The following is a 254,826-nucleotide window of genomic DNA, read 5'->3' as shown; positions in this document are numbered from 1 at the left end:
CAAATATAGTCTTGAATCACAGTTTGATTCTTTCTGGCTGTCACATTGAGCAAGTTCCTTTGCCATATTGTTTCAGCTTTCTCATCTTGAACAGGGTGACAGCAGTGTCAACGTCATGAGGTTTTATTGATAGGAGTGGAAGCAATAATAAAGTGCATAACACTTTGGCAAAGGCTGACAGATTCTATGCACTTTATTTTTATTGCTCTATCCTGCAGCTGCTTTTCACCAGGGGCTTTTCCTTTCCAATCTATGAGGACTGCGGTGATCTGGATGACTTGTATATTAAAGAGTTGAGGGGGAAACATTCCTTTTAATTTTCTTCCCATACGACAGTTATGTAGACTCTTCCTCTTCATGATCCTGATTATTCATGTTTCCTGAATAAAAGACAGAAGTATTCTTAGGCCTGCTGTTGGGGTATGCCCAAGTAACCACCCCCTCAGTCGAGAGGGAGGGTCTCCTCTGGGAGGTCCCAGCTTGAATTCTTCTTTTAGTGCTAGAAATGGTGTTTAACAGGGGTCCTGCTGGCTGTGAAAATGCAGGCTTTCAGCATAGAGCTCACACAACGACGATCTTCATAATTATCTTTGGACTTAATAATAGTGTAAGAAGAAAGTGCATTAGAAATTACTCTTTCATCATGTATATCCTTACCTCGAGAAGGCCAATAAATGTTAGTTAATGTACAGACCAATAAAACTACTGATAAGGAAATCAGACTATTTTGTGCACAAGGTCATGAGGAAAAGTAACAGGTGCAATTATTGACACCAAGCCCTCCAAAGGGGAGTTTTCTTACTCTGTGCAGAAGAGAGAATAAAATTGTTACTATTCTTTTTTTTTAATTTTTATTTATTTATGATAGCAGAGAGAGAGAGAGGCAGAGACACAGGCAAAGGGAGAAGCAGGCTTCATGCACTGAGAGCCCGATGTGGGATTCGATCCCGGGTCTCCAGGATCAGGACCTGTGCCAAAGGCAGGCGCTAACCCGCTGCGCCACCCAGGGATCCCAATTGTTACTATTCTTTTGCAAAAACTTTTTGAGTCTGAAGATCATTACTGAGTTTGTCTTCTGGCACTTCTCACCAGGTTTAAAGATTCTAATTTTTAAAAAAGTTTTTAGATATTCTGTTTTTCAATTGCTTGATTCTACTTTGAATTCTTCTTTAACAATCTCCATATTTTTGAGTATAATAACCTAATGATCACAGTTTTCCAGTGAGATTTAAACCACTGCTGGGGGCAGCCCGGGTGGCTCAGCGGTTTAGGGCTGCCTTCAGCCCAGGGCCTGATCCTGGAGACCAGGGATTGAGTCCCACATGGGGCTCCCTACATGGAGCCTGCTTCTCCCTCTGCCTGTGTCTCTGCCTCTCTCTCTCTCTCTCTCTGTCTCTCATGAATAAATAAATAAAATCTTAAAAAAAAATAAACCACTGCTGATTACAGTTGTAGTTATCTTGTCTGATGCTTTATCATCTGGAAGACTAGAAAATCTGCTTCTGGGGCAGCCTGGGTGGCTCAGCGGTTTAGCGTCTGCCTTCGGTCCAGGTCCTGATCATGGAGACCCCGGATTGGGTCCCACATCGGGCTCCCTGCATAGAGCCTGCTCCTCCCTCTGCCTGTGTCTCTGCCTCTCTCTCTCTCTCTCTCTCTCTCTCTGTGTCTCTCATGAATAAATAAAATCTTAAAAAAAAACAACATGTTTCTGATATACTACAATTTTCTATCTAAACTTGGATCTAGCAACCCCCCTGGCCAAGAGAAAGCAGTTTAGCTGCTTTGAGAGTTGTTGGAAGCCTATAACTAGTTCCTGTGTATGTACCTGTGGAGACTTGGAGTTTGGGGAGAAAGGGAAATGTCAATCAATGGCAAATTCCAAAGGCTGGCAATAAACAATGATAGTTAGCTCCTTTTCTCATATAAATCTAAGAAAGGAACCAAGAGAAGAAAATACAGAAACATGCGAGGCAGCAAAATCACAGGATAATTTAGACTTGGAGGAAACTTGCTGTTCTTCTGGTTTGAATGCTTTAACTCAACAGGTGATGATCCAAGACCATGATGCTAAAAATTGGCACAACTCTTTGCCATAAGTTGAATTTTAATACCAATTTTATGGATGATGAAATTGAGGTAGCTCAGACAGTAAATGTAGAGCTGGAATTTGGACCCAGGTTTGGTTGACTTTGGGGCCTAAGTTTTAGCATCTGTGCTACCTCCTACACATACATCTATGAGGTGTTTTCTTTTCTCTTTCTCTCTTTTTAAAAGATTTTATTTATTTATTCATAAGAGACACAGAGAGAGGCAGAGAGAGAAGCAAACTCCTCACGGGGAGCCTGACGTGGGACTTGATCCCAAGACCCCAGGATCACGACCGGAGCCAAAGGCAGATGCTCAACCACTGAGCCGCCCAGGGCACCCTAGGTGTTTTCTTGCATTGATTCATAATGGATCAATGTGTTTATTCATAATGAGTAACTGTATTTGCCCCCTTGTGTTTTGCTTATATTCTCTAAAGAAATTAGATGTTTTTAGCATAAGGAAAAAGAATTTAAGAGACTGTATTAACACTTGTGCTTTCCTCTCTGGAGAATTTATTTTCCATGGTATCCCAGGAGATAAAATTGGCAGAGGAAAAAGGGCCAGGGAGGCAGGAAAGGGCACAGAAAGGCCAAGCTGAGGATCCTACAAACAAAAAACTGGGGGTAAAATGTGGGGAGTAATGACCAAAGGACATACCTAGTAAATTAAAATGCTGAAAATAATCATAGTCATGCTTTAAAATTGGAAATTAATGTTGATAAAGGAGGTAAGTCAAGTTGAGGGGCTGAGGCAAAAGGATGCCCCTCTGAAGGGAAAAAAAGGATTTACTGTTTTCTCACAGCCTGGCTTGAAGTTTTACACATTTCATACATATTTACATGGTAAATAGACAGGAGGAGAAAGGAAAGTAGCAGATCCCTACATAGGACACACAGCAAAAGACTTTTTATCTCAAAATATAAGTATTAAATCTCCACCACTTCACTCATTCAATAATTAAAACTTATTGAGCACCTATTCTGTGCCAAGCCTTGCACGAGATGCTACATATCAATAGATGAATAAGACACCACTCCTGACCTCAATCAATTTATTGGCTGGCAGGGGAGATGGCAAACAGATGTCTGCAATGTAATGGGCAAGTAATAGGACCATAAGACTTTAATACAACAATTTGAGCAAGCAATTCAGCTTAGAGTATCTGGGATATAATCACAAAAACTCCTTTTGAGTTGTAGGATCCTTTTAAAGGATGAGAGGAAGTTTGCCAGATGAAAACAAAAGGGAGAAGATATTTCAGGTGAATGGCTTTGCATGAGCAAAGACACAGAATTATGAAAGTACATGCATGGAGGGGCTGGAGAACTGTGCAAAGTTAGCATGACTCCACCTAGAGGACCAAGGGTGGTGGCTATCACATTTGACCCTTAAACAATGGAGGGGTTAGAGGTGTGGTCCCCCTGAGCAGCTGAAAATTCACATTTAAATCTGACTCCTTAGAAACTACTAAGAGCCTACCATTGACCAGAAGCCTTACCAATAACATAGTCAATTAACACATATTTTGTATTATATACTCTGTTCTTACAATCAAGCTAGGCAAAAGAAAACGTTAAGAAAATCACAAGGAAAATACATTTATACCACCATACTGTGGATATAGAAAAAAAATCTACATTGAGGGTGGACCTGCAGCTCCTATCCATATGGTTCAAGAATCAGCTGTATTATATTGGCTAGTTGTAATGAAATTGTGAATAGCTATTATAACAATGTAGTTCCCCTTATGCTAATGCCAGACTGGAATGCAAGCTGAGCAAGTCTGGGTCTAAGAGAATGACAGTTTCTCTATATGATAGAGATTATTAAAGATAAGATAAAAAGCAGCTTCATATCAGAATGATGGACAATATGACTAAACTTATCATTTCCAGAGTTTAAGGACATCTTGACAACACAGAGATTTAGCCAAGCAGACCGCTTCACCCTGAGACAGTGGTGATAAGTGCTTTTTTTTTTTTTTTAAGATTTTATTTATTTATTCATGAGAGACACAGAGGGAGAGAGAGGCAGAGACAGGCAGAGAGAGAAGCAGGCTCCATGCAAGGAGCCCGATGTGGGACTCGATCCTGGGACTCCAGGATCATGCCCTGGGTGGAAGGCAGGTGCTCAACCACTGAGCCGCCTTCAGTGGTTACCAGCTGATTCTTCAAGTGCTTTCTTGAAGACCATATGAAACTGAGCAAAACATCATAGAACAAACAGAATGAATAAACAGAAAAATCTGCGCAATCCTCTTGGATTCCCTTTTACAGAACCTGTCTAGAGAAAAGAGTATGGGCATTTGGAGTCTCAAAGTCTGAGGTTTGAATTCTGGCTCTGCCATTTACTAGCTATGTGGCTGGGAAAAAAGTAACCTCCAAAACTCTCAGCTACCTCTTGTGGAAAAGGGAGGCGTGGAGAAGTGCCTTGCAGAGACGCTGCAGTGAAAGCCCTAGCACAATGCCTGGCACCCAGTGTGAACATCACAGTTACCCTTGCTGTGCACTCAGGGGGCTGGCTTTGAACATGTAATTAAAGTTGCTGCCTTCTTTGGAACAACTCTTGAGTGAGTCCTTTGAAATAAGCTACATTCCATGAACCATCTGTGTGGGAGGTTGTATGTGGCGGCGGTATATCTATGGATAGGTGAGCAGTTTTTGAAATAGTTTTAGAGCAAAGAAAAAAGATTCCAATTTAAACAGTGGGTGAAAGATAACTACATAAAGCTTTTTACCAGTCAATATTATACAGAGACCACCAATTCTCAATGAAGCCATAGACTTCACAAAACCGAAGTTCCACAAGGTCAGGGTCATCTTTATGTTGCTCATATCCCTGGTGCTGAGCGCTGTATTTGATACATAGCAGGCACCAAATAAGTATCTGTTAAATGAAAGAAGAAAGAAAAGAGTAGTATTGAAAGGGTTTGGCCATGCTCAAAAATGGCATAAACTTAACATAATCCAAGGGCAAGTCGATACGTATTTTGGGGATATGTTGGCTTATGTTGACACTGAGATAACCAATTGTCATATTTTCCTACAAAATATTCTTAGTACAGGGGTGCCTGGGTGGCTCAGTCGGTTGAGCAGCTGACTCTTGGTTTCTGCTGGGGTCCCGATCTCAGAGTCAAAATCAAGTCCAGCCTTGGGGTCCACACTCAGCAGAGAGTCTGCTTGAGATTCTTTCCCCCTCCCTCTCCCTCCTCCTCTGCTTGTGCGCTCCCTCTCTCTCTAAAAATAAATAAAATAGTGAACAAATAAATCTTTAAAAAATATTCCTTAGTACCATTTTCTTTCTTTCTTTCTTTCTTTCTTTCTTTCTTTATTTATTTATTTATTTATGATAGTCACAGAGAGAGAGAGAGAGAGAGGCAGAGACACAGGCAGAGGGAGAAGCAGGCTCCATGCACCGGGAGCCCGACGTGGGATTCGATCCCGGGTCTCCAGGATCACGCCCTGGGCCAAAGGCAGGCGCCAAACCGCTGCGCCACCCAGGGATCCCTCCTTAGTACCATTTTCAAAGAGGAATATTCACTGGATAAATCCTTGAGCAGGTGAAGTTCTTAGAAATTCCAGATGGGTGGGTTTACAGAGTTCAGATCTAAACGGACATTGTTATACAAAAAGATGGAAGGAACCCAAATGATAACGCAGTTTTACATTCTTTCTTTACATGAAACCCAGGAGCCCTCAGATGATTTCTGTACTCTTTTCCATTTTCAACCAAAATAGATTCTTTCTGCCTCTCTCAAACTTTTCCACTATTGCATAATCTAGGAGGTCCCCGCAGAGCTCCCCTTGTTGTTAAGCAGAACTCACAGAAGAGTGATATTTTCTATTTAAGGCAGAGCTTGGAAGTTACCAGCTGATTCTCAAATAGCACTGAAAAACAAATGCTGGTATCATGCACAAGATGTTTTGTCCCTTGGACTTTTACTTTCTTGCCTCTAAATATCAACTCTTAAACAGCAGGCTGGTGATGACTGACATGGGACCATTGGCATTGCTATTAGTTCTTTAGAAGGCAAAATTTCGGCTTTTATATTTTGTTTTCAATACATTTAAGAAAGAATGCCTCACATCCACATCAACAAACCTGGAAATTCCATCTTGGAGTATCATATTCAGAATGTTATATTACCTTTGTTCCATAAGAGGCCTCTGATAAAAAGTACCTCAAAACAAACAAAACAAACCAAAAATAACCCACCACCTCACAAGCTGAAGAGGTCTGGACAGTACGCAATTTGGATAAGAAATATGCCGTTTTATAGAGTGAGATCTGTTTTCAATATCTGACTGGCATTTTTTTCTCAACCTAAATGATTTCTAATATTTTTCATAATTATTTAAAACATATTTGTGTCACCACATTTAAGTCCTATGAAGGGCGAAGGGACTACACCTTTATGTAAGCATATCTCTGAGTACTGCAGGTTCAGTTCCAGACCACCACGGTAGAATGAATTTTGCAACAGAGCAAGTCAAATCAATTTTTTTGTTTCCAGTGCATACAAAAGGTAGGTTTACACTATATGGTAGTCTATTAAGTATGCAACAACATTATGTCTAAAAAACCAATTAAATACCTAAATTTAAGAATACTTTATTGCTAAAACCTGCTAACGATCATCTGAGCATCCAAAGAGGGGTCATCTTCCTGGTGATCTTTTTCCCTTTCTTGCCTCAGTGTTCATGGCCACTGACTGATCAGGGTGGTGGTTGTTGAAGGTTGGGGTGGTTGTGGCAATTTCTTTTTTTTTTTTTAAGACTTTATTCATTTATTCATGAGACACACACACACACATGAGAGAGAGAGAGAGGCAGGGACACAGGCAGAGGGAGAAGCAGGATCCATGCAAGGAGCCCGATGCGGGACTCGATCCTGGGTCTCCAGGATCAGGCCCTGGGCTGAAGGCAGGTGCCAAAATGCTGAGCCACCCAGGGATCATCCGGCTATTTCTTAAAGTAAGACAACAATGGAATTTGTCACAACGTTTGATAATTTTTTTTTCACGTATGATTTCTCTGCAGCATGTGTGCACAGCAGAACTTCTTTCCAAATTGGAATCATTCCTCTCAAACCCTGCTGCTGCTTTACCAGCTGATTTCTAAATCCTTTGTCGTCATTTCCACAATCTTCACAGCATCCTCACCCGGAGTAGATTCCATCTCAAAAAATCACTTTCTTTGCTCATCCATAAGAAGCAATTCCTCTTACACTAAAGTTTTATCATGAGATGGCAGCAATTCAGTTCCATCTTGAGTCTCCACTTCCAATTCTAGTTCTCTATTTCCACCACATTTGCAGTTACTTCCTCCACTGAAGTCCTGAACCCCTCAAAGTCATCCGTGAGGGTTGGAATCAATTTCTTCCAAACTCTTGTTCATGTTGATACTTTGTTTTTTTTTTTTTTTAATTTTTATTTATTAATGATAGTCACAGAGAGAGAGAGAGGCAGAGACACAGGCAGAGGGAGAAGCAGGCTCCATGCAAGAAGAGCCCGATGTGGGATTCGATCCCGGGTCTCCAGGATCGCACCCTGGGCCAAAGGCAGGCGCTAACCTGCTGCGCCACCCAGGGATCCCCATGTTGATACTTTGATCTCTTCCCATGAATCATGAATGTTCCTGATGGCATCTAGAGTGGTGAATCCTTTCCAGAAGGTTTTCAGTTTACTTTGCCCAGATCCCTCAGTGGAGTCACTATCTGTGGCAGCCATGGCCTTATGCAATGTACTTTTTAAATAATAAGACTTGAAAGTCAAAATTACTCCTTGGTCCATGGGTTGCAGAATAAATGTTGTGTTAGCAGGTACGAAAGCAACATTAATCTGTATGTCTTCACCAGATCTGTTGGGTGATCAGATGCACTGTCAAATGAACAGTAATATTTTGAAAGGAATCTTTTTTTCCCTTGAGATCTCAACAGTGAGCTTAAAATATTCAGTAAACCATGTTGCAAACAAATGTGCTATCACCCAGGGTTTGTTGTTCCATTGATAGAGCACAGGCAAAGTAAATTTAGCATAACTCTTAAGGGCCCTAGGATTTTGGAAATGGTCAATGAGAACTGGCTTCAACTTAGTCACCAGCTGCATTAGCTCCTAACAAAAGAGCCTGTTTTTTGAAGCCAGGCATTGGATTCTCCTCTTTAACGATGAAAATCCTAGCTGGCATCTTCTTCTAATATAAAGCTGCTTTGTCTGCATTAAATTCTATTGTTTAGTGTAGCTTTCATTACTTATCTTAGCTATATCTTAGTTTTTTAAAGATTTTATTTATTTATTCATGAGAGACAGACAGAGAGAGAGAGAGAGAGAGAGAGAGACAGAGAGATAGGCAGAGGGAGAAGAAGGCTCCCTGGAGGGAGCCTGATGTGGGACTCGATCCTGGAACTCTGGGATCATGCCCTGAGCAGAAGGCAGATACTCAACTGCTGAGCCACCCAGGTGTCTCACTGTATCTTATTTTTTTAAAAAAACATTTCATTTATTTATTTGAAAAAGAGAGAGAGAGAACAAGAGCAGGGAGGAGGGGCAGGGAGCCTGATTTGGGGCTCAATTCCAGGACCCCAAGATAATGACCTGAGCCAAAGTCAGATGCTTAACCTACTGAGCCATCCAGGTGCCCCTTAGGTAGATCTTCTTGATATCTTGCTGTTTCACCTTACACTGCTATGCTATGGAGATGGCTTTTTTCCTTAAACCTCATTAACCAAAGCCTTCCAACTTTTCTTCTGTAGGTTCCTCACCTCTCTCAGCCTTCACAGGATTGAAGAGAATTAGGGACTTCCTATGGATTAGGCTTTGGCTACAGGGAATGCTGTGACTGATCATCTATCCAGACCACTGAAGCTTTCTCCATATCAGCAATAAGGCTGTTTTGCTTTCTTATCATTTGTGTGTTCACTGGAGTGAACTTTCAATTTCCTTCAAGACCTTTTCCTTTGTGTTCACAATTTGGCTAACGGGTGTGAGAGGCCTGGCTTTCAGCCTGTCTTGGCTTTTGACATGCCTTTCTCATTGAGCTTAAAAATGTCTAGCTTTTGATTTAAAGTGAGAGACATGCAACTCTTCCTTTCACTTGAACACTGAGAGGCCATTGTAGGGTTATTAACTGGCCCAATTTCAATCTGTGACTCAAGAAATAAGGAGGCCGCGAGGAGGAGGAGAGAGGTGAAGGAAATAGCCAGTGGTGGAACAGTGTGAACTCACACACTTATCACTTAAGTTTGCTGTCTTAGGTGGGAGTGGTTCATAAGGCCCTAAAAACAACTACAGTAGTAACATCAAAGATCCCTGATCACAGATCACTGCAACAAGTATAATAAAAGCTTTGAAATATTGTGAGAATTATCAAAATATGGCACAGAGGCATGAAATGAACAGAATGCTGTTGAAAAAAAAAATGGTGCTGATAGACTTGCTTGATGCAGGGTTGCCAAAAGTTTCAATTTGTAAAAAATGCAGTATCTGGAAAATGCAATAAAAGCAGAGTGCAAAGAAGGAGGTATGCCTATAATCTCAGTTTGACCAGTCTGTGGATATGGACTATTCCAGGGACGGGGGTGCTATCTATGGTCTAAGTCTGTCTGTGTCCAAAGACAAGTCCCAGAGAGGACCTCAGCTCAGAGACAGCGATTGCTAACACTCCCAGAAGCTGGAAGGGTGTGCTCCGACCCTGAGGTAGGGGATCCTGGTTCCAAGTAGAGATGGAAGTGGGACAAGCATGTGCAACTCTGCTCAGAGTTCCCAGCTTGTTTATTTTTTAAGCATGGCAGCTCATTTTCAATCTTTAAATTAGTTTTGAACTTTTAAATCATGACCTATATCGCACTAGAGAACTCACAATATAGGTTTACCAAATAGACCATTTCCAATACCTTGGATGTTCCCACATAAATCTCCTTAATTGTATCTTCTCCAGAGGTAACCGCTGACATAAGTCTGGTGTTAACCATTTACTGGCTACCTTTTACAGTTTTTTTTTTTTTTTTAAATTAAGACACTAGTCAGATTGGGTTAGAGGACACAACTCAACCTACAACATGATTCTTTTCCCTTGCAAACATCTTATTTCCAGTGTTCTTAAATACATCTCTATATGCATTACAGAATGGTTGTCACATTCATTCACTGACATAGCACTGTTCTCTACATAGCAAGCAAGGAGCACCCCTACAATTATCTTCTTTACACATGTTCTTAAATACTTCTCTCATGCATTCTTTTTATGGCTTTTTAAAGACACATAAGTAGCTTTTCCTAATCAATATTTTTTAGTTTTTGAAATTTTATATAAATAGAATCATCCTACTTTAGTCTCTTTCTGCTTAACATGATCTAAAAAAAGGTTTCTTTTTTACCTATGCTTATAGCTGTAGCTTATTTTTCTTTACTATATATTATTCCATCATATGATGAGTTACTATGCAATGCCATTGATTTATTTTATATTGTATGATGTTGTTGGTTGGAAATTTTGGTGTTGTCTATGAGAGTTTGTTTTTTAAAAGAGGTTATATATTTTTTTAAGATTTTATTTATTCATGATAGAGAGAAAGAGAGAGAGAGAGAGAGGCAGAGACACAGGCAGAGGGAGAAGCAGGCCCCATGCCGGGAGCCCAATGTGGGACTCCATCCCGGGACTCCAGGATCACGCCCTGGGCCAAAGGCAGGTGCTGAACCCCTGAGCCACCCAGGGATCCCCAGAGGTTCTATTTTTAACCAAAGCCTTAAGCTCTAGTTGTTGACTTCCAGACAATGGCACAAAACAGATATAAATATCCTATGCTGTTGAAAAAATGCTGCTGCTGATCAACTTGCTTGGTGCAGGGTTGCCAGAAGCTTCAATTTGTAGGAACTTTTTGGTTTGATAGATATATCTTCCACTTAATCAGATTCTGTTGACCTATGATGGCTGGTTTTAGTTAGAGCATAACTGACAAAATATTTTTTCAAAAATAAAATCAGTTTTATAATTGTTTGATAAACTGTGGTTCTATAGTAGAAAGAGAGGAAATACTGTCTTTAAAAATAATGAGGATAAAAGACTAAGCAAAATCCGTAATACCTGTGGTATACAGAAACAAATTTTATATATGAGCATCTCATGAATAACTCTGATCATTTCGGTTTTATTGCTGCAATTATCAACATGGGGCCTTGGCCCAGAACACACCTATTCAAAATAATGAATCATGGGTAGTGAATTAAAAAATGTTGAACAGCCTACAACTCTAACAATAAGGAATTTGGCTAATTGCTTGGGTTTTTACAGTACTAGAGTGAATAGTTTTTCAAAAAAAGATTAATTTGCCAAGGATAGCATTGCTGGAAATGAGCTTCTCTAATGGTTTTCCTGATGAAGAAGAAATTCTTACAAGACTCTTTGACCCTCAATATAATTTCAAGTAGCTAAAGACAGAACAAATCGATAGCTTTAATTATCTGCCTGCCAAAATTAAACTAAACTCTTGAAAGCAAAAACCCCAGTAGGGGTTTGCTCAAAAATGATTTTAAAACATCTAAATCTGCTAAGTATTCTTGGTTCAGAAAAATTTCTTTGAAGTAGGATATAAATTCAAGACTTGGAAGTGCCTTTCATCTCCCATGAGTTTAGATCTATTAAGCTCTCAGGGGCAATGGTTTTCTTCCCCAGGAGGGAAAAAAGAAGTTGTGTGTGTGTTTTTTTCCCCCAAAGGAATGCTGTTCTTTAATTTTTAATTATTGTAGACTTTTTGTATCAGGGCCAAAAGTCAATTTATGATGTTTAAAAAATGGTGGCTTTATGGGTAATAAAGTAACGCATAAAAACATTAATTACTCTGTGTGCTTGCAGGACTCCATTAACTCTACTCAGGCAGGAGAGATTTGTTGCAATCTTTCTTGGTGCGTAAGATTGTGTGTGTATGAGTAAGGAGTTCACCCTACCCAAGTAGGTCAATAAAACGTTGTTAGAGATTGGGTAAGGGGATCGGTAGCAGAAAAAGCATGTGCTTCCAAAGTCCTAGCACTTGAAGAAGGATAGTCTGTGAGAAAGGACAGAGAGGTCATCTGTGGTTTGCATGGCTCGGGTAGCATCAAATGGAATTAGCATCTAGACCCCTTGTCTATGTCTGCAATCTCTGGCTATAATCACACTCAAAGACCACATTCTGGTCTTGGATTTCATACTGATGAACTTAGCCATCCTGAGATGGTACAACTGCTTTATTTTTATTTCTATAACTTATTTTATATCTAAAGATTTTTTTTTTTTTTTTTTTTTAATTTATGATAGTCACAGAGAGAGAGAGAGAGGCAGAGACACAGGCAGAGGGAGAAGCAGGCTCCATGCACCGGGAGCCCGATGTGGGATTCGATCCCGGGTCTCCAGGATCGCGCCCTGGGCCAAAGGCAGGCGCCAAACCGCTGCGCCACCCCGGGATCCCTATATCTAAAGATTTTGAGAGAGACAGAGATAGTGACAGAAATAGCTAGTGAGAGCACAAATGAGGAGAGGGAGAAGCAGACTTCCCACTGAGCAGGGAGCCCCATGTAGGGCTCGATCCCAGGACCCCAGGATCATAACCTGAGCAGAAGGCAGATGCTTAACCAACTGAGCCAGGTAGGTACCCTTAGATAACTTATTATTTCTTAAAATTCCAGTATAGTTAAATACAGTGTTATATTAGTTTCAGGCATACTGTTTTCTTTAGTTATACAAGTGACTTTGTAACCCTGCAAAGACTCTAGCTATCAAAGAAATGACATAAATAAAAATAAAAATTTTAATACTTCTATGTACACATAGAGGTAAGTTTTAGAATCGTCATTATAATTTGCCTCCATTTGTTATTTAATACATTTGATAAAATTGAGGAGATCTGGCACTTTTACTTGTGGTTTTATTTTTTTAACTTTTATTTATTTTTTTGGTAATCTTTACACCCAACATGGGCTCGAACTCATGACCCCCAAATCAAGACTCCCATGCTCTTCTGAGCCAGCCAGAGGCCCCTCTACTTGTGATTTTAATTTGATATGTTTAATTAATATCAGTCTTGTGACTTTTATGAGGAAGGTATTTGATTTAGTTTGAAAATAGTATTTGGCTGTGTAAAGGAATTGGATATTTCAGGCCAAGATGCTCAGGTCTCTCAGCACCATTTAACTACTTAGGAAAGTTTAAATATCTGGATCTAACATGATGGGTGTACGGAAGGCCTTGAGATACACTGAAATTCTGTGATTATTATTTAACATGCTTAACTGAAATATAATTAACTAAAGTATTAGCTATTTGGAGTAAATTACTGTTAAACTTATTACAATATTAATCGAAGATCAAGTAAAATTTTTATAGAAAAATTACATTTGTATCGAAAGCAACCAAATCTTTAAGTTGAGCTCAATGCTTAAGAAACACAAATCTTGGGATGCCTGGGTGGTTCAGCGGTTGAGTGTCTGTCTTTGGCTAAGGGCGTGATCCTGGGGTCTGTGGGGATCGAGTCCCACACTGGGCTCCCTGTGGAGAGCCTGCTTCTCCCTCTGCGTGTGTCTCTGCCTTTCTCTCTCTCTCTCTCTCTGTGTCTCCCATGAATAAATAAATCTTTTTTTTTTTTTTTTAAAGGCCACAAATCCACACAGGTTCATTACGACCTGGGTGCCTTTCTATCAAATAGAGTTCCTGTGGGACACCGTGTGTTAGTCAACTGTAGATGGTTTTGCAGTAGAAGTTTTAGAAATGTTCGTGACCTAAATTAGGCTACTTAATGGCTCTTTTCATTTTTTCCAACTATTTCCTCTTGACATTTGTCAAGAAATACATTGCAGAAAACATGTTCCTCTAGTCACACAGTTTTACAAGGATTGTATTTCAGGTATTACATTTTACCCCCTAGGCAATATGCCTCAGAATGTGCTTCCCAGAGGAAATATGACACCATTAGGTCAAACCTGTGCCTTCCAGTTCCCTCTTGGAAATTTATGTATTTTTCTATTGAGAATTAATTTTACGATGTGGCTGGAGACTTTGTAAAGAGTCTTATCAACAGAATAAATGGGTTTGAAGTCCATAATTAACTTACCAAATTTACTTCTCTTTTTCTATATTCTTGCTAGCAGTTTAATCTTCCAGTTGGCATTTTGATTTAGGACAAAAGCACTATCTTCGGGTTTGGGAATTTTCTTATTTTGATTTTGCTTTATATAATAGTATCAAGAAGTGATGGTTAGAATTAAGCTTGATTATGAGATATAAAAACTAAAATAATCATAGCTTACATCCAATAAAATTTTCTCTCATGTGTGCAGTGACTGAAGGTAGGTGGCCCAGAACTGGCATGACCAGGTTCCACTGAGATCACTGTCCCATCATACCAGATGGAGGCCTTCATCCTTGTGGTCCAGGCAGGCAGTGTCACCATCCCAGGCAGAATGGAGAACGGGGGAAAGTGACGGCAAAGGGCACGCGGCCACTGTCTTAAGGAAGGTTTTGAGAGGCTGTGGGATTACTTTACTTACATGCTGCTGGCTAGCATTTATTCACGTGCCTTCAACTCAAGCTCCAGGCAGGCAAGGCAGGGAAATGCAGTCTTTACACTGGGCACCCTGTGTCCTGTCAAAAATTCTATTGTGTTGGGGGAAAGTGAGAAAGGATGTAGTGGGGGCAATGAGCCGTTCATGCCACACCGAACTTTCATGCACACATCAAAATTCACTTTGGAAAAGTATCAGAACACTCTAAAAGAAAAAATCACTTTTTTTTCAGAAAAGGAAAAAAATTTAAAGATTTGATTTATTTATTCATGAGAGACACAGAGAGAGGAAGAGAGAGAAGCAGGCTCCTTGTGGGGAGCCTGACATGGGACTTGATCCCAGGACCCCATGAGCCAAAGGCAGATGCTCAACTACTGAGCCACCCAGGTGTCCCAGAAAAGAAAATTAAGCTCTACTGTTTGATTGACCTGATGCATTATTTAAATAATAGCACAGATGCCCTAAATAGCACAAATACCCTTCTTGAATAGAAAAACATATTTAATATTTCCACATGGCTTAGCAAGAACATGTCATCTGCTGCAACTCTAGCAGCAAAGGGAGTCTTTTCACTTTGTGCTCCTAGTAGGTTTCCCTGATTTGAGTTCTTCAGGAGAATAGAGTCTGGAGTGGAAACAGGCAGGCCTAGAGACCGTGGGGTTGTGGATTACCGAGCAGCAGAAGAAAAGTGAGCAGGACTAGAAAGCATGAAGTGGGGCTGGAGGGGGCAGGGAGATTCAGCAGGGAAGTTTCCCTCTGTCTCTTATCACTTCGTTTCATCACCATGAAATGTGCTTTCTGCTCTAAATGATTCCTGGGCCACTGTGAAAAGCAGGGGAATGAAACCAGAGGCATAAGCTGAAGGCTAAGGAACCCCTGGTGGCAGCCAGATCCACAGGAGGTTGAGTGCCCAGGTACCAAGCGTAATGAACATATCAGCTCATTGTATTCTCTGAACAATCCTATGAAGCAGGAATTGTCAACTCCATTTTACCAATGACTCAGAAAGTTAAAGTAAACTCCCCGGAGTCACAAAGCCAGTAAGAGCTAAAGTCAGAATTCAAATCCATGTTGTGTCTACTGGCTAAACTGATGTCTCACTGAGGAGATGAGATTATCCAAACACCTCAGGCTCAGGCCCCATGTTCTTCTAAGATGATCTGGTCAATGAAGGTATCACTTGGGATCTGTAATTACTAAAGGCGAGGAATGGTAGATGTCAAGAAAAGGAGAATGAAAAGAGGCACGGTACTTCTGAAATAATTTTATTCCACCTCTACTGTTCTGCTGAGCATCAGTTTTATCAGCTTCTTTCATTATTCTCCTTGAAATCATGATTATTGGCTTAACTGCAGTTGCCAGCTCTTCCATCATTCTTTAGCTACAAACCCTCCTGGACTTTGTCCCAAATGTGATGCAACAGCTGTGCAAGACAAACTTATTCTTTCCCCGGCATTGTTTGAGACAATACTTCTTTTATAGGCCAAATGAAGTCTGGTTGCTAAAAATGTTGAATTCTTTAAAAAAAAATATTGAATTTTTTCTTCTCTGAGTGTCCCTACAGATGGCAGGCAATGTTGGTTGACTACTCTGTAGCCCCTTTTGTCCTTGCTCATTAAAACCTTGATTTTGTTCAAGTATTCCCCATCCATGCATCTTGGTTCAGCCTTAGGTGAAATGTGACTGGTTTGAAAAAGGAACAGTAGTTTCATTTTTCTCACTAGGAATTGATTTCAGAATGGACAGCTGATAGAATTCTGGGTAATATGAAATGGGGGATATCTGACGGAAGCCTCTGGGAAATTTTTCTTTACTTATTAAAAAAATGGATGTAAGAAAAGAATGCTTGCTCTTCTGGCCTTTAGACATGGTCCTATAAAGATGACATGTGTGGAGACGTCGTAACCATTTTGTCAACATGGAGAAATCAACTAGGTGACAAAAGCAAAGGTGCTGAGGATGGCAGAGCAGAAAGATTGAAAGAATCTAGACTCTTGGGGATCCCTGGGTGGTGCAGCGGTTTGACGCCTGCCTTTGGCCCAGGGTGCGATCCTGAAGACCCGGGATCGAATCCCATATCGGGCTCCCGGTGCATGGAGCCTGCTTCTCCCTCTGCCTATGTCTCTGCCTCTCTCTCTCTCTCTCTCTGTGACTATCATAAATAAATTAAAAATTTGAAAAAAAAAAAAAAAGAATCTAGACTCTTGATGACTTCAATGAGTTGCTGAAATAACCAAACCTGTGCCAAACTTGGTCTTCCTGTTACATGGAATAAATAGGTTTATTGTGTAAGCCACTTGAGTTGAACTTTTTTGTTACTCAAATGCAAATGAAACATCATCTTAAGTGAGAAACTAAAGCAGGAGAAATAGAACCTTGACATGAGGAAGTGGGTCACTTTAGGTATGAGCCACCAGAAGAAGTAGGAATGTGCTACTTAATACGTTCACACATAATTCTTATAAAAAGCTGTTCAGGCAATGCCACAAAAATAGACTACTTCTATTTTTTATATTAGGAACTGTAAAAATCTCCAATTAGAGCAAGAGGTAAAACAGATTCCTGAGAAAAAAATTTTTTGTCAATTTTCTAAACATTAAAATTTTCACACATTCTTATTAAAGGATATCAATTCTGACAACTCCTTCTGGCTAAAAATGCAGGTATCTTCTTAATAATCCTCTGCCTCTCAGGTTAACCATTTCTTGTTTTCTAAGAGACCTATTCCAGAAGTTCTATATGGGTCTAGTGCTTCCCAACTCCCACCCTATAGGATGCTGAGATTCACTTCCCAGGAAATGAAATGTCATCATTTCATCATTCATCATTTCCTGATAATGCAAAGGATACTGTAAATTGTAAGTGTGTCCATCACAGAGAATTCATTTCACTCAGATCGGTGAGCACTTTCCCATGAAGATGCAGCTCATTGGTCTTCAGCTCCAGAATAAATAAATGTTCAAATACATGTATGTTGAAAGATAATTAAAAGGGGAACCACATCCCCCTTTCTCTTCTAAAACAAAACTCCCAAAGGATTACTTGTTACTGGGGAGAACATATTACAGTTATAGGAAAATCTACAAGTTTGAACTTGTTTTTTATTCCTTGCCAGATCCATTGTATGTTAGCTTACAGGTGAAATCCAGGCCTTGGAGAGATTTAACTGCTTCTTGATGTGAGTTTTATGACAAGGTTTGATCAGCTGGATGTAGGAATGTCTGTTGCTGCCTCAACCTGCTCCTCTAGGTGAATAACTGCTTTCTGAGTTGCCTTCCTGCCTGCAGATTAGCATACTACGGTGGGAATGAAATGAAAGATTCAAGAACTAGTCCTCAATCTCTTGAAATCATTGATTTTCAGGTTTTACTAAATCATGACTAACCCCAGCTATGGTTTCTGAGGATGCTTTCCCTTTCACTCATATTTTAAACAGCTCTTTTACCAACTTAAGTGCATTTTGATCTCTTTCCCAAATATGTCATAAAAAGAGAGCTTTTCTTTCTCATATAGTCCTTACAAGGTTGAAGTTTACTTAAAGAGATGATAACTCTTGGTGCCACTGTCAACTAAAACATTAAATCTAAAGCAGTATTTTATTTTGAAAAGTTTGTTTCCTTATTTATTTTCTCTTCCACAACAAATACTCTAATGCAACAGTTACGGACTCTTAAAATGACTGAATTACAGGGTCATGTTGAGCATTAACTCAATGAATGACTGCATATTTTTCTCCTCTGTTACTTTAACAAGACCTGCGTCTTTTCTGATGCAAGACGATACTTTAAGGAGGACTTGACCAGATGTCCTCTAAATTCCCCCCTAATCCTCAGATCCCACGATTAGAGGTTTCTGTGATTTTGTTGAAAGTACAAACATACTGAAGTCATCCTCATTCCAAAGCATAATAAGTTCATTACACATTTTAGAGGAAATTTCATTTATAACTACACTACAAATAAAGTATATGTATATAAAGATAGATTTAAATATATATATATTTCCTATTTCCTTTTTTTATTCTAAGAAATTGCTTTTTCAGAGGGTGATTAAACTCACTTTGAAGTGGTTTATCTACTCATGCTGCTTAATTTCCTATTTGACATGTTAATACCCTATCTTGCCCGATAACCCTTTGATTATTTCCATCAGGTATAAACAAATGTTTCCAGGGATAGAAATCCAGGCAGCGACCTCCCATATGCCAGAAAACCATTAAGAATTCTTGACAAGGTAGCAGCCCTTTGGAACAGATAGACAAAATGACCCTGTTCAGCCCGTCAACTCCCTTGGTGACATGGGCAAGGTCGGAACACATATTCAGAAAAGAGCTTTTTGTGTGGACCTGTGGTCAAAACTGATACTCAACACAAGAACCTCCTTCAGAGAAATACCCACAGATAGTAAAGTGGTGAGGTTTTTGGTAAGCGGAATGAACAAAGTAGGACATGGGTATCAGACACAGTCTTTTCTTGTCAGGGTCACAGACCCAATCAATTTACTAAAATCTATCACATTTGTATGTCTCTCCATTTTTCTATGCTTTAGTCATTAGCTAGTTCCACTTTTCTTATAGGAAGTATTTCTGGGTAAAGAATTTAGGGCTTTACGTAGGGAAGAAATAAAAACAAAGTATTAAACCCTTAGAAACTGAAGTTTATAAGGTCAGATCTTCAAATGTCATGTCAATCATACCACATATACCATGATCCACAAATAAATCAGATATACACAGATACCAATGCAGGCAATATTATTTTTGTCTCCTTTTGTGTTTAATATCATTGAAGGTTCTACTAAGAACCTTTTTAATGCCTTAAAAAACACAGAAACTTCTCAAACATCTATCAGTTATCTGGAGGAATAAATCATGTTCCAAATTGTATTCAACAAAATTCTAGAAAAAGATGATTTCTTTTCAGTATTTAAAAATTGGTATCTAGGGATCCCTGGGTGGCGCAGCGGTTTAGCGCGCCTGCCTTTGGCCGAGGGCGCGATCCTGGAGACCCGGGATCGAATCCCACGTCGGGCTCCTGGTGCATGGAGCCTGCTTCTCCCTCTGCCTATGTCTCTGCCTCTCTCTCTCTCTCTCTCTCTCTCTCTCCCTGTGTGACTATCATAAAAAAAAAAAAATTAAAAAAAAAATAAAAAAAATAAAAATTGGTATCTAATCGATTTCATTTTGAACTAGATTAGTAATCTAAGTCTTCTTCATCAAGCTTTTAAAATTCAAAGAACTTCAGCTTCTAAATACAATAAAGACTTAAGTACACATTCAAATTGAAAATGGGAATTTATTTTCTATTACACTCTTCTGGCCAAAAGGAGAGGAAGGATTTTTTTTTCCTTCTTACTTTCTTATAGCAAACATTGTCATATTTAAAAAAAAAAAAACGCAAAATATAACAGAATTGTAGCCGAGGAGACTAATTCTATGCAAATGGTATTAATCACAGCTCAGTTAAAAGAACACTTGATATAGATTAGCTTTAACAGATGATGTCAACTTTTCAACATTTGTATTTCTCATATCACTTTTGGGCAGCCTTTGCATATTTTTCTTCAACATGATGTCTTCATATTTTTTGCTCTAGAATTTCCTTGACTTAAAATGCTGACTTGAGGAAGATTACATGAGATTTATGGGCTCTGTGCTATTTTTTAAATGTTGGGCAAAGTTGGGCTGATTGATAGTGTAATTCATTCAAATGAGCTGTGTTTTCACTCACCAGTTTGAGAGGTTTGGTTCCTTTTGTAGCTAAAGAATATAGAGTCCATTTTTCTACCAGCCCACTGAAATGGCTAAAATAGTCCAGGCAAAAGATCACACTGAATTCTACTATTCAGGAGAGATTCGCATTTCATGGTGTTGTCATAGGGTAGGTATTTCCTTGAGCAATGCTCGTATTTACACGTAGTGTTGAGAGGGAACACTGAATTTCAAAACCATAGTTGCCTTTCTCTAGTGAAAAGATTTTTAAATTTGCTATGATCACTTCGTTTCAATTTCGTTTTCTTAGAGTCATGTACGCTCTGTGATCTAAATTTCTTAAGTTCATTTCAAATCAGAGAGAAAAATTTAAGACTATAAAAACAAGCACAAAATGAACAAATGTATAATTTTGCCATTAAATTTTCTCCTGGATAACTCTGCAAATATTTCTTGTCGTTTCCATTCTGTTCAACACTGCAGAACAATACACTCGTGGCTCAATGGCAAAGCAACGTGCATATGAGTGACAAAACATGGAAACCATTAAAGGAATATAAATGTAAATCAAACTTTTAAAATCCTACTAATACAACCACCTCCTTCTTTATTTTTTGTCAATATTTATTCCACTTGAATTCACATTTTGATTCCAGGAGGCCCTGCGCCATTAGCCCCAATCACAAAGACCACTATCTTTGGAGGGTAAAAGCCTGTTATGTCTATTGGTAGCAAACTTGCAAAAGTTTTCTGGAAGACTAATAAAATTATATTCTGCTTATTTGTTTTCTGGATGGGACCTTGAAAATAGAAAAGGACTAAGAAACAGGGCATGCTTTTTTGAGGTTTCTTGGGCTGGGAAGTAGAAAAATAGGTGTTTTCCTCTGGGACTTTTTTTGTGGCTGACAATGGTGAGGTGGAGATTTCTGAGAGCACTTTGTCATTTTCCTCAGTCCTTAAGGGAGTGGTAGGCTTTGGCAGTCCGGCTGTTGACAAAATCTGTCTTCTTAAATTGAGCCTTTGGAATAAGCAAACAGAGATGTGAAAGGTAATAACATTTTCACATGAGAAAATGCAGTTTTTAGCAATCTCTTACCAGGGGCAGAAAGGTGGGCCACCATGATCTGGATGTTAACTGCTACTCATACCTTTCTAGTGTTCTTACCTTCTTGTAGGCATTATGGAGCTCCGTGTGTGTCCACAGAGAGTAGAGGAGAACAGAAGCAGCTTTACTTGCTTTATTGGAGGCATAACTGAAAAGAGGAAAAAGGCATATTCTGAGATCAGTGAGAACGTGTCAGGCTTCTGAATGCTGCCTTTGGACCTTCTGTATATCTTCTTTAACTGCTGTCACTTGGTGGCTGTCCACTAAGTCAGGCCACTCACCATGACAAGAGAATTAGATAGTGAGCTTTGAAGGCCGGGGGCCATTGGGTTTTAAAAGAAAAAATTACTAAAAAACATTTTTAAGGCCATTAGGACAGGCTAACCAATAGTTTATAGAGTATATTCCTGATACTTATAAGGAATATATCCTTAGATTTCATGAAACCTTGAATTTATTTAGACTACAATCTGTATATTTATATACACTATTACATTTATTTTATATTAAATAAATAAAATTAAATATATTTATATCAAATATTATATATATACTATAGAAATATATTTGTATGTTTATAATATGTGTGTATATATACAAAAAAAATTATTCTATAATGAGGTGGGTGGCAGAATGGGGTAACGTTGATGGGCTAGAATCACTAAATTCTACCTCTGAAACTAATAATATGCTATATGTTAATTAAATTGAATTTAAGTGAAAAATGAAACAAAACAAAAAATTTGTCCTAAATTTTCTGTTTCTGGCTAAGGATCTATGCTTACTTAACGCTCTTTCTTTCCATCACCTGAACCAGCACATGGCTGAATTTTTTCATTTAACAAAGATTTCTCGTATCATAGGAATTTATGAACAGGCAACTATGAATAGAAAATACAAAACTGTATGGAGAAGCACATCCTGAGTTCATTCATTTGCTAAAAGCCTTTCTTTTCCATGCCAGTCTTGCACTAAGGGTAAGTCAAATCATCACTTTACAGATTTTTTTTTTAGTACTTCATGGACTTTTTTTTTAAGATTTTATTTACTTATTAATTTACTTATTAATGAAACACACACAGAGAGAGGCAGAGACATAGGCAGAGGGAGAAGCAGGCTCCCTATGAGGAGCCCAATGTGGGACTCAATCCCAGGACCCCGGGATCACAACCTGAGCCGAAGGCAGACACTCAACCACTGAGCCACCCTGGTGTCATGGTTCATGGACTTTTCAGAGTTACTTGCTAATACTGAGGCACTAATAAATCCATGAAAGCAATGGGTGTTTAATATTTAAAATTGAAAAATATTTCTGAATTGCAAGGGTTTTATATCATAGTTTGTTTATAAGTTGGTTGTGTGAAAAAAAAAGGTTGGTTGTGTGGCACTTGGAAATCATTTATTCAAAGAAAAAATGCTATAAATGGCAACTGATTTCCAGGCTAGCCCCTAAATTACACATCAGCTATACAACACTAACAAGGAAAGGGCAGTGGGCATAACTGGTAAAAGCTCTTTGTTGATTTTTTTTTTTTTTTTTTTAAGACAGAGCAAATGGACACTCAGGGCAAAAAAAGAATAGAGTAGTACATCCCATGTGTTGCTCAGCTATAAGTAGTTTCCAAAAGTGATGGCATAGGCTCATGCACTTCTTATACCTGAAGACTCAAATCATTAAAATCACATGGTCTTCCTGAGATTTGCTTATAAGCATGGATGACTACTTGAAATAGTCATTTCTGTTCTACAGCAATCATTCAATCTTTCCATAAAGACTGAGCAACTGTTCTCCTCCAGACTATGGGGACAGGTGAATATTCTGATTTGGGGAATTAACATTCTATCTAGTGCTCCTTTTAATCCTAGGATTCTGAATATGGTCTTCCTTTCCTATGAGGTTTGCCAGAGTGGGGCTGCAGAGCACAAGGGCTCACCTGAATGGGGCTGAGGGGAAGGAGATGTGTGTTTACTCCAGGACACCACCGACCCGCCTATGCTTCGCCGTGTGGTCAGGCACACATTGTCTACCAGGGGAAAGTCTGTTTGCTTCACAACTCATCAGAATCAGGATATAAAATTTTTTCTCTTTCTTAGTTATTTACAAAAGTAACTTGTATTTAACAAGTCAAACAATTCAGAATTGTGTAAAGAGAAAAAGATGCCCCCTCTGGATTCTATGCCTCTAAATTAACTAATAGTAATAATTTTGTTACACAATGTTTTTCATTTTCTTTCTTGTCTTCTTTAATGGGGAAAATTTAAAGAGACAGAAACAGGGATGTAGGATGACTTATATACACTAGACCTATTCTCAAAAGGGAATAAAAGATAGAAGAGAAGTGATAGAGAAAACTGAGAAAGCAAGAGTTTCTGATTATGTTGGTCTTATTTTATTCTTTTGAGAATCAAATTAATTCACCAGGTTGATAAAAGACTGGATTGTATTACCCAGGGAAGCTATGGAGTTTGTCTATCTGGATATTTTAGAAGAGAATGGGCAACTCTTTGGCTTGAAGAATTCAGTTTTTCACTTGTTTGATTATTAAGGATTGAACCAGACGATCTGGCCCAACTTTAGGATCTCATTTTCTGTCCATATTACCCATGGTACTCAATGTGTGGACATTCAAAACTAGATTTACATATGGGACTGGAGGTGAGGAATGAGGAAACAGTCAACTGGCAGATACCACAGGACTTACACATCGCCTGAGCTGATGGTCATGATTTTCTGCAGGCCCCCAGTGTTTAGAAGATCCCGTGCATTCTGGTAACTATTTTGGATTACATTGTTCAACGTGTAGCAGGCAGAGGCTGTGGTTTCAATGAGAAGATCAGTACTCGGGACTGTGTCAGGAATTATGGAAACCAAATCAGGTAGAGTTTCTTTGGCTACAAAATGAAAAACAACAACAACAACAATACTTGATTAGAAAGATTCTTTTTTTTTTTTTAATTTTTATTTATTTGTGATAGTCACAGAGAGAGAGAGAGAATGAGGCAGAGACACAGGCAGAGGGAGAAGCAGGCTCCATGCACTGGGAGCCCGACGTGGGATTCGATCCCGGGTCTCCAGGATCGCGCCCTGGGCCAAAGGCAGGCGCCAAACCGCTGCGCCACCCAGGGATCCCTAGAAAGATTCTTAATTTCAAGATCCCAATACATTTTGGGTAAAGAAGGTTTCAAAAGAAACACAATTGGTTAATAAACATATGGAAAGATGTAATCTATCTGATACTCGGATTTTAAAAAGATTCTTAAAAAGTTGTTGTTTTTTTTTTTTTTTTAAGATTTTATTTATTCAGGAGAGACATACACAGAGAGAGGCAGAGACACAGGCAGAGAGAGAAGCAGGCTCCTCGCAGGGAGCCCGATGTAGGACTTGATCCCAGGATCACAACCTGAGCCAAAGGCAGACAGATGCTCAACTACTGAGCCACCCAGGCTCCCCTTCTTTTCTTTTTCTTTTTCTTTTTTTTTAAATAAAGATTTATTTATTTATTTGAGAGAGAGAGAGAGAGAGCATGAGAGAGGGAGGGGGAACGAGATAATCTCCAGCAGATTCTCTGCTGAGCATGGAGCTGGATGTAGGGCTTGATCTCATGACTCTGAGATTGTGACCTGAGCTGAAATCAAGATTTGGACACTCAACTGACTGAGGCACCCACAGGCACTCCAAAAAAGATAATACTCTGTGCTTAGTACATTGGAAGTCTTTTGACAGAAACAACAATGACAGTTTGACAGAAGTGTCAAGAATTTAAAATTTTTCACATTCTTTGATTTAATAATTCCACTTCTGGAAATTCATCCTAAAGACATCATTTTAAAAATAGAAAAAGATTTATGCAGAGACTTTTATTATAGTATTATATACAAGTGAAAAATTATAAAAAGCCTAAATAACTCAATAATAGGAATATGATTATCTGAAACACATCTGCAAAGATTATGTATCTCCAAAATATTTATGAAACATGTATGGGGCACCTGGGTGGCTCAGTGGTTGAGCATCTGCCTTTGGCCCAGGTGGTCCTGGGGTCCTGGGATCAAGTCCTGTATCAGGCTCCCCCCAGGTAGTCTGCTTCTCTCTCTGCCTATGTTGCTGTCTCTCTCTCTGTGTCTTTCATGAAAAAAAAAAAAATACATGTATTTATCTTAAAATAACATGTAACAAGAAAATATTTATGTTAGTATTCTGTGTGAAAAATCAGTATAGTTATTTATAAGAAATAAGAAAAACATGTATTTATCTTAAAATAACATGTATAACAAGAAAATATTTATGTTAGTATTCCGTGTGAAAAATCAGTATAGTTATTTATAAGAAATACATAATGTAACATTAGAAAAGAAAATATACAAAAGAAACATGAGAAGAAATACACTAAAATATTAATAGGACTTGTTTTTCTATAATACTATTATGGTAACCTAAACCTCCGATGAAGAGCTTCCGCAGCTGCTCGGGCTCTTTGGGAGACTCTGACTTAGACATGACGGCGGCGGTGGGAGGGGAGACTTTAACGATGCTTACTCGGCGGCGTCCAGGGGCAGAAAAGGACCTAAAATTTTTTTAAACAACTATCTGTACTTCTGTACTGCTTAGTTTCTTCAATAAACAAATAATACTATTATTTAAAAAAGAAAAAAAACCACTATTTAAAATTTATGTTTTCGTTCTATATGTAAGTTCTTGGTTGTAGGATTTCAATTTGGCTTTTCTCATAATAACAAAAAAGGTATAAATATTTGATAATTTGACTATAACTTGTCAAATATATTGGGATATATTTTAGGCAATATGAATTTGTACTTGATTTCTTGCAATAATTCTTTTCACGTACGTTTCCTTCCTTTTCTCTTACTACTTTGGACTCAAGTGATAGAGAACATGCTCCTATTATTCCTCACAACTCTTTATTTTTTAAAGATTTTAATTATATATTCATGAGAGACACAGAGAGAGGCAGAGACAAACACAGAGGGAGGAGCAGGCTTCTCTGTGGGGAGCCCAATTCAGGACACAATCCCAGGACCCTGGGATCACAGCTTGAGTCAAAGGCACATGCTCAACCACTGAACCACCCAGGTACCCCTCAATATCATATTATTGAGGGAGATCTCATTTAATCCTTAAACTAAATAGCTTAAGAAGCCAAGACATTAATTGGATGTCTGAAAACATCCGTAACTATGAATAGATGGGAATTGAGAATCTCAAGATATATCCAAATACTTCCTTGTGTTATTTCAGCTGATCTTTGTAAAAACACTGTGAGGTAGTGATTATTAATCTCATTCTGTTTATTTCTATAAACCTAAATAAAATGTGAGGATTTCATTCCAAGTCAGCACATGGAAACTTTTAGTCTAGAAGTCTCTCAGGAGAAACACGATTGATGTATTTCAAACTCATTTTCATTTATGCCTGGCTATTAATACTCTGAATCAAGATGGGCCCTTTCACTCAAATTATATATAAACCCAATTTGGAATTTAAAAATTGCATCTATCTTGCGGAAGCCTCTTCTCAATACTGTCCTTAAAATGAGAGGAGCTTTATTAGTGGATCATCTTATGACAGCATGGGACTACACAGAAATAAACCCACAATTATATGGTCAATCTTTGACTAAGGAAGGAAGAATATGCAATGGGAAAATACCAGTCTCTGCAACAAATGGTGTTGGGAAAACTGGACAGCAACATGAAGAAGAATGAAACAGGACCACTTCCTTACACCATACACAAAAATTAACTCAAAATCGATTATGGATCTCAATGTGAGACCTGAAACCATACAAATCCTAGGAGAGAGCACAGGCAGTAATTTCTTTGACATCAACTGTAGCAACATTTTTCTAGATCTGTCTCCTGAGGCAAGGAAAACACAGCAAAAGTAAACTATTGAGACTTCGTCAAAAGAAAAAGCTTCTGCACAGCAAAAAATAACCAGCAAAACTAAAAGACAACCTACTGAGTAGGAGGAGATATTTGCAAATGACATATCTGATAAAGGGTTATTATCCAAAATATATGAAAAACTTATATAACTCAACACCCAAAAAACAAATAGTCCAATTAAAAAATGGGCAGAAGACATGAACAGATGTTTCTCTAAAAAAGACAGATGGCCAACAGACACATGAAAAGATTATCATCGTTGGTTATTATCAGGAAAATGCAGATCAAAATCACAATGAGATATCACCTCACACCTGTCAGAATGGCTAAAAAAACCCCTCAAGAAACAACAAGTATTGGCAAGGATATGCAGAAAAATGAGCCCTCATGCATTGTTGAGAAGAATACAAATTGGTGCAGCCACTGTGGAAGAAAGAATGGAAATTCTTCAAAAAATAAAAAGTAGAACTACCCTACCATGCAGGAACCACAGTACTGAATATTTACCCAAAGAATAACAAAAACACTAATTCAAAGGGATACATGCAGCATTATGTTTACTGCAGCATTTTTTACAACAGCTAAATTATGGAAGCAACACAAGTGTCCAAGGATAGATGAATAAAGAAAATGTGGTATATGTATGTCTGTGTATTATATAGAATATTATTCAGCCATAAAAAAGAATGAAATCTTGTCATTTGCAACAACATAGATAGAGCCAGAGAGTGTTAACACTACGTGAAGTAAGTCACTCAGGGAAAGACAAATACCATATGACTTCACTCGTGTGGAATTCAAAAAACAAAACAAATGAACAAGGGGAAAAAAAGACAAAACAAAAACCAGACCCTTTACTATAGAGAACAAACAGTCACCAGAGGGGAGGTGGCTGGGAGGATGCATGGAATAGGTGAAGGGGATTGAGAGCACATTTATCCTGGTGAGCACTGAGTAATGTATAGAGTTGTTGAATCAGTACATTGTACACCTGAAATGAGTATAAACACTGTATGTTAACTACATTAGAATTAAAATTTTAAAAGTTGCAAAAAAACCCAATAAAGATAATCTTCCTAGAATTTTATGGCTAAAAGCCTCACTACGATAACAGGCTACATAAAATAAATTGAACAAAACTAGACTTTGAGTGCAAACTACTTCATTAGTGAGAGGATTTGGATCAAGCTGGTCACAGTAAACTCTGATGTGACTGTACCATAATGGTCCTTTGGACTTATTCCATAATAAAGGAGAAGGCTAGACCTATTTAACAAAACACCGGTCCTCCCTATAATGGAGGGAGGGCATCATCTACAAGTTACATGGCACTTTAATTAAGAGGGCCACTAGGGCAGCCTGGGTGGCTCAGCGGTTTAGTGCCGCCTGCAGCCCAGGGCCTGATCCTGGAGACCCGGGATCGAGTGCCACGTCAGGCTCCCTGCATGGAGCCTGCTTCTCCCTCTGCCTGTGTCTCTGCCTCTTTCTCTCTGTGTGTGTCATGAATAAATAAATAAAAAATCTTAAAAAAATAAAAAAAGAGGGCCACTAAAATGACAAACTGGAATATGGACATTGGATAGAAATTTTCCTCTCGCTTTCCCTCTCTTCCTTTCTCCCTTCCTTCTCTTTCTTCTTTCCTTTCTTTGTTTCTTTCCACTTTATCTTTTTACAGGCTAGTGGCAAAACACATGTTATATATGTTACACAATGTCACATGCATGCTACACACATGTTACAACAAGGGAAATTATTGGAATTGAGGAAACTAATATTACTTCACATGCAGTTAAGACATTCCTCTAAGTTTGGCCAAGACTTAAAACTCAGGACTGAGAAAAACTTGATGACACATTATCACAATCTCTAAAACATGCCTGAAATGTAATGAAAAATTTATCTGAAGTTCAGTTATTCTACATCACTCAGTTTGCTTTTGTTTTGTTAAAATTAACTCTAATAATTTGTTAGCCACTAGATGTTATATAATCCAATTTTAATATCTTTTATTTATCTTCCTGTTTCTCTAAACTTTTATCTGTCTATAAGCACAGAGAGAGATCTGGAATAATATTCACCTAAGGTTAACAATGGTTGCTTTCTGAGTGGTAAGAGGAAGTTTTTTTTTGTCTTATTTGTTGTGCTTTACTTAATTGCTTGCATTTTTAAAATAGGCACATATCTTTTCTTAAAAAAACCCTGAAGTTGTGGCTCTTTAATAAAACCATCCAAAACGATGATTTTCCATTTATCTAGCTTCTGGTTAAGAGTGACAAGTATGGGATGAGAAGTCACATTGTTAAGCCATTTCATATTAAGAGAAAAAAGAGTATCGATATTATAATTACCCAGGTGAGCCAAAAAAATTTAAGATGCAACGTATCAAAGCCAGAACTCACTCAACGTAGGCAAACAAAGAAAAAAATAAACATTAAGTATAGTAAAATGCAAAAAATCCCCTTGATTCTGCTAAGGCCATTTCCTGCTCAATTGAAGAATTAAATGTTTATTTATATATAAAAAAAGTATAGAGAGTGGGCTACATTTGCATCTTCCCAAGAGTTAGAGGACGGTAGAACATGAGAGCAACAGCATTCCTGCCCTATAGGCATGTGCATAATGCATTGAGTGCAGTTACCTCCATCAGCATTGTTTTAAAGATTGGAGTCAACATTTCCTTTGGGAAAAGAAAAAAAAAGCCAAAGGATAATATACTTGATTAAAGTGCAGCACAAAGTTCACAAAGGACAATGAGGAGAACACTTTGGTAATTTTCAGAGTGCCTGTGGCAAGGTTTCTTTTAGATTCACTGAAAAATTTCCAGGGTCTCTCTATATTTATAATGGGCATGAAACCATTGTATGAAACCGCCCGTGTAATATTGTGCTGCCGGCTGGCTTTGGCAATGACATTATTAAAACATAACCACAGACTTCAGTATCTTTGGTGCTGAAACCAAACAAGAGTTTGTTTATAATTTTAGTGGAAATTTGTGAAAACCTGAATTTTGAGTTGAAATTTGTGAAAAACTGAATTTTGAGTTGTCAGGAATGACTAATTTATAGAGCATTAGGAAGCCTGATTGATTTTGGCATTATCTTCCTATTAACTCATTTTACAGTTCTTTACTTGATTCACAAACATTTATCAGACATTTCTATGTATAAAACAAATGAACAGAACATTATTTGATAGCGTAACAGTTATCTTTGTCAGTACAGATTCAAAAGAGGGAGCATATATTTCATTGTATTCATTTAAAAATCCTCTATGCCAAATTTGTTTTTAATTTAAACAATATTTTATTTAAATTTAACTTAGTTAACATATAGGATATTATTAGTTTCAGGGGGAGAATTTAGCGATTCATCAGTTTTATATAACACCAAGTGCTCATTACATCAAGTGCCCTCCTTAATGCCCATCACCCAGTTACCCCATTCCCCCACCCACTGCTCTTCCAGCACTCCCCATTTGTTCTTTATAGTTAAGAGTTTCTTATAGTTTGCTTAACTCTCTGTTTTTATCTTATTTTTCCTTCCCTTCCCTCTGTTTGTTTTGTTTCTTAAATTCCACATATGAGATCATATAATTGTCTTTCTCTGATGGACTTATTTCACTTAGCACAATACACTCTAGTTCCATCTGTATCATTGCAAGTGCATGCCGAATTCAATATATATTCAGTGACTCCTCCTTTTTGTCTTTTTTGCATGTCCATCCATTTTTTTCTAGCGCAGTGAGGACCAAACCTCTAAAGTGAGGACCGCTGTATGTATATTTTCAATGGTTTGGAAGAGCAGTGCTTAAGCAGGCCACACACAGAGCACTCCCACTTTCTTGACTGCATAACGGAAGTCTGAGAAACATCAGGTATGTTATCTACCTTGTTAATTACATTTGAGCCTAAAATTTCTCTTCTGTAGTAATTAAAACAAGCAAAAAAATGTTGGAAATTAAGAAAAATCCTATTTGAGATCTGAGAACAAAGCCTATCCTGGTGCCTCGGTGCCAGGGCCAGGCAAGTCTCTTTATCGCATTTTGCTCCTTGGTCACATTTTCAGTTCGTCATTGTAGAAAATGAGATAGTTCCACTGCATTTGTATTTTCAGTATGTATTCACGACATCGAGACACATTTGCTGACTCACCAATTTCATTCTGCAGAGAAAGATTCCGAGACAAATTTCTCAGCAGGGAGACTGCTGTCTTTTTCACACTTGGATCACCAACATGCAGCATCTTGCGGGTGTGCTGAAGGCCATTTTCCTTCTGGACAACTGTCTGAGCTACTGATGTCGGCATCTGTCGCATGAAACATGTCTTATCAATACTATTGCACCTGACTTCATGCTAATATTAAATTTCTGTAGGTTACTAGAGACTGAGAAAGATGTTTTGAAAACTAGGGCTGTGATGAACCTAGTCTGAAGATATTTCCTTTATATTCTTATGTTTTCATGTCTACCTTCAGTTCAGGTCATGATCCTGGGGTTCTGGGATCAGGTTCTGCTTTGGGGGCTACCTGCTCAGTGAAGAGACTGCTTCTCCTTCTCCCTCAGCCCCTCTCCCTGCTCATGCTCTCTCTCTCAAATAAATAAATACAATACAATAAATGAATTCTTTTTATTATTTTTAAAAAAGATTTTGTTTATTCATGAGAGACACACAGAGAGGCAGAGGGAGAAACAGGCTTCCTGTGGGGAGCCTGATGCGGATCTATCCCAGGACCTGAGGACCATGACCTGAGCCAAAGGCAGATGCTCAATCACTGAGCCACGCAGGTGCCCTAATAAATGAATTCTTAATATGTTTTCAATTTTATTACAGGATAAAAACAGCTTATTTGGTGTTTTAATTTTTTTATTATTTATTTATTTAAAGATTTTATTTATTTATTTGAAAGAGAGAGCAAGAAAGACCACAGGTTGGGGGAGGAGCTGAGGGAGATAGAGAAGCCGACTCCCCACCGAGCAGGCAGCCAGGTTCAGGGCTTACATTCAGGACCTTGGGATCATGACCTGAGCCAAAGGCAGACACTTAACTGACTAAACCACCCAGGTGCCCTTATTTGGTATTTTAAATTAATTAGTTAATTAATTGATTGATTAATTTTTTAAAAATATTTTATTTATTTACTCATGAGAGACACAGAGAGAGAGAGAGAGAGAGAGAGAGAGAGAGGCAGAGACACAAGCAGAAGGAGAAGCAGGCTCTATGCAGGGAGCCCAACATGAGACTCGATCCTGGGTCTCCAGGAGCATGCCCCGAGCTGAAGGCGGCCTAAACCGCTGAGCCACCTGGGCTGCCCTATTTGGTATTTTTAAATAGAATATTGGATTTGGGTTATTTACTATATTTTTGCATGGTTATAAATAAAATGGGCCTTTTTTTTCCCTTCCTCTTTATTCACATTTTTAAACTCAGCACTTTGGAAAGAATATAAGGGTGATATTTTAGAATCAAACTCTAGCGTCATGCAATTAGTTGCATAATGTTTTCACTTTTTCTATTTCCTTGAACTATTTGTTTTTTTTTTTTTTTTTAATTTTATTTATTTATTTATTTATTTATGATAGTCACAGAGAGAGAGAGAGGCACAGAGGCACAGGCAGAGGGAGAAGCAGGCTCCATGCACCGGGAGCCCGACGTGGGATTCGATCCCGGGTCTCCAGGATCGCGCCCTGGGCCAAAGGCAGGCGCCAAACCGCTGCGCCACCCAGGGATCCCGAACTATTTGTTTAATACAAGAATAATCCCAACTTTGTGGGCCTGGTGGAATCTAGCTATAAAGACAACTGAACTGAGAAAAATTTTAAAGGGAGATGTCTTTAATATTTCAGCATATATGCTAGCTGTTGCCTTGGTCACCTTCTTGTTCACATTTTGGCATTTTATATATTTTAACAAACTTACTCGTTTCTAAAAAGCCAGCTTATTCTAAAGGAGATATTGGGCTTTTAAAGAAAAGAATGTATGGCTAGTTAGATTACTCTAATTTTATGCTCTCAATCAGAGGCTGTATGTGCAAATCTTATTTGGAATTAGGTTGGCCACATACTTTCAGGGGGTCTGAGTACTGACCAGAACCTTCCTAGCATCAGTAAATCTCTAATACTGGGGTCTCGGATTGTGTCTACAACTTTATAGATTTTTTTTTTAAAGATTTCATTTATCTGTTTATGAGACATACAGAGAGAGGCAGAGACAGAAGCAGGCTCTCTCAGGGGAGCCTGATGTGGAATTTGATACCAGGACCCCATGATCATGACCTGAGCCAAAGCTAAACCACTGAGCAATTAAGGTGCCCCACAATTTTATAGATTTGTATTTGAAGCTAACTTGAGGCCACCTGCCAGAAATGCCTATAATTCTTCAAGGTGTCTATCTTCTCTGTTTATCTAAACACTGCTTATTTGCCCCTCCCTCCTGCAGACTGCTCTCCTTACATTTTCCACTATCTTTTTAGAACAGAGGTTCTTAATAGAGGGCCCAGGATAGGTTTCTGGGATGGGACAGGAGGTCCTTAAAACTATTTTTGTGTTGGAACACCTGGCTAGCTAGTTGGTGAGCCTATGGTCTTAATCTCGAGATTGTGAGTTCAAGCCCCACATTGGGTGTGGAGATTACATAAAAATAAAAAAGATAATAAAACAAAACAAAACAAAGCCTATTTTTGTATTTATGATAAACTTTCTCAGGGCAAGCATTTATAATTTCTATTAGATACTCAGTGTCCATGTTTCCAAAGTTTAATAATCACTACTTCAGAATGTTTTATTATAAACAAGTTATACTTTGTCTTTCACTAATTTGCAGAGCACTCCATTAAACTATTTGCTCCACTCAGAAGAATCCTTCCTCTGTAGCCACACAGAGAGGAGGCTATTTATTCTCTACCACTCCTGTGGCTTGGGCACAAAGGTAGGTTAGCATTCCTTTCTCTCCCCAATAGCCCATCTAGATAATGTCTTCTTCCCTCACATGCAAAAATTCTGCTCTTCTGAGTCACTGTTATCCAGCTCTATCACTGCCAGAGAGTTTTGTCATCTGAAGGCCTACTGGTTCTTTCCCAACATTCATTCACTGGAGGCTCAGGGCCTGGCTCCTGGCTCAGAGCCTTCTCCACCTCCTATTCACTATAGATGACCACATTAATTCCATCATAGTTCCTCAATGTCACTGACCTTCATCTCTCCCATATATCAGCCATTCACTTCCATGGTCATCCAGAATCTGTATTCACCGCAAAATGCTTAGATTCCGAAAACCTAAACTCCAATGTTAGACTCTGAACATAATTTCCTGTTCTCTTTGCTCTCTCCCCCTCACTCCCACCATATTTCTTCTTCAGCTTCTTTAGCTTCAGTGCTTTCCTCTCAACCTCTACTCCCCACACCTCAAGCTGTTAGTCATCTCTTGCCTTTCCTTTCTTTCTTATTTAGATTAGGGTACAGGAGCCAACACATCAAAAACTGTCTTTCAAGACCCTTAACTCTCATCATTCCAGCTTCTTTCCACCTACCCATTAAAACTGCAAAACTAATTTTATACTTGGCCACTAAATACTGCTTGACTAAATACTGCATTTGTGGATTGATATTTCTGCAAATTTATGGTCTCCAGTCTTCACTAGGAACCAAATGTTGCCAGTCAACTTACTGCCTTTTAAAATGCCTATTGGAGATTCAAAGCCTTATGCCAGAATAATCCTCCTAAAATTTAATCTAATTATGTTCACCTCACATTTAAGCCCTGTAATGACTCTCCATTGTCTCCAGGATGATGTTCAATGGTCTTCATATGGGCTGGCATCTACTTTCCTCTCTTTCCTTATCATTAGTCCCTAATTCGTGAGGCTACCAATATACTAAACCGCTATCTCTCCTATTAGAACATAAGTTCCTTTAAAGGAGGACATGGATCTTATCCATCTCTTTTTCCCTCCTCAGGGCCTTCTATGGTGCCCAGAACATGAGAGGTCCTATGTAAATGTTTACCAAACTGAATTATATGAATAAAATGTTATCAAGTTTTCCTAAAGATTTAGTATCATCTCAGGAGATGATCTTTTGATTGTTAACTTGGTGAGTTTTTTAATATTTTCTAGACCCTAACCTTTGTTACATACATATGTTGCAAACATTTTTTTCTACTCTGTGATTTGCTTTTTACTGTCTTAATAAATGTCTTCTGAAAACATAACAGCCTAAGTTATTATTTTAATGTAGTCAATTTATAAAATATGTACTTTATAGTAGTACTTTTTGTGTCCACTTTAAAAATATCTTCCTCTCTTCCAGGTCATGAAGATATTATTTCATAAGCTTTACTGTTTTGTCTTTCTTATTTAAATCTCATTGCTGTTAGAACTTGTTTTCTAGTAAGGTGTGAGGGTAAGGGATATGTTTTGTTTTCTTCCAACAGATATTAATTAAATTAAATAGTTTTAAAGTGTTTTAGACATTTGAAAAGTGCTTATTTCAATGACTTTTAACTTTGATTATGTGATGTTTAACTTATTTCTATTGATATATAACTGACACAGGATCGTGCCCTAAGCCAATGGCAGGCGCTAAACTGTTGAGCCAACCAAGGATCGCCTGGACTTACTTATCTTATAATTCAAAGTTTGTACCTTAAATATTTTTTTTTCTTTTTGGTACCTTAATCTTTTAATTTATAATGTACTTTTAATTCATACTGTACTTAGAGAGTTTGCTAACTGGGTAAATTTTATTAATCCTTTCTCTTTCCTATTTATTATTAGAAAGACCACTATATCTGGACCAATAAAGTTTATTAATGTAGGTATACTGATTAGAAATTACTGTAGTAATTTTATACTTAAATGACATAACCTATCTTTTAGGAAGCTATTTATTTTAGTTTAGGTTCTTTCCCATTTCAGGCACATGGCCATCAACTGCTCAGTACTCTCATTATGAACACCAGGTTAATGCACTGGGTATTTTCTGAAACTATTTTAAATGCCTTGCTTTTCACATTTTCCTATTAAGTGAGTCTTCTCAGAAATTATAAAACAAATATTTTTTATCATACCATTTAAGTATAATAAAATTAGGAAAAGTAATAATTAGAAAGGATATATTAATAAAAAGCATCTTGTAATTTAATAGAACACATTCTTGTTCCATCGTGCTAATGATTTTATTCTATAAATCTCTAGTGAAATTAAACTCTAACAACTTTGAGTATAGATTAATACTAGTTCAGTGTAGGCCTCCTTTTAGGGGACCAGACTGGTCTAATGTTAGACAGGATTTTCAATGCCTTGAAACAATTAGGATAATTATGAAGATATCTCCAATGCTTGGATTCCTTTTGGACTTGGAACCTTCTAGTACTTTAAATTTCTGTTTGTTTATCCCAGTTAGATTATTACTGCTATGTACTTAGCACTAGGCTAGTACCTGCTATATAGTAGGTGCTCAAAAAATGAATGAATTATTAATTGCTTATTAATTTTGTCCTATTTTGTCTTATTAACTGCCATGTACTCAGCACTAGGCTAGTACCTGCTATATAGTAGGTGCTCAAACAATGAATGGAGGAACTTAAGATCTAAGTTAATAAACTACATATTCAGAACTTAAGTGGCACAAATATTTCTGTATCCATCCTCAGGAATATGGAAAAATCTCTGGACTGTTTGTATGCCATGAGAGATCTTGGAATGGAAGAGGCTAAAATCCAGGCTTAAAGGGTTAGCTCATATTGAACCATACTCAGGGCACAGTGAACTCAGATATCCACACACACACATGCATATCAAGTTAATTCCTAACATTTTCTTTTTAGTTGGCTGATGGTTAACGAGAGGGCTTCCACAGTTTGGGAAAGTGAAAGGAATGGTTTTGGGAAACTAGCATGGGAAAATGGGAAGGTAAGATGTCTGTGCATCATTCAAGGCTCCCTGGCAGTTTTCTTGTTTCTTCCTTTTTGTGTACAAGTAAATTTTGCAGAAAATCAAAGAGATTATAAAGTTTGGTCATATATATGCATTTTTAAGATTTTATTTTTAAGTAATCTGTACACCCAACGTGGGGTTCAACTTACAACCCCAAGATCAAGAGTCACATGCTCTACTCAAACTGAGCCAGCTGGGTGCCTTAAGTTTGGTCATATTTTTTACCACAGTGCTAAGATAAGAGACATACTGGTTTTAGTATTTCACAATTTTGTTCAAAACAGAGCAACCTTCTGTGTAAACACATTAAAGAATGAACATGGCTTCTCAATTAAAGAATAAATAATATTTTTGTTATCCATAAGAGTACTCTTCTCTATGGGGATGGATAATTGGAAACTGGACATATACTGACACACTATTTTGTGTGTGGGGCGATTAATTCTAATAATTTCATGATCAAGACAAAGGATACAACCTTAGTTCAAATAACTAAATATTTATGGAATCCCTAACCATGTGCAAAATACATAGGGAAGGGAATAAGCCTTTACTGTTTTACGTATTTTGACATAGCTGGTATAAAGGAAGTGCATCAGGAAGAGAAGCAGCTCTTTATTTTGTGGGTAAATTTCTGGGACATAAAAGCACAGATGTCCTTTCCAACTCCAGACACAGTACACATGTGTTGTTTTTGCCTGACCAGCACTCATTTTTCCTTCTGGTAATGAGCCACTCCTTTAGCACTTCAGACCACAGAGTACAAGTGGCAGTGACCCCCGCCTGCTCAAACCCACACCCCTGAAATTCACAGGTGGGCACGTTACCCAGATCTGGCCAGTCAGAACATCACAGGCTCCTAGCCTCAGGTACTTATTCAGATATGGGCAAGTGAGACTCATTTCTTGAGTTCCAAATGGAGCTATTGAGAAAACAGTTTTTTTTTTTTTTGTTTGTTTGTTTGTTTGTTTGTTTTTTCCTGTGAGGACATTGGGCTGGATAAAATGCAAGTCTGAAATCATCAGTGACCTTTGCTATCATATGAAAAGAGCCTTTTAGAATAAAAAAGGGGAAAAGAGAACCCAGAGATAGAGTTATCATCACAATTGCTGGGGTACCTATCTGCCATGACAGAAAGAAGACCTACCTTGATTTTTCAGTTAAATGAGCCAAGAAATTCCTCTTTTTTTTTTTTTGCCCTGGCCAGTTTAGGTAGGATTCTGAGACTTATAACTGAGAGAGCTCTAATATAAATATCTAGGAGTCTTTCACTCACCGCCTGACTTGGCTCTGTAGAAATTGAAGCTGAAAGTCCTAGAAAGCTGGAACTCTTGCTGGCAATTACTGAGAACTGTCTTGACTGAAGGGAGAATACTTCTGTTCTTATTTCTCTGTCTCATCTCTGAATCTAATGTAGGTATGTCCTACAATGTCATTCTTTTTAAAAAGCAGAAAAACAGCGGTGATACTCACTGGTCCACTTCCTGCAGTGAGATTCTGCAGAGCTCCCAAAGATGCTTCTTGAGTGTAGTTTCGGACACTCTTGGCAATCAAGGACAAGTACATCCGTATCACGATGGAATGCCACAGCCATTCCACACCCTTTGGGTTGCTCTTTTCTTCTGGCATTGGCATGTCCTGATATTGCTAACCACATATACAAAGAAATCCAGAATTAATGCCTTCAAGTGACTTCTACAATTCCACACCCAAACTAAGGGACCAGAGATACCATCTAGTCTACAGAGACTGGTAATTTGCATAATAACAAGCCCCAGAAATGGAAAAACAAATGTGTATGATTTCCAACCAGTTAACTTTTAGCTCACAACGACTATTTCTCCTTAACAACACTCCGGAGGCTCCCCAACTTTACATGTCATAGTGAGAAAAACTCGAAAATTAAACATGAGCTGTACTAGAATAGTTTTCAGGCTGCTGTTAAGCTAAAAGCTAAGTTAGTCACAACCACTGTGAAGATAAGAAAAACAGGCCTCTTCCCTCAGTCTTGTGAAGTTGACTAGGATGACATCAGGGTTCTAAGTTTAGCAGTTGCTCTCCAAGTGTACCATGATAGTCTGAGGAATAGGGGGGTTACATTCTTCCAGTTTTCATGAAATGCCAGTATAGACAGTATTCCTTCAGATGAATGTACTTTTAGGCCAAACACCAGGTTGCTTTTAATGTTAAATAATTTATACATCATTGGCTATGCTGTATTAAGCTCATTTTCTTTTTTTTTTTTTTAAATACCTTTTTTTAAAAGATTTTATTTATTTATTCATGAGAGGCAGAGAGAGAGAGAGAGAGAGAAAGACACTGGCAGAGGGAGAAGCAGGCCCGATGTGGGACTCGATCCCAGGTCCCCAGGATCACACCCTGGGCTGAAGGCGGCGCTAAACCGCTGGGCCATGGGGGCTGCCCTAAGCTCATTTCCTAACTTATTAAGCATACAGCAGTATGATATAGTGGCTAACAATGCAAATCTGGAGCCAGACTGCCTGGGATTGAATTCCATCCCCTCGACTAATTTTTTGGATTTTTCTGGGAAAATTAACTAACCTTTCTGTACTTCTGCTTCCTTGTCAATAAATGAGGATATTAATAATACACACCTCATACAGTTGATGTAAAGATTAAAACAACTTTAAATTGTACTTGACATTTACTAAGTACTCAGAAATACACACATATACACTTTTTCTTCCAAAGTCCTCCCAATAGGGATCCCTGGGTGGCGCAGCAGTTTGGTGCCTGTCTTTGGCCCAGGGCGCGATCCTGGAGACCTGGGATCGAATCCCATGTCGGGCTCCCAGTGCATGGAGCCTGCTTCTCCCTCTGCCTATGTCTCTGCCTCTCTCTCTCTCTGTGTGACTATCATAAGTAAATAAAAAAAAAAAAAAATTAAAAAAAAAAAAGAAAAAGAAACAAAGTCCTCCCAATATACCTCTTTTATTTTCCTACTTCGACTGCCAAAACACCCAATACTTTTGTTGTTGTCAGTCTGGATAGTCCGGTTTTGAATATAGATACTCTGGGAGTATCTATCTGGGAGCTCTGCCTCCAGCTGGTAGGAGAGGTTATGAAGAATGCACACACAGTTTTCTGTGGCCTGAGAAAACAGGACATGAATATTAGTCACATACATATAGACATCTCTTTGTAGGTATGCTATCCACAGGATTTACTACCTTCAAACCTTACAGTTTACTGGATGCAGTAGGATGTACTTGGACTGTGTCCGGGGGAGTGGAATAAGTATGGCTAGATCATGAATGGTCAGGAGCGCACTGCTAAGTAGAGGCTGAATTTCTTAAACCACTAGAGAGCCTTTCTAATTTACTTTTGAGAGTGTGTTCAGATAATTCTGTATTTTAAGATACATAATTTAGTAGCCACAAGGAACTGGGAAACAATTGTTTGTAGGACTGGTTAGGAGGCTATTGAAAGAAAGGCTATATGAAAGATGCATCAGTAGCAGCATGAGGGAGGAGTGGACCAAATAGGGAGCATTTTGAGGTGGAATGCACATGGTTTGCTGCCTGATGGATACAGGATGTGAGGGAAGGAAGGCAGTCAGAGATTACTCAGATTTCTGCTTTCATTTGATGGGTGATGATAATTATTAAGAAAGACTATTCAGAGAAGGAGCAAGTTTGGGAACAAGGGAAGAGATGACTTTAAGTTCATTATTGCACATAGAGTGCTTGAGCTCCTTTCAAATATCTACATAGAGTTGTTAAATAGGTAGTTATAAATTTGGGTCTGGAAAGTAGATAGAAAAATGGGGCTAGGTAGATTTTAATATTTCTAAGCATGGATGGGAAATCTTAAGCTTAGCAAATGAGTTAATGAATAAAACCCAAATAGCTACTTCCAGAATACTCTGCAGTGTCTTAGTAAGACAAAGTAAGTAACTCAAGTGAGAGATATTTAACACATGAATCACCTTGTCATCTGGCTGGTAGTCTGCAATGGTTCCTCTGACATAATGGACCAGTGAGTCGATCAGTCCATCACACCTTCTCATCACTTTCCTCCCGTCAGGGCCCGCCGAACTCATGTTTCTATCAGGAAAAACAAACAAACATAAGACTTGAGCTCTGTTATCCAATAGGCCTTTGTTTCAAAGCTTTATTTGATTGATGCTTCTTCCAAGTGTTTGGAAAACTGACAAATCTATAAAAGCGTGGCAGACATGTCCTGGGGTCAATTCATTATCAATTGTCCAGTGGTCATCAAATCTGGACACAAACTCTAACTACATTCATATAATATGTCACCATGTCAATAACGGCTTTCTGTCTACCTCACTCCAAGCACCAAGCCCACAGCGTCACTTACTTAATTCGCAATCTATTTTTGAGAGGGTAGAGATGAAGCAAACACCTTGCAACTAAAAGAACAAATGGCATAGTCGACATAACAGGATACTATATGTCTAAGTCCCAATCTGTTCTGTATCTTAACTCTAAGTAACTTAAAGTGACTTAAATTCTCTGGACCTCAGTTCCCTCATTTGTGAAGACATGATGTTGGACTCTATTATTTTGGGGTTTTGTAGCTTTCAGTGTTAAACAATTATTGACAAATGTCAAACCAGATGTTCTAAAATGTGATGATTCTATAATTAAAATGGCAGAGAGATGTGACAAAAATGTGAAGTTCTACAGTGTGTAAGACCTAGGTCAAAAGCATGACCTATAAATATCTTTGCACTTAGTCTATTTCTAATTTTGTGAGGCCATGACACCTTTCTATAAACAGTGACTATATCTACAAGTAGAGGTTGCTTCCTTATAGAGAACTGAAACTTATCAAATACAGCAAAGTAATTTATTTTGGGATCAAATTTCAAATTCAGATCATGGTTATATTCTAGCATTACTATTATTACCATGTTCCTTTGGATTAAGATTTTGTCAGCATTAACATTAAAAATTTTTTCCCCCAAAATGTTAATACCTCTGTTAACAAAAATGGTAAAAGAACAGCACCTTCAGATTTTTAGAATTTTGAGAACCACCCTTACTTATTCCCTTCTGTTAACTTTAATTGCAAAGAACTATAAAATTTATCAGACCAGTTTTTTTCTTTTTTCTGATAGGTAGAGTATCCGATGTATACTCAAAGGTTTTTGTTTATACTGTCTTTCATCCTGAACATCAAAAGAACTACAATTCTGAGAACTTTTTGGGTCTTATTTTATTCATCTTTAAAATATATATTGCATTAAGTGATTCCAAAAAGGCTTTCTGCCCCCAAATACTGATTTCAATACATACTATCAAAGAACAAATGTACCCAGCATGGTATCAGGAATTAAAAGAACAAAAAGAGAACACACAGCATTGTACCCTGCTCCCATGAAAATCACATCTACAGGATGAAATTGATGACACAAGACTCTTTTTAACCCATAGAAATGCAATTTCATGATTCAGTTTAACAGTTGAGAGGAGACTAATATATATAAAACTAAGGATATACTTAAAATTTAATGGTTGTTCGATTGATACAATGAATTTTCAATTTTAACAAAGTCCTTTCTGTGATTTCGGTTTGATACAATGAATTTTCAATTTTAACAAAATCCTTTCTGTGATTTTGGTTTTCATTGAAGTATTCCAATTAAGATTTACCTCCTGTTTAATTTTTACTGTACCTGAAAACTGACACTTCGTCCATTAAAAAAAGATAATGTTTTATAAATTATAAATTGAACCATTTTCACTATAGTTTTTTCTCCAGAAATGATCATTTGAACCAAGATCCTGTATCTATTCTCTGAAGAATCCTGATAGAAACTGAAAAAGTGTCTTTTCCAGTCATCTTATTTTACACATGGAGAAACTGAGGTCCAAAGAGTTTAAGTTACATTTCCTGGTGACAGCACATGAGTGGTAAGGTCAGAATAGGAGAGCTATTCTTTATTCTGTTCTCAGGGGCGGCTCCAGAAGAGAGCACATCTCATCAATATTCATTCACTCTGCCATTTGCTTAGCAAATACCATATGTCCCCCAACTCCAAGACAACGTTATCACTTTTTAAAGCTTTCCCTTGACCTTTTCAACCTCTGGCTTGGAGAAATGGCAGTAGTTTAAAATTGCTTTGACAAATCAAAAGGTTTTTCACTAGCTATCCCACTACATACCTTGCAGATGGATGACCTAGCTTTGTTAAACTTCAGGGTGTTTATTTTGGGTGAGAATGGTAATTCACTTTGGCAGTACCGCCAGTTCACACGCAATGACTCTTGTCTTGTAGTTTGGTATTATCCAGACTCTACTTGCTTGAAATGGGACTTATCAGGGTTTTCTGGCAGTTGATACCTTTGTTGACAGAAAGTGTAACCCCACTGCTTCAGTATTTGCTCCTGCATATCAAAAATAGTTCCTATCTTACTCAACTACCCAGAAATATGAACGATAAGGGTGGATTATTTTATAGTGCTATATCCATGAATAGAAGTCACTAGTCAGAAAGGAATTTGTTATTGTACCACTCTGAAAATAAGCAGTAATTATTAAAGTGATATATTTATCTTAAAGTACTAAAATATTTTTCTCAACAGCCAATACTTAAGTTTGTGGGAATCAGAGAATTACCAAGGCTTATCTTAGGCAGAATGGAAGCTTTTACAATGTATCTCCCGAATCCCACAAAGTATTTATTTATAACTATTTCCTATATGTAGCCCAAAAGAGGTTTCATATGAAAAATATCCCAAAGTTATGAATGAAGCAATATTAAATATCAGTATATTGAAAGAGAATGAGCAAATACACTACTCAATAAAAATTGATTAATCGAATTACCAATGACTTTATTAGAAATGTTTACCTTAGTATCTATGATTTTAACTCAATTAAATGATGGGTTTACTTTCCCTGGTATAACCTAGCCAAAGTCTGAGTAAATATGTGGGCAACTTCCAGGAAACTATATGCTCTTGTACACTGAACTTTAAATACCAAGTCCTTGGACTGGGCATTAGAGGTTGGTGGCCAGGGTCTCAGAAGAAGGGAGAAGTGGGGACTATAAACTCTTCTCACAAACACAAGGTTATTTTGGAGCTCTTCTCTTTCACTGGGCCAGAATGGGAGGACACCAGTTTGGTTACTTGTGCTTGATATTAAGAACAATTTTTCTGGCAATATGACTTGTAAAGGGTGGAAAAAATGGAATCTGAACCTCTGTCTCTGAACAAAACTTTACATATTTAGGAAGATTCAGGTGTTTTATCTAAAAGCAAATCAATGATTCATGACTCTCTAGGACCACTTATCTCATACATTCCTGAGTATTATAATGAAAAGGAGAAAAGAAATCTAAACATCCAGGACCTTGCTAGAATTAAAAAAAGAATGGTATGTCTTTGTTAAGATTGATGACAGGGTGACTAAATCTTAAATTCATATGGCAAACCAAAGAAGAATGGACAATGTCAAATGATAAGAAGAACTGCAATGTAGTGTGTGTGATGGATGTGATAGTAGGCACTTTACAAATACTGCTATCTGTAATTGTCACAATATTCTTTAAATTATGGCATGATAAAATCTCACTTGGAATCCTGACCTGTGACTCTTGTTTAAAATCATAATTACCTCTTTCTAATAGGGCTTTTATTGGCCCTTCCATAAAAAGTTATCTGTGAGTGGCTACATGCAGATATGCTGTTATAGCTAGTTTGCCAGCACTGAAAGAAGGTTTGTTACAACACAGAATGTCCAAAGCTTGGTGTGTGGTGTACGGACAACTAGCTTGGGGAAATGAACACTGTGTGTTAACTATACTGGAATTAAAATTTAAAAAAAAATTTTTAAAAATAAAAGCCTATAATTACTTATCAGGAGAATGGTAGACAACACAATAATATGGTTATGTGAATTTTTTCAAGATACTTAGAATTACCAAAAAGTAATTCTAAGAGGCAGAAATTTTTTTAAATGGGGTGATGTCTACTGATAATAGGTGTAGTCTCCTACTAACACACAGTTTTTATGTGTCTCATAGGCACATAAACATCTATGGGACCAGCCTTCAAGGTCTAACTAGCCTACTGAGAGTGATAACATGAATGGTTTTATAAATATTGTAGGTACATCTTCACATTCACTAACAATTATAGGATTTCTAATATCGTGTATCATAAACTGTGCAATAAGGCTCCAGTCCACTAAGCGCTTGGTCAGAGTCCATTCTAAGACCCAACAGGCACTTGATAAGAGATTGGTAGATAAGGAGGCGTCCTTCTTCCTCTTGTTATTTGAGATTTAGGTCTGGGCTTTTGTTTATCTCTCAGCTGATATATATCAAACAGTTGGGCCTTGTCTGTGATTAACCCAGAGAAAGCAGCAGAGGCAGCTTGTTATTGCACAGAACAAAAGGGGAGCCTCATCTGAACTGGCAGAGGGACAAAAACTCTTTGCCAAGAAAAGGACTTGTCTGTTACCCTAAAGTCAACGTCAACATCAGTTCCTGAAGGTATCTGCAAACATCAGCCAATGTTAACTGTTTGGTCTGCAAACAGAAGCATCATTGGGAGGTAGAACAAAGCTCTCCCATCCACACGTCTTGTTCCTTCCAGGACAAGGAACATTAACCAAACCAAGATATGTCAGCATCTATTACACATCAAGGAAGCAGAGGCAGAGGAGGAGAAAATCTAGCCTTAAAAATCCTTTAGTTTTGCTTTCTTATATTTTTTGGGTCCTCCAAAAGTATTCTGAATAATCAATGTAGCCAGTAATCATCTGGTTGATAGGTAACAGTTATTTCCATCAGATTTAGCTGGGTAGAATGCCAAATTCCTTTTCAAATCAATTATAAACAGCAAACTAATTTTTAAAATATGCCTAGGCGGGGCACCTGGGTGGGTTAGTCGGTTAAGCATCTGCCTTGGGCTCAGGTCATGATCCCAGGGTCCTGAGATCGAGCCCCACATTTGGGCTCCCTGCTCAGTAGGGACTCTGCCTCTCCCTCTGCCCCTTACTCTGCTTGTGCGCACGCGCGCTCTCTCTCATAAATACATACATACATAAAATCTTTTTAAAAAATGCTCAAGAGCCACTGGAACTTCAGTAGACTTTCTTGATACCTAAAGGTGTCGGACCAGGACTGATGAAGATCTCAAGACTTGGAGTAAAATCATATGATGCTCAGATAGTCTCCACCTCCAAGACAGGCATAGATTTTAACTACAGGATAGCAACAAAGTTATCGACTACTTTATCCAAATATACCAACCTGGGCAGCCCAGGTGGCTCAGTAGTTTAGCGCTGCCTTCAGCCCAGGGCATTTTCCTGGAGACCAGGATGGAGTCCCATGTCAGGCTCACTGCATGGAATGGAGCCTGCTTCTCCTTCTGCCTGTGTCTGTGCCTCTCTCTCTCTCTCTCTCTGTCTCTCATGAATAAATAAATAAATAAAATCTTAAAAAAAAAAAACCCAAATATATCAACCTGCTCATTTTTTATAATAATAAATTACAAAATTTTTAATAGCAGTTCTGACTATGATAGTCAAGTTTTTTAGAAAAGACTTTCAATGACATAAGATATAATTAGTAAGAAACTACTTCCAATTTAAGCTATACACAGAGTATTTTTTAAACATGAGGATGCTAAGAGAGTAAATAAAAGGTCTCACACAAGAAAAATCATCTTTGTTAACTATGTAAGGTGACAGATGTTAACTAGACTTACTGTGGTTATCATTTCACAATGTATACAAATACCAAATCATTATGTTGTAACGAAACTAATGTGTCAATTATACCTCAAAAAAACAAGGAAACAAACATAAAGGATGCTTTAAAAAAATCCCTGAGAACAACATTCTTGGGAATTGTTGTTGTTGTTGTTCGGGACTCAAGTCATACACTGATATAGAAAGGCAAGCAAATATAATTCTTTTTTTTTTTTTTTTTTTTTAAATTTTTATTTATTTATGATAGTCACAGAGAGAGAGAGAGGCAGAGACATAGGCAGAGGGAGAAGCAGGCTCCATGCACCGGGATCCCAACGTGGGATTCGATCCCGGGTCTCCAGGATCGCACCCTGGGCCAAAGGCAGGTGCCAAACCGCTGCACCACCCAGGGATCCCCTTTTTTTTTTTTTTATAATTCCTTTTGATATAATAAAAATTATTCTTCTGTTTCCTTCATTGATTTTTCTTCCTCCATATTAGTCCTTTTCATGTATCCTTAATAATTATCCCAGGGCTGAGACCAAAGCAGGTAGTCCGTATTTCTGAGTTGATTGATAAGAATAAAGAGCTTCCCTGGCAAAGAGGTCTGTCATTATAATCATTGAGAAGTACAACTCTTAATCTGGGCCTATCTGCTAAAGGCACGAATAGGACAGCAGAAAATTTAGTCTGAAGAACTGAGACCTTTGCAATGGTTGTAGAATTGGACAATTCTAATGCAACCTAGTCACTTAAGAATACTGGGTTCAGGGATATCAGAGAGGGGTGACCAGGTAAGCATAGCCATATTTGTGTGGTTTGATGTTTGATTTATTTGTTTTACTAACTTAATTACTATTGAGAGATTTCAAACTGATCATTTAAAACCCCTGAGATTTAGCTTATTAAACCAATCACTTTTTAAAACCAAGATTTTATATATCTATTTAAATACCATTTACATCTTTTAAATTTACTTGAGAAGTTTACAAAATAATTAATTAAACTAGACATTTGTCTGTATATTATTGGGGAGCAAGAGTTCCTCTCCCCTCTGAGGTCCTTCTAGCTGGACTAAAAATCAAATTGACATGAGACAGAGGAAGAGGGGAAAATCAAATAGCATATGTACAGAGAGTTCAAACAGTCATGGAAATTCTAAAGACAGGCAAAATGAAGTATATATGTTATTCTAAACTAAGGATAAAGGGGCAAGGGTCTGGGACTTCAGAAGAAAGGAATGTAATTCACAGGGTGAAAAAAGAATAGATGTTTGGTAATGAGATATCTGTCCTGCCATATAGATGGGACACTCAGATAAAATTTATCTCTGCTAATAATCCTTACTCTGCGAAAGACTCCCAATTTAGAGTTTTTTATGTAGTTAATGCAGAGGCAAAAGTTTCTCCTGAGCCCACAGGGTCTTGATTGCCTTTAGCTCAAAATAATCTTCATGTCAAAGTATCGAGTCCCACATCAGGCTCCCTGCATGGAGCCTGCTTCTCCCCCTGCCTATGTCTCTGCCTTCTCTCTCTCTCTGTGTGTCTCATGAATAAATAAATAAAATCTTAAAAAAAAAAAGTCACCCATCTTAGAATGGCCTATCCTTGGCCTCCACAATATCTAAAATATACAACATATAAAATACAATTATGACTGATAGTATAACATTGCTAGAAATATTGCCAATTCCATTATTTATGGTGTAGGGGAGTCATTTTTTGCCACTTTGACATATTATTTTAAGCTGGTTGTTTTAAAACAACAGCAAACACAGGAGAAGTTCTGCAAACCTAGTGAAAGTTACTTTTTTGGAAGAGACATTTACATTTGTAAGAGAAATCTCCATTTGTAAGGGTGTCTCTCTGCTATATCACAAAGAAGGGGGAACATTCTAAATCTCTAGAAATGTATCAAAGGAGAAAGCATGGATTTAAAATGGTATAAGGGCCTTATTCTTGTTTACTGTGCTTTGCCTGGTAACCTCCCTTAACTGACTCCTTACCCCCAACATCTTTGTCTTTAGCTGATGGTGATATTTAAGGTGATGGTTTTAGCCATTTTGGGAAATTACTCAGTTTTCCTGGCTTCTCCCATGTATATAGGAAGTATACATATTATTAAGCTGCTGTTAGAGTTTCTCCTGCTAATCTGTCTCAAGTCAATTTGATTATTAGAACAGCCAGAAGAACACTGAAGGGTAGAGAAAAAATGTTCTTCTCTAACAACAGACTTCATATTGCTTATGTTTACACATCAAAGGAAGAACTTTTTTTTATACCAGACAAGACAGAAGTATTTGGATATATTAAAATTTTACATGGAGACAGTTTTTTTCCAGAGAGTGGGTATATTGATATTCAAGACCCCTCTCCCACCCCATGACATTACTTTTAACCCTAAGGCTAATTAGGAACAAGACTGATAGATAGTTACAGCTTTTCTTTCTAAAGGTATTTTGCTTCCTCTGACCACTCAAATCAACTCCAGTTAGATTTATAGTGCTAAATGACAATGGAAGTTTCTTTTAAGACAGTTATACATTTTAGTACATATGCATTCATCAAAACACATTTACCGGGCAGCCCCGGTGGCGCAGCGGTTTAGCGCCGCCTGCAGCCTGAGGTGTGATCCTGAAGACCCGGGATCAAGTCCCACGTCAGGCTTCCTGTATAGAGCCTGCTTCTCCCTCTGCCTGTCTCTGCCTCTCTCTCTCTCTCTCTCTGTGTGTGTCTCTATGAATAAACAAAAATCTTAAAACAAAACAAAACACATTTACTACACCATGATGTAGGGAAAACTGACATTTAAGTAACTTGCAAGAGAAATGTATTACCAATTGCTTTTCTTCTTTAACTGGTATCTATAGGCACAAAATACAAGAAAAAGAAAAATCATCCTAAACAAAATGGCAAAATTCTAGGGTGGCCTTTGATTATGGCAGTAAGATGAAGGTGCCAATTTTATATGCCTTTCTCATTATGACAATACTGAAAAATGATAGCGATGAATCAGTAATAGAATGAAGAGCTGAAGATAGTAACATTCAAATACCTACTTATCCTTTAACAGCTTCTTAAATGTGATTCTCCAATTAATTTTTCCCAACCCTCAGGCAACAACAGTTAGGCAAATGAATGCCTCCAGAAGAGTCTTTCATACCTATTACACTTCTTATCAAATGGATTGTGATTTTCTCTTCAGGTCCCTGTCTCTTCCACTAAACCTTGAGTTCCTCCAGGGCAAAGGTAGGTAGGTCAGAGTTCCCTTTGAAATTTCAGAAATTTAAACAGTGCTTTGATTATAGCAGGCATTCAAGAAACAAATACAGCGTTAGATAAGAGGAGGAGGAAAGACAGACCAAGTGGTAAAATACCAAGAAAACTGGACCAGTTTCTTTTCTCAAATTTCTGATAACGGTCTGTAATTGTGGGAGAGTCACTGTCACTTAATTTCTTCAAGAACGAAGGAGACTGCTAATAGAGGCTGTGGAGATATGTTTGTGTTTAGCCTGAAGTGTCTTCCAGAACTTTGAATCTTCCTGCTTTTGGAACAAGTATATTTTCTCCATTCTTTACTGACAGCTTCAACCAATCCCCATGGCATTACACCTGTCCACCCACCTAAGTTCAATCAGAACTCTAAAGGCCCTCTAATTTCTGACCTCTAAGTTGTTTCCACCCCTTCTACTTTAAGAGAAACAAAGACCCAGGGAAGACAAGGAAAGACAGGAAAGAAGGAAGGAAGGAAAGAAAGAAGAGAAAGAAGCCATGAGGACAACATGGAGGAATGGAGAAATAATGATAAATCTTTGGTAGAAATTTCAAACTTCCTCCTGATAATGATCCTTAGTTTTATTTGTCACAATCAAAGGTTTTCCAAAAGTGTGCCAATCAGTGAGGGGGAACATACTGATTTGACAGCCATGTCACATCAATTCCTAAGAAGTTACCCATACTAAATAGAAAAGCAAGGGCTCACCACAATGAGTGTGCACGTAGGAGGGGTGTTAAATCAAAGGTGGCAGCTAATGCTTTTTGGTAATTTACAATTCTATGATTGTCACATAAGTCTGGTAGAATCTGAAAATATCTGAAAGAGCATTCTACTGACTGCAATAAATTATCAAATATCAAATACTGTTACACTTTTCACCCTAAGTAAATGAAAACAATTTGAAAAAAAAAGGGGGGGGGGCATTTTAGCATGTTTTCTTCGTTCCAAAAAAGGGAAAATGCTGAGGTTTTGTAATACCTTCCAAGAAAACAAAGGAATTGTTTCTTCTTTGAGAAGGGTTGTGTATTAAAAAAATAGGCTTATACCCTAATTATCCACTTTTTTATGTTAATTAACTAATAGAAATTCAGTGCCAGTGGTGTGCTAGTACACGTTTATTTAACAATCAGCTTTCAGGATGCCTGGGTGGCTCAGTGGTTGAGTGTGTCTGCCTTTGTCTCAGGTCGTGATTCTGGGGTCCTAGAATTGAGTCCTGCATTGGGCCCCCTGCAGGGAGCCTGATTCTCCCTCTGCCTATGTCTCTGTCTCTCTGTGTGTCTCTCATGAATAAATAAATAAATAAAATCTTAAAAAGAGGACCACTCTAAACCAAAACAACACACAAAAACCATCAGCTTTTTAGGAGCAAGGGAATGAGGAGACCTCTGACTTGTAGCATGTGCCAATTTCTGTGGTGTAAATACAGCCACCATGTCTGATTTCAAGCTACCAACATGATGTCACTGCCCGTGGAGTTATGAAGAGATGTTGACAACTGCTTTTGCTGGTTCTAGCACATATTGGAGGGTATCATTTTATCCTAACTTGGATTTTACTACTCATTATTGCTAGGATAGTATTGATTAAGGAAAAAACTCTGAAACTTGCATGAACATATTGTTTTACTCATTGCAAAATTTGTATCACCTTTCAATGAGTAACTTCAGTCATGAAAAGTATGTTAATTCCAAAGGGACCTAAAGAAAGCACCAAGGCCCATGCAGACAGATGCTAATCCTGTAGATAAATGATCTGACACCTGACAAATATGCTGTACCTGACAGTGTTGGTCTTTTTGAAGGATAAACTCTGCATGTTCTCCTATGTGAATGCAATTTCACTGTACCAGCTCTGGGTATGCAGAGCCAGAGTCACTGCTGCAAGTTCATTAACAAAGCAAACATCTCACCTGCAGAGCAGATTCATTCTACACCATTGTTATGTGCAGACCAAGCGAAGTCCCTCTCAACTGATCTCAGTGTCAAGTTAGTAAAGGAAAAAAGTCACTGGTGTGTGCAGTTTTTCTCCAAAGTAGATTCAAAAAATTTAGGTACATTAACCTGAGTCAACCACAGTGCCATGTTACTGCTCATGTTGCCAATTCGTTGTTGGCTCTACACCCACTGGAGGGAGAGAATACTTCAAATATACTTAGAGCATTTAAGATATTTGCTAACATTTATGACCTTCTTATTCAGTAAGATTCACTCTTGTTAGAACCAGTCAGCACCTGTCTTAAAATCTTTTTAGAGAAGCTGTTGTCATAAATAAACAACTACTTGGCAGATACCTCTACTGTAATGGAAATTGAGACTTTGATCTCAGGTTCCTTAGAGGTCTTGCATTCTGCACATCATCTCCTAGTGGATTTTATACTCATTGTGACAACATCTACCCTGACATTGCCTCCAATGCCATCTCCTCTCCTGGAAATATCTCCCACTTCATAGGCTTCATCCTCTGTATCTTCTCTGTTTAATATGAAATGCAGTAGAGTTTTATTTGCATAGAATTTCTGAAACAAAAACAATGAGACACAGATGTAATGCCCTTAACAACACTTGAATGCGACTGTAAATTGGCCTACCTAACCCTGTGTGAGGCTGCAAGTCTGTGAAGGGCAGAGGTTTTATCCACACCAGCAAAGTCTGCAGAAATGGGACAAACATGAGTGTATGAATGTATTTGGCTTTGGAGACAGGCTTCCTGGATTTGCATTCCAGCTTTGTTTCTTACTAGTTGTATGATGTTGGGAAAAAATCACTTAATCTCTCTTAACCCCTCATATATAAAATGGGGAAAGCTCACTTTACAAGGGCTGCTGTAAGAATAAACTGAGAAAAATCCCCATAAAGCATTCAGAACAGTTTCTAGAACATAATTCACAATAAATGTCAGCTATTATTAATTGCAAATTAGGTGAAATAAGAACAGATATTTAAGCATATACTATGGCATCCAATTTTGTAGATATTTTGCTGTAATCTGCTTCTTAAAGTAGTTCAAATCAGTGGTTTGGCCTTGCTTTGCAAGTGCCATTTGAAATGGTGTCATATTGATGGGAATGTAGTCAGCGATTACATCTTCTGGAAAATGTGTGTTACCCAAAGTATTGCTTCACTTAAATTATCCAAGTCTTTTATTCCTCATTCATAATGGGAAATGGCAGAAAGAAATTTGTAACATTTTTGTCTTTATTACATTATTCAACACACCTTTCCTGTTAATATTATAATTATTTTTCACACAGAATTTATCATCTTTCTATCCTCCTAACCACTAGTCTTGCTTACAGAAGAAAAAAATTAACTCCTTAATATGACCTTCAAGACCCTCAACAATCTGGCCTTCACCTATGTTTCCAATTTCTGATTACTTCCCGTCACCAATTTGATATTCTTACAAGACGTTATTATTCATCCAGCTTGTCATGTATTTTCATTTGCTCACTCATTCATTTACTTTTTTTCATTCAAATACTTTATCCTTGCTTACTATATGTATGTCAGAAATTTTGCTAGGTGTTAGGGATTAAAGATAAAAAGAATGCAGAGGCTTGTTTGCATTTGTAGAGAATGAGCCCAACATGTGAGTTAGAAGAGCAAGCAGAGAGGAGATACAAATTTAAAAACAGAGTGAGTCCATGGATGCTGAATTTCTGTCATAATCCTTGAGGTCATAGTTCCTGGTGCACTTCCTTCACTTCCACAAGTGACTATCAACATCTCATCCACATGAGCCAATGAATCCCTACTTGGCTTTAGCAAGAGTTTGAGTTGAATAATTCATTTTGAATTGAAAGAGTCCTGCCACTTGAAGAACTCTGATGTAATACGGTGAGGCAATGGGAGCTACAGAGAAAATTTTGAGATGCAAAATACTTTTAAATAGATCAAAATGTGTTATTAGATCAAAAGCACAATGAAAACGCAGTTCTAGTGAACAGTACAGAAGATGGATTCAAAGAGACCATTTAGGCACCTCTTCTGCTGTTCAAGGAGTTAGTCCTTAGTCCTTAGAGAATTTCTGACTATTGAAATAATCCACCAAGGCCTAGTTCATTTGGCACCTAGTCTGTAGTGTCTTTCTGATCCCACTCAGCGGGCATGAATGGTTCTTTGTTCTGCATTCCTGCAGCACTTCACTTGTACCTCTGACATCAGGCCTCTCACAATTCAGCTGCATCAGAATCACCTGGAGGGCTTGTTAAAACTAGATTGCTCAGCCCCACCCTGAGAGTTTCTGATTCCGGTCTGAGGTAGGACCTGAGGATCCTAACAACTTCTAGGTAATGCAGATGTTAATGCTTCAGGGGCCACTGCTCTAACATATTTCATTGTAAGCTGTGTTCTAGTTCCTTTGCTCATCTGCATCCTCTGCTAGGTTAAAAGTTCCCTAAGGATTTTCTTTTTTTTTTTTTTTTTTTTTTTAAAGATTTTATTTATTCATGATAGTCACAGAGAGAGAGAGGCAGAGACACAGGCAGAGGGAGAAGCAGGCTCCATGCACCGGGAGCCCGATGCGGGATTCGATCCCGGGTCTCCAGGATCACGCCCTGGGCCAAAGGCAGGCGCCAAACCGCTGCGCCACCCAGGGATCCCCCCCTAAGGATTTTCTTACTCATCTTTCTAAAATTCTCAGTACCTAATATAAAACTTTATGCAAAATTAGTATTTGATATGCTGTGTGATTAAATATGGAAATAAGGCAAACATTCTACCATAATAAATTCTCTCAGTTACAGTCTAGATTTCTTCAAATAATGAACTGTAACTAGAAAAAAAAAGGCAGAATATATTCTGACTTTTCATGGGCTGCCTAATTTTGATTACACCTATTTTTAAAATTTATTTTTAATTAATTTATTTTAAATTTTATTTATTTATCTGAGAGAGAGCGTGCACGCATGTGTACACATGCAGCATGCACATGCAGCCCGATGCAGGGCTCAATCTCATGACCCTGAGATCATGACCTGAGCTGAAATCAAGAGTCAGACGCTTAACTGAATGAGCCATCCAGGTGCCCCTGATTATATCTTCTATTTGATTTAATCTTTGCACATAAAGTACAATGATTATTTTCAAATATACGAAAGCTTCAAATGCATGATCTCAGAGAAGTTAGGACTAGGATTTTCCTTCCTCCTGCATGTATTTTTATTTCCTCTCGATTTAGCTGGCATCTGACAGCCCAAGGGAGAAAACATTTCAAGTATTTTTTCATCCCACTATTAAGAAATGCTGATCAAACTAACTTATTTTGTAGCTGTTCTTATGGCAAAACATTCTGTCCTTTAGGCTTTGTTGCCTTGCAGCTACTTTAAAACATCTAGAAGTAACTTTTAATTACGTAGGTAAAAGACCTGTATACTAACAACAATAAGACACTGATGAAACAACCAAAGATGTAAATAAAGGGGAAGATAGATCATACTCATGGATTGGAAGAATATAGTTAAAATGTCCATTCTACCCAAGGCAATCTACAGATTCAATGCAATTCCTATTAAATTTCCAATTGCACTTTTCATAGAAATAGAACAAACAATTCTACATTTTGTATGGAATCACAAAAACCCTCAAATAATTAAAGCAGTCTAAAGAAACAAGAGCTAAGCTGGAGGCATCACACTCCTAGATTTCCAATTACATTACAAAACTAGAGTAATCAAAACAGCAAGTGATACTGGCATAAAAACAGACACATAGATCATTGCAACAGAATAATGAGCCCAGAAATAAACTTGAGAATATATGGCCAATTAATTTGCAACAGAGAAGTCAAGAATACTTGTGGAAAGTGGAGAGTGGAGAAAGGAAAGTCTCTTCAATAAATGGTGTCAGGAAAATTGGACAGCCCCATGCAAAAGAATGGAACTGGACCATTATCTCACATTAAACACAAAAATTAACTCAAAATGGATTAAAGACTTGATTATAAGACCTGAAACCATACAACTGCTAGAAGAAAACATAGGCAGTAGGCTCCTTGACATCAATCTTAAAGATTATTTTTTGGATTTGACACCGAAAGTTAACAAAAACAAAAATAAAGTGGGATGGTATCAAACAAAAATCTTCTGCACAACAAAGAAAACCATCAACAAAATGAAAAGGCCACCTATGGAATGGAAGAAAATATCTGCAAGTCATATATTTGATAAAATATATAAAGAACTTATACAACTCAATATTAAACACAATCTGATTAAAAAATGAGAAGATCCGAACATTTTTCCAAAGAAAGCACATGAAAAAATGCACATCACTAATCACCAGGGAAATGCAAATCAAAACCACAAGATATTATCTCACACCTGTTAGAATGGCTGTTATCAAAAGGACAAGAAATAACAAGTGTTGGTGAGGATATGGAGAAAAGGCAAACTTTGTGCAGTGCTTGTGGAAATGTTAAGTTGGCATAACCACTATGGAAAACATTACATAGGTTCCTAAGACAATTAACATAGAACTACCATATGATCCAGCAATTTCACTTCTGGATATTTATCCAAAGAAAATGAAAACACTAACTTGAAAAGACATATGCACCTGTATATTCACTGAAGCATTATTCATAATAGCCAAGAAATAGAAACCAGCTAAATGTCTACTGATAAGTGAATGGATAAAGAAAATCAGGTATATATATAAAGAACGAAATATTGCCACTGACAGCATCATGGATGGACCTTTAGGGCATTATGTTAAGTGAAATAAGTCAGACAGAGAAAGACAAATACTGTATTGATCTCACTTATAAACGGAATTTAAAAGAAACACAACAAAACAAAAACCAAGCTCATACGGGCACCTGGCTGGCTCATTCAGTAGAGCATATGACTTCTGATCTTGGGGCTGTGAGTTCAAGCTCCATGTTGGCTATAAAGATTACATTAAAAACAAAAAACAAAAAACACCAAAACCAAAAACGAAGCTCATAGATACAGAGAACAGATTGGTGGGGCTGTCACAGGCAGGGGGGGCAGGCAAAATGGTCAAAAGGTACAAACTTCTAGTTATAAAGTAAGTTTACAAAAACCATAATGGGGATAAATTTTTGTCTGCCACAAACAAACAAACAAACAAACAAACAAAGTTAGTCTTGGGGAGGTAATATACAGCATGGCAACCATAGTTAATAACACTGTATTATATATTTGAAAGTTGCTAAGACAAAAATCTTAAAAGTTCTCATCACAAGAAAAAAAGTTCTGTAAAACTATGCATGGCAATGAATGTTATCTAGACTTATTGTGGTGCCTGTTTGCAATATATATACAAATACTGAATCATATTGTACACCTGAAACTAATTTATGTCAATTATGACTTGATAAAACATAAACAATAAAAAAGTAAAAACATTGGGCTTAAAATTATTTTTTTTTAACCATGTCATTAGCTTCTTGTGAATTAAAAAAGCATGAAGCCTACCTTGAACCTTGGGAGATAGGAAAGGCCAGTTTGCATTGAATTCTGGGTGTTCAGATCAGATGTCTGTTTTCTTTATTGGAACTGACATCCTCTCTCTTGTGAGCTAATGTGGGTAGCTGCTAAAATCAAACATGCCTAGAAACAGTACTGTGTTCTTTACCTTTCTCACTGTCTTTACATGGTTATTTCTTGTATTCAGAGTGATTTTTATAATTCTTATAGCATCTCCAGGTAATGGGGTAGAGTTTTTAATGCAGTATGTAAGGTATACAGAGAAAAGATTTGTAGAGTGGCGTTACCTTAAGCATCCTGTGACGTTGTAAAATATATCAAAATCAAGCAAACCGTTTGCTTTGGGGTAGTCTCCTTCTGGCCACCCAGAGAAGGGAATGATGATATTCTCAGTCAGGATGAGCAAGGCTTCTGTTATCATGAGATTCTTGAGTTTGTCATTAGATGACAAATTCCACAGCAAACCTAGAAAAGCAAAAAGTACTACATCAAAACAGCACCGGGATGGGTCAAATGACTGCTGAAAAGATGAGTTAGGGCAGCAGCCCTAGGGCTGTGGCTAGTAGTGTAGAGAAAAGGGTGGCCCCTTTTCCGACTGAAAGAATCAGTTTAGAGTTTGTTAGATGGCAATGAAGCTGATCCATAATAGAGACACACACACACACACACACACACACACACACACACACACATACACATACACACAGAGATATTATGATATAAAATTATACAGCTTTTAAATTAATCAGGAATGTGAATGAAAGTTAGAAATCCTTAAACACGTATACTGTTTCTCTTAAAAGATCCTACCACTAAGCTGACCTCACTGAGGTAACAAATTCTGGTCTCACCAACACAGAGGCTTGAAATGATCCTATTGTAATAAAGACTTCTATATTTTTATTTTTGTTTATTTTAAAAAAAATATGTTACATTCTTTTAAAGTGATCGCTACACCCAACCTGGGGCTTGAACTTAAAACCGAGAGATCAAGATTTGTACACTCTACCAACTGAGCCAGTCAGGTGCCCCAAGGCTTCAGTGTTTTTAAAGGGTCATCTTTTTCTCCTGTAGTTGCATGGGGAGAATATCTCCCTCTGCCTCCTGCTCCCCACTACCTGCAACTTCCACCTGATATTTGCTGCCCAGTGACAGCAGGAAGGGCCGATTGAAAGCCTTTGCCTGTACCCCTGCCTGTCACCGGTAGGCTGATCAACATCACCAATTAATATTTATTAAATCCTACCCAATGATAGACTTTCTGCCCTCCTGGAACTTATGTTGGGTATCTCATGAATTTCCTATATTATAGTTTGGCAGTGAAGGAGGTACAAGAGTATTTAATCTACCTGCCAACACGCATGGCCTAAAGCACTGGTCTAAGCATTGTCCTCATTTAACTTTACCTTTCCTCTTGAAATCTCCCCCTTGACCCACCAGTAAAGAGAAAGGCCATATAAGCCAACTCAGAAAGAAATTCATAAGATAAGAGCATACTGTACTTTTCAGGGCATTTGTGAGACAGAGCCTGAAGCTGGGTGCCTCAGAGGGAATACAAAGTGGCACACACATTTAGGATTTGTTTTTCTTACAGATTTGGCATTCAAATACTTCCGATTCAGTGGAAGAATAGCTCTTGCTTGCTATTCCAGTGACTCCCAGCAGGTGTAAAGCTGCCTTACTTTCCTTCTTTCATACCTCAGGAAATGACTAACTCCCTATCATCCAGGAAGACCGAGAGCAGAGAAAGAGAAGCGATCTTCGTTTTCTTCCCTATTCATTCCCCCACCACCCAGTCCGTAATTCCTACTTTTAAAATTTACTGCTTTGTCTGCATAAAAGAAAGAGGAAGCACAGGTATACAGAACAGTCTACGTTGTGAAAAAAGGAAAGGTGCTTTTTTTCGGGGGGGGGGCTGAATTCTGTGGTGGTGTCATCTCCCCTGATTTTAATGACTGAAATAATTGTCTACACAATTAAAGCTTGCTAATTATTCAACCATACTCATATCTGGCCCACCATTTAGAACACTCTAGGCCAAATGCAGTCTTTTGGCCTTAATCAGTTTACTTTGGCTGTGTACCAGTAAGTCATTTCTGAGACCATAACCGAATCCCCACTGCAGTCTACGCAGAACTTCCATCAGATACAGCGACACTGGGGATCTGGTGTCTGGTGAGAGCTCGAATTCTGGCTTGGGAGTGGGGGGATCTTTTCCTGATCAAACTAGCCCTGGGGATTTAGGCAGGAGCAGTGTCCCTCAGCCACTGGTTTTGCAACACAATGACTTCATTCCTCCCACTTAGGCTTGAGGGGCCCTGGACGGGGGTAGAATGACAGAACAGAACTCCAAAGGTGGCTGAAAACAATGTAGAGGCAGGTCTGAGGTTGAGTTGTGTTTCCTAAGCTACTAAAGAAAGCTAAAAAGAAAAGAGAGAGAAGGTGGGGAAAAGCTTCCTGTTTTAAATAAGCAAACAAATGAACAGTCCCTGCCTGCCAGAGGCTTAAAAATGTAAAGCATAGTGACATTTCCTCTTTTTAGAAAGGACCACACAGGGCACTCAAAGGAAAAGTATACCTTACAATAAAAACCAGAAGAAGATTAATTTTAAACAAAGGAAGTGAGATTTTCCTTCAACACTTGATGTCCTTTATAGCTTGGCAAGCAGTATTATTTCTATAAAAATATCTGGTTTGGGAGTATCAGTATAATTTTTGAATTCTTAATATAGGATATCATATAGAAATGTCATGCCTACCAAATTTTTGTATGGCACAAAGCTAGGAAGGAGCTTAAGTGTTCACTAGAGATTTGGGATTATACACAGACACTCCCCTAACATGAGCATACAAAAATCAATAAACAGCCAATTACAGATTGGGAAAATATGTATGGCAATACAAGGTTAATATCCCTAATATATAGAGTTCTTATAAATCATTATAAATTCAATTGCTAGTAGAAAAATTAATCCTAGCTAAAAAATATTAGAATCTACTACACATAGGAATGCATTTTCTTGGGATCCCTGGGTGGCTCAGCGGTTTAGCAAATCAGCCCAGGGCGTGATCCTGGGGCTCCCTGCATGGAGCCTGCTTCTCTCTCTGCCTGTGTCTCTGCCTCTCTCTCTCTGTGTCTCTCATGAATAAATAAATAAATAAAATCTTAAGAAAAAAAAAAAGGAATGCATTTTCTCCAGTAATGAAAGAAATGCAAATTTAACAACTAGATATCATTTTTTGGTGACTATAAGACAGCAAAACCAGAACTAATGAGTGGAAATTCAAGGGAAAGAGATTCTGGCTCACTGAAAATATCAGTTTCTAAGAGAGCTTTGAAGAAAACAGATCTGTTTGTAAGATCTAGCTCTATTGCTGCAGCTGATAAAAATGAGCTCCTCCTTTATCAAAACATTGACAAGGAGATTTTATCTCAAAGCTAGAGTGTTACACTAGACCAGCAGTTTCCGAATGAACCTCGTGGCATATCAGAATCATATATTCCTGGGCCACATCTCATACTTACTTGCCAGAATCTCAGGACAGATCTTAGGAATTTGTATTTTAAAAAATGATTCCTGAGGCACCTGGCTGGCTCAGTCAGAACACGGGACTCTTGATCTCAGGGTCATGAGTTTGAGCCCCAAACTAGATGTAAAGATTACTTAAAAAAATGATTCCCATTTCTGGCACTGGGAAACAAATGGGCCAGAAGACCCTTCATAGAACTTCTTTTCAATGACTTGATTCTGGATGTTCTGAGATAACATTAGGGTTTAGATTTTCACTGGTCTCACCTTTAGCTTCTAATCAACTTATTCATAGCGCCTCGGTTTCTATTATTATAGTTCTTTGTTGCAGCTGATAAGCCTGTAATTTTCTATCACTAAGTTCTCATTCAAGGCAAAAAGAAAGAGAAATGGATTCTGGTTAGGGATATGTTTTGAATAATTAGCACTTAGAAGAGAGATAATAATAACTTCATTATCTAGAAATTTGTTGCCAACTGTGATATTTGCAAAAAATACCTAACTTTAGTAAAGGGATCTTATAAGATATTAAAATCCAGTCTGCCCTTGAGGACTAGAAATACAGTTATTTAACAAAGTCTAAATGACACTTAGGTGGTAAAAATTGCGAGTAGTATGATTAAATGAATCCCTATTATCAGTACAGAGGGAGAAGGAAGAGCAGGAGGAAAAAAAGGAGAACCGGTGTGTTTTAACCTTGTTTTGCAAAGTGATCACAAAACAGAGGATTTTTTTTTTTTTTTATAATTTTCCTTGTGTGGATATACTCCTTTCACCTAAGTTTTGTAAATCTTATCTGCGATACCACACTATTGCAAAAGCCGTTTAGTCCAAGTTATACATGAACCCAAGGTAACCTGTTGCATATTACAAATGCAGAATAAAATAATATAGAATTATTTATAAAGGTGCATAATGAATATTTTATAGTAAAATGTTTCTGCTATTTTATTAAAATACAGCAATTCAATTAAATATTTCCATAAAATATGCAGAGGTCAATATGCATTTTCAACAAATCATCGACAAACATGACCCTTCCCTATGGCTTCCTTATGTAACACGCAGAAGGACAAGAATCTCTTGCTTCATTCTTACTAAGCCAGAGCCCACTCATTTCTGAAAGTGTTCATTACTCAGTGACCCTGAAGATGAACCTCTGAGATCAGTATGTACTGTTCTCATTTCAATTAAAGTACACTACCACGCTCACTTGGTAAGGGAGGGAGAACAATCTCAGAGGGAGTCTTTGATCCTGAAGCCTTTTCATCTGGAAAGGGAAGAGCTTCCCTCTGAGGCTGGTACTGAAAATGCTAGGAAGGTCAGTGAGTTGATGTTTTCTTCCAGCAAACAAAGCTCTGGTACTTATATTATACATATATAGATATCAAATGGTTAATTGTTTTATATCTTGGCCAGAAAAATCAGGGTCCTATCTGAAAACACACTTGGTTCTCTTATTTGTGTGTAATCTGGATATTCCCAGGTCACAAGTCTTTTTTTTTAAAGATTTTATTTATTTATTTAGATTTTTAAAAAACATTATTTGAGAGAGAGAGCATGAGAAAATGAGCATGAATGAGGGGGGAGGGGCAGCGAGAGGGAGAAGCAGGCACCCCACTGAGCAGGGAGGCTGAGGCAGGGGCAGGATCCCAGGACCCTGCAATCATGACCTGAGCTGAAGGCAGATGCTTAAATGACTGAGCCACCCAGGTGTCCCAAAGATTTTATTTATTTACTTGAGAGAAAGTGAGTGGGACAGAGAGGGAGAGAGAATCTGAGGCAGACTCCACGCTGCGTGCAGGGCCTGATGTGAGGCTCGATCCCACCACCCTGAGATCATGACCTGAGCTAAAACCAAGAATTGGATGCTTAATTGACTGAGCCACCTGGGTGCTCTCACAAGTCTCTTTCATATGTTCAATCAGAAGTCTCATTTGAGAAAATAACAAATAACTGTTGTTATTGCAATAAATATGCAGGCATGAAATAAGTGGCATTCTAATATTAAAGGATGCAAAAGTAGTTCAGTGGAAGCCTTTTCAAAACTCCACTGGGGGGAGGGCGGGAGACAGGGAGTAAAGTATGGAAAGATGGCATCTGAAAATGCTTCAAAGGAAAAGACACCTATTGAAAGATGAGAGGGTTCACCAGATGGTCAAGGTGTGGAAAAAGATTCTAGTCCAAGAAACAGCACAAAAGATACCAAGATAGAAAAGAGACATGGAACAGACCAGCAAAATCCTCGAGGATTTCAGAACCTGAGCTGGAAGGGTATGAGAGGAGACACTGGTTGCCTATGGTCACCAAGTTCACATCATAAAATCTTAGTATGGCATACTACACAGCATGGACTCTACCTTATAGTTCATGGGGAGGACAATGGGCAGAATTTTCATATTAGAAAGAAATCATTAGGAGCAGAGTGGTGGATCGAGTGGGAATGTGCAATACTGAATCAGAGGGGCAGTAAGAAGCTACTGCAATAGTAGACCAGGGGTGTGAAGAAGACTGAATCATGTCAGTGGCAAGTGGAGAGAGAGGAAGGCTCAGAAAAGAATGAAAGAGCTCTCTGATCTGAGATTCTTAAAGATAAACCCTTTCCCAAAGAACTGTAAAAATGAGTCACTCTCTGCCCCAGAAACAGTAGGTGAGAGCCACTTTCATACAGCAGAACACGCAGATAAAGCTAGGTTCAAATCTGGGCCTTGTGCTCTGCCAGTTGTGTAATCTTGGGCAATCTGCTTACCACCCTAAAGTGTCACACTGATCATGCGGAAATCAACAATAATGCCTTATGGAGATGTCAAGGGGAACAAAGATGAAAAATGGAAAGTCCTAACTTAGTGGGAAGCATGTAAAAGAGGCTCAATAAAAAGATGTTCACCAAATAGATAAGATTCACATGTATGGTTGCTCGCTTTGTGTTTCTAAACAAAGATATAAACATGTCTACATTAAGTCAACAATTTATTTCTGAGGCCCCGAAAGCACTTATTTAGCTGTTCTATTAATAGAGCTAAAGGAAGTTATTTGGAAGGATTTGTATCAAACATTCAAGTATTAACTCAATTCAATTAGCATGTAATGAGCACCCTCTGGTAGGGGTGAACAAGCCAAGTTCTAGAAATCCTGAGAATTGCACAATAAACCTCCATTTATCGGCTCTGTAGATTATCTAAAGATAACTGAATGGTTTCTATGGCATTAATACCACAGAATGTTCTCTGACTGTAGTTTCCTATTGCCTAAACAAGAGAAGAGGAAGCGTGGTTCAATGGATTACTTCCCTGACACACACCACAAATCCTCCCAAGTTCTCTGGCTACAATACACCCTAACCTCAATACTCTATTATCAAACTCCCTCTACATGACCAGCAGCTTCTTTTTGCTTCTTTGCTTTGCTAATGATGTTCATTTTGCTGGGAATGACTTTCATTCTCCCTCAAAACACCAGTTCAAAGTGTATCCTATCCTTCTTTTAAAGTCCAGAATGAAACATATCTCCTTCGAGAAGTCATTTGACTGTAAAACAGTAAAAAAAAAAAAATTATCTGTTTGCTATTCTCTTATGGTTGTCATTACTATATTTTAATGGAGGAAATGTTAGGTTTTAACTATGAGGTTTAGTCTTTTTTTTTTTTTTTTAAGTGCCAACCACCACATAATTGTTCATGTGTTAGCAGAGGGAAAAGAACATGTACAACCTCTCCAGACTGATTCCCATTGCTTGGCACTTGAAGGCAGCCCTGTAAATGCTGGCTGAATGAATGAATGAATCAATGAATGTGTCTGATCACTCTTAATTTCTGTAGGTATTTTAATATAAATCATAAAGATGGAAGGAAACTTCCCATGGGACATGATAGGATACTGGCAGAAGGGCAGCATGGTATCACTCTTCATATAGTTTTATAAAATTAAATATATTAAGATAGAAAAATATGTGATTGTTTTAAGATATAAATGGGCAGAGAAGATAGAATGACATTTCTACAGAAAAAAGGGCTGTATGGTAAAGTGGACACAGCGGAAGTACAGAATATATTCAGTTTAAAACAACATTTGTGAGATACCTCCTTTTAAGGTGAACTGAGTGGAAAAATTAAAGGGGGAGACAAACCATAAGAGACTCCTCACTCTGGGAAACAAAGGGTAGTGGAAGGGGAGGTGGGCAGGGGGTCGGGGTGACTGGGTGACGGGCACTGAGAGGGGCACTTGACCCATCAAGCACTGGGTGAGCACTGGGTGTTATGCTATATGTTGGCAAATCAAACTCCAATAAAAACAAATGTAAAAAAAAAAGAACTTTTAAAATAAATAACACTGTCAAGAATTATTATTTACAAATACATTAAAAAGGGTTAACTTCTTTGGACCCTACTTTCCTCATCTGTAAAATTGAGATTTAATCACCCAATAACACCTAAAAATATCTCAAAATCTTTTCATGATAATTAAATTAAAAGTGTACGTTTACTACCTGGGCCACTGAATGTTCTTAATTTAAGTTTCCCCAGGGCAACCAACACTACTGACAATTGCACTCAGTAATGCTTCTCACACTCTGTAAGGTGTGCAGGGAGCGTCAGCACGGAGCGGATGGTGAGGGCAGGGAGGGCAAGCTTGAACATCAATGAACCATTTTCTCCTCTACTGTATGTACTATTCATTTAAATGAAACTAGGTCTGTCTTCTCCATGTTTCAAGGATTACTAAAACTGTTGATTTAATTCTATCAGATTATTTCATCTTTTTAATCTATTGGACAGAAAAACAGTATTTACCTATGCAACTCAGTATTTTGAAATATGAAGTAGAGAGCTAGAAAAAAAAAAAACCACATCCAGCCACTCTCATCTTTTTTTCCTTTTTTTAGGGTGCAGTGATGGATGGGCTAGGGAGCAGGTATTTTGAGGTGGACCGGTCCAGGCAATGGAAGGATTAGAAAACCATATTTCTTGTATTTTGACTATTTGGTTAAATTGATCTTTTTTTTTTTTTTAAGATTTTATTTATTTATGATAGTCACAGAGAGAGAGAGAGGCAGAGACACAGGCAGAGGGAGAAGCAGGCTCCATGCAGGGAGCCTGATGTGGGATTCAATCCTGGATCTCCAAGATCGCACCCTGGGCCAAAGGCAGGCACCAAACCGCTGCGCCACCCAGGGATCCCTAAATTGATCTTCTACATTAGGACACTATTTGACTCCCTGATTTGCTTTCTTTGGATAGATCCAGGGAGTGGATTATTGAATAAATAGTAAAAATAATTGGGTGTGGCTCCTCTTGAGTCTCTTCAGAATGAATGCCTTGGACACCCAAGGCAATACTGAAAGCTCACACATCCTCAAACCATAGAGTGGCTGTTAGTAAACTGATGCGGATTTCCATGCAGTGAGTCTTGCAAAGTTGTTTTAAAAACATGTAGTCAAAGTCACAGTTTTTCTTATGTGTACTGAGCAAAAGCCTCAAAATAACTTCCCCCTTTCCAGAAAAAAAAGGAATTCAAACTTCACCTGAATTCGAGGTCTAACTCAGCAAGGTGACAACGTTCCTTGAAAGCCACCTCTCAGATAATGATGAGCCCATAAAGCACTGGGTGTGGGAAGCTTAAGAAAAATAGAGAGCATAACATACCCAGCTGGGGTACCCTGCTCTACGTCCTTTCATATTCTATGAGCACTACCTGTTATTTGCTTTTTAGTCTCCAAGTCTCTGGTTTGCTTCAGCACCTGGAGTAGCCGAGGTACCCCGTTGAGTTCAGCTACCTCCAACTTGTTGTCATTATCTTCAAATACCAAGTTTCTCAAAGCCCCACACACGGCTCGCTGAACATCTTCATTCTGAACTTTCAGGAGCTGCAGAAGCTTGGGGATGCCACGAAGCTGATTGACCTGGGGAAGAAGTGGATGCGTATTTCAGGTATTTATTCTGATGTGCCATCAAAAACGTTCATTGCAATATGAATGAACACACAAAGTTCAGCACTGTGGATTAGAACCCCCCATCAAATAATAAAGGAGACATAGCCTGAGACTCACAGCATAAGGTATATGCCTACCATCTCACTGAGGAGCTAACAATAAATTTGAGAAGACTGAAACCTGTGAGATAATTGAAAGAGAAAGTTAAAGTGATAGAAGGTGGGTAAGTGATAGCTTTGTGAATGAAAAGAGTTAAGTTATAAAAGCCTTGAGCATAATGAAGATGAACAGACTTGGGAATGTGAGGAATAAAGAGTTTTATGGAAGAACAGCACATATTACGGGAGTATTTTTTTTTCCAGGACAGAACTTTACAGTCAATATAAACAAACAGATCTCACTTCATTAATGGTAGAAATAAAGATTCATTTACCATGGCGACGGTAGTAGCAAAGCAAACTAATCCTAAATGCCAGCTATTTTTACGATCAATTGCTTTGGGTACTTAAAGATTTACATAAAAATTATGCAAGCAATTTAAGTAAATAATGTAACTTTATACTTTTTGATATGCTATTTTTAAATTTTATTTCATTTTATTTTATTTTTTTTTAATTTATTATTTATGATAGTCACACAGAGAGAGAGAGAGAGAGAGAGAGAGAGAGGCAGAGACACAGGCAGAGGGAGAAGCAGGAGCAGGCTCCATGCACTGGGAGCCCGATGTGGGATTCGATCCCAGGTCTCCAGGATCGCGCCCTGGGCCAAAGGCAGGCGCCAAACCACTGAGCCACCCAGGGATCCCTGCTATTTTTAAAATATTGCTTTCTCCTATCCAAATATGCAAGAAAGAGTGTGCTGTCTGTTAGAGCCAGAACTAGGAATAGAAACATAGATGGCTTAGATTCTGAAATGTATGGTTGTTTAAGAAGAGGCAAATAATGGCAATCTGAGCAAGGTGATTTTATATTTCAGGCTGCAAATATTATCTAAAAAAAGAAAATCAAGAGGTGGACATGGGCTGCTAAAGAGAAATGTTAAGTTGCAGACTGAGGGCTTTCTTTCTCATAGTCTTCCACTGGCATCTGATGTAGAAAAATTTTGTTTTTTAGAGAGAGCAAGAGAGATCGTGAGTGGGGAGGGACAGAAGGAAAAGGAGAGAAAGAAATCCCAAGCATGGTGAGTGTGGAGCCCAATGCAGGGCTCGATCTCACAACCCTGAGATTATGACCTGAGCCAAAATCAAGAGTCCGATGCTATTCAACTAAGCCACCCAGGCACCCCCAGAAAATTTTAGTAAGAACTTTTGGTAAAGATCTCAGTCACTTTCTCAATCTTAATGCAGACATTTTTAGGATATAACTGTGAATGAGCAGGAGTTTCCCTTTCAGATGAAGTTCATCACCTACAAATGATGCCCTAACTGCACAACAGTTCATGCTCCAGGGCCCAGTAACACCTTTTCATATTTTCTACATATCATCAAAATCCAGTTTCCTGGGGGATCCCTGGGTGGCTCAGTGGTTTAGCACCTGCCTTTGACCCAGGGCGCGATCCTGGAGTCCCGGGATCAAGTCCCAAATCGGGCTCCTGGCATGGAGCCTGCTTCTCCCTCCTCCTGTGTCTCTGCCTCTCTCTCGCTCTATGTCTATCATAAATAAATAAATAAATAAATAAATAAATAAATAAATAATCTTTTTTAAAAATCCAGTTTCCCTTTCATAGACAGATAAATGGTATTTAAGACATAATTTTCCAATATGACATCTTCCTTTGCTAGGATTGGGAAGAAAACTAGCAAGGCAAGAATAAAAGCCAAGGTTTAAAAATAATAACTGTGATAATAATAATAATAAAACACAGATAATGACTCCTCCACCCACTTCCAGGTGTTGGCATAGTATTAAGAGTTTCATATACATTATCTTATTAATAGCTTGTTAAGAACCTTAAGAGAGAAGTACTCTTAGGGCGCCTGGTGGCTCAGTCACTTAAGTCCATGTTGGGCATGGAGCCCTGCTGAAAATTCTCTCTCCTTCTCCCTCTGCCCATCCCCCTTCCTTCTCTTGAGAGAGAAAGAAAGAAAGAGTAAGAGAGGAGAGAAGTAGTTTTTTGGTCCGTTTAAGGTTTCACTGGTAGTAATGACTATTACTACTACTTATCACTCCCTTCAGAGGGGACATTCATTTGCAGAACAGGATACAATTGGTAGACTGGTCACAGCAATTTGGTTGGGCTATGTCTACAGCTATTTTAATATATTTGTGTGACAATGCTAATGAGAAAGATTTCTTCACTATCAATTAATTCTGGTCCCACAGATCATTATTTGATCACTTCATCTATTCCCATTATTACACTTCCTTAAAAGCAGAAAGGCACAGTTTATTTTAAAAACAGTCTGTAACTCACAGGTTTCTCTAATTTCATCAATTTCTTTTTTTTTTTTTAAAGATTTATTTATTTATTTATGATAGACAGAGAGAGAGAGAGAGAGAGAGACACAGGAGGAGGGAGAAGCAGGCTCCATGCCAGGAGCCCGACGTGGGACTCGATCCTGGTACTCCAGGATCGCGCCCTGGACCAAAGGCAGGTGCTAAACCGCTAAGCCACCCAGGGATCCCCCTAATTTCATCAATTTCTATTTCATAGTTAGGTTTTAAGGTGGTTAAGTTTACACTCTATCAACTTCATAAATGCCACCTATACTAAATCTTCGCGCTAGCAGTATAAACATCAGACACAAAAAGAAAATCCTGTTTGTCCTGAAGGTACTTTGCAAACTTAAGAAATATTTTATTACTTAATTTATAATTTATAAGTTGCCTTCTTCAAAATATGTGAAGTGGCTTACTGGCCATATTGCATTTCCAGATGCGATTATGGAATTAGCCAGAGTAGCATGTGGAAGCCTCCACTGTCCTGACTGAGGTGGGAGGGTGGGGGGCTCAGAGGGCAGGTTTCCCTTACCCTGTCACCTTTATCCCTTTGGCTTTCAGCACTTGCTCTAGCCCGGAAAGAAGGAATTGCAGACACACCATGCTCAGATAAAGGCTGAAATCTGCCACAGCTCTAGTTACTGTAGAATTTGACTCCCTAGTGTCTGGCACCTATCCCAAATTTAAAAAAAGACTTTGGTTTCTTTTATCCATTTTATCAAGCAGATTGATACAAAATCAGTATCAAATGCAAGAAGTTGATGATATTTTCCTCACTGCATATAACTAGAAGGATGGTTGGTGATGGATCTATATGTACTAAGACCAATGTCAAATGTACTGTCCTTGCGCCTTTAAATTCAGGGAAGCAGATGTGGGACCAGAGAGGTTGCCTGTGTTTCCCAGTTATACTGAATCCTCAGGGGATTTGTTCTCCCTCTGGGTAAAGGAAAAAAGATACAGACTAGCATGAATGTCTCAGAACTTCAAGAGAGCTTTCATTTGAGATCATTTCTAAATATATGGAAGGGCTCTATTCTGATTCTCTTTGCTGCCAACTATAAAATAAATAATGAGGATTTCTGGTGGCAAATAAGCAGAGGGAACAGACTGACTCCTTTGGGGCAAGGGCTCCCTTGTGCCCTGTGCCTTTGCTCTCTCTCTCTTTCCTGTGTAGAATGTTCTGACCACTATGCCTCACTTCTGGCAAAGCCCTTCTCATCCTGCATAAGCTGGCTCAAATGTCACCTCTGTGAAATGTCACTCCTCTTCTCTCTTTTCCTTACCATTAGAATTAGTCACTCCCTGTAAATTGGTTTAACATTTCAGGAAGAAAATTGGCAATATGTGTCAAAAACTTTAAAAGTATTCTCTTCTAGTAACCTTCACGAGGAAATAATTTGAAATGCACACACATGTAATCGTAACTACATTATTTATAATAGTGAAAACTTTAATGAAACCATAAAGGTTCAACAACAGGGAAGACTGGTTAATGATTGTCACACATCCTTATGTTGAAGTTTCCATGGGAGAGGCAGAGCAATTTTAGAACTGACCTATATTTTATAAGTCATTACAGTTCCCTCACCAGTCAAATGGAGATTATCTAAGATTAACAATCTGCATGCTAGGTATATAGTACTCGCTCAACACATAGTAGTTATTACTATCACCATTAATATGCCACCATTAATATGAAGTATGCAGAATATTGCTAATGTTATGAGAAAGTGCTTAAGATACAGTGTTACTTGGGGGATCCCTGGGTGGCTCAGCGGTTTGGCGCCTGCCTTCAGCCCGGGGCGTGATCCTGGAGCCCCGGGATCTAGTCCCGCATCGGGCTTCCTGAGTGGAGCCTGCTTCTCCTCTGTCTGTGTCTCTGCCTTGCTCTCTATCTGTGTCTCTCATGAATAGATAAATAAAAAAAATCTAAAAAAAAAAAAATACAGTGTTACTGAAAAAAAAAACTGTATAAAATATCTATGTATTTCCATTCAAACACAGAACATAAAGAAGGAAATGAAATTAGTGAGCTTGAAACAAATGATGGGGGGATAAGTTATGAAAGCAGCTTGTTATTTTGTATTTTTTTAAACAAGCATATATTTGTGCATGTTTTTAAAAATCAAACAAAAATATCCCTGCAAACAAAGCTACATATTCAATTTGATTACAGCTATGTAAATACATGCATTTAAAAAGTTAGAGAACAAAACCAAAATGATAACTATAGTGGGAACTGTGGGTATGTTTTTTCTTCCTTTTTTTTTTAATTTCTCAAATTCTGAGCAATGAGTTTATAGTAAGATTCTCCAAGGCAGTTACGGCAATCAATACGTCAGTGATGGGATCTGAAGCAGGCATGGAAATAAGGCCAGTTTTAGAAAGGTCTTGCAGATTAAATTAAGAGGTTTGTCCCTTCTCCTACAGGTAGTGGGGCAGCTATTGGAAAGGTCTCCCTTGGTGCTGTAAGGTGACTGTATCAGAAGTGGTTAAGAATGGAGGAAGATTAACCAGGAAGCAGCTAGATTAACAGAAAACATCGTGATAGGGATGAGCATAGTAGCACTGAGTGGGGAGGCACAGATGTGGGTAGGTTCAAGACACTTTTAGTAGCAGCACTAATAGATCTTAAAAACTGCATGAATATGAGTAATGTTGAGAGGTAAGAATAAAAGAAAGTTCAAAGTCTCTGTTCAAGTTTTTGTGTAACAGCATCTGGGTGAACTACCACTCACCTACGCAGGAAATAATATGTTCTGATTCATTACTTCGGGGCAGGCATTGTACCATTATCCAACTGCTCTGACTGCATTCTCACAATTCTTTCTAGTAGGACTATTATTCCAACTTTAAAGGTAGGAATGCCGAGGCTCAGAGAGGTTAAATATCTTGCCCAAGGTCACTGAGGTAAATAAAATAGGGTGCTGGGTTCACCCTGTCCGAGTGACTCCTGAGAGCTAACATTCAAACCACCAATGGTCCTGCCTTTCAGCCCAGTAGGAAGAACAAGTTTCGAAGGAGGGTTGGACACTAGAGATGAAAAGCAAAGGAAGATAATGTGTTCATTTTCTAAAAATGCTGATGTTGAGTCCAGTGGGATGTCCAGGAAACAGATGGATGCATGGTTTGAAGCCCAGGGCAGGGATATGGGCTGGAGATGCAGTGAGTCATCAGGATCTTTATCACATCGGAATGGAAGATGTGCGAGTGGATGAAGCAGGTCAGGAGATGGTGTCAAGTAAGAAAAGTCCCAGGAAAGCATCTAAGGGGCTGGAACCCACAATCCCAAGATCAAGCGTCACATGATCTATTGGCTAAGCCAGCCACGTACCCCTGTAATGAATGGTCTTTTATACATAAATTTAAACACTATAGCACCATGCTTAATGTCAGCAGGATTGTGTTAATGTTCTTGGGTTATAATTCTTAATTTTTACTACCATGCATATATATTTTTAGGTTTCAGTGTGATTTTCACGTTTCATTATTCTCAAAACCAGTGTTTATCCTAGCCTTAAAATAAGAGCCAAGAAGGCAAGCACAACATTAATCCTGTATGTAAGCAAAATGATATTTATAATCAAATTAGTAACTTAAGAGATAGTAGAAATCTAGCTCAACTTGAGTAACAAAAGAAAAATTCAAGTATTTCCAGATTAGAAAATGAAAGCATGCATAATAATGCCAAGTTTTTTTAAGTTGGGAATAAAAAAAGATTTAGGGGTGCCTGAGATGGTTAAGTGTCTGCCTTCAGCCCAGAAATCACAGAGTCAGGAGCCTAAGGTCCTGGGATTGAGCCCTACATCAGGCTCTCAGGCCCTTGAATAGTCTTCTCCCTCTGCCTCTCCCCCTACTCATGCTCTCTCTCTCTCTCTTAAATGAATAAATCTTTTAAAAAATTTAGACATTTATCTGATTTAGGCAGAGAAAGGACTAATTTTTAGGCTAATTCTCTTCATCTGTATGTATAAAGAAAATTCATTACTAGTTAAATATATAATTTTTAAAAAATCCTTACTTATTCTTCCCATGGAACAAACATAGGCAAAGGGGCATTTAGAAATACCCAATAATTATATAGCTTTTTTTTTTTTTAAGATTTTATGTATTTATTCATGAGAGACACAGAGAGAGAGAGGCAGAGACAGAGGCAGAGGGAGAAGCAGGCTCACGCAGGAGCCCGATGTGGGACTCGATCCCAGGACTGCGGGATCACGCCCTGGGCCGAAGGCAGATGCTCAACCGCTGAGCCACCCAGAGATCCCAATAGCTTTTAAAATAAAAAATATTCTAGAGGCGGGAATAGGTTTTTTAAAAGCAATACCTAAAATACAGATGCCATGAATAAAAATATTGACAAATCTGACTTCAGAAGAATTTTTAAATCTTGCATGATGAAAGATGCCATAAGTTGCATAACACTGGTTTATATATAACTTGCACAATAGATAAAGAAGCCCTACAAATCATTAAGGAGATACAGATCTAGGTAGAAAAAAATAGTCAACAGAACTCTTTTGTCTGACTCTACTTAACTGATCTGCAGGATCTACATTCTTTATTCCCTCCGTGAACCCTATGGATACTCTGAGTACTATCAAAGCTGGTAGGTTACTCTAGGTTGGGCTTTGCACCCCTATTTCTATTAGTTGAATTACATGTTTACCAAGGATAACTTAGGTATGTTTCCCAATGTATTTAGTTCAGCTGTACTTGTAACTGTAATCATTTAATTTATTTACCCGTTCTGAAAATGAATGAAGTGTGAAAAGAATTCTGTCTCTCTGAAAACTAATCTGTGTGCTTTGGAAAGACTAGATAAAGGTAGGTGGCTTTAAAAAACCTCAAATTATTTTTGGATAAAATTAATGTAAAAGACTAGGAAAAATGTAAAAATCCAGAAAGATTTGAACTCAGGTGAATTAATGTCATTAGGTTCTCATTTCACTTTAATCTTTATTTTTTTTTTAAGATTTTATTTATTTATTCATGAGAGACATAGACAGAGAGGCAGAGACACAGGCAGAGGGAGAAGCAGGGTCCACGCAGGGAGCCCGACATGGGACTCGATCCCGGGTCTCCAGGATCATGTCCCCGGCCAACGGCAGGCGCTAAACCACTGAGCCACCCGGGCTGCCCTCACTTTAATCTTTAAAGTTATAGATGATACGTAATGGGCATTGTTTATGAAAGATTATGACAAACGCTGTAATTGTGTCTGTGTGTGTGTGTGTGTGTGTGTGTGTGGTATGTGTGTATAATTAAGTTTTTTCTTTGTAACTCTGATTAAATGACCAACTATTAATCTTGATTTCAAAAAAACAGGAAAATTTCTACCATAAAGAGATAGCTTTTTTTTTTTGTCATTAGATTAACAGAAACAAACAAAAAAGAATAATCTCGTGTTAGTGATGGTACATATAAGACACAATGCTGATGGAGTGTAAATTTACACAATTTGGGGGAGAATTTATTAGGGAATTATTTATCAAAATTGATAATGACTCAACAATGAGAAGGACTGGATTTGCCTTATTACCTGAAACAATTTTTAAAAATACATAAAACATGCAATGGTTTCAATAATTGGACATGTAGCAATGACAGATCATGATCCCTAAGGGATGGAAAACAAGCAAGGTGAGCCCCACTGCTGTCAAAGGTCACGGTCTTGAGAGAGTTCTCAGGCTATAATGTGGCGAGGGAAAACCCAAATGGAATTCAATAAGTAGAGTTGAGGAGACAGAGTACAGAATTGGGGATTAAGTAGTCCTAGAATAAATCCTGCTCTGGTCCCACCTAACAAATCTCAAAAGCAAGATTTGAAAGGATCAAACTGTTCTCAAGTAACTGCATCCTAGAACCAAGCTCAAGCATGTTTACAGAAATATAAAAATACTCAGCATCCAACAAGGTAAAATTCATAACATTTAGTATTCAATGAAAAATTTCCAGGTATGCAAAGAAGAAATGAATGCAGATATCAGAATTAGCAGACAAGGTCATTCAAGCAGCTATCTTAACAGTCTTTTATATGTTCAGAAATCTTGAGGAAGGATGGAACATGTTAGGTAGAGAAAGAAGATATAAAAAAGACTCAAATTTAACTTTTAAAGGGGAAAACTATAATTTATGAACTAAAGAAACCCCAAATGAAACTAATGGCATATTAAACATTGCAGAAGAAAGGATTTGTGAATTTAAAGCACAGAAGCTAAACATATCTAAAAGGAAGCATACAGGAAAAACTGAAGAAAAAGAATAGAGTATGGATGAACTATGAGATAACTTCAAGTGGCCAAATATGTATGTAACTAATTCCCAAAGGAAGGACAGAAAAAATATTTGAAGAATTTATGGTTGAAAATGCCAACCAAAACTCCAAAATGTGATGAAAAATAAAAGTTTGTAAGTTTAAAGAAGCTCAGTGAACTCCCAAGCCCAAGAAACCTACAGAAAACTACATCTAAGCACATTGTGACCAAACTGCTCAATACTAATGATAAGGAAAAAAATTTTAAAAGCAGCTTGGGTGGGTGGAGAGAGAGACAGTATGTACAGAGGAACAATAAAGATGACAGATGATTTCTTGTCTGAAGCAACACAAGTGAGAAGACTGTGAAGCAACAACTTTGAAGTATTAGAACAAAAAACTGTCATCCTAGGATTCCACTGCTAGTGAAAATATCTTTCAAAAGCAAAGACAAAATTTCTTTTCAGACATACAGAAGTTAAAATAGTTAATCACCAGGAGACCTGCACTAGAATAAATGTTAAAAGAAAATTCTTCAGGCAAAGAGAAACAACATACAACATCTACACAAAGAAATTGAAGAAAACTAGAACAACATAGATGAAATGGACAAAATCTTTGAAAGGCACTAACTACCAAAGTTCACTAGGAAGTATACATAGCCCTAAGAGCCCTGTATCAATGAAAGAAACTGAATTTATAGTCAGGAACCTAGTTAGCCTCCTTAACACAGCAGGCAGTGTGTCAGTCTCATGATCTGAAGATAGTTAATCTCTCACAAGAAAACTTCAGGTCCAACTAGCTTCACTGGTAAATTCTACCAAACATTTAAGAAAGAAATAATACCAATTCAATCAAACTTTCAGAAAATTGAAGAGGAGAGAACACTTCTCAATGTATTCTATGAAGCTAATATTACTCTCAATCCAAAATTGGACTAAATCATTACAAGAAAAGAAAATTACAGATCAATATCCTTTACAAATATAGCTGCATAATTGCTTTCACAGAATTTTAGCAAATCTAATTTTAAAAAGTAACAGTACATCATGACCAAGTGGGATTGATCCCAGGAATGGGATAACATTTAAAAATCAAAGTAATTAACCATATTAGCAAAATTAAGATAAAAACCATAGAAATATTTTAATGAGCAAATAAAACATTGGATAAAATCCAATAACCATTCCTGAGTAAAAAACCAAAACAAAAACTGTAAAATTAGGGATAACATACAGATGGCCGACATACAGAAAACATGCTCAGCATTCTTTTTTTTAAAAAAGATTTTATTTATTCATGAGAGACACAGAGAGAGGCAGAGACATAGGCAGAGGGAGAAGCAGGCTCCTTGCAGGGGAGCCTGATACGGGAATCCATTCCAGGACCCCAGGATCATGCCCTGAGCTGAAGGCAGATGCTCAACCACTGAACCACCCAGATGCCCCTGTGCTCAGGGAAATGAAAATCAAAACAGTAATAAGATATCACATCATGCCTGTCAGAACGGCTATTACCGAAAAGACAAGAAATAGTAAGTATTGGCAAGGATGTGGTAAAATGGGAACTCTTGTGAATTGTTGGTGGGAACAATACAACATTCTTGTGTATTGTTGGTGGGAACATAAATGGTACAAACACTCTGAAAACATTATGGAGGATCCTCAAAAAATTAAAAATAGAACTACCTTATGATTCAGTAATTCTGCTTCCGGGATATTTCAGAAGGAAATGAAAACATTAACTCAAAAAGATAAATGAACTCCCATGTTTACTATGGCATTATTTACAATACTCAAGACATGGAAACAACCTGAGTACCCATTGACAGATATACACAATGCAATATTATTCAGTCATAAATAAGAAGGAAATTCTGCTATTTGCAACAATATGGATGGACCTGGAAGTCCATTTCATTATGCTGAATGAAAAAGACAGTGAACAAATACTGTACGGAATCTGAAAACAAATAAACAAAAAACAAAATCAAAGATACAGAGAATAGATTGGTGGTTGCCAGAGGTAGAGGGTTTGACATGGGTGAAATGGGTGAAGGTGGTCAAAAGGTATATACTTCCAGTTATAAAATAAGTCATGAAAAAAAAAGTCATGAAGATATAATGTACATCATGATGACTACTTATTAATATTGTATTGTATATTTGGAAGTCCTAAGAAAATAGATCTTAAAAGTTCTCATTACAAGAAAAAAATTTATAACTGAATGATGTATGGTAACTGGACTTGTGGTAATAATTTCACAATATATTACATACATCATATCACATTGTACACCTGAAAATAATAAATGTTATCTGCATTATTATCAATATAACCCAATTATAATTCAATTTTTAAAAAGCAGGAAAAAGAAATGGTGTTAAAAATACTAAAATATAAAACTTTTTCCTTCCTTCCAAAAAACCACATAAAAATCCCTCAGATTAAATTCCTAAAAACGAACAAAAACTTATAAGTTGCACCCTACACAATAGTGAAAGAATAACGAAATGCTTCCCCCTATGATCAAGAACTGGACATGTCCACCCTCACTTCGTTTTAACATTGCATTAGAGGTTCTAGCCAATACAAAAAGAAAAACTATGTAAGTCATCCAGATTGAAAAGGAAGAAACAAAAAGAAACAAAACTGTCTTTATTAGTAGATGGCATGATCTATGTATAAAATCTGATGAATCTACAAATATGCTACTAGAGCTAAGAGTCATTTCACAGTAAAATTACAAAATATTGCTAAGAGCAATTAAAGAAGACCCACTAGGGATCCCTGGGTGGCACAGCGGTTTGGCGCCTGCCTTTGGCCCAGGGCACGATCCTGGAGACCCGGGATTGAGTCCCACATCAGGCTCCCTGCATGGAGCCTGCTTCTCCCTCTGCCTATGTCTCTGCCTCTCTCTCTCTCTCTCTCTCTCTGTGACTATCATAAATAAATAAAATTAAAAAAAAAAAAAAGAAGACCCACTAAATGGCTAAATATACCATAGTCAGGCGTCAGAAGACTCAATAATGTTTAGATGAAAATTCTCCAATCTTAAACAAAATCCTATCAGTTTTTTCATAAAGAAATAGATTCTAAAATTCATGGGACTGCAAAAGAACTAGAATAGCCAAAATCACTCGAAAAAGAACAGAGGGTGGGAGGAGCAAGATGGCGGAGGAGTAGGGTCTCCAAATCACCTGTCTCCACCAAACTACCTAGAAAACCTTCAAATTATCCTGAAAATCTATGAATTCGGCCTGAGACTCAAAGAGAGACCAGCTGGAATGCTACAGTGAGAAGAGTTCGCGCATCTATCAAGGTAGGAAGACGGGGAAAAAGAAATAAAGAAACAAAGGCCTCCAAGGGGGAGGGGCCCCGCGAGGAGCCGGGCTGAGGCCGGGGCGAGTGTCCCCAGGACAGGAGAGCCCCGTCCCGGAGACGCAGGAGCTGCACCGACCTTCCCGGGCGGAAAGGGGCTCGCGGGGAGTTGGAGCAGGACCGACCTTCCCGGGGGAAAGGGGCTCGCAGGGAGGTGGAGCAGGACCCAGGAGGGCGAGGATGCCCTCGGGTTCCCTGGGACAGTAACAGCAACTGCGCGCCCAGGAGAGTGCGCCGAGCTCCCTAAGGGCTGCAGCGCGCACGGCGGGACCCGGCGGGACCGGAGCAGCTCGGGGGGCTCGGGCAGAGGAAGAGGCTCCGTGCGGAGGGGCCTGCGCGGTTCCAGGAGCAGCTCGGAGGGGCTCGGGGGCGGCTCCGCGGAGGGGGCTGCGCGGCCCGGGAGCGCGAATCCAACAGCGCAGGCTCCGGAGCACAGGGCGCCGGGACACAGCCCAGGATCCCGCCTCCCCCGGGACAGGCAGAGGCCGGGAGGGCCCAGGACACCAAGGACGCTCCTGCCCCAGCTGAGCAGATCAGCGGCCCCGCCCCGGAGCCTCCAGGCCCTGCAGACGGAGAGCTCCAGAGCTACTGCGGGGGATGAATCCAGGGCTGCAGAGCTGGCCCCGCCACTGGGGCTGTTCCTCCTGCGGCCTCACGGGGTAAACACCCCCCACTGAGCCCTGCACCAGGCAGGGGCACAGCAGCTCCCCCAACTGCTAACACCTGAAAATCAGCACAACAGGCCCCTCCCCCAGAAGATCAGCTAGACTGACAACTTCCAGGAGAAGCCAAGGGACTTAAAGAACACAGAATCAGAAGATACTCCCCGGTGGTTCTTTTTTTGTTTGTTTGTTTTTGTTTTGTTTTGCTTTTTGATTTGTTTCCTTCCCCCACCCCCTTTTTTTCTCCTTTCTTTTTCTTTCTCTTTTTCTTCTTTTTTTTTTTTTTTTCGTTTTTTTTTTCTTTTTCTTCCCCTTTTTTTTTCTCTTTCTCTTTTCTTTCCTTCTTTCTCTCCTCTCTTTTTCTCTTTTTCCCAATACAACTTGCTTTTGGCCACTCTGCACTGAGCAAAATGACTAGAAGGAAAACCTCACCTCAAAAGAAAGAATCAGAAACAGTCCTCTCTCCCACAGAGTTACAAAATCTGGATTACAATTCAATGTCAGAAAGCCAATTCAGAAGCACTATTATACAGCTACTGGTGGCTCTAGAAAAAAGTATAAAGGACTCAAGAGACTTCATGACTGCAGAATTTAGAGCTAATCAGGCAGAAATTAAAAATCAATTGAATGAGATGCAATCCAAACTAGAAGTCCTAACGTCGAGGGTTAACGAGGTGGAAGAACGAGTGAGTGACCTAGAAGACAAGTTGATAGCAAAGAGGGAAACTGAGGAAAAAAGAGACAAACAATTAAAAGACCATGAAGATAGATTAAGGGAAATAAACGACAGCCTGAGGAAGAAAAACCTACGTTTAATTGGGGTTCCCGAGGGCGCCGAAAGGGACAGAGGGCCAGAATATGTATTTGAACAAATTCTAGCTGAAAACTTTCCTAATCTGGGAAGGGAAACAGGCATTCAGATCCAGGAAATAGAGAGATCCCCCCCTAAAATCAATAAAAACCGTTCAACACCTCGACATTTAATTGTGAAGCTTGCAAATTCCAAAGATAAAGAGAAGATCCTTAAAGCAGCAAGAGACAAGAAATCCCTGACTTTTATGGGGAGGAGTATTAGGGTAACAGCAGACCTCTCCACAGAGACCTGGCAGGCCAGAAAGGGCTGGCAGGATATATTCAGGGTCCTAAAGGAGAAGAACATGCAACCAAGAATACTTTATCCAGCAAGGCTCTCATTCAAAATGGAAGGAGAGATAAAGAGCTTCCAAGACAGGCAGCAACTAAAAGAATATGTGACCTCCAAACCAGCTCTGCAAGAAATTTTAAGGGGGCCTCTTAAAATTCCCCTTTAAGAAGAAGTTCAGTGGAACAGTCCACAAAAACAAAGACTGAATAGATATCATGATGACACTAAACGCATATCTGTCAATAGTAACTCTGAATGTGAACGGGCTTAATGACCCCATCAAAAGGCGCAGGGTTTCAGACTGGATAAAAAAGCAGGACCCATCTATTTGCTGTCTACAAGAGACTCATTTTAGACAGAAGGACACCTACAGCCTGAAAATAAAAGGTTGGAGAACCATTTACCATTCGAATGGTCCTCAAAAGAAAGCAGGGGTAGCCATCCTTATATCAGATAAACTAAAATTTACCCCAAAGACTGTAGTGAGAGATGAAGAGGGACACTATATCATACTTAAAGGATCTATTCAACAAGAGGACTTAACAATCCTCAATATATATGCTCCGAATGTGGGAGCTGCCAAATATATAAATCAATTATTAACCAAAGTGAAGAAATACTTAGATAATAATACACTTATACTTGGTGACTTCAATCTAGCTCTTTCTATACTCGATAGGTCTTCTAAGCAAAACATCTCCAAAGAAACGAGAGCTTTAAATGATACACTGGACCAGATGGATTTCACAGATATCTACAGAACTTTACATCCAAACTCAACTGAATACACATTCTTCTCAAGCGCACATGGAACTTTCTCCAGAATAGACCACATATTGGGTCACAAATCGGGTCTGAACCAATACCAAAAGATTGGGATTGTCCCCTGCATATTCTCGGACCATAATGCCTTGAAATTAGAACTAAATCACAACAAGAAGTTTGGAAGGACCTCAAACACATGGAGGTTAAGGACCATCCTGCTAAAAGATAAAAGGGTCAACCAGGAAATTAAGGAAGAATTAAAAAGATTCATGGAAACTAATGAGAATGAAGATACAACCGTTCAAAATCTTTGGGATGCAGCAAAAGCAGTCCTAAGGGGGAAATACATCGCAATACAAGCATCCATTCAAAAACTGGAAAGAACTCAAATACAAAAGCTAACCTTACACATAAAGGAGCTAGAGAAAAAACAGCAAATAGATCCTACACCCAAGAGAAGAAGGGAGTTAATAAAGATTCGAGCAGAACTCAACGAAATCGAGACCAGAAGAACTGTGGAACAGATCAACAGAACCAGGAGTTGGTTCTTTGAAAGAATTAATAAGATAGATAAACCATTAGCCAGCCTTATTAAAAAGAAGAGAGAGAAGACTCAAATTAATAAAATCATGAATGGGAAAGGAGAGATCACTACCAACACCAAGGAAATACAAACGATTTTAAAAACATATTATGAACAGCTATACGCCAATAAATTAGGCAATCTAGAAGAAATGGACGCATTCCTGGAAAGCCACAAACTACCAAAACTGGAACAGGAAGAAATAGAAAACCTGAACAGGCCAATAACCAGGGAGGAAATTGAAGCAGTCATCAAAAACCTCCCAAGACACAAGAGTCCAGGGCCAGATGGCTTCCCAGGAGAATTTTATCAAACGTTTAAAGAAGAAATCATACCTATTCTCCTAAAGCTGTTTGGAAAGATAGAAAGAGATGGAGTACTTCCAAATTCGTTCTATGAAGCCAGCATCACCTTAATTCCAAAGCCAGACAAAGACCCCGCCAAAAAGGAGAATTACAGACCAATATCCCTGATGAACATGGATGCAAAAATTCTCAACAAGATACTGGCCAATAGGATCCAACAGTACATTAAGAAAATTATTCACCATGACCAAGTAGGATTTATCCCTGGGACACAAGGCTGGTTCAACACCCGTAAAACAATCAATGTGATTCATCATATCAGCAAGAGAAAAACCAAGAACCATATGATCCTCTCATTGGATGCAGAGAAAGCATTTGACAAAATACAGCATCCATTCCTGATCAAAACTCTTCAGAGTGTAGGGATAGAGGGAACATTCCTCGACATCTTAAAAGCCATCTACGAAAAGCCCACAGCAAATATCATTCTCAATGGGGAAGCACTGGGAGCCTTTCCCCTAAGATCAGGAACAAGACAGGGATGTCCACTCTCACCACTGCTGTTCAACATAGTACTGGAAGTCCTAGCCTCAGCAATCAGACAACAAAAAGACATTAAAGGCATTCAAATTGGCAAAGAAGAAGTCAAACTCTCCCTCTTCGCCGATGACATGATACTCTACATAGAAAACCCAAAAGTCTCCACCCCAAGATTGCTAGAACTCATACAGCAATTCGGTAGCGTGGCAGGATACAAAATCAATGCCCAGAAGTCAGTGGCATTTCTATACACTAACAATGAGACTGAAGAAAGAGAAATTAAGGAGTCAATCCCATTTACAATTGCACCCAAAAGCATAAGATACCTAGGAATAAACCTCACCAAAGATGTAAAGGATCTATACCCTCAAAACTATAGAACACTTCTGAAAGAAATTGAGGAAGACACAAAGAGATGGAAAAATATTCCATGCTCATGGATTGGCAGAATTAATATTGTGAAAATGTCAATGTTACCCAGGGCAATATACACGTTTAATGCAATCCCTATCAAAATACCATGGACTTTCTTCAGAGAGTTAGAACAAATTGTTTTAAGATTTGTGTGGAATCAGAAAAGACCCCGAATAGCCAGGGGAATTTTAAAAAGGAAAACCATATCTGGGGGCATCACAATGCCAGATTTCAGGTTGTACTACAAAGCTGTGGTCATCAAGACAGTGTGGTACTGGCACAAAAACAGACACATAGATCAGTGGAACAGAATAGAGAATCCAGAAGTGGACCCTGAACTTTATGGGCAACTAATATTCGATAAAGGAGGAAAGACTATCCATTGGAAGAAAGACAGTCTCTTCAATAAATGGTGCTGGGAAAATTGGACATCCACATGCAGAAGAATGAAACTAGACCACTCTCTTTCACCATACACAAAGATAAACTCAAAATGGATGAAAGATCTAAATGTGAGACAAGATTCCATCAAAATCCTAGAGAAGAACACAGGCAACACCCTTTTTGAACTCGGCCATAGTAACTTCTTGCAAGATACATCCACGAAGGCAAAAGAAACAAAAGCAAAAATGAACTATTGGGACTTCATCAAGATAAGAAGCTTTTGCACAGCAAAGGATACAGTCAACAAAACTCAAAGACAACCTACAGAATGGGAGAAGATATTTGCAAATGACATATCAGATAAAGGGCTAGTTTCCAAGATCTATAAAGAACTTATTAAACTCAACACCAAAGAAACAAACAATCCAATCATGAAATGGGCAAAAGACATGAACAGAAATCTCACAGAGGAAGACATAGACATGGCCAACATGCACATGAGAAAATGCTCTACATCACTTGCCATCAGGGAAATACAAATCAAAACTACAATGAGATACCACCTCACACCAGTGAGAATGGGGAAAATTAACAAGGCAGGAAACAACAAATGTTGGAGAGGATGCGGAGAAAAGGGAACCCTCTTACACTGTTGGTGGGAATGTGAACTGGTGCAGCCACTCTGGAAAACTGTGTGGAGGTTCCTCAAACAGTTAAAAATATACCTGCCCTACGACCCAGCAATTGCACTGTTGGGGATTTACCCCAAAGATACAAATGCAATGAAACGCCGGGACACCTGCACCCCGATGTTTATAGCAGCCATGGCCACGATAGCCAAACTGTGGAAGGAGCCTCGGTGTCCAACGAAAGATGAATGGATAAAGAAGATGTGGTTTATGTATACAATGGAATATTACTCAGCTATTAGAAATGACAAATACCCACCATTTGCTTCAACGTGGATGGAACTGGAGGGTATTATGCTGAGTGAAGTAAGTCAGTCGGAGAAGGACAAACATTATATGTTCTCATTCATTTGGGGAATATAAATAATAGTGAAAGGGAAAATAAGGGAAGGGAGAAGGAATGTGTGGGAAATATCAGAAAGGGAGACAGAACGTAAAGACTGCTAACTCTGGGAAACGAACTAGGGGTGGTAGAAGGGGAGGAGGGCGGGGGGTGGGAGTGAATGGGTGACGGGCACTGGGTGTTATTCTGTATGTTAGTAAATTGAACACCAATAAAAAAAAAAAAAAAAAAAAAAAAAAAAAGAAAAAGAACAGAGGACTAACATTAGCAAACTTCAATATAAAACTATGTAATCAAGACAATATATTAGCATGAAGATAGACCAATAATATATCAATGAAATAGAATAAATACATAGTGCAAAAACAGACTCACATATATGTAATCAATTCCTTTTCAACAAAGGCACAAAAAACAGTTTAGACTTGAAATAATAGTCTTTTCAACAAATGGCACCTAAACAATTGCACATATATCTTTTAAAAGGAACTTCAGTCCACATCTTGCAATATATACAAAAATTCATCCCAAATGGATCATAGACCAACTATAAAACCCGACACTCATAAAACTTCTAGAAGAAAATATAGATTATCTTTGTGTCCTTAGAGTAAGTGACCAGAAGAATTTCTTGGATACACTATGAAAAGCACAATCCATAAAGGAAAAAATTTATAATTAGACTCCAACCAAATTAAAAACTGTTAAAAAATGAAAAGACAAAATACAACTAGGAGAAAGTATTTCCAAATCATGTAACTGAATAAAAAAGACTTATACCCAGAATACATAAAGAGCTGTCAAAATTCAATGACAAGAGATCAAAAACACAAATAAAAATGGGCAAAAGAACTGTAATGAGCTATCACCTCATACCTCATACCTTTAGTCAGAATGGCTAAAATCAACAACACAAGACACAACAAGTGTTGATGAGGATCTGGAGAAAAAGGGACCCTCTTATACTTCTGATGGGAATGCAAACTGGTACAGCCACTGGGGAAAACAGTATGGAAGTTCCTCAGAAAGTTAAAAATAGAACTACCCTACAATCCAGCAATTGCACTACTAGGTATTTACCCAAAGAATACAAAAATACTAATTCAAAGGGGTACACGGACCTGGACGTTCAATAGCTAGACTATGGAAATAGCCCAAGGGTCAATTGACTGATGAATAGATAAAAAGGATGTGGTATATATACACAATGGAATATTACTTGCCCATAATAAAGAATGAAGTCTTGCCATTTGCAATGATGTGGCTGGAACTAGAGGGTATTATGCTAGATTCCATTTTGGTGTGGTCTGTCCTATAGAACACTTATGCCAGGGTGCCTGGGTGGCTCAGTCAGTCAGGTGGGCTCCTGATTTTGGCTCAGGTCATGATCTCAGGGTCATGAGATTGAGCCCCACATCAGCCTCCACCTTCAGTGCAGAATCTGCTTGAGATTCGTTCCCTCTCCCCACCCTCTCCCAAATACAAAAATTTTTTAAAGTCTCTAGACTTTAAAAAAAATTAAGTTATTTAAAATTGACCTATAATTGACATTTAACTCAATAAAGATTTTTAAAAATTTAAATAAATTATTGGTTTCAGTTTACATGGCCACCATAACAGATGCAAAAGCAAGATAATTTTAAACTGGATTTAAGATGATACTCACCCTTTTCCGTGCTTCAGATTTCTGGAAGCACTCGTGCTGTATGAAAGTAGCTGCAGCAGAAATTCTGGGTGGTGGTGTGTGGTCTGCATCGAGCATACTCACTGCTCGCTCTAGAGTCATCTCCATGTCTGCATTCCTAGACAAACAGTCACAGATTCAGCTGAATTCCAAACCTGCTCCCTCTTGCCTACCAATATGATCCTCCAGAAATGACTCGACTAATATCCTAAAGCACCTAGAATATCTGAGCCTTGGTTTTTCTTTACTCAAAAGAAATCAGCACCTGAGATCAGAAGGTATAGGCAGCCAGCAGTAAAAATATTCCAGCTCTGGTCAGAATGGTTTCTGAAAATGTCATGGAATTGAGCAGAATTGTAATATATACCAAAGAAAGAAAATCAACTGTTTAAGATAAATATGTGTGTTGTATGATAATTACATATTAAAAGGTCACTTTAAAGGCACAATAAGGGATGCCTGGGTAGCTCAGTCAGTTGCTCAGGCCTAGCATGAAGCTGCTTAAAAAAAAAATAACAATAAAGATAAATAAATAAAGGCACAATAAAGCTTTACATGGACTTTAAAATTTTTTATTTTTTAAAAAGATTTTATGTATTTATTCATGAGAGACAGAGAAAGAGGCAGAGACCTAGACATAGGCAGAGGGAGAAGCAGACTCCTCACAAGGAGCCTGATGTGGGATTCGATCCTGGAACCCTAGGATCACGCCCTGAGCTAAAGACAGACACTCAACCGCTGAGCAACCCAGGCGCCCCTTTACATGGACTTTAAAATAAATTTGGTGTTAGAAATTAAAAATTATTTCTACCATGGTAATGTTATACCCGTGGATGAAACACTTTCCCTCAATAATCATTAGATATTTTTCAAAGCTGCTCAGAATCTCTTATTTCACCTAAAAATGAGTTTTAAAATAAGCATTCAAAAAGTTTTCGTTTTTTTTTTTTTTTAGATTTTATTTATTTATTCATGAGAGACACAGAGAGAGAGGCAGAGACACAGGCAGAGGGAGAAGCAGGCTCCACGCAGGGAGCCCAATGCGGAACTTGATCCCAGGACCTCGGGATCACAACCTGAGCCAAAGGCAGACACTCAACCACTGAGCCACCTAGGCGTCCCCAAAAGTTTTCTAATTTAATAAATATAACAGTATATAAACAGTAAAAGCCAGGGAAACCAAGCTTTTGTTCAAATAAGTCATGCTGATGTCACAGAATTCATCAGGAAAGGTAATGATTAAGCATAATTATAAATACATTTTTTCTTAAAGAAAACAATTTTATACACATTCTGTTGCCATTTGCTTTGCCACTGCAATGACATTTGGTTTATGTCTATCTAGTAGCATACTGTTTTTTGTCCTTTACTAACTATGGTATGTATAGTGATGATGAAGTCCGATGCAGTTTGACACAAGAGAGGATAATTTATAGAGGACAAATAAAATTGCTACTTGTAAACAATAACTCCCAAATGCCTCATTGAGCTGGGTTTTTTTCCCTTTTATTTCTGCCTGGAGGGTAACTAGGTTGGGCAACCTATTATCCCTGTGGATGTTAACACATTCATGCTTCCTTAAGCATTGACTCAGAGAAAGCAGACTCAGGATGGCAACATCTTAGAACTGTGGCTAAAGACATGCCTTAAAGGTATCCTAGGACTTTGGCCTCAAAGAGAGTTATACCTGATTCATTCCTGGTAATGGAGAATAAAAAGACAGCTTGGCAGGGTGTTTTCCAGTATTTGCTAGCGAGCACAATGAATACAGCCATACCATATTTAATTGCACCTTACTCTACCATGCTTTGCAATATTGCTTTTTAAAAAATATTAAACTTGTGGCAGTCTTGTGTCAAGCATGCCTATCAGAGCTATTTTTCTAACAGCATTTTCTCACCTCGTGGCTCTGCATCACATTTTGGTACTTCTCACAATATTTCAAATTTTTGCCATGGTGATCTGTGATCAATGATCTTTGACGTTACTATTTATTTGGCAGGGTGCCAAGAACCACACCCACATAAATTGGTGAACTTGACTGATAAATGTGCGTGTTCAGACTGTTCCACCAACCGGCTATTCCCTCACCTCTCTCCCTCTCCTCGGGGCCTCCCTATTTCCTGAGACACAGATTGAAATTGAGCCAATTAATATTGAAATATTAATTGAGTTAATTAACAACCCTACAATGGCCTCTAAGTGTTCAAGTGAAAGAAAGAGTTAGTTGTACATTTCTCACTTTAAATCAAAAGCTAGAAATTATTAAGCTAGGTGAGGAAGGCATGTTGTTGAAAGCCAAGACAGGCTGACAACCAGGCCTCTTGCACCAGTTGGCTAAGCTGTGAACGCAAAGGAGTTCTTGAAGGAAACAGAAAATTCACTGCAGTGAACACACAAATGATAAGGAAGTGAAATAACCGGGTGCCTGGATGGTTCAGTCCATCAACAGAGTCTGCTTCTCCCTCTCCCTTTGCCCCTCCCCCCAGTTCAGGCTCTCTTTCTTCTCGCTTGCTTGGTCTCTTGAGTAAATAAATCTTAAAAAAAAAAAGGGTGAGACAATCTTATTGCTGATATGGAGAAAGTTTCAGGGGTCTGGATAGATGATCAAACTAGCCACAACATTCCCTTAAGACAAAGCCTAAGCCACAGCAAGGCCCTGACTCTCTTCAATTCTGTGAAGTCTGAGAGAAGTGGGGAAGCTGCAGAAGAAAAATGTGAAGCTAGCAGAGGGTTGGTTCATAAGGTTTAAGGAAAGAAATCATTTCCAAAACATATAAGTGAAAGGTAAAGCATCTTTAAAAAAATTTTATTTATTTGAGAGAGAGAGAGTGTGTTATGTGTGCATGCACGGGGGCAGGGAGCTGGGGGTACAGGGAAAGAAAGTCTTAAGCAGACTCCTTACTGAGTGAGAGCCGAAGTGGGGCTTGATCTCACGACCCTGAGATCAGGACTTGAGCTGAAATCAAGAGTTGCATGCTTAACCAACTGTGCCACTCAGGTGTCCCTTAAGGTGAAACACTTTTAAGGATATATAATTTTTAATTTTTTTTTATGAGAGAGAGAGAATGTGTGCAATGGGTGGGTGGGGGGGCACAGGGAGGGAGAGAATCTCAAGCAAACCCCATGCCCAGTACAGAGCATGATACGGGGCTCGATCTCACAACCCTGAGATCATGACCTGAGCCAAAATTAAGAGATGGACACTCAACTGACTGACCTACCCAGCACCCTTAAGTGAAGTACTTTTGTAGAAGCTACAGCAAGTTATCCAGAAGATAATTAATGGAGGTGGCTACATTAAAAAACAGATTTTCAATGTAGACAAAGCAGCTTTATATTAGAAGATGCCATCTGAGACTTTCATAGCTAGGGAGGAGAAGCGCTTTTGTTAGGTACTATCACAGCTGGTGACTCTAAGTTGAAGCCAATGCTCAGTGACCACTTCCAAAATCCTAGGGCCTTTAAGAATTATGCTAAATCTACTTTACCTGTGCTCTATCAATGGAACAACAAACCCTGGGTGACAGTACATTTTTCTGCAATATGGTTTACTAAGTATTTAGCCTACCATTGAGACCTTCTGTTCAGAAGAAACAGATTCTTTTCAAAACATTACTGTTCATGGACAATGCACCTGGGTCACTCAATACATCGGATGGAGACATACAACGAGATTAATGTTGTTTTTATGCTTACTAAGATAATATCCATTCTGCAGCCTATGGATCAGTGAGTAATTTTGACTTTCAAGTCTTATTATTTAAGAAATGTATCACTTTGACAGCACATACACTAAAATTGGAACTATACAGAGAAGATTAGCATGGCCTCTGCAAAAGGATGACATGCAAATTCGTGAAGCCTTCTACAGTTTTTCTACGTCAGGAATAAAAGGCACAGCATAAGTATAGTCATTGATACTATAATAGGCTTGTATGGTAACAGATGGCAGCTACACTTGTGATGAGTATAAGCATAATGTATAAACTTGTTGAATCACTATGTTGTGTACCTGAAACTAATATAACACTGTTTGTAAACTACACTCAAATAAAAAAAAAAAATACACTGCATAAAGCTGTAGCTTCCATTGATAGTAATTCCTCTGATGGATGTGGCAAAGTAAATTGATAAAATTCTGGAAAGGATTCACCATTTTAAGTGTCATTTAAAAGCATGCCTGATTCAAGGTGTCTGGCTGACTCAGTGGAAAGAGCAAGTGACTCTTGATCGCGAGGTTGTGAGTTTGAGCCCCATGTTGGGTGTAGAAATTACCTAAATAAATAAAACTACTTAACCAACTAAAGAGCGTTCTTGATTCATAGGAAGAAGTCCATATACCAACATTAACAGAAGTTTGGAAGAAATAGATTCCAACCCTCACGGATGACTTTGAGGAGTTCAGGACTTCAGTGGAGGAAGTAACCGCAAATGTGATAGAAATAGCCAGACAACTAGATTTGGAAGTGGAGACTTAAGATGGAACTGAATTGTTGCCATCTCATGATAAAAATTTATAGATGAGGAGTTGCTTCTTATGGATGAGCAAAGAAAACGGTTTCTTTTTTTTTTTTTTTTTAAGATTTTATTTATTTATTCATGAGAGACACAGAGAGAGAGAGAGAGAGAGAGAGAGAGGCAGAGGGAGAAGCAGGCTCCATGCAGGGAGCCCGACATGGGACTCGATCCTGGGACTTCAGGACCATGCCCGGGGCCAAAGGCAGGCGCTAAACCACTGAGCCACCCAGGGTGGCTCAAACCAAGAAAACGGTTTCTTGAGATGGAATCTACTCCTGGTGAAGAAGCTGTGAAGATTGTGGAAATGACATCAAAGGCATTAGAATATTACATCAACTTAGTTGATAAAGCAGCAGCAGGGTTTGGGAGGATGGCTTCCAATTTTGAAAGAAGTTCTGTTATGGGTAAAATGCTATCAAATACATCACATGGGACACCTGGGTGGCTCAGCGGTTGAGTGTCTGTCTTCGGCTCAGGGCATGATCCTGGAGTCCCAGGATCAAGTCTTGTGTCAGGTTACCTACAGGAAGCCTGCTTCTCCCTCTGTCTGTGTCTCTGCCTCTCTCTCTCTGTCTCTCATGAATAAAGAAATAAAATCTTAAAAAAAAATAACATCACATGCTACAGAGAAATCATTCATGAAAGGAAAAGTCAATCAACGAGGTAAATTTCATTGTCTTATTTTAAGACATTTCCACAGACACCCCAACCTTCAGCAACCAACACCCTGAGCAGTCAGGGGCCATGAATGTCAAAGTAAGAGCCTCCACTAGGAAAAATCTACCATTCTCTGAATGCTCAGATGAAAGCTACCAGTTTTTAGCTAGCAATAAAGTATTTTTAAATTAAGGTATGTACATTGTTGGGCACCTGAATGGCTCAGTTGATTGAGCATCTACCTTTGGCTCGGGTCATGATCCCAGATTTCTAGGATCAAACCTTGCGTCGGACTCCCTGCTTCTCCCTCTCTCTGCCTGCTGCTCTCCCTGCTAATGCACACACACTCTCTCTCTGTTGCTGTCAAATAAATAAACAAAAATCTATAAAAAAAGATATGTACTTTTTTTTTTTAGATATAATGCTATTACACATTTAATAGATTCTAGTGTAAACATAACTTTTATATCCACTGGGAAAACAAAATAGTCACTTGACCCATTTTATGATGATATTCACTCTATTGTGGCCGTCTGGAACCTAATCTATCATACCCTTGAGGTATGCCTGTAAATTCTCTCTTATATCAGGCTAACCCACTAATACATGTATAGATGTGAGCATGTGTAATGTTGTGAATGGTGAGTTTGTGTGTGGGTGGGTGGGTGTGACACGGGTGAGGAGGTAAGAGTAATGGGACTCATGACTAAAAGCAATACCCAACACATGTTCAAACATACCAGAGTTAACTCCTAGAATATAAGGGTATTTCGAATGAGGCAGAACAGTTCTGGCATCTATACTGAGAACTATATAATGATCTCATATTTTAAAGTTGTGCCTCAGGAATCAATTTAATGAGTAAAAAATGTGGGCTATTACTATTTGAGTCACTTTTATTTAGTATAAACACAGTTTTTAAGAGATGGAGGGGCGCCTGAGTGGCTCAGTCAGCTCAGGTCATGATCTCAGGGTAAGCTCCCTGCTGGGCGGGGAATCCACCTCTCCCTCTCCCTTGGGCCCTCCTCCCACTTGCATGTGTGCATGCGCCTGCTCTCCAATATACAAATAAAATCTTTAAAAACAAATAAATAAATGAGATGGAAATGTTTCACATGCATGGACTCCACCACCTTTACAGAGAAATCGACACTCTGACACTCTCAATCTTGTGGCAATTTTAAGTTTTTACCACGTAACACTACAGGTGTTTTAACTAATGAAGGATCACTTATAAGAATAACCTTCTGTTCGATGCAGCTTTTTTTTTTTTTAAAGATTAAGCCTTTAATCCACTTCATAAGTCATATATGACTCAGGAAAGTTTGAATTTCCCAACACTCTAACACCCACAAATAATTCCATGACTCTAATCCTTTATTTTCCTGAACATGATTCACAAAGAAGCTCTGCATCCACTTGTAGTCAACCCAGTGCTACTTCACTTTATCATAAAAACAATTCCCAAACTGAAGGAAGACTTCCTCTTTAAGAAGGTCTGCTACAGCTGTCAGGGTATCAACATGGCATACATTCTGACCCCAGTCTGGCTCCATCTCCTTGCCATAATCACTTTCTCCCTTCCCTCCTGTGACTGCCCCATCCTCCAACCATGCTGAGCTTTAATCCTTTTCTAAACACTGCATGCCTCTTCACAAACTGCTCTTGATTTTTCTAGAAAGCCCATCGTTCCACTTCATTCTTATCCATTCTTCACAACTCAATTCAAATATCAACAGCTCTGTGAAAGCTTTACTGTGTCCCTAGTCCCACCTAGAGCCTTTCTGAATTTCTTCCTCTATTCTCCTATAGCATTCCTGCCCTCCTTCCCTCTCTCTTCCTCCATCCTTCCTTCTTTCCTTCCAACTCAACCACAAAACACTTCTTGAAGCCTGTGGAAATGTGGTTTGGGAGATGGGGTTCAGGAAGAGTAGTTGCCCCTGGCCCCACTATCACCTGAACCTGTTCTCCTGAATTGAGTCTTTTTAACAACTTTAGACAATGTTGAAATGATGTAAATATAAATGGAAAATGCACAAGGAAGCAGCGTATAATATCATTGGTTAGAATATGAGATGATAGAGGAAAATAAAAACTGGCACTTTATGTGTGTGATCTTTTAGCAACCAGCATCCCTGCCAACTAACAATGCAGCCCTGACCCAGTCTGGTTCCCAGATAGTATATATATTAATAGGGCTACCCCTTAGAGGGCCAAACCAACGTGAGGTGATGAATGGAAAGCTCCTCTCCTGGGTGTTGTTAGATGCTCAGGAAACACAAATTCCCCTGCTTTGCAGAGATTTAAGTGTTATGAAAGCAGTGCTTTTGGACTATGCCTCTTGTGTGGGTATGTATTCCTAGAGACCATCTGAAGGGATCTACCTAGAAGCGTCTTAGCTAAGGCAATAAAGCCTTGAACTGGGCCGTTAAAAATGGAAATGGAAATAAAGATACAGTTGAAAGATACTTGAAGAATCAAAGAACTAAAGACGTTGGTAATTAAGAGAATATGGAAGATCTTTTATGCTCTGTGCTGCTCTAGGTCAAGAACTTGACTGGTAATCATACTAGAGATCCAATCTCTCTCCACAGGCTCCATCTACTAATCTCAGAGCACAACACTCTTTTGTTCTCTGAATTCTCATAACCTAGCACTTGATGATGTATCTTATTTTCTTTTTCACTCATCCTAGACCTTCCTATAGACCGTTCCATTTTCTATCTCTGCAGTGCTGGGTACACTGGAGGAGCCTCATACTCATTTATTTGCCAAACCACCAGTCCCCCACAAATACAAAAACCATAGTTTCAGAAAAATAGATCTGGAATGTAATTTGGTAATTAATTTTGGTAATTTCTTCCCCCCCCCCCCCCGACTTGGTAATTTCTTAGACCTTTTTCATCAGTCTGATTTAGACCAGATATTGACTCTCTTTCATGCCAATGTCTTGGTTTTCACCTGCATTAATAACTGACCAGTTATTAAAAACTCTTTTCTTTTGGAAAGAAAGATCCATTGTTTAATACTTTATTTCATTATGTAGGTTTACAATTTTACCTACCTACTCTGTAGGAATGTTTCATATACATGAAAGGACTCTTCTTTATATGTGAGACTTTCACTAGACATAAAAAAAAAAAGTAGATTATAAAAACAGAGGCTGGATAGGTTTGAAATGGGAGAGAATGCAGGGCAAAGGAGAACACAGGGTGTGGTTCCAGAGCCAGAACTCTCAGGAGGTGGCCTGGGGAGCTGAAATGCCATGGGGCACACCTCAGGAAGGAAGAGAAATGGACACCACTGACACAGGCATCAGGCGTAGATACTATCTTGAGGGCTTACTTTCCTCATTATAGGAAATACCTCTGACTCCCTTCTTTTGCACAGAACAAAATTTCAAGAAGTATTCATTTTTATGAATTCTGGTCTCTAGAACGGCAACTTTGGGAATCATCAAGAATATATTTTTTACCCTTTAGATTTCTTCACCCCAAGTGTTCCTTCTATTCTTTGAAATAGGATTAATCATTTATTTTTAAAATTTGCCCTGTCCATTAAAACAATAACCCAAAATAGCAGTTCATACTTCTTTTTTTTTATTTTTTTTAATTTTTTTTGTTTTTTTAGCAGTTCATACTTCTTCTAGAACCTGAGCAACAAAAGAACTTGGCAAAAAGTACAGAGTTTATATTTCATTTCTTCCTTCCTTAATCCTTTTATTCTCTCACCATGGATTTATACAGTGCCTATTATAGGCCTGCCTCTGTTTTAGGGTACTGAGAATAAAAAGATGATTAGACACTCACAAGAAGTTCAAAGTCTAGAGGGAAAGAAGTGAGAAATGAATAGCCACAATGTATTATTCTGGCAAAGACACCCACACAGTGCATCTATCTGGGGCACCTAGATTGTGAGGGGAGTGATCAGGAAATAGGCAGTATCTGAGCTACCTCCAGAATCATGAGTAGCTGGGCAATGACAGAGCTACTGGGGGGGAAAGAGATAGAGACAGATGGATATAGATATAGAGAGATGGAAAAAAGGAAGGTAAGGGAGAAGGAAGGGAGAAAGGAAATACACAAATGCATATCCATTAAGTAAGGAGGTTCCAAGTGGTTTGTTTGCATAGGGGGTGCGTGTGGAGTGGTGATGAGAAAGGGGGGGAGGAGAGTGGGGCTGGAGTGATAAGCAGAGGTGGAAACATGGGTTAGGCCATGTGTGCCATGCTAGAAAGCATGAAAACTTGGTGGAATTATGGAAAGGTTACAATCGAGACAGAGAATAATCATATTTGGGAAGATCATTCTAATGCTCAGAGAACAGTTCTGAGTGGAGCAAGACCAGAGGGGGCAGAGAGATGCATGCAATGGAGATGGATAGGAAGGTAAAAACGTAAGGGCCATTAAGGAGGTTGAAACATGGTGATAGGCCTGTGGAGGGCTGAAGATAAGCATGACCTCCAGGTTTGTACGGGGCAGGAGTTCAGTTTGAGGAGACAGGAGTAGACAGTAGGGGGGAGCTTATACTTCTAGATTTTGATACACTGGGTTTGGGATGCCCTGGAGGTTGCTAGAAATACATGCAAGATGTTGATGGCATTCAGGATAGAGGACAGTTCTGAAGAAAAAACTTGGAGAATCACAAGGATTCGAGTGTCGCAGATGGGCCTCTTCGGGAGACCACCCAGACTCGGGAGAGAAGAGCTACCAAAGACGACTGCTCTGGGCCTGCAGACAAGCTGCACACGGGGAAGTCTAAGACACAGCTTGAGAAGCAAGTGGAAAACCGGAAGAGGCCCTAGAAACTGAGGGGAGAGAGAAGTTCACACGCAGTGCTGTCAGATGCTGCCCAAGGGCTCAGTAACATAAGGACTGAACGCGTGTCTGCTTTGGATGTAGCAAAAAGGTGGTCACTGGTGCATTTGTGAGGACAATGCTTCAGTGAAATGGTGGGGATGGAAGCCAAAGTGCAGCAGAGTTGATGAGAGACTGGGAAGTGACAGGGTGCCTCCAGAAGCATGGAGGCACAGAATGGGGGAAGAGAAGAACACCAATTATCGGAGGATGTGTCTTGAGAGTTCTGTGACTGCCAAAATCGCGTTGCGAAAATTGTGCCAAGCACAAATCCTAGAATATAGCAGCCCTTTACTAAATTTTTTTTTTTTTGCCCTTTACTAAATTTTTAAACATCCATTTGAAGGCCCTGATTAGCTTTTTCCTCCATAAATAATGACCTCATACATCTTCTTCTTTGTAAGTATGTTCACAGTGACAAAGATCTACATTCTATAAGAAATGTTAGAAGTCTCATGCTCAGTTTTGTTTTATAAAAAATGTCCCCTGGGGTGCCTGGATGTCTCAGTTGGTTAAACTTCCAACTCGGCTCAGGTCATGATCTTAGGGTTGTGATCCTAATCAGGCTTTGTGCTCACCAGAAATCAGCTTGAGATTCTCTCTCTCCCTCTGCCCCTACCCTTCCCTCACTTCATCCCCGCATGCTCTCTCTCTCTCTCTAAAATGAATAAACAAATCCTTTTTTTAAAAAAAGTCCTGCTTCAAGATGAGTCCTAACATCTTTTATCACCAGTGCCTGCCCAGTCAATGAATATACTGTGCAATTTCACTTGTAGGGATGATGAGAGGTAAAAACTTCCATTAAGCAACCTTAGAAATAAAACAAAAATAATGCATTTAATGTTTTACCATAATGATATTACATCACTATTTCAGGAATTATTGATTTAATAATCAATTTTTCAACCTTTCTTTTTAGTAACTTCCTCAGTTCATGAAATGTGTACTCCAGCATTAAACCTAAATATTAAAAAAACAAACAAACAAAAAAACCCAAAAAACAAAAAAAACAAACAAAAAACCCCCTGAATATTACTTAGCTCCCAAAGACCGGAGTGGTCAAGCTAGACAGTCAACATGAGGGGAAAAGAATGACTTTTGAAAATTTGGTTACTTTAATTATTGGGTATTGCCCAAAAAAATACCCTCCAATCACTGCTGCTAGAATCAAAAAATAAAAGCATCAGGCATCAAAGGAAGGAAAGAGACCCCTAGAAAATTAAGCTGCCTTTGCTTACTTAGCCCTCCAGCTCTCCACCTTTTTTGCGACAGTAGTTATCAAAACAGTACGCGAAGTTCACTCTTAGCACCAGCAATGAGCATATTTCCCCTTCCCTTATTTTGAAGAATGTTTGAGAAAATGCATGTAATTACCGATTTCTTGGTTTACTCTGGAATTAGCTCTCGCTCAGAGCAGATCTGCACATGGCCAAGGGGTGGTCATCCCTTCAGCCAGCAACTAATTTGGAACAGACGGACTAAATGTCATATTTCCCTACAAAGCTGCCATAGGAACAGGTAGCTTGGCCCCTGTCCCTGAGGTAAATAGGCTAATCTGTCAATTAGGCAGCTGCCTGAAAAGTCATTATTTTAATCACTTATCTCTGGAAGCCTCTCTTTGCAGCCCCAGAAGTGCCAGCTCACACACTAAAGGGCTGTGGGAACAGAATGTGCTGGCACGGACTGTCCCGCAGACCTAGGGAAGACTCACCCGAGCTGGGCGTCGGTCAAAGTGCTTCTCTCCATGAGCACGTTGCCACTTCCACATGCTGCCACTTGGCCAACGGTCATGTGCATCCTCCTGCCGCCCGCATCCACGGTGACACTGGGCCCGGCTTCCCTCACCGTGCGGGCGCTGTGGAAGGAGCTCTGATGCCAGGAATGAGAGGCCCTGTTCTGACCGGCAGCCTGCAGGGGCACCAGGGACCGGATCTGCCCCGAGGCAGGCCCCAGCGTCAGACAGTTCTCCTTCTCCAAGAGGTTCCCTGTGCTGTGACTCGTCCCGGGCCTGGGGTACGTGAGCACCGCTGGGTTGGCAGGGGCACTGTCAAAAACGGTGTCATTCACAGAGCCGTACCGGTACTGTCTGTGGTAAGTGTCATAGTGGCGATGTCGGCTCATGGCCCCGGAGTGAGTGAAACCAACGATTTCTGAGCGAGCATATCTGGGTGGCAGAAGAAGGGTAGACCTCCTGCTGTCTTGGTGCCGCAGAGTGTGCCCAGCCTGGCTTCTCTGGCCGTGCTGGTAATCACCGTGTGAGTAATGAATCCTCTCAGGGCTGCTGTCTGGAGAAATCTCGAGTCTCCTCAGAGGCTGCCTCAAGGATCTTTCTTCCACTGACTTCTGCGAGCTGTACTGTGCAGTTCCTCTCCCCCAGCGGCTTTCATAAGTGGCAGTGGTGCCTGTCTGCAGAGAAAGAAGGTTGAAATGAGGCATAAATCAGTTTTCATCTTTGTTAAAGACCAAGGACTCCAGGCCTATTACATAAGGTGCCCATTTCTCTGAATCACATGAAGAAGTTGGCCCCTTTTCTTTAAAAAAAAAAAAAAAAGAAGAAGAAGAAGAAGAAGAAGAGGGACTAGTTATTTGTACTAGGATTTGATACTGCTTAAAGTCCCCAGTTTTTTTCCTGGTCTCCACACAAAAATCAACAAAAATCAATCTTCACATAATTGATCTAGGAAATGGCAATATTTGGGAAAGGTAAACATTAAAAAAAAAAAAAAGATCTATGGAAGGGCACCTGGCTGGCTTAGTCCCGTGGTGCATGTGACTCTTGATCTCAGGGTCATGAGTTCAAGACCCATGTTAGACATAGAGCTTAACTAAAAAAATTAAAATAAAAAAGTTAAGATCCACACAATTAAAAAACTATGGGAGTTTAAAAATGTTTTCATGGCAATCTGATAACTACAGTTATTCTCTTTAATATCCTACCTTTAGCATGTCATAAGTTTTAGTACCAGGCGAACGCCCACCGGTAAAATCATTTTCAACCAAGTGTAGGTTATAGACATACTCAGGAACACTGCTGGTTCGGTGAAGATTTCCTGCAATCAAGCATACAGTAAAATACTAAGTGGGCCAAACAGTAAAGACTATATAACAACCGTGTATTTTAAATTTAAGTAATTAAGACCAATAACAAGTATTAGGTTTATATTAGTGTTTTTAAGTGCTGGCTTAACATCACCCTGGGGTGTGGGAAAGGACCAAAGGTTATCACAACATTCTTCGTGAGATTTCAAAATAAAAGTTGAATTAAGAATAAAAATATATTAAAAAAGAATAAAAATATACTTTTAAAAATTAATTTTTGGAGGGGGGTAAGAGAAAGGAAGAATGACGAGAGAAGATTTTCACAAAGATCCAAAAATGCTTGTTATAACCCTGAGGAATTTAGGGGTCACTTATTGGCTTAGGTGGTCCCTACCATAAACATTCTGTTTCTGAAGTTGGAGGAGGAGAGAGCTCCATTTCCGGGGTGAGAATTCAGAAGCTTCCTAAGAAGGATGTAGGTGTAGGCATAAATATAATGATGACAAACAGAAGAATGACTCAACACCAGTAGATAAGACAGCTTGTAAAAACAGTAAGGTAGGTCAGTGTGGTCAAAGAAAACATCAGCTTGAAAGGGGCCAAGCCTGGGGGTGAGGTATTTGGCACTGAGAGGCAGGAAAGGAAACCATTCTCTGCACTACAGATGAGTGCTTTTGTGGAATTAGCAGGATGGCTCTTAGTCTGGTGGTCTAATCCAGCCCACTCCCTTACAAACACTGAGTAGGAGGCAGCCCTTCCCCTGCTCAGCTCTGCGGGGTCTGCAGCTCTTAATGGATGCATGCCTCCAAAAACACTGCTTTTTGAGGAGGGGGGTGGTAAAAGACAGAGTGGTAACCCTCTTCTACTCCCTTTATCCTTCGCTCAGCTTTCTATTTGTTCTTCTTTTCTAATCTCCCATTGTTTTACAAAACAAACAACTAATCAAAATAATCACAGAGCTCTATCTCAAACCTAAGTAATTTCCAATTCCCTGATTTTAACCAAAATTTCTTTTTCCTTTAAATATCAGAGGAAAAAATACTCAATGAACTCTCCCAGGTTTCTGACTTGCGAAGGATGTGGAGGATAAAACAACACAGGCAGTCCCCTTCCCAACACAATTGGAACATACCAACATACTCTCCCAGCAAGGTTGTTATAGAGTCAAAATTTCAAAAGCTAATAATATTCACATTTTTAAAAATAGAACCACATATTTTGAGGGGGAGGGGGCATGGAGATGGTTGTTGCCAGAGAACTAAAAAGTATGAATCCATCCCAAATTACGTTTGTACATGTGTCTTGTTTCCTGGAGCCAAACAACCTGGTTGGTAAACAGTGTCAGGCCTCAAAGAGTCCTGGGGGTGGCAGGTTTGTAACTGTCACCTTTCTATAGATCGAGGAAGTTGAGGTAAGCCAGGCATCTTGTTTCTAGAGGCCTGATTTCTCCATAAGGACAGGCAAAAGGGAAGGTAGCCCCTTAATTTTTAATCTCAATGACAGAGAACGTCTGGAACCTCCACACTGAATGAGGGAAAGGAATTCTTTCCAACGCCAGAGCAAAGGCTGCAATGCCTTAAGGACTCAAATCTCCATGCCTGCGTGGGGCTCCTGCCCAGCTTGCCAAGGCCCCAACTCTGCCCTCAGTGATCCTTCTGTCACCTTGACTCCCCACCCCAGGCTATTGGAAAAGCAGGGCAGCAGGCCACACCTGCTGGTGGGGAAAAGGAGGCTAGCTGGGCAGGTCCTGGCTCTAATGCTGAAGGGCCTGGGGTCTAGGGTGCTTTCAGCACTGGGGATGTAGAAATCAAATTTATGGTCTCTCAAAAAAGTCATTTCAAAATTTTAAATTATCTGAAAATTAAATATATGAGTCAGGGACAATCTAGAATGGGAAAATACTAATGACATATGTGGATGACTAATCTAGAACTATTAATTCTGGTGATACAGGAGATGATATAAGGAAGGATGCAATTTAAAAGACCCATGAAAATGTCTTTCCTGCCCCCTCTAGCTCATCATCACCTGCAGCATTAAGTAGTACCCTTGCTCTACTTCCAGGAGCAGACTGACATTCAGGAACAGTTAGTAGGGGACTAAGTCCGTTTTCCAGCTGAGATTCCTGCAAGGTTTTTTTTTTTTTTTTTTTATGTGTTAAGAATCTTTGGAAAAGATCCAGTGAAACAATGTATCCTATCAAAATAGCTAATCAGTGAGATTTATAATCAGGCCTACTGAAGTAAAATATTTAACTCACATTGTTGCTGGGGGCTATCAGACTTTTTAAAGCAACTTATATGAACTCCTTATATCTCAATATTACTTCTTTAAGACTCAAATTATTTTATATGTTTCTTTCCCATATTCTGTGATGCAGAGCCAGCTCCTATCATCTCCTTTATAAACAGGGAAACTTAATTACTTGCTTTAAATTGCAAAGCAATTTTGTATAATGTTTGAACTCCGGGTTCCTCATTTTCAGCAGTTTCTGCTGTTTCACTGCATTGTAGTTTTTCTGAAACAGCCATTTACCAAAGCTCTAGGGGGATGATCATCATAGGTTTTGATATGAAAACCAAAAGAAATCATTCTCTTTCCTCTAGAATCTTCACCTGGGCAACTCCAAATACTCTGTAACTATTAATTCTTTATTTGCTGGCATTAAGTCCTTATAAGGAAGCTTCCTCCTCAGTTTTCAGATGAATGAACTGAGACCAGTTTACTGGTTCCCAAAATAACCACAACACAGTTTGGAAAAAGGAATAAAATAAGCTTGGATCTGTAAACCACAGACTCTCTTCCTGTGATAGAAAGGTTGTGATTCCTGATACTCAGCTTGCAAGTTTCTCTAGTAAAGAAAAAGCCAATCTCAAACAACAAGCAATGCAGTTTGATTTGCCTAGGCAGTCATGAGTTTGCCATTAGTAGAGTGGTTTAAAGATGAATTAACAGTGTATTCTAAGATTCTAAAGAAATTTTGAGATATGTATTAATTAGGATGGAAACTAACCTCTTTAAAGCAAATCTTCTGTTCAGAGGATAAAATATATAACTACTAAACATATGTAATAACTCAGCCATGCCTTTTCTCCAAAACAGAAAAAAGAAAGCAAACAAAACCACAGCATACTCAAAAGTACATTCTGCTTTAAATAAACCAACATGAAAATTCAGATTTTCTAATATGGAAAACTAGGGTATTATTATATTTCAAAGAATTTGTTTCACAAAATGAGGCAGGTATCTTCCCTAAACAGAAGAAATCTGTAGACTTGGCCTGGAGCCTTCATTCCACTATTTTCTGTCTATCTAGACAAACCACTTAGATGGCTCAGTTTCCCATAATTCCAGGCACTAACAGAGTTGCTGAGAGACAAGTTACCTGAGACAGCATATATTCAAAAGTGTTTAAAATTGTAAAGCAACATGCAAAAATAATATACAGTTTTTAAGATAGAATTTGGGTTACAAAAATTTGTTTTTTACCCTTTCTCATGAAGTAATCTGTTCTAGAAAGAAGGATTAAAGTAGAGTGCATGCTTTAATTTGCACTGTGTTGTATCTCAGAATTTTTATTCTGATAAATTTACCAGTGATCTTGAATTTAACGTTCTCTGGTTATTTGTGATTGACCCAGTCACTGAGGATCACAATGATATCATTGTGGTTTTCCAGCCATTCATTTCATTTGTACAGTGTGCAAATGTGCTTCTACTGTTTCCTAAAGAAGGTAATGATTTACAGGAACTTTTTCAAATTAGTATTAATTGGGCAACATTATCCTTACCTTTCCGTCTAAGAATGCCAGAGACATTATATGGAGTCCACTTTTTAAGGGAAATGAAGAAGGTAGTTATAGCACAACTTTAAACTCCACCTCCGCAAATTACAAACAATTCGGGTCAAAGCAATGGTAGAGCAGCGGTGAGGTAATGGGAGTTGGTTTTGATGGTGGAAGGATTCTAAACTGCTCAGAAGATTGCAGAGGTATAGACCTCACAAGATAATATAATTTTCTCTCTTTCCTGGTCTGAATGTGAATCTGAATGATAAGACTCCCTAAGCAGCTATTAGGAGGAAAATATCTTGGTTTCTGGTTATGTATGCCAGTATTGTCCAAAATAATGGATTACTGTTAGGGTTAAAAATAAGCTGACTTCCATAATCAGTTTTTTGTTTGTAAAAAAAAAAAAAACTGATTTTTTTGAGCAGGGTTTTGTGAGCAGCAAATTTAACCTAATTGGTTAAATTTAATACATTATAAAATCAAATGGACAAGCGTCTACTGTGACTCTCTTACCTCTATTTGAGTAGGTTTTAAAAAGCGACTACAGCTTCCCTTACGGTAAATACATGATTGAGAACTGCTAAACAAGCAAACAAAACCTTTAAAACCCTGCTTCTAATACCGTAGCATTTGCATTCAGAAAATCATCTTTTCTTTCAAGCTTCTAGTACTTTCTGACCATGGTTAAAAAATTGATTTGGTTCACCCTGGAATTGTAGAGCTGGAGATAGAAGAAATTCCCATGAAAACAGGTATAGTTAAATGTATACATAGAAATCAGCAGGCATTCACTGCTGGCATTAGATTTAAATGCTACATTTAATTGAGCGGCCCGTCACAAGACATTGCCTTCACAGTGTGGGCTGACAACAGTCTTTTGGGAGGAAGAGAGTCTGGAAGTCTAAGAGCTATCATCTTCTTCTATTTGGCCTTTCGGCACAACCTCTGGATAATAGCAGTTCTCTTTCTTCCATATACCTTACGAAGATTTAACTTCTTCCCTAAGCGTAAAATTGGTGGTGGTTGGGGTGGGGGGCATGTTATTACATGTGAGAAAGGGCATCCTGAAACTTACTGGAAGAAATTTGTACAGAAATTCATATTTAAATGACTCCTTAAAGTCATTCACTAACAAAAGTGGGAGTTTAAAACATGATACATTAGGACCCATCAAGAACCACCCAACAGGACTCTGGAATGGGTGAAGGATTTTCATTGCCTGTGTGGGCCTATGACACAGGGTTCATTTCCCTGGATTTACATTAAAAACAAAATACTTTTTATCTTCTGATCTTATTTTGTAAGAAAAATGACCAGATATTTGTGGAAACCACAATTCTACAGCACGCATACAACTCAGGTTGAGTATACTTGCGCAGGCTGGAAAATGAACGGAATTTGGCTTAAAAACTATGGAAAAAAAACAAAAAACAAAAAACAAAAACTATGGCAAAGATTTGTCTTCAAGTAGGTCAAAGTCTATTTAATGCTCTGCCTTATTGAAAAATTAACAAAAAGTATGTGGTGCTGCTTCTTGTGATCAGATAACACAACTTGCACAATCAACTACGAGAAACATGATAGATTGGGTGTGTATGGCTGGAAAGTACTAGCTAGGACTTCCTCACAAAGTTGGTATTCTAGGAGTCAGCACTGGCAATATAGAGGTAAACACAGCTTCCAACGAAGGTGAACATGCCAGGGAAGAACAGCTCTCCTCACAGAATGGGCCACATGCTCCACATACCACTGTGCAACTAGTCACACAATATACCAATCAGCCCCTGGAAGGCTTTATTTTTCAGAAGCCCTCTAAGCAGCTTGAGGTTCTCCTCTGATAGATCTGTTTATGGCATTTGGGGGGACAATCCACAAAGTGTTGCTCTAAATAACCACAAAAATACACATTAAAAAGGACCCTTACACACCCTTGGGTGTATATCGTGCATTTTGAATAGCTAGAGCATGTGATTTTAAGCACAGTGATGTGCTTAGTACACACTGATGAAGTACTAAGTTGATACATCCTGGAAGTTTCTAAATCTATTAATTCCTGTAACTTGTCTCCTTGCTTTGGCATTCCTGCCAATTCATTTGCTGTGATACCAGATAATGATCACTTTAGATCTTCAGTGACATTGTATCACATTATACTCACAATAGTACGAGTGGTCAAAAAGATGAATTTATGGAACTCACAAACTTAATTATTTTTCTTTTAAAAACTCACTACAGGCTTTTGTAACGAGTCTCAGGTCATCATATCCCCACTGCCTCTCACTTGCTTGGGCTAACCTCTTTCCTCCCAATTCATTCATAGCTGCTGTCTCTTCTCCTTTAAAATCCTCCTTGCACCAAATCTTCCAAATGTATTTTCAGAAATCCCCTGCATTTTTCACTTCTCTCTCTAGATGGAACATCTTCTGTGACTTGCAAATATCAAGTCCTTAACTATTCAAGATCTCTCTCTAAGATAGTGTCTATCCAACGGCACAAGCAAACTGAGTTTTGAAGGGCGAGTAAGAGGTTAACCAGCCCAGGAGAAGGGAGGAATGGGGGTGGCAGGAATAGGAACACCAAGTAAGATAAGTCACACGTGTTTGTTTGGTGGGGTGTGGGGATAGTGGTGATAAGATGAAGTTTGAGAAGTTGCAGGCATCAGCCCATGAAGAACTTGGAATGCCATGCTGAATGGGAATTTTACTCAGTAGAATAACTATGTAGATAACAACAAGGAACTGAAGGAATTTAAATTAAGAAGTGAAGCAGTGAGATTTTAGAAAGTTTCCTCTAGTACAGAGGTGGAAAATGAGTTGGAGTAAGGCCAGATTAAAACAGGAGAGTCTATCTTCTAGGTAAACTTTTACATCCTTACATAAAGAATCACATCTTTTACTACTGCTTCTAGCACAGTCCTGCATCAGCACTTGACGAGTTGTTAATTAGCCATATTTCCTTTTACATCTGAAATATCCTAGTTACACAAATTCAGTTTCCACTGAGTGCTTTAGGCTGACATCTGTCCTGTGGACCGCCACAGCGGAGCCACAACGTAAGGGTGGTAGTCATATGTGCGCTGGTGCTTGGTGTGGGTAGAAGGTGCTCAAACACTGTCCACTGTTTCTGTCATTCTGGAAATATAGGGAGGAAAAAACATTTCTTTCCCCCTAATGTAGGCAGAGTCTTTCTTCCTGAGTAAAAAGGCTATGTTCCATTTAGCAAGGTTGATTCTACATCTGGATGCTAAATCTTTATTGTCATTCTCTTATTTGTATGGCTTGGGTATTTATCTGTAATACTTTGGTGGTCTATAGTAAGTTCCCACTAATCTATCAAGAAAAGTTCCCATTTGTCTTCCTCCTTCAAAGACAAAAGGTAGCACAATACACTCATACTGATGTGGTCCTCCTTACCTCCAACCTATGGACGTGTTAGTGAGATGTAATATTAAGTGGGAATAATTTATGAAGCTTCGAGTGAGGAACGTTTTCTTCTGGAAATCAAGAGATTTCAGTACTTTGATCATGAGGCTTTCACCAATTAACAGTGTTAAGCCCTAAATCTGATTATTCCAAGAATATAAATATGTGGATTTTTCTAATGGTAATGGCAAGTCATGTTTTCAAACGCTCAAGGCTCTTTTCTTTGAAATACACATTTCTATCTAAATCAACATATTGGGTTCCCTAACTCATTTTAAGCACTTAAGAACATAACTGTTTTTGTGTCCAATATCCAATCTCCACTAACGGCATTACACAGAAGAAACAAAATAGATTTTTAAGTATTCCTATTATAAGAGGCTCTGAAATTCTGTCATCCTTACAAGAAGTCAGGCAAGTGAGATGGTTCACTCTAATACCAAGATTTTCTCCTCATTTTTTAATCCCCACTTGCAACTTGGCCTTCGTCTGTTTACTGCTCCAGGAGGAGTATGGAACTCATGTCTTCATACATTTGTGTACATGCCAAAATATACCTGGGAGTCCAACATTTAGCTCAGAATGGTGTAATTTTATTTTATTTTTTTTTAAAGATTTTATTTATTTATGAGAGACACACAGAGAGAGAGAGAGGCAGAGACATAGGCAGAGGGAGAAGCAGGCTCCATGCAGGGAACCTGATGCAGCACTTGATCCCGGGACTCCAGGATCACACCCTGGGCCGAAGGCAGGTGCTAAACCACTGAGCCACCCAGGGATCCCCCCCTCTTTTTAAAGATTTTATTTATAGAACTGTGTAATTTTTTTTTTTTTTTTTTTTAGAACTGTGTAATTTTAAATTCTTGAATATCATCTGAGATGGAACCAAATGATCTTTTATGGGACTTGTTCATCAAATCTGGTCTATAAATTCCAGAGGTTTTAGTAGCATTGTTATTATATTTCATTACTATCATAGATAAGGTTGCCAATAATATGCTTAGTCTCTTAGAAAAGAAAAAAATAAAGCTTTTATTGATCAGGCCAGAAATTCAATTTTAGTCTAAAATCAATGTTACCTACACTTGAAGATAATAATGCAAATATGTACATCCTTATTTTAATACATGAGAAAAAAGCTTTCAAGCCGATAATCAAAACAGCACTTTAGAAGAATGAGCCGACATGAACAACAAATACTTAGAATATCTAAGTCAAGTGAACTCCCCTCTGTTCCCATGATTGGAACCACTAGCATAGGGCATAGATAACCTTAAAGGAGCCTTTTAAAAATCCTAAATAACAGTCTTCTCTTGAAGGGAATGTCCTGCATTTTATCTGTGACACAGAGAGCAATGAATTTGCATAGTCAAAATCAAACATTGTTGTAGTTTCACTGATTCTGAAAGATCCCTACCACATTCTGACTCAAGACTTTTTTCCATAAAGGATACGTTTTCACTATTTCTAAGGGTGTGGGATATATTTTTTGTAATCGTATTTTGCTAACATCCTATTTCCTCTGATAAACTATAATCACAGGAATTTCTAAAAAACAAAACAACTAAACTAAAAGCCATCACACACTTTTTTTTTCTACTCATTGCAATTGATCTGCTAGACACTAAACAAAAAGTGGTCCATGGGCTATATTAGGCAGACACAGAGGTTCATTAAATCAGGTGGCACTACTGACATACGACAGAGCAGCCTGGGCATGTATGTCTCTGCCACCCCACCATGGGACTCTTTTCTGCCCACCTCTCCTGATCCCTCCCACTTTCTGATTAACTAGCCACCTCACTCCCAGAATTGCTTCATTCTGGGAATTCCTTTTTGGCAAACAAATAATTCATACAGGATTTGAACAATCCCCCCCCCCCCCATACACACACCGCTCTCCCCAATAACACCCATTAATTGCCTTTTTACCTTCCTTAACCAATTTTCAGTCCTTTCTCCAGAATTTCCTCTGATCACAGATCTTGGCTAGGGAAACTTAGTAAATGACATGCTTCAAGTTCTTATGGTGGATTTCCCAAGTTGCAAAGTTTATTAGGTTACTATTCACTGTGTTTTACGAGGATTACATACAACAATTTAAAACAGGACTTTCTTCCTCTTCAAGCACCTGGGGAGAACTCGGTAATAAGTACGTAGTACTTTCAAAGTACGTATAATAAATAGGATATGGACACTTTAAATTTTTTCATTTGCTAATACTTGCAATTCTTAAGTCTTCTCTGTGACGTTCATAAAATGATTTTTCAAATTCCCTGCAATACACTCACTCGTTTCACAATGCTGCCACATACCTCTGACCAACCCCCACCCCGTCCCTCTAACCCATCCCTCCTCACACACACCTCCTCCCAAGGGTTATAGCGAACTTTAAAATATTCAGCACAGTTTAAAACAGCAACAAAGGTTAAAACGATTTACCAGGAAAACCACCCACCTATACACTGAGGCATTTAAGACCCTTGCAGGGTATTTATCAATAAATCAGCCTCATTTATCACATCTCTGTTTTCAACAGATTAGCCACTGCCTCAATCTTGCAGGTATGTCAACAATTCAGAATTCTCCAGGGCTCTGGAACTAACAGCAGTTAACACGGGGGTCCTTTCTTCCCAGACTTTCTTGTGTTGATACAGGATTCTTTTCAGACCAGCACTATTGCAGCAATTGCTTGTCTGTTTCAGCTTTCGAGACAGGATAGTAATACGGAAATAATAATAATAATAATAATAATAATAATAATAATAATAAACAATACAACCATCACAAGCCCCCAGGCCTTTTCAAAGAACTTTAATTAACATACACAAACCACCCTCCACAATTGTTCCGTGGCATGTTAATGTTAAATTCCTTTGAAGCCGATTTCCTTTTTAAGTCTCAGAAAGCTGGGGCTTTAGAATAAGTAGGTGTTGTTATTTGCCTTATCTCTCTGCCTGACTTGTACTTCTGTGTAGGCTGCTGAGTGTATTTCAGCTTGTAGGGAAGCTCCTGTTGCAATCAAAATATTTCAAACACTTTGTTCCTTAGTAGGCAGAACCATTCAAGTAGTTGCCCCAAGCATCAGAGCAGAAGCACCATGACATGATTTCTACCACCTTAATTCTGTGAACTATGAAATATTCCCCTGCTCTCTCCTAGAATACTCTTCCTCCAACCACCAACCTCTGGCCAGTCCTGCCGAATTTCTGAGATCTAAAATCCCAATTCCTCTAAGAAGCTTTTCAAAATTCCCTTCAGCTAGCAGTCCAACTCATACGTCCAAACTCTGTAATGTGTTAGCTGTTCTTCTTTTGGGTTGCTTACTATTTTGTATTGGATGAGACTTTTTTTTAAAATTTTTTTTAATTTATTTATGAGAGAGAGAGAGAGAGAGAGGCAGAGATATAGGCAGAGGGAGAAGCAGGCTCCATGCACCAGGAGCCTGACGTGGGATTCGATCCCGGGTCTCCAGCATCACGCCCTGCCAAAGGCAGGCGCTAAACTGCTGCACCACCCAGGGATCCCACTTTTTTTTTTTTTTAGAGGGAAGTTTCCTTCTTTAGACTTTAAACTTCTTGCCTGAAAGCAAGTACACAGTCTTTGTTTAATTCAGCACCTGCACAGTGCCCTGCATGAAGAACAGACTCATTTGATAGTTCTTGAATTCGCCAAGCAATATGAATTGACCACGGGGTAGGGAGGGCAGATCATGTGTGGGTTAGGGACAAAGCAGCCAATAAATGTTGAGAGACTGATGCATTCTTCATGTGTGAAATGGAGCTTCATATCTATCTTACGCAATTGTTGTAAGGATTTTTTTTTAATTTTTATTTATTTATGATAGTCACAGAGAGAGAGAGAGAGAGGCAGAGACACAGGCAGAGGGAGAAGCAGGCTCCATGCACCGGGAGCCCGACGTGGGATTTGATCCCGGGTCTCCAGGATCGCACCCTGGGCCAAAGGCAGGCGCCAAACTGCTGCGCCACCCAGGGATCCTGTGTTGTAAGGATTTAATGAAAAGCAGATGGATGAAGATTTTAGAACAGGGTTAGGTTCACGACAATGCTGAACAATGCTCCTTTCCTTTTGTTGATTTCCCCTATTCATTGAATAGCTGCAGTCTAGTTGCTCTTCTGGCTAGCCATTGCATCTCCTGTGTCCCTCAAGCAGTATACCCTAGTTTAGTTTCAGTTTAACACTGGGTCTGCACAGATTGACAAGGTGCCACTGACGCCACTGATCAAAAATTGGCCCCAGCTGTCAGACTCTGAAATGTAAATTCAGCTTCATTTTTTCCATGTCCTGTGGCAGTGCAGTCATGTCTAGACCTCTCTCCTCTCAAAACTACCTCGATTTTACTTAGAGGAAAATGAGAGGGGACCAGGGAATCCTTAGGGTCTAATAAAAATCCCATTTTGAATTAATAATCAAAAAGCTTAACAGTATAACTGATGAGTGGTTTAAAAATTCAGGCTTGGTGGTTTTTGTTGAAAAGATTTTACTTACTTATTCATGAGAGACACAGAGAGAAAAGCAGAGACATAGACAGAGGGAGAAGCAGGCTCCCTGTAAGGAGCCTGATGCAGGACTCGATCCCAGAACCTTAGGATTAGGCCGTGAGCTGAAGGCAGATGCTCAACCACTGAGCCACCCAGGCGTCCCCAGGCTTGGTGGTTTAAATACCAATTCTGCTACTTACTCTTTGTGGGAACTTGAGTGTTATTTAATTGCTTAGCTTCCTCATCTGTAAAATGGGGATTAAAACCCCTAGGACAGGGGATCCCTGGGTGTCTCAGCAGTTCAGCACCTGCCTTCAGCCCAGGGCGTGATCCTGGAGTCCCGTGATCAAGTCCCACATTCTCTCCCTGCGTGGGGCCTGCTTCTCCCCCTGCCTGTGTCTCTGCCTCTCTCTCTCTGCCTCTCTCAGGAATAAATAAGTAAAATCTTAAAAAAAAAAAAAAAAAAAAAAACCACAAAAAACAAAAACAAAACCGTAGGACAAAAGTATTAAAAAAAAAACATAATAATCAATGTAAACCACATAGTTCAATTCTTGGCACACAATAGGGAACTGCATTAACCATAATTGTTAAATATCTTCTCTTTACCTTTCAAGTATGTAAATACTGGACGCCTGATCCTTTAGGATTCTTTCACAGAAACTGAAAACAATATTGCTCCGAGGGTCTGCTGTTTTAAATCTCTGTTCTGGTTTGCAAGCATTTTTTTCCTAATGGGTTCTACATTTGCCATTGCCCATGTCCTGCAGAAACAAGCTCAACAATGCCGGAAATAAACAGATATCCCAATTTAATGTTTCGATCTCTTTCCTCCTCTCTCTTCTGTAATAAGCCTATAACATTTTTGTAATAAAACAAACAGCTAATAAAAGAGTTACTGTGTGGCTCTGATTATCTGACTTTTAGCAGAGGAGCAAATGACGTATCATGTTCTCTAATTTTCACAACTGGTTTACCATCTTCCCTTCCGCCTCCTCTTATTAATCACTAATGTAGAGTTCTTCTTGTTGTGTTTTAGAACTCCTTTTCACTTCCAAGTTTACATTTTTGGAGAGACCAGGGCTGTGCCCACGAAAACGTTCGCTCGGCTTAGCAAAGCGGGCGAGGCAGCTGCGGTCGGGCCAGGGCCAAAGTCCCCTTCCTCCGCGGGGTGGTGTGGTTGTTCCTGGGCCCAAAGCCACCCACTCATTTTTTTTTTTTTTTTCCACTTCCTAGATCAACCACTCGCTCTGTACAGGGTGGAGCGTCCCGAAATACCTGGGCGAGGCACCGCAATCCCAATTTCCAGGTTGCAAGACGGAGGGCCAGTACTTTCAGGTTTTCTCTTTCAAGAAATGTATAGAGAGGTCATAAACTCTTAACAATTGAATAAAAGCTAGGAGCATTTTCCTCCAGAAAAAAAAAAAAATCATACGAATTTTCTGCATAGAATCTCAAAGTGTTTATAGACTCCCAGAGCCTCTAGATTAAGTCCACAATAGTGCGGGTGGGGGGAAGGGTATTAAGGAAGGGGTGAAAATCTTGTATTGAATTCTTAAGCAAATATATGTATATGTGTGTGTGTTGAATATATGTAGATATATATACAGAAGCAGCTGAGAAGGAGGTTATTTTACAAGAGCGCTTTCCTCAAGTAAGTCTGAGTCAGGAGGCGCGGCAGGTCATACAAAGGGACCGCGAGCAACAGGTGGAGCACACCAGGTCCTGCACCCTCAGGAAGCAGCGCGTCCAAGCAACTGGGTGCTGAGAATGAGGAGGGGAAGGGGCGGGGGGCGGCGGGGCTCCACTCACCGTTGCCCACCAAGCTGCGGCCCTTCCGGGCCAGGGTCTGCTGCACCTGCTCCTGGATCCGCAGGCTCTTGGCCGCCTGGCCGCTGCGGCTGCTGCTCCCCGCCAGCTTCAGCTTGGCCTCGGAGGGCAGCGCCAGGCTGGAGCTGTCCAGCTGCCCCAGGATCTGCTGGCCCAGGACTGTCCGGATGTAGCCGCACTCAGTCGGGGAGCCGGGGGCTGCCATGGGGCCGCAGGGGGCGACGAAGCCGCTCGACTGCCGCGAGACCTGCGGACGGAGCTGCAGCGGGGCCCGGGGCACTGGCGCGAGCCCCGCCCCCCGCCCTGGCCACGCCTCCGTCCCGCGCCGGCCCCGCCCCCCGCCCCCGCCCCCGCCCCGCGCCGGGCCTCCGCCCAGGCCACGCCCCTCCGCCATGGCCACGCCCCCACGCCGCGCCGCTCCTCCGCCCAGGCCCCGCCCCTCCGCCCAGGCCCCGCCCCCGCGCCGCGCCGGCCCCGCCCCCACGCCTGGTGCGAGGCCCGAACCCGGGTGCGCGGTGGGGGGGCGGCTCCGGCCAGGCACGCGCACTCGGCCTGGGAGCGGGGGCGGGGCGGGTCGCGCGCGCAGACACCTGGCGAGTTGGAGGCGCCCGCGGGGAAGGTGGGTGAGAGGCGCGGTCCGCCCGGGCTCGAGCAAACCCGCTGAGTGCCCTCGGGTACCGCCCGGCGGGGCCGTGCCCGGCTCGGGTTGCAGGGCTCCGCGTCCGCGCAGCCCCTGGCGGAGGATGTGATTGCCGCTTAGCTGCAGCGCGGCCGCCCTCTGGGCAGGTGCGCCCTGGAGACTCCTTTCCGATCCTGGGCTGAGATGTGCTTGTGGGATCCCCGGGTGAGCCGTCTATCTGGTTAGGCAGCCTCTGTCTGACTGTTCAACGTTTCATGGTTCTCCGGGACCTGAGGGTGAGAAAGGTCAGGCTGCAAGGGCGGTAGGAGGGAAATGTGCCAAGAAGATGAGTGTGAAATAAAATGATTTTTTTTAAGTTTTTTTTTTTTCCTTCTTCCTACAACTCCAGGGGCTATGTGTTTTTTGCACAGATGCAGTCCCAGAAACATATGTTCTTTCTCATTCAGAGCTTCTGTTTTCTCTTGTAAATACACAAATTGTACCCAGTACACTCTTGCTCACCCACTTCCTTAGGAAGACACCCACGCAGAGAAACTCCAGTAAGAGGCGCTAGAGAAGAGCACGCTTTTAATAGGTGATACTGTTTAATGGCCCTGCTAATGTTGATTAAGTCTTGTTTATGATAGGCCTTTTGTAGGAGGCCCATGGAAGTGACTTCTGACTTTCAGTTGCATCTTCCACAACTTATATTTATCTTGGTATTAATTATGTTTCATGCCCAGTTGACTACTGTGAACTTGAGAGCTAAGCTAAACAGAAAGGGTCCTTAACCTTGAAGTTTACAAGTCACTCATCCTGATTTTCCTCTTTGGACTTGAGAGGCAGAAAGAAAAACATCTATCCTTGGTATTAAGTAAGATGATTTTCCTTTGATTGCTTGGGTTTGCATGCTCACTCTCCTTCAAATCGCTCAATTACCGCCACACTCCATTTGTTCAGGTCTGGAGGGGCTGGAGAACACAGTTCCCCCCTTCTGCTGTGCATACACCTCTGTGCTCACACACACTTAATACACAGGTACGGGTGCTTCCAGGGAGTGAAGAGGGCATCAAGCCCAGACAACAGCTGGCCTTGCGGAATGTAGTCCTGAAGTAGATTATACCTTATGGAGAGTTCAATTACATAGCCAGATGTAAACATTCAGCCCCAATGCTGAGATTCAGTTGAAAAGATCAGTGAACTGCAGGGAGGTGATAGAGACTTCCAACATCAGACTCAGTTCCTGTCCCTTCTTTCTCTCCCCCTCTCTCTACTCATGGCCCTGATCAGTGCTGCATTGAAAGCTCCAATACCAGCTCCCATAGGGCCAGCTGAGGCATCCTTGTTTTTGTGCCTAGCGACCACTGCCTTTATCTAGCACCCTAACCAGGAGGACTGGAGAGGAATTCTGTTCAAATTATTTATTTGAGCCAGACTTCATTTACTTTTTTTCCTCTCAAGTTGATTTTTTTTCTTTTTACAAGTGTGATGTGGTAATTGACTATCTTACCAGGTAAGTACCAATATTGAACATGTAGAAATTTTTTTGTGGGATAGGCAGATAATTTGACAGGAGGAAGATGGTTAAAAGCCTCACACTTTGAGAGGGAGACTGATCTGGCTTCAGATTTGATCTTGCCCTTTGTAAATAGTGCGTCCTTAAGCAAGTTTCTTCACATTTTTTAAGCCTCAACTCTCTTACCTGTAAAATAGGAGCAATAAAAGTATCTAACATACTTGTGTTATGTTGTGAGGATTAAATGTGTTGCTGTGAGGATTAAATAAATGGTTCATCGAATAACTCAATAAGTAATTGTTTAATCCTCCTTAACAAACATCTTCTGGGATCCACTTTTGGGTTTTCTCACTTCCTTCAGGTCTTTGCTCCTATGCCGACATATCTCAATGAGATGCACACACAGAATCTATCTATCTATCTCCCTTTGCTGCTTAATTTTTTCCCCCACGGCACTTATTTTTATTGAACATGCTTTATGTTTTAATTGTTGATTGTTTCCTACTGGAATATAAGCTTCATGAAAGCAGGGATATTGTTTTGTTCATTGCTGTTTTCCAGGCCCTCGAATAATGCACACAGGAGACAACAGATATATGTTGGATGAATGAATGAATCATAAAAGCACTTAGTATATTACATTATATAATGAGTGCTCAACAACTGTTAGCAATAATTATTTAGGCTTTCAAACTCTTTTGATGACTTGTTATCTTTTAAAAAGTCACTTAGATATCATTATATATTCTAGGTATTGTACTAATTAGCTGTGTACATTTCCCTGTAAATAAAAACTAGACTATTTTTTGAAAAAAAAAACTATTTTTTTAATACATTCATAATTTAATGGTTCAGTAAAACAACCTCTTTGAAAATAAGATAAACATAAATTCATTAAAAGGATCTCTTTGGACATGACAATACTATTGCAATAGTAATAGTTAATTACAGGGTGAGGAAGTATGCAGACTCTGGGATTGTGCCCCAAAACACAGAATAGATGTGTTTAGAGGTGCACTCCCAACAGGGTGCCAGTCCGGTCTTGTTCTTAGCATTTCCTGGGGAAGCTGCCTAGCTGACCTCCTAAATTGTGAACAAGCCCTCAGATTAACTGCTAAGGGCAGTTTCTGGCCATCAAATTGTGGCATAGAAATAAAATACTGTGAATACTTATGTGGTATTTGGATGTTCTGTAATCTGCTACTTTTTAGTATTTTGGTTCAGTTTTGAAAATGCTTATTTTTTTTTTGTTTTTTATTTATCAACAGAAACTAATTAAAGGGGGGAAAAGGTGAAATCACAGAAATGCAGAAGTGGATTGTAAATAACAGATAACTGAATTATGAGGTTACTTCTGCTGGAAATCTGCAATAAGGATTCAAAAAATTCTTGAGGGATCCCTGGGTGGCTCAGCTGTTTAGCGTTGCCTTCAGCCCAGGACGTGATCCTGGTGTCCCGGAATCGAGTCCCACATCAGCCTCCCTGCATGGAGCCTGCTTCTCCCTCTGCCTGTGTCTCTGCCTCTCTCTCTCTCTGTCTCTCATGAATAAGTAATTTCAAAAAAATCTTGAGATTTAAATTTGCATTTTTATTTGATTTATACATTATAGCCTTAAAGCACTAATATTTTATTGTTTTCATGTCTACAATTAGGTTTTCCACAGAGTAATCCTTATTTTCTTTAACCTGTTATAAATTTCAATATGGGAAATTCCAATATGCACAAAATTCAGGAAGTTACTAGAAGACTATAGTATAAATTTTAGAGTGGAAATAATATTTTAATGAAGAACATTAATGGCATCAGAATCTTTGATTCATATTTTAAAAAATAAACTTTTGGGGTGCCTGGATGCCTCAGTTGATTAAGCATCTGCCTTCTGCTAAGGTCATGATCCCAGGGTTCTGAGATTGAGACCATATTTGGCTCCCTGCTCAGCGGAGAGCCTGCTTCTCTCTCTGCCTGCTGCTTCCTCTGCTTAGTCTCTCTCTCTCTGTCAAATAAATACATAAAATCTTAAAAATAAATAAAAAATAAACTAATACATTTTCACGAGTATCTTCTCTCATGAAACATTTTCCTGTTATAATCTGTAGGCTATTAATATCTATTGCTTTTATTTATTTTTAAATATTTTATTTACTTATTAGAGAGCAAGAGCAGAGCATGAGCATGACCATGAGCAGAGGGAGGGGCAGAGAGAGGGGTGAAGCAAACTTCCTGCTGAATGTAGAGCCCAACAAGGGGCTCCAACCCAGGACCCCAAGATTATGATTTGAGCCAAAGTCAGATGCTCAACTGACTGAGCAACCCAGGTGCCCTGATATCTATTGTTCTAAAAAAATATTTCCTTAATTAGTATAAAAGACCTGGCAGATAGAAAATTTAAAATAAACCTTGGGTTTCATTTCTCCTGTTAGTAAATGGGTAGGTTGCCAAGGCAAAGGGTAACAGTTCCATCATTAGCCACATACAGTGAAACTGAATCAGGAATGGGTAAGGAAGCTGTGAACATGTGCATGCTGAGCACCACTCTCTCATGGTGGCTGTGAGGATTCAGGTGTTCATCTTTAATGCAGATGTTCATCTTGTCTGCCATTTTGAATATATTCTGAAAATTATTCTTTTTAAAGACCCCAAATGTGATGTGGGAAGTGGAAACCAGTTGGGCACTTTTGAGGGCTGGCAATGAGAAATTTGTTCATAGTTATTGAGGCTTTCAAGATGACTGGGTGGTTCAGTTGGTACAGCATGAGACTCGATCTTAGGGTTAGAACCTCAAGCCTCACACTGGATGTAGAGTTTACTTAAAAGAGGCTCAGTTGGTTGAGCGTCTGCCTTCGGCTCAGGTCGTGATCCCAGGAACCTGGGATCGAGTCCCACATTGGGCTCTCTGCTCAGCAGGGAGCCTGCTCCTCCCTCCTGCTCATGCTGGCTCTCTCTCTCAAATAAATAAAATCTTACCAAAAAAAAAAAAAAAGAAGACAGTTCCTTTAATCATGACTCATGTGCTTGTATGTGCTCAGTTCCTTTTGAGTAGATGACTCCAGCTGCTACATTAATGGCTGTCAGATCTTTCATCTGATGGCCAGAGAGTCTAAAGGGAGGGAACAACTTGGTGGATTTCCACCATACATTCCTGGTTTTATAAGAAACTATGTTCCTCACTTTGTCTCTGCCATACAATCTAGCAATGAGATAGCTAGCAAGTGCTCAATATATAGCCTATTGAGTATAACCTCTCACCTAAGGGCATTTGATTTGATTTGGCATTTTGACTTAGGCAAACCTAAGTTTGCCTTGAGTGGGCCCAGGTGCAGCTGAGCAAAGGGAACCTGAAGGAGGTGGCTTGACCTGAAACAGAATCTCAGTGTGATTTGAATGACTAGGAGGGAACAATGTGTAATGATTTTTAACCTTATGAAGGTATCAGAGAAATTCAGAAAAAATGATTTCCTATAACTTTAAAGAGGATCTAACACTGCAGTGTCACACATTGTTTAAATTTTAAAAGTTACTTCATTATACACTTTTTGAATTGATTGGAAATTATTTGAATGTAAAATATTGATTATATGTGTATTTCATTAATGAATAAATTACCTTCATGTTTAATTTGTGCCCTTTCCCATACATACTATTATTTCCTTGAAATTCTATAAATGGAGATACTACATTCTGTATAAAAAAATAATACTAATAATCTGGCTTGGATTTTATTTTTTTTAAGATTTTATTTATTTATTCATGAGAGACACAGAGAGACAGGCAGAGACACAGGCAGAGGGAGAAGCAGGCTTTCTGTGGGGAGCCCGATGTGGGACTTGATCCTGGGACCCCAGGACCACACCCTGAGCCAAAGGCAGATGCTCAAACACTGAGCCACCCAGGCGTCCCTTGCTTGGATTTTAAAAGCCCCATTTCCCCTACTTTTTTTCTTTCACAAACATCATCATAGAACGATATTTTAAAACATCCTCGTAGAGGGATATAATGTGTGCTTGAGGCCAGACAGTACTGGATTTGATCTGTTTCCTTACTGTGTAACCTTAGGCAATCTACTTAAATTCACTGAGTTTCAATTTCTTTGTTTGGAATGTCCTATCATTAATAGTATTGGCCTCTCAGGGTTGTTAAGAAGACTCATGTAGATAGTAAATATAAAACACTTAGATCTCCTAGTCCACATTTAGTTCAGTTATCAACAATTACAAATCCAACATTTTGGAGTTTAAAACAACAATGATTTCTTTCTCATGATCTAGTGGTTGACTCAACAGTTCTATGGGTTTGGCCTGTGTTCACTCATGGCTGAAGTCAGCTGGTGGCACGGCTGGTGCTGGAGAGCCTAAGACAGCTACACTCATGAGTCTGCTGGCACAGCTAGGATGGTTGATCCTCTTTCCACGTGGCCTCCCATTATCTAGGAGGCTAGTTAGGCTTCTTTACAGGGTAGTCTTGAGTAGCATTCTAAGAGAACAAGAGCAGCAGTAATAGGCCTTTTTAGGCCTAGGCTCTGGCACTTGCTCAATGTTGTTTTGACCACACTGAATTGGTTAAAGCAAGTTCAAAACAAGCCCAGATTCAAGGAGTGGGGGAAGAGATGCCACCCATTAAGGGAGAGGCTACAAAGTTGTATTATAAGGTGTGTGCATGGAGGGATGGCAGAGGATGTGCTAGACATCTTTGCAGACCATCTAAAACCCTTAGTGCTCAATAAACGGTAGCTGCTGTTATTATTTATCATTATCAAGAATTGGTGTATTTCGGGGATGCCTGGGTGGCTCAGTGGTTGAGCATCTGCCTTCAGCTCAGGGCATGATCCTGGGGTTCTGGAATTGAGTCCTGTATCAGGCTCCCTGAGGGAAGCCTGCTTCTCCCTCTGCAATGTCTCTTCCTCTCTCTCTGTGTCTTTCATGAATAAATAAATAGAATCTTAAAAAAAAAGAAAAAAAGAATTGTTATATCTCTCAGAACTTAGCAGGAATGTTATCTTTTGATGGCGGAACAAAGCCAAAGGAAATCAATCTTCATTTATCTATAGTGAGGGGATCCCTGTAGCTCTCTGCCTGTTATATCAGTGGAGTTGAAACTCTATTCAGAGAACACTTGGATATCTTTAGAAATCAAGTGCAATTAATCCACACATGTTTCATTGGCTGTGAAGCATTCCCTGCTGGTCCTCTACTGGTTCAAACGTGGGTGGAGTTCCAGTCTGTGTACCATCTCAGTGCTGTCACTGGAGCTTGACTGATCATCATCTTGGATTTTATTCAGAGTATACTCATTAATAACTTTAAGAACACATAATTGAATCTGAAAAGTGATTAATAGCATAGTTTAATTTTATTGTGTCATTCCTACTTATAATAAGAGAAAAATACACAATACCCTTACAATAGTAAGAAACGTTTGCTCTTCACTTGAAATATAGTTGCAATAATACAAAAGAACAGCAATTTCCAAGAGAGGGTGTGAATGAGGAAGAATAGACAATTGCTATTCCAACCCCATTATTTTACATTCATATTCCATTGTCATATTGGTGCAATCCGCTATACAAAATAGCATAAAAAGGCCCCTTAAAGGGTGCCTGGGTGACTGAGTCAGTTAAATGTCTGCCTTAGGCTCAAGTCATGATCCCAGGGTCCTGGGATTGCCCCCACATCTCGTTTCTTTCTCAGTAGGGAGCCTTCTTCTCCCTCTCCCTCTGCCTTCCTCTCCCCCTGCTTGTGCTCTCTCTCTGTCAAATAAAGAAATAAAATCTTTTTTAAAATGTGCCTTACTGGCAATAAATATTTATTTCTCCCAGTTCTGGGGTCTAGGAGTACAAGATCAAGACATTAGCAGATTCGATGTCTGGTGAGAACCCACTTCCTGAATCACAGAAGGCATCTTTTCACTGTGTCCTCACTTGGCAGATGGGGAAGATATCTCTTTTTTTTTTCTTTTAATTTTTATTTATTTATGATAGTCTCACAGAGAGAGAGAGAGAGAGGCAGAGACACAGGCAGAGAGAGAGGCAGGCTCCATGCACCGGGAGCCCGACGTGGGATTCGATCCCGGGTCTCCAGGATCGCGCCCTGGGCCAAAGGCAGGCGCCAAACCGCTACGCCACCCAGGGATCCCAGATATCTCTTTTTTTATAAGAGCACTACTCCCATCCATGAGGGCTTGGTCCTCATGACCCAACCACCTCTCAAAGGCCCCACCTCCTAACACCATCACATTGGGCTTTAGGTTTCACATATTAGGGAACACAAACAATCAGACCATACCAACTATGTTCTTTTCTCTTCTGTTAGGTCTATAGCCTCAATTTAAAAATTGTCCAGGTAAGGTTTAGGTGGTGGGGCTAAATGTCCTTTCTCATATCTTGATGAAATACCCCTGTGTATTAGTTCTTTCCTTTTCCTGGGAGATGCTTTCTCCTTACTGTCATGAGGTTGATTTCTTTCTGCCATTCAGATCTGTTTAAATATCTCCTCCTCAGAAAAAATTTCCCTGGTAGGCTCATTTGGTGGAGCATACTACACTTGATCTTGGAGTCATGAGTTTGAGCCATACAATGGCTGTAGAGCTAAGAAGAAGAGGAAGAAGAGGAAGAAGAGGAAGAAGAGGAAGAAGAAGAAGAAGAAGAAGAAGAAGAAGAAGAAGAAGAAGAAGAAGAAGGAGAAGAAGGAGAAAGAAGAAGAAGGAAGAAGAAGGAAGAAGAAGGAAGAAGAAAAGAAAGAAGAAAGAAAGAAAAGATTTTCCCTGGTCAAGCAGTCTGAAGTAGCTACCCTACCACTCTCTACAAAGCATTTACCTGTCCTGATAGTTGTCTTCTTTATAGAAGTATATATGTTCATAGATGTTATTTCCCTACTAGAATGTAAGATTCCTGCAAGCAGGAACTTTTTTTTTAAATAAATTTTATTTACTTATTCATTCATGAGAGACACACAGAGAGAGAGAGAGAGAGAGAGAGGCAGAGACACAGGCCGAGGGAGGAGCAGGCTCCACGTAGGGAGCCCAACATGGGACCCCATCCCAGGTCTCCAGGATCACGCCCTAGGCCGAAAGCAGTGCCAAACCACTGAGCCACCGGGGCTGCCCAAGCAGGAACTTTTTGTTCACCAATTCATCTGTAGTGCTGAGAATCTATAGTAAGCTCACAGTATTTGTTAAATGAACGTATAATAGGAATACACTTTAGTTTTAGTTCTTCTCTCTTCTTTAATACAGTTTAAATGTGGGGGTGCCTGGGTGGCTTAGCGGGTAGGCATCTGCCTTTGGCTTTGGTCGTGGTCCTTGGGTCCTGAGATCAAGTCCGCATCGGGCTCCCTGCGGGGAGTTTGCTTCTCCCTCTGCCTGTGTCTCTGCCTCTCTCTGTGTCTCACATAAATAAATAATCTAAAAAAAAAAATACAGTTTAAATGTGAGAACAATTTTTTTGTGTGTCTTTTCCTGGTGAAAAAAAGGTTTAAATGAAGGATGGGATTCTGATTTACTTATTTCATTGTTATTTTTTTTTAACTTAATGCTTTGAGTAATGATCTGTTAAATGAAGGTAAGGTTAAGCAATCATTTGTTTTCACAATTTGTTTTTCTCCTGGAACCTGAAACCCAGAGCTTACTGTAAATCTCCCAGAGCCACCCCCTTTCAGGGATCATGTGGAAATCTTATAAGGGGCAAAGGCCCTTTGGAAAGCACTGGATTTCCATGGTTTCAGGGACAGGTCTAGACAGAACACATACTTCTGCATCTTTGAGTTCACTTGTTTCATTTTTACAACCCAAGCTTTCTTGCAGCAACGAAATTCCTTAATATCATCTACTTAATTGAATTAAACTGATTCAAATTTAGAACCTGTCCAGTTCTTTTTTTTGTTTTGTTTTGTTTGTTTTTTGAGACAGAGAGAGCATAGGAGTGCTGGGTGGGAGGAGGTGGGCAGGGGCACAGAGGGACAGGGTTAGAGAGGATCTCAAGCAGGCTCCATGACCAGCATGCAACCCAATAGGGGGATCAATCTCATGACCCTAAGATCATGACCCAGGCAGAAATCAAGAGTCGGTCACTGAACCCCATAGTTCTGCTCTTTTTAAGCTTAAAGTGTTATAGCTCAGATAGCAGAAAACTTTTCGAAGAAATATTCTGGCCATAGAACTGAAGTCAATTAGGATTCCTAGTGAGGGCAGCCCCTGTGGCTCAGTGGTTTAGCATAGCACTGCCTTTGGCCCAAGGCATGATCCTGGAGTCCCCAGATTGAGTCTTACGTCGGGCTCCCTGCATGGAGCCTGCTTCTCCCTCTGCCTGTGTCTCTGGCTCTCTCTCTCATGAGTAAATAAATAAAATCTTAAAAAAAAAAAAAAAAAAAAGGAATCCTAGTGATTATCCTATGATACAGAAAAGGTAGAAATGAAGTCTTTCTGAAGTTATGACTGTGGCAACAGCTTCCATGAAAATGGTTTAGAATTATTTGCTGGGTAGTTTGAACGGCCTTGCTAATATTTCAATGTCATATATTTCAGCAGAAACATCAAGCTTTGAGGCCATGATTAACAACATAATTATTGACTCAATAAACCAGATTTAAAGATGTTACCAAGGGGATCCCTGGGTGGCGCAGCGGTTTGGCGCCTGCCTTTGGCCCAGGGCGCGATCCTGGAGACCCGGGATCGAATCCCACGTCGGGCTCCCGGTGCATGGAGCCTGCTTCTCCCTCTGCCTGTGTCTCTGCCTCTCTCTCTCTCTCTCTCTCTCTCTGTGTGACTATCATAAATAAATAAAAATTAAAAAAAAAAAAAAATAAATAAAGATGTTACCAGGAAAGTACTTAAGTGGGAAAGTGACCCCTTCAGCAATCAGTTGCATAAAGTGTCAAGCCAACATTAATTATCCTGGCATTCAAGATCTTTCTCATTAGCCTCGCCCTACCAAGATGACTTTGTCTCATAGTATGGAACTCTCCAGACCAAACATTCTTTAAAAGCAGCCAGGCTAAAATTCTTCTCACACCTGAGTTGTTGGTATTCATTTCCTCCTATTTTTGGTGGCTGCCAGTTTACGTCTACCTGTCTTTTTTTTTTTTTTTAATTTTATTTATTTATGATAGTCACACAGGGAGAGAGAGAGAGAGAGAGAGAGAGGCAGAGACACAGGCAGAGGGAGAAGCAGGCTCCATGCACCGGGAGCCCGATGTGGGATTTGATCCCAGGTATCCAGGATCGCGCCCTGGGCCAAAGGCAGGCGCCAAACCGCTGCGCCACCCAGGGATCCCTCTACCTGTCTTTGAAGGTCCAATTTGTTTCCCCTCCCTAACAAGGCTGACTTCATCTGCTCTTATGGGTTCCCCTATGCCCCACCCCCAGACTCCTTAGAATCATTTGGATTTGCCTCCTGAGAATTAAATGAGATGACAGTTTTTTATTTTTCTTAAAAGATTTTATTTATTTGAGAAAGAGAGAGATAGTGACAGAGAGTATGAGTGAGCAGGGAGGACAGGGAGAAGCAGGCTCCCCGCTGAGCAGGGAGCCCAATTGGATTTGGAGCTCCATCACAGGACTCCCAGATCTGAAGACAGACACTTAACCAACCGAGCCACCCTGAGATGACATTTTTAAAGAGCTCAGCCTGAAAAAAAAAAATTATATAAAAAAAGAGCTCAGCCTGGAGTTCAGAATAAACTTGCTTGTTTTAGGTTTGTTTGCATTCTGCATTCTTAAAGATGAAGAAATGAAAAATTAATAGTAAATGCACAATGAATAAAGAACTATAGTATAACGGTTAAGAGGTTAGCCTCTGGAATTAGATAAACCTGAATTCTTTTCCTTATCTGCTATTTAATACTTATTAAACCTTGGTCAGGTTATTAGACTTCTCTAAGCCTTAGTTTCTGGCTTGAAGACAGGGATAATAAATACTACCATATTTATTAGGGTTAATGTGACAATTACAATAACAGGAAAATTCTTTCTAAACCATAAAGCCCTATGTGTTAAATATCATTTTGCATCTTTTAGAATTTTTAGATATGTGCCATCAAAGTAACAGATTTGTTTTAAAGCTGCAACATGCAAGACAGTAGCTAGGAACTTGGTATGCAAAAAGAATAAGGCACATTCTTGCCCTAGAGGCCCTTCTATCATAGATAAGGAGAAAAAACAAAATATGTCAAAAGCTAAATAACAATAGGATGTCAAAAATTATTCAAAGCAACAATAAAGGGGATGGTACAGGATGATCTGCCAAATAAATTGGAAAGATAAGTAGTATTCCTGAAGTCCCAGGCATAAGAGATTGCTTTCCAGTTGGCGCAATAAGTATAGAGATTGTGGTAGGTTATTCATTGAGCTGGATCTTGAGGGTAGGTAGGATTTAATTAGGTGGAACGTGGTAGAGGGTTTTAAGAAGGTGGGCAGCAGAAGTGTGGAGCTAGTAAAGTGTGATAGTTGTAAGGCTGATAAGGAAAGTAGTCTGACTAGAGTGATTCTGGCCAGCGTTCCCAAACTAGTTGAACATTAGAATCAAAGAGGAAACTTTAAAAATTATACAGATGCCTCTGTTCCAGTGCAGACCAATTAAATCAGAATCTGTAGGGTTGAAAAAGCTTTCAAGGAGATGCTGATGAACACCGAGGTTTGAAAAAAGGATAAAAAGGATTTAGTGAGCCATAAAGGGAGAAATTTAGTTGAGGTCCGAACCACAAAGGCCTTAATGTTAGGAGTAGATTTTGTACTTTATACAACACTGTGTCTCAAACTTTAATGATGTATGAATATTTTTTAAAAAAAAAGAAAAGTGTCTCTGGGGACCCTATGAGAAAAACCGCAGAAGTCAGTGTGAAGAGTCATAGAAAGTTTTGGGAGTGAAGGTGCTCTGAGGTATGAATCTGAGATTCTGATCTCTTTATTTGTAAGTCTCTGGAATGGCCTGGGAGGGAAAGAAAAGTGGAGATGAGTTGGTAAACTAAGAGTCCTCAGCTGCAGTGCAGGAGTTATGGGGGTCATAAGGTGATTCCAGGGCTATAGAGCATATGTTTTCTTAGCCAAATGCAGAGGAAGGGATGGTAGCAGAAGAATTTGTTCTGTAGGAGTGATGTTTAGCGGCTTTCAAAAGGCCCCTAAAAAGTTTGGTTGTTTAGGAGATTAAGACTGCTTCTTTTATTTTCACTGTCTCCTTTGGTTCTCTACACAAACAACTCTTGGGATGTTTTTGCAACTGTCTTGCTTGAGAATTCCAAATTTCCAGTCCTCCTTTAAACAGCTATTCCTGTATAACTTTTCTCTGGTCAGCTTAAACATTCAGAGTAGTGGTTTTTAAGGCATGGTCTACAGACCCTTAGGGATCCCTGAGTCCCTTTTAGAGATCTGCAAAGTAAAACTATTTTCATAGTGATAGTGAAACTTCCTCTGCCTTTTCTGCTCTGTTGACATTTGCTCTGACTGTGGAGAGGAATGCCAGGTGAAATAGCACAAGGCAGTGGTCCTGCCCTGCCCTAGGAGCGTGGCCGCATGGCCTGCCCTCTCGACTGCCACACACTTGCATGAGAGAAGAGAATACCAGTTTCACTTAGGAATATCATTCATGGAAGAGTAACAATTATTAATTCTGTTAAATCTTGACCCTTGAGTACATGCCTTTTAGAAATTCTGTATGACAGGCTCCCAGCTGGATCAGTTGGTAGAACATGTGACTCTTTTTTTTTTTTTTTTAAAGATTTTACTTATTTATTCATGAGAGACACACAGAGAGAGGCAGAGACACAGGCAGAGGGAGAAGCAGGCTCCCTGTGGGGAGCCTGATGCGGGACTCGATTCCAGGACCCCTGGATCACCACCTGAGCCAAAGGCAGATGCTCAACCACTAAGCCACCTAGGCCCCCCAACATGTGACTCTTGATCTCAGGGTAGGAGTTCAAGCCCCATGTTGGATATAGAGTTGACTTAAAAAAAGTTCTGTATGACGAATTGGAGGTACACATAGAACTGCTGCTGTGTACAAAAGTCTGAGGATTGTCCTGAGAAAAAGCATGTGTGCATCTGTTTGAGCTGTTAGGGAAAATGTGATAGCATTTTTCACTTGTAAGAAGGACTGACAAAATATAATTATTCAGATTTGGGTATTTGGCAGGTATTTTCTTAAAAATAAATGAAGCCTGTCAATTCAAAGACATCAACCACAAGTATTTATTACAAATGACAAGATTCAAACTTTTAAGTAAAAATAAGAACTTTGGAAAAATGTGTCCCCATTGTGACCTTAAAAGCCTCCCATATTTTTCTGAGATTGATGGTCTTATTAATAAATATGAATTTTTTGTTATTGTATAATAAGATGTATCAACATTTAGAAGAAATACATAACTCAGTGAACCAACATTTCTGTTACAGTCCTGCATGGGTGAAAGAGCTAGTCAGAGTGCTAAATAGACAAATGGATTTTAATGTAGATAGTAAGAAAAATTCATTAATGTAATTTCAGATTCCACATCACAACTAATTTTAAGATTCTACCATTTAACTTTTCATTTAATATCAAAGAAAATGTTCATAAATATCCCAAAAGGCTACTAAACCATTCCACCCTTTTCCAACTATGTATCTGTCCGAGGCTGGATTTTTTCCCTACACTTCAATGAAAGAACTTATCCAACAGATTAACTATAGAAGCAGGCAGGAGATTCCAGCTGTCTCATTATTATTGTTGTTTTTATAAAAGCTTTTATTTATTTATTCATGAGAGACACACACAGAGAGAGGCAGAGACACAGGCAGAGGGAGAAGCAGGCTCCATGAAGGGAACCTGATGCGGGAGACTCGATCCCGGGACTCCAGGATCATGCCTTGACTGAGCCAAAGGCAGACACTCAACTGCTGAGCCACCCAGGTGTCCCTTATTGTTGTTCTTAAAAAAAAAAAGTAATCTCTACACCCATCGTAGGGCTTGAACTCATGACTGGTCAAGAGTCGCTTACTCTACTGACTGAGCCAGGTGGGTACCACGAGAATCTAGTTGTCTTACATTGGCTTCAAATGTATGAAAATTTCACTCTGGTCACTAAATTTTTTCGTATTGGAAAATACAGTTATCTTTCCCAGAAATATGCCATTTATGCTTATAATGGTTCCCTTATTTTGAAAAATTCTCAGTTTTAATTTCTAATACAATAAATATTGATAGACATGGCCAGCATAATCAAAAGCACTTTGGGTTTTTAAAGAAAAAGTGCAAAAAAAAAAAAAAAGAAAAGAAAAAGAGTGTAAAGAGTTATGGAGACCAAAAAGTTTGAGAACTGCTGGTTTAATTGACATTGTTCCATATACTTCTGTTGTTTTCTCTCTCTCTCTCTCTCTCTCTCTTTTTTTTTTTTTTTTACTATATATGCTGCTGAAGCAAGCACTATTGTTTTCTATCAAATGAGAGCTGATGGCAGGGGAAGAGATACGCTACAAAAGGTATCCTGGCTGTTCCTCAAAAAGTTAAACACAATTACCATGTGATCCAGCAATTCCACTTTTAGGTATACCAAAAAGAATTAAAGCTGCTACTCAATGGAATGGATAAGTCATGGAGATTAAACATACAGCATGGGGAATATAGTCAATGTCATTGTAGTAGCATTGTAGAGTGACAGATGGTAGCTATACTTGTTAGGAGCATAACATAATGTATAGAGAAATTGAATCACTATGTTGTATACCTGAAACTAATGTAACTTTGTATGTCAACTACCCTTCAAAAAGAAAGGGGGGGGGGGAGAAAAAAATAAGAGAATCCTGCTACTCACATGTTCATAGCAGCACTATTCAAATTAGCCAAAGACGGAAATACCCCAAATGCCCATCAAGAGGTGAATGATGAACAAATCATGATGTACACATATAATAAAATGGTATTCAGCCTTAAAGAGGAATGAAATACTAATACATGCTACAACACAGATGGACCTTGAAACCATTATGCTAACTAAAAGCCACACACAAAATATCACATACTGTATGATTCCATTTATATAAAATATTTGGAATACATAAATCCATAGAGATAGAAAGCAGATTGGTGGTTGCCAGGAGCTGAGGGATAGGTAAAGGGAGTAACTGCTTAATGAGTACAAGGTTTCCCTTTGGAGTGACAAAAAATGTTGAAGCTAAAAGAAAAAAAAAAGTTGAAATTTAGTTAGAAGTGGTGGTTGTACACTATTGTGGATGTAATTTATGCCACTGAATTATTCACTTGAAATCAGTTAATTTTATGTTAGGTGAATCTCACTTTAATTAAAAAAAAAATCACAGCTGGGTCATCACCAGATACAGGACCTGATACTCTAGCATAGATTCAGAATATCTTTTTCAATTTTAGTCAAGTTAGCACAATGAATGATATCTGTTTTCTTTCTGTTGGAAGTGTTTCAAGTATCTGGTGCTAGTATAATCATTGTTTTGGCTATTCTCAGACTTAGCAATGCAATTTTTGCTTTGATACTCTTCCCAGTTGTTATGTCAGGAAAAAGGCAGAATTAGGCAGCATGTTAAAATTGAATCAGTATTTCTTACATAAATGATCTGTTTTCAGTCACAAATCTCTTTTGAAGTCTAAAAGCAAACAAAAAACTTGAGATTGTTGACATGTTCTACAGTAGAGCTGAAAGGCACTGAGCTGTTGTTGAAAGAATACAAGAAGGCATCACAATCTTCAATTTATTAGCTAATGGCAGGGCCACTGGTTGTGTTTTTGTCCCAAGTATGGGTTTTTCTGTCCCTCAAGCTGCAAAATTTTGGAAATGTCCCAAACGTGTTGGATTGTCACACAGCAGTGGCTCAGAGTTCTGGGGTTTGTTATTGATTGACGTCTCTACCTTAGTAACCAGAAACCATATGACTCACCAAGGAGATTGCATATTATGTCACTATGCAGGGCTCTTAAATGTAACTTGTAGTCTGATCTTCCTTCAAGTTGGCACACTGAGTACTTAATGAATTGATAAGTAGTATGGTGATCGTATTTCTGATAAAACAAAACAGCATCTAAAAGAGCAAAAACCAAAGAAGGTATCTGCATTAGAATTTCTGACTTTAAGTTTGGGTTATGTGGGTAGAGGAGGCAAAATTCTGGCTTCAATTTCTTCATTTGTAAAGCTCCATTGATGGTACTAGTCAAGGGAAGCTGGGTGGCTCAGTCAGTTCAGTGTCTGCCTTTGGCTCAGGTCATGATCTTGGACTGGAGTTCCAGGATTTAGCCCTGCGTTGGGCTCCCTAATCAGTGGGAAGTATGCTTCTCCTTCTGCCCCTTGCCTTGCTTGTACTCTCTCTCTCTTGCTGACTCTCTCTGTCTCTCAAATAAATAAAATCTTTAAAAAAAATGGTACTAGTCACACAGGATTTTATGAGAGAATGTACAAACATGTGTGAAATGTCTTCTATGAGATTAGGCATATAATTGGTCAGGAAAGGGAGTTATTTTTCTAAAAAAATACATTTGACATATAACGATGTGGAAATTTAGTATGGGAGTTTGTTTTTATTATTAGGAATATGCTGGAACTAGTATAGTGCTGTCATAAAAGGGAGGACCAACTAACAAAGGGAGATAGACTTAGCTCAGCTTTCCTTTCCTCAGTTGAAAAATAGACATGTGGGCAGCCCTGGTGGTGCAGCGATTTAGCGCCGCCTGCAGTCCAGGGTGTGATCCTGGAGAATCAGGATCGAGTCCCACATCAGGCTCCCTGCATGGAGCCTGCTTCTCCCTCAGCCTGTGTCTCTACCTCTCTCTCTATGTGTCTCTCATGAATAAATAAATAAAATCTTAAAAAAAAAGAAAAATAGACATGTAAGTACAGCAAAATACATAATTATTGCAATTATGAGAATGTGTACTGTTTAATATTAAGGAAGAGAAAAATAAAGAGGAAATATCAAGGGAAAGAGATGAAAGAAAGGTTTGAAAGAGGGATAGGGTGCATCCCAAAAGTTTGTTCTAAGTGACATATGTGGATGTGAAAATGTAAAATTATTTAGTTGTATTGAAAACCAGGTCAACTCACATTCCCCAATATTAGAATTGGAAATGTAATACAGAGTGGAACAGAGATTTCCAAACCTTACTGATTCAGATCACATTGAGAGACTTACAAAAATGTAAATGCCTATGCTTCACTCCAGAGATTCTGATTCTATAGTTCTAGGTAAAGTCCAGTGACCTGTGTTTTTAAAAAGCTCCCCAGATGAATTTTGATACATGGCTAATTTGAGGATACTAGACATGAGAATGAAATATTTGTCTTTATCCAGCAGTATGTATCTGTTCAGTCATTCACAGAATCCCCTCTCCTCTGCAGAACAAGACAAAGAAGCACGGTAGGATAACCCAATTTAAAACTGAAACAATCATTAGTTTTTTAAAAATGTCCATGAAAAAAGATTGAAAGTCCATCTTTTCTGGTGACTTACAACGGAGCCAACTTCTAGGCTCCTCTGAAGCTGGAGATAAGCTACAGCAGTGACATCAAGTGGTTGTTATAAGGTATCTTCCTTTTTATTTGGGACTGACTTTGATATTTAAGAGAATTAACTTAAACAGGGTGTTGTTTTCTTACTCCCTCCCCCACCTTACCAGTTAGAGAATGCATTCTTTAGTTTCTGCACACCTCACTCACCAGAAATGCTGAAAGAATGAAAAAACAACAAACAAAATCTGACCCTGACATGTGATCCTTTGAGTGCTATCCAATACATACACCTTTGTTTAGTTGTTTCTAGAACCAGGTGGTTTCAGTGAAGTGAAAAAAAGCCCAAACTAAACTGTACATGCAGAAACTATGATAATGCTGACGAAACTATCAGAATATTTAAAACTATATTAATCATAAAACAAGGACCTATAAACTTGACTCGAGTGAGAATACCCTGGGTGCATGCCAAGCAAACTTATAAGACTAAGATGAAGGTCAAATTTCCTTTCATAATATCAGTGGTGAGCTGACACTTAGGTATCCAGAGGATAACAACATTCAAAATGTCTTGATTAAAAACAAACTACAAATCAAAAGTAGATTTGGAAAGATTTTTTATATCAAAGAGCAAAAATATTTATTGACCTATCCCACTTTAGGCAACTCAATAAATAGAAATCAGATTTTATGGCTATTAAGAGATGGCTCTCAGGATTTTTACCATATAGTAGCATTCATCAAAGATTTTCTTTAAACAGTGACCTCACCGGTATATTTATACCATGACTGGGTTTATCAAAATTTGATATACACAGTTTAAAACAATGCCTTTGCTAAGCAGAATAAGACACACCCAAATTACAAACAAAAGAAGAGGAAGTTGGGAAATTAACTGGCATGTGGACAAGAGAAGTATATTAAGTTATTTGGACTGTGGTGCTTCAAAATACTGGAGAAGAAGAACACACAATTGTAAAGAAAAAAAATAGACAAAATAGGATTACCTCTGATCCCAGGAACCATCATTTTGAATGTGAAACCAACTGATGTGGCTGATGTTGCATCTGTGTGCAACTAAATTAGCCACTATTCTCAGGCCACCCATGCTAAGGTGAGAACTGCTGAACATAGTCATCAATCAGAGGAAAGTGCCATTTACTTTTCTTCCTGTGTCTCTCAGATGTCAATTTAAAGTTTTCTATTCATTATGTCTATCCTATGCTTTAAAAAATTTTTTTTTAAAATTCTGAAAGTAAAAGGAAATCTGTTGCATTTTCAAATTCTAGATTTAGCTACCTTCTATGTAGGGGCAAGAACTGGCCCTGAGTTTAGCTCCTTGAAGCTTACTCATTTTAAGTCATAAGTAGAAAGCCGATATATTTAGACAATTGGCAGAAGGAAAATTTATATGAAAACTAAAAACAGCTCTCAGCTGATATGGTGGGTCTTGGACTTGTTGCTGTAGACAATTTAATGATCAGAAATAATAAACAGGGAAAGAACCTGCATGAGTTATCATCTATTTTTGAGCTAAATGTTCTAAAATCTGTGAATGACTAAGTGAGGAGGCATCCTCTACATTTCCCATTTGTAGGTGAATAATAGGGAGGGATTACTGAGTAGTTTTCTTTAGCTTCTCAGTAATAAACAATTCCCAAATGAGGAAGAATAGCTTCTTTTGCCTTAAACAGAGAGTGTCCATGGATTGAAATACTGGGAACTTTATCAATAAATCTCTGTGAAATTATCTAATGGCTTCAAATGAGAGGTTTGAGTTTTTACTTATTTCACCCAATCGGATATTAAAATGAATTGAGGAAAACTGGGCCTGTTTAGGTCACAGCCACAGCATAAATATTTACATTGTAGTCAATGATAATTGTTCTTTTCCCAAGTCATTCCATATTTTTTTCCCTCTCAATGAGGGTATATTAAGGACTTAACAAGCATGAAATAAAGCTGGAAGAGTAGACTGAGGCCAGAACATGGATGACTCTTACATTTTTTTTCAGCAATAAGTGGATGTTGTCAAGAAAATAAAAGAGATGATCTGGTCTGCGTCTTGGGGAGATATAACAGGTAGTGTTATGGAAGACATATTGGTAGAGGATGAGACCGAAGGCAGAGGATGGACAAATACTGTGGCTGGAGAAATGGAGAGGAGGGTAGTGTTGGCTTGTGTGAACCACTGTGCCTTTTTTTGTTAATTTTTAAAAAAGTAAATGCTCAAAAAAAGGTTAGTTGAATATATGCTGGCTATTTGTTGAGGAAAGGAAATAGTCAAAGATGACAGTAAAGTTTTAAGTCCTAATTGCTGGGTGAAGACTGAACTCATTCTGTTCTGTCAACACAGGCATTGCTGCCACTGTCCTGCCAGCCTATGAGACTCATTGCATGAACTAGAAATGGTTATCTTTTTAAAAAAATTGTCGTAATACGGTAGTATTTTTTTTGGATGAGATCATTTACTGTCATCAGTGGAAATATTTTATAATAAATGCATTGGTGTGATGTCTTTGATTGGAATAACGCCGTTTGGATGCAGTGGGTTGGGCAATACCCATTCTACACCACCATATGTAGTGCCCTTAAGTGTTGCTTGTTCTTAAGAAAAATCACAACTTTTCATTTATATCAAAGGAAAGAAGAAAATGTGGTCAAGAGTGCGAAGTGCTGCAGAGGCAAAACAAAACCAGAAAAAAATAAAAGAATACTAGATATAACAGTTAAAAGGGTTATTGGTGACTTACTGAGACAGAACTTTGATAAAATTTTAAACCTTTGGCTGAAAAAGCCTATAGAGACCTTTTAACTCCCTTTTTCTTCCAGTTTTATTTATTTATTTTATTTACATTTTTAATAAAGATTTTATTTATTTATTTGACAGAGAGAGAGAGAGAGAGAGGGAGGGAGAGAGAGACAACAAGCAGAGGGAGAGGGAGAAGCAGGCTCCCAGCTGAGCAAGGAACCTGATGCAGGGCTCCTTTCCAGGACTCTGGGATCATAATCTGAGCCAAAGACAGATGCTTAACCAACTGAGCCACCCAGGTGCCCCTTCCCTTCTAGTTTTAATTGTGTAAAAACTGAGCCCCAAGAATTTGAGGGATTTGCTCAATCTCTTGTAGTGCTATCTAATAATACTCTACATTTCTTTTGGTCTTGGATTGTATGTCTTGTATTGTTCTATCTTTATGATTGTTTTCCATTAAGAATCCTCTGAATTCTTTCCCTATTACTTCAATTTAGGAAATGTGAAAGGCTAATGGGCTAATTTAGATAAATAAAACTGGCATTGGGGATGAAGAACATTACTGACAGCATGGGATATACTAAGGATCTTCTACATTTTTTAGAGGAAAGCTCAGAATTTCTTCCAATACCTACTTTCATCCAGAAGAAGGCTCTTCTGTGCATCTTATCACTGGCGTAAGGTCCCATGTCTTGGGATAGATGAGCAGGAGGAGGAGAGATGGGTTTAGACCAGGTAACAAGACTGTTTCCTTTCTATTCTTGCATACCAGTGATGAGATGATAAAAGCTAAATTGCCCAGAGTTGAGCAATTACTAGGAGGTTAGGAGTGGAGCAGTGTGAGGGACTATTTATAAAATAAACTCGGCAGAGAATGACAAAAGGTTGCTAGGAGAGGAAAATAATGACACTAGGGGGAAAAAAATAAAAGGCATAAAAACAGTCTTTACTGGCATTTCTGATTCCTGTTTAGTTTCTTCTCTGGATGCTCTTCTCACTTATTTCCTTATTTGCTTTCTCCTTCTTTCAAACTTCCTTTGAAAATTCATTTTCTTTAGGAAGATTTTCTTAAAAATAATCATCACATCATATACTATTATATACTCATACGTGACTTTTTAAAGTCATAAGTATCATTATATACTTTTGCATATGTTACATGTTCTTGTTCAATTTCTAAAAATTCAGTCTTTCAGAAATCACTCTGACTCATGTTTCCTTTATCCAACCGTAATACGTCTTACTACACACACACACACACACACACACACACACACACCCCAGATATATAGGCAGAAAAATATTCTTTTTTGCTATACTTTTCACGTCATTCCTAAGCCCTTTATCCACTCAAAATATTGCTGAGTACCCAGTATGATGAAGTGATGGATACAAAAAGCCTATAGAGACCTTTTAACTCCCTTTTTCCTTCCAGTTTTATTTATTTATTTTATTTAAAATTTTAATAAAGAGGGATCCCTGGGTGGCGCAGTGGTTTAGCGCCTGCCTTTGGCCCAGGGCGCGATCCTGGAGACCCGGGATCGAATCCCACGTCGGGCTCCCGGTGCATGGAGTCTGCTTCTCCCTCTGCCTCTGTCTCTGCCTCTCTCTCTCTCTCTCTCTGTGACTATCATAAAAATAAATAAAAAAAAAAAAATTAAATTTTAATAAAGATTTTATTTATTTATTTATTTATTTATTTATTTATTTATTTGACATAGAGAGAGGGAGAACAAGTAGGGGGAGAGGATACAAAACAGAGATTCTAAAAAAAAAAAAAAAAAAAAAAACAGAGATTCTAATCTCAGAGATTCTAACCCAGAATGCTGACAACTTTGGGTCACTAAGCTGCTTGGATCCATTTATTGCTAGATTTCTTGTTGACTATGAGTCGTATCTTTTTGGTTTAAGCTTCCATTAATCAGTTTTGTTGTTGTTGTTGTTACTTGTATCTGAAAGCATCCTAATAGAAAGTCTGATAGAGGCCCTGTGCATGAGGGCACTCTGGCTAGGTGGGAGAAAGTTCTAAAGATGAATCAATTCAGGGAAGTTGTCTGTTTAGGAAAGTGTAAAATAGTACTGCTGGAGAAAGAATAATTATTGGGGGCTGAGAGTAAGGAGATATGGAGAATGCCTCCCAAATCTAACCAATGTCTAGAATGGAAGATCACAATGAATACTTACTAAATGTTGCATAAAGAATGGTGCTCCTTGTCAAATTTAATATATGTGATAAGGGTAAGGAGAGTCAGAGGCCAGGAGGATAAAGATCAGGATGAAATGCATTTTAAGGAATTTTCTTACAAAGCTAGTAATCCCATCATGTAGGTCCTACTCTCATAAGTTCACCCAAATTTAAGTACCTTCCAAAGGCCCTACCTCCAAATACCTTCACATTGGAGGTTAGGGCTTCAACATATGAAATTTGAGGAATGAAAGCATCCAGTCCATAACACTCTTTAAGCTTTGATTTTCTCATCTGTAAAAAGAGGAAGCTAATGTAGGGGCCAAGGGCAGGCCATCCCAAGATGGGTCACTTTGGCATGAATATTTATTATTATTTTTTAAAGATTTTATTTCTTTATCTTAGAGAGAGATAGCGTAAGCAGGGTTAGGGGCAGAGGGAGAGGGATTCTCTCAGAGAGAGAGAGAGAATCTCAAGCCAATTGCAGAAAAGCTCTTTGCTTCCCTCTCAATTGCCTGATTGTGTCAGGAAGAGAGCTATTAACAGAGATTTCTCTTTACCTGAGAAACTTATCTATCTAATAGGGTCACCTTTGTTTTCCAAACATCTCCTCTCATCTTCTTGCTAATGGTCTTTCTCCACTTTGTATCCTCAGACCCCTACCCTATCCTTAGCTCATATAAGCATCATGTTGCCTACTCTCTTTGGAATTTCCAAGTCTGTGTGGATTCCCCATGCTATTCAATTTGATTTACTCCTGTTACTCTGTCTCATGCCAATTTGATTCTTCTTCCAGCTTCGAGGACCTTTGAAGGGCAGAAGGAGTTTTTCCTCCCTCATATTGATAACTATCCCACAAGGATATTGCAGGGATTTAAAAAAATTACATTTACTTATTCATGAGAGACACACAGAGAGAGAAGCAGAGACACAGGCAGAGGGAGAAGCAAGCTCAATGCAGGGAGCCCGACGTGGGACTCAATCTCAGGACTCCAAAGATCATGCCCTGAGCCAAAGGCAGATGCTCAACCACTGAGCCACCGAGGCGTCCCTATTGCAGGGATTAATGAGAGATTAGTATATGTAGAGCATTCAGTTAAGTAGTAAGCAGTTGATAAATGGTATTATTATTATTATATTCTTTTTATATTGTATTATTATTGTTTTAACCTTTGATGTTGCCTTCTTGGTACCTGGGACTCTTAACTCTCTAATGGCTAACATATCTCAGTCAGGAGGTGGTAGCCATCAGTGGATCAGTGAGCTGGGAGTCTGTGATCTGGTTCAAATACTAACACTAGTGTTCTGAATGTTCACTTACTGTGGACATCTTATTGAACATTATATTCGTGCTCATATCTCTGTACACATTTTGACACAACTGTGTAGGCTGGGCCAGTAACAATGTGTTCCTAAGAGGCTGATGACTATGGGGCATATATATGTTAAGTGGGGTATATGCTACATAAAAGATTCAATATATGTGGATGTTATGTGTGAATAACTGAGAACTATACCAAAATTAAATAAAATGTGTAGATTTTAATTCACTTTAATTTAAAGAAGTCAAAACCACCACCAACAAAATTATTAAATATTTTGTTAAATGCACTGAAGTCACTAGGAATATTAAGATGTAAATTTGATGACTTATCTGCAAAAAATAGCAATCTGATAAAAGAAACATGTAAACAAATAATTATGATGAAGGATAGCAGTCGTAGGGCTAGAAAATAAATTACAAGGTAAAGTGACACCACATCATGAGCAAGGGGATCAGACTGACCAACTGAACAGGCCAGTGAGGGCTTCAGAGGGATGGTGACATCTGATCTCAGAACCAGATAGTTGGGCATCACATGAAAGCAATTCCAGAGAGCTTTGTATGTATGTGTTATTAATAGTGAGATGCCAGCTAAGAAATTAGAAATGAGAGAAGTGGATTGTTCTCTGAAATTTTAGTGCTGAGATTAACACATAATGGATTGAGAGCATAGATTCAATTTAATACATCTGGGACGGATTCTGAGATTCTGAATTTTGAAAAATCTCTCCAAGTGATATTAATATTCCCTGGGCTAAAATAATCTGATATACCTACTTCATTGGGTGATCTCCCCAGTATTTCCCAAACCAGTGTCCTACAGAAGACTGTTCCTTAAGACGCTCAAAGCAGTATGAGAAAATTCTGTTCAAATAATTTTGGAAAGTGCTATGTTAAGAAAATTTGATCTAATTTCTTTTTATAAAATCCCTTAAAGGAAGTTATGCATCTCTAAGAGAAAATATAGTGTTTAGCTATTTTATATAGACTTAAAAATTTTGGTAAGTCTGTTTGTAAGGATTTTATCGTGTATATATGTGTCTTTGTGTAAGTCTGGGTATGTTTACCTGTGTTTGTGTGTGTATGCCTACTTATATATATTTGTCTCTACTTAAGTGGTGTGTGTGTGTGTGTGTGTGTGTGTGTGAGTGACTGCAGGTACATAGGTGTGTCTGGATGTTGTAGGGGAGGAAAAATCTTTTTATACTCTACCGTCCTAGGTTCAAGGACTGGGGGTCTTGAATCAATGTGATAAAAGACAATTGGTGGGGTGCCTGGGTGGCTCAGTTGGTTAAGTGTCCAACTCTTGATTTCAGCTCAGGTCATGATCTCAGGGTCTTGAGATGTGAGATCTTGAGAAAGTGAGATCGAGCCCCCTTATGGGCTTCTGTGCTCAGCACAGTCTGCTTGTCCCTCTCCCTCCCCTTCTACCCTTTCCATCTCTTGTGCTCTCTCTCTAAAATAAATTAAGAAATAAAATCTTTCTCTGTGTAGACTACCACTTCTGACATTAAAAAGAAATTTCCTCAGGACTTTTTCTGTCACTGTATTCTGTACTCAAAGTCTGTTATTGTTTATCACACCTACACATAGGAAATTAAAAAACAACAACCACAGACTAGAGCATTGCATCTCCTTTATCAAAGAAGAGAGTCTTTATTTCTAAGCTAGAATAAGTTGAAGACCTCCACTTTTCTTTGAGCTCACATGAAAAGGCTGAAACAAGTGGACCATTGACCCCATTGTGACCTTAAATGACGTTCCTGTCAGCTCAAACCTGCCTATGAGCTCTGTCTCTAATTTCTTTCTGTAGGTTAGGTGTTGAAAATTGTTCACACTAAGGTTAATACATGAAAATAATTCCTGAATAAAAGAATTCAAGTAAGCAGGAGATTAATATGCACCTTGGTTTTTATTCAGGCCATTGGTGTCTTGGAAATCAATGTAGAAATTATGCAAGAAGAAATTACTCCCCAGCAGGTACTTTGTGAAAAGGTTGTGCCATATCAAATGGCATTGGTAATAGATACTGCATAAATTTAAGACGAGATTGAGGCTTAGGTCTCACTGGGAAATAGAAATGCCTGGATGACAGAATGATAAGTGACTGCATTAAGCATTTTAAATACTTCATTTTTACCAAATGCACTAAGCCAGACAATCATGTCTCCTCAACTGTGACTGGCTGCCATTGATGCTATTATTTTCTGATGATGATTTCACATGAAAGATAAATTTTCCTGTAAGCATCCATTCTGATAAATAAAAGCAATCCAAATGCAAAGAGTGATACAAACAGTAGCAAAACCATCTCTACTCCTGTCAGTAACTGGAATCCCTAGTTAAAGTCCTAGTTCCCATACTACTTAATTTAGAATTTTGATAAAACAGTGTAGTCTCATAGTTCTTATTGCTAAAATTAATGTTTAAATGTATATGATATGCAAACATGAATATATTCTTAAATATAGGTCTATTATAGGCTGAACTCTGTCTACCAAAATTCATGTATTAATTGAGAGGTCCTAACCTCCAGTTCCTCAGATATAACTATATTTGAATATAGGATCTTTTTAAAAAAATTATTTATTTGAGAGAGAGAGAGAGTGTGTGTGTGTGTGTGCAACAGAGTAAGGGAGGCAGAGGGTAGAGGAGGGAGCCAAGCAGACTCGCTGATGAGCAAGGAGCCTGACAACAGCTAGATCTCAGGACCCTGGGATCATGACCTGAGCCAAAGGCAGATGCTTAACCCACTAAGTCACCCAGGGGCCCCTGAATACAGGATTTTTAAAATGGTAAAAAGAGGTAATTAATGTGGGCCCTAATCCAATATGACTGATATCCTTGTAAGACATTAGGGAGTGCCTGGGTGGTTCAGTCAGTTAAGCATCTGATTCTTGATTTCCATTCAGGTCATGATTTCAGAGTTGTGGGATCAGGACCTGCATCAGGCTCGGTGCGGGGGCCATGGACCCTACTTGGGATTCTCCTTCTGCCCCTTTCTCTCTCTTTCTGTCTCTCCCTTTCTCTAAAAAAAAAAATAATAATAATAAAAAGACTTAAAAAGTCTTGGTAACTAGGACATGGACATGCACAGAAGAAAGATGATGTGAAGTTTCAGGAAAAAGATGTCCATCTGCAAGCTAGGGAAAGAGGAAGAATCTCTTCTCAGAAAAAACAACCCTGCTCACACTCTGATCTTGAATTTCTAGACTCCAGAACTATGTGGAAATAAATTTCTATTGTTTAAGCCACACAGTGTGTGGTACCTGCTATGGTAGCCTGCTATGGTAGCCCTACCAAACTAATATAAGGTCTCAAATGGCTGTTTGGAGAAAAAATGACATTTATTGTCTCTAGAGAGGTATATTTTTCCCCTTTCATAGAGGGTTGGGCATAAGAGGTTGGGTAGGTGAGAACAGAGTTCTCAAATATTAGTCAACAATGTTGTGATCTGTCTATGATCTGTAATTCCTTTTATTCAGAAAATGCTTGGGCAAAAATAAGATAAGAAAGATCAACATGTACTGAAAATGAAGAATGTTCATGATATATATCATTATAAGAATAAAGAAAAAAATTGCAGTACAGTAGTATAATTCTGTTTACATGTAAGTCCAGATTCCTGCTAGTGCCTGTGTCTACACACTGGAAAAGTATCCCCAACTAAGAATGGAGCAATAATGTTGAGGAGGAAGATCTCATCTGTTGAATAGAGTCAAATGTATACATCTGAACTTAAAATTGTTTTGAAAAGAAAATGCTTGAATTTTACTTGTTGTGAACTTGCCTTTAGGGAATTTAGAGCACTATTTTAAAAACGTGTTATTAAATTAACCAGATGTTAAACCTGGCAGACACTTTTACTGTGGTAGAGATGTTACAAATGTTTGTTTAATGTCTTCTTGTTAACTGATATTGTTCTTTTTAATATGTGTTTTGGCTTTGAAAAAAATCTGGTGTTAAACCAAACTTACATTGTTATCTTGTTTAACTGAGTACTTATTAAGGAGTAGGCATGATTATAGGCCCTGTGACACAATGGAGATAAGATAGGGCCCCTGACTTTTATATTCTAGGGGTGGTGTTGATAGTGAAATATATAATTATCAATTAATACATAATTATGATCTGTCATGCTCAGAATCTTTGTGTAGGAATCATCAAAAAGGAATGGCATTTTCTAGACTCAGGCATTAGCAGGTTGTTGGCCTTATGATGGTTTCTAAATTGGTTTTAGGCAAGGTATTTCCCCTCTACCTCAAAGTCTCTTTCTGGGAATGATTAATTTTCCAATCATTTAATCTTAAAATGGACTATCATTGGGGCTTTTAATTCTTTAATTTATAGTCTGGCAGGGTAGACTTAGGGTCTGTATTAAATGAGTCTATAGACCACAGGATACTTAATTTTTCAATGTTTAGGTTTCATTTTATCTTTAATAATCACAATAAGGAGATTTCCTTAAAAGTATGTCCACATCCAGTAGAAAATAATGGATAGCTAAGACCTGAATAGTTAAAATTATTGTGAGTATATATTTTTAGAACAAAAATCATAGAATAAGTTGTAGTTGTCTCATTACATTTTCATGGAGCACACATTTATGAGTACCTCATAAAATAATAGCAAAGATGATAATGGTAGGAACTGGAACTTACTAATTTACACTGTTTATAAGCACTTCTGTATAACGGTTGAATCTTCATAACCAGCATATAAGGTAGGCACCTTTATCATCCTATTTTATAGGCAAATGAAGTGAGATCCAAAGAGATTAAGTAACTTTTTCAAACAGAAAATTTGCTTAATGACATCTCTCACATTATCTCCTCAAGCTAGTTTTTATTAAAAAATATTTTATTTATTTATTCATGAATGACACATAGAGGCAGAGACACAGGCAGAGGGAGAAGCAGGCTCCACGTAGGGAGCCCGATGTGGGACTCGATCCTGGGACTCCAGGATCAAGCCCTGGGCGGAAGGCAGGCACTCAACTGCTGAGCCACCCTCAAGCTAGTTTATTGATTTTAGATGACCAACCATCCCAGTTTGCCTGGGGCACTTCCGGTTTTATCACTGAAAGTCCTGCATCCTGGGAAAACCTTTGTCTCAAGGAAACCAAAACATCTCTCAAATTGGTCACTCGAATGTTTCCAGTAATTATTTAAATGTTTTCAGTAATTATTTATATTAAATTATTTAATTATATCTGATGTTTTCATCTTTCTTCTAATTTATTAAAGTGACCCTTTGTATATAATAAATGTTAACTTTCACATAAAATGTATGAGAAGGAATATTCCAAAGACACTACTTTGGGCCCTGGGGACATGGAAATGAAACAGGCAAAGTGAGTCAGTGTTCAATGGTGGGATACTGGAAATGGGCCCAGGCTCAGAGTGGATAGTGTTGGTTCATTTCTACTGCCTGAAATAAACCTGATTAGGAATACTTTTGAGTTGGGATACCTGGGTGGCTTAGTGGTTAAGCAGCCCAGGGCATGATCCTGGAGTCCCAGGATCAAGTCTCACATTGGGCTCCTTGCATGGAGCCTGCTTCTCCCTCTGTCTATATCTCTGCCTCTCTCTCTCTGTGTCTCTCATGAATAAATAAATAAATAAAGTCTTAAAAAAAAAAAAGAAATACTTTTGAGATTCTCAACTGGAGTAACTCCAGATGGAGTCTCAAGCGTGGTAGGACTGCATTGACACTACAAGTTTAAACCTGAAATGTGGAATACATTAAGATAATTAGATGACATATTAGTAATGGAGTGCTAGGTTCAATCCTGGGCTCCTAAGTCCTTCTACAATTTAACTCATGAACAAATCTTAACGTCTTTGTTTCTCTATTTATTCATTTAAGTGAGCAAAGTTAGTTTCCTATTTCACCTTCATAGTGTAAGCTGTAATTTTTGGGTTGGCATAATTTCTATCTTTTGTTAGTTGTGGAATCATTCTTACTCTTATTTGTCTACTTATTAATTCAGTCATTTACTTACCCAACCCACAAGTACTTACTGAATGGCTAAAACTGCTCTCAGATTAGATGTAAGGCAAAAAAAGGCTAAGAAGATTTCATACTATCTTTCCAAGCTATATTCTCATTGTAATGGAAGTCTTTAGTCAAAGGAATGGTTATATAATAATGCAGTTTTAGATATCCACTGATTGCAATGTGCCTGGGTGGCTCATTCCATTAAGCGTCTGCTTTCCGCTCAGGTCCTGATCCCGGGGTCCTAGGATAGGGCCCTTGGTGGGCTCCTTGCTCAGCAGGGAGTCTGCTTCTCCTTCTCCCTCTGCCCCTTAACCCTGCTTGTGCTCTCTCTCCTTCTTTTTTCAAATAAATAAATAAAAAATCTTAAAAAAAAAAAGATATCCACTGATTGAGTAGAGAAGTTCGGATTAATCTTTAAGAAATTTATGCAGATGAATAATCACTAGTGAGGTTGGGAATCGAAATGATCTTATTTGTATGTTATTATCTATATCTTTCAGTTATTTGACAATTATTTATTGAGTACGTTCTGTAGAAAAGGAACTGTGTTAGTCCTGAAAGGAATACAAAATTGAATGATATTTTGTCCCTTCCCTCAAGTAGGTATGTATCTTGATAAGAAAGATGATGCATTCACATGGGGACCATCTGTAAACTAGTACATAACAACCTCTATATCAAGGAGTCTCATGGGAAGAAATTATAGTCATTAAATTATTGGGAATATTGTGGAGAAACTTGAAGACTAGACAAAGGATTTTAAATTTTATTTGATAGGTGGTGAGAATCCATCAAAGGTTTTTAAACAGGGTTAATGTAATCAAAGCAGAACTGGGCAGTACTGAATTGCTCTTCATACCACACAGATAGGCATATTTATTCATTATTCTGTATTTTTCTTCTCTAAGATGTAAGTTCCAGAAGAGTAGGGACTTGGTTTTGTTTTATTGCTGTTATTGCTGGCACTGCAAAAAATGGCTGGTATGTAATGAATTCTTAAGTATTTGTTAACTGTTTAATGGATTTGTTTAGAGGTTATCAGACTTTTTTTGTTCATACTGCACTTTGTGCCTCGGAAATTCTTATGGCACCTCCAGGCAAAAAAAGAAAAAAAAAGGAAGAAAAAGAAAATTAACGATTTCATTTATTTACAAACACAGCACTTTCAAAAAATAACAGTAAAAAAAGCTTTATAAAGATATGGCATCAATGAAGGGAATGTACAGTTTGAAGGTGAACTACTTTGGGCTAATAGTTCATGTGGCATCTGAGAGATGTCAGATAAGTTACACTTGAAAATTTAAAATATCCCGTGAGTTAAAGTGTCCTGTGAGTTCCCTGCAGTACCCTGGCTCCAGCACACAATTTGAGATGAAAAGAACTATGTTAGGTCCCTATATCCTCATTGCTCTTCTATAGGATATATTTCTATGTTCTTACCAAACTTAGTATTTTTAATTAGATTTTACTTTATTTTATTTTATCCAGCTGCTCTAATTGCTGGGCTTCAAGCCATTGACTAGAGCACAAAGGTGAAACTGATTTTCATAGTAAGAATGCCAAAGTCAATGCACAACCTACCAATTTATCATTACAACCATTCCAGTATTATTAGATCAACATTTTGAATTTGATCCACGATAGGAATATATTATGTGTATACATATGTTCCACGTAATATATTCCTACGAGAATACATTCCATGTACTATTTTCTTATGAGTCTCCAAAAAAAGACCATTATTCAAATAAAGTTTGTGAAACCTGCATATTACTATACTTATCTTCAATAAAAGTGTAGTTGTAAGTCTTAATCATTGGTTTAATAACTTTCAGAGAAAAGTCAATACCTAAATTAAATATACACATCAATTTTAAGTCCAATTCTGATTCCAAAAACATTGTAACATGGATAAAAGTGTACCACAAATTAAGAATATATTGAATATCCTCTTTCTTAGAGAGTCAAAATGCAAATTAGATATTAGAAGCCTGACATTTTAGAAAACTTACTAATTTTTATTTTACTCTGAATTATCCAAAATTACTTGACCACAAATATCTTTTTTCATGTATTACCTACTCATATATTCTGACTCCAATGATCAAGAAATTTTGATTTAACATTTGACTTGTTGTTTACAAAGAGACCCCCAATATTTGGTCCAAAGGTGTTCAAAAGCATGCTTTTAGGAATGCCTTGAATTTTTTTTTCTCATCTGATTTCCCACTAGGTGGTAGTGTTACAACACCAAATCCTTCACAATAATGGCCTAGCATTTCCAATTCAGTTCCACAAGCATTTGCTGAGTGCCTGCTATATGTAAGATAATAATGATATATAGGTTAGTGATTTTGCTGAAGCAAGAATCCAGCCCTCTTTATTCTCAGGCAAATGTTCTTTCCATTATACACAGCATAGGATTAAGAAAGCAAATGCCCAGTTTTCTTAAACAAGAGTCTTTGAGAAACTATATACTTAAAAAACTGTAGAGAGAATTTTTAAAAAAGTTCATTCAAGAAGGCAATTCTCTTAAAAGAATGTAAGGGCAGCAGCATAAAAGATCCATGAAACCTTATGAAACTTTTCCATGAGTTTCTAGACCCCAGGAAGGTGAGAGACAGAGTCTGTTCTAGAAACATTTCAGCTAAGGAACAATTTATAGAGCAGATCTAAAGTAGTTGGAGCACATATGATTCATGCATGCATATAGGTCATAGAGTGATCTGTGACCTAGGTATCTGTCTTATGATTTTGAAGCTGCTTGATAGGCTGGTGTGATACTACAAGAAGTGACCTTAACGGTTAGCTGTGTTGAGACGTTTAGTTTATAAATGAGGCAGCTGAGGTTAAGGGAAAACAAGTCACTTATCAGGATCCCAGGAATATCTTTAGCACACACATGAGTGGTGGAAAATCAAAGCATATCTGTCTTTACATCATTTTTCTTGCTCTTTCATTTTGAGGATCACTGATATATACCCTTTTCCCTACAATAAAACTTGGTACCTTCTGAGGCTCCCTGCCTGTCTGGAACTTTTTGCTACCATGCTTGCTGTATTATGAACAGAAATCTATCTGATTCACAGGGCTCTTGGCTCTTCCATCGTAGAATGGATCATCTCAAAGTCCCTAGAAGGTAGCATGGTGCCTAGAACATGGCCAGTAATCTGATAAATATAGATGAATCTATCCTGACCCATCCCTTCATCACCACCTAGTCAGATGGCCATGCCAGTGTACTGGAGGCAAGGGGCATGATTTGCTAAAACTTCCAGAGCCCTTCTTTATTGCCGGTAATATTTAAACAAAATCTTTTTGTAAATAACATTGTTACTCTTCTTGCCTATTTCATATGGTTTCTATGTTATTATTTTATATTATAAACTCCTTCCCTGCCCTGATATTTATAGACATTTTCCTATCTTTTCACCTAGTACTGCTAGTTTTTCATATTGACATTTAAATCTTTAATAAGTCTAGAATGTACTTTTGCATAAGGTTAGTTTCCTAATACTATTTAATGACTTACCTATCCTTCTCCCACTGATTTAAGGTGTCACATTTGTTATGATTTTTCTATAATTATATAATAAAACAATAATATAATTCATAATTATATACAATACAATAAAATATAGTAAAATATGTAATATATATACTATGTATAATAAAATATGTAAAATACATTCATGTATATAATATATAAGGTAATATGTATATGTTTCTATAATTTTATTATACTTTACAGATTTGTCCATTTTTCTGATGTTTTATTATAGAAAGTATCAAATATATTACTTTTTTCTTTGAACAAATGGGTAGGAAATTTAATAAATACTGTGAATATTGAAAATGGAGATAGGTAAGTGAGCAATATACTTAGCACCAATATTCTATGAATTGACAAACTTATGAGGAGCTAGTTTTTATTGCTGTAGAAGTTTGAGGCTTATGAGAGATGACCAGGGAATATGTGGTGATGAACTTCCTGAGCTGAGTAGGGATTTGCACATTTTCCTCATCTACTCTAACAGATACCTTGGTAGATTTTGCTTGTGTTTGAGAAACATAGTCATCAAGAATTATTCCAGAGAACACATTATTTTTTTCCTGGAGACATACCCATAAAATATTTAAGGACAGTTGAAGGCAGAATCAGAATAATCCTGAGGAGGAAAATTACAATTTTCTCTGTCTCAAGTTAATGAAATAGAAAAAAAATTGAAGGATAGATAGTAAATTGTGTGAAATTATGAGGATTAAATGAGATAACAGCCCAAATTAGATGACTATCTTCTTTAGAAAAGGTTCTATGAAATCCTTCTAGGCAACAGAGACTTTAGTAAGAATATAGTAAAGAAAAAAAATGTTTGAATATGTAGTTGAGCAGTTTTCTTTCCATTTGATGAAATAGCCGCTAAGTGGATAAAAAAAAATGTATTTTAGAGTTAAATTTTTTGAAAATGGAATTTTTTTTCCTCTAACACGAATAAGGAATATGTGCTTAAAGGTTTACGGTTTGCATGAAAATTCATGTGCTTTGGTCATAGTAGTAGAGTAACGTTGTTTTGTTTTGTTTCTTTTTGAGGAGGGAAGGTCTCACATACCTTTGTTAATTAGTTCTATAGATTAGGCCAAATGTAAAGTTCTCCAGTTTAGAAGTATACTGTAGAGCTCTAGCAGTTCTCTTGTTAATGAGAAAATTATTAATAGGTTAATTCAGGGCATATTTGATCTGTGTTTTTGAGGAGAAATTGTCAAAGCTCTTATCTTTGCAGGTTGAAGTTGGAAACCATTTTTAGTGTCAAGAGTTTTGTACTTCCCTGGTTTTGCAATTCAAAAGACACAACTTTGGCAGCTAAGAAGTCAATCTGGAGGAGCGGTTTGTCAAGGACCTCTATAGGAACCGAGGTGGAATCGCAGTCCTGGGACATAAGACTGTTTCTGTGGATTGTTTTATTGGAAACCCACGAATAGAACACATAGGTAGCAAGAAATTAAAAACCCGTGTGGGGATCCCTGGGTGGCGCAGCGGTTTGGCGCCTGCCTTTGGCCCAGGGCGCGATCCTGGAGACTCGGGATCAAATCCCACATCGGGCTCCCGGTGCATGGAGCCTGCTTCTCCCTCTGCCTATGTCTCTGCCTCTCTCTCTCTCTCTCTCTCTCTCTCTGTGACTATCATAAATAAATAAAAATTAAAAAAAAATAAAAAAAAAAAACAACCTGTGTGGTAGATTGATTGTATTAATGACTTCCTGTCTTCATGCTCTTTGCCCTGTAGGGCAACTTGGTAGGGCACCAATAGTCTGAGCTGGGCCATGTTATTTATTTTGTTAAATGGAATGTTGTAGGGTAACCAACTGCCCTGTTTGCCTGGAGCTAAGGGGGCTTCCTGCATGTGGGACAGACAAGGCAAACTAGGACAAGTTGGTCATCCTAAGACTTGGCAAAGTGACCAAGCAGAGGCTGGAAAGGAGCCTTCACTTGCCACTCCTGCTTTATCTTGAGGGGGATGCTCAGTTAGACTGATGAACAAAGACATACCTGGAACAGAACTGTGTTCTCCCAGTCTGCCCAGCTGAAGAGTCCTACATCAGTTGATTCTTGGTGAATCATGCACCCATGCATGAGCTCAGTCAGGTGGGCAGAAATCCACAGATGGAGAGCTAAATAAATGTTGTTGAATGCCACTATGGTTGTGGGCTAGGCAGCATTCTTGTGCAATAGATAAATGATATACCTACTTACATTTATTTAATATATACATTATTTAAAAAAAATAAAAAAATATACATTATTTAGATTGACTGACAAATTAGGCAATAAAGAGCAGAACATCCCATATTTGTAAGATATGACCATTATATGTTTTTGTATTTAAAATTGTTTTATGGGGGCACCTGGCTGGCTCAGTTGGTAAAGCATGCAACTGGGATACCTGGGTGGCTCAGCGGTTGGGCATCTGCCTTTGGCTCAGGGTGTGATCCCAGAGTCCTGGGATCGAGTCTCCCATCAGACTTCCTGCATGGAGCCTGCTTCTCCCTCTGCCTATCTCTGCCTCTTTCTGTCTCTCTGTGTGTCTCTCATAAATAAATAATCTTAAAAAGAAAGCATGCAACTCATGATCTCAAGGTTGTGAGTTCAAGCCCCTTGTTGGGGTAGAGATTACTTAAAAATAAAATCTTTTAAAGTAAATAAATAAATAAATAAATAAATAAATAAATAAATAGTTTTATAATTTAGATATCATTATTGTCATATGCTCAGATGATTGCATTGATAATGATTTTTCAAGATATAGCTGGAAGGTCAGATGTGTAATTTAGCAGAACTCAGTGCACAGAGATTTGGTAATCATATCCCTCGTGTGTCTTTTTTTTTTTTTTAAGATTTTATTTACTTGTTATTTGACAGAGAGAGAAAGCATAAGCAGGCAGAGCAGCAGGCAGAGGGAGAGGGAGAAGCAGGCTCCCCATTGAGCAGAGAGTCCAATGTGAGGCTTGATCCCAGGACCCTGGAATCATGACCTGACCCACAGGCCAGATGCCCAATCAACTGAGCCACCCAGGTAAAGTTTTGTCCCTCTTGCTTTCTGGCTGTTGGTGGTTTGATGTGAATTGTTCCATGTTATTCTGGATGAGGAATCTTGGTCCTTCTACTTCTCTACCTTCTCAGCTGCTTCTCTCCATTATTTGAAGTCATGTTTCTATTTTCTGGAAATCCACCATTTCACCTTTTATTAGGACATCTGTTTGAAGAGCCCATTGCCATTTATTTCCTCTGTACATGCAGCTCATGAAAAACTGAATTTTACAGTTGGAATGAATTACATCCTCTCAGTTTTCTGATGAAGGAACTGAAATTTGTAGAAGTAAGAGCACCCGAAGCACTCAGCGAATTAGTTGCAGAAGTAGGACTGGAACTTGAGAACATTGATTGCTGCTTTAGATATGTTTTGTTCTAATTATTTATTTTTATTTTTTATTTAAAAATTTTTATTTAACACTCAGTGCTCTTTACATTAAGTGCTGTCCTTAATGCCCATCAGCCAATTATCCCAACTCCCTTCCCATGATCCAGATGTGCTTTAATAATCTGAGGAACATGTCCTCAGGGACAGTGAAGCATCTCTCAGCTCTGCCCTCTCACCAGAGAGGACTGGCCTACACTTCCCTACTCTCAGTGGAAAAGTGTGGTGTTGCCAAGCTGAGTGAGGTCAAGCTTATTTGCATATGTAAGAATAGATACAAAAGGAAAAAGAAAAAACAAATTATTTTATTTTTCCTGGTACAAAAAGGAATGGAGACTACCCCCCCACCCCATTTTTTTTCTTTCAGAGCATTTTCTTTAGAAAACTTGCAGTTGTGCTTTGGGATGTATATAAACCTTTTTAAAACCAGAATCAGCCTCTTGCCTGCATTACAACCCTGGAGTATGTTCCCCAAGGACCTGGGACCCATTTCTTTGAAACATAATCATTAAGGAAAATAGTGTCCCTATTCTCTCAGTTTCTGTGGGAGGGTAGAAGCCTAGCCTCCATGGGTGCCCCACTCCAGAACTATGATAGCCCCCTCAATTACTGAGTGAATCTAGGATGGACTATGTGTGACACATGGTGCTCTCAAGTTATCTTACTTAAGGACTAGTTATCATTCCATTTTAGAATATGTATGCAATGGGCTGAATATGCCTGACTATATAAAAGGGTGAGATATTTTTCCGTCTTTGCAATTTCTTAGTGGATTGCCTGTGATGTGTGTCACTTTCTGGTTTAATATTTATTCATTAATAAAACCATTTTATTTCTCTTATACGTTCATGGAGAAGTTATCTGAGTTGGCAGGAGATTTATTTCTTTAAGAGAGAGCATGGGCACATGTGTGCACAAGCACATGCGAACAGTTGGGGAGGGCCAGAGAGAGAGAGAAAAAAAAAAACAAACTCTTTTTTTTTTTTTTTTTTGAGAAAAAACTTAAGAAGGCTCTATGTCCAGTGAGGAGCTCCACCCAGGACTAGACCTCGTGACCTTGAGATCATGACCTAAGCCAAGATCAAGAGTTGGATGCTTAACTGACTGAGCCACCCAGGGGTCCCAGGAAATTTTGTTTTTAATTATATTTGCATAATACATGATAAACAGTAGTAGAGAGAGAGGGAGAGGATAGGAACAGAGGTTGCTTGAATAGGAGAAGCATTTAGCTTCTAGGTGGCTTTGAAGAGGGAAATAGGCTCAAAAGGCACTAAAGTGAAAGCATGGATGAGAGAGGAAAAGAGAATTTTTAACAAACATTGTTACTCATTCTATGTATGCATTTTCCTTTACAGTGTTCAAGAAATAGGAATAAAGGACTTGGGCTTAAAAATTGAAATTACTGTGGTATACTGTTCTTTTGACCACAATATCACTCTGGGGCTAAAGAAAAGAAGCTATAGTTTTATTGCAATTCAAATGAAATGAAGATTTATGATTTTGAAATCTTATCTTCTCTGTTACATTCAGGCAGCACACATGCTCCAATCTATTTAGTATGTTCTAACTAGGTTTATCTTGCAAAAACACTTGGACAAACATATCAATAGAAAAGTGGGCAAAGGATATGAATGGTCAATTTAAAAATTAATTTTGTACTATATCTATAAAAAATTATTGAAATGCCTTAGTTATTAAGGAAATGTAAGTTAAGATAACCATAATACAGCAATTTTTACTTGGCAAGGATATAAAATGATAATTTTCAATTTAGATAAATTATGTGAATAGGAGAATTCTCAGAATAAATTGCTGTAACTTTTTCAGCAACATGTATATTAAAACATTAATATTTCCTTTCATTCATAATTTTTTCTAAACTTACACCCACTAGAAAAAATCTGACAATATTCTGATATCATTGCTTTTAACATCAAAATTTGAAAATGCTATAATAGCCAAGGAATAGATTTGATAAATTATGATATATTCATATAAAGAAATACTATATGATTAATATGATTTTTAATGCTCATTGATTTGGAAAAGTAGTCTTAATATAATGTAAAACCAAAAAAGCAGGTTTCATAATAGCATATACTGTATAATCAATCCCATTTTCTTTAAAAAGCATCTCAACATATATTAAAATGTTACATTAATTATTTCTACATCTATGTATTTTTTGTGTTACTTTTTTTTTTTGGTAAAAGCTTTATTGAAATATAATTCACATATCTGGGTGGCTACTTGGTTAAGTGTCTGCCTTCGGCTCAGGTCATGATCTTGGAGTCCTTGGGATGGAGCCCCATATCAGGCTCCCTGCTCGAGTCTGCTTCTTCCTCTCCCACTCCCTCTGTGCCTATCCTCTGCTCATGCTTTCTCTCTCTCTCTCTCAAATAAATAAATAAAATCTTAAAAAAAAAAACAAACCCAGCTTAAAATAATCAATATGCCAAAGAAGCATATCTTGGAATGGCTAAATTTGCTCCCCTACAGCATTATATAGCTATTATTATTATTTACTATTATGAATGGGTCCTTTCTTAAAATTACATTTTCTAAATTTAATATTAAAATGCTGTTGTAGGCATTTGTAACAAAAACTATTTCCATTAAAAACATTTTAGTGGTCAAATAAAGGCTTCTTAGAATTTAAGAAAAGGCCTCAAGACAATTGCTTCTCAGTATTTTCACCAATTTTTAGCACTGTAGGAAATATAAAACAAAACAGGTCACTATGCAAATGTAACAAATATAAATGAATTAAATTATATTAATGCTTTGTTCAAAAGTCTCTGGTGCCTATTCCTTTGGGGCATCGTCAGCTGTAAACCCATCCACAATCTAATTCTAATTCTAATTCTAACACATTAATTTATTGATTAGTTATTTGGTTGATTCTTTTCACAAACACAAATTTGCCAGGTATGTTCCTATTTTCTCTAGAAGAGAAATAATCCATAATCTTTGCTGCAATTTAAACATGCCTGTACATCACTTCTTCCCTGCCTATGGAGTTTCACATAACTGGAAGTCCATTTATTCAACACCTACCATCCATTAAGGCAAACTCATGAACCTATTCTTTTTTCTTCAAATACTCCAACTCATACTTCTTCCATTTCAAATAATTCAATTTCCTACTATTTATTCTGAATAGTCTATATACATTGTGAGATTTCAACTCTGAGATTATGACTGACTGAGAAGGAACTCTGATAGTGACACTTGCTCCCATTTGAGGATGGAACTATTTATTGGTTTTGCTGTCTGTATAGTAACCTCTTTCTATCTGATTGGTCTAGAGGGGTTCCTTGACATGAACTTTAGTGAGGAAAATTAATAATTAAATTTAAGATGTGACAAAATGGTGAATTTTAAACTTAAAGCATTAAGGTTCTGCAGGATTCAAATTTTGATCATAATATTTTCATTTAAGTTTATAGTTTTCTTAAATGTGTTTTAAATGTGTTCATCTAGAGCTGATTAGAATTTTACAGTTTACCCCTATACTTTAAAATTAGTTCCATAGGAAGAAAACCCATAAAATACCACTCATAACCCATTTATTATTACTTCTTTTTCTTTAAGAATCCTTTGCTGCATTGGCCTGCTAATAGTTTCTTTTCTGTCCCTGTTTGCTTGTGCAGTGCCTTCAGCCTGTATTGCTATCCCCATTCTTTCTATTCAACAAAATTTTACTAAATCTTATAATTTTGGCTCAAGACATGTCTGTATCACTATTAATAATTGAATTTGATCTAAATCGATCTTTTTCTATTTATATTTCTGCAATTTTTTTCACATTGTCTGTATATATATTATATGCTTGTTTTGTCTCAAAATTATTGTGTTTCATCTTTCAAAAAAATTAGTCTGAGAATTTAGTTCTTGCAAGAACAGGCTTTATGGGTGGTAGAAAGACCATGGATTCAGAACCTGGTTTGATCTGTAGCTCTGCCATTTTCCAGCTATTTGATCGTGAGCAAGTTATTAATCCCTCTGATAAATGCTTTTCTTTTCTGTTAATGAAGGTTAAGATATTTCATCATAGGTTTGTGGTGAGGAATAAATGCAGTAATAAATAATGTGCTATGTAAATAGTAAGTGCTCTTAAAAGCGATTATCTTTTTCTTACCAGATAGAAAAGGTTGGTTTTACTGTGGTAACAATTTAAACCTCAGTCATGTAACATAGAAGTTACACACACCTCTTGGATTTCATGTCCAACATGGGACAGCAGTGGTGTTCTGCTCAATGGAGTGACTCAAGGACCTAAGATAATGGAGACTTCATTCTGATATGTGCTTCCAGGATCATGGAAATGGTAGGGACAGAGCATGACAAATGCATGGATATTAAAACTTCTTCTTGGAATTAATATGCCACTGGTCCAAACAGATTACATATTAAACATACCATTGGCCCAAACAAATTACATGTTCAAACCTAACTTCATAAAGAGGCAGAAAGTGCAATCCCACTATGTTCTGAAAGGAGAGAGTCAGAAATATTTGATGAACAGAAAGGATGACATATCCTTTATAGCACTTGTAATGCTACACATTGAACAAATTCTCAATGAATAGATGCTTACTGAATAAATATTGACATGTCTAGGAAAGAATTAGGGCTCATAGTTAGATAAAAGGTTCTTTTTTGATTAGGTTTATGAAACCATAAAGGATTTCTCTTTCATGGAAAAGTGGAAAATTATCATTACCTTTATTTAGTAACAGGTGATAATAGAAAATATATTGGTCTCTACTCCTAGTTCCTGGCATAAAGCTCCTAAAACTCTTATAATTTCCTAAATGATAAGAGCTCTAGGAACATCTTTTGTTTAGTCTTTGACCCCGGTTCCTGACAAAGGGCTCCTGAAACCCTTATAATTCCCTGGGTGGTTGGTGTATCTTTTTTTTTTTTTTAATGAGGCAACTCTGGTGGGCTCCTCAATGGTACCTAGGGGTGAGGGCTGATCACCGGAAGGTCTGTACCATGAATAGAAGCTTGGAATTTTCAGCTTTCCCCCCATTATCTTGAGAAGAGAGAAGGGCTGGAAATGGAGTTAATGATCTATTATACCCAAGTGATGAAACCTCCATAAAAATTCCAGTAGTATGGGGTTCAAAGAGCTTTCAAGTCGGTGAACACATCCAAGTACCAGGAGGGTGATGCATTCCAACTCCATGGTAACAGAAGCTCCTGTGCTCCAGATCCTTCCAGACTTCACCCTATGTATCTCTTCGATCTGACTGTTCATTTGTATCCTTTATCATATCCTTTAATAAACTGTTAAATGTAAGTAACTGGTTTTCTGACTTCTGTAAGTTGCTCTAACAAATTAATTGAATCTGAGGAGGGGGTCGTGGGTGCCTCTGATTTATAGCTAGGCTATGTCAGAAGCACGGGTGACAACCTGGATTTGTAATTGGCATCTGAAGTTGCTATGTCCAAGTAGACAGTGTCAGAATTGAGTTAAATTGTAGGTCACCGAGCTGATGTTGCAGAAAATTGCTTTCTGGGGAAGACTCCCACACATCTGGTGTTAGAAGTGTCAGGGGTGTGGTTACTCATGTGACAGTAAAAGAGACACAAAGGAGGAGAACTGGGTTTTTCCCTACTCAGGTGGAAAAGTGGGAGTTTTCTCAAGTCATGCAGGTTGTTCAGTTCTAATGTTGTGAGACACTGTGACTGTGTCACAAAACATTATATTTTAATGTAGTGAAAGTCCTGATAGTTCATCCAGTCCAAAGTCTTATCCAGCCCTCCTCCATTCCTCCCCAAAGTGGTCATTTAGCCTCTGCCCTAGAACCTCTTTTGATTAAATAGACTAAAAGTTTGGCAAGATTTTTTTTTTTATTGAAATAATTAGATTTCAGTGGGGTGTTCTATGTAAGTCTGTGATTTACACATTTATAGTTCTCTGTTTTATTTTTACTTTGAATTTTGGCTTTGCTCACAAATCTTGCTTTGGAGCTAACACCTGGTAGCACAAAGGACATTATTAGAAATATAAAAAAGATTGATGCATCCTACTCCAACCTGTAGGTGAATTGTTGCTTTAATGTGATTGTTCTGTTTTATGCCTGGGCTTTTTCCCACCTTGGTGAATACTGAGACATAATATTGCAATTTAGTCAGGAGAGCACCAGGTGGTACATAATGTCATCACTGAAGATGCCGTTACTATGGCATCCAGAACCCTATTCCAGCTCTATGCTTTCACCATCTTTCTCTGTTTTCATAGAGAGACAGAAGCTGCTGCAAACCAGATTTTAATATTTTCAGCATAGCTAGAAGGTTTTGTTCTCTATCATATCAGGATAGATGTTCTTTTTCATTGTTCTTTTTTGTCAAGCAGTCTCACTGTGCATAATCTAAAGCTTCCTAATAGATTCATTCCCAGATAGAATATTTTAAAGTATTACCATTGTGATCTAACAGTTGAACCAAAGAAAAAGAATGGACCTCTGGAAAAACATATTAGTGAATGGAAAGTTAACAGCCTTTCTGTGCACTGGGGAGACTAACTGGTAAATGAAATGATTGTCCTTGTTTCTAAGAACCTTAAAATATACGGACTGTTTATTTGGTTCTCCAGGCACTGAAAGAGTCTTCTGCATGACAAATCTTTAAGGAGAAGTTTGGATACAACAAAGGATTATGATGTTAAGATCTTTCTTAATTAACCGTAATAAACTTTAATGTTGATAACTCAATGAAAAAAGTGTGCTATTTGGGTATCACCTTTAAGAAAGAGGAAATGAAATTCTGAATCTTAGAATCAATGGTTCCTAAGGTATGCTCTGCAACATATTATTGAGTCTTATGCAACACATGATTTCACTGGGAAAGGCTGGGGTAAACTAGATTTAAAAAGTTAACTCACTTGGAGAATTCACAGGAGCTTTAGTATATTAATGTACAGTGTGAATTTCTAAAAGTTGGATAAAGTATGCAGCATTTATTTATTTATTTTTAGTTTTTGTTTAAATCTGTCCTTTTGGAGTTAATTTTGCATATATTATGAAATATATATGCAATATGTACTATGCATATTATATATATGCAATATATAATATGCATATATTATGAGGTAAGAGTTAGATTCAATTATTTTCTTCTGTAAGAATATCTAGTGTTTTTATTCTTTTTTTTTAAGATTTATTTATTTATTCATTCATGATAGACATAGAGAGAGAGAGAGAGAGGCAGAGACACAGGCAGAGGGAGAAGCAGGCTCCATGCTGGGAGCCCGATGTGGGACTCGATCCTGGGACTCCAGGATCGCACCCTGGGCCAAAGGCAGGCGCTAAACCGCTGAGCCACTCAGGGATCCCCTAGTGTTTTTATTCTTTTCTTTTCTTTTTCCTTTCTTTCTTTCTCTTTCTTTTCTTTTCTTTCTTTTCTTTTTTCTTTTCTTTTCTTTTTTTAAGTAAGCTCGACATTCAATGTGGAGTGTGAGCTCATGACCCTAAGATCAAAGTTTGCATGCTCTATCAATTGGCACTGCAAGTATGCAGCATTTTTCTTTTTTTATTTTACCATAAGTTTTTGGGTGTTTTTGGAGTATTTTAATGTTGTCATGTATCCCAAGCAAACTTTGGGAAGACTTCCCCTAAATTCATCCTTTGAAAAAAATTTATCTGCTACATGGACTACATATGTAAAGCATTTCTTGTTTAAGCAATGTGCATAAGATCAGATGAAGACAGTTATTGTAAACAATAAAGAATTATACAAGTTGGAGTTGTTGTCAAACATGCTATGGCATAATGTTGTATGATAGCTCATTGAAAAGACTTATTGATTTAGCTTTTGGTGCCATAGATTGTCAGAGACTTAGATTTCTCACAATCTGAGTGCAATTGAGCAAGCTCCACTCATGAATGAGAAAAGTAGGTATTGAATAGTTGTGTGCATAACGTTGTGTTGAGCTTAGGTAGGATATAGTCTTGCCCTTAATTTGCTTAGATTCTCATTATAAAAGGCAGTTTTACACACACAAAAAGTAAAATAACAATGTAACTCCATATTGAATTGATCTAAATGAGTTGTATAAGCAATACAAGAATTCAGAGGAGAGAAAGATTATTGAATTGGTTGAAAGTCTTCAATAGTACATGAGATTTGAACTAGTTTTAAAGAATAGCCTAAAATATCAAGAGGTTAAGTTGGACTACAAACTTAGTATTTTCTCTCCTCTTCCCCCAAGTCACTCTCCAATTATCTTAATGATGACTTGAGATATATATGTACTTATATATATATCATATATAAGTATGATATACAGAATTATAGACTATGTCTAAACACAATCCTGACATTTTTATGCTGTCACTCTCATCTCTTATAATCCAACAAAATATTTGTGCTGTCTAAATAATATGTAAACTTTCATTCCTGAAAGTGAGGGAAAGGCACAAGAAATAGGGTAGGGGGCAGCCCTGGTGGGCCAGCGGTTTAGCTCCGCTTTTGGCCTGGGGTGTGATCCTGGGGACCCAGGATCGAGTCCCGTGTGGGGCTCCCTGCATGGAGCCTGCTTCTCCCTCTGCGTGTGTCTCTGCCTCTCTGTCTCTCATGAATAAATAAATAAAATCTTAAAAAAAAAAAAGAAATAAGGTATGGGAGAAATTTGGATTTTTTTTTTGAAATTTGATGTTTTTGATGATGAAATTTGAAAGAAGATGTGGTTTACGTATACAATGGAATATTACTCAGCCATTAGAAACGACAAATACCCACCATTTGCTTCAACGTGGATGGAACTGGAGGGTATTATGCTGAGTGAAGTAAGTCAATTGGAGAAGGACAAACAGTGTATGTTCTCATTCATTTGGGGAATATAAATAATAGTGAAAGGGAATATAAGGGAAGGGAGAAGAAATGTGTGGGAAATATCAGAAAGGGAGACAGAACATAAAGACTCCTAACTCTGGGAAACGAACTAGGGGTGGTGGAAGGGGAGGAGGGCGGGGGGTGGGGGTGAATGGGTGATGGGCACTGAGGGGGGCACTTGACAGGATGAGCACTGGGTGTTATTCTGTATGTTGGTAAATTGAACACCAATAAAAAATTAATTTATTAAAAAAAAGAAATTTGGATATTTGATTTAAAAAAGCTTTGCTTTGCTGTCTCTTTGAAAGTAATCTATGGTAGTAGGTTTCTGGATCTTAGCCACAGCATTAAGAAAAATTGGTAGGGGGCACCTGAGTGGTGCACTTGGTTAAGTGCCAGACTCTTCAGTTTCCGCTCATCATCTTGAGGTCATGAAATCCAGCTCCATGCTGAGCGTGGAGCCTGCTTAAGATTTTCTCTTTCAAAAAAAAAAAAAAAAAAAAAAAGATTTTCTCTTTCCTTCTGTCCCTCCCACTCCTCATGTTCTCTCTTTCTCTCTAAAATAAATAAATATTTTTTTTTTTAAAAAGAAGATTGGTGCTAGTTCAAGTCACATAAATGGATAAAATTCTGTATTATTTCTTTATTACACAACTAACTAGGTGCACTTGGGGGCTCATTTGGTTAAACATCTGACTCTTGATTTGGGCTTAGGTCAGCATCTCAGGGTCAGGGTTGTGAGATCAAGCCCTGAGTGGGGCTCCATGCTGGGCATGAAGCCTGCTTAAGATTCTTTCTTTCCCTCTCCTTCTGCCCCTCCTCCCTGCTTGCTCGCTCTGTCTCTCTTTCTCAAAAAAAAAAAAAGAAAAAAAGAAAAAATTCACACAACTAATTCATTGTACAAAAAATATAAAATAAAAATGATCAAAACAAAAATTAAAAAATCACAAGTAATTCTAAGCCCAGAGATAAACAGCAGACAAATAGAAAATTACATATATAATTTAGTGTATATATTTCACAAATATATGCCAGGTGTGTATAGAAGACTAATATATATGAAAGATTTATTATATTTATATATTTAAAAATGGGATTATACTATCCATGTTACTTTTAAGCCTGATTTTTTTTCAAACAACGGTATTGGGGATCAGAAAAATAGCTCCATGATGTGCCACTTTGGCATATAGATTATTTTGAGCTGAAAACTGTCAAGGCCCAAAAAACTGAGGAAGAAACTTTGACCTTCCCCTTAACTGCCTAAAAGTGTTTAGACAGAGGTCCTGCTCCATGAAGGGAAATATCACCATAGGTAACCAAGTTCTAATATGAACTAGGAGTGGAAGAGAGGAAGGAACTTAGCGAAGACTGCTAAAATTCTTCTCTATGTCCCATTTTTTCTGAAGACCAGCAAGCATCTGTTTACCAAACATTTACTCCTTTTCAACTCCCTCTGAATTGCTTTCCTTCCCATTGAAGTCCCAGAGCCCTACTCCCTTTCCCTTAGTTTGGGATGACATATATCTCATTTTGCCTGCCTGTCTTTGGAACAGTCAACTTTAGTAGATCTTTATTTTTTTAAGTCTATGATCTGTTTCTTCTATAGATTTGATTGAATACTTATTTTAAAATAAATGATCTGAATGACCCATAATTGAGTTTTAAAATTAAAATAATCTGAGACTTTAAAAAGCATTATTGCTACTAGGTTTTTTGTTTGTTTGTTTTTGTTGTTGTTTTACTAAACAGTATTGGTGCTAGGATATAACCTACCAGCAATCAGTCAGGGCACTGTGATATCCTAGAATGGATATCAAAGATATCCTAGATATCCTAGAATATCAAAGATATCCTGGATATCCTAGAATGTCTCAAATTATGGTCTACTTATTTTTCAATTGTGTTTTATAGTAAAAGCAAAACAAAACAAAAATAACCATAGGTAATGAATTAGGATATTTTATTTTCAATCTAGTTTTAAAAATAGGGAGGAAAACATCTCTTGGAAGTCAGTGATGGTCACTGTGTCCTCTTTGGGCACTTAAAATATTCTGATTGCACCTGTGTCTCAGTTACTGGTGTGGAGTCAGTTACATGCAGAGAACCTCTGACTGTTTTTGTTTTTAAGTTCCACCTGTGCCAGAGAAAGAGCTAAAGTACAAAACACAAATATAACAGTGTATTTCCACTCTTCAGTGCACATTAAAAATAACTGGGACACTTTAAACCAGACTAGTTTTCCCTTAGGAGGTTCTGATTTAATTGTCCTGAGATGAGGCTAGGCCATCAGTATTTTATACCTTTCTGGTAATTCTAGTGAACAGCCAGGTTGAGAACTGCTCATGTAGAGAAGCCAAATACATGTATTTCATCTCTAATGGAATAAAAAATTTATCCTTTCCTTGAGCCACTGTAAACATATTTTTTTTTAAAGATTTTATTTATTTATTCAAGACAGACAGAGAGAGAGAGGAAAGACACAGGCAGAGGAAGAAGCAGGCTCCATGCAGAGAGCCCGATGTAGGACTCGATCCCTGGTCTCCAGGATCACACCCTGGGCCAAAGGCAGGTGCTAAACCGCTGAGCCACCCGGGCTGCCCCATATTTTTGTAAAATATATCATCAAAATTTTGTTAGTACCTTTTAATTCGGTTTGTACAAAGAAGTATGGAGACAATAGGAGTGATTTTTAAGTTTCCCTCAGAGGTAAGAAAGAAATAATTTTAGAACAAATAAAATAACATGATGTTTTACTCTACATGTAAGTAGTAAATCCATAGAATGAGCTGTTCAGAATGGTAATACAGATAGAAAGGTAGAAAGTACACCTTCTACAAGGTGTAGACAAAATGGTGTGTGATAGATTGTTTAGTAGAAGATTGGGACTATTCAGAATGCCTATTTAAGCCTTGGGTTTGAAATCATGAAAATAATTATATTGCTCTTTTCCAAATATCTTTGTGACTCATAGTTACATACAATATCAAGTTTCAAGAACAATCAAGTTTTACTTATATGGAGCCCTACAGTACTGCTTATCTTGGGGGGTCTTATTCACAGAGCTCTAGAGCTGGAAAGGACCTCCGGAGTAACTGAATCCAAGCTCTTCTTCTTACACTTCTGATTTCTATGACATGCACAGAAAATGGTGTTCATCTTATGCTTAAACGCTGCTGGTGACAAGGGAGTCATTAGCTCATATTTAAGTTTGAACATGTCTGTGTGTTAGAAAATTCTTTCTTGTACTACGTAAAAATGTGATGGTCCATAACTTCCACCTGTTTATTCTGCTATTTGAAGAAAAAAAGCCACTTATACAAGTAATTGTTCTAAGCAAATCAAAGAATTAGTGATTCTTCTCTGTGTAGATGAAAATTATGGACAATAAAATTCACAATGCATTTTAAATAAAATACCATGAGTTTTCTGAGGGTTTTGTCTATATGTAAAATGAGGTATTCTAATTTATCAAATACTAAGAATATAATTCAATTTAGTAAATAACAAGGATTTCTTAGGTACAGAAATATGAAGATGGAGAATTATGGAACAAATGACCATGTAACCTAATTTTTAGTTGTTCGAACAATTTTAAATTGGAGCAAGCTTTCTCAATCAGAGAGCTAAGGTTCATATTTGAATTTCCTTTGATTAATATATTTATCAATATCTTAGACAAAAATACAAAAGTCATGTTTATTAAATTACAGATATAAGTCTGGAGGTGGAGGCAAATGGTTATTGTAGTGCTGTGGAGCCTGAGATGAAAAGAAAAACGTGTGCCCCCCTATATGCTTATCTAAATATCCTCCCATTATTATGAATGAAATGGTAGTAAAAACTCTATAAGCAGGGACACCTGGGTAGCTCAGCGGTTGAGCAACTGCATTTGGCTCAGGTATGATCCTGTGGTCCCTGGATTGAGTCCCACTTCAAGCTCCCTGCATGGAGCCTGCTTCTCCCTCTGCCTGTGTCTCTGCCTCTCTCTGTGTCTCTCATGAATAAATAAATAAAATAAATATAAATAAATAAATAAAATCTTAAAAAAAACCCTCTATAATCAAAAGCCATGAGTATATATACAAAGCTCTAATTTGTCCAGTCTGTTTGCACATCAGTGTTAGCCTTCATAAGCCCACTGGGTTGAGGTAGGCTGCACATGGGCTTGATGGCCACCCTGGCCTGGGAATCACACACAGGTTGCTTGGAATTGACTGTTCCCATTGCATAATAATACAGGTTCATAAAACAAATAAATAAAAGGAATAGTGTCTATTTAAAATTCTGATATTCTGCTTAGCATTTATTACTGGATTTTTTTGCATGGATATTGGTTTTTTAAAAAAATGTTATATTAAAATATTGTTATCTCAAGGAGGCATCTGTACTCCCATGTTCATTGCAGCATTATTTACAATAGCCCAGCCAAGGAAACAAGCTAAGTGCTCATCAATGGGTGAATAATTGATAAGAAAATGTGGCATAGGGTAGCCTGGGTGGCTCAGCGGTTTAGCGCGGCCTTCAGCCCAAGGCCCGATCCTGGAGACGCGGGATCGAATCCCGCATGAGGCTCCCTGCATGGGGCCTGTTTCTTCCTCGGCCTGTGTCTCTGCCTCTCTCTCTCTGTCTCTCTTATGAATAAATAAATACAATCTTTAAAAAAAAAAAAAAGAAAATGTGGCATATATAAACAAACACAGGAGTATTACTCAGCTATGAGAAAGAAGAAAATCCTGGGAGTGAGTCCAAGATGGCAGAGGAGTAGGAGATCCTAGTTTCCTCTGGGCCCAGGATTTATCAAGGTAGCTTTAAATCATTCTGAACACCTGTTAACTCAACCAGAAGCTCTAAGAATAGCTGCAACTCTACAAGAAAAGCAACCACTTTCTGCAAGGTAGGAGGGATGGGGAGGTGAATCCAAGGTGATATTTGGGAAGATAAACCGCAGGGGGAGGGAGCCTCCGGAAGCCACCTACTGGAAAGTGATAGAGCAGCAGAGTGCAAAATCAGAGCTTTCAGAAATCTGCTCCTATGCGGGGCGTCCCTGCCCAAAGGTGCTCAGGTGGCAAAGCAGAGGTGGAATCCTAGGGGGGAACAGTGTGGTCTCAGGATCCTTGGGGTCACAGGAAGACTGGGGGTTCCTGAGTGTGGCAGAGTTCCCAAGCATTGGAGCAGGGAGGCTGGCTGCAATCAGCGAGCCCTGGAATGGGCGGTCATCTCCTGGTTGCCACAAATCAGTTGGCGCAACTGTTCCCGAGCAGGAGCTCAACAAGCAGAACTGGTGAGACCTCCCTTTACGCTCCAGGGAGAAGCAATGTGGGAACATGCTCCAGGAGTCTGCAGAGTCTGGAGATGCAAGATGGGGTCACATGCCTGAGATAGAAACGCTCAGTCACAGGCTGGGTGAGTGTGGAGTGCGGGGGAAGACAGGCCGACAGGCAGATTGCTTGTCTTCGAGGGCGCACCGAGGAGTGGGGTCCCCAAGCTTTCGGCTCTGGGGCTGGAGATTAGGAAGCTGGCATTCTCACTCTCATTTTCTAAAGCTGCAAGGGAAGCCTTCAGGAAACAAAAGCCACCGAGCAATCTGTAGCTGCTTGCTTAGCGTGGCCCCCTAGAAAGGGAGGTGCAGTTCCACCCCAGGACTGGAGAGTCAATGCACCAGGCCCCTCCCCCAGAAGATGGGTGAGACCAGCCAAGACCAAGTTTACTGAGCACTGAGAATCGCAAAATTCTAGCGCCTGGGGTGTGTAGCATATGGAATTCATGGTTATTTTCCCCCATGATTCTTTAGCCTTTTAATTTTATTTTTTTTCTCTTCCTTGTTTATCTTTTCTTTTTTTAAAAGATTTTATTTATTCATTCATGAGAGACAGGCAGAGACACAGGCAGAGTGAGAAGCAGGCTCCATGCAGGGAGCCCGATGTGGGACTTGATCCCGGGACTCCAGGATCATGCCCTGGGGGGAAGGCAGGCATTTAACCACTGAGCCACCCAGGCATCCCTCTCTTTTTTGTTCCAACCAATTTCTTATTTTATCAATTCTTTTAAAAATCTTTTAAAATTTTCATTTTTAGAGTTACATTCTATCATTGCATTGTATTTAATTTTATTTTTGTATATATATGTTTTTCTTTCTTCACAATTTTGGGATGCAGTTCCTTCTAACAGACCAAAATACACCCAGAATCTAGTGTATGGCTTTGTTCTCTTCACCTGTCTGATCATAATCACTTTTTTTTTCTCTTCCTTTTTGTGTTTTGTTTTTTCTGTTTTGTTAAAGTCTTCTTAAATTTTCATCTTTACAGTTACATTCTATCCTGTCAATGCATTTAATTTTGTTTTTGTATATATGCTTTTCCTTCTTTACAATTTTGAGATGTAGTTTCTTCTAATAAGCTAACTAAAATACATTCAGGACATAGTGTATTGCTCTGTTCTGTTCTGTTCACCTGTTTATATTTTTTCTTTTTTTTTTTGTCTTTTAATTTTCATTTTTACAGTTATACTCTATCCTTTCATTGTATTTAATTTTTTTGTACATACATAAGTTTTTCTTTCTTATAATTTTTGGATCTAGTTTTCTAACAAACAGACCAAAATACGCACAGGATCAAGTTATTGCTTTATTCTGTTCACCTGTCTGATTATATTCTTTCTTAAACATTTTTATTTTTTTCAGTTTCATGGCTTCTGTTTTGTTTAGCATATATTTCTCTGGGGTCATTGTTACCATTTTAATATTTTGTTCTCTCCTTCATCTATTCTTTACTGGACAGAATGACAAGATGAAAAAATTCACCTCAAAAAAAGAGAATAAGAGGCAGTACTGATTGCCAGGGACCTAATCAGAATCAACATAAGATGTTGGAACTACAGTTCAGCATAACGATTATAAAGATACTAGTGGGGTTTGAATAAAACATAGAAGACACTAGAGAATCTCTTTCTGGAGAAATAAAAGAACTAAAATCCAATCAAGTCAAAATCAAAAAGGCTAGGGGATCCCTGGGTGGCTCAGCGGTTTAGTGCCTGCCTTTGGCCCAGGGCGTGATCCTGGAGTCCCGGGATCGAGTCTGACATCAGGCTCCCTGCATGGAGCCTGCTTCTCCCTCTGCCTGTGTCTCTGCCTCTCTCTCTCTCTCTCACTCTCATGATTAAATAAATAAAATCTTAAAAAAATAAAAAAGGCTATTAATAAGATGTAATAAGAAATGGAGGCTCTAACTGCTAAGATAATGAGGCAGAAAAGAGAATTAGTGATATAGAAGATAAAATGATGGAGAAAAAGAACTGAGAAAAAGAATGATAAATAACTACTGGATCATGAGGGCAGAATTCAAGAGATAAGTGACACCATAAAATGAAACAATATTAGAATAATTGGGGAGAAGAAGGAAGAGAGAGAGGGGCAGAAGGCATATTTGAGCCAATTATAGTGGAGAACTTCCCTAATCTGGGGAAGGAAACAGCTATCCAACTCCCAGAGGCACAGAGAACCCCCTTCAAAATCAATAAAAATAGGTCAATGGGCAGCCTGGGTGGCTCAGCAGTTTAGTGCCTGCCTTCAGCCCAGGGTGTGATCCGGGAGTCCCAGGATCAAGTCCCACATCAGGCTCCCTGTGTGGAGCCTGCTTCTCCCTCTGTCTGTGTCTCTGCCTCTCTCGCTCTGTGTCTCTCATGAATAAGTAAATAAAATCTTAAAAAAAAATAGGTCAACATACCAACATATAATAGTGAGACTTGCAAATTTCAGAGACAAAGAGAAAATCCTGAAAGCAGCTCAAGACAAGAGGTCCTTAACCTACAAGGGTAGAAATATAAAGCTGACAGGAGAACTATCCACAGAGACCATGTAGGTCAGGAAGACTGGCACAATATATTTGGGGTTCTAAATGAGAAAAATATGCAACCAAGAATATTTTATTAGGTTAGGATGTCATTCAGAATAGAAGGAGAGATAAAGAACTTCCAAGACAATCAGAAACTAAGAGAGGTTGTGATCACCAAACCAGCCCTACAAGAAATATTAAAAGGGATCCTTTAAGTGAAGAGAGAACCCAAAAGTAACATAGACCAGAAAGTAGCAGAGAATAATATACAGAAACAGTGACTTTACAGGTAAAACAACAACACTAAAATCATATCTTTTAATAATTACTCTGAATGTAAATGGGCTAACTGCCCCAATCAAAAGACACAAGGTATCAGATTGGATAAAAAAGCAAGACCTGTGGATATACCATCTACAAGAGACTCATTTTAGACCCAAAGTCACTTCCAGATTAAAAAAGAGGGATGGAGAACCATTTATCATGCTAATGGACATCAAAAGAAAGGTGGGGAAAAAAAAGAAAGCTGGGGTAGCAATCCTTATATCAGACAAATTAGATTTTAAACCAAAGACTGTAGTAAGAGATGAGGAAGGACACTGTATCAACTAAAGAGTCCATCCAATGAGAAGATCTAACAATTGTAAATATATATGCCTCTAACATGGGAGCAGCCAATTATATAAGCCAATTAATAACTTAAGTAAAGAAACAAATTGATAATAATACAATAATGTTAGGGGACTTTAACACCCTATTCACCACAATGGACAGATCATCTAAGAGGATTAACAAGGAAACAAGGGCTTTGAATGACATACTGGACCAGATATATTCAGAACATTCTGTTCCTTTTTTTAAATTTTTTTTAAATTTTATTTATTTATTTATCTATGAAAGTCACACACATAGAGAGAGGCAGAGACACAGGCAGAGGGAGAGGAAGAAGCAGGCTCCATGCACCGGGAGCCTGATGTGGGACTCAATCCCGGGTCTCCAGGATCGCGCCCTGAGCCAAAGGCAGGCGCTAAACCACTGCGCCACCCAGGGATCCCCCAGAACATTCTGTTCTAAAGCAACAGAATGCACATTCTTCTACACTGTATATGGAACACTCTCCAGAATAGATCACATACTGAGTCACAAATCAAGTCTCAACCAGTACCAAAAATTTGGATCATTCCCTGCATATTTTTGGACCACAATGCTTTGAAAGTTGAACTCAATCACAAGAAGAAATTTGGAAAGAACTCAAATACATAGAGCCTAAAGAGCAACCTACTAAAGAATAAATGGGTCAACCAGGAAATTAAAGAATTAAAAAATTCATGGAAACAGATGAAATGGAAACACAGCAGTTCAAAACCTTTGGTATGCAGCAAAGGCAGTCCTAAGAGGGAAATATATCAATACAAAACTTTCTCAAGAAACAAGAGAGGTCTCAAATACACAACCTAACTCTACACCTAAAGGAGCCAGAGAAAGAACAGCAAAAGCCTAAACCCAGCAGGAGAATAGAAATAATAAAGATTAGAGTAGAAATCAATGAAATAGAAACCAAAAGAACAGTGGAATAGATCAATGAAACTAAGAGCTGTTCTTTGAAAGAATTAATAGATTGATAAACCCTTGGCCAGACTTATCAGAAAGAAAAGAGAAAAGACCCAAATAAATAAAATCATGAATAAAAGAGGAGAGATCACAACAAACACTGAAGAAATACAAACAATTGTAAGAACATATTACAAGCAACTATAGGTCAACAAATTCTGGAAGAAATGGATGCATTCCTGGAAATGTATAAACTACCAAAACTGAAACAGGAAGAAATAGAAGACCTGAACAGACCCAGAACCAGGAGGTAATTGAAGCAGTCATAAAAAATCTTCCCACAAACAAGGGTCCAGGGCTGGATGGCTTTCCAGGGGAACTCTACCAAACATTTAAAGAATTAATACCGATTCTTCTGAAGCTGTTTCAAAAAAATAGAAATGGAAGGAAAACTTCCAAACTCATTCTATGATGCCAGCATTCCCTTGATCCCAAAACTAGACAAAGACCCCACCAAAAAGGAGAATTACGGACCAATATCCCTGGTGAACATGGATGCAAAAATTCTCACCAAGATACTAGCCAATAGGATCCAACAGTACATTAAAAGGATTATTCACCACAACCAAGTGGGATTTAGACCTGGGCTGCATGGGTGGTTCAACATCCTCAAATCAATCAACATGCTACACTATATTAATAAAAGAAAGGATAAGAACAATATGAACAATATGATCCTCTGAATAGATGCAGAAAAAAGCACTTGACAAAGTACTTTTGTACTTGAAAGCAGGCTTTCTTGATTAAAACTCTCCACAATGTAGGGATAGAGGGAACATACTGTGTTATCATAAAAGCCATGTATGAAAAGCCCACAGCAAATATTATTCTCAACGGGGAAATACTGAGAGTGGATGAGGAAAAGGGGATCCACTGTTGGTGGGAATGCAAGCGGGTATAACCACTCTGGAAAACAGTATAGAAGTTCCTCAAGAAGTTAAAAACAGAGCTACCCTACAACTCACTAATAAGTATTTATCCAAAAGGATACAACAGTGATTGGAAGGGGCACCTGCACCCCAATGTTTATAGCAACAATTTTCACAATAGCCAAACTATAGATAGAGCCCAGATGTCCATTGACAGATGAATGGGAAAAGTGGTATATATATAAATACACACACACACACACACACACACACACACAATGGACTATTACTCAGCCATCAAAAAATGAAATTTTGCCATCTATGACATGGATGGAACTAGAGGATATTATTAAGTGAAACCAGTCAATCAAAGAAAGACAATTATTATATGTTCTTACCCATATGTGGAACTTAAGAAACAAAGCAGAGGATCATAGAGGAAGAGAGGAAAAAATAAGACAAAATTGGAGAGGGAGACAAACCATAAGGACTTTTAATCATAGGAAACTAAATGAGGGTTCCTGGACGGGAGGTGGGTAGGGGGATGGGGTAAGCAGATGATAGACATTAAGGAGGGCGCATGATGTAATAATGAGCACTGGGTATTATATTAAACTGATGAATTACTGACCTCTACCTCTGAGTAACAATTAATTAATTGTATTTAACTGAAAAATTAAAATACCAAAAAAATAATAAAAAAAAAGAAAATCCTGCCAATTGTGGCAACATGAATGAACCTGAAAGGCATTATACTAAGTGAAATTGACAGAGAAAGGCAAATATGGCATGGTATCACTGAAATATGGAATCTAAAAAAAAAAAAAATTTGAACTCATGGAAACAGTAGAATGCTGGTTTCCAGGGCTAGCAGGTGGTGGTAATGGAGGAAGGATGGCAAAAGAGTGTAAATTTTCACTTAAAAGATGAGTAAGATTTGAGGGTCTAATGTAGATCACGGTGACTATAGTTGATATATTGTATTGTATAATTGAGATTTACTGAGAAGAAAAGTTAAGCATTCTCACCAAAAAACACATAAATAGGGGATCCCTGAGTGGCTCAGCGTTTTGGCGCCTGCCTTCCGCCCAGGGTGTGATCCTAGAGACCCGGGATCAGTCCCGCATGGGGCTCCCTGCATGGAGCCTGCTTCTCCCTTTGCCTGTGTCTAGGCCTCTCTCTCTCTCTCTCTCTGTCTCTCATAAGTAAATAAAATCTTAAAAAAAAAAAGAGAGATAAATATGTGTTAATTAACTGTTGTGGGAATCCTTTCACTACACTGTATATGTATATGAAGTCATCACATTGTATACTTTAAATACATCACAATTTCATTTGTCAATTAAACTTCAATAAACCTGAAAAAACATGTCTTGATTTCTGAGAGTTTTGGTGCCCCTTAAATTTTGTCCTTGAGGCGAATGCCTTACCTGCCTATTCTCTGCCTTGGGCTATTGAATAATGATTCATTTAAAAATTAATTAGGTAGAACAAAGGAAAGTAAACTTACAAAATGATAAAAATAAATAGGAAATTCAGAAAATCAACTTTGTACTGTTGGGTTGGGGATTCATGGCTTAGTATCAGTTCACATGAAAAGGAATTAAGAGCTTTAGCTGACTGTAGGGTTGCTATGTGCTGCCAGTGTCAAATAGTTATTCAAACACAAATGAAATTCATTCTGCAAAGAAGAAATTACAATGGCAACCCTATTCTGCACTGGGCAGGTCACTAAAGAACTGTTAGATCCTACATGGGAGGACCGACTCCAGTGAAGTGGAGCATATTCAGTGGACTAAGATGATGAGGAAAAGGGAAGAATTAGTTTTGGGGAGAGAAGACTAAAAGTGTTGGGAATGAGACAATGCTTTGCAAATACACTGGTTCTCATATGTGCCTGATTATTAGAATCACATGGGGAGCTTCTGAAACTTTAAATCCCAGAATTACTCCCCAACAAGATCAATCAGAATTTTGCAGATGGAGTCTAGGCATTAGTAGTTAAGCTTCCCAGGTAACTCCAATGTGCACCCAAGTTTGAGAATCACTAATTTAAAGGACTGACCCGTGGCAGAAAGATTATTTTGTCATGTTTCATGGAATAGAGCTAGGTTCTGAATGGGGAAACTTCAAAGAGAGTTACTTTAGTTCAACATCTGAACTCTGGATTTTCTAAAAATACTTTGAGATGAGAGATCTCCAACATAGGCAGAAGTTCAAATAGAGGTTGGATATCGTGAGGGAAACTTTCTCTGTGGCTGGGGAAGGTGCTTAGATAATTTCTAATATTCTCTTCATTTTAATAATTCTATTACCATATGACAGAAATTATTCAGCAATCCACTTTAGAATGAACAACCTTTTGCTTACTTTGATCTTGGAGTCAGAGGTTCATTTACTGACTGACCTATTTCTGCTCTCTTATTCAGTTAAAATGAATTAAAGCTGGAATAATTGCATTTGCAATGAAAGCTATTAGTCTCAACAGATTATTGCCATGATAATCTAATTGCATAGGTGCAAATGACTGTAGAAATGACTATTTGACAGAACATTTCTAATCATGTGTGTGTGTGTCTGTGTGTGTGTTGCAGAGTATAAAATACAGCATCTTATTTTTTAATTTTTTTAAAGATTTTATTTTTAAAAAGATTTTATTTTTATTCATGAGAGACCCAGAGAGTGAGAGAGAAAGAGAGAGAGAGAGAGAGGCAGAGACACAGGCAGAGGGAGAAGCAGGCTCCATGCAGGGAACCCGACGTGGGACTCGATCCCAGGATTCCAGGATAATGCCCTGGGCTGAAGGCAGGTGCTAAACTGCTGAGCCACCCAGGGATCCCCAAAATACAGCATCTTAGATGAAACTTAAGCACTGGATTTTAACTTTGCTTATGTTCTCCTTAGCAGAGAAGGGGTAAACTGGAGTTTTGCCTCCTGGAGAGTTTCAGGTAGGGGAACAAGGTCAGTAGAGAGACTACTCCCTTGTCAGTTTAAAACATACACACTTCTTTTTTCATTCAGTTCAGTGACAAAAATGATGATATATACACATTGAGATAATAAAAGCCTCCATGAACCAGAACCAGAAGTATTAAATGCTTAAGTAATGTTGTTTAGTGAAATTAAGCCCCTTCCAAAATTAGTATCTTTCTTCATTAACAGTTATTTCCAGAAACTCTCTCCTGATAGCTTTACTGTTTATTATACTTCAATATTTAAAATCACTCACCTTTTCTCATAATATATGTGATAATTAAAATATTTCATAAATACTGGAAATTTCACTTACGAAGGTGAAAATCATCCCTATTGAATAATGAAAAACTTAATTGCTAACAAACACTATAATTCACAGAAAGGTAATACTATGGAGCTCATTCCTGTGATTTGTCATCCTTCAGGTTTCAGCTAGTACTTCTCTTTGTGCATAATTAGAAAATGGGGTAAAAGAGCATGAAGAGCTGAGTGTAAATTCATTACCACTGCTTCAAAAATCATTCATTCATTCAATAGTATTTACTGTGTCCCTACTCTGTGTCAGGCACTGCACTCCACAGTTAGTCTGCATTAAGAACAAGAATAGACAAAATTTCTCCTGTCCTGAAGTTTGGGGGATCAATGATTAAAAAAATAAATACACAAGGAAATAAATGATATAATTTCAGGCATTGGTAAGGGCTATAAAAGTAACATAGGATAATAGGACAAAAGATAATAGAGCAAGGGGAATCTATTTCAGACAGGATGAAAGATCTTTTTGAGGAGATCACATTTCATCAGAGAGACCTGAATTAGACGAGCTAAGGAAAAAATAAAAAGGCTGGAGAGAAAGAATGTGGTAGCTAGGCTCCAAGATGACCCCAAGGATCTTTGCTTCTTTGTATTCATGCCCATGTGTAGTCTCTCTCACATGTATCTGGATTGGTTTGTGTGATCAGATTCTACAGTGGAAGGGATGGTGTGCAAATTTTGAGGTTAGGATATGAGAGACATTTCCATTTCCATCTTGATCTCCTAGAACATTTACAGGGCAAGCCAGCTGCCATATCATGAGGATGTTCGAACAACTATATGGACTGGGGCCACATAGTAAGGAACTAAGTTCTCCTGCCAGCACCCAATACCAACTTGCCAGCCAGGAGAAGGAGCTGCATCAGAGGGTACCCTCCAGCCCCCAGTCAAGCTTTGAATGATAGCCCCGACTGACACCTTATAAGAGACCTGGAGCCAGAATGCCCACCAAAGCCCCTCCTGAGATTCTGACCAACAGAAATTGTGGAATAATAAATGCTTACTGTTTTAAGTCACAAAGTTTTGAGGTATTTTGTCACACAGAAATAGTACAAAAGAAAATGACAAATACAAAATCTCTTAAGCAGGAACAAGTTTGGCATGTTTAAGGAATGGCAAAAAGGACAGTATGATTGGACATTAGTGACAGAGGGGGAGTGGTGGCTTATTTCTATTCATGGCCTATTTTTGTTGGATGAAAGAAGATAATCAACATTTTATAAGTATTCAGTATACATTTTGTGTTCATAATTCTTTAATTATCTTCTTGGGTTTTATAACTTGTAGTTAATACTGTATTAAATAAATCTTCATTTAAATGTAACATATAGTAAAACACTATATTTCAGCTGTGGTCAAGTTACTGAACTTTCCAGTGTATATGTCATACATTTTTTGTAAAACAGAAAAATGCTTTGGGAAGGTTAACCATCATAAAATATAATGAAGCAACTTAAATTCTCCAAAGATGAGTATTATATAGAGTGGAAAATATATATTAAAAATGCCAGGCTCTGTAGTGATTATGTGGTTATCACTAATGATCAGACACAGATGGAGTCTTTGAGGGTAAAATAAAACCATAGCAAATGACTTTTTATTAAAAAGGGAAAACTTCTCCACTTTCTGATTTATAATTAAATCAACATTCTTGGAGAAAATAGGTCTTTGTTAAAATAGAATTTTGGGTCAAGCTAATAACTGTGGAAGATAAGAATAACCAGAAAATTAATTTTCATGTGTTAGGGTTTTGTTTATGCCCAATCATCAACCATTTGCTAGGTTTTTATCACCGAGGGAGGAAAAGTAATACCTCAGAACAATAGTTCTCTGGCTTTTCTTACATTCCTTTGGGAACACAAGTCCTGCTGTAAATTCTTCACAAAGAGCATTGGGAATTTTCCCCAGAGACAGTCTGTCTCATTCTCCATGAACTAGCCCTTTGATTATCACGTACTCAACTTTTCCTACTCTGGCTCAGATGGAGATTCTCTTGCTGCAAACCCCATATGCAGCTCTGTTGCTGATGGCCACTGAATGCTTTACTGCCAATGTAACTGATGATCCTTGAAGCTTATTTCAAGGAGTGTGGTGTCCAATGTTGAAAGGGCTGAGTTTTTCTCCAGTAACAATGAGTGACACCAAATATCCTTGTTAAGATGCCCCTTCTTCCGTTGAGATCCACCGTCTTAGCCAAGTTTGCCATCTGATGTCAAGCACCCAATATTTGCCCTAAAGGTGTCATCTTTTGTTGTTGTAGTCCCAACTTCCAATGTAGCTAGAAACTTCTATTATTGGTGCCTACGTGGGAATTCAGTGAAACACCTTTTTTAGTTATTTCTAGATTTATAGTTATAATTCATTCAACCTTGTCATTATAGTTCCAACTGGCAGCTGGCCTAGATGATAACTTCAGTCATCAACTTATCTACACTTGGGATCATTGTCTTTATACAAAATATTTCCCCTTGTATGTCTTCAGTCATAGGAAAAATTGGTCTCCCAAACCTCATATAAACAGACCCATTGCCCGATCTTCCTGTCACTTTCTTTGGTTCCTTATGTTAATATCATGTAGTCAGCCAATTTTGAGCAAGATTGACCCCTTCTTTTATATTTCTCCCATGTACTTTGTCACTAAATCCTGTGTGTTCTACTCAAAAATTTCTTTAAAAAAAGAAAGAAAGAAAAAAAAAGAAGCCCTGCTTTTCCATTTCTACTGCACTTGCCCTAGTTTAGGAGTTTATCATGTTCAGAGAGTCCAGCAGTTTAAAACTGTGGCCTGCAAATCCCTGGGTCTCTAAAACACTTTAAGTTTCTATGAGATCAACCTAGTAATAATACTAGAAAGTTTTTTTTTTAATTTTTAAAAAAAGATTTTATTTATTTATTCATGACAGACACAGACTGAGAGAGAGAGGCAGAGACACAGGCAGAGGGAGAAGCAGGCTCCATGCAGGGAGCCCAACATGGGACTTGATCCCGGATCTCCAGGATCAGGCCCTGGGCTGAAGGCAGGTGCTAAGCCGCTGAGCCACCCAGAGATCCCATAGTAGTAGAAAGTTATTTGTCTTTTCCACTATGTTGACATTTGCATTAATAGCGCATAACAATGGTAGGTAAAAATGCTGGTCCTGAGCACAAATTGGGTCTATAGTACCAAACTGTACTAATAGTTATTTTGTTCTTTAATGAGTAAGGGACAAGAATTTCTTCATCTACTCATCTTAGGCTCTCTGACTGCAGCTTTGTACACTGGACTGACAAAAGAGATTAACAGGAGAAAAGCATATACATTTATTAGTTTTATGTGACACAGGAGTCTTTATTAATAAATAAAGACCTAAAGAAGTAGCCTGAGCATTTTTATAATAGGTTTGATGAAGAATGGAAGGAAGTTGTAGAAAAATGTGACAGGACAAAAGGAATATGAGCTACGGGTAGTAAACTGCAAAAAACTTAGCAAGGCCTATTTGTTTGGATGTCTTTAGATATCCCTCCATCTTTGGAGATAAGCATACCCCTTTCCTTCAGGTATTGGGAGGGCACTTCTCACTTGAGGGTCTTACGACTTACTTTAGGGGAGTAGAGGGATGTGAGAGAGTCCTTCTTGCACCTGTTGTTTCTCAAACCCCTTCAGTTTAAAAATATTTAATATGTGAAGTGCCACATGTTGGGACAGTGTGCTCCAAACTCCAAATGATTAATTTGACTAAATAGCAACTTTTGAATACACATCACTTTAATATCTATATGACAAAGCAGGAAGCATTCGTCAAGCCCTTCTGCTATATATGGTAGGATGATGCTTATCTTGGAAGAAAGCTCTTGTGTGATTATTTGTGAGTTGAACTAACTGCTTTTTCATAGAATATTTTTTTTTTTTTTTGACTTGAAAAAATGACTGGCTGACAAACTGTGGTTAGTCAGATTTGGTTATTGGCAGGCATTTTCACAAAAATGAACAAAGTGAGCCAGTTGCTTCAAGGAACACAACTGACACTATTTGTTGCCAATGACAAAATTTGAGCTTTCAAACTTTGTAGAGTTTGTAAATTCATATGTGGTACTGTGAGCTTGACAGCCTCCTAGTATTTAAAGATTTTTTTTCTGATCAGATCAGTGGTAATATTAACAAAAGTATGGCAGATCCAGGATCCATATCCAGGCATCCTAGCTCCAGAGTCTGTGCTCTTAGAGTTTACTATTTCTCCTCTCCTCACTTTCCTGTGGAACAAGTGAAATCCAAACTTTTTAACACACCAACCAGGTGGCATTTATCCATTCAGTAAAATGACTGACTAACAAGTATGAGAATGAAGGGTGGGCAAACATCCGGAGATACTGACAGATAATTTCTGTGAGAAGTTCAGAAATAGGGGTCATCCTGGTTGGTGGGCTAGCCAAACAGGACAGGGTGGACTGACCTTCTTGGACAGTTGTTCCAGAAATAAGAACCAGATTCAATTATTTGAGCTGAACTGGAAATTTTTTTTTTTTTTTTTTTGAACTGGAAATCTTAAGGCTTACTAGCTGGCTGACAGGCATTGTGGAGGCAGTGTCAACCTGGGTATTTACCCTGATGTAATCTCCTCTTGGGGAAGCCCAAAATGTAAACAATGCATTTTTTCCACGGGCGCCATATGCACCCCCCAGAAATGTCCTTGTGTGGAAGCCAGGCATTAATTTCCTTCCATCCTACAAACAGCGATTTTCATATTAGAGATGGTCATAAGACATTTTCAAGGATTTAAAGAAAAGCTTCATTTATTTCTGTTGCCCATAGTTGACTATAGCAATCCCTCCAAATTGAAGTTACTCTTGGTTACTTTGAGAAGCTTCCCAGAAGGATAACTGACTTGTTATTTAGAAAAAATGGTATGAAATTTATCTTTCATTTTCACCAAACTGATCAATGGTACCAACTCAGTGCTAAAAGGCATTCAGAATAGTTTCAACTCACTAGAAATCATTGACTATGGATAAGAGAATTGCCTTTGGGGGTAAATGAGACTCCTGCTTTGGGGCTGAGGTGGAGAATAAACAACTGCAAATATATTTTGTTCTGCCTGAATTTATGTCTCCGGCCACACAGAGAGGTCAATACTGAAGCTTAAGGCAAAGTAAAGTCTATCTGGATTTCTAATGTAGACCCTGATGGTTTATGGTATTTGTTTAGCTAATTAGCTTCTGGACCCAGCGGGGCATAATTGGGGTCAATCCTGAAGATTGGCCTTATACTAGGGGTTAGATTGTTGTTGATAGTCTTTTTTTAATTTTTTTTTTAATTTATGATAGTTACACAGAGAGAGAGAGAGAGAGGGGCAGAGACACAGGCAGAGGGAGAAGCAGGCTCCATGCAGGGAGTCCGACATGGGATTCGATCCCGGGTCTCCAGGATTGTGCCCTGGGCCAAAGGCAGGTGCTAAACCACTGCGCCACCCAGGGATCCCCAGTTGTTGATAGTCTTAATTAATACTATTACTGGATGAGAAAAATTGACTGGATTAGGTCCTAGCATCTGTTTGCCAAATTAGAGTGGTTGATATGGTGGTATATTCATTGGAAAATTCACTAGAAAATACAAGGGTCTGGAAATGAGAGGTAAATATCATTGGGAGACAATTCTCCTTGGGTCTCTTGAGGTTCTGTACATCTTTTCAACAGAGACAATGATTAACTTTGTTATGGGCTGTCTTTTCAAGGATTTGAGTGTGGTAAATAATCTTGTAAGACAGAGACAATGTCTCCTTCTAGAGCAAAGTTCAGACTTGTTTACAGTCTTGGCATCTACAGACAGTATCTCCTTCTGGAGTAAAGGGCAGACATGCTTACTGGCCATTATAAGAGATTTGCATTCCCTGAGCTCCAAGTTCCTCTCTCGTAATACAACCCACTGTGTGTGCAGGTGTCACCTGGTCTTTTTGGGTTACCCTTTTGGAGTTGGAGTTCAGGGACTAGCATAAGGAACTGAAACTCTGGCTACAAGCACTCTGCGAATAGTAAACTGCTCTATTTCTGGAGTCTTTGTCTTCTGCAAGCATCCTTAAAACTGTGTCAAACAAACAAGCTAGTTAGCTTGCAGGTTGGGTAAAATGTCAGAACCTTTGAAGTTCTTGACATTCCAGTGCAGTATTTCTCTTAGATTTTTTTCTTTCTAAACACCAAATGACCAAAAATACTATCAAAGAGGCTCCTCAAGATTCACCTGAGGGTAGCAAACAGGAGCTAGGCCTGTAGGATGATGAAGGGACAGTTTCATTCAGAGTATACAAGTATTTTCCTATCCTTGCTAATTCCACTCAGTCGATTGGTGATCTAATCACAATTTATATAAGCAATAAACTATTGATGAACTTTTAGGTTTTCTCAAATTCTTTCCTATTAATAATGTTGCTATAGTGAATATTGTTTTGAATTTGTATTTTGGAATATGTTTATATCCATAGGGAATATTTTTAGCTGGAAAGTTCCCGAGTCATGGTATATGCTGATTAAAATGAATGAACAAATATACAATGAAAAATCTGTCCCACACCCAGCTATCCATTTCCTCACCCAGCTATCCAATGTTATCTTTTCTGAGATGTTTCATGCAAAAAGAATCCAAATATATTCACAATATTTCCCCTCTTAATGTTTAAAATTTTTTTAAAGGAAATGATTGCATACTTTGCACATTGCTTTATATCTTATTTATTTTTCTTTCTTTTTAAAGATTTTATTTATTCATGAGTGACACTCAGAGAGAGGCAGAGACATAGGCAGAGGGAGGATAAGTAGGCTGCATGAAGGGAGCCTGATGTGGGACTTGATGCTGGGACTCCGGGATCATATGACCTGAGCCGAAGGCAGATGCTCAACCACTGAGCCACCCAAGTGTCCCCGTATTTATTTTTCTTAATATTGTTACTCTGACATCTTTCTATTTCAGTCATAAAGAGTTCTCTCATTAGTCTTTTATGACTGCATAGTTATACCTTGTATGGACTTTCCTTTCCAGTGCCCTATTGATCCTATGCAGTTTTGAAAACCTGTTTATTATAGCACCATGGACAAGATAGCTAGTTTGGCTTTCCTACAGCTGTATACTCAGTCTCAAATTAGGCTTCTTGTTAGGATAACACATTATTTGTCTTCCTTAATTTTTCATTGGTTGCACTTTACACAGCAGGAGCTCCATCACTGGTGTGAGCATACAAGTATCAATACTATTTGTAATCACCCTCTTAATTATGTGATTTATTTTTTGTTGCTCATTTATTTTATGTTGCACCTTTTTACTTCTTTTTTTTAAATGTCAGGTCCAGAATATGTCCTTTGAGGGCTTTAAGGTTATAGTAGTTATCCTCTGAAATAGGGCAAGGAGACCTAAGTCTTGCCAGAGAAAACACAAGATGTTTCTACAGGAAGAAAAATACTTCCAGACAGGCAATTTCATTATTTTCTGTTATCTCTTCATTACAGTTGTTAGTAAAGACCTGGAGTGGTTGTAACAATTGTTTGCAAAGTTGAGTGTGAACCAATGCTGGCTCACTTTGAAAACCTTGATATTTGATCTCTGTATCCAAAATTGAAAACAAAGGTATTTAAAAGGATGGTAAGATTGAGGAGAGGATAATAGGACTTTACAGAGCTTACTTGCATGCTCATATATTTCCTGCCAAAATAGTTGATTGTTACGATATTGACTTGCTATGTTTATTTCCATACTTTCTTTGGTTCAAACTTTATTCTAATTAAAACCCTAATTATTAGTATTTGTATTTACTAGGAATGTGTTTGGCTTTGCAGTTTTTGAATGTAACCTCATTTGTTTGTTAATTGGTTTTCACTATTAGCTCATTTTAAAATGCTAAGAAAAACCCCAGAGACAAATGGATATAACTGTATCAGAGCATTGGTCACTTCTTAATGAATCTTTTTCCAACAAGCAGAGAATTTCTTTCTTTTTTTTTTAAAGATTTTATTTATTTATTCACAAGAGACAGAGAGAGAGAGAGGCAGAGACACAGGCAGAGGGAGAAGCAGCCTCCACGCTGGGAGCGGGTACTCCAGGATCACGCCCTGGGCTGAAGATGGTGCTAAACAGCTGAGCCACCTGGGCTGCCCGCAGAGAATTTCTATACATAAAAACAAAGTCTACTTAAAAGAGAAGTAATTAAGATTCCAATTTACATTTTAAATAACAATGAATCACATTGTATTTAAAATTATCATTGTGAAATTTGATCATTATAAAATATGAAATGGGAAAAGCAACATTTACTTGAAGATCCATGTAATGATGTTCTGATTGAGAGCAATAATTAAGACATTATGGGTCTAGCTTTGGTGTAGAAGCACAAACTCTGGAGTTGGACCTGATTTGGGGTCTTGAATTTAACATTTCCAACTGTGAGATCTTGGTCAAGTTATTACCCTAACTTTGTTTCCTCATCTTCAAAATGGGTTATAAAAATGGCTGTTTAATAATATGTTTTCAGAATTAAATGAGATATTATTTATCAAGTAGCTTATACATCCAAAGGACTTAATAAATATTATTCAATTTTTCCTTTTAGCTTTAGATGATTTAAGGAGAGTAATTAGAAACAATACAAAATACTAATGACAATACAACTACACCTATGAAATATTTCTTCCTGCAGGTCACTTAGATAAAGGCAGCCAGACTTTCAAGAGAAGCATTAACAATCTTTAGTATCAGTTTCACTGAGGACTTATCCTAAACCAAACAGATTATTTCAGATGTGAGAATCAGGACTTCATGTAGACTGTAAACAAAGAACATTTTGATTATTACTGGAGAAAACCTGAGCTGACCCAACACATCCTGTTTTTATTATGGGACTGTATTTATTTTCACAATTAAGTTAATCCTTCCCCCTCTTGTTAATTAGGGAATTATTTTCTTTTTATCTAGAATAATAAAACATATGATTGAACCCAGTAATTTCGTATTCAAATGTAAGAAACAATTCTTTAAATAATTGTCTTTTAATTTTAAAAAGAATTCATTTTTTCCCATGATGTCTAAATCAATGATTAAAAATATGCACCTGGGTGGTTTAGTTGGTTAAATGTCACGTCCTACTCTTGGTTTCAACTCAGGTCATGATTTCAGGATCCTAGGATCCAGCCTAGCATTGGGCTCCACTCAGTATGGAGTCTGCTTGAGATCCTCTACCTCTTCCTCCTTCCCTCCCCCCTGCTCTCTCTTTCTCTCCTTCTAAATAAATCTTTTTTAAAAAATGAGCACATGGACAGAATATGCCAACAAATGTTTGCTTTCCACTTTGAGAGTGGAGGAGAGGTGAGAGGTGGAAGGGACATGAGGAATTGAGAGGTAGCTAAACCCTTAAGAAGATGAAAGTAATTTTAAAAAATAATACTGCAAAATTTGGTGAATGATTAGTGCTAAATCAGCTCAATAGAAGTCAAAACTAGCTATTGTATTTAAGAAGGAGAAAGAGGCCTACAGGCAGATAATGGGTAGCGAATGTCTGGCTATTGATTCATTTGTTCAGCAAATATTTATTGAGTGACTGATATGACAGAGCTGAAAACTGAAGAATATTGTGGGAGAACTAAATAAAATCACATCTGTTACAAAAAAAATAGAGATAATAAGTCAAATACTTTATTCAGTTTACAAATAAAAGCCGCATAGATATACCTAAAATTATTCTATTTATTCTAAAGTTTGCTATTTAAAAAAATTTTAAATTTATTTCTGACAAATAAAAATTGTATATATTTAAGGTATACAATGTGATGTTTTATATATGTATACATGGTAAAATGGTTACCAGAATCAAAGTAATTAACATATTTATCACCTCCCATAGTTACCATTTTTTTTTTGTGTGTGTGTGTGGTGAGAACACTTGATGTCTACTGTCTTAGTGAATTTTAAGTATACATTATTATTAACTATAGTCTCCATGCTGTACATTAGGTCTCCAGAACTTGGGGCTCTGGGTGGCTCAGTTGGTTAAACATCTTCCTTCTGCTAATGTCCTGGGATGGAGCCATGTGTTGGGCTTCCTACTTAGCAGGGCATCTGCTTCTCCCTCTGCCCTTCCCTTGCTCATGCTCTCTTTCTCAATCTTTCAAATAAATAAATAAATAAAATCTTTAAAAAAGAGTCTCTAGAACTGATTCATCTGATAACTGAAAATTTGTTTCCTTTAACCAGTTTCTCCCCTTTCTTCCACCCCTAACTCGTGGTAACCACCACTCCAGTCTGTTACCAAGTGCTTGACTTCTTTTTAGTTTTCACATGTTTAAGTGAGATCATGTAGTATTTGTCTTTCTGTGTCTGGCTTATTTCACTTAGCACTGTGTCTTCCAGTTTTATCCATGTTGTCACAGATGACAGGATTTCCTTCTTTTCTTTTTTTTTTAAAGTAGAGTAATATTTCATTATGTATATATGTTTTATGTATATAGGCCACATTTTCCTTATCCATTTGTCTGTTTACAGACACTATTTTTAAAATGAAAATGTATAAAGAAATGAAAATCTTTTCCTCCCATTTGAATATATTTTCCAAAATACCCATTTGTGCTTATATATTCAAAACTTGTCCTAATTTTATACAGAACCAGCTATAGATACATACATAACACACTGACACACACACAGAACTCCACAAATACCATTGCAAAAATGGAATCATGCTATGATAATTGCTTTGCAATTCATTTTATATCTGTGGGCTAAAGTCCCAGAAGAAACGCTAGGTTAAAGGGAATACACACTTTACAATTTTATGGATAAATTACTTTTCCATAAATTCTATTAGTTTATATTATGAGAGTTCCAGATGCCCAACACTCTTGCTAATGTTGGATGCTATCTTCTTAAGTTTTCCCATTCTCAAATAAAAAATTATTTTCTTATTTTTATTTCATTTGTGACTTCCTTATGTTTATAAGCCATTTGTACTTGTTCTTCAGTGAATTGCCATTATTTATACATCAGGGATAGTAGCCTTTTGTCTGTTTTATGTGTTACAGTCTTTTTCTCCTTGCCTAACATTAGGTAACTTTCTTAATGAAATATTTCATGATATAAAAGTTTTAAATTTTTATATAGTCAAGTCTGTCAGATTGTTTTTTTTTTTAGATTTTTCTTTATTAATTCTGATTTTAGAAATGCTCCCCAAATAACCCATCAAAAAATTGCAGGAAATGGTTTTATCTGTATTTATCAATATTTTAAGAGATACATTGTTTATATTAGCAATTTATTTTTAATTAATTTTTTGAAATATTTTATTTATTTATTCATGAGAGACACAGAGAGAGGCAGAGACATAGAGGGAGAAGCAGGCTCCTCACAGGGAGCCTGAGGTGGGACTTGATCCTGGGACCCAGATCATGCCCTGAGCTGAAGGCAGATGCTCAACTGCTGAGCCACCTGGGTGTCCCTATATTAGCATCTTAATATTTAATATCTTTATATATGCTGAGACATTATGAATTCACTTAAAATTCTTCCAAATTGTAATTAGTTGTCCTGATACAATTTATTATATGGCTCATCTTCTTCCAATTATTATTATTATTATTATTATTTTTAAAGATCTTATTTATTTATTCATGAGAGACACAGAGAGAGAGAGGTAGAGACACAGGCAGAAGGAGAAACAGGTTCCTTGAAGGGAGCCCGATGTGGGACTCGATCCCAGGACCCTGGGATCATGACCTGAGCAAAAGACAGATGCTCAACCACTGAGCCACCCAGGCATCCTGGTCTATCTACTTCTGTACTAGAACCATAGTGTTTGGATTATCGGTAGCTTTTATATTTCTCATATTTGGTGGGACATGTATCTATTTGTGGTTCTTTATCAAACATTTCTCAGTAATTCATATTTATTTTGTCATTTGGGCTTTTTTTAGTTTCAAAATCTTGCTTTGATATTCTAATTTGGATTTCACTATGTTTATGAATCTCTTCAGGTGGGATTAGCATTTTAAGACATTCTGTCTTCTTACTGTGAATAGCAGATGTTCTTTTCACTCTCTTAGGTCATCCATTATGTCCTGTAGCACAATTTTTTTTCACAGAGCTCTTATGCCTTTCTTACTAAATTTATTTCCAGATATTTATTTTTTAGCACACTTATGAATAAAATATTTCTTATTTTGATGACTAACTGGTTATTTTAATATATAGAAAAGCTATTGATTTTAAAAATCATTCTTGTCTCAGGGAATCTAATTTAATTCTAAATATATATTTTAGTTGAATCTTTCACATTTTGGGGCTATTAAATAAGATTACATTGAATAATGACAATGATAATTGTGTCTCTTTTTTTCCAATATTTATGCAGCTTATTTCGCTTTCTTGTCTTGCTAAATTAGCTTGAACTTCAAAACAATGTTGAACAATATGTGACAGTGGATAACCCTAATTCCTGACAATAATAAAATTGTGTTTGATGGTTCACCAACTAATCTGTCTGAAAAATACTCTTCATTAAAAGATTTTCTTTTAATTTGAAGGAAACAGTGAAGTGCAAGAAAAAATAATGAATGTGTACAAAATCAGCAATAATACCTTAGATAATGACCCAAATAACTGCATCAGATAGGCCTGTTGCAATTTCAGCCACACTAAAGGGAAATACCTACTTGATTTAACACCAAAATTATCACAGCAAAGCAGGTGTTCACATTATCTACATAGTAGAAATATGGGTTGAAAGAAGCATTGGTTACAAATTTGAAAATCTCAAAAAAATTTCCTCTCAACATCTCTTAAATTTGTACTTCACTAATTTTATTCTGGACAAAAGCTAGTTTCATAATCAGAACGTATGTTCATGTGATATTCTTCACTAGTAACAAAACACAAATATCAAAAATAGCACAGAAACGAAACAAATAATAAACTCAAAATCTCTACAATGTGTTCCTGTACTGTACTGATTCTCTGCATAGCTTCAGCATTATAAAAACTTTTCAATCTTTATATTTTTATCCTTTTGATTTTCTTTTATCCTCTCATTTTGCTTTTGTGTACTCCTTTCTCTGTTTCTTTTCTCATCTTTCCCACTTCCCACTTCCTTATTATTAGGGTGTTCATATGTGTCTGTATACATGCATGCATACCTGTATCGTGGTGGGGGAGGTGCATGTATCTCCCTTTGTCTCTCCATATCTCTCTGGGTCTTTTTTGTCTCTTTCTGGGTCTTTTCTGTTACTGACTTTTGGTCATTTCCTCTGTTTTTCTCTTCCTCTTCTATCTCTTCTCCAGGAGATGCTATCTGACATTTCTCTGTGTCTATCATAGCAACACCCAAAGGGCAAGCCAAGTAACCAATTTAGTAAGTATTCCACAATGCACTCAGCAGCTAGAACATAAACTCATTCAAAGTATCAGTGTATTTATAACTCCTCAGGCGGCTCTCCTCTTGACCACACAAATCATTTATGCTCTTTTGATTGTACTTGCAGAAAACAACTGTCTGCTGCTTTGAAAAAGTAGTCATGTATTGATAACTTACTAACAGATTGAGGGCAAAAAACACTTCCTCATCTTTGTCTCCTTCTCACAACAAATAGAATTAGGGTCAGCACTTAACAATGGGTAAAACAAATGAATGGTCCTGGGTCAGGTTGCCCCAGAGTTAATCCAGGCAATCTTGAGGGGATTTGGAAATCTTAATACTTCATAGTTTTAGAGCTCTGGCATGGCAGAAACTTATTTTTCAATCTGATATCATGGCCAAATAGCTTGGAATGACAGATTATGATAGATGCTTATATTGGTTCTCTGAGTCTGCATTTCATCCTACACCTTTGCGGAGAGGTTGAAAAACTATCAATGACATTTCCAGACTCAGTTGCATCTAGGGGTCCAGATGTGAATCAGGTTCTGCTGATTAGAGGCACTCAGACACTGTGGGGAGCCAGAAGAGAAGACTGTTTTCCTGACAAGCATACTCAGGCTGAAGTTTGGTGGGGACTCATCTCAGCCTTTCCCTTTCTAGCCTTTAGCCTGTGAGTATGAACCTTACAGGGTTGTGACAGCATCAGTAGGGGCAGAAGCTTCAAAACTCTGAATAGCAGCTAACTGGTGTAACTTTGACATGGTAGTGACCACCTGACTTTAGGTGATCATATCTCTGTATGTCTAGAACAGTCCTGATTCATACCCATCATACTAGTGTAGTTATTAATAGAGCTCCCCTCATTCTAAAAAACCTCTCCTAATTTAGACAGTAAATATAGTAACCCCACCTCCAATTCTTCAATTTTTCCAATGAGATTTTGTAAATGCCTAACCACTTGTTTTTAAATTTCTCCTGTTTGAAATGCCTAGAATGGTTACGATTTCCTTCATTGAACTGAGACTGATGTCAAAGATAAAGTTGGACACTAGTTAACAAATATAAAGACATTTTATTCAGTAATAACTATTGCAATAGGGAAGACAACACTGAATTCAACTCTGCTGAAACAAAAGGAGACTTTTTAAACACTGAGGTATGCCAAAGGAAAGTCAATGCAGAGTGTGAAGGAGGTGTTTGGTCCGTGTAACTAGGCCATTTGTCTATTAGTGATTACCCAGAGGAGGAAGAAACTTCTAGTACATTTATGGCTGGGGGTGTTTGTGAAAGTTGGAGCAAGGTGTTCACTGAAGTTAGGCCCTTCCTCTCTTATAGGGTCAGGGAGGCAGAGGGAAAGGTATCTCGTTCAGTGTTTGATTTCAAAGAGATAGCTTCTAGGTCTTTGAAGAGCCATTTTTGGGTGGGAAAAGATTTATATCTCAAAGAAGCAGAGAAAGGATTTATTATTGTAAGCTTTCTTAGGAAGCATTTTAAGAGGGTGTGGATGCCATGGTTGGAACACATCTTTCAGCTGCTAGAAGAAGCTATGCTTTAGAATGTGGTTGAGAAGAGAGTATTCATCACGGATACACCTGGGATCACAGGATTTTGCTGAAATTACTTTGGGAATGGTATTTAATGCCTGTAAGTCATGTTGCACGGAGCTTGACTTCAGCATTCACCTTTTTTTGAAAATGACTGCAAGGGGATCAGTGTGTCCCCATCTTTAAGATAAACAGGAAACTGGAATGAGCAGCATTGGGGCATACATTTATAAATATATAATAAAACAGTATTTCTTTTCCTGTTGCTAGCTTGGGTTTAACCCTGGTATTTATTAATTAAATTAATTTATTAATTTATTCCTCCTTTCCAACCAGGCAGAGAAGAAGCAAAGGATTATATTATATAATTGTGAATTATAACTTGCAAATATAATATATACCATGAAGGAACAAATTTGTGGCCTGAACATTGAAAGGAACCTAGAGGTACTGCTGTCTCAGTTCCTGAGAAACCACATAGTAAGCTTCCTGGTACTCTCTCTGAGTTGGGCCTGCTGGGGATCATCTGCATTTATTATCAATATAGTCAATATTTGAAGATCAAGAAGAATTTGGGGACAGAGAGGTAAAGTTTATTCCAACTCTCTAAATCATTTCTCATCCCTATGGAGGGAAAATTTTATTTGTTCTTCAGAAAGATGCATAAAACACAACATTTGATTATACTACTTTGCCTGACACTTGATTTATTTTACCAGTAGATCTACTTTTAAAAATAGAAAGCAAATTATTATGCCTGAGTGACTTCAAAGTCTTCCCATCATTCCAATTTGCAAACGTGTTACTTCCATGGAGGCTATCAGGGGACTGTAGGTGTGTGGGAGTGAAGAGGAGAAAGGGAGGAGGGGAGGAAGATCTACAGAATGATGAGGAGGGGCAGGTTGCCAGAGGTTCAACAGTTTGAAATTATAGCCTGGATGAATTCTTGTATTTCCTCAACTGAACTAAAGCCTGCTTGTCTTGGAAAGAAAATCAAGAAGACTAATTCTTGAGATAGGAAGTAAAAGATCATACACATTCCAAGGTGGTTGGACTAGAATTTACAGAAAATATTTTTATAAATATTTTTGCACAGCCAGGCCCTTTATAAAAATATGATTTGGAGAGAGTTTATTTTCTTCACAGAAAATAAAGAGCCACAATTATTTCAAGACTGATTATTTTTCCCTTTATTTCGATTTCATTTTGCGAGAGGTAGAGAAAGGAATAGCTTTAAAAAAAATTTTTAAAAAAGATTTTTTTATTTGAGAGAGAGAGCATAAGTAGGAGGGGCAGAGGGAGAGAAAATATGAAGCAGACTCAATGCTGAGCATGGAGCCAGATGTGGGGCTCAATCAATGACCCCGAGATGAAACCTGAGCCAAAACCAAGAGTTGGCCACCTAACCGACTACACCACCTAGGCACTCCAAAAGAAATAACTTACTAAGAACAACCTTGAACATGTCAGTTCAACAGAGATAACTGCTGGTGAGAATAAATTATACACTACTTCAATATTTTTAAAAAATAGACTTTATTTTTTAGAGTAGTTATCAGGTTCACAATGAAACTGAATGGAAGGTACAGGGTACTCCTGACCCCCACCCCAACATGCATAGACTCTCCCAAACATTATCACCCAAAGTCAATAGTTTATATAATAGGGTTCATTCTTGGTGTACGTTCTAGGGGTTTGGACAAGTGTATACTGACATGTACCCACCATTATAGCATCATGCAGAGTAGTTTCTCTGCCCTAAAAATCTTCTGTGTTCCACATATTTATCTCTGCCTCCTCCTCTCCCTAGCAACTACTGATCTTTTTACTGTTTCCACAGTTTTGGCATCTCCAGAATGTTGTATAGTTGGAATCATACAGTGTGTGGCCTTCTCAGATTGGCTTATTTCATTTAGTAATAACATTTAAGGTTTCTTCATATTTTTTCATGGCTTAGTAGTTCATTTCTTTTTAGCTCTGAATAATATTCCATTATTTGGACAGACCACAACTTATCCATTGATGTACTGAAGGACATCTTGGTTGTTTCCAAGTTTTGGCAATTATGAATAATGCTGCTGTAAAGCTATGTGTGAAGGTTTTTGCATGGACATAAGTTTTCAACTCTGTTGGGTAAAGGCCAAGCAGTGCAATTGCTGGATTGTACGGTAAGAGTATAACTGCTTTAGTTTTTATAAGATTTCTTACCATTCACTTCATCTTCATGTAGATAAATTTGTATTGTGCTTTTAAGGACCCAGAATTTCATGCACCTTGTTTTCCTTTATGTGTGCTTGATTTTTGAATTATTTGTTCTTTTTTGGAATGGAGTAAAATATCCGTGAACTAAACCATTCTGCTAAGAACTTGGAATGTCTTGTTTTGACTCTTTCTACTGAACTTTGCTTTGGTGTTTAGACTTTCATTTCCTTTGAAGAATGCTTCCCAGATTTCAGTGCTCTGAGTTTTTGATGTTACTATTACAGAAACTTGTCTTCTCACTTGACATTAAGTAGACCTGAGTTTATTGTTAAGAATTACAGATAACCAATAATTTGCAAATACTGTAATTTACATATGCAGAATAAATAAAACCTGCCCTTTAGAACTGAATGGCATAGCACAAAATACATTTTCAAATTCAGCTGTCCTTCCTCCTTCCTCTCTCCCTCCTTCCCTTCCTCTGTTCCTTCCTTCCATATTCACTCATATATTTAATAGTTACTATAAACCAGACTGATAGTAGCTAAAGGGAGTAAAAGGGAAAGTGATATGGAAATATAACTTGTAAATCTGCAAGCTTTTCCAGATAACAAAAAGTTGAGTCTACAGATAAATCTAGTGACTTTGAAAATCAAGTATCATGAGAAAAATATGTTGGTGGACATATAGCTCCAGAAACTATGTCTGAAAACATCCATGTGCACCCAATGTGGGGCTCAGTCCCACAACCCTGAGATCATGACCTGAGCTGAAATCAAGAATTGGATGCTTAACCTTCTTGGCCACCCAGGCATGCCTCCATGCTTTGAACATGGAGAATCTGTCCCGCATGAGATTTTCTTAACATATTGGCATGTTGATGAATATTACGACTCAAACAGTTTTCAGCTACTAAGTAAAAAAGGTGACACTACTTCCCTCCTCCCTTCTCTGCCTTCCAACTATGCTTAATACCTAAGATTTGTTCATTACCACTGACTTTGTTTGAAGGAAGATTTTGTCCTTGTTTAATCTCTCAAAAGTCAATCCTGAAAAAAAGGAATTGGGTATAGGTAGTTTATCTAGATGGATCCTAGCATGCACTAGTGAAGCTGAGGTGAGACAGGGAAGGGAGAAAAGCCACTAGAGGGTGCATGAAATGAGGTGGGTTACCTCTAGAGACAATGGCATTCAATCCAGCTGCAAATGCTCTCAGGAACTTAGAATTATCTTACTGAAGGACAAGGAAGTTGGGTATTCATTTCCCACCCTTGTAAATGAGGGTTGTTCTTGTGCTGAATTCCCAGCATTTCCTGGATGCCCATAAGTATAGAAAAAGGAGCCTTGCTTATAGACTTGCAATATAATAACAAGCGTGTGGAAATATAAAGCATGCCCAAAGCAAAATAAAGTTAAGATTTTTACATGGCCATCTGTGCAAGCAAGGGGCCTGAGCAATCTCTCAAAGGGTAAAGAGAACCTTCAAGTTTCTAAACAGTGGCTTGTCATCAGAATTGGTCAAACACTAATTTCTTTGAGAAGCTTGGCCAGTATTACTGCAGAACCCCTTTAAAAAGAATTTTAAAACTTATGGGTTACTACCTATAACCTTTTTTACTCTCTTTATACTTTACCCATCCATAGGTAGGAAATGATATAAATGTTTCTAAGACATAGAGCATAAATATAAGACCTGTCTCCTAGGCAGAAGATCAGCAATGTCTAGATAATAATAGAGCAATAAGCCTCCATAATTGCAGTCTTCAGCTGTATAAGATACCTCACTCTTGCTACTTTGTTCTTTGTACTCATTTTTGGGTAGATATATGTAAATAAGGGAATGTAGGAAGAAAATGTTTGAACTTAGTATTTGTAAATCCAATTAGATTGAAGTTTGGGTTAAGAAGGTATGTCAACTATTTTCCTATATTTTATCTCTGGCCTACAGTAACCATGAACTAGAGTAGTGCTTTCTGAAGTGTAGTCCCAGAACATCTCCGGGGGAGGGTGGAAAGGTCCCCTTTTAAGGGCAAGATTAAGTCAACATTTTTATAATAATACTAATTTATTTTGCTCTTTTACAAAGAATTAAAATTTGTATTGATAGTGCAGAAACAATGGTGGGGAAAACTACAGGTATTCCAGCTAGTGTGAAACAAGGTCACCAAACTGTACTAGTAATCATGGTATTCTTTATTGCCTCACATTCATAGAAAAAAAGTCACCTGTTCCAATTAACAGTGACAAAAAGATCAATGTGGCAGTAAAATTTTACTAAAAAATTTTACTAAATCTCAACATTTGAGTGCACATCTTTTAAATATTTTTCACTATAACTACACATAAACACTTTTGCTGTATACTGAGGTAAGATATTGTCTCAGGAAAAACCATTTGTTGCAAACACTTGAGTTACAAGCTGAACTAGTCACTTTTTTTCCTTAAAATTGATTTTTTTTAAAAGAATGACTGACAAACTATGATCACCCAGTCTTGGCTTTTGACCCAAGTTTTTTGAAAAATGACTAAAGTGTGCTTATCAGTTCAAAAAAAAAATCACTGAGAGTACTTGTTGCCAATGACAGAATTCAAGTTTTCATGCAAAAATTAAATTTGAAAACATATTTGCCACCATGAACTTGGGAAACTGCCAAGTTAAAGACTTCTGACAATAACAGGGGTAATATTAACAAAGGTGATTTTTTATAGGATACATGATAAAATGTATCAACATTTGGAATATCTGCATAACCCAGTCAATTAATATTTTGCAAATGACCAGTAAAATACATTACAAAATCACACATGGGTAAAGACCCACCCATTCAAAGTATAAGATAGACCAATGAGATTTTAATTCAACAAAGTACAAAAGTTTGTTGATATAATCTCAGATTCCACATAGCAATTAACCTTAAGAAACTATCACTTATCACACTTTGATATTAACAAAAAAGAATAGCTGCAATTGTCTAAAAAAGCTTTACCAACTACACAACTGGAAGAGCTTGATTTTCTTTATATACTTTAACCAAAATAACATATCACACCTTTTGAGTGTAGAGCATATATGAAAATGCAGATGTCTTCTACTAAGCCAGATGTTAAATAGAATAGTGAAATGTAAAACAATGCCACTTTTCTTATTATTTTGTTTTATAAAATACTTTTCATTTTAAGAGGATGCTTCTTTAATGTTAACATGTAATGGATTTTTATTATTATTTTATTATTATTAGTTTTTATTATTATTAGTAGTAGTTAATAAATTAATTGTTATATAATTTTTAACTTTTCAGTTTTAATCACTAATACATTAAATATCTTAAATACAACACATAAATTAAAAGTTATTTGGGCATCCTTAATAATTTTGAGTGTGATGGGATCCTGGAGAAAAAGGATCTGCAAACAGCTGCTCTAAGTGAACTCCTCACCTTCCACATACTTCAACAAATCATTCTCTTAGTCCATCACTAAGCACACAAATATTTATTTAGGACTTACTACCAGGCAACATTGTAGGGACTGGGGATTGGGAAGTAAATAAGACAGATGCCTAGTCTTTGTTCTCCTGGAGTTTAGGTTCCAGTGGAGTTAGAAAATACAGTAAACAAATGTGAGTGAAGCAATTTCTGACAATGACAAGCGCCACTGAAGTGAACAAAAGTTCCATGATGTGATAGTGACTCGCAGGGCTGCTTTTGATTAGATTTTGAGGAGAGACTTCTACGAGTAGATGTCACTGGAATTGAGGCTAAATGACACTAAGGAGCCAGTCATGCAAAGACCTGGGAGAAGCTTGTTCCAGGGAAGGAAGAGAGAGTATAAAGACTGGTATGTTAAGAGGTGGTCTGGAGCCAGGTCTGAGTGTCCTGCAGGTCAGAGGAAGGAATTTATATTTTATACATAGAAGGATATAGCAATATATTTGTTTTTCCTTCAACCAGCACCCTCCCCTCCCGTATACTTGCTGTCATGAAATTCTTTTTTTTTTTTTTTTTTAAGTAGGTTCTAGTGTGGGGCCCAGTGTAGGTCTTGAGCTTGTGACCCTGAGATCAAGACCTGAGCTGAGATCAAGAGTCATATACTTAACTGACTGAGCCACCCAGGTGCCTCATGCAATCATGAAATTCTTTCATTAACTCCAAAGGCCTTTCACTCTCTGCCCTCTAAGCCTACATCAAATCATTTGCCAAGAAAAAGAAGAATGCCTTCCCAAGATAGGAAAATTCCCATGCACATATGCAGAGTGAATTTTTCTGCCAGGGGGTGATTATATAAAGGGCAGTGGATTGAGAACAGGAGAGGAGGAGGAGCTGGAGGAATGATCACGTGAACAAGACAGCAAAGAATGGATACACGAATCTTGTGCTTCTTTGAATAAATATCCACATACCACTGATATACTGAGGGTATGATCTACCATCCAATCATTCTGGAAACTCAGAGTTGTCCAGAACAAAGTGGAGGACTCAGATACTTAATGCAATGGTGTTGACTTAAAAGGAAAGTCTCAATTCTTGACATTCAGAGAATAAGGCAAAACCAGTTTGAAAAGCTCTTCGGGCCAGGACAGCAATAGAACATACTACCCTGGTTACAAATTGAGTGTGATGGAATGTCATTGAAGAGTTCCTTTGTTGGCTTGATTACTAGCCTGTTTTTTTTTTTTTTTGAATCCCAATATTGTTCTGTTATAACTAATATTACCTTACTTCATCAAGCACACACAGGCAGGATCTGAAAGGGCTAAACTAAACAAGAAGCTAAGTGACGCAGATTCAATATTGAACTCGAACTATTGTTAAGGAGATCAGGGTATGTGACCCCAAGATATGAAACAAGCACAAGGATTATTTTGACCTGAAGGCAACTGAGAATCCACAGGTGCAGGAATGGTCCTCTGCCTTCCCCTTCCCCACCTACAAGAAGAGTATAAATTCCCTTTTGAAGGTGTCCCTCTCTCCTGTTATGGGAAGAAGACAGCAACGCTTCACCTAAGACAGAAAGGAAGAATCAAGGTAAGTCTGAATAACAAAATTCTTATCTTCCATTAATCCTCTCCATATATTTCCTAGTCACTTCCCCGTAACTTATCATTCCTTGAAGCCCAAATTTCCCTTTTTTAAAAAAATTAAAATGGCAAATCCTTGAGTCTAACAACTTCTTTGACTTTCACTTATTTTTTATAAACTCTTGTATACATAAATGTCAAAAAAATTGTATGCCTTTTCTTCTATTCATCTTTTTTATTATAAATTCAAAGGCCTTGTCACTAAACCTAAGGGGGTAGAAAAAAAGGTGACTTTCCTCAACAATGGCTTTGATCTATGCTCCTCCTATATAGAATACTTTCTCTCTTGAAAGACAGAGGGAGAGGCAGAGATAAAGGCAGAGGGAGGAGCAAGCTCTCTGTGGGGAGCCTCATGTGGGACTCTATCCCAGGACCCTGGGATCACGCCCTGTGCTGCACACAGAGGCTCAACCACTGAGCCACCCAGGTGTCCCCAAATAACACTTTTTAAAGAGGATTTAAGTGGAGGGGAAGAAGTTGGCAGAAAAGGAAGACTCTATGTTTGCTACATTCCATGAATACAACTAGGTAACTATCAAATCATTCATAATACCCCGGAAATCAATCTGAAGACTGGCAAACTCTACAACTAAAGATAGAGAAAAGGCAACATTGAATAAGGGTAGGAAGCTGTAGAGACATGGCTTGGGAGAGAAATGAATCATGGCTGCTACAGTGGGGAGAAAGCTGCAGTTGTGGAGAAGAGTGAGAGACAGACTAACACACAGGGGAGTGGCTTGGGGAAAACACATCCCAGTAGCAATTGGCCTTGAAAGTGAGGGGGCTTGAATTTTGTGTTCTTGCAACCAGTAGGACTTAAAGCCTGGAGATCTATTTATTTATAAAGTATTTATTGAGATATAATTTGCATACTACAAATTCACTCCACTAAAGTGTAGGTCCAATGGTTTTTGGTACAATCACAAGGTGCCATCACCACCATCGACTCCAGAACATTTAGTCATCCCCAAAAGAGATGCCATACCTTTAGCAATCATCTCTGCTCTCTGTGTCTCTAGATTTGCCTATTCCAGACATTCATATAAATGGAAACATATAATATGTAGAAAGCCTGGAGTTTTAAAGGTCAGCATGATTGGCTCAAGGATAGCTTGGAGGGGATTGGGGCTGCTCTTGGAGGGAAGGCAGGCAAACAGCCCAAAGACATACAGCATAAAACAGTGATCTGAAGAGTGTGTGGGCACACAGTAGGGAAGTTAGCTGCTCATCCTACAGTGTGGTCCCAGAGAGGCAGCCTTCATGGAGAGAACCCTCGGGTACCATTTCCCTCCCCTGCCCCTCAGCATAAGACAGGGCCACCTGTGGGAACCAGTGCATCGCCAACACTGGCTGTCTAACTTGTTTACACTAAACCCACACATCATCCCCCAATCCCCATGTCTCTGGAAGAACATCCCTTCCCAGTCATGCTTGCCTCCATCCCAGCATGGTGGGCCCTCTTCCCCAGAAGACCAGCCCAAACTACTACCAACACCACTTCTCCATATCTGGGAGATTTGCAAGACCTCTGTTCCAGTGGAGGCAGTGACAGGTCTTTTCACCAGAGCACATCTAGTTAAAACACACTCCATTCAGGCCTGGGACCAAACACTGCCCACACGAGTATTGAGAACCTCTGCAGATGACTGGCCTGGAGGATAAAGTGGTCAGGACACAATTGAGTACCTGCAGTACATGCTGGGGATGCTCAGAGAAGCGCCAGACACTGGGGAAGCACTACACTGCAGGGCACTATAGGACCTCTTCTTCATAAGGCCATTACCTTTAAGTACAGAAGATACAGTTTACTTTCCTAACACAGAGAAACAGGAACAGAGACTTACACAAAATGAGAAAGACAGAATAATTTGTCCTAAATGAAAGAACAGGACAAGGCCATGGCCAAATATCTAAGTGAAACAGATGGAAGTAACGTGCCTGATGGAGAATTTAAATCAATGATCACGACGATACTCACTGGACTTAAGAAAAGAGTGGAGGACATCAGTGAGATCAATAACACAGATAAAGAATAACATAGCATAGATAAATGAGAAATATGCTTGATAGAATGAGCAGCAGGCTGGAAGAAGCAGAGAAACAAATTAGTGACTTAATGATTATGCCACTTTCTTCTGGCCTGCTAAGTTCCTGTGGATAGTTCTGCTGCTAATCTTTTTGTCTTCCCTTGTAAGTTAGGGATTTCTTTTCCCTTGTACTTTTAAGATTTTTTCCTTATTTCCATATTTTGCAGATTTTACTACAGTATGTCTTTTTTTTTAATTTTTATTTTTTTAATTTTTATTTATGATAGTCAGAGAGAGAGAGAGAGAGAGAGAGAGAGAGAGGCAGAGACACAGGCAGAGGGAGAAGCAGGCTCCATGCACCGGGAGCCCGACGTGGGATTCGATCCCAGGTCTCCAGGATCGCGCCCTGGGCCAAAGGCAGGCGCCAAACCGCTGCGCCACTCAGGGATCCCCCTACGGTATGTCTTGATATGGATCTGACTTTGTTTAGGGGGTCTCTGTGCCTCCTGGATCTTATATCTATTTCTTTCCCCAGATCAGGGAGATTTTCAGCTATTATTTTTAAAATAAATTTTATGCCCCCTTTTCTCTTTTCTTTTAGGATTCCTCTGATATGAATCATATTATGCTTTATGGAGCTAATGACTTCCTTAAGTCTACATTTGTGATCCAAAATTTTTCTTTCCCTCTTATTTTCAGCTTCATTAATTTCCATAATTTTATCTTCTATATCACATATTTATTCCTCTGCTTCTTCCATCCTTATGGTCATTACATCTAGTTGGTTTCACATCTCAGTTATAGAATTTTTTATTTCAGCCTAACTAGGGTTTTTTTTTTTAATATTTAACTAGCTGTGTGCAAGGGATGAGGCATGTATAGGGTCCTCTTACTACTCTGCTATCTTAACAGAGTAAAGATAAACAGGTTTGTGTGTGTGTGTGTGTGTGTGTGTGTGTGTGTGCATGTTTTAGCAAGCAAGTAACACGATCTGATACATATATTTGTATAAAATAACTCTGGTAGTTAAAGGTTAAGTTTAAGGAAAGCAAGAAGTCTAGTTAGAAGGTTAGTGCCATGATCCAATGAGAGTGGAGATGTAATGTAAGCAGTGATCATTGTTTGGACTAGACAGTAATTACAAACCTGGTATGAAGGAATTCCTAAAATGTGTACATCAAGTAAAAGGAAAATAATAATGACTCACAAGGTAGGTACCATTATTATCATTACTAAATATAACAATGCAAGAAAATGTAAGAAAAAATTATAAAGATGCATTGAACATAATTGTTAAGTAAATTGAAGTAGTCATTAAAAATCTTCCATAAGTTGGGATCCCTGGGTGGCACAGCGATTTGGCGCCTGTCTTTGGCCCAGGGCACGATCCTGGAGACCCGGGATCGAATCCCACGTCGGGCTCCCAGTGCATGGAGCCTGCTTCTCCCTCTGCCTGTGTCTCTGCCTCTCTCTCCCTCTCTGTGACTATCATAAATAAATAAAAATTAAAAAAAATAAAAATCTTCCATAAATAAAGACCAGGCTCAAATGGTATTACTGCAGGCTCCACAAAACTGTCTGTCTGGGTCTAATCAGGAGACAGAAACCATTCTAATAATTTCAACAGAGAGTATTTAATTAAAAGAATCATTAAATTTTAAAGGTGGTAAACTACTAAGAAAGACACTCTTAATAATAAAGGAGGAACAAACGCAGGTTGTAGAACTACTTTTAAAGCTGAGAATAAATGAAGAAGGAATTAAGAACTCTAGAATCCATTCCCATGACTATTCTCTAAGCTTCTATAGAGGCAAATTGGCAAGATCTTGTAATTTCTTTGGTGTATATGTTATCTCTTCCGAAGAGTCGGCCTTATATACTTCTCCTCCTGGGCAAGGCTGGACATTAACTCTCATTATAGGCCTGAAGACAATGACAGATGTGTGAATTTCCCGCACAGTACCTGTCCCAGTTGAATGCACTGAAGATTATTCATGCAAGGGATTAATTGTTGACAAAATGTGAGGTGGAGTGGTCCTTCCACTAGCAAAAAAAATTTCAGGATAATATGGGATTCGGAATTCTTACTTTTGTCTTTATCTGCCCGAATTCCCCCCCTCCAAGTAGTGTGCCACTCCTTCCAGTTTCCCTAGCTTAGAGGACTTAGCAGGGTAATAGGCTTTGCAACTCTGTAAACCTTACAATCAGATGCCAGTCTGGTGCTCAGTAATGTCTACCTTGTGGCCACATAAGATAAGGACGTTCTTTAAGGTTATCATGAAAGCTTTGTGATTCTTCATTTATGACATTACTTGGAAATCTAAAGCCTTAATTTTAATTTTAATTTTGTGCTTTTACTTTTGTAAGCTCTTCAGTGTACTCATAAATGAGTAGCCTATCTCAATATCTTTGCAATCAACACTGTCACCATAGCAACTAAATCCCAGAGCCACTATCCCATTACCTTGCCCTCTTTTAGTATTCTTATCCCATGTCACCACCAGTGAGAATTTAAATAACCGTGAAGCTTCAGTATGCCATGGAATACTTGTGCCACGTTTCCTACAGCAAGATTATCCATATGATCATTAAGCATGTGAACAACTGAAACTCAGAACCCCATTTTGATGCTTTACTTCATAACACTGATCCAATTCTAGAATCACCTTATCTTCAGTCAGAATCCTAGTAGAAAGATGGCACACAAAAAGGTTTAACTGAAGAGAATTTAAGAAGTGAACTATTTACAGAAATGTGGACATAATTAAGAGTACCAACAAATGAGAATGAGGCACTCCTGGACTTGCAAGAGTGGGAAGCCTCTGATGCCACTCAGATCTAGAGGAGCAAGAAGAGTGACTAGCTTTCAGGGGGCCATTAGAGGTAAAGCCACACAAGAGGTTCCTAGTAGAATATGCAGTTTTTATTTCTTGAGATTATATTTATTTATTCATGAGACACACACACACAGAGGCAGAGACACAGGCAGAAGGAGAAGCAGGCTCCATGCAGGGAGCTCGTTGCAGGACTCAATCCTGGGTCTCCAGGATCATGCCCTGGGCTGAAGGTGGCGCTAAACCGCTGAGCCACCTGGGCTGCCCAGATTCCACTTTTAGATGGGAAGAACTCCAAAGTATTTACAGACATTGGTTTTCTACCACAGAATTGATGATTTGGGATGAGGATTCAACTATTAGGTGGACTTTAATTCATTTTAATGAAATGGAGAAGATACACAGATAGGTAGGGGTTCGGCAGATAGTTTAAGGATGGTTCTGAGATTTCAGAAATGGAGCAGAAGGAGACAGAGAGAGACAGTAGACTAAGATTAAGATGGCAAGAGTACTGTGTAAAATTTAGGCCTGAAAAAAAAAATTTAGGCCTGACATGTTGATTTTGAAATACCCACATTTATGGAGGGTAATTGAGTCATTTAAGTGCCAGGACTCAGGATGCCAAGAAGTCTTGGCAGTTAATACAGACAGGTAAATTTAAAGTTTATCTTACTGTCATTCTCAGCATCATAACTAAGAAAATCCAAGTTCAACTTAGAAAACAGAAAAATAATCTAGGCCTTCACTAAGGCCATTTGATGGGTCAGCAAAGGGGGGATTATATCACAGGGCAAACACAATACTCTTTAGAACTCTTTTTAGATACTGCCTGCATTCTCCCCGAATTTCATTACATGTAGCAATATTCATACCATTTCCCTCTTTTTCTTTATAACCTCCCCCACCGAAGCTGCTCTCAGCCTACCTTTCTTTTCATTCCTCCAATACATGTCTTCCTCCTTGCTACTTTCATTGGACCTTATTCTTCTGTAGGTCTATAACCTAGCACTCTACCCCTTGTCTTTGCTTTTCCCTTTCACCACCTGACTCAATAAAACCGAAGAATTTTCCCCAGATACCACTTCCTTAGAAAGTAAATCAAGTGGAAGTTAATAGTTTATATTTAAAATTATTTAGCTACTGGCCAGCTGCATGGAATGATTTGATGACACTGTCTTGCCTGCAACTTTTCTTTTTTTTTTTTTTTAAAGATTTTATTTATTTATTCATGAGAGACACACACATACACAGAGGCAGAGACATAGGCAGAGGGAAAAGCAGGCCCCCTTCAAGAGCCTGATGCGGGAATCAATCCTGGAGACCAGTATCACGTCCTGAGCCCAAGCCAGACACTCAACTGCTGAACCACCCAGGTGTCCCTGCCTGCAATTTTCCTACATGTCAGCTACAGGACATTTACAGGGATTAAAAAATGGGTCTCACCTTCCATTTCCAGGTATAACTGAACAGAAAGACTTCAGACCCAAGGTATGACCAGAACTTTCCTCAAACTGCAACTTATTTCACCTTAGAGTAAGTTATGGGGGCACACAGAGTATATCCACAGAGCATATTTCACAGAGAAGTAGCATTCAATCGGCTTTACAGTGTTTGAAGCATCTCAGTCTTAAACAGTGCATTCCTACAGGCTCGATGATAGGGCTTTGTCTTAGTCTTCTGGGGCTGCTACCACAATATACCGTATTTGAGAGGATTGAACACATTTATTGTCTCAAATTTCTGGAGGTTGGAAGTCTGAGATCAGGTGCCAGCATAGTTGGGTTCTGGTGAGAAACCCATCTTAGGTTGTAGACACCTCCTTGTTGTGTGCTCACATGGCCTTTGCTTGGTGAATGTTTGTAGAGAGAAGGAAAGCTCTGGAGTGTCTTTTCCTATTCATTATAAAAGCAGTAATTCCATCATGGGGGGCCCCAGCCTCAAAAAGCGAATCAAAACCTAACTACCTCTCAAAGGCCTTAAATCCAAATATCACTACACAGTGGGTCAGGGCTTCAACATATGAAATTTGGGGGAACACAAACAATCAGTCCACAATAGGCCCAAAAGATGTTAAGGTCAAGGAGAAAAAACTTTACAGGAGGTTGTAAAAACCACTGTGTTCATACACAACTTTTTCAATGTTTTCCTTCATAGTGAATATAATTTTTTCTACATCCAAGCCTGAAATTATATATTTATTTCTGATTTAAAAACATTTTAGTGCTTCTCACAGTCACCAGTACTTGCTTTCATGACTTTCCTCTAAAAGCAAACATGCTTTGCTTTGAATATTAGTAAGATATTCAAACACACATGTAGGTATTGAATATTTTATTAATTCCTATAATTAAAAGTCCTTTTCCTTTCCTGTCCCTTTTTATGGCAATATCTTCCCTTTTCACACATCGATTTTTCCTCTTACTGAATTGCAGAGATGGAAAAAAAAAAAAGTTGAATAACCCTGCGAATGTAAACACATCTGTTGCCATGGGAACAGCAGCAGCTGAGTGATGAGAACCACTTGTGGCTGCAACATTTGCAGGAGACCAATTACCAAACCTGGAAACTCTAATTCAGTAAACAGGGACAACAGTGAGCATAGTTAGAGAAAATTGCTTATTTTATTACGAGGGAGAGAGGCAAGCCAGGAGAGTTTGAGAACTATAGGAGGCAGAGATGATGTTGACGAGCAAGTCCGTTGCCTAATGAAGTGGTTGTTTTCAAAGGGACCTGGGAAAAATGCAATTTTAGCTACTATGATTGCAACACTGGAGTCTAGTATCACCCCCTGTGTTTACTGGTGGTTATCCCAAAGGACAGGTGATGAGGCAGGGTGAAAATAGTGCCACCCTGAAATTCTGCACAGTTCCTGAGTTGCTACCTATTGGGTATCGTAAAATTCTGAGCAATGTAAAGCAGGTCCAGTAGGACTTGGCTATCCACTTAGCTTTATTTTATTTTTATTTTTATTTTTGATAGTAACATAGAGAGAGAGAGAGAGGCAGAGACACAGGCAGAGGGAGAAGCAGGCTCCATGCACCGGGAGCCCGACGTGGGATTCGATCCCGGGTCTCCAGGATCGCGCCCTGGGCCAAAGGCAGGCGCTAAACCGCTGCGCCACCCAGGGATCCCTCCACTTAGCTTTTTTTTTTTTTTTTTTTTTCCACTTAGCTTTAAAAAAGAAAATCTGCATTAAATTCTATCTGCATTAAATGCTCAGTGTGGTGGAAAGAAAGCTATAACTACATTTCTCATTCTTTTCCATCTTAAGAAGGAGAAGAGCAATCAATGAGACTTTTTATTTACACAAAGTATCATTATTTGTCCTCTGGATCTGAGGGATTGGGAAAATCTTTGTGCATTTGTTTTCCAGTTATCTTAAGAAAAATGTTAACAGAAACAATTAGCCACCCATATTTCTGAGATTTTGTAAATCATAACTGAGGACCCATCTCATGAGGATTTATACCTACTAAAGGATATGGAGTAAGAGTTATGTGTCCTATTATGCCATCGCCAGAACCAGGACACCAAGAACTAGACCTTTGTCACAATCACAATAAATAGTTGGGTGAATTCCTCAACAGCTCATTTGACTATGTAGGCTTTCTAACCCTAATCTGTTGTTCACAAAACAGAAAACTTTCCGGTACACATAGCTGATACTTAATAAAATTTATTTAATTGAATTTAAGTAGACAAAATGAAAAGTTGTTAAAACAATTAGTTGTAGTAAATATGAGTAATTGAATATGATTGCAATGTGATAAAAGATATTAAAAAAGTTTAATTTCTGCATTTCCAATTAAAATAGTTTTACAATAAAGTTTTAAAATCCACTATTAAACCTATTTTTCCATGGACCTGAAAAAGATGTTCAGTCTTCATCTACAGAGGGGGAGTTTGTATAATGGAAACAACAATGACTAGAGTTCCTTTTTTTTTTTTTTAAAGATTTTATTTATTTATTCATAGAGATGCAGAGAGAGAGAAAGAGGCAGAGACACAGGCAGAGGGAGAAAAAGGCTCCATGCAGAGAGCCCGATGTGGGACTCGATCCAGGGTCTCCAGATCACACCCTGAGCTGCAGGCGGCGCTAAACCGCTGCACCACCAGGGCTGCCCTAGAGTTCCTTTAAGTTCTGGGTACATGTTAGAATCTAACTGGCTGTATGACTTTGGACAAATCCTTGAGTTCCATTTTCCTCATCTGTGATATTCTCCTTGGTGAGGTTGAAATGATGTTATAAATATGAAAGCAATTCAAAAGGTGTGGGCTAGAAAATAAACTATATAAATCTAATCTCCTTAGTGTCTTTCTTCTTTGGGTCTTTACACAAATGTCATCTTCTTAGTGAGGCCATCCATGGGCACCTTGTCTGAAATGCAGCCCACTGCCAACTCCTTCTTGCTTTGTCCCCTTAGGACTTTTCACCATGTTGCCCAATATATACTCTACTTATTTATTTATGGACTCCCTGCTTCCTAGAATATAAACTCAATGAGAGTGGAGTTTTTTGACTATTTTTTCCCTAGCTAGATCCATAGACATGAATAGGTGTTTATAAATATTTTTAATGGATGCATATAAAAGTAAATGAATAAAAATTCATTTTCAATTTTTTTCTTAATGGCTTTTCATAATGATAAAACATAACCAGAGTCATTACATCAGGGCCTCTGATCATATATGTTAAAATCAACAGACTCCAATGAACAAGTTAAGACACCTACAAAGTGGATGATCCTAGGCATACCTCTCAACCATTTCCTCTCTGTTACATGTCCAAGCCAGTTAGTGACTTCAGCTCCAGTCCTCTGAAAAGATTGTTATCAGCATAAAATATGATTATGTGAGCAAAATGTTTTAAAAAGGTAAAAGCACCAATAAAATATTATAATCTGTATTATTATTAAACAGTGGGATGTCTGGTGCCTTAATGTTTTGTCAGGGACATTAAGCACAGTGGGAGGAAGAGTGACAGTTGCAATGCAAACATCTTCCAAGGAGTGAAGAGAAGGAAGTTATAGCTGGTGTTGGCCTCCCTGCTATGAATGCATTTGGAACCTCAGTCATGAGCAGAGCAGAGCACTGATCACAGAACTTTGGCCAGAAATCAGGGCAGCCCTCAGCATTCATCATGAAACTCTGGAGAGTGGAGTTGTTAGGCAAGCTCAGAAATTCTAGCAAATTAAAATGTGCAGATTAATGTGCATTGTTCAGTACAGCATAAAAGGTATAATTAAAAACATTAACAAATAATCATACATCTGATTTTTATAAATATTTTTAATGGATGCATTAAATGAAAATAATAATCACTGAAATAATAATAAATCATAAAATAATAAATCACTACTGAAAATAATAAATCACTACTTCCTTCAAAATGTCACAAACATAGAAAGTTTCCCCTGACAGATTCCATTGTTCTTTGGGTTACCATTGTTTTGGTATTTTGCCTTTTAGTACCCCTGCATATGATTATCTTTCAAATAACATGATATTTTTAAGTAGTAAAATTCAGAATATACTCTCCACACTTATTTTTCTCTCCCTCAAAATCATTTTATGTTACGTATTGAGAATGGGGCTTGGTGATAAATCTTTTAAAGCGCACTGAGTCAGAAACAAGGCAAGTTTATGATCTGTGTGTTGGAAAGTGGTATAATGTTTGAAGAACACAACCCTTGGGAATCCCATTTGTCCTGTGTCTCACATGCTGCACAGAGTCTTTAAGGTAGTTTCTCTAGGTGGTTCCAAAATGTGTTTCAGAGTCTGGCCATCTGTGTGGAATGGGTGGATATATGATGCCTTTAGATGTCTACTGTCATGAGTTGATATGTGTAAGGGTTTCTAAACAAAGAGGGATGGGTGAGGAGTGTGTTATAACACCTGGTCTCTCTGTCTCTTCACATGGACTGGGGATTTGTTTTGAGGCCCAGTGGGAAGAGGAATGAAGAACACATTTTGGAAGAACACATATTGATGAAGCAATAATTAGTGAGATGGGGGTTGGGTGTGTATGTGCAATAATGGTATAATGAGTGCAAACTAAAATCCAGGTGAAGCGCTGCACAGAGATGGAGATAAAGCCATCCTTTACCTGGAATTCCTATAACTCTCTCACAGCACGCCATGGTAGCACTGACCCCAAATTCAGATTTGTGCTGAGGGATCCAAGCGTAGCTGTCAACTCAGGGTAGCTCTGTTTGGCAGGCAAGCTTGGATAGCACATTCCCAAAAGAATTGGTGCTGACCCCATCGATATGGGAATCAGAATGGAGGAATGGAAGCAGTCTTGCTCTCAAGCCACATGAGACACCCATAAGGAGAGCCTGTAAGGGCAGCTGTTACACAGGGAGGACGAAGTGCCATTGCAATCTGGGTGTTAGTGTTAACAGAACCTCATCCGCACTCTTAGACACATAGGACTTGGGGGCAATTCTGGTTATATAGAAAGTAGTTACCTCCAAGGTTCATTGGAAGGATTAGATAACAATGGGGTAAAGGGTACAGTGCTTCCACACATAGAAGGTAGACATAAATGTATCATTCTTAGAAGATTTCCTAGGAACTTGAATGTAAAAGTGCAGAAAAAATACCCATATTCCTCAGTGTCTTTAAAGACACCTTTGTCCCCTACTTTCTATTTAAGCATCCCTGATGAAACTATAAGGGCTCTAGAGTCTGTGTAGTTGTCCAAGATGGAGTCCAATAGCTTTCTGCATCCCACATAAATAACAGTCTGGACTTCCATAGCCCATTTCATGTCAGAGGACACATAGACACATTGAAATACACTGCATGCTTTTGTCCTTAACCTCACTGGCAATTCTTAAGCATCTTATAAATTAACAGTATCCTTTGAAAGAGATATTTTTTTTTTACTTGAAATTGTGTCAATATTAAATGATTAAATCTGAATAAAGTTAGTCATAAACCAATCATCTGGCTTAAAGTAGATTTTTATAGCCAAATTACCATCCCACAGTGGTGTCTTATCCCTTCCTTTCCTTTTGCTCAATGTGCTATTTTTAAAGCCTCTGTAATATTGCCGTCACAAAGGGGCTGGAGGAAAAGGAGTAAAAAGGAAAAGTCTAATGTAATAAAAATACAAATGTAATCAGAAGTTTTATGTTGTCTTGATTACCATCCAAAGCAAAATTGCTCTGAATTATTTAATCATATGCATACCAGGAATGCACTACATTGAAAAACATAAAGTGAAATCAACTGACTCTGTTTTTCCCAGATTTCAACATGTAATTTTGTAGGCTTTCTAAGTAACGCAAATTTATAAAATAGGTGTAAATTAAAATATAGAAAATGCAAGTTATTTCAGACAGATCAATGATTCAAAGGACAAAAATTAAAAAATCAAAGTAAAAAAGAAAAGCCTAATATAATAAAAATCAAAATTTATACCAAACATTACAAAATAAAACACTGATCTCTCCCAGGGGTGTGCCACAGCCAGTTCTTCCAGTCCATCTACTGCTGAGAAGTTTTATGTTGCCTTGATTACATCCAAAGCAAAATTGCTCTGAATTATTTAATCATATGCATACCGAGAATGCATTACATTGAAAAATATAAAGTGAAATCAACTGATTCTGTTTTTCCCAGATTTCAATATGCCTTTGTATAGACTAAGTAATATACATTTATAAAGTAGGTGTAAATTAAAATATAGAAAATGCAAGTTATTTCAGTCAGATAATGATTCAAAGGACAAGAATGTGAAACTTTATAGCATTGTACTCAGTCATTGGAAATTCCCATTAGGCCTGAGTAAATATGCTTGTATGTACTGGGTTTCAAAAGCTGTTCAGCTTGGGAGTCACATTTTCTTTTTCTTGTGAGATTTATCCACTCTCTCCAATCCTACTCCTCAACCAAATTTTATTACAATGTATCTAAAATATAGCTATATTTATATTAAAATATAGAATTAGAGCTACATGGGAATCTAAATAACAACCAGTCCAATCCCTCATTTAAAGATGAGAGATATGACTAAATCAAGACAACAAAATAGAGGTAAGAAAGCTGCAGAAGAAAAGTCTGAAGGTCTCAGAGGTTGTTTCATGAAGTTTAAGCAAAGAAGCCATTTCTATAATATGAAAGTACAAGGTGAAGCAGCAAGTAAAATGATGTAAAAGCTACAGCAAGCTATCCAGAAGGTTTAGTTAAAATCATTAATAAATGTGGCTACACTAAACAGATTTTTCAATGTAAATGATTCATCCTCACATTGGAAGATGCTATCTAGGACCTTCATTGCTAGAGTGACGTCAATGCCTGGCCTCAAGGCTTCAAAGGACAGGTTGGCTCTCATGTTAGAAGCTAATGCAGCTGGTGACTTCAAGTTGAAGCCAATGCTCATTGACCATTCCTCAAATTCTAGGACCTATAAACATGATGCTAAATCTACTCTGTCTGTGCTCTATCATGGACAAGCAAAGATGTGCTGGATGACAGCACATCTGTTTACAACATGTTTTTCTTTTTTTTTTTTTTAAGATTTTATTTATTTATTTATTCAGAGAGAGTGAAAGAGAGGCAGAGACACAGGCAGAGAGAGAGAAGCAGGCTCCATGCAGGGAGCCCGACGTGGGACTCGATCCCGGGTCTCCAGGATCACACCCTGGGCTGAAGGCGGTGCTAAACCGCTGCTCCACCGGGGAGGCCTTCCAACATGGTTTACTAAATATTTTAAGCCTACTGTTGAGAATTACTGATTAGAAAAAGAGTATTACTCTAGAAAATATCTTTGAATTTCAAGTCTTATCATCTAAAAAATGCATTGTGTTAGGGTATAGCTGCCATAGCAAGTGATTCCTCTGATGAATGTACGCAAAGTAAATCGAAAGCCTTCTGGAAAGAGTTCACGCTTCTAGATGCCAGTAACATTTGTAATTCATGGGAAGAGCTAAACAAATATCAGTATTCATAGGAGTTTGGAAGGAGCTGACTGCATCCTCATGGATTACTTTGAGGGGTTCAAGACTTCAGGGGAGGAAGTGCAGATGTGGTTGAAATAGCAAGAGAACTAGAATTTAGAAGTGGAGTCTAAAGATGTGACCAAATTGCTGCCATCTCATGTTAAAACTAACAGAAGTGAAGTTACTTCTTATGGATGAGCAGAGAAAGTAGTTTTTCGAGATGGAAACTAGTCCTGGTTCTGTAAAAGAAGCTGTAAAAATTGTTGAAATGACAACAATGGATTTAAAATATTATATAAACTTAGTTGATAGAGAAGTGGCAGGGTTTGAGAGGAATGATTCCAATTTTGAAAGGAATTCTGTGGGTATATTATTAAACAGCATTATATGCCACAGAGATATCATTCGTGAAAGGGACAATCAATGTGGGAGACTTCATTATTGTATTTTTAAGAAACTGCCATAGACACCTCAACCTTCAGCAACCACCACCCTGAGCGCTTAGCAGCCATCAACTTTGAGGTAACACTCTCCACCAGCAAAGTGTTTATGATTTGCTGCAAGGTCAGATGATGGTTAGCACTTTCAGCAATAAAGTATTTTTTAATTAAGGTGTGTACATTTTTAATCATATAATGTAATTACTCACTTTTTAGACTACATAATAATGTGAACACAACCTTTATTTGCACTAGAAAATAAAAAAAATTCATTTGACTTACTTTATTGTAATATCGGCTTTATTGTGGTGATCTGGAACTGAACACACAGTATCTTTGAGGTATGCCTGTACATGGAAAATATCATTTTACAGTAGTGATTGAGATATTTTTTCATGGTCTGATATGAATAATTGATAAGCTGAAATAATGATACATTCTCTTATATTCATGCATCATGCAAAATAGCAATTCCCACTTCTGGAACATCTGGGCAGCTTTATGCACAGTGGCATTGGTAGGACTTGTATATTATGCTACTATTCCTTCAGAGAAATGTCAGTTACTAGGTGAACATCCTTTGGTGTTGATTTAATCTTTTGAATCACATTTAATATATTAAAATTTATAATAAATGCCAGTTGTTGATTGTTCAGTGATTTTTAAAATAGTAATTATTTCTTGATTCAGTGGCTTCTGTTGCTATAAATCAATCTCACTTGGTGAGCTTGTAGAAAAAAATTGGAGTCCCATGCCAGACGCCAGACTCTGGAGAGAGGGCCTAAGGCATTGGTATTCTTTTTTTTTTTTTTTTTTAAAGCACTTGACTTCTTGGCTTTTTGGCTAAGATCAAGTGTAAAGCATTCAACTGATTTTAATGTGCAGCCACAGGTGAGCACTGTTTTAGATACTGAGGTATTTTTGGGTAGCATTTTACACCTTTGAGGAGATGTTTTAACCCTTTCAAGTTTTTATGATTCCATTTACTGTATCAAAGTGGGATTAATAATTGATAAATTAGATTCCAAAAACAGGAAATGAATGTAAATAAAGGAGTCTGGAAAGGGCAATGTGCCTCCTCTGGAAGAATACAGTAGTCAAGTGTCAAGATGCAACTATCTTTTTTTTTTTTTTTAAGATTTTATTTATTTATTCATGAGAGACAGAGAGAGAGAGAGAGAGAGAGAGAGAGAGAGAAGCAGAGACACAGGCAGAGGGAGAAGCAGGCTCCATGCAGGGAGCCCGATGTGGGACTCGATCCCAGTTCTCCGGGATCACACCCTGGGCTGAAGGCGGTGCTAAACCCCTGAGCCATCCGGGCTGCCCAGATGCAACTATCCTAACAATAATAATTATTGTGAAGTACTCATTTCAAAAGTAATTTTCTTCCCAATCCATCACCCATATCATTGTTTTGTCCCTTAGATAGTTGCTTATAATCAGATCAAGGGGTTCAAATTCTTTCCCTAAGTAATAGTAATAATCTATATTTTATTTCCACCTAGTAATAGGAAAGGAAGGAAATATATATATTTTTAAATATTTTATTTATTTCTTCATGAGAGACACACAGAGAGAGAGGCAGAGACACAGGCAGAGTGAAGAAGGCTCCATGAACCCATGTGGGACTCGATCCTGGGACTTCAGGATTACGCCCTGGGCCGAAGGCAGATGCTCAACTGCTGAGCCACCCAGATGTCCCAAGAAGGAAATACATTTTGTAAATTGTCTTTTGCTTTATCAAACTTTCTCCATTGTCACGTGGGTCAGAGTATTAAAACATTCATTCAAAAGCTTGAATAGCCTCTGTTCATTTCTTCTACTTTCAGGGAGATTTTAAGGAAAGTAATTAAGCCAAAACTGTCAGAAGCTCCTTACAAGAATTCTTTTCAACAGGGACTTTTGATATAACAACAGTTTGAAAATTAGGCTTGCTTTAATCAGGATAATCTAAAATCAATTATACCCAGCAGCACTGAACAAACATGTCAAACTTTGTTAGTTTGTGAACTGACACTTCTTGCAAAGTGGGTGCCTCTCTAAGTAGACATCAAAGTCCCTCCTTGGTAAGGATTTCCAGGGCTTGGCCTGGACGGCTTGCCATAATGACATGCACAGCCTCACAATTCATCACCATAGATGAATTGGAGATTTCACTTTGAAATCTGCTATTTAAATAATTTTTGATCCTAAAGAGGCCTCTCAAATGTATGATGACTGTAAGTGGGGTGCTTGGTCTGCCTCTTTGCCTCCCTGCCATTTCACCTCCCCCAACCCAACACCATATTACAAATTTTAGCCTAAAAAGTCTAACAAAAGTTAAAAAGTTAAAGAACAGTATAGACATTTATGGCTGATCTGTTCAAAATATCAAGATAGTACTTTTACATAACTTAGCACTTAAAAGTCTTCCAAAAACATCTTCAGATATTGTTCACTCTGCCCAAAGTTTCCCACTCAGGGCAACTGCTAAGTGTCTTTCCCTGTGCCTCTCTGAGGCCTTCTTGCTGTTTTGTTACTTTTTGTCTCTCTTCCTTTCCTTATGGTCCCCATGCTCCTGACAATTTTTCTTTTCCATCTGATAGCTCCCTGGCAATCATGGTTTATCATTTGCTGTCCTTTTTTGAATCAGGTCCCCCAAACCCTCTTTTGGGGGTTGCATACAATTCCCTACCTCATTACATTTTTCCCTTAGCAAAAATCTCTGTAGTGCTCCATAGAGAAGAAAACAGCATACATTTTAGCTTCCTAGGGTCCCTTCCCATACACAGTCCAATATCCCTTTCTTATCCCTCTGAGGTGAATGAGATTTTTCTCAGTTTCACCTGAAGGTAGTACCAGGCTTAGTATGGTTATACCAATCAGTTTTTACTGGCACAACTGGGAGCCAATACACTCATTCTGGGATTTAATTTTTGCCTCCTTTAGGGGTTATACTCCTATAATTAGGGTTAAAATTCTCAAGATGCAGATTGTCACTAAATGCCTTTTTGCCACAACTATGGCCAGTGTACAGCTATCTCCACCCCTCCTGGGGACTATGAAATAGCTGGAGGCAGATATCTGGGTAGTAAAAACTATAATCAACATTGCCATACTTAAAACAGATCAGGGAATCCTGTTTTCAGGCTGAGCCTTGCATTGGTTCAGGGGATAGGGAAACTGCCAATTCCCTTAGCTGGAACTGATGAACTAGATTGTCCCTGCCCACTGATATCTTTCCTCTTATGGATTCAACTTCAAGATAATGAGGTATACGTGGGTACTCTTTTACTTAGGATCTCTGTCATTTTTATTTTTCATTAGTTTAACCAATAGTGAGTATTTAGGTATCCCTCAAAGCTTAGTAAGCTTCAGTCTTTTAAATCATTTTCACAAATTTGGTCCAAGTGTGCCTGATTTTCCAAGCTGTACTTCATAATTCCAGGTAGTTGGCTCTCATTTGGACATACAGTAGAAGAGCATTTCTTTCCTTCTTGACATCAAGATTATAAGTCCAAGTCTTGTCCAAGTCTTGTCATCTTGATTATAAGTCCAATATACAAACTCAAACTTACTCTTCTCCCCATAATTTCATCTCCCAAGGAAGTGATAGTGCTACCTAGCACTGATATGGAGGTTTGGATGACTTTGAATCCATTCATAATCACTATTACTAGACCTTATAAACCAGAAGGCTCCATACTGCAAACAAAGTTGTTTGTTTGTATTGCATATTGTTTTAATAGAGAATTTTTACAGTCATTATCAGAATTCTAGCTTCTCTTGACAGAGTAACAACACTGGGCACTACTGGACCTGTATTCCTTTCTTCTTTAAAAAACATTTTATTTATTTATTTGACAGAGGGAGAAAAAAAGCACAAGCAGGTTGAGTATCAGGGAGAGGGAGAGGGAGAGGGAAAGGGAGAAGCAGGCTCCCTGCTGAGCCCCAGGACCCTGGAATCATGGCTGGAGCTGAAGGCAGACGCCTAACCAATGGAGCCACCCAGGTGTCTCTGGACCTGTCTTCCCATTGAGCAGCAGTTGGTCAGTACAGAGTAGTGGTTGCTTCCTTTAATGGAGCATGTGCTTTTCAGCCAGCAATAGTCTTCACCACACCTAATTCTTTGGCATTTGGTTGCTTTCAATAATTTATGTTATCTGATTAGCCCTTGGAGACATTTAAATTTGCCCCCCATGGGATAGACTCTTAGCCAGTCTGCAATATTTTCATCTCTAAAAGCACTCAAAGTCATTTCTTCTATACCTGATATAAAACTCTTCAGGATTATTTTTGCATATTCTGTGGAAAAGAACTTGAACTGGTAGGCTTGTAACTGCTTCATTACAAGTTCCATGTTAGGAAAAATAATCCCCAGAACATTCAATGAATCAGGATAAAGATTTAAAATAAGCCTTAGTATATCTGCCATCAGCTGCATTTCCTTCTTTCCTTTCTTTCCTCCCTTCTTTTCTCCTTCTTTCTTTATATTCCTCTCCAGTTTTCTGTGTTTCCCTCTTTTTTCTTTCTTGCATTTTTTTTAGCGATGCATTTATTAATCAGATTCACAGTGAACATTTTGTGTCGTGCTTGCCCTGGCACAAAGTGATAAGCAAAACAAAATACAGTTTTTATCATCATTACATAGAGGATGGAGGTGGGGTTGGAGAAAGAAGAAAATGACAATTAAGTAAACATATATAAAATATCAGATCATGGGGTCCAGTGTAACTAGGAGTAATGGGAAGGCTTTAAAAGGATTCAAGCTGTTGTGAGGGTATGTGTGTTTGATAGTGTATATGTGTGACATGATAAGATCTGTATTAAAATAACCACTCTTGATCCTGTAAGGAGAAGGGATTACAAAGGATCTAGGCTGATGAAGACAGACTAGCTATGAAAGCTTTTGTAAAATCTAGCTGAGAAAGGATGGCAGCTTGGATGAGGGTGGAAGCAGTGATAATGGAGAGAAGGTGGAGGATTAAAGAGATTTAGAAAGAAAGTCAACAGGCTTTTCTTTACATCAAGGGTGAGATAGAGGAAAGGATCAAGGATGGCTCTGAAGTTTCTGTGGGTTCAATAAGATAGATGTTGCTTGAGGGGAAGATAATTAGATTAGTTTGAGAGATATTTATGGTGTTTTTAGGTTTTTGTCTGGAGATAGAATGTAGGCTATGAGCAGGAATGGCCACATAATTTTCAAGGCCCAGCGCTAAATGAATATGTGGAGTCTTTTATTCAAAAAAGATTAATAATTTCAACATGGCTACAGCAAAGCAGTAAACCAAAGGGTGGCTCTTCTAAGCACAAAGCTTTGTGCTTAGAAAATCTTATATATTGCACACCCTTGAATGTATTATGAATCTGGAGTTTAGAGGAAGTGTCTGGATGGGAAATACACATTTGGGAATGATCACGATATAGGTGGTGAATAAAGGAATGAGTTTGGATAAAACTGCTTAAACAGATTTTAATCAATGAGAAGAAAAACAAGTCCCAAAGAACTTATGACAATGCTGTAGCTGCAAGAGGATCCAAGAACTCTCACTTCTCAAGAAATCAGAAGTTCATATATGCTGAGTTAAATATCAATTTCTAGGAAATTACTTGGGAAGAATTTTTAAAACTTCCTCAATCTAGGGAACTCACGTAATATCGTATAATCCTGATTTTTCTGCACGATGCATCATGCAATTTTAATTGTGCAACCTGTCCAAAACATTAATTCCATGTCAGTGTGGACTCTACAACATTATAGGACCCACTCTGGCTTGAAGCGTGACCATGCTTGTTCGTATCACTTAGGTCCTGCTATAGGTTTGACATCTATAACTGGAGAAGGGGGTGTGGCTGCAAGCTCCTTTCTTTTTTGTTTTACCACTGAACCACTAGTTACTATTTCTGACCCCTGGGTTAAATCCAGTACTAAGGAAGGAAGGAGAAGCAAGGGGGCCAGAAGTCTCCCGCAGGATGGTCTGTGTTGTGTTCTGTTTGGCATTTGTTATTATCTTAGAATCTTAAAAAAAAAAAAAAGATTTTATTTATTTTAGTTATTTGAGAGAGAGAGAGAGGGCATCACTCAGGAGAGAACAGAGGCGGAATGGCAGAGGGGGAGGGAGAGGAACAAACAGACTCTGCACCTAGCATGCAGCCCGATGTGGGGGCTCCCTCTCACAACCTTGAGATCATGACCTGAGCCAAAATCAAGAGTCAGTCACTTTGGGACACCTGGGTGGCTCTGCCTTCAGCTCAGGGCATGGTCCCAGGGTCCTGGGATCGAGTCCTGCTTTGGGCTCCTTGTGGGGAGCCTGCTTCTCCCTCTGCCTGTGTCTCTGCCTTTGTCTCTCATGAATAAATAAATAAAATATTTAAAAACAAAAAGAGTCCCTCACTTAATTGACTAAGCCACTCAGGTGCCCATATCATCTTAGAATCTTGACAGAAACTTCCATCTCAACTTCTCTTTTTAAGATTTTATTTATTTGTTTATTCATGAGACACACACAGAGAGAGATAGAGAGAGAGAGAAGCAGAGACACAGGCAGAGGGAGACGCAGGCTCCATGCAGGGAGCCTGATGTGGGACTTGATCCTGGGTTTCCAGGATCACGCCCTGGGCCGAAGGCAGCACTAAACCACTGACACTGGGGCTGCCTACCATCTCAACTTCTATTATAAAAGAATGTAACAGTGATGTCTCTAACCTGAGGCATGATTGTAAGAATACTTTGTCCATGGCTATCTGAACAGAAACTGCCAATTGGAACTTTAGTCTTAGACTGAACTGTTTTGGTAGTACTTTAGCTTATTCAAAAGATGCTATGAGATCCAGGAGGCAGGATCTAGTTTCAAGATCAGGGAAGGCTTTCTGGAGCCTGTTATCAGGTAAGAAGAGGGAGCGGGGTGATGAGGTTTGAACTGAGTGTGTTGGGTAGAGAAGTCAGCACATTCAAAGGCATGAGTCAGAGGACAGGGGCACTGGGGGGAAGTGTAAGCTATTCATCACAGCTGATTAGGAGAGAAGGGTTGCTTGTTAAAGGTGAGGCTGAGGGGTTAAGGAGGAGCTAGACAATGAAGGGAGATTGTGCTGGGGAGCAACAGAGAGTCACTGAAAGTTTGTAGACAGAGATGGAGGTGGTAAAATTTGCATTTTCAAAAGATAATCCAGGCTCCAGTATGGGAAATAGACTGGAAGAAGCAGAGACAACAGATAGAAGGCTGTTCTAGTCATTTTTCTCAGCTAAGTCTACTTCTAGTTATTAAATGTATTAAACTGGTCTATTTCCCAATCAGGGTGGTAAGAAAAACAGTTCGTTCTGTGTACCCTATTGCTTAACTATCTTCCTCCAAGAAGCATAGGGAGAATTTGGCGAGTGTAAGGATATCATGAGAGTCTTGAGACTATCATGAGATATCATGATATCTCATGATATCATGAGACTATCATGAGACGTGGGACTCGATCCCGGGACTCCAGGATCACACCCTGGGCCAAAGGCATGCACTAAACCACTGAGCCACCCAGGGATCCCCTAAAGATAGCCCCCCAAATTAAGAATATAGTGTAATTTTCCTTCTTTACATTATGCTTATAAAGTAACTTCTTCAAATTATTTCTCGGTTAATTACTCATCTTTCATATGGATCCTTACTATTACCACTTTCCCCCCTTTTTTTTGGTCTTAGAATATTATAACTGGGAGCTGAGAAGATGGTGGAGGAGTAGGGTCCCCAAGTCACCTGTCCCACAAACTTACCTAGATAACTTTCAAACCATCCTGAAAACCTATGAATTCGTCCTGAGTTTTAAAGAGAGAACAGCTGGAACGCTACAGAGAGAAGGGTTTTCGCTTCTAACAAGGTATGAAAATGAGAAAAAATAAAAAAATAAAAAAGACTCCAGTGAGGGAGGGCACCCCGAGGAGCTGGGCTAAGGGGGGCGGCAAGAGCCCCTGGGACAGGAGAGCCCAGCCCTGGAGAAGTGGGAACTTTAACAATCTTCCCAGATGGAAAGCACTTGCAGGGAACTTGGGCAGGATCCCAGGAGGGGCGGTGGAGCCCCCAGGTTCCCAAGGTCACTAACAGAGGAGGGGCGCCCCAGCAGAGAGTGCTGCAACCCCTTTACCCATTGCAGTAAAGGGCTGGAGTGCGTCCAGCGGGGTCTCGGGAGCAGCTCAGGCAGCAGCTCCATGAAGAGGGGGCTGCGCTGCCCGGGAGCACAATTCCAGGGGCGCAGGCCCTGGAGCTCAGGGTGCCCGGGACACAGCCCAGGATCCTGCGCTCCCCCCGGGACAGGTGGAGGCGGGGAGGGCCCAGGACAGCAAGGATACTCCTGCCGCCGGGCGCCCCCCAGCTGTGCAGATCAGCGCCCCCTGCCCCGGGAGCATCCAGGTCCCTGCGGACTGGGAGCTGCGGTAGTTACTGCGGGAGCTGACTCTAGGGCTGGAGAGCTGGCCGCAGCCAGTGGGGTTGTCCCTCCTGGTGTCACCCTGTGCCTGGGATGGAGCGGGGCCACCAAGGAATAGAGGCCTCATGGGATAAATAGCTCCCACTGAGCAGTGCACCTGGCAGGGGGCGGGGCATCTCCCCCAGGTGCCCACACCTGAGAATCAGCAAAGCAGGCCCCAGAAGACCAGCTGGAAGGACAGGGGAAGAGCAAGTTCTTGACCGAGCAGTGCTGGAAAGCTCCAGGGGAGGTTGAGGGATATCCTATTTTTTTTTTTCTTTTTCCAGTACAACTCGTTTTTATATCAGACTGTAAATTTCCATTTTTTCTCTTTTCCCACCTTAACTACAATATTTTACCACCTCTTCATTTTTTAAAAAAAATTATTTATTATTTATTCATGAGAGACACACACACACACAGAGGCAGAGACTCAGGCAGAGGGAGAAGCAGGCGCCATGCAGGGAGCCCCTTGTGGGACTCGATCCTGGGTCCCCAGGATCAGGCCCTGGGCTGAAGGTGGTGCTAAACCGCTGAGCCACCCAGGCTGCCCCCTACCTCTTGATTTTTAAGATTCTTCCTTTTTGACTTTCATATTTCTACAATTACAGGTCCTATATATATTTTCCACTTCTAGATTCCCTTCCACATAACCAACTTAATTTTGGGAGATATACAAGATATTAGTTTTTGTTTGTGTTTTTTGTTTTCTCTGCCTTATTTTGTTCTACAATGGCAGAAGTTAATACCTTCTAAAACATGACCAGCATGCACCCAGAACCATGTGGTATGCCATGCTGGTTCATTCTGTGAGATTCCTCATTCCCATTCTGCCCCCCTCTTTTATCTCATTTATGTTTTGGTGGTCAATGTTGGGGCTCTCTACAAGTATTTCTGGTTTATATAAATTTGGGACTGAACATCTTCTAACATACAGAACTTAATATATTCAGAACCAAGAGAATCACCTTCTAGAACCCCTCAGGTAGACTGCATTCTCCCTCCACTATAACTTCGTCATCACCACCACTGTCTTCCAGTCCTCCCCCCTACTACCCTCCCCCCCCTTTTTTCTCTTCTTCTTTGGGGTTCTTGGCCTTTTATTTTTTACTACTTTGTTTCAAAATTTGTTTTTCACTTTAGTGGTCCTTTTGTTTTATATCATTTTGATCTTTGTTTTCAATTTCTGGTCTCTGACCTTGGCAGAGAAATAGCAAAATGACTAGAAAGAACTCACCACAAAAGAAAGAATCAGAAACAGTACTCTCTGCCACAGAGTTACAGAATTTGGATTACAATTCAGTGTCAGAAAGCCAATTCAGAAGCACAGTTATAAAGCTACTGGTGGCTCTGGAAAAAAGCATAAAGAAATCAAGGGACTTCATGACTACAGAATTTAGATCTAATCAGGCCAAAATTAAAAATCAATTAAATGAGATGCAATCCAAACTGGAGGTCCTAATGACGAGGGTTAGTGAGGTAGAAGATAGAGTGAGTGACACAGAAGACAAATTGTTGGCAAGGAAGGAAGCTGAGGAAAAACGAGAAAAACCATTAAAAGACCACGAGGAAAGGTTAATGGAAATAAATGACAGCCTTAGAAGGAAAAATCTATGTATAACTGGGGTTCCAGAGGACGCTGAGAGGGACAGAGGACCAGAAAGCATATTTGAACAAATCATAGCTGAGAACGTCCCTAATTTGGGGAGGAAAACAGGCATTCAGATCCAGGGGATAGAGAGGATCCCTCCTCCCCAAATCAATAAATCAATAAAAACCGTTCAACACCTCAACACCTAATAGTTGCAAACTTGCAAATTCCAAAGATAAAGAGAAAATCCTTAAAGCAGTGAAAGACAAGAGATCCCTAATTTATATGGGGAGAAATATTAGACTAATAGCAGACCTCTCCACAGAGACCTGGCAGGCCAGAAAGGGCTGGCAGGATATATTCAGGGTCCTAAATGAGAAGAACATGCAGCCAAGAATACTCTATCCAGCAAGGCTCTCATTCAGAATAGAAGGGGAGATAAAGACCTTCCAAGATAGGCAGAAACTGAAAGAATATATATGTGACCACCAAACCAACTCTGTAAAAGAAAGAGGAAGCCCAAAGAAATAATCCACAAAAACAGGGATTGAATAGGTATTATGATGACACAAAATTCATATCTTTCAATAGTAACTCTGAACATGAATGGGCTAAATGATCCCATCAAAAGACGCTGAGAGGGTTTCAGACTGGATAAAAAAAGCAAGACCCATCCATTTGCTGTCTACAAGAGACTCATTTTAGACCTAAGGACACCTACAGCCTGAAAGTGAAAGGCTGGAGAACATCTACCATTCAAATTGATCCTTAAGGAAAGCTGGGGTAGCAATCCTCATATCAGATAAATTAAAGTTTATCCCAAAGACTGTAGTAAGAGACGAAGAGGGACACTCTATCACACTCTATCATACTTAAAGGGTCTATCCAACAAGAGGACCTAACAATCATGAATATTTATGCCCCTAATGTGGGAGCTGCCAAGTATATCAATCAATTAATAACCAAAGCAAACACATACTTAGCTAATAATACACTAATACTGGGAGACTTCAACACAGCACTTCTGTAAATGACAGATATTTTAAGCACAACATCTCCAAAGAAACAACAGATATTTTATTTTATTTTATTTTATTTATTTTTATTTTATTCTGAAACAAGAGCTTTAAATGATACACTGGACCAGATGGATTTCAGAGATATTTACAGAACTTTGCATCCGAATACAACTGAATCACATTCTTCTCAAGTGCACATGGACATGGAACTTTCTCCAGAATAGACCACGTAATGGGTCACAAATCAGGTCTCAACTGATACTAAAAGATTGGGATTGTACCATAATGCTTTGAAACTTGAACTCAATCAAAAGAAGAAATTTGGAAGATACTCAAACACGTGGAAGTTAAAGAGCATCCTGCTAAAAGATGAAAGGGTCAGCCAGGAAATTAGAGAAGAATTAAAAAGATTCATGGAAACTAATGAAAATGAAGATACAACCGTTCAAAATCTTTGGGATACAGCAAAAGCAGTCCTAAGAGGGAAATACATTGAATACAAGCATCCCTCAAAAAAAAATTAGAAAAAACTCAAATACACAAGCTAACTTCGCATCTAAAGGAACTGGAGGAAGAACAGGAAATAAAAACTACACCAAGCAGAAGAAGAGATTTAATAAGGATTCGAGCAGAACTCAATGAAATAGAGACCAGAAGAACTGTAGAACAGATCAACAAAACCAGGAGTTGGTTCTTTGAAAGAATTTATAAGATAGATAAACCATTAGCCTGCCTTATTAAAAAGAAGAGATAGAAGACTCAAATCACAAATGAAAGAGGAGAGATCACAACCAATACCAAGGAAATACAAAGGATTTTAAAAACATATTATGAACAGCTATATGCCAATAAATTAGGTGATCTAGAAGAAATGGACACATTTCTGGAAAACCACAAACTACCAAAACTGGAACAGGAAGAAATAGAAAACCTGAACAGGCCAATAACCAGGGAGGAAATTGAAGCAGTCATCAAAAACCTCCTAAGATACAAAAGTCCAGGGCTTCCCAGGGGAATTATCAAACATTTAAAGAAGAAAAATACCTATTCTACTAAAGCTGTTCTGAAAGATAGAAAGGGATGGAGTACTTCCAAACTCGTTTTATGAGGCCAGCGTCACCTTAATTCCAAAACCAGACAAAGACCCCACCAAAAAGGAGAATTATAGACCAATATCCCTGATGAACACAGATGCAAAAATTCTCAACAAGATACTAGCCAGTAGGATCCAACAGTACATTAAGATTATTCACCATGACCAAGTGGCATTTATCCCTGGGATGCAAGGCTAGTTCAACACTTGTAAAGCAATCAACGTGATAGATCATATCAACAAGAGAAAAAACAAGAACCATATGATCCTCTCAATAGATACAGAGAAGGCATTTGACAAAATACAGCATCCATTCCTGATCAAAACTTTTCAGAGCGTAGGGATAGAGGGAACATTACTCAGCATCTTAAAAGCCATCTACGAAAAGCCCACAGCAAATACCATTCTCAATGGGGAAGCACTGGGAGCCTTTCTCCTAAAATCAGGAACAAGACAGGGATGTCCACTCTCACCCCCTGCTATTCAACATAGTACTGGAAGTCCTAGCCTCATCAATCAGACAACAACAACAGCAACAACAACAGCAGCAACAACAACAACAACAAAAGGCATTCAAATTGACAAAGGAGAAGTCAAACTCAACTTCTTTGCAGATGACATGATACTGTACATAGAAAATCCAGAAGAGTCTACCCCAAGATTGCTAGAACTCATACAGCAATTTGGCAGTGTGGCAGGATACAAAATCAATGCCCAGAAATCAGTGGCATTTCTATATACTAACAATGGGACTGAAGAAAGAGAAATTAAGGAATCAATCCCATTTACAATTGCACCCAAAAGCATAAGATACCTAGGAATAAACCTAACCAAAGAGGTAAAGGATCTATATCCTAAAAACTACAGAACACTTCTGAAAGAAATTGAGGAAGACACAAAGAGACGGAAAAATATTCCATGCTCATGGATTGGAAGAATTAATACTGTGAAAATGTCAATGCTACCCAGGGCAATTTACACATTTAATGCAATCCCTATCAAAATACTATGGACTTTCTTCAGAGAGTTGGAACAAATCATCTTAAGATTTGTGTGGAATCAGAAAAGACCCCGAATAGCCAGGGGAATATTGAAAAAGAAAACCAGAGCCAGGGGCATCACAATGCCAAATTTCAAGTTGTACTACAAAGCTGTGATCATCAAGACAGTGAAGTACTGGCACAAAAACAGACACATAGATCAATGGAACAGAATAGAGAACCCAGAAGTGGACCCTGAACTCTATGGTCAACTAATATTCGACAAAGCAGGAAAGACTATCCACCGGAAAAAGGACAATCTCTTCAATAAATGGTGCTGGGAATATTGGACAGCCACAAGCAGAAGAATAAAACTAGACCACTCTCTTACACCAGACATACAGATAAACTCAAAATGGATGAAAGAATCCATCAAAATCCTAGAGGAGAATACAGGCAATACCCTTTTTGAAATTGGCCACAGCAACTTCTTGCAAGATACATATATATGAAGGCAAGAGAAACAAAAGCAAAAATGAACTATATTGGAACTTAAGATAAAAAGCTTCTGCACAGCAAAGAAACAGTCAACAAAACTGAAAGACAACCTACAGAATGGGAGAAGATATTTGCAAATGACATATCAGATAAAGGGCTAGTATCCAAGATCTATAAAGAACTTAATAAATTCAACACTCAAGAAACAATCCAATCATGAAATGGGCAAAAGACATGAACAGAAATTTCACCAAAGAAGACATACACATGACCAACAGGCACATGAGAAATAGCTCTGCATCACTGGCCATCAGGTAAATACAAATCAAAACCGCAATGAGAAACCACCTCACACCAGTGAGAATGGTGAAAATTAACAAGACAGGAAACCACAAATGTTGGAGAGGATGTGGAGAAAAGGGAACCCTCTTACACTGTTGGTGGGAATGTGAACTGGTGCAGCCACTCTGGAAAACTGTGTGGAGGTTCCTCAAAGAGTTAAAAATAGAGCTACCCTATGACCCAGCAATTGCAGTGCTGGGGATTTACCCCAAAGATTCAGATGCAATGAAACGCCGGGACACCTGCACCCGATGTTTCTAGCAGCAATGTCCATAATAGCCAAACTGTGGAAGAAGCCTCGGTGTCCATTGAAAAATGAATGGATAAAGAAGATGTGGCTTATGTATACAATGGAATATTACTTAGCCATTAGAAATGACAAATACCCACCATTTGCTTCAACGTGGATGGAACTGGAGGGTATTATGCTGAGTGAAGTAAGTCAATGGGAGAAGGACAATCATCATATGGTTTCACTCATACGGAGAACATAAGAAATAGTGAAATGGATTATAAGTGAAAAGAGGGAACTGAAAAATTAGAGAGGATGACAAAACATGAGAGACTCCTAACTCTGGGAAACGAACAAGGGGTAGTGGACAGGGAGGTGGGCGGGGGGATGGGGTGACTGGGTGACGGGCACTGAGGAGGGGCACTTGACAGGATGGGCACTGGGTGTTATACTATATGTTGGCAAATAGAACTCCAATTAAAAATATACAAAAAATATTATAACTGTATTGTGTTCAATTAATTTTTTATTGGATTCTTCTGTTTCTTGGGCAGGACAAGGAAGACCACAAAATGTCTTATTATAAAGTATTTGGTTTGTTAAATTGAGTGAATTGAGTCTTTCTAATAGAACATTTTTAGGAGGCCAGCAAATGGAATATTATAACCTCAACTTCCAAATAGCAAATGGTTGCACTTTAATTCTGATGCTGACGGTATATTAGTACATATCCTAATAGCTAAAGGTTTAGCTCCATACTTGATCCCCCATGTCCCTCTGACTTACTTATTTCTTTCAGTGTGTGTCCATGAAGTGAATATTTTCTACACTATTTCTCTCTTACTTTTGGTTTCAGTTCAACAGGATCTCATCCCTGTTGACAAAGGATATTTGGTAGAGATAGGATAAAGAAGTCTAAAAATTGTCAAATAAATTGCTTCAGATTAACAACATTCTGAGTGTCTCAGAATACCACTGTTGAATTGAAAAGAAGTAAAACATGAACATTGTATCATGATCATGGCAACATCTGACATTTCTACAAAGCAATTAATATTTTGGGAACTTAAAAACATATTTATAAGGTCTCTGCTGTGTTTATACATTGAAAATCTCCACTGGAATAATTAATTTCCATTTGGCCACTTCTTTAGAATAGCCACCTTTTAGAAAAGAAATGAATGGCACTACTTGCCATAAATAGTAGAGATTAACAGGACAAATTAAGCTAAATAAAATGACCTAGTAGAATCTCAATAACACTTTGAGATGATTATTCTAATGTTAAAAAAAAACTGGTTAAACCTACTTATCAGAAGGTGCCATTTAATATTAAAGTGTTTTTTCAAACTTTCATACTCCTAAAATTTCAAGAAACTTATAAATTAAAATTTTAAATGAGGTAAATGGATGAGAGTTTCTCCTTAGAATAAAAATAAACAACTCAATTGTTTCATAATTTACACTTGCCTTTACTTTGATTTGGTTCCTTACTCAAATGCCTTTATTCTGCAGAAGATTTATATTTTCAACTATCTGGAATTTATTTTGAGTAAATTGAAAAATCAGTGGAAAGAGACAGAAAAGAGTTAATAAAAATCAAGGAATCAGCCTAGTTTGGTGGATAGGGTATCTAGTCTCAGCTTTCCTGACAGCTTAGCAGTGTATGATCTTGGTCAAATCGTAGAATATTTTGACTAGCCTTAAAAATGAAAGATTGGAGTTAAAACATCCCTTCCCCTCCAATACATTTCTGACTCTATGTTTACCTAGTGCAATTTTTCTAATTCCATCGCTGTAACTCTCTAGCAATGAAGAATATTTATAGAAACACATTGAATTATTTTGGTGTTACTTACACTTGAAAAAAATTAGTTGAGTTGATAGGTAACATGATGAAAGGCAGAAGAGTAAAGAGTTAAGCACTGGACCACAGTTAAGAGTATTGAGGAGGAATGTATTATGGTAAGATTGTGCCAGAAGAGGTAGTGGAGAACCAGAAAACAAAGATATGCACTTAGGAAAGGGAGTTATGAAAAGTGCATAGGTGTTGAGTAGGATGAGAGAAGAGTAAGAATGATTAAATTTTATGAGAGGGCCCTTCATGTGGCTCAAGAGCAATCTAAACATTCTGCTGAGTAAGGCTTTGGTCTGTGAATATGTAGATAGAACATTCATTTAATGTGAAACTGTAAAATGCTGGGGTTAAAAAGAGGAAGGTGATTTTAAGGGAAAATGGGGTCAGCCCAAATGTTTTTTTGATAATCTGGAAATTGGAAATGATTCAACAGTTGAATGTATTAGAAAAGGAGAGAATGAAGCTGGGAACAAAGCGTCTCAGAGATCTGGAGAGTATAGACTTCAGAACACAGGCAGGGAAGATATATAATAGACAATTAATTATTCACTATTTGTAGTAGAAAACAATTAAGTTGGCCATGTAATTTGTTCCAAAGAGTGGAATGTAATCTGAAGTGATTTGTGTCACTTATGGGAAAAGATGGTTCACTAGCTGGTATATCTGTCCTTCTCTCTCCCCTGTCTACACAGTCAGGAAGAAAAAATACTGAGATAATGAAATACTGTGCTTGAAAGAACCCTAATTCTTAGTAGTGGAGGAGAGCCAGTAGGCTACACTCAGAGCCACTAGAGCACATAGGACTTTATATTGACAATAATTAAATTGTAAGCCACTGAGATTTTCTTTTTTATAGCAGCCAAATAGTTACTAAAACAAATTGGTACTAGATGTGGAGGTTTCATAAGTACACAATATTGGCTTCATATTCAGGTATTAGATGATCCACACTTGCATTAACACTTGATATGATCAGTCTTTTCAATTTTAGTCCTTCTAATAGGAGTGTTTATTTCAGTGTCTTTCTTCATACTTCCCCAGTGACTAATAATGTTTAGCATCTTTTAAAAAATTTTATTTAAAATAAATTAACATATAGTGTATTGTTAGTTTCAAAGGTAGACTTTAGTGATTCATCAGCTTCATATAACACTCAGTGCTCATTAAATCAAGTATTCTCCTTAATGCCCATCACCCAGTTACCCCATCCTCTCACCCACCTCCCTTCCAGCAACCCTCAGTTTGTTTCCTATAGTTAGGAGTCTCTTATGGTTTGTCTCCCTATCTGATTTCAACTTATTTTATTTTTGATAATTATCTGTCTCTGGCTTATTTCGCTTAGCATAATATCCTCTAGTTCCATCCACATTGTTACAAATGGGAAGATTTCATTTTTTTGATGACTGAGTAATATTCTATTGTATATATATACACCACTTCTTCTTTATCCATTCATCTGTCAGTGGACATCTGGGCTCTTTATGGTTTGGCTATTGTGGATATTGTTGCTATAAACACTAGGGTGCAGGTGCCCCTTTGAATCATTATTTGTATCCTTTGGATAAATACTTAGTAGTGCAATTGCTGGGTTGTGGGGTAGCTCTATTTTTAACTTTTTGAGAAACCTCCATACTCTTTTCTAGAGTGACTGTACCAGTTTGCATTCCTATTTCAATAGTGTAAGAGGATTCCCCTTTCTCTGAATCCTCACCAATATCTGTTGTTTCCTGACTTATTAATTCTAGCCATTCTGATTTGTGTGAGGTGGTATCTCATTGTGGTTTTGATTTGTATTTCCCTGATACTGAGTGATGTTGAACATTTTTTTTCATGTGTCTATTGGCCATTTCTATGTCTTCTTCTTTGGAGAAATGTCTGTTCATGTCTTCTGCCCATTTCTTGATTGGATTATTTGTTCTTTGGGTGTTGAGTTTGATAAATTCTTTATAGATCTTGGATCCTAGCCCTTTATCTGATAAGACATTTGCAAATATCTTCTTCTGTTCTATTGGTTGCCTTTGGTTTTGTTGGCTGTTTCCTTTGCAAAAGCTTTCTAACTTGATGAAGTCCCATAGTTCATTTTTGCTTTTGTTTCCCCTGCCTTCATAGATGTATCTTGCAAGAAGTTGCTTTGGCCAAGTTCAAAAAGGGTGTTGCCTGTGTTCTCCTCTAGTATTTTGATGGATTCTTGTCTCACATTTAGATCTTTCAACCATTTTCAGTTTATCTGTGTGTTTGGTGTAAGAGAGTGGTCTAGTTTCATTCTTCTGCACATGGCTGTCCAATTTTCCCAGCACCATTTATTGAAGAGATTGTCCTTTTTCCGGTGGATAGTCTTTCCTGCTTTGTCAAATATTAGTTGACCACAGAGTTGAGGGCCCATTTCTGGGTTCTCTATTCTGTTCCATTGATCTATGTGTCTGTTTTTGTGCCAGTACCACACTATTTTGATGATCACAGCTTTGTAATACAACTTGAAGTTTGGAATTGTGACACCTTTAGTTTTGGTTTTCTTTTTCAACATTCCTTCAACTATTTGGGGTGTTTTATGGTTCCATACAAATTTTAGGATTATTTGTTCCAGCACTGTGAAAAATATTGATGATATTTTGTTAGGGATTGCATTGAATGTGTAGATTGGTTTGGGTAGCATAGACATTTTAACAATTTTTGTTCTTCCAATCCATGAGCATGGAACAGTTTTCCATTTCTTTGTTTCTTCCTCAATTTCTTTCATAAGTGTTCCATAGTTTTCAGAGTACAGATCCTTTACCTCTTTGGTTAGGTTTATTCCTAGTTATCTTATGGCTTTTGGTGCAATTGTAAATGGGATTGGTTTCTTAATTTCTCTTCTTTCTGTCTCATCATTTGGCATCTTTTTATATGCTTATTTGATTTCTTTGTTTTCTTTGGAGTAATGTCTGTTCAAACCTTTTGTCCATTTCTATCTTAATTGAGTTTTTATTTTGCCGTTATTGAGTTTTGAGTACTTTATACATTTTGGATGCAAGTACTTTATGAGGAATGTGATTTGCAAATATTTTCTCTTAGTGTGTGTCTTATATTTCCATTTTCTTTTTTTTAAAGGTTTTATTTATTTGAGAGAGAAAGTGTTTGAGAGAGAACACACTTGCACAGGAGTCAGGGAGTAGCAACAGGAGAAGGAGACGTAGACTCCCCACTGAGCAGAGAGCCCAATGCAGGGTTCAATGCCAGGACCCTGGGATCATGACCTGAGCTGAAAGCAGACACTCAACTGACTGAGCACCCCTCCATTTTCTTAATAGTATATTTTGAAACTTTTAATTTTGAAGTTGTGCAACTTTTATATTATGGTGGTAGTTTAATGGGTTTATACATATATAAAATATTATCATATTGTATATTTTAAATATGTACTGTTTATTGTTGGTTAATTATACCTCAATAAATCTATTTTAAAAAGGGAAGAGAAATAGAGTCCAGTAATTCAGGGTCTTCAAGGATTTAAAAATTAATTGCTTCCAGATCTCTCCTCTGGCCCCCTTACTTTCGTAAAAGAAGCAATCTCTGTAAAATTTTCAGTTAAATTAAATGTCTCAGTGCAAAGAGGAGACTAAGGATGTGGTCTTTCTATCCACTGTGCTAGACAGGTAATCACAGTAAAATTGTTAGGAGAGATATGGTAGGAACCAGCAAAGAGAAAAATAAATAAATCAAGTTGAGAATTATATCTAAGATAAACTTTGAGTGTGGCTACTAGCACACGGAAAAAATTGCAATCAGAAATAAGAAGGCTACTAGGTTTCTGGAGGAATGATATTGCCAATAGAACTCAGAACATGGAATAAAAAACCTTTTACTGTCAAAACTTAGAATCATTGTCGTGTTCCTGGGTAAACAGAAGGTAATTTTGAAAACTGTCCAACTCTTAAGAAGAGTGTTAGGATAGGTCACAGAGAACCACAGACAAGGCAGTTCTTTGCAGAAGGCAACAATACCAAGGAAGTTTTTATACTGTGAGGGCAGGGAGACTCCATCGTCTTTTCCTCATAATTCAGAATTGGTATAAATGAGTTACTGCTTTCTATTTCCCATTCTTCCTATTTCAGAAGGAGCATCCAGTGTCACTGTCCTGTCTCTGTTCTCTCATTGCATACTGAGCATGTACTGAAGGATAGAACCTGCATTTCAATTCATTGGAAAAACCTGGAATACTGTGCCATGGATTTAATGGATAGGATTTGGAAACTGGATTTTCATAACTTTTTAAAGGTATGAAAAGTGGATTTCTCAATTTTATAGAGCAGAGTATGGGTAAGTAACATGCCTACACAGCTAGTGAAAGAACACTGGATGCCATATTTAAGAGGGCTGGGTCTTTAGATTGCCTATTTGTGGAGAGATGGAAGGAGAGGGATCAAATGGATGTTTGCTAACTAAAATGCAGACTGTGACAGAGACTATTAATAATGCTGAGCAATGGCTATGTGTTGGATCTCCATTTTCCAGGCTTCTTGTGATTAAATTGGCCATCTGATTAGTTCTGGACAGTGATCAGACTAATATGATCAGACTGACACATGCCACTTCTGGGCTAAGGAGTTAAATATCTGATTCACCTTTCTCAAGTACTCTTTGTGTGCTTGAAAGCAAAGGGCTTCAGGATGGCTTGACAACATGAGGTAAGGAACCCGGATTCTTGAATTTCAGCCGGAGGAATGCTATCCAACTTTTATTGGACTTTACGTAAGTGAAAAAGAAATTTGTATTATGTTAAGCCACTGAGATTTTGGAGAAGTTTACTGCAGTGACTAGAATTAATCATTCTGACCAATGCCATATTCAACACCACTGTTGGATAAAGATGCCTCCACATTCTCTGTACTCAGTCACTTTGAAGATAATAGCTGTGAAGCTATCACGTCCACATTTCCCAAAGATTTATAATGTAGTTTTTCTGTGGTTTTAAAGGGAAGAAGATGACATACAGCACTGATTTAATATACTTTTTCTTTTGAAAACAAGAGTAGAAGGTTGCTATCTTCGTGTTGGAAAGTATGACATGGTAAGTCAAAGAATTATTATTTATGATTTCGGGGCATATTATTCTTTATTTTTGTTTATGCCTTTTTAAGAAATGTTTTTGAGTGCAGTTGACACAATATTACATTTGTTTCAGGTATACAGCACAGTGATTCAACCTCTCTATACATTATGCTATGCTCACCACATCTGTAGGGTGACAGAAGAGGGAGTGTAGTTCCTTGATAAAATTTCTAAACAAGGACCAAATAACTGAAGGAGAAGGGATATATCACTTGAAAACATAGGATCTAAAGTCAGATTCTCTGTCCACTCATTAGCTGTGTGGACTTCGGGCAAGTTACTCAACCACCTTCTGCCTTGTAAATTTTTTTTTTTTTTGCCTTGTAAAATTTAAAGAAATTTTATTCTTACCTCAAAGAGTTGTTATGAGAATTAAATGATTTAATGTTATATGATAAAAAATTTAGTTGGCCTTTGTTCCTGGTTCTTTGGAATTTTCTTTTATTCATAGCAGGCTTCTTGGACTGTATCTGTGTTTGTACCAATAAGGTAACTCATGATGGGCCTGCGGATAGTTTCAGGATGGTGGCTGGTCATGCCAAAGTCCAACCATGTGATTAGAGTGTTGGGGCACTGGGCCATATGACAACAGTCCAACCTCCTGATCTTTGGGGAGGTAGACTAGAGACTAAGCTCAGTGACATGGCCAGTGACTCAATTAAACATTCTTATGTAATAAAACCATGATAAAAACTGGTTGTCCAGAGCATGGGTGAGTTTCCCTAGTTGGTAACGGGCATTGTTTCCTGAGAACTCAGAAGCTTCATGTTTAGGACCCTCCCAGACTATGTCCTATGAATCTCTGCTTTTGGCTGGTCTTGATTTCTATTCTTTATAATAAAATTGTAATTGTAAGTGTAGTGCTCACCTGAGTGCCATGTGCTGTTCTAGAGAATTATTGAATCTGAGGGATAGTGGAAACCTTCAATTTATACCTAGGTAGTCAGAAGTGTGGGTGGTCTTGGAACTTTCAAGCTTATTGTTGGAACATGAAATGAGGGAAGTCTTGTAGGCTACAGTGTTCTTCACCAGTGAAGTCTGTTAGAATTGCACTGTAGTTAATATACGTAAGGCTTTTTAGAATAGTGCCTTGCCCAGAGTAACTATTTAGGAAAAGTTAGCCAATACTATTAAGCTGTAAAATATTACCCATGCAGGAGCATTGATCATTTAAAGAATCAATCTCATATGAACATAGAATTACAATATTTTAGTGCTAGAAGAGACTTTGCAAATTTATATTCTGAAGTGATTTTGACTTAGTTCCAAAATCTTGTTAATAAGAGAGTTAAGGCTGAAACCCCAGTGTTTGAAGACAAGACCATTATATAAAACATGCATTAGGTTACACATATTTAAAATGGGGCTAATTTGAAACTATATCCTAGTAGTAGGAACATTTTTGGGGATCTTTCCAGCACATACCTCCTTTCTCTGATAACCCATTTATCTGCGGCCAAAGATGGAACCCTGATAGCCATATTCAAACTACATGACTGAATCCTTGGTTACAGTCAGTGGACTATGGTAGACAACTACCAGGTTTTTATTTCTCAGAATTTGGAATTTGATTAGAAAAGCATTATATATTCTTGTAAACTGGAGACAAGGCAGCTGAGGACAATGTGCAGGCTGACTCTGTGAAGTCAGGTATGAAGAGAGAAAGAGACAAAAGAAATAAACACACAAATAGAGGCAAAAATAGAGTAGTGACCTGGGTCATTTCTTTACCTGCACACTCCCTTTTACAGGATCAGGCTTCATTTCTTGCCCTTTGATTTTGTGGGACACCCTAGCTCTTTTCCAATAAATTCTTCTTGTTTGCTCATGCATATTGGAAGTGGATTTTGTTTATTGCAACTCATAGCCTTGATTAAGTAACACCTTGAGAAGTCTCTTAAAAGGATGAACTGAAACAAAAGGTGCATATTGCTGTTACTGTGATTTTTACTGTGGACATAGGGAGCAAGGGTGGGGGTAAGGAGACAGAATAGTGAAGAGTAGTATGCCAAGGCCTTAGATTTAATGGGAACACTGTAACATGAGCTGTCTTAAAGCTTCAATGTCCTCAACTGAAATATAATTACATAAGACTCCTTTGAATGTGGATGAAAGGATGGAAGAGATGTGGTCTAAGGTCAAGAAAGCAATTGACAATTCTGCTGTCTTATTTAAGACAAAACTGGGTTAAGCAATAACTATAGTTCTCCAATGCCATTATAAAATATAATAAAACTGTTGGTGAAAAATAGAAAACATGAGGATCGTATCTCAGGTGATTGTACTCAATCAAAACCAGCATTTTTTACAAACAATTTTGTTATTTTGAAGGAAAATCCAACAGTTATCACAAAGCTTATGTTCTATTGCATGCTTGAAAGAAAAAAAAAAGATTTATCTCCTTAAAAAAAAAAAAGATTTATTTCCTTAAGTGGTGGGCCTTATCAAGCTAAAATAATCACTGCAAACAATGGATCTGAGAATCAAATTTGAAAAGGTAGATGTTTGCCAGGTTATCTTTCTTCACTGTTGAAAAAGGGTCAACTAATTTTATTTGTTAAAAAAGATGTCCTAACAAAATACACAATTGAATAGTATTCATGGTCCAAAGAATATTTTTTCTAGGTATGTGGTCTACTCAAAGAAGGCAAGAGAAGCATGGCCCTAATTTTTATCTTCAAAAGATAAAAGGGTCACTGGATTAGGGCAGCTGAACAAGGGAGGTACACAACTGGAACCTATATTCTGCTCCCTTTCCTTACATCCATGCTTTATTAATTTTCTTTTTTTTTCTTTTCCCCTTTCCTCAGATTTTTTTCTATGTTGTAAGTAAAAAATATGAGGTTCCATCAATGTGAAGATATTTTACAGAGTGGCAAATTTTCAGGAGGGTATTTCTTCCTCATATGAAGATCAAATAAGGGGGTAGATATTTTTGGCATCTTAAGGTCTGTAAATCATATAACTACACAGATCTTTTAAAGAAGACTTTGTCTACCTGCCTTATAGAATCAAGACTTAGAATGAATAAAAAATATGGTTCCTATTTTCTTAAAGAATTTTCTTAAATAATTCAAGGGAGATTTTCCTAAAAATTAAAAAAAAATTTATTTTCTTAAAGAATTCTAGGGAAGTCTCTTTCATAATGAATCATTTCCTTAAAGGATTTTTAAAGAATTTTCTTAAAATCATTGTCTTAAAGAACTCTACAGGAAGTTTTTATCATTTTTTTTAATCATTTAATTTTCTTAAAGAATTCTAGGGAAAAATTTAAAAATCTATTTGGAAGAGCATGCTAGTCAGAAAAATTTTATAAGTAACTTCTATATTTCATGCTATCATTAAAGGTATGTATTTAATAATAAGACTATATTTTCAATTGTAGCAAGTCAGCTTTCAGTTGTCCATGCTACTGGAGGGAACCAGTACTTTAGATAATCCAAAAAAAACAATTGCTTTTGGAATATGATTTTGTGTTTTATTTAAAGTTGATTTTTATTAATTGAAAATCTAGAATAAATGAAGTACGACATCCTACTGTAAAGGCTCAGCTTAGAGGGTCAGGAATTTTGCTTACATAACTCTTAGAATTCTCCCTTGCTTCATTTTCTGAGTGGTGGACACACAGTAGACTTTTCTCCCTGGATTCATAGTTATATATCCTCCTTGGTGGGGGAAAAAGTTATTGCTTTAGTTTTAAAAATCTTCTTGGGGAGCTCATGGGAAGTTGAAAAAGAAAATGAATGAAAAGAATCAATGTACTCCATAAAAGTCAGTGATTTTGAATTGAAATATAGTGAAAAATAGCTACATAATACCCTTTCCATAATTTCCTTCTTAGGCTATATAATAACAAATTTTCTTGCCTTTCCTCACTCATTCTAATTTCCTATACTTTTCGATTTCTGTTATTATTTATTTCAATTACCTTAATATAAGACACTCAAACTGAACATGGCTTTTAAATGAAGTTCTTGCTATAAAAATCATAAAACTTTTAAGAATTGTACATTTATATTTTTGATGTTTAAATTGAAGAAGTCATTCAAACATTATTTGTCTCTAACATTATATTAAATCAAACATTTACAATAAAAGTATATTAAACATTTTGGAAGTTTGGGCTGTTGCATTTTTTTTTCATGGTACCATTTATATGGCAAAGAATATAGCTGATTCTCACAGATAATGATTACTGAAGAGTTAGAAGAAATAAGTTGGAGTGGATAGAAATGTATTTCATACTTCACCAAGATCTGTTTTACTGCAAATAATCCAACTACAAATATTATTTACAATAAACATTCTAATAAATACTATATTTCTGGTGTATATTATTATAGTAAATATTATTATAGCTTCTAGTAAATATTATTATACCTCTTTTATAAAGAAAAAGTGATTCAGAGTCACACAGAGAACTTATGTTCATATAATTAAGGATTGGGATTAGGATTCAAACCCAGGTCTGTTTAATTCCAAAGTCAATGTTTTTCACATTGTACTTTTTGACCTTATGAATTCATTTGCATCTATTCTCTTATAATGTTTTGAGTTGGTTTCCATGTCAGGAGAAAACTGCCAATGATGCAATGAGCTGTGAACTGATTCCCAGAAACAGGTATTAATCACCAGCAATGTGAGTGAATAAGTGCATGAATTTTTAAAGTCTGTGTCAGGAAAAGATATTCTTGATAATGACATGGCTCTCTGTCTCTGTCTCTGTCTTTCTTTCTCTGCCAAATGGGGAAGTGAAAATTCTTGCCCAAATATTCTAGTTGGATTTTTCTCTGAAAAGTAATTGTGATTATTGTTCACTTTCCTCCTTTGTAATCTATTTAGGGAATTGAAAAGGAGCATAATCAGCATTGAAGTAGTTAAGATAACTTAGAAATTAGTACAAGCTGACAGAATTAGTTTGTTAACCTTTTTGTCTAGGGTTTTCTTTTTTCTTTTGTAAATGGCTGAAAATCTCATTTCTAAAAATATTTATTGGCTTTGATAGCTTGCTGTCCTCTGTACCTCTTTCAGTACAGATTTAGTAAAGAATGCCATTAAAGTAGCAAATGACAAAGCCATTGTTTACCAGAAACATGCCTTTTGAACCCAGAATAACAAATAACTTTAATGCAGTTGATATTCCAGAGACATTAAAAGCTTTCTATTCAAATTGAAAAGAAAAAAAGCCCTTTCTTATAATTAGTAATATCATTAAAACTCCTTCATAAATATTCATTTAAATTTTCCCTTAGTGTAAAATATAACATTTTATCTGACTTGTCATGTATATGAAAATATTATATGTATATTTGAGTTTGAAAAATGTGTTACCTCAAGTACCTGAATATTCTTTTGTAGAAATAAAGAAGTGATTTTGGAAGAAGGGTCTATGGAAAACTAATATTTTAAATATTATGATAAACTCATAAATTGTCTCTAAACATCTTGCAACTGCAAATACGAAGACAGAAGTCTCATTTTGGCACTAGGTTGTATTGCCAATTGCTCCTGAAAATATTTTCTGGTTGTTGTTGTTTTTCTAGCTGTTGTTATTTTTAGAATTCTTAAGGATATTTTTCAATCATCAAATATTCTTTGAAGAATCAACATTATTTACTTTGGTAGTGTTAATGAAAATCTCCTAAAAATTTATTTCTTAAGTTTCTGATTTTTTGGTACCTGTGAAAGCCTTAGCTCAATTATTTTGGTAATTATGTTTGTCATTATAAAAATGAGTTATTGTATCACCTAGAAAAACCTAAATATAATCAGGTGATCCCAAGATTCATTGCCAGATTTCTATGCCTGGAGTATGTTTATTATTTTGAGCATATTAAGGTTTTTTCCATAACCTCTTTACCCACTTGTGGATCTTCAATTTTTTTTTTTTTTAAATTTCTTTGCTGTTATCAATGCAGCTGTTTCTAGTAATTCAATGGAAGTTTCTTCACTCAGCATGATTGGGAAAGACAGTTTATCTCCAATGAAAAAGTTGATAAAAGTAGGAGCTATAAAAATGTTACATAATACAATAAATATTTCACTTGAATAAAACATGTACATATTTCTGTTGGTCGATATTTTCATGTAAGACAAGGCTTATTCCTTGTGTAAGGATTTGTAATTGGAATTCCTTACTTTCTTACATAAGCCAGACACATAATTAATTGCATCAGGCAATTCCATTTTGACATTGAAGAGTTTCCATTGGCCTGGTATGGAACTAATTATACTTGTTATAATTATGCTTAAAATTAGAATTCAATAGTCATAGGTAATGCAGCATATTATTAAGTATTATTGGTTAATATTAGAGTTTGAAGACCTGTAGTCATTGGCTATTATAATAATTTGCTACAAACCTATAGCTTAAAACAACAAAAATTTATTATTTTACAGTTCACACACACATGTAGGTTAAAAGTCCAATGTGCATCTCACTGGACCAAAATCAAGGTGTCAGCAGGTGGTGTTCCTGTCTGGAGGCTCTAGGAAAGAATATTTCTATTCCCCCCACCCCCCAGCTTCTATAGGCTGCCCATGTTCCTTGGCTTATGCCCTGCTTTCTCCATCTTTAAAGCCAGTCACATTGAATTTCTCTGACCATTTATTCATAATTACATCATTCCTGTTTCTATAGCTGGGAGAGGTTTTCTACTCTAGAAGACCTATGTGACCAGATTGATCCCTCTTCCTTTTTAGTAATCTCCATCTCAAGCACAGGCAACAAAAGCAAAACTACAGGGGGACTACATCAAAATAAAAGGCTTCTGCACAGCAAAGGAAGCCATCAACATAATGAAAAGGTAACCTATGGAATGGGAGAAAATATTTTCAAACAACATATCTGATAAGGTGTTAATATCCAAAATATATAAAGAACTCATACAACCCAAAGGCAAAAAAAAAAAGGCAAAAATGGACAAAGGATCTGAATAGATATTTTTCCAAAGAAGATATACAAATGGACAATAAGTATATGAAAAGTTTTTCAACATCACTAATCATTATGGAAATGAAAATAAAAAAACAATGAGATATCACCTTAAACTGGTAAGGATGGCTATTATCAAAGAAAACAAGAGATACATCAATAGAGAAATCATCTAGGCAAAAAATCAGTAAGAAAACAATGTATTTGAATGACACATTAGACTAGATGGACATAATATATATAGAACATTTCATTCCAATGCAACAGAATACAGTCTTTTCAAGTGCATATGGAACATTCTCCAGAATAGATTGCATTTTAGGCCACAAAACCAGTCTCAATACATTTAAGAAGACTAAAGTCAGACCATACATCTTTTCTGGATCACAATGGTATGAAACTAAAATCAAACAGAAGAAAAACACTGGAAAACCCACAAATATATAGAGGCTAAATAACACAATTCTAAAAAACCAACTGGTTGGTGAAAAATAAAATCAAAGAAGAAAAAATAATACATAAAGAGATGAAAATGAAAACACAATGGCCCAAAAATCTTTGGGATGCAGGAAAAGCAGTTCTGAGAGGAAAATATGTGGTGACACAGGACTACTTCAAGAAGCAAGAAAGAGCTCAAATAAATAGTCTAACTTTATACCTCAAAGAATTAGTAAAAGAGGAAAAAACAAAGACCAAGGAAGACAAAAGGAAGAAAATAATGAAGATCAGAGCAGAAATAAATAGCACAGGGACTAAAAAAAGAAAGAGCAAATGACATATCAGATAAAGGGCTAGTATCCAAGATCTATAAAAAACTAATCAAACTTAACACCTAAGAAACAATCCAGTCATGAAATGGGGAGAAGACATGAACAGACATTTCTCCAAAGAAAACCTACACTTGCCCAACAAGCACATGAAAAAAGGCCCACATCATTTGCCATAAGGGAAATACAAATCAAAACCACAATGAGATACCTACTTTATACTGGTGAGAATGGCTAAAATTAACAAGACAGAAAACAACAAATGTTGGTAAGGATGTGGGGAAAGAGAGACTCTTTTGCACTGTTGGTGGGAATGCAAGTTGGTGCAGCCACTCTGGAAAACAGTGTGGAGGTTCCTCAAGAAGCTAAAAATAGAGCTACCCTATGACCCAGCAATTGCACTCCTGGGTATTTACCCCAAGGATATAGAGGTAGTGAAATGATGGGACACCTGCACCCCAATGTTCATAGCAGCAATGTCCACAATAGCCAAACTGTGGAAGGAGCCTCGGTGTCCTTTGACAGATGAATGGATAAAGATGTGGTCTATATATACAATGGAATATTACTCAGCCACCAGAAAGGATGAATAACTACCATTTACTTCGACGTGGATGGAACTGGAGGGTATTATGCTGAGTGAAATAAGTCAATCAGAGAAAGACAATTATCATATGGTTTCACTCATATGTGGAATGTAAAAAATAATAAAAAGGGACTATAAGGGAAAGGAGGGAAGCTGAGTGGGGAAAAATGAGAGAGGAAGACAAACTACACGAGACTCCTAACTGGGAAAAAAAGGGTTGCAGAAGGGGAGATGGGTGGGGCAATGAGGTAACTGGGTGACAGGCCCTAAGGAAGGCACTCGATGCTATACTATATGTTGGCAAATTGAATTTAAATAAAACATAAAAAAGAAAGAAAGAGAAAAAAGAAAGAAAGAAAAAAGTCAATAAAACCAAGATCTAGTTTTTGAAAGGATAAACAAAATGGATAAATCCTTATCCAGACTCACCAAGAAAAAAAAAAAAAAAGAAAACTCAAATAAAATTGAAAATGAAAGAGAAGAGGAGAAGTACTATGGAAAATTATATGTCAATAAATTGGGAAACCTAGAAAAAGATGGATAAATTCCTAGAAACATGCAATCTTCCAAACTGAATCAGGAAGAAAAAATCTGAACAGACCAATTACTAGTAATGAAATTGAATTGTTAATAATAACAACTTTAAAAATATAAAAGTTCAGGACCAGATGGATTCAGAAGTGAATTATACCAAACATTTTTTTTTTGAATTCTACCAAACATTTAAAGAAGAGCTAATAGTTGTTCTCAAACTACTAAAAAAAAAAAAGAGCAATCTTGGGAAAGAACAAAGCTAGAGGTATAACAATTCTAGATTTAAAACTATACTATGGGGCACCTGGGTGGCTCAGTGGTTGAGTGTCTGCCTTTGGCTCAGGTCATGATCCCAGGGTCCAGGTATCAAGTCCTGCTTCTGTCTATGTCTCTGCCTCTCTCTGTGTCTCTCATGAATGAATAAATAAATAAAATCTTAAAAAAAACAACAACCCTCAAAACCCCCAAACTATACTACAAAGCTGTAGTAATCAAAATAGCATGCTGTTGGCAAATGTATAGACACATAGATCAACAGAACAGAATAGAGAGCCCAGAAATAAAATCCATGCTTATATGGCCAATTAATTTATGACAAGGGAGACAAGAATATATACTGTGGAAAAAAAAGAACCAGTCACTTCAATAAATAGTGCTGGGAACACTAGACAACTGTATGCAAAAGAATGAAACTGGACTACTTTCTAATACCATTCACAAAAATAAACTCAAAATGGATTTAAAGATCTAAACATGAGACCTGAACCCATAAAAATTCTAGAATAGACCACAGACAGTGATTTCTCTGACATCAAATATAGTAACATTTTTCTATATATGTCTCCTCAAGCAAGGAAATAAAAGCAGAAATAAACTATTGGGACTACATCAAAATAAAATCTTTTGCAATGTAAAGTAAACTATTAACAAAACAAAAAGGTAATCTAGTGAATAATAGAATATTTGCAAATGATATATCTGATAAGGGGTTAATATCCAAAATATATAATGAACCTATACAACTCAATATAAAAAAAAATCTAATTAAAACAGGGGCAAAGGACTTGAACAGATACTTTTCTAAAGAAGACAAACATATGACCAATGGACACATGAAAAGATGCTCAACATCTAATCATGAGGGAATTGCAAATCAAAACCACAATGAGAGGGGATCCCTGGGTGGCTCAGCAGTTTAGCACCTGCCTTTGGCCTAGGGCCTGATCCTGGAGTCCCCGGATGGAGTCATCGGGCTCCCTGCATGAAGCCTGCTTCTCCCTCTGCCTGTGTCTCTGCCTCTCTCTCCCTCTCTCTCTCTCTCTCTCTCTGTGTGTGTCTCTCATGAATAAATAAATAAAATCTTTTTTAAGAAAAACCACAATGAGATACCACTTTGCGCTTGTCAGAATGGCTAAAATAAAAAAGACAAATAACAAATGTTGGTGAGGATATGAAGAAAAAGCAACACTGCACCATAAATTAGTGCAGCCACAGTGGAAAGCAGTTTGGAGGTTTCTCAAAAAATTAAAAATTGAAATACCACATGATCTAATAATTCTATTATGGGCATTTACCCAAAGAAAATGAAAATACTAATTCAAAAAGATATATGCACTTCTAGGTTTATTGTAACATTATTTATAATAGTCAAGGTCTGGAAGCAACTTAAGTGTCCATCAGATGAATGGATAAGGAGGATGGAATAATACTGTATTGTATACTTGAAATTTGCTAAGAGAGTAAATGTTAAGTGTTCTCACCACACATAACAATGGTAACTATCTGAAGTGATGGATGTCTTAATTAGCTTGATTGTGGTAATCCTTTCCCAATGTATATGTACACCAAGTCATCATGTTGTAGGCTTTAAATGTGTAAAATTTTAATTTGTCAAGTATACCTCAATAAAGCTGGAAAATTAATCATATTGGCAAAATCTCTTTTTCCATATAAGATAACATATTCATAGGTTTAAAGAATTAGGACATGGGTATCTTTGGGGGGACCATTATTATGCCTATCACATTCTGCTCTACAGCCCCCCAAAACTCATGTCCATCTCACATACAAAATGCACTCACCCCATCACAATGTCCCCCAAAGTCTCAACCAATTATAGCATCAAATTAAAGTCTAAAATCTCATCAGCATCAAAGTCCAAATCCCATTATCTAAATTTTCTGTATTCAATATGGGAGAGGCTATTGGTATAATCCAGCCAAGGACAGAAATCTCCATTTGTGTATCAATGGAACTCAAGACACAAGTTACCTGCTCTGAAAATACAATGGTGGGATAGGCATAATAAAGATTCCAGTTCTAAAGATATCAGGAGCATATCCTTTTATTCTTCCCTTTGTTCCTCTAAAATTTTACGAACTCTACTCACTGCTTAATTCGAAGGCATTTCCACATTTTTAGGTATTTATTAGAGCAGTACTCCACCTTAATCAACCCTCCTTTCTCCCACCCCATTCAGAAAGCCTATACTTTTTGGAGCCATATATTAATTTTACCTATTACAGAATATTATGTAAATGAAGCCATACAGTATAAACTCTGTCTGGCTTTTTTTTGGGGGGGGGGCACATCATCAGCATAATGTTTTGGATTTTCATTTAAGTTTTTGGTGTTAGTAGTTAATTTTATACTGAGCAATATTCTATTGTATGAACATGCCACAATATGTTTTTCTCTTCCTGCTTGGGATGTTCTCAGGTTTTGGTTGGAATAAATTGCTATGAACATTCCTTTAATAAGTCAATCTATGAATATGTATTTTTCTTTCTTTTGATTAAATAATCATGAAATTGCTGTGTCATTCTATAGACATATGCTTAGAAATTGCTTATATAATTTTATACTTGTGAAATAGTATGGTATAAAAAGTTTGCTTGCTCTATACATTCATCAACACTTGGAACGATCAGTCTGTTAGGTTCCTAACAGGTATTAGTGGTAAATCATTGTAGTTAAATTTAAATTTATTCTATCCTGATGACTAATGATGTCAAGCATCTTCTTATTTCTCTTCTCTTCCTTAACTACTAAGACTTCTTCATTATCATTGGTTTTCATATTTTTGTATCATATATTATATGTGTTATTTTTATATTATACCCTAATATAGTTTCTTATTCTCATCTTGCTTGGGGTACATTGTGTTTCTTGGTTCTATAAATAATAATTTTTGACAAATCTGGACATTTTTAAGCTATTACTTATATAAATATTTTATTTGTCCCTTCCTTTTGGCACTTACTTACACATATGCTACACCATATGATACTGTCCTATAAGTTTTAAGACTTTTTTGTTTTTTTGTGCCTGTCTTCTCCCTTCATTTTGCATATTTTCTACTGCTTTGTTTTCAGTTCTTGGTCTTTTCCTCTGAAGTACCTAATTCCACTAAATATAATTTTTTTTGGAGTCAGATATATTGAAATATAATATATACACAGTAAAATTAATTTTTTTGTGTATTTCTTATTTCAGTGAATCTACTTCTGATATTGTATTTTTCATTTCAAGGAGTTCTAATTGATATTGTTTTTCCATTTTTTCTGATTTTTTTCACATTTTTAAAATTTTAATATATTTTTAGTAGTGGTTTTAAAAATCTTTATCTGTTTATTATCATCTTTATTATTTCTGTCTTGTTTCTGTTGACTGATTTTCCTCCTGGTTTTGGCTCACCTTTTTCTGTTTCACTTGTCTAATTCTTGAGTAGTTTAGATTTTACATCCAACCTTTAAAAGGTCTTTGTTCTGGCAGTAGATAATTTCTTGAAGAATGGTTTGATTCTCTGGGCTTTTGTTTTCTTTCTGAGATTTGTTACGGTGCATTCAGAAATACTTTCATGCTAGGGCTAGGTTAGCCTTACCCCTAAGAAGTGGCCTTTGTGTTCTCCTGAATGCCTCAGGTGTTCAGTGAGGTTTCTTTTTCTGGTTGACTAAAATTTGGGTATCTCCCAACTGTGTACACTGTGACATTTTTCCCCTCCAGTAGTTGTTCTTTATTATGCTTCATATGTCTCACTCCCAACCTATGTGTGGTTTATTTTTAATTATTTATTTTTAAATATTTCATTTATTTATTTCAGAGAGAGAGTGTGCAAGCATGAGTGGGGTGGGGGGAAGGGCAAAAGGAGAAGCAGACTCTCTGATGAGCAGGAAGCCCAATGTGGAGCTTGATCCCAGAACCCTGGAATCAGGGATGACCTGAGAGGAAGGCAGATGCTTAACTGACTGAGCCACCCAGGAACCCCTTATGTGTGGTTGATAGTCAATCAAAGACTCAAGAGGATCTTATAGTGATTTCTGGAGTTCTTTTTTTTTTTTTTTTTTTTACATGCTTTTCCCCTTCTGTTCTCTAAATTCTAGCTAGCATTTGGCTTCATTTCTCAGAACTCTGCTATCTCCTCAAGACAGTGGTACCTCTGTGTCCATTTGTGTTTCTCTTTTTATGCAGCAGTCCAGAATGTGCCTTCAGGTAAAAAGCCCAGGCAATTGTGTAGTTTATCTCATTTATCTTATTTCTCTCAGAATTATAATCCTATGCAGTCTCTTGTCCAGTGTATGGAATATATTAGTATATTCTTGTTTTGTATAAGGGCTAATGAGGTACCAGTTACTCTGTTATGGCAGGATACCATGATGAGTTTTTGAATGCATACCTCAAGCTATCACTTAATCAGTCAAAAGGCATGGCATCTACTATGAAATCTTGAGAATCAGATTATAGTCTAAATAATTTTCTTCATAAATCTCTAATAAAAGTATTAAAACTTAAATCATTATTCAGGTAATTACTGCATTATTTATAGATGATGCAAGATAATCCTTATATTATCATTATTTTTAAAGACTTTTTTTTGAGAGGTATAGAATATGTGAGTGGGGGGAGGGGCAGAGGGAAAAGGAGAAAGAGAATTTTGAGCAGACTCTGCCCACAGCACACAGCCTGACTTGGGGGCTTGATCTCACAACCCAGAGATCATGATCTGAGCTGAAACTAAGAGTCAGATGCTTAACCAACTGAGCCACCCAGGTACCCCTAGTTATTATTTTGATGAAATATGGGTTTCCCAACTAAATGGAGATGTAAAAATTTGGCAGGGTTCAGATAAGTCACTCCAATGCTTAAGAGACTACATTCAATGACCTAATTGGCATATAAAAAGATAGATGTTTATTTAGCTTTTGGAAGAGCAACTTAAGAAAGACAAGTTACCAAATTCTGAAAAGGTCATGATACGAAGGTTATAACCACTTGTTCTTATACTCCACTAAGAATATAAATACCTTAAAAAAAATAAAGGTAAGATTTACATAATATACAAAATTAGGTAATATCCTCCAAAAGTTTTCTAAATAGTTTTAAATTGCTGGGGATGTTGTGAAATCTTTCTCTGCTTGAGAAATGAACAAATAGGCATTTTCTTTGCAGCATGATTTAGATGTGAGGTTAGCAGTAAGTTAAACAAACTATCCAGGTTCCTTTCAGGCCTCTGATTCTAATTGTATTAAGGAGATTTTCTTCTGCTTCCTGACAGCTGTCTTCCTAGATTTTATAGAATTGCTCTTTTCTTATTTTGTTTTCTCAGTAGGAAGATGCTTTTATGATATTTTCCTTTCAGTTGCCAGGGGTCTTTAAGATAGCAATACATGAGAGTTCTTCATTAATTCTTTTTTTCTGAGCAGGAAGTATTTTTTTACAAAAACAAATACCAGTACCTATATTTGCATGCACAATCAAATATTTATGGGGCTTGTTGCAGCAGAATTGAGAACAAACTGTCTCCATATTTTAGTTTAATTTTCAGGCAAATTTTCTTCTTAAACGAAAAGTGATCAATTGATGTGATTTTTTTTTTTTTTTTACAACTGTTAAAAAACTTCCAACTATTGCAGAACAGTAATTCCTTTTTTATAATAAGATATCTGCCTGTGGAAAACAATCATTTTAAAAGAGGAGCTTTATTTCAGTACCCCTTTTGAAAATTATTTATCACTTTAGGTTTTCTAAGACATGACTTGAAAATTATATTGGCACAGAATATATGTTTTTCCACAAGAAGAGAACTCAGTAGTTGTTTTTCAGCCAGAGGAAATAGTAATGTTCTCGACAATTGTTCTAAGGGAATGATCAAGTTCAAATCCTTAGAGGATATATAAAGCAGTATTGGATTTACAAAAAAAAAAAAAAAAGCTTTTACCTGGCACAAAAAATAGAGCTCTCACTTATTACTATCTTTCCTCTGGCTAGTATTTGTTCCATATTTTTATATGTTCCACATACATGCTTATTGGATGCTTTTTTTTACATAACACGATATTAGATCGTGAAACTCCATATCCTCTCAAATATCTCCCTAATTAATTAGTACAGCAATACAGTCTTCCTATTTAAATCAGCCTAATGATTAAAAGTTTTTTTTTTGATGGGAAGAGTAGATAATAGGTGCAATGGTTTTTAGACTGCATCCATACAGTTTGAAAGAAGAGGTAATTGGCAGATCAGAGGAAGCAGAGATAAATGGTTTCCTTATTCATCTCTCACAGATTACTTTTTGGATTAAGTAGTTAATTGTTACTTAGCAAGTCATCTGTAGAAATTGAGCCTCAGGGGCTAATATATCTCTTGAAGGCAAGCTTATTTTTGGAGAAATTCTGACACAAAAAGCTACTCCCTAATAGTGTTTTTAATGGGCCCTCAGAGGTTAGGAGGAAGAATACTAGAACCTAGGACTTGTAGGAAGAGTTGAGAGGACCCTAAAATGACATTGATTGTCTGGGCTGACTTGATGAATCTAACATCTGATTTATAGTGGTATCTCCTTCTAATTTTACCATTTTGTGCCAATCTCTCCTGATTGTATAGACTCAGTTGTAAGGGAGAACATTCCCAGACAGAAGGCAGCATGTTAATTACTATTATTTCAAGACAATAGGGTAGACCTAGCAGAGTCTCTTCTCCTAGTACTGCTAAAAAAAACCCTGACTGACCACTGGCCACAGTACTTAGCAGGCATGAGAGAAGAGGGTTATAGAAATGTATGCCAGCAGGTAGTGTGTTGGTATACACGAATATCTATCTAAAGGAGTAGAGTATTGGAAACAAACTCAACTGGTTTTGGTAGAAGTAGTCTTTCCATATTATGGTTAGTTGAACACTGAAGTTCTACTTCACGAAGTCTTCAGGATCAGGACATGGACGAGACATATTTAGGGTAAGTATTACAATGGTAGCTCAAATATAACACTCTGAATGTCTGTTAAAGAAGTTATGGCATGTTGTCCTGTATTAGAGTTATTTAAGAGCTAGACTAGGAGATGCTGGAAGGCAGGGAGAGTGTTTTATTAATCTCTGCATTCATATAATGCTTACTCCAGTGTTTTATTCCCACAGGAAGCTCAATCAGGGTTTTCTGAATTGAATTTAATATATTATTATATCTTCTGACTCTAGCTCCAAATAACTTATGTAAAACACATAATAATGATGTTTGATGCATCCTACTGCAATAGAATTCAAATCTAATAACAAAGAGATTACCCATGGGCTGTATAGGATAAAGACTGGTTAATTACTTCATAATTAGGAATTATGAAGGTGAAGATATGGTGAGACTGAAACTTCTCTTTAAAAGGCAAAAAAAAAAAAAAAAGAAAAAAAAAGAAAAAATTCTTTCTCTTTGTAGATAAAAAAATGAGTGCAATTTTCTGATGAATGGGGAAAACTTTGTCTTCATTATTCCCAATTCCTCCTTTTTATTTTTTATTTTTATTTTTATTTTTTATTGAAGTTCGATTTGCCAACATATAGTATAACACCCAGTGCTCATTCCATCAAGTGCCCTCCTCAGTGCCTGTCACCCAGTTACCCCATCCCCCCACCTGCCTCCCCCTCCACTACCCTTTGTTCATTTCCCAGAGTTAGGAGTCTCATGTTTTGTCAACCTCTCTAATTTTTCCCATTCATTTTCCCTCATTTCCCTTATAATCCCTTTCACTATTTTTTATATTCCTCCTATGAGTGAAACCATCTGATGATTGTCTTTCTCCGATTGACTTAGTTCACTCCGCATAATACCCTCCAGTTCCATCCATGAAGCAAATGGTGGGTATTCATCCTTTCTAATGCCTGAGTAGTATTCCATTGTATATATACCAATTCCTCCTTTTTAAAGTGAGGCAATGAATTAACTTTGTTATTTTCTGAAACATTAAAAATGATTTTAAAAAACACTTCAATTTCTTTTAAAGTCTCTCTCTCTCTTCCAGCATCCTCCTAAACTCATATCATTTACTTTTCCAAAGGAAGATAAAGAGTTATGCCACTCATCTCAAAACCAAAACATATTCTGGCTTTACAATAACTTTTTGGAGAGCAAGGAAAGGTAATCTTTCAAATAACTGGGAATATTATTTACATATTGAGTGAAAATAACAGTTATATATCTCATGAACAATAAGAGTATATCCCATAAAGTCATGTTTCAAGTCTTCGACCAATTCTCTGATACATAGAGATGAAGGCACATACAATAGGTATAACTATATGTTCAAATGTAAATGTGATAAAATAGTCTTTATGTTCTTTTTATATTGAATAGTTGAAAATACATAACAGAAAATTTGTTTGCTTATGGTAGAAGAGAATCAAATGTTAATTTATTCATTTCAAGCTATTTACTGGTATATTCTTTGTTCAGGGTCTTTGGTAATAACCACTATTTTTTTGGTTCTTAATGTAGAAAGAGATCATAATGTTTTTTTTTCCCTTCATTCTCTGAATAAAATTAGATCCATATTTAAATTCCACAGAGGTTTGCACTTATTAGCTCTATGATCTTGGGCAAGTTATTTGGTTTTTTTGAGCTTCAGTTTCATTATCTGTAACATGAAGCTAATATTTACTTTGTAGTATTAAATAGTATTTAATACTTTGTAGTATTAAATAGTATGTAGGGATTAAATAGTATATTAAAAATGCAGTTGACCCCTGAACAACATGGAGGTTAGGGATATTATTCCTCTCCCCCACCATGAAGGAAGTTAAAAATCCACCCATTCTACATCAAAAATCTATGTATAACTTATGACTCCCAAAAGCTTATCTATTAATAGCTTACTATTGACCTGAAGCCTTACTGATAATGTAAAAAGCTTATTAATACATACTTGGTATGTTATATGTATTATATACTGCATTCTTTTTTTTAGAAAAAGACTTATTTATTTTAGAGACAGAGTGGGAGGGAGAGAGGAAGAATATCAAGCAGATTCTGCAGTCATGGAACTCAGTGCAGAGCCTGACTTGGGGCTTGATCCCAGGACTCCAAGACTGTGGCCTGAGCCAAAACCAAGAGTCAGATGCTCAACCAGCTATGCCACCTAGGCACCCCTATATACTGCATTCTTATAATAATGTAAGCTAGAGAAATAATAATGTTATTAAGAGAACCATAAGGAAGAGAAAATACACTTATAGTATTATACTGTATTTATATGTAAAAATCCACATATAAATGGATCCATACTATTCAAACCTTTGTTGTTCAAGAGTCAACTGTACTTATCTTAGAGATCAGGAACATAATGATGCTTAATAAACATTATCATCCTTCAAATTTTACATTTTGCTTATTTAAAGACTTTTATTATCTTTCTAACATAATTTAGTCTAACCAAAAACATACTGGCAAATTGGGTGTGGTCTACTTTTCTCTCTTAGAAGCATATTCAGATTTGAGAGGAATAACTTAGAGCAGCCATTCAATGAAGTGGCAAGACAGCACATTCCCCTAAGAGATACAAAGCTGAAATGAGAACCTATCAGATAAGAATAGAGAAAATGGAAGTCAGTCTACAAAATTTGCTCTCAGCTACCTCTCATGTATTTCTGTTCCCTAGCCTTTTCCCCCACACCTCCTTTTTCCCTGTCTTAAATTCATACATTAAGAAAAGGCATGTCTCTTCAACAAGGGAACTTTCATGAAAACAAACAGAAAGGAATTGAAGTCTATTATAATGCAAGAAGAAGTGAAAATTATTTTTCTGAGGTTAGTGGGTAAGTTAGACATCAAAGTAACTCTTTAATACTAGGGCTATTATTAGAAAAGAGATGGCATGGACAAAAACATCCTCAAATTTTGTTACATTAAGCATTTTTATTATGTTTCTTTACCAATAATTTACCTCAGAATTTGTAGTAAAATTTTTCTTTTTAAACATCTCAGTGTAATGGCTGGATTCATAAGTAGTAGCAATGAGAAGGAATGGATCTGGCTATTTACCCTCTTCTAATATCCGTGTCATCTTCTTACTTATTATACAACAAAGAAATAATAATGGTGATAGCAAATAAATATGTACTACTCACTGTTTATAAGACACTATTTAAAGGGTTTGCCTCAAAACAATTTTATGCTGTAGGTATAATTATTATCATCTCCATTTTACAGATGTACAAACTGTCACAACAAAGTTAAGTTACCTAGTCAAGGTCACAGTGTTAAATGGCAAAGCCTGGATTCGAGTAGAGGCATTCTGGCTACAGAATGTTGCCTCTTGCCTCTTTTTTTTTTTTTTTTTTGAGATTTTATTTATTTATTCATAAGAGACGCACAGAGAAAGACAGAGACATAGGCAGAGGGAGAAGCAGGCTCTCTGCTTGGAGCCTTATGTGGGACTTGATCCCAGGGTCCTGGGATCACCACCTGAGCCAAAAGCAGATGCTCAACTTCTGAGCCACTCAGGTGTCCTGTCTCTTGCCTCTTAATCATTACTTTATTTTGTCTCATCTTGGTTGGCAAATGGGAGCAGAGGAGAAAAGGATGTGCAATGGATACTAATTATAAGAAGAATATTGGCTTCTTTTAGACTTCAGGTATTGTGCCATTTAGGTAGGCTAAATGGCCATTCAAATATTGGAAGAGTTATTTTCTTTGTTAGGGTAGAAGAGTTCTAGATAAGATGCAAGTTTTATAACAATGTGACCTTGAACTAATCAATTAATCCTTGCCACATTTCTTTATTTTTCTGATTTAAATTCCTATTAGGGTTGAGAATATCAAGTGTGAAAGTGCTTTGAAAGAATCACATGCAATGTGGGGAAATGATTTAATATGAAAAAAGTCTAACTAATGGTGGTTTTGCTTTTGTAGCTCAAGTCCAGTTTATTGCTTACCTTCTTTGTGAAAGGCAGAAAATAAAGAGAGCTAACCCAAAGGGTCAATAAGAATATGCATAGATATTTCTAGGTACTCTATATCTTTGCCTTTCCATAACTCAAGTTTATTTCAGTATTAATATTATGATTTATATCAGGTATACACATAGAAGCAATAGTCTTCTCTATTGATGTCTCTACTTCCTTATCCTTAAATCACAGCTTGACCAATTAAATCTTTTTCCAGTAGACACTCTCACTGTTCTTACCAAAGCCACCAATATTCTCCTAATTGTCACATCCTACAGGTATTTTTCAGAAAATTCTTTCCCAGTGCTATTGTGCTTGGTATATGTCTTTAATATGGGTTTCCCTCTATTTGGCCATTGTTTATTTATATGCCTCATTTCCCTTACTAAATGCTGAGCTCTTTGAGAGCAAGAGTTGTTCCTTTTTACCCATCTTTGTAATCCTAGCTTAATTCCTGGAACACAGCAGGCACTTGCTAAATATGAATAAATCAGTAGTGAGTGGTAGGAGGTAAATCATGTGTTGGCTTCTTATTCATAATCCATTTGCCAGGCATGATTGAATGGTCCCAGGAAGGCATACGTGGTCTGCTGTCAGCAAGATCTTTTTGGGTGAAGCTGAAGTATATAGATCTGATGTTAAGGAGGAACAGAGACAGTTCAGTCCATAATCAGTTTGAATAAACTGAATCTTGTGTCAAGTTAAAATTATGTTTAACCAAGAAACCATAAATGCTTTACCCCACATCTCTCACTCCCTCTCTTTGTATTGATTTATGATTAGTTTACAGAGAGCTGTTGCTAGGGGACAGATTTTCTCAGGTCTCCACTGAAGAAGCCATGCAAGAACAGCCAACAGAAAACATCATATGGAGTCCTGTTCCATTATCGAAAACGCAGTGTATCAACATAAATATTAGGTTTAACCATGCATTCATCCCACTGGAGGGAAGAATGGACACAACTGCCTTGAATTGAGGGCATAGGACAGTCTGAGGAGCATCCTTGAAATTTTTGTGATTGCTTATAAATTACCTATTCATCCAGGTAAACAAATGGATATTGGGGGCCATTCTGAATAGGGAAGGAGGAGACAGCGATTAATTAGTAAGACCTCTCCTAAAGCAATTTTATAGTTTGGTGGTAGAGAATGACTCCCATTTCTGTAGGTCAACATCAACCAAATAATGGCAATTTCATTTAGTTTAATCTAACACTACTAATACAATGTGGTTTACACAGTGATAGAGATATCTGGAAGTATTGAGTAGAAAATAGTTTGAAAGAGGTGGGTGGTAATTGAGAGGAAGATATCTGAGATGTCTGAGCTGACACATGGACAATGTGCATGAATAAGACAAGAGGAAAAGTGGAGGAGGGAGACATTGATATTCTATACAGAGGAGGAAGAATGAGCAGGGACAGTAAAATGAGACACAACAAAACATGTGTAGGACATAGCACATAATTTAATGTTATTGTAGTATAAAGTGTAAGGCAGAAAATGGTAAAAGAAGAATCTGAAAAGATTAAACAGGAGTCAGGCCACGAAAGGGCTGTATTCTATGGTAAATGTCACTGTTATTCAACCCCCAAATTGGAAACATCCTGATCTTAGGTGGGATCTTTTTTTTTTCTCTCTTTAATATCATGAATGTATTCCATTGTTCTTAAAACAATGTACTTCTTAGTTCTTAGATAAAAATGTACTGAAATAAGAGCTGATAAGACAACATTTTAGCCCTAGCCTGTTAATTAATTGTCTTAAATATAACAGTCTTGCAAGAATAGAATTTTTAATGGTGTTTTGAGAATAAGTGTTCCGTGAATAAATAATACTTTCAATGATTTCCTAAAAATTGAAACAAAAAATCCAAATTAGGAATGTCTTATACATACAGTTTCCATTGTTAACTATATTTTTTATCTCAATTGTTTCTATAATTTCAAGTATTCAAGAAAAACTAAAGGAGATAAAATTACTGAATACTTTTATTAATAAATCAAACATACATGTATACACATACATGAACTTATGTTTAGAAATATATATGCATGTGTATACATACACATACAGAAATAGAAATAGAAGATAGAAAATTTAGGGATTTCATCAAATAATTGAGAATAAAAAATAAGAGTTTTAAAGAATCTTGAAGTAGTCCCATACATTTAGTACACGTTAAGTAGTCATTGCCATTCTGCAATAAGAGCCTAGAATTTTAATGCCATCAGTTGAATAGTAATATTCATCATTGTAGTTTCGTCACCTACCACAGTACTTTCCTTATGTTAGGAGCTCAAAGAATATTTGTTGTATCATAAGATAAGAGATATTCTAATCTTCTCTCATTGCTCCTTCTCTCTGGTAGTGTTAGTCTTTGCTTTAAAGCATCTCTTCCCTTTTTTCATGTACATTTTATATTATATTTTACTCCAATATTCTTTAGATGATTGTTTCATTAAATAACTGAGCTAATGTGGAAATATCTTAGCAGATATCTATTCTCATTAATTCACTTATAAGACTAATGTAGTTGTAACTGGAGAAGCTTAAACCCTTTTGAACTAAAAAGAATGAGTCCTAGAGATACATTATGTGAAATCAATCTAATAGCCTATGACTCTTCCAGTCTTAAGACTTTTCTATCTTTACCAGAGTTCATCTCACAATTATGGTGGCCAATACCATCTAGCACATTGCAGTGTTTGCTTATTTAGGAAAGCGACACTCTGGACGAATAGTCAGTGGGATACTGCTGTTAAGGTTTTCAGAACACGTTGCAGCTACGAAAAGGAATGTATAAAAATACTCAGAATACAACATAAAAACCAAGACTTTTCTCACATATAGCTAAATATTAAATTTCTTTCATTTATGTAATTAGACAGGATTTACTCTTCCTGTAAATATAGTTAATTCTGAAGCTGTGGGTTATATCTTGATCACTGTATCTTCCCAGGCCTAAAGAATTTCTTGGGCATAGTAAAAACTCAATATTTGTTGAGTGGATCTACAAGTGAGAGACAAATGTAGATAATAGAATCCTCTGGGTGGAAAAGCAGAGAGAAAGCTGGGCATTGTGTAAATGGAAAGAAACTATTTCTTGGTGATAAATGTCTAAAGGTAGATATTCTATGTCTTTCATTAAAGGCAGAGAAATCTGCTTAAATTCTTTGCAGTTTTGAACACTAAGAGCTAGAGATATAGAAACATGGTCTGAAATCTTCCTCCTAAAGGCCTGAACTTTGGGTACTTGTAGATGGAAATAGCATGAATTGTCTGCAATCAGTATAGAAAGTGCTCATACAATCAAGTGCTTATTCTAGACTGGCATGAGACCAGAATAAGAAGGAACATGAGATTAGCCAACAATTCAGAATTCATGTGAAGAAAGGGGAGAAATTGGGTAAGATTTGTTAGACACATTTTCCTTCATTATATCTGATGAAGGGTTTCTGATTCCTTAGTGAGGAAGATTTGAAAAGTAGTAGCAGAATCCTATTATGCACAACTAGATTTATTGTATGTGTATTTATATGGAAATTCTTGGTTTATAAAGCTGTATATAGTTCATAGTGTAGTTTCCAATATTGGCAATTAGCACTGTCTTTATAATTTATAGAAATATAAGAAATTGAATTTAG

At 37.9% G+C, this 254,826-nt stretch overlaps 1 protein-coding gene, 2 long non-coding RNA genes and 1 other non-coding gene across 7 annotated transcripts; 2 read left to right on the top strand and 2 right to left on the bottom strand.

Annotated features, from left to right (window-relative positions):
* Positions 1-19,891: 19,891 nt before the first annotated feature.
* PKP2 (plakophilin 2) lies at positions 19,892-113,642 on the bottom strand. 3 transcript variants are annotated; one of them, XM_077870498.1, is made up of 13 exons: positions 113,337-113,642; positions 99,709-99,821; positions 98,483-99,177; positions 86,720-86,855; positions 66,909-67,116; positions 57,976-58,153; positions 41,219-41,336; positions 40,217-40,381; positions 38,743-38,916; positions 31,490-31,643; positions 21,493-21,580; positions 21,262-21,345; positions 19,892-21,229 (listed from the first exon to the last, which is right to left on the bottom strand). In XM_077870498.1, exons 1-13 carry the CDS (start codon positions 113,557-113,559, stop codon positions 21,106-21,108), a joined length of 2,460 nt encoding a protein of 819 aa, XP_077726624.1. In that variant the 5' UTR covers positions 113,560-113,642; the 3' UTR covers positions 19,892-21,105. The 3 variants fall into 3 exon arrangements, with proteins under 3 accessions (XP_077726624.1, XP_077726622.1, XP_077726623.1); XM_077870496.1 differs by adding an exon at positions 24,135-24,324 and having other exon boundaries at positions 21,074-21,345; positions 113,337-113,640; XM_077870497.1 differs by lacking the exon at positions 113,337-113,642 and adding exons at positions 24,135-24,324; positions 100,205-100,247 and having other exon boundaries at positions 21,074-21,345.
* LOC144297770 (U6 spliceosomal RNA) lies at positions 90,510-90,615 on the top strand. The gene has a single exon (XR_013364637.1). It is a non-coding gene; the product is annotated as a U6 spliceosomal RNA (small nuclear RNA).
* A 283-nt stretch (positions 113,643-113,925) lies between the features above and the next one.
* Positions 113,926-156,334, bottom strand: LOC144297614 (uncharacterized). 2 transcript variants are annotated; one of them, XR_013364574.1, is made up of 3 exons: positions 156,243-156,334; positions 130,359-130,499; positions 113,926-114,263 (listed from the first exon to the last, which is right to left on the bottom strand). It is a non-coding gene; the product is annotated as an uncharacterized LOC144297614 (long non-coding RNA). The 2 variants fall into 2 exon arrangements; XR_013364575.1 differs by lacking the exon at positions 113,926-114,263 and adding an exon at positions 129,515-129,622.
* A 44,002-nt stretch (positions 156,335-200,336) lies between these two features.
* On the top strand, positions 200,337-204,911 carry LOC144297613 (uncharacterized). The gene is made up of 3 exons (XR_013364573.1): positions 200,337-200,686; positions 202,094-202,125; positions 204,613-204,911. It is a non-coding gene; the product is annotated as an uncharacterized LOC144297613 (long non-coding RNA).
* Positions 204,912-254,826: the final 49,915 nt, after the last annotated feature.

The sequence above is a fragment of the Canis aureus genome, chromosome 25 (assembly GCF_053574225.1).
Source record: "Canis aureus isolate CA01 chromosome 25, VMU_Caureus_v.1.0, whole genome shotgun sequence".
NCBI lineage: Eukaryota > Metazoa > Chordata > Mammalia > Carnivora > Canidae > Canis > Canis aureus.
Note: the sequence above shows the minus strand (reverse complement) of the source record. Positions and strands in the feature narration are given on the sequence as shown.

What these genes read in the sequence shown, in the direction of transcription:
- PKP2 (XM_077870496.1), bottom strand. Translation starts at nt 113,559, where the DNA reads ATGGCAGCCCCCGGCTCCCCGACTGAGTGCGGCTACATCCGGACAGTC. An exon ending in AATCTGAAGCACGGAAAAGG is followed by an intron (nt 67,117 to 86,719) that starts GTGAGTATCATC and finishes CTTCTTCCCCAG; the next exon opens with GTCAATCAGCTTCGTGGCAT. An exon ending in ACTACCAGCCAGATGACAAG is followed by an intron (nt 40,382 to 41,218) that starts GTGATTCATGTG and finishes CTGTTTTCTCAG; the next exon opens with GCCACAGAAAACTGTGTGTG.